Raw genomic sequence first — 288,358 nt, 5'->3', positions numbered from 1 at the left:
TCAAGAACATCCCCAAGAAAAAGAAATGCATAAAAGCGAAATGGCTGTCTGAGGTGGCCTTACAAATAGCTGTGAAAAGAAGAGAAGCAAAAGCCAAAGGAGAAAAGGAAAGATATATAAATTTGAATGCAGAGTTCCAAAGAATAGCAAGGAGGAATAAGAAAGCCTTCCTCAGGGATCAATGCAAAGAAATAGAGGAATACAACAGAATGGGAAAGACTAGAGATCTCGTCAAGAAAATTATAGATACCAAGGGAACATTTCATGCAAAGATGGGCTCAATAAAGGACAGAAATGGTATGGACCTAACAGAAGCAGAAGATATTAAGAAGAGGTGACAAGAATACACAGAAGAATTGTACAAAAAAGATCTTCACGACCCAGTTAATCATGATGGTGTGATCACTCACCTAGAGCCAGACATCCTGGAATGTGAAGTCAAGTGGGCCTTAGGAAGCATCACTGTGAACAAAGAACAATGAACTAGTGGAGGTGATGGAATTCCAGTTGAGCTATTTCAAATCGTAAAAGATGATGCTGTGAAAGTGCTGCACTCAATATGCCAGCAAATCTGGAAAACTCAGCAGTGGCCACAGGACTGGAAAAGGTCAGTTTTCATCCTAATCCCAAAGAAAGGCAATGCCAAAGAATGTTCCAACTGCTGCACAATTGTACTCATCTCACACGCTAGTAAAGTAAATGCTCAAAATTCTCCAAGCCAAACTTCAGCAATATGTGAACTGTGAACTTCCAGATGTTCAAGCTTGTTTTAGAAAAGGCAGAGGAACCAGAGATCAAATTGCCAACATCCGCTGGATCATCGAAAAAGCAAGAGAGTTGCAGAAAAACATCTACTTCTGCTTTATTGACTATGCCAAAGCCTTTGACTGTGTGGATCACAATAAACTGTGGAAAATTCTAAAAGAGATGGAAATACCAGACCACCTGACCTGCCTCTTGAGAAGCCTGTGTGGGGTCAGGAAGCAACAGTTAGAACTGAGCATGGAACAACAGACTGGTTCCAAATAGGAAAAGGAGTACATCAAGTCTGTATATTGTCACCCTGTTTGTTTAACTTATATACAGAGTACATCATGAGAAACACTGGGCTGGAAGAAGTACAAGCCGGAATCAAGATTGCTGGGAGAAATATCAATAACCTCAGATACGCACATGACACCACCCTATGGCAGAAAGTGAAGAAAGAGGAGAGTGAAGAAGTTGGCTTAAAGCTCAAGATTCAGAAAACTAAGATCATGGCATCTGGTCCCATCACTTCATGGCAAATAGATGGGGAAACAGTGGCTGACTTTATTTTTTTGGGCTCCAAAATCACCGCAGATGGTGACTGCAGCCATGAAATTAAAAGATACTTACTCCTTGGAAGGAAAGTCATGACCCACCTAAACAGCATGTTAAAAAGCAGAGACATTACTTTGTCAACAAAGGTCCATCTAGTCAAGGCTATGGTTTTTCCCGTAGTCATGTATGGATGTGAGAGTTGGACTATAAAGAAAGCTAAGCACAGAAGAATTGATGCTTTTGAACAGTGGTGTTGGAGAAGACTCTTGAGAGTCCCTTGGACTGCAAGGAGATCCAGCCAGTCTATCCTAAAGGAGATCAGTCCTGGGTGTTCATTGAAAAGACTGATGTTGAAGCTGAAACTCCAGTACTTTGGCCACATGATGGGAAGAGCTGACTCGTTTGAAAAGACCCTGATGCTGGAAAGATTGAGGGCAGGAGGAGAAGGGGACGACAGAAGATGAGATGGTTGGATGGCATCACTGGCTCAATGGACATGAGTTTGTGTAAATTCTGTGAGTTGGGGATGGACAGGGAGGCCTGGCATGCTGCAGTTCATGGGGTTGCCAAGAGTCAGACAGGACTGAGCGATTTAACTGAACTGAGCAACTGAAGATTACACTAACTGAAATACATTTAAAAGTTGAGCTTGATCATAGTTCATTTGTGGTGCATTTAAAAAATCTGCTTATACCTGTTAGATGAAGACTAGTAGGTATGATAGAGAATAAGTAGGATGGGGGAAGAGGAGTAGAGGTGATGTTGAGTATAGATATGAAGGAAGTAAGTTATGTGTGCATATCTTTTGGAGGAGGAAACTAGTGCAAGACCCTGAGGTAAAACTGTCTTTCACCTTGTGGCTGGAGGAAAGTGAACATAGTAGGAGTGATGGGGAAATGATCAGAGTCAGGAGGCAGCTTATAGGTTATTGTGAGGCTTTTGCATTTTAATTTTGAGTGAGTTGGGAAGCTGTGGAGGGTTTTGAGCAGAGCGTGAAATCTGATTCCCTTTTAAAAGAATTGCTTTAGATACTGCTTTAAGAAAAGACTGTAGGGGCAACAAGGTCACAGTCATGAAGAATAGGCTTATTTTTTGAACTTTTTATTTTGTATTGGGTTATAGCTGATTAACAAACAATGTTATGATAGTTTCAGGTGAACAGTGAAGGGACTCAGCCATACAAATAATGTATCCATTCTCCCCCAAACTCCACTCCCATCCAGGCTGCCACACAACATTGAGCAGAGTTCCATGTGCCATATAGTAGGTTCTTGTTGCTTTCCATTTTAAATATAGCAGTGTAAGACCAAGCACTTTTAATTATTTGTTTTAAAGATATCTTTAAGATTAACCAGATACATAAAAAGGTGTGTTCAAAAATGTTCACTGTACCACTTAATGTTCGTGACATATTTTAAAATAAATATTACAAAGCAAATTGTAAATATGACATCAGTTTCCATCTTCTTCCCCACAACTTCCCACAGAAAGTAGATGGAGAGGTAAAGTGGAAAGAGATCTGGAAGTCAATGTATTAACATGTTACTAACGATTTTGCATGGAAATGGGTGTTGTGGTTTTAGTGAAGCTATAGATGATTTTTTTTTCTTCTTTTCACCCATTTATATCATTATTTTCTGTTATGTATTTATAGCATTAAAATCAGGGTAAAAAAGTTATTTTTATTTGAAATTGAACTGTGATGGAATTCCTCTTTGGCTTGCTTTACAAATAAGTTTAGTATGACTCTATCTAACCATGAACTTGGGTAAAGAAAAGGAAAGCAATGATAGTGAGAAATGTCTTGAGATCAGTATTTCCTGAAAGGCAGACGGGAAGGTGATGAGGGAAATGAACTGAAACTCCTTGGAGAAGGAAAGACAAGTATGCACCAAGTATGTTGCTGAAATTGGAAGGCCGAATCCATAATGGTTGGAAGTCTCTCATTAACACACACATAGTCTTCAACTGTGCAAGTGCTGCCTTAAGGCAGAATTCATTATAAAATACTGATTTATTGTCCTTGTAAATGTATGTTGGAATGCAAGTATCCATGGCTTCAAAAATTAGATTTCCAGGTTAAAAAAATGAAACCTTTCTTTCTCATATTCTAAAGGAATGAGACCTATGACTCTTCTGTCTTAAGCTTTAAAGAATGACAAGTCATTCCTTATATGGTTCTTATGCATATATATTTTTACATTGAAAATAATTTTTATATTTAATATTAAATTTTCTATTTCTAATTTATATTATGAGATATACTTAAAAGTTTGAGTGTCAAACTTATGTTATCATATTTTGTATTTGAAGGAGATTACTGAATATAGTTTAGAGAGGTAATGTTGCATTTGCTCATTTAATTTTCCTTGAAAATTATGCCTTGTCTATTTAATTTACAGAACTGCTTCACAAGTTCATTTAATGAAATTTTCGCCAGATGGAGAATTTTTTGCCACTGCTGGGAAGGTAATTTGTGAAAATACTATTATCAAGTTGTGTTTATGGTGTATTTTGAAATATCAAAAAAATTTAACTTGCTTCATTATTTAAGTTGCAAACATTTTCTGTTAAATATGTTAAATAGCAAAAATTGGCTAAATATTATTATGTTAAAGGGCAATATGATATAATTGAAACAGCTTAGATCAAAGATAGATCTGGGTATAAGTTTGCCATTTACCAACTTTTTGATCTTGAGCAAGTAGTTAATCACTTTGAGCCTTTGTTTTCTCATGTATACATTAAGGATGATAATACCTTCCTCATAGGTCATGGATCATCTGGTTAGTTTAAAGAGTGTATGTAAAGTGGCACGGTGTCTTGGATATAGTATACTGTCAGTAGTAAATTATAACTTATTTATGTTATCTTCTAGCTGACAGCTATATTAGACTGTATTTATAGTAAAAGAATTTACAGTCTTTCTAGAAGGACATTTGTAAGTTTTCTTTGTTATTACCTGTTGATTTCAGAATGGTGAATTCCCTTAAATTTTAATTATTTTAAATCATTGGTTCACAGAGCACTTACATAAAACTAATAGTCTGAAGTTACTGTTCCCATGACTCAAATCTGCAGACTAATAACACCAGAGATGTCTTAAATTCTTAGTGAGGTATTTTCTCCTAAAATTTTTTTAGGAGAAAACTAAAGCTGTTTAATCTGATTGACTTTAGTCAGCGTCGGGAATGTAATTAGTAGCTTAAGAGCAGAACCTGGTACATGCTAATCTCTCATTCTTGCTTTCCTTTGCAGATTAGGAGATGAAATTTTGATTGTGCTTAGAATATTTTATATAGTGGTAGTTGCTAACTATTATTATCATTTTCTTTGAACATTCATATGACAATCTATAAAAAATATTGTTTTATAAAATTAGCAGTATTTTGAAGTCTACTAATGGTAATGCTTTCTTATTTAATATTTGGCTAAGTGAGAAAATGAACCCTTCATCTTTAGGTCTTTCCTGAATAACTTTATTTTCTATACCAAATGGTAGCTAGCATTTTCCTTGAACCAACCTTTGCAAAATACACACATTCACATACCTTAATTCTCAAAGAACAGTTAAGGAATGCTGGTTAGAAAAGTATCAGAATCAGAGATTTTCTTAATTTTTCCATGCCCAACCCCTCCTCACATCCCTTCGTTCCTTTAATTGGGAAGAAAAATCTTACCTTTGGTATTTGATTTAACCTTTAATTCTGATCTGGATGTTTTTCTGTTTCTGTTTTTTCCACCCTCTTAGGATGACTGTCTTTTAAAGGTATGGTATAATGTAGAAAACTGGCGGACATCTGTTACCTCTCCAGATAAAAATTCAGAAAAACAATCTGAAGGAGAAACTGACTTTTCTTTTGTATATCTGGCCCATCCTCGAGCTGTAAATGGATTTTCCTGGCGTAAAACAAGCAAATATATGCCTAGGTCAGTGGATTAGTCATTTTTCCCATGTATTAAGAGAACTTCATCTTTGTGACTTTGACCGCTTTTCTCATTTTGAGAATCCATTGCTGTAGGAATCCATGAAGACTCAAGTAGTGCTAGATAGCTCCTGGACAGCAAGCCTCTGGCTGTGAGTTAACTATATATGATACTTAAGAGGAGAGCCATGTGAAAGGATGATTCACCTCTAGATCAGATATCTTAAAGTGACAGAGTTGTGCATCTTTTTCTTTCAATTCTTTCATCTCCTAATCATTCTCCAAATTTCTATTTGCATCAGCTTTTTCACATTTCACTCTCTTTATCTTGTCCCTTTCTATGTGTATCCACTGTGTTTTTTTTTTTTCTTGTAACTAAAAAAACAAGCTTTATTGAGAGTGTATACTATGAGACCTCAAATATTTCTTTAACTGCCTGCAGTATTTTTGAGGAAAAGTACATGGGTTAATAGATTATGAGGTCCTAAACTAGGTATTAATTTAGCCTACACGTGCATGCACAAACAAACCTGTTAGTACTTCATTTGTTTCCTATAGTCTTTGCCAGACTTGATATCCCATTGATTTTTTGCATATACTTAGTAAGTTACAGAGGTATTGTATTACTTAATTATAGGTAGAAATCCTTTTTTGTTCCACATGGCCCTCTTCAATTTGGCCACACTATGGATCAATACAGTTTTTCCCTTATCTTTTTGTCATCTGAGAATGTCTTAAGCTGATCCATTATAGTATACTTAGATCATTTATTAACTTTAGTTTTGTTCTTCTGAGCCAGCAGAGTAAACCTAGATTTTAAAAAAAAAATTATTTTATATTAAACATTCTTTTTAGAGCAGTAAGGTTCATAGCAAAGTTGAGGGGAGGGTACAGAGATTTTCCATATAACCGTTTTTTCCACATATGCACAACCACCTGCTTTATCAACATCCTCCACCAGAGTGGTACATTTGTTACAGTTGATGCTTACATCAACACATTATTATCACTTAAAGTCCATAATTTACATTGTGATTCACTCTTGGTGGTTTACATTCTGTGGATTTGGACACAAATCCACATATAGTGTATGTATAACAGCATACATACATCATTGTTATACCTAGATCTTTTGAACAACTTTGTAGTGCGATAGTTACCATTCTTCTTACCTCTCTCCTCCAGTCTAACAAAGCATAGAAGTAGGACACTCTAGGTACACGGATGGTTCTTCTGTTAGAAGTATGTTTCCCAGTTTTGAGCTAAAAGAGAGTGGTGAGGACAACCTATATTGTTAGCAGAAGCACCCTCAGCCCACCTTCACTTTGAGAACTATTACTTTAGTCCTTCTGAGACCATTGCCCACATGTATAAATATGTGTCTAGAACAGAATGAGCCATGGCGTGTGTATGCTCAGTTGCTCAGTTGTGTCTGACTCTTTGTGACTCCATGGACTGTAGCCCACTAGGCTCCTCTATTCATAGGGTTTTCCAGGCAAGAATACTGGAGTGGGTTGCCATTTCTTTTTCCAGGAGATCTTCCCAACCCCAGGATTGAACCCATGTCTCCTGCACTGCAGGTGTATTCTTTACCGTTGAGCCACTGGGGAAGCCCCGAGCTATGACATACGTAAAGTAAAAATAGCTGTCTTCACAAGCTGTTAACCTTTTAGAAGTATCAGAAGTTTACATTATTCTGAAGGTTGAGTTCTTACAATATTCCAGGTATTTTCACATGCAGCTAATTAGAGCATCAGAATACTAAAAAAGAGAATTATGAAATATTGTATATTTTGAGCAAGAACAATCACATCTGCTTCTGATACAGTTCACTCACTGTTGGCAAAAGTGATCATGGTGGAGGCACAGGCAGGTACCTTAAACTGGGGCATTAAGAATACTTGATGACAGCAAAAAACATATGAATTTTTCCTCCTACTTATTTATCTCTTTTACCAACTAAATTCTACAGCATAAGGAACTGTGGTATAGAACGAGACTTTTCTATTAGTTGTGGCGTCTTGGCAAGGTTTCCAGAATTTCACTTTTGGATCTATTAAAAAACCAGCTAATCTCCTTTAGTTCTTTTAGTTTTCATGTTTGTTTCACCAGCTGCCTACAGATTTATAGTAGGAAGGCTGACCCTTTCTCATGAGAGTGAAAGAGATCCCGTCAAAGACCATTGTCCTTTCTGAGATGGCATCTTAAAATTAAGATGTTCAACCAAATGATGATGCTTCACACAAAGTATCTGCCAGCTTGAGAGGAAAAATGGGGACGTGCTTGTAATGAGCATATACAGGCACTTCCCTGTTAATTAAAAATGATGAATGTAGGACTGATTGGGAGATTTGGTTATTTTCCCCACAAAACCTTCAGAAGTTGGTTTTACATAACTAGTTTCAGAACCATCTTAGCCTGTTGTTGCCTCAAGATAGGATAACTGTTGCAGACACTTACCCATCATACCATTGCCCTATATAAGGGCATTCATCTATATACATAATTTTTGGGTAGAGGGGGAGGGCTGCACCTGAATATGATGTGCTTATTGAAGAGAGAATAAGATACCTTGATGAAGAAGTGAGAAAGGGAGATATGGCCTGAGCAATGCCTCAGATACATCAGGATATTTCTTCTATGCCATGCTTATATTACTAGCCAGCTGTTTACACTATTTGTAAAGGTTTGGTGTTCTGAAGAGCATCATCTGCAGTCAAAACCGTGTCCATGCTTCTGAGTTGTGCACCTTTCTAGCTTGCTGTGTTGGTCTTGTCTAAGTTCATATGCCTCTCCTGATTGTTGTCTGTTCAACTCTTTAGTCTCCTATCTTCTGCTCTTTCTTTGTAAGCCTCCCATTCTGCCATTTACTGATGGGGCACTATGAACCTTGCACTTTCCATATTGCCTTTTTGTATTTTCTTCTGTTTCTGTTACATTGGATGTTATTGTCACTGCCTGTGTGTATGTAAATGTACTAGAGAGAAACAGAGGGGACGAGAGCAGGAAAAGGTCAGAGGGAGACAGAAAAAAGGGGAAGAAAACTGAAGGAAAAAGAGGAGGGAGAGGCCTAAGGATGGGAAAATTTCGGAAGGAGAAACAGAGGGTTTGGAAAGGTAAGGAGAGGCCCTGGGAGGAGGGTACCAATGAGAGGTAGGAGAGGTGGAAAGGGAGGATGGTTTGGAGAGGCTAAGAAGCAGAGAAGCCCAGAGAGTGGATGGAAATGAGAAAGAAGTAGGGGAGTAGACATAGAAGGGGAGGGGCAGGGAGGGAGGTGTAGGAACAGGGGAGGAATCTGAAGGAGAGAGTTACCAAGACAGAATGTGCTGTTCTCCCTGGTCTTCCCCTTTGCTTTTGTTTTTTTTTTAAATCAGATAGATATGTTTTAAAAAGTGACTACTATAGAATATTTTAATTTTATTTTTTTTTCTTTAACTTACCAAGTTACTTCATAGAAACCTTCTACTGGTTTTTCTTTTTTAATCACTTAGATATGTTTGAATAAGTGTCTATTACAGGATATTGCAACTTTAAAAAAAAAAATCTTCTGAGTTAACAAAGACTGTCAGTCAATAGAAAGGTAGTCTTCATTAATAGAATTCCAGCTTTTGAGCTCTTGATGCATATGGGACTTATTAACATATATGTAATTGTTTTGTTATTATTTTGTGGGGTGGCAAGACAGTGAATTCACTGAAAGTCAAAAATGACTAAGGAAGGAGATGGCTAATACTTAACGAATTTTTCTGTTCTTGCACTTGACTGCTGTTGGCATATGTTAGGCAAAGACACAGTAAGTGTGCTAGTTACTATAGCTTGTTAGTGACAAGTATGCATACACCTTTACAGGAAGTAAAAATGAAGCATTGTGAAATAATTTAAATAAATATCCACTGAATAAATCAGAAAATCTGAATAGAAGATGTCAGGTTTTTTCCTTGTTATTAACTGAGGGAGTATGATATGATCTCAGTTTTTGTTCTTTAGATGTAAGAATCTTGCATTACTGAAACAGGAACTACTGAGTTCCAAGCAGAAAAGAAATGGATTAGCAAGCGTTTGCAGTGATGAAATAAAACACCCAACTCAGTTTTAATGGTTTTGACTATGTTGCATAAATGTATATTGACATTTTTTTCATTGATACCTTATTTGTGTACATTTAAATAATTATAGAAACATTGTGGAATATGATACGGTGGGAAATTTATGTTTTTGCTTCTAAAATCCTTTTATTCCTTAGGGCTTCTGTATGTAATGTACTGTTGACTTGCTGCAAAGATAACGTATGTCGTCTTTGGGTAGAGACATTTTTACCAAATGATTGTTTGCTCTATGGAGGTGACTGCAACCATTGGACTGAACCAATTAATTTAACAAATAACATCAAGAGAAACATTTCCAGTAAAGAACGAGTTCAAAATGCTTCAGATGTAAGTGCTTTTGTTAGATGTTTTTCCTATATGTTTTAATGCCTTTTGTACAAGACCTTTTTGTAACATTCGTCTTAATATTCAAAGTCATGGATAGTTATGAAAAACTATATGTCTTAGGAAATCAGTTCTCAGAAAATTTTCGGTTGTTTTTTTTTTGGTCTAGCATGAAGCTGCCTATAATTACAAAGTTAACCTTAGGTTAACTGATGATATCAAAAGGATGATCATACTTAACTTAGCTGACATAACATAAAGTAAATTAAGATCTGAGAATGCAAAAATTTGACTGTAAAAATAATTTATTATTTTTCTTTCTTTAGGGCTTGGGGTGTTTGTCCTGTTCTACGTTTGTTATTGTTCAAACCTCCAAGAACTTGAATTACTATAGTATGGCAAAACTAAAGTCAGTTTTGATGTTGGGGCTAATTAAACATAGACTAGTAACATGGATTCTTGAAAATAAGAAAGTGACCTAAAAATGATTTATCCTTGAAAGTTTTGTATGATTATGGAAATACTGTTTCTCAAATTTAGATCATATTGCTAGTGGCATAGAATATAATTAAGTATGTATTGTATAGAGACTCAACCACTGAGACTCAACCAATGGTTATATATAATAATAGTTGAAAGAAGTCCTTGACTAGGAATCACTTTCAGGTGATGTTGTGTTCTGTATGAATTACTGTATCATATGAAAGATGAGAATAGCAATATTTGCTTTGTCTGCCTTATGGATCAAATGAGGTGATTGCAGTGAAAGTGCTCTGTAAACTATGAAATATCATCCTAATGAATGGTGGTAATATTATTCAGTGCTTTGTGGTCATAGGGAGTAACCTGTGGATACAAAGAGAACCATATAAATAGGGACATCATTTTCCACAGATGCATGGTAAACTTTTTTTGAATTAAGAAAATATTAAATCAAAATTTAACATATTGTGTGATGGTTTAAACAAGAGTCGGGCAGTTAAAGTTCCAAGCTTATTTCAGGTTTCACGTTTGTTGTATAAAAATACTGTAAGGTACTTGTACATATAAGCTTACCTGAAATAGGAGCGTCTAACAATCATTATCGGAGAAGGCAGTGGCACCCCACTCTAGTACTCTTGCCTGGAAAATCCCATGGATGGAGGAGCCTTATAGGCTGCAGTCCATGGGGTCGCTAAGAGTCGGACACGACTGAGCGACTTCACTTTCACTTTTCACTTTCATGCATTGGAGAAGGAAATGGCAACCCACTCCAGTGTTCTTGCCTGGAGAATCCCAGGGACGGGGGAGCCTGGTGGGCGGCCGTCTATGGGGTCGCACAGAGTCGGACATGACTGAAGCGACTTAGCAGCAGCAGCAGCAGCAACAATCATTATATAACCTATATGCTTATAACAAAATAGACGTTAGTTTTACTTTGTTTTGCATTGTTTCACATTGTTTTTATTCTTATAGGTAAATCTGAAATTTTTTCGTAGAGGTCGGAGATCGCTTGCACTTGTAGCACATACTGGATACCTGCCACATCAGCAAGACCCTCATCACGTTCACAGGAACGCTCCACTGCATGCCAATGCACTTTGCCACTTTCATATTGCAGCCAGCATCAACCCAGCCACAGGTAATAAAGCGCTGTTCAGAAAATGTTTTTCAGATCAAGTAGATTGATTTTTATGACCAATAAGTTATACTAATTGAGTAAGTAAAAAATTGTAGGTGATTTTCTTAGCTAACTTTTCATTATAGCCTGCTCACTGATGATAGAAAAAGTTTTTGTTTACTTGTTTGCTTCTTAAGGCTGTGATTTGGTCTGTAATTTTAGATTGTGATAAGTCATTGAGATGTTCTGTATTAGTTTATTCAAAAGTTGAGATTTGAACCAATCCTTAACAAAGAAGTTAACACCTCAGAATTATAATTACTGTATAGTTGTTCATATGAAACCAGTATGTTTTGTACTTAATCTTTGGAGCCATTTCAGAAATAGGGCAGAACTATTATAGAAGTTATAACTGAGGGAATTAAGAAACCTAGTTTTGTGGTCAAATATGTACTTTGAGATAGATTGAAAGATCTACAATACCTGGATTTATCTATGAATTTGAAGACTGAAGTATTTATCACTATAGTAAATATTTTATGTTAGTTTAAAAACCAGGTGGTCACAGTTGGGCATTTAAGGTAGAACCTTAAAATATTGCTGGGAAAAAGTTAAAAATAATATTTGCACATAATAAACACCATCTGTACAGGAAATATAAAGTTTACCTCTTTTCACATCTATTCCACCCTAGTCTTCCTCCTTACAAGGTAACCACTGTAATGAATTTTTGTGTATTTTGAGATATTCTTTTGTTTGTTTGTTTTGCTGTACCAGGTCTTCGTTGCAGCATGAAAACACTTAGTTTTGGCATACTGGATGTAGTTCCCTGACCAGGGATTGAATCCAGGCCCTCTGTATTGAAAGGGCAGAGTCTTAGCCACTGGACCACCAGGGAAATCTGGAGATATTCCTAAACATAAATTAAGCACAACCTATTTCCATATATCACACTGGATTTGCAGTATTGCATTCTTCAAAAAACATAGAATGAATACGGTCCATTAGTTACTTGAATCAAAGTGAGAAGTGCTTTGATAAGTTAAATGTGCAGAGATACCTGTGGTAGCAATAAAGTGTATTTACCTATTTTTTTTTTGTTTTATTTGGTTAATAACAGTCCCAGCACTAAAAGAATCCATGAGCCAAGAAAATGTAAATGGGAGAGTATTGAATGATTTTTATTGAAAATTATATTATTATCTTATCAAAAAAGATACATTGTCAGTCCTTATAGTATCCAGAGGAACCTCTGAGGTCAGTGGAATAATTTTGAAAGTCTTTGTGAGTAAAAGACAGTATTTTGAGAATAAAGAAAGCTTGAATTCTTAACTTTAATAGAAAAGGCTGAGGTATTATGGAAAAAGAAACCCTAAGTTACAATGTAGCATCTTCTTGACTACCTTATAATAAGGAAAACTCTAAAACCTTTCTTCAGATTGTAGGTCCCCAAGAAAAGTTGATACATTTAGGGCAAATCAAATAAAAATAATAACTTTAGGAGCTATATTAGATTCTGTGGAGAATTTCTTTCCTTAAATTAGGTCTGTTAGAATGACCTTTCTGCAAGGCCCAACTCAGATTTGGCTTCACTTATTTGTTCATCAATAGAACTAGATACAGGAGAGAAGTTCATAGTAGTATGTTCTCTTAGTTCTAGCTCTTATACCCTCTTTGTGATTATTTCTCATAAGAAATGATTTTACCACATTTTTTGATTGAGGTCAGAAGGCAAAGGAAATGTGATTACTTTTCAAACAGAAAGCTTCTGCTAAAAGTCAGCCTAAGCCCCTCCTTTTTGTGTACTTAACAGCTAGGCCTGTAATCTACTTCAGGATTACTTATCTCTTCTGGGTTGATTTGTAAGTTGAAAATCAGAAAATCCTACCCATGAAGTTTCTTGGGGACAGTTTAAATCCCTGACGCTATTGTGTATCCACCTAGCAGCAGTGGAATTGGCAGTTCAGCCCCTCAAGGCTTTTATTGTGTGTTTAGTGCCATGTAGGAACTGGAGATACAATAATGATCAAAACATTATTGATCATTGCTCATATAAAGCATATAACCAGGTAGAAGATAGATAAATACTAATTAAACAATTATACTAATGAATATACAATTATAAACAGAGCTCTTGAATTAGATAATATCCATCAACTCTTAGAACCACTTACAGTAGAAGGGGTGGGGAAAAGATTCATTTATCCTTTCCTTTATCCCCTATAATACTGTTTCTGTTGGTGTCGAGCAATAGACAGTGTTTGGACAAATAATTCAAATTATTTATATTTCCTATTTTTAAAAATCAGATTTTTTCTGGAGAAAATTATTAACCTTCCCGGCATCTATTCCAGCCTGTACTGTTCAGCAGACACCAGCATGATTTAGATTTGGGCTTTAATAATAATAGACAAATCTTTCTTTACCTCTATTAAGTAAGAATTGTCATTTTTTACAATTTACTCTGAATTTGTACTTCAATATACTTCACTTAGCAATGATTTCAAAAGTACTACCAAGGAACCAGATTTTGTTTTGTTTTGTTTTTTAGCTGAGTTGGCTTGTCGTGAATGATTTTCTTGAATATAAGAAGGGAACCTCAGTTTCATACTATCTGATTTCAATCTTGATGCTAATAAATAAACAGTGTCTATCGCAGTATCTATCTTAGGATTAGATAGGTAGGTCATGAAAGAAGTTAATATGTCAGTCTCTTAAGTAAAGGAAAGTTGTTGCTATTGAGGTAAACATATCACTGGTTCCTTTGACCATTTGATGATGACATTTTTCATGGTAGATCAGGTTAAAATATGTTTCTAACGAGTTTCTGTACAAATTAAGAATACTATTCTATTAACATGTCTACAAATTATAGACATGTTTCTTAATGAGAACATTTTGTAATTGTAGAAAAATACATATGTGTGTATATATAAGTAAGTTATGGTATGTGACTTAGACTGTATACTTTAATGTCCTTTACAATAAGTATATTAAATACACCACTTAAGTCTGTTTTTTCATTAGTAATAATTGTGGGAACCATTATATTGTGAGTCTTACATATTAAATAAAATGTGTTTTATGTGCTAGCATGATAGAAATTATAATTTTGATTTTTTCTTGTTGTTCTTTGTAGACATTCCACTTCTTCCTTCTATTACCTCTCTGAGTCTAAGTGAAAATGAAGAGAAGAGTGGACCTTTTGTGGTACACTGGCTAAACAATAAAGAGTTGCACTTTTCTTTGTCCATGGAAGTCTTTTTACAACAACTTAGAAAAAGTTTTGAGCAACCATCTTCTGAGACCAGTGTAGAAGATTCTAATCTGGCAGATGTAAAATCGGATGAAGGTAAAGCTTTAAGAAGGGTAAAAACTATGATGTTTTGTTTAAAATAGCAAAGATTTTATATTAGGGTAGCACCAGCTACTGTTAGAAATAACCTTCAGATTTCAGTGGCATAATACACATTTGGACTAGCTCATATAATAATCCAGTATAGATGTTTTTGTTCCAAGCCTGATGATAATGTAGGGATTTAGAATTCTCCATACTTATGCGTCTGTGGGCCACTAGGGTCTTGCTGTTCAGAGGACTATCTGCAGACTACTAGCATTGGCACTATTAGGAATGCACAATCTCATGCTCCACCTGGAGCTGCTAAACAAGAATCTACAGTTTAGTGAAATTCCCAGATGAGTTGTATGTATATTAAAGTTTGAGAAGCAGTGCGCTTAGGGCTTAAGCTCGACATTCAGCTTCTATTCATTCAGCCGCAGTCAAGTAGAAAGAGAGAAATCAAAAGTGTTTTTTAAATTACAAGTTTACAAGTTCCCCTTAAAAAAAAAAATTAAACAGTACTATCATGTATAAAGTTTCCATAGTGTTAAATCTGATGAGCATTCTTCCAGATTTTATTTTTTTCTATGCTCATGCAAGTATATATAGTTTCTTTTTAATTGTACTATGGGATTTCATTTTTAAATGAACATAGTGTTCTGTAGCTTGCTTAAATTCAGTATTCGGCACTTTTCTTGCTCATTATTTTTAACAGCTCCTGAGTCCGGAGACTCGAGAAAACTTAAGCGTTTTCTTTGTTGATAGACATTTAAATTGATTTCAGTTGTTTCTCACTATATACTGATAATGGTACAATCACAGGTCTCTTCATCTTTGTGTGAATTTTTCTATAAGGTGGATCCCTAGATGGGGAATTAGCATATTGTGTAAGCATTTTTAAATTTCAATAACTTTTGCCAAATTGCCCCCCTCCCCCAGTAATGTTTGGAGAAGGCAATGGCACCCCACTCCAGTACTCTTGCCTGGAAAATCCCATGGACAGAGGAGCCTGGTAGGCTGCAGTCCATGGGGTCCCTAAGAGTCGGACACGACTGAGCGACTTCACTTTCACTTTTCACTTTCATGCATTGGAGAAGGAAATGGCAGCCCACTCCAGTGTTCTTGCCTGGAGAATCCCAGGGACAGGGGAGCCTGGTAGGCGGCCGTCTATGGGGTCGCACAGAGTCGGACATGACTGAAGCGACTTAGCAGCAGCAGCAGTAATGTTTTACAAGTTTATGCTCCCTTTAAGTAAGTGTTAGTCGCTCAGCTGTGACTCTTTGCACCCCCTTTACTATTTTCCAGTCAGTATTAGTCCTTCTATTGCTAATCCAGTGACTCAGCGCTTTGGGCCTTCTGATTACTGAGTTAACTCCAGTGGCCTTATATTCCTGGAGCAAAATTATTTTTAAAGGGAACCCCGTTTCCCATTTATATGAAAACTTATGTTTTTCATTTTGAATGCATTTGTAAAGATAGATTAAGAATGCATTTCTTAATTTATAGTAGTAGCTTGATTGTATTTATATGGTTTATGAACTCTTTTACTTATAGAGATCGATGACAGTGTTGATGATCTGAAAATAAATCATGAAAAGAAGGAACTGGGTGGTGATAAATTGGTACCAAATTCAAGTTTTGTACCATTGCCATCATCTGCCATTGATCATCAGATTGAAGTACTTCTGTCTGAATGGAGTAAAAACGCAGACATGCTATTCAGTATTCATCCCATGGATGGTTCTTTGCTGGTTTGGCATGTGGATTGGCTGGACGAATACCAGCCTGGTATGTTTCGTCAAGTACAGGTATTATTTTTATGATCTCTGAAGAGCTTCTTTTTGTTAAATGTGGGTGCTGTTTTGTAAAACCTCTTTATATAGTTTCATGCCTTCTAATGCTCATGTTCTTAATTCCAGGTGTCCTTTGTTTCCAGAATTCCTGTAGCTTTCCCCACAGGTGATGCAAACTCTCTCTGTAAAAGCATAGTGATGTATGCCTGTACCAAGAATGTTGACTTGGCTATTCAGCAAGGGAAACAAAAACCTTCCAGCCTGACACGTTCCACATCAATGCTTATCTCTTCTGGTCACAGTAAATCAACTAATAGTTTAAAATTAAGTATTTTTACCCCTAATGTTATGATGATTTCAAAGCATGCTGATGGCTCCCTGAATCAATGGCTTGTCAGTTTTGCTGAAGAATCTGCCTTTTCTACAGTTCTCAGTATTTCCCACAAATCCAGATATTGTGGTCATCGCTTTCATCTTAATGATTTAGCTTGTCACTCAGTATTACCATTATTGCTGACAACGTCGCACCATAATGCATTAAGGACACCAGATGTTGATAACCAAAAGCAACCTGATGATGCTGTGAATATTGAAGAATGTCCCTTGGCACAACAGAATGAAAGCACTATTGACATGGCCTTTCAGGATCCCAATGCAGTTTACAGTGAGCTTATTCTTTGGAGAGTTGATCCAGTTGGGCCATTGTCTTTCTCTGGAGGTGTTTCTGAGCTTGCCCGGATTAATTCTCTTCACGTTTCTGCATTTTCCAATGTGGCATGGCTGCCCACTCTTATACCCAGTTATTGTTTAGGTAAGCATTCTGATTTTTACTTAAGAACGTTAGATTTTCTGACATTGTTGCTTAAAGGTTAAATTTTAAATGTTTTTTTAAATACATCTAGGTGCATATTGCAACTCTCCTAGTGCGTGCTTTGTAGCAAGTGATGGACAATATCTGAGATTATATGAAGCAGTTATTGATGCGAAGAAGCTTCTATATGAGCTTTCCAATCCTGAAATTTCTGTAAGTAAATGACTTTTGAAACTAAGAATAAAATATGATGTGTTTAAATAGTTAATTTATACTTATTGAGCAGTTTCTAGGATTGTAATATAAAATTTATAATTAAAGGTATTTTTAGTTATTTTTTGCACATTTACATTATAGTCTTAGTGATAGTCTTATAGTGATCCCAATCCCTTAAAAAGAAACCATGTCTTTCATTCATTCCAAAAGTAGAATCTAATGTCCAACAATATGTAGTACTTCCTTTTGTTGTTCAGCCGCAAGTCATGTCTGACTCCTTTGTAGCCTCATGCGGTGTGGCCCACCAGGCTCCTCAGTGTGTGGGATTTCTAGGCAGGAATACTGGAGTGGGTTGCCATTTCCTTCTCCAGGGGATCTTCCCAACCCAGGGATTAAACCCATGTCTCCTACATTGGCAGGCAGATTCTTTACCACTGAGCCACCAGGGAAGTCCCGTAGTACTTCCTGGCTCAGAGATATATGGGGACTTCTGACCGTATATTGCTGAATCGTGTTGGTTCATCTGTAGGTTATTTCTGAATAGGAGAGGCTGAAATAATAAGAGTGGCATTTTAATCTTAAGAGAAAAAAGCTTTCAGTTTGGTTGCACTACAGGCAGGAGTTCTTTCAATATCATTGCAAAGCTTTTGTCTTAAAATAGAAGGCACTTCCTCCTGTTCCCAACTGATAGCAACCCCCATCTGCATTGCCTCAGCACCTCCTGCAAGCCAATATTTCCATTCTTTCCAAGTATGCCCTGAGGTAACTTTTAGCCATACTGAGCTTGTTGTTTAGGAGATTGAAGCCTCAACTACCAATTAATGTCTGTTAATGCTCTGGTTACAGAATTTCACAGGTTATCAGTGATCTGCTCCCATCTTTTTTTTCCCCCCTAGTTATTTTACAGAAGACAAAGTTTTTTTAAAAACATAGTTGGAGAAGGCAATGGCACCCTACTCCAGTACTCTTGCCTGGAAAATCCCATGGACGGAGGAGCCTGGTAGGCTGCAGTCCGTGGGGTCGCTAAGAGTCGGACACGACTGAGCGACTTCCCTTGCACTTTTCTCTTTAATGCACTGGAGGAGGAAATGGCAGCCCACTCCAGTGTTCTTGCCTGGAGAATCCCAGGGACGGCGGAGCCTGGTGGACTGCCGTCTATGGGGTCGCACAGAGTTGGACACGACTGAAGCGACTTAGCAGCAGCAGTGTTATAGTAGCAACGTATTTCTTGAGGGTCTTCTGTTTTTCAGGAATTAAGTGCTGGGAATTTAGATGTGAACAAAACAGACAAAAATCTCAGGTTACATTCAGTGAAAGAATATAGAAAAAAGGTCAAAATATATTAATAAATACTTTGGAGAGAAACAATGTTGCAGAAGTAGTAGGGAGTGCCAAGTAAAGTGCTGATCAGGGAAAGCCTCACAGAAGTGGTTCAGTTTGAGCAAAGACCTGAAGGAGATGAAGGAGCTACCTGTGTGGATGTTTAGAGGGAAAAGTATTTCAGGAAAGCCAGTGTAAAGATCCTCAGACCAGAGAATGTTTGGTAGGTAAGGATCATCAAGGAAGCTTTTGTGGCTGGTGTAGGACAAATGAGGTGGAAAGTAATCAAAAATAAGGTTAAAAAGTGAGCCTGGCCTTTGCAGTAAAAGACCTCATAGGCCATTGTAATTACTTTGAATTTTACTCTGAATGACAGAGTAATGACTGGTGTAAAGAATGACAGTGATATGATCTGACTTAGGCTTTAAAATATCACTATTTGCTATATAGATTAGACACGGGAAGCAGAAGTGTTATCAGAGAGACCAATTCAGGAAGCTATTACAGTAGTTTAGGGAGAATGAAAGGGGCTTAGAATGGTAGCAAGTGGTGTGGTGATAAAGAGGATAAGAATTGGTCAAATCTGGATGTGTTTTGAACATTGACTATAAGGATTGGACTGGATATGGGGTTTGTGTGAGAAAAAGAGGATGACTCCCAAGGTTTGCCTTGAGATGTGGAGAATGTGTAAATAGGTTTTGAGATGCAGGGAGGATTCAAGAGTCTGACTTTGGACATGTTAACTTTGAAATGCCTGTTTGATATCCAAGAGATCTAGTAGGCTAGTGTCTGGAGTTTAGAGGGAAGCCACGTCTGAAGATAGAAAATAAGTACCTGTTAGAATATAAAGTTGTGATGCTGAATGAGATCTCTGAGGGAGAGGCTATAGTTAGAAAGTAGAAATGATAGGAAGATTGAACCCTGGGGCATTCCATTGTTAAAAGTGGGCTAAGTGTGGTGTATAAAGGAAGCCAAAATGAAGAAATTTCCAGGAGGAAGAAATAATCAACAGATTCATATGCTGATAGATCAGGCATGATGAAGATTGAATTTAACCATATGACCTTGACAAGAGCAGTCAGGAGATAACGTGGCTCAAGAAATCACTGTTTATAAATAGTATGTTAACTTGTTTATTTAGCTTTGTTTGTGAAAGTTAATGCTAAAAAGCTTTGATTCTTGGAACATTTCCATGAGATTGAAGTCAGTCTTTCATAGTAAAAATATAAAATACTTTTCTCCTTAACGATTACCAAACATTGCTTTTGTTTTTCTCTGCACCAACTGAGCTATATAACTCTGTTCATTCCTGTGTACTTGCCTGGTAAAATCCCAGAATGTTTATAATAAAAGGGACTTGTGAACTTATTTAGTCTCACCTGAACTTATTTATTGTTAGTCTGTTATGCCTCAAATTTTACATCATTTTTTATTGTTTTTTAAATTGTTTAATAAAGGAGATATCCATTTTTTCAAAAACAGAAATATGTTGGTGAAGTGTTTAACATCGTAAGTCAACAGTCAACAGCCAGGCCAGGATGCATTATCGCATTAGATCCCATTACCAAACTTGTAAGTATTATTTTTCTGGCCACTTAGCATTAATAAATAATATATATGTCAACTTATGTTGGTATTTATTTACATTCAGCAAGGCAGAAAAACCCAACTGCTTCATGTTTTTCAAGAAGACTTCATTTTGAATAATCTTGAGAAGAAAAGACTGGGAAAAGACAGAATATTATCTGATGCAGGTAAAGAAGAATTTTTTATGTAATGAGATATAAAATGTACAGTATGTTAGGCAGTTAATAAAGATAAGTTGATTCTGATGTCTGAGTCTAAATTTTTCCTATGTACATTTGTGATAATATTTGTTATAAATATCAGTATCTTTTTATTCTTAACAAGGCAATAATAATGAAAAAATTAAAGGAGTTTGTCAGTTATGGTTTTTTAAAATACTTTAATTAATTTATATTTAGCCATGCTGCCTGGCATGCAGGATCTTAGTTCCTCAACTAGGGATCAAACCCAGGCCCTTGGCAGTTAGAGTGCAGAGTCCTAACCACAGGATTGCCAGGGAGCTCACATCAATTATGTTTTTAAAAAAGTATCATAGACATGTTCATTATCATTAATGTGTGAGTGCTCTTTGCATGGGAGGGGTCCTGCCCTAACAATTTGAATGATATTGGCACCTGACCCTTTAAAAATCTACAATTTAAAGCATTAGCTACAAACTTAAAGTTATATAGGCGGTTTTAATTAATACTTTTATAATTAAGCAGTTTTTAAAATGATATTAAATTCATCCTCCCAGTATTAACTGTTATTTTAAATTAAAAAAAGAGCAAAATAAAGCTAAAATATCTGGATTATTAGTTTTGATTGCAGAGCCAAACCAAACTCAAAAATAACTTTACTTACCAAGGAACTGTACAGTGTGTGCCTGTTGCTCTAAAAGTCGATTATCAAGACTCCAGTTATAATAATAACTGCATTCTATATTTGTTTCAGGTTATTTTTATTTTCTTGTACATCATTTCTTTACCCTTTTTCCGTTTTTTTTCTCCTTTGAGAAGTACCTTTTTGAATTCTACACCTTTATGTTGAATGTCTAATTTCTTACCACTGCTTTCTTAGTCTTCTATCATTTTCCTGGAGAATTTTGAACTTTGCAAAAATGCTTGTAGTGCTTTTGTAACCTTTAAATACAATGATGGAAAGATGCTGAAAATGAGAAATATGGATGTAAAGGGTTATTTATATCAACAGAATGTTCTTTATTTTTCATTTTTAATACTAAAATGTTAATAGCTATCTATGTTAATAGTGAAATATACCATTAATACCAACAGGCAGCTCACCTAATGGATTTTCTGAAAAATTCTACCTAATTGTAATAGAGTGCACCCAAGACAACCGTTCATTGTTACACATGTGGAATTTGCATTTAAAGTCCATTCCTGTCTCGTTGGGTGAGTTTTTTTTTCTTTCTATTAGACTTAGATTAACAAAGTATGTATAGATAGATTGGTGGATATTTTTTTAAGCTGTTTTTATTGACAGGATAATTGTAGTTTATTCTGTTAATTAAGGAAAAAATAGTTTCTCAATTTTCTTGTCATAAAGAATCATAGGAATATGTTTACATTTTTATCTTTTATAAGGCAGTTTTGGATTATAAAATGTAGCAATTTTAATGTTTATAGGGGTTCCCTCCCAGTTTTTTGGTACTTTTTTTATGTTTTATAGATGAAAAAGTAGATACAAAAATATCTGAAGCAGCTTGGCAGCCAGAAGAACATTATTCTTCTTCTCCAGAGAAGATCCTATCCCCCTTTTCACAGAAGTATCAGGCTTGCAGAGCAAATCTCCAGAGTACCAGCAAGTTGACTCTGTCTTCAGAAATGGTTTACAGCCAAGAGTTGCATTTGCCAGAAGGAGTTGAGATAATAAGTGTTAAGCCGTCAGCAGGTATGTAAATTTTGTAAAAAGAGACTGATAAATTTGGCAGTGCATGAGGGTTTACTGTGTATTTAAAAATAGGTGCAACTCCCACTTTTTAAATTCACACAGAAGCGGAAATGGAAAGAATACCTTTCAATACTCTAAATTAAGAATTTAAATTCTCATTATGTTTTCAGATTACTCTGGCATTTGTCAGCCAGTTATGGTCTTAAATGTTGATTTCCAAGACAAATTTTTATTATCCTTATGTAAAGACGAAGGGAAAGTTTCCAGGGCAGACTAATAATGGAGTTGCACCTTATTTGCCAACTGATAATATTGGTAATGGCGGCCGGGAGCTCTGTGCTGTGAAGGACTCTTAAGTGTGTAGTTCCTGATAAATATTTATCATCCTCATCCTTAGGGCAGTGGTCCTCAAAATGTGGTCCCCAGACCAGCAGCATCAGCGTTGTTTGGGAAGTTGTTAGAAATAAAAATTCTTGGATCATACCCTAGACTTACTGAATCATAAACTCTGGGGTGGGACCCAGCAGTCTTGTTTTGACAAACCTTCCAGGTGATTCCAGTGTACACAGAATTTCAAGGTATAAAGGATATCATGAAAACCAAGACAAAAATCCCATCTTTTTAATCATCTAGTTCTTTCATTTTCATAGTCACAGTGTGGGTTTTTGGTCTTCTTTACTTATCACTTTTGAATAGTTACTTCGAATGCTCTTCAGTTTGCCATGTAATCAAGCACTTAATCTTTTGTAATTGGTGAAGTAGGCAGGAGTATTACGGTGTCATGATAAATTTTTTTAAACATGCTGGGATTTTTTTTTTTTTTTTGTATATTTTAATAAAAGAGGCACCAGTGTAAGGAAAATTAAAGTTTGAAAAAAAATGACTTTTGTACTGATGCAATTTTAAGAGCTGTTATCCTTAGCCAAAACAGTATACTCTTCACTACTCAATTCTAATAAAAATTTTTTATAGCAAATGTAAGAGAAACTGAAGAAGTTTCTAAAAATAATCTTTGGTGCAAGTTGGGTTTAGAAGAAAAAAGACGTCCTAGTGCAGAAGAAGAAATTTCTTTTGTTTGACAAAAACATTAGCATATGATAAAAGCTTTTTTCCTAGTCTTAACAATTTTTTTTTAAACAGACTTTTGGGAAGGACTGGCTTCCCTGGTAGCTCAGCAGTAAAGAATCCACCTGCAGTGCAGGAAATGCAAGTTAGATCCCTTGGTTGGGAAGATCTCCTGGAGAAGGAAATAGCATTCCAGGATTCTTGCCTAGGAAATCCAATGGACAGAAGAGCCTGGTAGGCTGCAATCCATGGGGTTGCAAGAATCAGACACACTTAGCAGTGACTAAACCACCACTAAGCTCTTTACTATCTGTTTAGCTCAGAGAAACTACTGGACAATGTTAAATTGTGTCCTTTTGCAGTACCGCTAAGTCCTTGAGGACTTTAAAAAGCTTACTATGTTGAAATATGCTTTTAAAATACAATAAATGTTCCATATAACATCTATATTATGATTAGTAATTTATATTTAATAGTTAAGGAAAGGGCGTGACAAACTATGGGTCACCTACTTGTTTCATAAATAAGTTTGGAACATAGCCACACCTATTTGTCTACTTTTGTGTATGATTGCTTTTGTTCTACAATGGCAGAGTTGAGTAGTTGCAACAGAGACTCTGTGGCTAGCAGAGCCTAATTATTACTCTTTGGCCCTTTAAGAAAAGTTTGCCAACGGCTGATTTAAGAAATTGAGTATTTAATTACATTAAACCCAAGCAAACATATGTCCCACCTGGGAATCTTCTCAGCATCATTTCCTTGAAATACAGCTTCAATCATGGAAGGCCCTTTTAGTACTTAAATAATTGTAAGCCATTCACACAATTATATTAAAAAATATTATAGAGAAGTAGCCAGCGAATATTGATGAATTTTTTAAATGTATTGGTATCTTTAAAATTAGATTTATAATAATATATAATGCTAGCAAAGAGCTGTGAACAGAATGCTGGATTGAAAGCCAGGACTAGAATTTAGGTTTTCTAATTGTGCTTTAGTCTGGCTATTTTGTTTAGGCATAAGATACACATTTAGTCAGAGTCCTTAGCTATAAATTGTCTGAGTTCTCTTTTGGCTTAAGGTTTTGATAATAATGTCATTTTTATATACCATTTGGATGTCATTAAAAGCTGCTTACTGATCTTGTTGATCCTTAAGCTAAATATTGGCTGTCATCTTGTCAACGCTAGTTCATGCAAAAGACTAAAACCTTTAGTACAAGAAGAGAGATGTATTTAACCAAATTTGACATTTTATTAATGGATTATTTTGACATCATTTGGCATTTTGTTAATGGGTTATTTTTATTTTAGGACATCTGAGTTCTTCTTCCATATATCCCATATGCAGTGCACCTTATTTATTGGCAACTTCATGCTCAGATGAGAAAGTAAGATTCTGGAGATGTAGAGTAACAGATGGAGAATCTGCCACATCAAAGAATGGAGAAACAGATCTTACATACATTTGGGAAGAATGGCCATTACTTATTGAAGATGGACTACAGAGCAATAGCAGTATAACTGTACCTGGTAGGCCTATAGAAGTCAGCTGTGCACACACAAATCGTTTAGCAGTAGCATATAAGCAGCCTATGTCTAATAGTAGATCTTCTCAGGACTTTGTGATGCATGTAAGTATTTTTGAATGTGAGTCTACAGGAGGTTCATGTTGGGTCCTTGAGCAGACAATTCATTTAGATGAGTTAAATACAGTGTTGGATGCTGGCATTAGTATTGATAGCAATTTAGTGGCCTATAATAAACAAGAGGTCTATTTATCTAGTAAAGAAAGTGGCACATCAAACACAAAGCATTTAGTTCACTTAGATTGGATGTCTAGAGAAGATGGTTCTCATATTCTGACTGTAGGAATTGGATCAAAACTTTTTATGTATGGACCCCTGTCTGGCAAAGTACAAGAACAGACTGGTAAGGAAAGCCTGGCGTTTCCTCTCTGGGAAAGTACTAAAGTTGTGCCCCTTTCTCAGTTTGTACTGTTACGAAGTGTGGACTTGGTTTCTTCTGTAGAAGGCTCTCCACCTTTTCCTGTTTCTTTATCTTGGGTCCGAGATGGCATCCTGGTGGTAGGAATGGATTGTGAAATGCATGTGTATTCCCAGTGGCAGCCATCTTCTAAACAAGAACCTGTTACAACAGATTCATATAATGGGAGCACTCCATCTATAACAAGTTTAATAAAACAGAGTAACTCATCAAGTTCTGGATTACATCCTCCAAAGAAAACTCTGACTCGATCCATGGCCAGTCTTGCACAGAAGATCTGTGGGAAGAAAACTGCGCTTGATCCTTCTGTGGATATGGAAGATTCAGGTCTTTTTGAAGCAGCTCATGTTCTTTCCCCAACTTTACCTCAGTACCATCCTTTGCAACTTTTGGAACTCATGGATCTTGGCAAAGTTCGGAGAGCAAAGGCCATCTTGTCACATCTTGTCAAGTGCATTGCCGGCGAAGTCGTGGCTCTGAATGAAGCCGAATCTAACCATGAGCGCCGCCTTAGGTCTCTCACCATCAGTGCTAGTGGAAGTACTACTAGAGACCCCCAGGCATTCAACAAAAGTGAAAATACAGATTACACAGAAATTGATTCTGTCCCTCCACTTCCTTTATATGCCTTACTTGCAGCAGATGATGATAGCTGTTACTCATCCTTAGAGAAATCTAGTAATCAGAGTACCTTAAATAACTCAAACCATTTGTCAAAAGAAAATTATGATGAGCTTTTTCAGATGCCAGCTTTAGTGACTGATAGTCATGTGGTAGAGGCAGATGAAGAAAATACAGAGCCTGTGGTTATTGACCTTTCACAATACAGTCCAACTTACTTTGGTCCTGAGCATGCTCAGGTTCTTTCTGGCCACTTACTTCATTCTAGTTTACCAGGACTCAGCCGGATGGAGCAGATGTCTTTGATGGCTTTAGCAGATACAATTGCAACTACCAGCACTGATATTGGAGAAAGCAGAGACCGAAGCCAAGGTAAAACTAAATTGGGTACAGGATTAGAGGAAAAACTGATGATAATATTTTTACTTATTTTTTCACAGAAAATAATCTGGAATAATTTTTGTAAAAGTGATAGCCATAAAGGTTTGTTACATCATCATCGTTGCCTTCACAATAGTTTTAACTTGAATATATGTTATTTATCCCGTAAGTTACAGTACTTTGAGAAAGTGCACAGATATTCATTATGCCAATTCATTTTTACCTGTCTACTTAATAACAAAAATCCAGTGATCCATTGCTTTTGAGTTTAGTGAAAGTTAACATTCTTAATAAATATCTTAGATACCCCAAATAAAAAGTGTTTTCTTATTTCTCACATCATGGCAATTCACTATTAATTAGGGTTTTTGAATATTGAGGTTTTTAAAAATTAACATTAATGTATACTCCTTCCTAGAATAACAAACAAGCCTACTAAAATTAGATCTTCCCCTCACTCAGCATTTTTTATTTTTAATTTCCTGAGTTATGAATAAAATTTGTAAAATTCCCATCAGATTTCAAGTAAGATCTGAAATTAACAGTCTAGCCTTAAGTACCAGATATAGGTCAGTAGGATGCACCCTTTGAACTTTGCTTGAAAGGAAAATGTGGGGTGATTTAAAGAAAAAAGAATAACAATAATAAAAATTAAAACTTTAAGAAAAGTTGGTTGTGAATTACAGTATTAAATATTACTAGTAGATATTATTTCTTGATGTGACTATATTATGACTGTTTGTTTTTCTTCATGTAAAGTAAAAATCAGGTCCTGCTACCATGTAGCCATTTCTTCTAGTGTTAACAGTTACTGGATAGGGCATATGATGTGGATCAATATGGAAAATATTGTACCATGTGCCACAGAAGTTAAACTATTCTAAAATTCTGTCAGATTTTAATTTAAATATTCATGTCAGAGGAGATTATATTATTAAAAAAAATATAAGAGATCCTGACTCAATTTGTTCTCTTCCTGAGTCAATTTGTTCTCTTTGTTAGTTTTTAAATTATTTAACTATACAGCTTTTCCTGTAATGTATAATTGTATAGAAAAAAAGATAATATTTAGATTGATAGCTTTGTCAGTTTCACAGTGCTTTACCCTGTATTTGGTGCCTTGACATGCCCTGCTTGCCAGAATTATTATCACTTACTTGTGTTTTGCTCTTGAAATGGGTTTTTATAGATAAAAATACTTTTTTTTTCTCTTTTATAGGTGGAGAAACTCTTGATGAATGTGGCTTAAAATTTCTTCTGGCTGTTCGACTTCATACTTTTCTTACAACTTCTCTTCCAGCTTATCGAGCTCAACTCCTTCGCCAAGGTGATTTGATAGTAATCTAGTAAAAGGAAGTAAGCCAAGTGAAAGAGAGATTTAAGAACATTTAAGTTTTGTTTGCCTGGATATGATCATGACAAGTTTGATACATTCTGAATTTCCTTAATTTGTGTTAAAAGCATTGGCTTTCACCTCATCTTCTTTGCTTTAAAATATTGAAATTTTTTTTGTAGATAGAGTTAGTGAAGAAATGGGTTTTGGACAATTGAATATTACATCACATGTTTTCAAATGCATTATACATTATAGGCGAATTAGTATTGTTTCATTCTCTTTAATTTCTTTAAATTTTCTTTATTCTCCTTCTTGATTAACATCCATCTAAATTCATTTTCCCCCCAAATTTGAGTATAATTTGAATAGAGAAATAATATATACTCGATTTTAATTGTTTTACAAAGAGAGTACAGAACATAGAAAATAAAAATCTTTCCACTCCCAAAACTGCTATTAACATTAATATGTATTTCAGATATTAGTTTAATAACATTTTAAATACTTTTATATTATTAGTCAGGACTCCAAAGTAACAGAAATACTTTACTTAAATTTAAGGTAACTTAAACAAAACAAGGTATTTTTTTACTCAGTACCCCCAGGTTTAAGAAATAGAGCCAGCTTCTCGGATTATTGGATGTAAAAGTTGAAGCAGTGTTGTTGGAACTCTACAGCTTAACCTTTGCTCATTGGTCTCTGTCTCTTGTCTCTCTCTGCTTCCTCCTCCCTTTCATTTTACATTTAGCCTTAGAAAAGAGAAGCTAAAATTCTAAGTCAGATATTTATTTATTTATGAAAAATTATTAAACTTGGTTGAGAGATATTAGGGAATCTAAAAATAATCTAGAACAACAATCCATTCACAGTATAGATGTTTATTTGTTTTTTATTTACAGTTTCTTTATTTCCAAGGACTTGGGTATTGTGGACAATTCAGATTCCTTGTCATTGTATATTACATTAAAAATTTGAGTTCGTATGTTTGTATAAGTCAAAGCCAAATCTTATAATCAATCATTTACTTCATTCAGTAATGCTAAAGAAAATGGTGCTTCCCTGGTGGCTCAGAGGGTAAAGTGTCTGCCTGCAATGCGGGAGACATGGGTTCAATCCCTGGGTCGGGAAGATCCCCTGGAGAAGGAAATGGCAACCCACTCAGTATTCTTGCCTGGAGAACCCCACGGACGGAGGAGCCTGATAGGCTACAGTCCACAGGGTCGCAAAGAGTCAGACACGACTGAGCAACTTCACTTTCACTTTCAAACAAAATGTAATTTGAAGAGACAAGATAGAAACTGAATGATTAGCACCACATGTGTGAGGCAATAGACCAAGAGACTTGCTGATGTAAATGATACTTTATAAATATAAAAGTATCTTATTAATATGGTGATATGGGTAATAAAAGTTATTATGTGCCAGGTGCTATCCCAAATGCTTCAACTATATTATTTCTTTTAATCCTCACAAGAATGTAATGAGGTAGGTGCCACAATTATTCATATCTTGTAAATAAGGAAATTGAGGAATCAAGAGACTAAGTAACTTACCCATAGTTATATAGTTAGTTACGATGGAGCTGGAATTTAATTTATGCATTTTTGACTCCAGAGTTTTTGCAGACTTAAGTTCTGTTCACCATCTGTACTGTCTCGATGCTTTTTTAATTCCATGGAATTAAATCCACATGACACATATTGACCAAAGGAGATCAAACTTACTAGAGAATAGAAAGACTCAGCACAGTGGCATTTGTCCATAAGCATTTTTTATCTTGTTTTAAAAATATTTTTTAATTATAGACAATACATGCTCATTGTAGAAATTATTGATGTGATCAAGTTATTTGGAGAAGCAAGATAAAAAACCAACACATATTCCCTCCAACCTCAAACATTTAATAATTATAACTCTGTAAGTCTTACATATAAACTTCTAGGCATTTCTGTTGCAAATATGAGCATTTGTTTCTCATCATAATTATATAGTCATATTTCTTATAAACATTATTTTGATATTTCTTCAGGCCTCTCTACTAGTCATTTTGCCTGGGCATTTCATTCAGTAGCAGAAGAAGAACTGCTGAACATGTTGCCAGCAATGCAAAAAGATGATCCCACGTGGTCTGAACTTAGAGCTATGGGTGTGGGGTGGTGGGTCCGGAATACCCGCATCTTACGCAAGTGCATAGAAAAGGTGAGTGTTTTATTTTGGTGTAAAAATGAAATAATAGGTATTGCATTTATTGAAATGATATTCCATATTTACTCTCCTGTTATTCTTTAAGCAGTAAAATCCTTTTAAGTAGTCTTTATATTTCAGGATAGCATGTTAATGTAATTTTTAAAAATTTATATTATTCTTAAATTGCTAGTTGATATATTTATTTAGTAGTATATATCTATCTTTTACAAATAGTATATATGCACATTTAGGAAAATAAAGCAGTACTCAAGAGCTTGTCATGGAAAGCATAGTCCTGTTTCCACCTCTTTGTGACCTTGATTACTTTTGTAATTATAAAATAAATAAATAAATTTACATATACATATGCCTGTGTTCATTCACATATTTTTTTAATTTATTGAACATTTAAGTAGAGAATGTATGACAAGTTTATATATAAAGGGAAGTATTTGTTTACTTAAAAACTGTTTCTGTGAAATTTTGACCAATACTTTCTAATTACAGGTAGCCAAAGCGGCCTTTTATAAAAAGAATGATCCTTTAGATGCTGCCATTTTTTACCTAGCAATGAAAAAGAAAGCTGTGATTTGGGGATTATATAGGTAGGTGAAAAAACTGCTTCAAAATGAAAAACTTTCCATAAAGAGTATGAAGTAAAGATTTATTGTGCTTGTTAGTGTGGTTCATGAAGATTGTTAGTTATTTTTGTATTCAACAGACTTCATGTGAAAGAAGCCCAGGTGTCTACCAGGGCAAAAGAATGTTGATGAGGTCACATTCAGTTTTTTTTAGGTTTATCAGTCCAGAAAAACATCTTTTTGCTTACTTTAATAACGTCTTATGATGCTCTGGTAAGACAAAGAACTAAGCCGTAAACTTCTATCTAGAATGGGGAAGAAGATGAATTGGTGGAGTTTTGAAAATGCATCTACCCTCTGCCCTGTCAGGAACTCTTGGACTCAGACTTAACCTTCCAAACCACTCTTTTGCTGAGGGCCCCAACCCCATTCTTGAGCTAGGGTCATTTAGAATTTTTCTCATTCACTTGTCCTCAGCTAGGCTTGGTGAATGTGATGGCCATAAATAGTTCACTCTTCGTTTGGGATTCAGTCTAGATGTATCCATATGAACAGTAACCTTTGGTGAAAATCGTGGTATCAATCAGTTTTCTCAGAGACCAGAAGACTAGTCTCTTAGAAGTTTTACTTCAGGACAGATTCCTTGGTGATAATGATTTTTATCATCAAAGTCATCCTCAGGTGGGCAGTTGGGGGTACGTACAGGCAATTGATTAAATGATAAAGGAGCACAGAATTTAATATAAACTATATATTTTGTATAGATTAAAAAATAATTTCTCAAACTGCTGCTAATGCAGTTTTCTTTGTAATTTAAAAGAATTTTTTTTTCAGTAATCTCTGAAATTTATGTGAAAAAGTAAATGTTTACCATAAATGTTCTTTTTCTCAGAAAAGGAACAGATGTGTGGTAATTTAGATGTGTGGTAATTGTTTCTTTTGACTCTTCTAAGTGGCTAACTTCATAAAGTTGGTTCTGATGTAGAAACTTTATGTTCCAAAATTTTCATACTTTATTTTTCTTTATAGATCCCAAAAAGACTCCAAGATGACACAGTTTTTTGGACACAATTTTGAGGATGAGAGATGGCGTAAAGCAGCTTTAAAGAATGCTTTTTCTTTGTTAGGAAAACAACGATTTGAACATTCAGCAGCATTTTTTCTTTTAGCTGGTTGCCTCAGAGATGCAATTGAGGTATGAGTGATTTTTTTAAAAAAATATCATTGTCATCCTTTTAAGCTCTTTATGGTTTAAATTTTTTTTTTTTTTTTATTTCAACTTAAGTATAATGGAACTAACACAAGGCTTAATGCATAAAGTAACTGGTAATACTTAATAGTGACTTTAAAATTTTGTCATTTAGCTTGAATGATATTTATACAGAATTAAAATTAACCAGGTTGTGTTGATTGAGATAGGGAGTTGATCTGGCTCCTAAGAATATTTATGAACGGGTTAATAAAAGAAAAAATTTGTCCTATCATTTTAAACATGTGTGTGTACTGAGTCGCTTAAGTCATGTGTGAATATATGGACTGTAGCCCACCAGGCTCCTCTGTCCATGGGATTCTCCAGGCAAGAATGCTGGAGTGGGTTGCCATGCCCTTCTCCAGGAGATCTTCCCAACCCAGGGATCAAACCTGAGTCTCCTGCATTGCAGGCAGATTCTTTACCACTGAGCTACTGGGGAAGCCGCATCACTTTCAATATATTTGGACCTATATTTGGCTCTGTGTTAGTTGATGAACCTTAGCACATTTTTAACTGATTATTTCTTAGTAAACCTTACAAAAAGCTATAAATATTTAAAATATAACATTTCTATCTCAAATTGCCCTTTTGCTCAGAGTTTCATGCAAATGATTCAAAACAGCTTTTTGATTTGGAAACATTAGTCTGCCGAGGTGGATGGGAAAGAGTGAAAACTCAAGGATAAAACAAAGTATGTCATTTAAATTGATGTTATTAAGAATTATTCAGTATTTTTCCATTAGACTAAGTCTTTTTGCAAGTGTATACTTAGTACCACCACCACCACTTAGTACTACCAGTTAAATTAACGTAAGTGTTGTCAGATGGATTTGCTGAAATAAGCAGCATGTTTTACTTATTATCCTTGTTCACTAGTTTCAGATATTATTAAAACTTTATATTCATGTAGTTATTAATAAGTCAGTTTGAGTTTACCTTAAAACAAAAGTACCCTTATTTATAAACAATATTTCTTCTTTTTGAAGGTATGTCTTGAGAAACTGAATGATATTCAGTTGGCTCTTGTAATAGCAAGACTCTATGAGTCTGAATTTGATACATCTGCAACATATAAATCTATTTTACGTAAAAAAATTTTGGGAATTGATTCTCCTGTCAGTGAACTCAATTTGTTGAATATAAATATGCATTATGATCCTTTCCTTCGAAGTATGGCATATTGGATTTTAGAAGATTATAGTAGTGCTCTGGAAACATTAATAAAGCAACCTATCACAAAGGATGATGGTAAGCTACACTTCTAAGATCTTAATTATTAAGAGTTTACCAGGTTCAGAACACACTGTTGGATGCTAAGGATAATGCAAAGCAAATTGAAGACATAAATGGTCTAAGACTTTATGGTTTAGTTGGGGATACAGAGTAATGTATACAGTTGATTACCTGCCTCCTCCCCTCCCAGAAAGTTAAATCCTTTGAAAGCCAAGGGCTTTGGATTTTCTGTTTTTATGAAATCAGTGTATTGAGCATAGATGTTACCAACATTGAATATAAATTTTTTGAAGAAAATAGTGATATACAGTGAAAGAAAAGTGGTTGGATTTGGGCTATAATTTTAATGTTGACTAGATAGGACTGAATTGGATATGGAATTTGAAGGGAATGAGAGTCAAGTTTAACTCCTGGGTTTTTAGTTTGAGCAGTGGGTAAATGATAGTGGGAAGGCTAGGAGCAGATCTTAGGGAGTGTTGCTTTAGATAGAAAGGGCTTCTCAGATAAGGTGACCTTTGACATCAAATCTAATTGAAATGAGTGAGTAATCAGCCAATGCAGATATCTGAGTAAAGAGTGATTTTTAGGCCATGGGCACAGTAAATAAAAAGGCCTTGAGGCAAGATTATGTACATGTAAGTGGAAATATAATGTAGACCTTTGGATATAGTGTTCTAGATTCACAGGTTAGGGTTGGGACTAGAAATAGAGATGGGCAGGTTATCACACAGAGGTAGTATTTAAAACCATGGGGCTGTAGGTGTTCAACCAGGTAATGTAGATAGAGAAGAAGTCAAGTACTGAACTCTTGGACACTCAGCATTTCAAAGCAGAGAAGGTGAGGAAGATCTAGCAAAGCGGACTGACTGAGAAGTTGTATTCAGGAAAGGAGGGGAAAAAGAACTAAGAGAGTGTAACTGGATGTTTTAAAATATCTCAGATTATTACTTGAATAGATGTGAAATCAGCAAACCTTTGTTTTCCTACTGTGTTAGAACACTTTCATTACAAATGTGTTCTTGTCTATTCAATGCTATGTATTAGTGTGGTCTTCTAAATTTTTTTCATAAGACCAGGTAGATACTGGTGTCATGATAGAGAAAAAGGGATACACACATAACTCTTGAAGAATTTTTCTTGGCTCATGAAATGAATTTACTTTCAGATCAAGTCATGATGTCAGCCTGCAATCCTGCAGTTTTTAATTTCTACAATTACCTAAGAACACATCCTCTTTTGCTGAGACGTCATTTTGGATCATCTGATGCGTTTTCCACACACATGAGTTTAACAGGAAAAAGTGGACTAGCAGGAACAATTAATTTAAGTGAAAGAAGATTATTTTTTACTACTGCCAGTGCTCATTTAAAAGCTGGCTGCCCTATGCTGGCTTTGGAGGTATTGTCAAAGATGCCAAAAGTCATCAAGAAAACAAAACCTTTTTGTAGAATATCTAGTTTTTTGGATACTAGTAAAGACTGTTCTCCTTCTCCGTTAAAATTGGATGCAAGGGAAGATAAGTCTTCAGCGATTGATTGGTCACAGTCACTAATGAATGGTTTTGGATCTTCTTCAGAGGGTTCCTCAGAGAAGCAGTCAAACTCCACTCTTTCTTTTGACTGGAGCCAACCAAGTATTGTATTTCAGGATGACTCTTTAGAATTAAAATGGGACAGTGATAACGATGAAGAAAATGAGGATGTCCCACTTTCAATGAAAGAACTAAAACCTTTAGAGGGAAAAATTGGGGAAAAAATGGATGAAACAAGTTCTAATTTTACAGAGTCTCTCAGCACAGTAGATGAAAATGACATTTTAAGTCCATCAGAAGATGTAATTGCAGTTCAGTTAAAATTTAGAGCCTGTTTAAAGATTCTCACAGTAGAACTTCGTACTTTATCTACTGGCTATGAAATAGATGGTGGAAAACTGCGATATCAGCTATACCACTGGCTTGAAAAAGAGGTGATAGCCCTTCAGAGAACTTGTGACTATTGTTCAGATCCTGAGGAAGTACAGTCTGCATTTGGTGAAAATGGAGATACAATTGAACTAACTGAGGATGCTGAAGATTTGCTTCAGCAAACAAAAGTGAAACAACTGAGAGAAAATTTTCAGGAAAAAAGACAGTGGCTTTTGAAATATCAGTCTCTCTTGAGGATGTTTCTTAGTTACTGCATACTTCATGGATCCCATGGTGGGGGTCTTGCATCTGTGAGAATGGAATTGATTTTGCTTTTACAAGAATCTCAGCAGGTATGTAACTTACATGATAACCAGTCAAAATAGTACTTTTATGAAAAACAGTTTTTGAGATTGCTTTTTTTAGTTTTTAGATATTGAAATTGTTGCTTTTCTTAATTATGGTTACTTTAAGGAATGCTACCTTTTTGTGGCACTTCATATTGTGAATTTCTAGAGTTGTGAAGGTGTTGTGGCTTAAGGACAGTTTCATGTCAGACCCTAAAGTCTGCTTAGTTCATATTAAACAGTCTTATATGAAGGCTTTGTGAGGTGATAATAAGAGAGTATTGTCCCATCATTATTCATTATAATTGGTGGAAGGTTGACCGCCTCAGGTCCCTTCTAACTGTAGAAGTTTCTGTTTTGCTTTTAATTTTTAATTGTTCTGAAGTTTTTCAGAGACCCCTGACTTACTTAAGGTAATGGATTATAACTATAAATAGTTGATTAACCTTTTTTCCCTTTGTTTTTAAGGAAACAGCAGAACCAATATTTCCTAGCCCTCTTTCAGAACAGACCTCAGTACCTCTCCTCTTTGCTCGTACAGCCAGTGCCAAAACAGTTGTTGCCAATCCATTGTTGCACCTTAGTAATCTAACACATGACATTCTACATGCCATAATTAACTTTGATTCACCACCCCATCCTGATATCCAGAGCAATAAAGTAAGTATGTTTGGTTTCAAATGTTTAATTAACCTATATACTATCATAAAGCTAAGAGGTAAGTGTTAAGGCTTTTTATAAATGATTTTAAACATCATCCTATGCTTAGTGATTGTTACGTAGCCGAGTTTGTATTGATTTTGATCAAAGAAAACTTGACTGTAGGTCAGGCTCATTTTACCTGTATTATTTACCCAAAGGGTACTTCATTTTTTAACTTTTATTTTATCTTATTTAACCATTTCATTTAGGTAAGAATAATAGTATGTATGTGTGCTTTTATGAGTAATTTTTCAGTGTACACTTAGCCAAAAAAAAATGCTGATTTTTTTTTAGAGATAGAAACAATATTGTGTTAAAGAACTAGTATGTAAGTATCTCTCTCTTTTTTTTCTCATAGTCTGTCATCTGTCTATCCTACCTTGCAAGCTGTGATATCATTCTATTTCCATTTTCTTCTTGTTTAATGGTAGCCTCTCTTACAGTTTTACCCTCCTGGATAACCTGACCCTTATAAATTAATCTTGCCACTTTATTTCTTATACTGCCCAGCAGAATAAATGCCCACATTGTATATTATAGAATTAGGAATTTAATTTTATTCGGATTATGCTAATTTTAAGCAAATTTCACTCCATATTTAACTTTAATGATAAACATATCCCTGATGTATCAGCTTCTGCTGCTTAAAAACCACCCTGAAACATTAATAGCTAAAAATAGCTATGATTTATTTTGCTCATGATTCTAGGGGTTGGCTCATCAGTTCTTCTAGTTTGGGCTAGCTGGACTGATAGCTGGATACCTCATTTGTCTTTGGTCAGCATGCAGGTTGGCTGGATTCTGGATGACCTAAGATGGCCTTATTTACTTTCTGGTGGTTGGTGGGCCATCTGCAAGACTGTCAGGAGACATTAGGATGACCAGAGACTCTGAGATGTGTCTCAGCTGCCAGTAGGCATGCTTAAGAGTATTAGGCAGTGTTCTCTAAAGAAATAGAATCGAAAGGGGGTGTGAGTGTGAATTTATAGAGGCTTATTTTAAGCAATTGACTCACTTCATTATGGAGGCTGAGAAGTCTCAAGATCTTCTGTCGGCATGCTGGAGACCCAGGAGAAGAGATCATGTAGTTCCAGTCTGAGTCCAAAGGCCTGAGAGCCAGGGTAACTGACGATATAAGTTCCAGTCCAAATACCAGAAAGCCTGAGATGCAAGAAGAGCCATTGTTTCAGTTCTTGCCTGAAAGTAGGAGAAGACCACCAGTGTCCCAGCTCAATGCAGCCAAGCAGAAGTTCCCTCATACTCAGCCTTTTTGTTCTATTCAGGTACTTCAATTGATTGGGTAAGGCCCACTCACAGACTACCAATTCGAATGTTAATCTCATCCAAAATCACCCTAACAGACAAACCTAGAATAACATTTGACCTAATGTCTACACACCCCTTGGCCCAGTCAGATGGACACATAAAGTTAACCATTTCACCTGGGTTATTTCATATAGTGGTTTCAGGGGTTTAAAGAGCCAGAGGAGAATTTGCAAGGCTTTTAGAGAACTGGGTTCAGAAATAACACATCACTTTTGCTGTGTCCTCTTGCACAAACCAAGCCACAAAGTAAGCCCAAACTCATTAAGTGGAGAGACAGACTCTGCCTTTTGGTTAGAGAAGCTAGAAAATATTATCATTTTTGCAGTCTCCCATATGTGGTCTTTGCTGTCTTTGTTTATATGATGCTATCCTTGACTTTAATTCATGTCACATGTCTATTGATAATTGAAGGAAAAATAGCAGTTAGATTTTAATCTGCACAAGAGAGTATCATACTTCATAATTAGGTCAGGAACCTGGTTTTTTGAATAGTCTAGTCTACTTTGTTACCTAGATTAAACTTCTCTTCATCCTCAGATCTGCTTCTGTTACTTCTCTTGTCATGCTATGTTTAGAGCTCTGTCTTCCTTAATACAAGCATTTTCCTTCAGTTGCTGTCTTTCATACCTTTTCCTTTCTCAAAAATTTCACTCTCTTCAAATTGTTTTCTGTAGTAACTTGAATAGTTCATAAATGCCCATAAAAGCCCTGTCATTATCAGGCAGGGCTTTATATTTTGGTTGAGGAGGGAACAGGTTGAGTCTTGGAGGGCTTGCTTTTAACACATGGCTCATTGCTCTGCTGAATAGCTAACATCTGTTCTCATTTGCCCTTAAAATAGAAATTAGGTAGCAGTTGTGTATTTTATAATTTCTGCCAGAAGCCTCAGGTTTTATTTGTGTCTATGTGTGTATCTGTAGTGAGACGTCTCCCGACAGAAATGAGTATTAAGGAAAAAATGGAAATAGTTTATTAGGGCAAAATAGTTTTTTCATCTTTTTAAAAAATGCTAATTATATTAGGCCTGAAAAAGGTTTGGTTTTTAAAAGTTATAAATTAATTTTGTGTTTTTTCCCCCCAGGTATATGTAATGCATACTTTAGCAGCCTCACTTTCTGCTTGTATCTATCAGTGCCTTTGCGGTGGTCATAATTACAGGTAAATATCTTCTTGTGAAATTTAAGAATGTTTGTAGTAACTGATGAGGTTTGAGAATTAGTATGCTCTTGCTTTAGGAATATGTATACAGCAGTCCACTTTAGCTAATACAAAAAACATATGGAGAAATGTTGAGTCATTTTTTTTCATCTTTGACGTTTTAGCATATGTCTTTATGGCAAATGCATCTCAAGTTAAACTCTTCACAATTAACTTATTTAACTGCCTTTTATTGATCACTGCCTAATGCTAGACATTGTGATATCACTGGAATAAGATCTCCTTCCTTAAGGTCATGCTAGTTAGAGGCAAACATATAAACTGATAAATGATATGTAATATGACATCATACTTAAATGATATGTCCTCTAAGATGATAGACAGTAAAAGGCTCAGGGAACACAGGGGAGAGGGAGTGACTGGCTTGGAACTGAGAAAAATTTTACACCGTCCTTGATGTTTATGATTTTCTTCTTTATGTCCTAAGGTTTCACTGTAATTTTTCTAGGCTTTTGAACCGTATTGTTTGACACTGTGGGGTTATATCTTTCTTTGCAATTCTCTTATTCTGTTTCTTCAAGTATTTTATCTTCTCTCTTCTCTTTCCTTTTATGAGACAGATATTGGAACTTGTGGATCCCTTCTTTTTCTTTTAGTTTTCCTCTTAAATGATCTATTTATTTCTTTTATTTTTGCTTCATTTCAGAAAAAATCCTAGCTTCATTTTCCAGACACTAATTCATTCTTCCATGTTTTTCATTAAACTCCTGCTATCTGGTGCATATATCTGATATAGCCTACACTGACTTAGGGTAGACTAGCCATTAAATGTCAAATTGAACCTAAACTGACTTTGTTTTCAACTTTGTTATTGATATATATAAATTATATACCTTTGTGATACATAAGCTTCCTATTTGTGGTCAATAATAGTTTTCTCATTTGTATGTATTTTATGACTTTCAGTAAATATATTTAAAAGCTATCATATCTGTTTTAATTTAGAAAATTTAAAGGACACTTTGTTTTATTATAGTACTAGAGTATACAGTATAGTACTTAGATGTAAAGCAGTATAACTAATACTCAAAAGTTTGTATTTAAGGTACTCTAAATGTTAGATCTCAAACATAGAAATAGTAAATATGAAATTCATTTTAGGTCATACTTTGTTATTATTATTGTTTTATTGTAATTGGAGATCACTATGGATAGTTATTATTTGCATTTTTTTTCTCTCAGTTCATTTCAAACAAATCAGTTTACTGGAATGGTGTATCAGACAGTACTGCTTCCCCATCGACATTCCTTGAAAACAGGAAGCTTAGATGAAGCCATAACTCCCAATACATCACCAGCTCAATGGCCAGGTATATATATATATATATATATATATACACACACACACACACATGTTTTTTCTTAGCTTTATTGAACTTAATCAGATGAGGAAAAAGTAGGTTTGGTTTGGTTTTGCTGTGTGATAATCATTGTTAAGTATTGTTAGAATTGATTCCAATTCATTATTTATCATTTACTACAAATTATCCAGTTATATAACATTAATTTTTCCTTTATCATAATACTAAAATAACTCGTTTTGTCATATCATTTTTTATACTTTTGCTTTTGTTGTAATAGAAAAACATTGCTATGTTATTTCCAGTGTCTGTATAAATTGAACAGATAGCTCAACACTTATGCATTAACTGCAGTAACCTCTAGTGGTCTATGAAACTGTGGAAGAAAATATTTTTATCCTGATGCTATAACATTTTTTCAAAAATAAGGAACTGTAGTTGATTTTTTATTTATTAAATTTATTGTCAGTGGTAGCTAATAGTAGCTAATATTTGTTCTTTCTCCTAGGAATAACTTCTCTAGTTCAACTTTTGAATTCTTCTGGGGAAGAAGCCCAGTCAGGACTTACGATCTTGCTTTGTGAGATTCTCACAGCAGTGTATCTTAGTCTCTTCATCCATGGCTTGGCAACACATTCTAGCAATGAACTATTTCGGATTGTGGCCCACCCTCTAAATGAAAAAATGTGGTCTGCTGTATTTGGTGGAGGTGCGCGTGTTCCCAGCAAAGAACAGGCACACTCAAAACCTTTACCTGGTTAGTTTTTAATCTGTTTTATTTTATTTTTGAAGGCTACCACTTTATTCCTGAATGATAACTTTGTTAAATGTAATTACATTTTAATTTATTCACAGGAAGTTATGTTATGGACCATTTTCTTAGAGCATGAATAAATAGTTTTATGGAAAACATACAGTATGAAGTTTCTGGTGTAATTATTAAACTTTAAGATACTGGTACACCAGTGATTAGAACTATCTAATGTAATTTAAAATCTTTTACTATTGACATTTTCATTTGTTTTGAAAAATACTATAACACTGGTTTTTGTTCTATCCCAAATACAGATTCTCTCTTCTTTCTTTGGCAGGAAGGTACTTTGCTATGCCTAGCCCCCACCAGGTAGTGGTATTCTCCATGGAGTGTGTGGGCTTTTCCAAAGCTCTTTCAACCATCAGTTCTCATAGCCCTCCCAGTCTTGCAGGCAAGATATTAGCTTTAGAAATAGGCTTTTACAGTTCAGCTTGCTTTGTGTTATTTTGGAAGGGTGGGGATACAGTGGGCTGATTTTAATTTGTTTGGCACTTAGAAAATTGAAAATTTTCCATTTATCAAGTCATATTTTTGATTTAAAACAATGATTAGCATTTTAGAAAACCATCCCTACTTCTTTTATTCTGCTTTAGTTCTTCATTTTGATGTTTTCTATTCCTTAGACTTTAATGTATTTTTAAATGGGTAGAAATAAAGAAATGTCAGTGCTAATCGTGGTAAATCAGACTATGGCTTGAAGTGACTGGAAAAACATTTCAAATAAGGCTGCTTTATGTTTGCGTGTCATGATTCTGGCCATTAGAGATTTTGGATTTCTAAGTGTTCATAATACCATGTAAAGTAAATATTTTAAACAATTCTATTATCTTTTCTAAACTTTCTGGTGTTAAAACTATATATATTTATTTAAAGATTGAAACAAGCTTTTTGACCTGAAAAAAAATCTTCATGATGTTTTCTGCCTTTGTTTTCTTTTTGTGATTTATTAGCCCATATGTGATAATCTTGGCTTTCAAATTTTAAAAGATATTTTAATTTCTATAACGTCTCCTTTGTAATTTTTAAAGGGTAATTTCCAGTGCTTTATTTTTTATATGGATGAAAATAGAAAAGACTAACATGAAATTCACATTAGAATATATACTTGACTTCAGATATTTGAATTCATTTAAAGAACTTTCAAAGTCTAAGAGGGAGTACAGTTTATAGGCTTACTGAAAGTGAAAACTATGATCTTGTTAATGTAAAACATTATAAAGGGGATAAATTCTTGAAATAGAATGTCCACACACTTACGAAAAATTAAAAATATGTTCTTACTAACCAGTCAGCGAGTCTCAATTCTAACAATTCTAGAACATTTTTGAGCACAGATACATAAACAGCTTTACTCGAAGTACAGGTTGTTCTTCGTTTAACCACTCAGATTAAGCTGTTTGTGGTTGCAAATACCATATAATAAACTCTTATCTCACCACTTATCGAATCCTAAATAATCAAAGTGAAAAAAATTACCGGCATCTATCTATTTAACCTCTTGGATTGGAACATGGTATCCAAATAATATAGGATACTTAAAACATGTTTTACTCGGTGGTGAGGCTGGGTATAGCCACATACAAATTTTTTGATGCTCATCTGTTGATAAGAACCCAGAAGCTATTCTAAATACAATCTGTCATGGATGTAACTGAAAGAGCATTTACAGAAAACATACATGATATGATTCATCAGTTTGCTAACCAGAAGAAAAAGAGTACCCTCATTTAATGATGAAGCCAAGGCATGCTGTTTCTAAAGCTGATTTAGTTTGTAAAGGAGCTGGTAGAAAAAAATAAAAAAACAGAAAAAAGGGAAGAAGTGAAGATAGTAAATAGCAAAGGCTGTAATAGTAATTAGAAGTAGCAATCCTGTGAGGCAGATAAGCTGATAGTTGGAGAGACAAAATCTGAGAACAGAAAATTGGCAAAGGGACAAGCAGCAGTGACTTTAAGTGTAAGGCAAAGTTCTGAAATCTCAGTTTTTGAAGGCATTATTATGTTGTTCTGAAAGCACACCAACTAAAGCAGCACAGCAGCTTGATAAATGTTCAGTTGTAAGTAAGTAACCTGGCGTGTTTGAGTTACTATTAAATGTAATCATGATGTCCCAAGAGGGTAATTGGTTTAGATAATATTCAGTATACATTGTTGACCAAGGGGATAAAGAGATGTATTAGAAAAGTTGATCTGAATTCAGCCAAAAATAATATATCTATTTATTTTTTAGTGTTTAAATATACCAAAATGAAAACGGATAACTCTAGAACATTTCATTTTCCTGACAGCCTACTCAGCTATTAGGTATCAATGTATTGTATATTGAAAATGAAATACTTTCCTTATAACCCTTGAAAATTTTTTAAAAAGTTTTTTCGTACACTTAGTACTGTGAAGTTTTTAAAAGTCACTGTTTTCCTTGTTCTGATATAAATTCTGATTTTAGAATACTTTACAAAAATGGTTTTATGAACTAAATTATTTTTCTCTCTACAAGTCTATTATATAGTTACTGTTAATGACATAAAATTTAAATATGACTTAAGCTTTGTAATATGAGAAAATGGTAAATGATTTTTATTAGACTAGCTTGGCTAGGTCAGAATTCTTAACAAAAATGTTATTGTACACAAATCAGTATTTTTTAATCAAACTTAATTTACTTTGTTATTTCCGTATATGTTAATATGGGACTTACTTTTTTCTAATTAATTAAAGCTAGTCTGGGTGTATGTTCATGGAGTTATTTTGTTATTATGGTAAACTTTTAAAGTAGACAGTTGAGCAGGAGCAGTTTTTGAAAAATTACTTTTTTTTTCTGTTAACAGTTAGAAATCCATACTTTTGCTTTTTATTGCATTTATAAAGCAAAGCAAAATATTTTAAGAATTTTTGTTGTGTTTCATAATACTTGCAGATGAAAGAATTGTCGTTAATTCCCATGCATAACTTAGTTTTTGTTAACCCACTTTCTAACTTCTTCATGCCCCTTATAATTCACAAGGTCTCTCTATATCCAAGTTCCTTTTCATTTCTCCCTAATGCTGATTTTTCTTTTATTACTATTAAAGTAGCCATTTACTACCTTAATAATAGAACTGTGCAATCAGTTTGTATCCACAGAGTGGCATGCACATGGCTTGATATTTTATTATTAGCTTTTTTCAAAAACAAATGGTGAAGTACCCAGCAGCAGTATAGTCGCCATTGTAGTGCCCCTGAGCCTCATGACTACTTGAACCCAACATGATTTAAGCCATAAAATTGTCTTAGGTCTTGCTGCAGTTTGAGGGAAAAGTGGATGCATCTACTCTAATGAGAAGCTTCAAGTCATTTCTTGTTTCCTAGGAGATATCACTAAGTCTTTTTACTTGTAGCATTTCCTGTAATACATCATTCAGTACTGTGAACCTGTTTGCCATTTCCCCCCTGTTCTCCTTGTTCATCAGAAGTGTTTGATAAGTTTTTTCCTTCTGAAACTGAATCTGTAATTTTAAACATTTCCCCATAGTGTGGTTAATTTCATTTTCATGTCATGTGTCTGGGTTCACACACTATACTTTGAAATGTTTTTCTCCCTTTTAAAAAACTGAAAACAAAACAAAACTTGTTTTGCTTTAAAACCTCTACTTATTTTTATGACATAGCAAACTTGGTAAAACTATGAATTTAGCCTTGTAGGTTTTATTTTTCCCTAAACATCTATGTTCACATCATATGCCTTCTTATAATCTAAAAACAAAGTAAGCAGAATAGTAATATTGGAGTCAAGTGACATTTATCTTGGAACACAGCATTAATTTTTGACGGATAAAAAATACCTTTAAATTCTAAATTTTTTACTCAGTGAGAATTTGGTAAAACCATTGTTTAAGTTTTAGAATGTATATAAATGTATGCAACAGATATATTAGAAACATGATTGTTGATTATCAATTGTTTCTAAGATCAGAGAGAAAAAATTACACATTGATATGATGGTTCTTTTTAAAGTCATTTGAAAGATTATGTAATAATCATACCACTTTTTAGCAGTCTACTTAGTATACTAATTTTATACACTTTATTTTACTTTTTTCTGAAATAACTAAATTATTCTGTTAGAGTCAGCTTGGCTGTAACTTGATATAATGCATGAGCATGCTATTTATGCAAGCTGAGTAGCTTCAAGCAATAAAACAAAATTGTATTACAGCACAAGTAATTGTATTCCTTGGAAGGTGAGTAACTTCTTGCTGGAATCATTGAAGAAGAATATTGGTTTGCCTTAATATGGAGTTGTTTACCTATCAGACCATGCCTATGTCCAGGAGACCCTTGATTTTCTACTGATGATTTGCATCTTGAGACTTAGTCTTGATTAAAGATTTGTATAACTTGTTTTTCTTTGCTTATGCCCTTAATATTCTAAGGTAAAATAATAAAGGAATATGACTCTAAAGTGTTTAGAAGTTAAAACGATAAAAACTGCATTTTCTTTCTCCTCTTTGTATTCCATTGACTAGAAAATTCTATTTCTTAACCATTTCTAAAAGTCTGAATCAGTTTAGTAAGTAGTTGTGGTGTTTGAACTTTTTAATATTTTCAATGAAAAATTAGTAGTAGTTTTTTAGGGGATAAAAGGCCAAGTGATTACTGAAGAATCTTAGAACTGTTGTCTTTAATTAATATTGACATCTCATGATACTGTTTTCCCTACCCCCACCCATGAAAGTCTTAAAAACAAACAAAAAGATGTAGATACTTTTCTGTCATGGTCTTAGCTAAATTATGGACTCATTTATAGGAAGATATTAGATCCTATTGCATGTACAATTTACATATATAATAAATGAACATTCAGAGAGTAAGGGACAAGATGAGATAAAAACAAAGATGACTATACAAGATGATTTTCGTCTCGCTTCCTCCACTTACCTTACTATCATAATAATCTCAGTTTTGTGTATGTACTTATTTGTAGTTAACCTTAGGTCTTATGTAAAAATAGATGAAATCAGTACAATGAAAATTGTGTTTATTTGAGTAATACTTTGTTTTGTTCTTATTAGTTTCTTCACTAGTGGAAGAAGGAGAGAAACAGAACAAACGTTTTAGGCCATCAAAAATGTCTTGCAGAGAATCTGCCTCAGTGACCTCTTCCTCACCACCAGTAAGCCAGGAGACACTGATAGTTAAAGAGAAGTTCATTCCACCTGAGCTCAGTATCTGGGACTATTTCATTGCCAAGGTAATACAGGTGTTATCCAAATGATGATTTGTATAGTTAAACAGAAATGAAAATGTTTAAAATAAGTGTAATTGTTGGTGTTTCCAAATATTTTCCCACACAAGTTTAAAAGATGTTCATTTTATCAAGATAAATTATCACAGAATATATCCTAAAATATTTTGGGCATATTTCAACCATTTTTTGGAGAAGGCAATGGCAACCCACTCCAGTACTCTTGCCTGGAAAATCCCATGGATGAAGGAGCCTGGTGGGCTGCTGTCTATGGGGTCGCACAGAGTCGGACACGTGTGAGCGACTTCACTTTCACTTTTCACTTTCATGTATTGGAGAAGGAAATGGCAACCCACTTCAGTGTTCTTGCCTGGAGAATCCCAGGGAAGGGGGAGCCCGGTGGGCTGCCGTCTATGGGGTCGCACAGAGTCGGACACGACTGAAGCGACTTAGCAGCAGCAGCAACCATTTTTTAAGGCAATTCTTGCATAAATTAAGATTTTTGCATTTTAAACAATGCAACATCCTTAGGAAGATGAAAAGATAAATTGGCTAGCACATTAATGCTAATGTGTGTGTGTATGTTAGTCGCTCAGTCCTGTCTGACTCTTTTGCAACCCCATGGACTGTAGCCAACCAGGTTCCTCTGTCCATGGGACTCTCCAGGTAAGAGTACTGGAGTGGGTTACCTTTCCCTTCTCCAAATGGTAATGTACTTGGTAGTGATTAAGGAATCAAGACTGCCAGATGCCAAAGTGCCATCCAAACTAATTCCTTTTCTATACTGTAGTCCTGCATTGTCCTGATGTACTCAGATTTCAGTTTTTAGTTAAAAAACATCAATCCTTCAACAATATTGTTCAAGTTTAAAGTTACCACAATTTATTCAATATGAGTAATTGCATAAAGTATAGACTTTCCTGCTAGCTCTTAGTCCACAAATCACTGTATAAACAACAGATGCAATTCTTGATCAGTGACCAATCACAACAGTTTTTTCAAAGTCTGTCAGTGATTGGTCATTTAGTACTTTTTATTCAGTATTCATTTCATACACAGAAAAGCATGTAGTTAGTTGTCTTGCCTCTCTACCTCCCATAATAAATGCAAGTGACATTTTACAAAACTGGCTAATCAGAACAGAAAATTAGCTGACAAAGTCAAGTGCAGCTGGAATGAAAAGTGAGTACTGGAAATAAAATTCAAATCAAATATAAATAAAGTTTTAGAAAAAATAGCTAACTTTGGGATTTAACATTGCTGTCATTTGAGACACTTTAGATGTGCAGCCAGGGGAAATTAGTGAAGACCAGCTTATCAAGATAAATGAGGAAAGTTTGACAAAAGGATGGAGATGACCTAGAGATACTGAAATTGGAAAAAACAAAAAACCTTCACATTAAAAGAACTGGGTAATATTTCACAACATCGAAAGTGCAATAAAAAGTTGGATATTGATACAAAGTTAGAAAGGAATATGACAATTTGCTAACAATTAGAAAAGATACTTGCTTTGTATTTTGGGTTTTATAAAGTTAGAAGGCCAGCACTATTCAAAGTTTTCTTTTTTACAAAGAAATAAAACACTTTAATTCTCAGTGATTCTAATTTTGCAGTTACAGTATACTAAATAAATATTATTTTTACTATTTTCATTTTTCTATATGTTTATAGTTGACTATAAGAGTTTTTAGTGTTTTGATGAATTTGTTAGTAGTCACAGAACACTCGTAGTTTTTTCATTGATTATTAAGATTTGCTTTGCATGGTTTCAGCTTGCATCTGTAGTTTTACATTCTTGTCCTACCGTGCCCAGCAAGAACTTCTTGTATATATCCTCTTCTTCTTCTGTGGATGGCCAAATTCCTCACATTCTGAACTTCTAGATTTTTTCCTTACTACCTTGTATTAATTGACTCCTCACTATTTCCTAATGACACCAATCCCTGAGGCCTGTTAGGCAGTAGATTTTGTTTTTCTCTTATCCAACACGCTTCAGGGTAAAGAAGGGCATTTATGTCACCTTTTTTCACATTGCCTTTTGCAGTCATTGATTCATTCAACAAATGTTTATTATATGCTTTATTTATATTGGAGTATATTTCATTTTCATTTTTGAGGCATACTTCCTTTTGCTGGGTATATGATTCTTGATTAGCAAGGTCTTCTTTAGTTGTCTTGTTGCTGGATTTGGTTAAATTTCTGGCTGGTCTGCCTTTGTTCCAGTGTGTAACACAGGCTAGTTGAGATGTGAAAGTGTTAGTCCACTCAGTCCTGTCCAACTCTTTGTGACCTCATGGACTATAACCCAGCAGGCTCCTCTATCCATGGAATTCTTCAGACAAGAATAACAGATGCAACTGGAGTGGGTTGCCATTCTCTTCTCCAGGGGATCTTCCCCACCCAGGGATAGAACCCAGGTCTCCTTCATTTCAGGCAGATCCTTTCCTGTCTGAGATGTTGGCCTTCCCTAATTGTTTGCTGCTGAAGACTCTTGTTTTTGACAATGCTGCTGGGCATGGAATTTTTTTTAAAATTTATTGAAGTATAGTTGATTTACAATGTTGTGTTAATTTCTGTTTTATAGCAAGGTTATCCAGTTATAGTACATTCTTTTTCATGTTTTTCATTATGGTTTATTACAGAATATTAGATATATCAATAGTTCTCTGTGCTATATAGTAGGACCTTGTTGTTTATCCATTCTCTACATAATAGTTTCCATCCACTAATCCTAAAGTCCAATTCCCCACCCCACCTCCATCTTGGCACCCACAAGTCTATTCTCTGTGTCTGTGAATCTGTTTGTATTTCACAGAAAAGTTCATTTATGTCATATTTTAGATTTCACCTATGAGTTATATTATTGGTATCTGTCTATCTTTCTCTTTCTGACTTCGCTTCTTATGATAATCTCTAGGTCCATCTTCAGCATTATTTCTTTCTTTTTTATGACTGAAAATTCCATGCTACACACACACACACACACACACGCACACACACACACACACACACACACATCTTTTTATTCGTTCATCTATTGATAGACACTACTTAGATTGTTTCCATGTCCTGGCTATTGTAAATAGTGCTGCAGTGAACATTGGGGTACATGTATCCTTTCAAACTGTAGTTGTCTCTGGTTTTATGGGCATGGAATTCTTATTAAAGACAGCCCCCTCTGGCCAGGCAGCAGAGTTCTTCATCTTCACAGACTGATAGAACAAATGAGTCACAGAGGGCAGGGGTCGCGCTAGAAATAGCCCCTGGCCAAAATGCCAGATGCTCACTTTTGCCAGAGATTGAGTAGTTTTTGTCGTTGTTGCTGTTTCTCCTGGCCATAGACATGCGGGATCCTAGTTGCCCGAGCCAGGGATCGAACCTGCACCCCCGGTAGTGGAAGTGCAGAATCTTAACCGCTGGAGCACCGTGGAAGTCCCTCAGAAGCTTTTCTTGAATAAATACTTCTCTGTGTGTTTGATCAGTTTCCAGTATCTTTAAATGGTTGTTTTGACAGCTTTGTTGGGTTTCCCTGGTGGCTCAGATGGTAAAGAATCGACCTGCAGTGCAGGAGACCTGGGATCGATCCGTGGGTTGGGGAGATTCCCTGGAGAAGGGAAAGGCAACCCTCTCCAGTATTCTTGCCTGGAGAATCCCCATGTACAGAGGAGCCTGGTGGGATACAGTTCATGGGGTCACAAAGAGTCAGACATGACCGAGCGACTAAGCATAGTGCAGCACATGACTGCTTTTTGGGCAGAGGACTACCAAGCTATTCACTCAGCTCGTCCAGAAGTTCTACTCTTCCTGCTGTGTTTCTTTATTGAGCTTCCTTGAATCCAGGATTTTATGTTTTCTTCTCAAATTTCCCACATTTCTTCTTTCATCCTCACTCAACTGGTGACCTCATAAGTCATTTTAAAACAAGAATCAGAAAAAATTCTTTCATCAGTCTGTTATGAATCTCCCATCTTATTCTCTCCTCTTATTTACTATTAAGGAAACATCTTTCCTATCAAAGGCTCCAGTGCTAGTCGGAATCCTTTCCTTGCTTGTCTTCTCTAGCCTTCTGTCTTCTCTGTTGTCTTTTTCCATCAGAACAGGATTGTGCTCTGCTCTCTCACATCCCAAATACTGCTTTGACCCTCCAGTTTTTTCCAGCTGTTATCCCATTTTTGTGCTTCTCATTCTACTTTTCAAAAGCGTATACATATTATCTGTCTTATTACCATCGGTCCCCTTCACTTTTAGTCATTGTGTGACTTCTGAGACAACTGCCCCCTGAAACTGCTGTTACTAAGATTCAAGTGGCACCTATTCTGTTATCAAATATAATGGAAACTTCTTTATCATCATCATCTTACTTGACCTCCTAGCAGCATTCAACCACGTGACCATTTCCTCCATTTTGAATTACTTTTATCTCGTTCTCTTGATACCAGTCTCTTCTAGCTTACTTCCTAACTTTGCTCTTTATTCCTTTGAAATGTTCTTTTTTTATCCTTCCTTTTCTACCTGACCTCTGAATCTTGGTCTTTAAGATTTGGGTTTTTGATTTTCTTCAGTACTTCCCCTGTCACAACTAGAGTCTTCCCATTTTAGTAACTGGCATCTTCACCCGTGTAGTTGCTCAAGCAGAAACCCAGAAATTGTCTTTTTCTTCTCTTTCCCTTGCTCTCCAAATTGATCAGTAAATCTATCAGTGTATTTCAGGTATACTGTGAATATGTTATTTATCTCCATCTCCGTGACTGACACCTGTATCCAGACTGCCAGCTCTTGCCTTAGTTTCTGATGTCTCCCATTTCTACTCTTCCGGTTTGACTTTTCTCTAAAAAGGCTGTGGTCATAGTGATACTCCTAAAAGTATAAATATCAATACCTGTACTCTACTTAAAACTCACTGGTGGCATTCCATTACACTCTTTACTGTGTTGTTCAAAAACCCTACCTGATCTGTCACGTGCTGCTCTCTTCTGTTTTTTTGCCAGCTCTATCCTCTTGCTTTAGTAGCCTTCAGCCAAATTTCTTTTTTCCCATGCCAAACTCTTTTCCTTTGTCAAAGCTTTTTTACATACTATTACTACTGCCTAAAATGCTTTTCTTCCCTCTCGTTATATGGCTTATTCCTTCTTGTCCTTTTAAGTCTCACTTAAATTACACTTTTCAAAGAGGACTTTCATGGTTAGCTTATCTCAACTCTTATTAATATTCTTATTCCCAGTGCTGTTTTTTTCTTTATAGCACAGCTAAATTCAATTTATATTTAGTTTTCTATTATTTGCCTATTTTTCCCCCACTAAAATATGTTATGTGAGAGCAGTGACCATGTATATGTCTTAAATTTTCTTATATTGAGTGTACTTTTGATACATAGTAGATGCTGAATAAATTTTTTGTTGATATGATAACTAAATAAGGGAACCAACTAAAGTGGTATTGAAGGCATAGACTGTCAAAAAAGAAGCAACCAATTACTTGCTACTTTACTTTCCTATAATGAAGTAAGTACTCAAAAATGGGATAAATTGCTGATATTAGGCTATATAATTACATGTATTAAGTCATATAGTTGGATAATAAATTCTATAACTTTTTTCTTTTAGCCATTTCTACCTGCTTCCCAAAGTAGAGCTGAATATGATTCAGAGGAGAGTCTGGAAAGTGATGATGATGATGATGATGTTTTAGCTTCAGATTTCCATCTCCAGGAACATTCTAACTCAAATTCATATAGGTATGGTATATTTAATTTTAAGCTTCTTTAAAAAAATTTGTTTTTTAATTTTGAAAATAATGCATATGAAATTAGTAGCTTGGTGAATTATAATGTATTATAACCTAGATCTGAATTGTTAAGTTCCCTTCCATAACAGTAATTCCACAGTTAATTTTTGATTATGTACTTTATGATAATTTAGAGTAATAAAAATCAATACTCTAAGGAATAAATTTTTCACTTGAAAAAAAAGAAACCAAAATGTCTTTGTTTAATTTAAAAAAAAAGCAAATCTGAAGCGTATCTCTTCCAGCTGAGTCTTCCTCTATGCCATTTACAGATACTTATTCTTATAAGTTTCTGGTTTATCCTTCTGTTTTCAAAAATAAACTTGTGTGTGTGTCTCAGTGTGTATGTAAAATCTTATTTCTGCTGCTTTCTTACACAGAAGGTAGTAGGTACCATATTATATGTAATGTTTATAACTTCCTTCTTGTTTATTAATACATGCTAAAGTTCACTTCATATTAACATTTAGAGATCCTTTTTTGTTCTTTTTTATGGCTACCCTAAAATATTCCATGATTCAAAGCTAGTTATTCAGTCATTACTTTCCTGATGGATAATTTGATTGTTTCTACTCTTTTGCTATTGCAGATAATACTGACATGAGTAACTGCTTGTGTATATTGTTTTGTTTTTGTGGAGGTATATCTTCAGGGTAGATTCCTAGTAGTGAGTTACTGGAACAAAGAGTAGTGTAGTCTTCTCAATCCCTAAGGAAATTTTTAACAAATCTATTGCTTTGTTTATAGTTGGTCATTGATGCGTTTGGCAATGGTGCAGCTGGTACTCAGCAATTTGAAGACTTTCTATCCTTTTGCAGGTCATGATCTTGCAGGTAATACATAGCTTAACGTGAACTAATATTGCCATTGCTTTTTGATTTACTGTTTTGTATTTTTTTCAAGTAGTGGAGAAAAAGTTTAGTAACTTCCTGCTGGTACAAGATTGGGTTCTTTTAACCAAAGCAACCATCTATAAATGAGTCTATCATATTGTTAGTTGCTGTTAGAAAGACAGGGTCCAAGAAAGCAGGGAATGTGAAGTTGATGTGATTAACTGCACCGAGACTGTGTTTATAGCTCTGGCCAAAGAGTTGGGTATTTCCTAGTAGTAGACACACAGGAGACTAAACAAAAGCAAAAATGTAGTAATTATTAACTCCGATGGATGAAAAGGTTGTATAAGAAAGAAAGGGGCATGACAGTATGCCAAGTAGTTGAGCTGTGATCTATACTTTTATATGTATGTGTGTGTGTATATATATATATATATGCTGCTGCTATAAAACAAGGTAGATGCTAAAATACTAATTTTACCAAAAATTATTATGGACTATATTGGATTGATGGAGAGAGGGGAAGTTTATTCTCATATTCCAGAGTAGCAAATCAGTAGATCACTTCTAAACTTGAAAAAAACTCAAGAATTTGCAGTAAGCGTACCATTTAGATTTTTGAAGGTAAAAAGCAGGAATAGCTGAAGATTGAAAGTAGGATGAGGACTTAGGAGTATGGAAATGTAGAATATAAAGTGTTGAGTTTTGTAGTAAGTATTATTTCACTTTTTTTTTTTTACCTTGTGTATTATTTTAATTCTCAAAAGAAGTCTAAGTTATATGCTGTATTGGGCTGATACAAAGGTTTAAAGCAACTGATTTTCCTTCCAGACATATTTTTATAATATTCAGGTACATTTTTTATATGAAAATTAAAGTCAGATACAGTAATTCCTGTAGCAGTTATTTAAATCACAAGTCACAAATCTTATTTCAAGTTCTAGTAGTAAAGGTATGATGTAATTTTGACCTAGATTGCCCTTTTTCTGTTATCCTAGGCCACTAATTATGTTGAAATGATATACAGATTTACAGCATCCTTCTTTTCAGTCCTCTGGATTTCTGTGCTCACCTCTCTTTCACGTCTCCTCTGCCAAAATGTGTATATCTTACTTCAATCATTTTTAAGATTGAATATAGCATTTTATTGCAGAAGATAAATGTGGGTCAATTTTCTCTTTTTAGAGCTTCCAGTTAGTTCACCACTCTGTCATGCTGTTCTAAAAACTCTTCAGTGCTGGGAACAAGTTCTTCTCCGACGACTTGAAATCCATGGGGGGCCACCTCAAAACTATATTGCAAGTCATACCTCTGAAGAGAGTGTTTCTGCAGGTCCTGCAATTCTCCGCCACAAAGCTTTACTGGAACCTACAAACACTCCTTTCAAGTAGGTTTTCATATGGATACTGTTCTGAGTTTTACTAAGTCAGAATGTTAGTGGTATTTCAAGAAGAAAATGTTTTAGTACTTCTTACATTTAATTTGCTCTTCTGGGCTCATATCTGTGTCTTTATGTGATGCATATTGTAGTCTGGATGTTAGCAAACATTTCTAACAAAGTTTATATAGTAAATATTTTAGGCTTTGCTGGCCCTACAGTCCTTGTTGGAGCTGTTCATCTCTGCCATTGGAGAGTGAAAGCAACCATAAACAATAAGTGAATGGGCATAGCTGTGATCCAGTGAATTTTTTTAAGTTTTATATAGGAGTATAATTGAGTAACAATGATCTGTTAGTTGTAGATGTACAGCATAGTAATTCACTTATACCCATACCAAGTATCCATTCTTTGTAAAATTGTTTTCTCATTTAGGTTATTACAGAATATTGAGCCAAGTTCCCTGTGCTATACAGTGGGTCCTTGTTGCTTATCTATTCTAAATATAATGGAGTCAGTAAACTTTATTTTTGAATATGAAAGGTAGGCTGGATTTGAACTGTTGACCAGTGTTTCCTGACACCTACTTCAGAGCAGAACTATTTGGAATAGTTTTTTTAGCAAACTGTTTTATTGTACATGAAGAAATAAAGCATTTGCACCAAAAGATAAATCAGTTCAGTGCTTGCTTCTTTAAGAAAATTACTACAGAAAATGTTAACTGAATAAACAGTGTACTTTGTGGCTTAGTGACATAGTTGATTTCCATTCTTTCACAGGCTCTTCCCTCATTGCTCATCAGTAACAGAGTTCATGGGCTAGTACATGTTCACAGACCACACTTTGAGTGGCTTTGTTTCTGGATCTCTTCTAGGAAGCATACCTCTTTTGTTAGATCTTACATTCTTGGGTTAAAAGTCAGCAAACTGCAAACCATGGGGCCAAATCCACACCTCCTCCTGTGTTGTCAATAAAGGTTTATGGTTTATAGCCACACCATTTCATTTTATTTCACACCTTTCATTTCATTTCACACCTTTTCATTTCATCCACCTATGGATGCTTTCCCGCTTCAGTGGTGTAGTTATGTAGTTGTAGGAGAGGACATATGGCCCACAAAGCCTGAAATATTTACTGTCTTCTTTTAAGAAAAATATTACTGATTGCTACCCTAGATGATGTGGTCTGATTCTAGATAACTTATTATTATAATCATTCATATAGCACCAAGGAAATGTAATCAGGTTAATCAGAAGTCTCTGAAGTGTACAGTGAAATATATTGCCTCTCTGTAGATCTAAACACCATCTGGCACTGTCTGTGAAGAGACTTTGGCAGTACTTGGTGAAGCAGGAAGAAATTCAAGAAACCTTTATCAGAAATATATTCACAAAGAAAAGGTGTCTGAATGAGGTCTGTATAAATTAAAACTTGTTTGCTATTTTATTATTAATGTCTTGTATTTTTAACTATAAAGAGTAAGTTGTATTTTATAAAAATTCATTTGTATGTCATAAAACATGTATGTTAATGCATAGAGAGAGTCGGTATTTTCCTAACTAGTTTAAAGTAACTAATTCAGATGTAGTTGTGACTTTTTTTCCCCAAAAAGATACTGTTTAAATACAGTACATGTGAAATTCTGTATCTTGAATACAGATATTGAATATCTAGAATATCTGTATCTTCCTGATTTTGAGTTGTCATGACTACCATTTGAGACAAGGGAAATTTCCTATTCTTTTCATGTGATAAAGTTTATCTTAGAAGTCTCATTGAAACTAGGTTTTTATACTGAAAACATATCAAATATGTACATTTTCTTTTTATTGTATTGATTATACTTAGAATTTTATAATCTCAGTTTATAATTATACTATAATTGGTTGATTGTCCCTTAATGTTATCATAATACAGATTATTTTTCTTACTTAGTTCAGTGCTACTCACAAGTCCAGTTTGATATGGGGGGACTTGTACTGGAATATAAATTAACATATTTCTTCCTTCTTTGAAATAATTTTTCTATTAAGAAGTACTGTATAAATTAAGCAGTGGGTTTAGTGATGTAGTTAATTCCTTATTTTCTCATGTATCTCGATAACATAGAGTTCAAGACTGGTGGCTGGTTTGTGGATCACACTTTGAGAAGCTCTGAACTAATCTGAAAGCAGGCTTTTCAGTTTTTGAAGTGGGAGGAAAAAGGAAGACGTTTCAGTTGGAAAAATAAGGAAATAGAATGGCTTCTTAAATACAAGTTAGCAAAAAGCAAGATGACATCTAACCTTATTGGAAAAGGAAAATTACTTATGTCTTGTCTGTCAGTTTAAGAACTAATTTGTTAGAGGCAACTGCATGTGTTATTATTTACTGTTTGCCTGATTATGTAAATATATTTGAATTAGCCAAGTCAGGAAACAAAATATGTAGTATTCTTGCTAACTTAGAAGACTTTGATACGCTTATAGTCAAACAATAGATACAATTAAATATAGTACAAGTTAACATATTTCTTTTTAACCTTTGGTGAGATGTATCTTAAATATTTAATATATGTATACTTTAAAACAGTTGAAGAAAATCTTTGGATAAATAAAATTGAAAATTCTGCTCTATAAGGGCGTCAGAGTAATTAGAATGTGTTTACTGGTGAGGTAATGTTTCTTATTTTAAATGTACCTTTGACTAAAATAATATATTGCAAGTTAAAGCCTCCTAATAGTGATATACAAAGCACTGCTGCATTCTGAATAAAAAGCATGTTTTACTATGCTTGTTATTACTTCTTTGATTTCTTTGATGCAACTTGTAATATGAATATACAAATTTAGCATAGTAATTTAAGTACAAAATTATTTTTTAAAAACCATTGCCATATTTGATAAATATAGTTGTGAAAATAAAAACATTTCTCCACTGCTGATATATTTAGTGCATTTGGGAAATGAAATCATTCTCAAAACAAACAAAACAAAAAACTAGTTTACCACTAGATTGTCTAGTTGAATCAGGAAATAGAATCAGTAAGGGAATAGAGCATAACTAAGCCAGAATGCATAAGAAATGGTAATGGATAAATGAATATAGATATAGCTGTTAAACTCATCTGCTGTTTTATTCTTAGTTTTCTTAGAAGTTTTATAATATCTTAAGAAAATTTTAGTTATTTTTGTATCGTAATTATTTTAATAAAAATCATGAATATGTATGCTAGCCTATAAAAGATTTTAGTTATCATTTAGCTAAATATTTTCTCTGATTTTAGTTTTTTTAATCTCCAAAATAAATATAATACACTTTTCAGTATTTGATTAGCAGATTTAGCTTATTTAAAACCAAGCATGATTAATGGCAGTTATGAGAAATTTATTGTTACTGCTTTGTTGTCTTATTCTAAACAGTGATAGTGACATTTTCATGAAGGAAATATGAAAAGCAAAGTTTTACCTAGTAAAACATAGATTAAATGGAATTAAATAAAATATTAACTTTATAGAGTTGGGACAAAATTATTTAATCTTTACTGGAAAGTTGACTGGCTTTTTGTAGTGTTTTCAAAATTACCTTCCATCTCTCTGTTTTATAAAATGATGATTATACTTAAATAGTTGAGCCCAAGTCTCTGTGACTTTTCAGATGGTTAGAAAATAGGTACATGACAGGCCCTGTATTTACAGTAGATGTTAGAGAGTATTTTGAGAGTGCTGCTGTTTCTTTATTCCTATACATGTTTGGAAATGAAATTTTCTTCATCTGACGTTAAAGTTCTTGTGTATCCTCAGATCTTTTCTTTTCCTATATAATATAGTTTGTTGGCACATGCGTTTTTAAAATAGAAGTCCTTCACTGTTTGTACTTACTTGAAAGTAAAATACAAATATAGACAGCTGCAAATAGACTATATCCTAATCAGTCCCAACCCTCAAAAAATGCTTGACAGCTGTCATCTTAATCCTCAGTTTCTTTTTTTGTTTTGTTTCATTTTCTAAGAACTAAAGGTCGTGAACCATCTCCTTCTTTAACAAGTGCTAATATCCTCTTTTAAAAAGAATATGTGGCTCCAAGTATTTCATTGACTATTTCTGGCTAAGTCAAGAGAAGGAGTTAGAAATCTTGAAATCAGAGTTTCTAATCAGGAGATTTTCCTTGAGAAATGAGATATCATAATGGAGACAAGACTTAATAGTGTGTAAGAGAACAGTTTGACTTTAATTTTCATTTGATAATACTCTGGCACTAGTAGCTCTGAAATTTGTAGTGTAAAGTACTCTGACTCGATCTTGCTCTAAGGTCAACATTTCAAATGAGTGAAGTGAGTAACAATTTCTTAGGAAATAGAATAAAATTTATAGTGATTGTTAATGAGTTCTGAGGGATTTTTTCTCCAACCCCCAATCATGTCTCTCCACACATACTTCGTTTAAAATATATGAAATTTTAAAAAATAGTTCATTATTGTTTTCTAGTAAATTTGGTTAAAAATAAGAAGAAATATCCCCAGTATTTTACATGTTACATCTCATCTTTACTCTTTGTCATATGGTTATTCTTTCTTGATGAAGTCATTAGAGGACAACTGTGAAACCATCAAAAATTCTATGATGGAGGAGCCAAACATCAATAAGGTACAAAATATCATTCAACTGAAATTAGAAATTGCATTCTTTAATGGGAAAAACAAAATGTTTGCATTTTAGTTCTGGACTGGACTTTGTTTCCAATGCAATTAAATTGCTGCATTAACTTTTTAAAGTAATTAATTACCTCAAATTACTTTTTTTTTTACAAGTTAAATATTGTAATCATAAAAAAATGTTTCTGTTTTGTTTTTAAGAGAATGCAATTTTAAACAGAGTTGAATGTATCCTGTTTTGGCTACAAATTTTGTTGAGTAAATAAAACTAAAGTTCTTAATAAAACATAACTATAATAGATATTATAGAATTATAGTAGTATTCTGTTTCTGCAAGTATCACTTTTGAAGTTAAAATTCTCTTCTGTGATTGTAATTACTTAAAATATATCAAATAATATTATGTAGCATTTATTTTGGCTCAGATGGTAAAGAATCTGCCTGCAATGCAGGAGACCAGGTTCAATCCCTAGGTTGGAAAGATCCCCTGGAGAAGGGAATGGCAACCCATTCCAGTATTCTTGCCTGCAGAATTCCATGGACAGAGGAGCCTGGCGGGCTGCAGTCCATGGGGTCACAAAGAGTTGAACACTACTGAGTAACTAACATACACACAGCATTTATTTTACTAGTACCAGTAGCATATAGCACATTGCCTTATGCATAGTAACTACTCAAAGTACTTGAGAACAGGAGCAGAAAGGATGAGAATTTATACAATCATAAAACAACTCCCAGGTGTTCTTAATGATTACCAGGTAAAGAATATTGCTAACTGTGTGTTTGATAGAATTCACCAGAGAAATTATCTGGGCCTGGAATTTTTAAATCTACAGCTTCTGTTTTTTAATAGATAGAGGGTAGTTCAAGCCATCTGTTTCTTCTTGACTGAACTTTCTTAGTCCATACGTTTAAAAAAATGTTTCTGCTTCACTTCAGTTGTCAAATTTATTGGTTAAAGTTATTAATAGTTTTACCTTATCTTTTTAATACACAGAATCTATGGTGATACTGTCTCTCATTTCTCTGCTATAATCTTGAAAACAAAATTATTTCTTAATATTTATATTCCCTAATTCTTTGAGTATTGATGTCATTTTATATTCATCCAGTTGCTTCCCATTTCCTTCTGTTATGCCTTTGATATTTTTTAGAGCTCATCTTCATGTTTGTTTCATTAAATCATTAGGGTAGTGCTGAAGTACTCCAGGCATACAGCTTTATATTGCAGGTCGTATTAACTGAAAACCACTAATGAGACCTTTCCATAGATCTGTTGTGTGACACTGAGCTCATTCCACTCTTGAAGCCTCATTTACTAAGGCTTCAACTTGTAAAATGAGAGTTGATTGTTTTAAACATGCTGCTGCTTTAATTGAAATAGCAGTAGAGTCCTGGATTTAGTCTGTTAGAACTTTTCCCTTCTCCAATTCCTAAAGAAAGCCTTGTGGAACCCAAATACTATTCAGATCAGTTTCTGCATAAAATTTCTTTTTTAAAAAAATTGTGATAAAATATGTGTATAAAATTTACCATTTTAATTGTTTTCAGTATACAGTTCAGTGACATTAAGTACACTAATATGGTAGTGCAACCATCATGACATCCATCCCCAGAACTTCTTCATTTTCCTAAAATGAAGCTCTTCACCTGTGAAAGAGTGCTCCAGCCCCAGGCAGATACCTTTCAGTCTATGAATTTTACTACCCTCAGTACCCATTATACTTGGAATCATACATTATTTGTCCTTTTGTGACTGGCTTACTTCATTTAGTGTAACAACTTCAAGGATCATCCATGTCATAGCATGTATCAGAATTTTGTTTCTTTTCAAGGTTAATAATATCCCATTGTGTATATATAATGTATTCTGTTCATCTGTTCATCTGTTAATGAGCATTTGGGTTGTATCCCATCTTTTGGCTATTCTGGGTAGTACTGCTGTGAGCATTGTTATGCAAATATCTCTTCCAGTCTCTGCTTTCACTTCTTTGTGTGTATACTGAGAAGTGGAATTGCTGGATTGTATGGTAATTCTTTGGTTAGTTCTTTTATCTGCGTAATCTCATAAAATCTCTTTTAGCATTAATATTTAGATTTTCCCCTCATATATCCAGCCCAATCACATTTCATAAGCATGACTTGAAACCTTACATTAAGGAGACATTTAAGACTATATTCATTGTGATTTTTGTACTCTGATTTTATGTTGTATGACTTTTAATGTTTGTAGCACACGCGAGTTCTGTATTTTTATTTGCCAGTATCATATCCCCACTTCCTTCCTTTCCCAGCTTAGATTCCATGAGCCCTCACCATCTGAGCTTCCAGGGAAGCTCTCTCATTATGATCAATCCCATGCAAACCTCCTCAACCTTTTTTCCCTCTTCTCTCTACACTGTACTTGCCTTCAAAATTCCCAAACCTGTTTAAACCTAGCTCTCTATCTACTCTATGTCGGCACCCAAGTAGCTGAACATGGATGAAGTAAAAGCACAAACCATGGGGACTTGCCTTATTTAAAATTTATAGTCACAAATCTCAAATTAAACTATCCCACCATCATAATTTTTTCTTCATTCTCTTTTCGTTCTCCCCACTTTTTCCCTTTTATCTCAGCTTTCCAATATTTCTTTACTGCTTTCCATGGATGACTTCATTTTGCTATCAAAATAAGTACAGTCAGCAGAGATTTAGCCCACCATATTGTCCCATCACCAAATCTCACTTCTGTTCTATATGCAGATATTTTGTTCTGCCTTCTCTCACAATAGATGATCTGATGCATTTTTATCCAAAGCCAAATCTTCCACTTGTGCACTGATCCTGTCTGCTCTTATCTCCCCAAGAACTTTGCTTCAATATTTATTCCTCATCTCACTGCCATGATAAATTTTTACCTAAGTTATTCTCAACATAAGTAAATATATTTTATTGTCTTTAGTATGAAAACCAAAAAAAATCTATCTTGAATCTATCACCTTATTTCTCTAAGCCTTTATCTAGGAAAATTCATTTATAGAGTTGCCTATAAAGTTGTTCAAGAATGAAACTTAAAGAGTAATATTGCAGATACCATGTAGGAACTACCCAGTTTCAGAAATAAAACATTATCAACTCAGTTGAACACCCCTGTGAACATTCCCCAGTGGACTTCCTTCCCTATTCACCAAATGTCACGTGTTCCTCTAACGTAGTTAGGTATTATCTTTAGCCTGCTCCATTGTGATTGTCCTAGTGTGTGACTACACTGATTGCAGTAGTCAATTCTCTGTATTTATAAAATTCAACTTTTTAATATCCTTTGATAGTGTTAATCTCAGCTACTTTTTTGAAACTCTTGGTTCCCATAATGTCATCTTTGATTACCAAGTAGTCATAGTTCGAGAATGTTTCCTGTTCTGTCAGTTAATTCACTGTCAGTATTTCTCTTTCCCAGTGCTATTTCCCAGTCCTGAAATGACCAGTCTTTTTTTCATACCTTTGAAATGTGGAATACTCCAGGATTTACTTCTCTAACCTTCTCTCTTCCTATCTTTACTTTCTCTTTGGTTTATCTGATAGCTTAAATATCATCCATTGGCTGATAATCTTAGTTATACCTACTCATTTCATGAACTCCAGACCTGCATATACAACGTAATAGTTACCTCCCCCTGAATGTCAAAACACAGAATTTTCTGTCTTCCCCTAATTCCAGCCTAAACCCACTCTTTCCTTCACTTTCATCTCAGTATCCTTTATTGAGACAGATCTGAAAACGGGGAGTCATCCTTGCTTCCTCTAATACTCATACTGCAGTTTCAGCCCATTGACAACATTTATCTTAATTCTAACCACTTAATCACTACCACTATTCTACTACCCTAATCAAATCCACCACTACCTCTCTCTTCAGCTATTGTAGTAGCCTCTTAACTCATTTCTTGGCAGCCAACCTCTCACTCTTTGTGTTTTGCCCTACAACATCCAGAATTACCAAAACCTTCCAGTGTTTTTCTAACTTTAAAATGAAATCTGGATTCTTTATGATGGCTTTTAAGGCTCTGTACAAACCAAACCTGCTAATTCTCCAAACTCATCTCCTACAACTTGTGATTGTTCTCAAAATTAAATATGCATAAACTCTTAATGCTAAACACCATTCCTCCTATTCCACTCCACCCCCTTTAGCTGATTCTCATGCAGGTCATCTTGGGACCACACTATTGAGAAACAGTGTTTTAGTAAATCTAGATAATGAGAAGACGGAAATATATTTCCATACCAAAGAAGCTTTTTTTGAACTTCTTGCTTTTCTCTCCATGACAGTGAAGTTTGAAGACATTCTGCCGGTGACAACTACCCACCCACCAGCAAATAGCGTATTGCTCTATTCCATGGAAATACTATTTGTCTTTATATCTAATTTCTTAAAAAACCCAATAGTAAACACTTAGTGTGCTTTAGATACCAGGCAAATAGGTGGTTAATTTGGAATTTTAGTCATGGAATTACAAAATTTGACTTAGACATTGTTACTGGATGATGGGCCTCAGCCAGGTAAGACTTTATTTAGAAAAGAAGTTGACCTTCAGATCAACCAAAATGTATGAGCAGTGAAATTCTTTTATATTTGTTAGCAAGTTTCATTTAAGATTATATTTGACATTTTTCAATCCAGTGACTGTGAGTTTTGATTGCATATGGTTATTTTGGTTTAAGTATAAATCTCTTTCAGCTTTGTAAATGAACTGTCATCTTAGTTGCCATCTTTAAAAGTACTGCTAACCCTACTCAGTCCTGTGGTCAAACAGTGGATGGAGATTGGTGATATTTTATTTAAATTTTCCAGGAAGTAAATTTGTTTTCTAATTTCAAATTAATAACTTCTGTACTTCACAATGAGTTATAAAACATTTTATAGTAATTCATTTTAAAGATTGATTTTAAAGATTAAAGGTTAGGGAGAATAAAATAAAATGAATCATAGTGCGTTAAGTAACATCTCCACTCTTAACAATTGCCTCTTCATTTTACCTCTGATTATTTTAGTAAATTTTAATTTTATACAGTACTCTCTTCTAAGTTGAAAGGTGTATTTGCCTTCTGTGGTATAAGCAAAGGGTCAAATACATTTCCCTCATCTAACGTATATTGCATTATGGTCTATTCAGCTATTAAAATGATTACTGACTTGGGTAAATTATTATGCCTTTCAGGGTTTCAGGTTTATTTTATAAATAGAAATTATTTTAAACAGAATCAGTAAAATACATTCAGCTGGCTGTGTCCTGCTTGTTCCTCTATAGATCATGAACTAAGAATGGTTTTTATGTTTTTGAAAGGTTTTTTTAAAAAAGAATATGCAGCATGACTCTATTGGTCTGCAAAACCTAAAATATTTATCTTCTGGCTTTTTTATATCTTTAAAATATTATCAAAGGATTATAAACTTAAGAAATATGTTAAATTTATTTTACTTTAATAATTAGAATGTCTTAAATTACCTTATTGCACCTTAAGAATATAAGCAGTTAATGGAGTTGTTTATCAATTATGTTTTTATATGTGAAAAAGCAAATTTGAAAAGATGTCATTTCCTCTTGCCAAATTTTGTTTCAGAAATAATTAGCATATAAATTAGTACCTTTGGATTCAAATTATCTAAAAAGCTTCTTAATTTATGCAAGTATTAAATGAAAGACCGTCATTATTTCTTTTTCCTATTACTAAAATTGCTGTATTTTTGTACCTTTTTTCCCTCCATGTAGATAGAAGCAGATTTGGGATATCCTGGAGGTAAAGCAAGAATTATTCATAAGGAATCTGATATCATTACTGCCTTTGCTGTTAATAAAGTAAGTACATTGACTTTTTTCTTTAAGTATTCATAGTTGGAAAATGTCTCCTATTCTGTCAGTTTATTTAGTAGCATTGCTTCCCTTTCTCAAAGCTACTTTTCTACTCCCTAAATTGCAATCTGAGTAAATTTTTTATTTTATAAGATGATTATATTGCTTGATAATTTATTTGACTTTGGATATTTAGCAGATAAAATGCTTTATTACTAAACAGAGGGAAGTCTCAAGTATTTATATATGCAGTTGCCTTGAGAATTATTGTATTTTATTTTTATTTTTTGGCCATGCAGCAGGGCATGTGGAATCTTAGCTCCCTGTTTAAGGATCGAACTCACACCCCCTGCAGTGGAAGCATGGCGTCTTAACCACTGGACCACCAGGGAAGTCCCCTGCCTTTACAGTTTATACAACACATCCAATTAATCCAAAGAAAATGTTTTCTGTCTTTCTTATATGAATATGTTGAATGTGATTCTTAGATCAAAATTAAGCTTAAATGTGACTCACAGAAAGTCTTCCTCTTTAACTTTCACCTATAATAGCTGCCCAACTAGTGTTTGCTTTGTATCCCTTACCCTTCTACTCAGCATCCTCCATAGAAATGTCTATAAGCTACAGAAGAGGTAGCCTTGGGTACAGTGGTCCAAGGTTGAAATTTGTCTCAGCCATTTCCCCTCCTATCTCACCTAACTGCATTACTAAAAAATGTATAAAAACTTCTAGTTACTCATTTCCTTTTACTACCATTAACCCAAAGGAGATATATATCTAGATATGTGTGTGTATATATATCAGTTCAGTTCAGTCGCTCAGTCGTGTCCGACTCTTTGCGACCCCGTGGACTGCAGCACTCCAGGCCTCCCTGTCCATCACCAACTCCCGGAATTTACTCAAATTCATGTCCATTGAGTCGGTGATGCCATCCAGCCATCTCATCCTCTGTTGTCCCCTTCTCCTCCTGCCTTAGATACATATATATATATACACTTTTTCATGTATTCATAACTTTAAAATATTATTTAGATCATATCCTATGGCATTACCCATTCAATAATCATTCACCAATTGGTTCTACATCGTCCTATGCTTGTCTATCTTTTCTTTGATTTCATCTAGATAGTTCCTTTGTCATTCTTTCCTCATCTTTCCCTGGCTTCCTTGTCTCATTTCCTCATAGACACTCCTGATCAATGACTAGTTCTGTTCATAGCAGGCAAGTTTGGAATTAGCCCCTTAGCCAGGCAGTTCTCATGATGTGCTGTTTATATAATATGATATATACATGTGAAATACAAATATAAAATTATTATCTATACACAACTAGTACCTTCCTTCTCCTGAAGAAAATAAGATTTTAATATTTTGTGTTATAAAACAAACTAGCTTTTTTCTCTTATTTGAATTTATATAACTAGTTGAACAGTCATCCTCATAATACAAAGTCTTCTGTTGACTCTGTAAGAGTGTACTTGTTTAATTTTTATTTCTCCGGTTATTTTATTAAGTTTTTACATCTTTGCTAAATTTGTAGCTAAGAAATAATGTCTTTTGCTTTAAATTGCACTAATTAAAAATGCTGATAAGATTGAACTTTTCCTCATTTGTGTAGTTGTGGATTATCTGTGTCAAGCACTGTGAAGGATCTGAGATATTCCCCTGCATTTAGTCTTAACAAGTTAGCTTTCACATTTTATGGATACTGTTAGAAGACACAAGACTCCAGGACCAGAGACAAAGTATAGTTTATTACTAACAGCAAAAGTGAAAGCTAGAACATCAGCATTTTTGCTCTGGTTCCCTAAGCTGCAATTCCCACAGTGACAGCAAGAGGGCCAGATGATACCCAAGCAAAGTGTATTGCATTATAGTCGGAGAACAGTGAGTTCAGGGAACCCAAATCTTTTCTAATGGACAGTAAGCATATCTGCCTTTTGATCTGGAAGGAGAGACTATAGCTATATAGGCATCCTGATAATAATACTGTGAAACAAAGACAGTCATTGACTAACTCACAAGACTCACAAAAGTAGAGAGTCACATGGAGAATTACCTTCCAGCAATGTAGTTAATTTCCTTTTTTCCACATATCTCTGGAGTCTCAGTTTCTTCAGTCTCGGTTTTCTCAGTCTCAGTTTGTATTAGAATTTTGTATAATTGAAATATTAGTCCTGTTTTCTCTTTGCTATCAATAATCTTTTTTTCTTTAAAGATACACATTTTAAATTTGTAGATGTTGAAAGTTTTCTACCATTTAATCTGACCAACTTCTCATTGATGATTTTTTTCTGATATACTTACTTCATCACCTTTTCTTGGTGACCCCTTCCCAAATTCTGTTTGTCTTGCCTAAGATTGAACGGTTTTAGGAGAAAGCAATACCATCTTATTTGAATAATTCACCATTATTTCTTCAGAAATAATAGTTCATAAGAACTATTTGAAGTTCTTATCTCCCTTACCTTTGTTTACCTTCCAGGGCTCCTATATTTTTCAATATCTCACTTCACATTTCTGAACTGTGCAAATTTTAGGGAGATTGTACCATTCTAGTAGACTAGAAAGACAGTGCTACTGGCAGAAGAAATGAAGTGGCACTTCCATCTGTAGCTGGCCTTCTGTTGAATGCTGTGAAATTCTCAAAATATAAACATATCTCCAAGCTCATCCTGATGGTTATCTCACTCAAAGTTTAATTATTAAAATATTTATTTGTGAAAATAATATTTATTCTATACCTAAAGTTATCATTTCTAGAGGCTGTTTTGTAGTCTCCATTTTCAAAAGTAGCCCATATACACATTGTGCTTTTTTTTATTTAAAAATTATTATATGATTTATTTTTCAGGCAAATAGAAACTGCATAGCAATTGCTTCGAGCCATGATGTTCAAGAACTAGATGTTTCTGGAATTCTGGCTACACAGATCTATACTTGGGTAGATGATGATGTAGAAATGGAAACCAAAGGGTACCCTTTTACTTTGTTTTTAAATGGTGATATTGCAAAATGAATGATGATATCCACAGAACTATACCTTTCAAGTTATTTTTTTAAAGAAATATTCCTAGTTTGCAAGCAAAATGGAAGTTGATATGTTAAAGAATAAAGAAGTGGGATGGCTGGAACTTTAAAAAAGTGGGTTGAGGGTTGGAAGGGAATAAGAGAAGGGATTTGAAATTGTTTATGCATGGAATTATTGGCTATGAGTTAGGAGTTGAGCTGTAGAAAATTAATTTTAAAGAAAAATGCAAAGTCGTGTGTTAGAGCTTTCAGGTATAACAAGAAATGAAGACCTGATGGGTTGATTTATTCTGTCTGACATTCCTTTGTAGATCAGAAGATTTCTTGGTTATACATGCTCGTGATGATTTAACAGCTGTGCAAGGTACAACCCCATATACACATAGCAATCCCGGTACTCCGATTAACATGCCATGGCTTGGTAGTACACAGACTGGCAGAGGAGCATCTGTGGTATGTAAAGTTAAAAATGTTTGTGTATAAATATCTGCTTTTTCCGTCTAAATTAATAAGCTAAAGGATGATGTAAATGTTTTTTAAAATTTTTATTTTTTTTAGTAAGTCATGCTTGTTGGAAATTCTAATTTTTTATTTGAAGAATAATAGATTTTCATTTGATAACAAAAATTATTTTAAATAAATGGAAATATAAAGAGCTGTTTTTTAAGTAATAATTATTTGAAACTTACTGTTCCAAATTAGGCCTCAGCAAACCTACTCCCTGTGGGTCAGATCCTGCCTGCCACCTGTTTTTGTGTCAAGAACATGCTAAGAATTTATATTTTTAAGCTTAAAAAAAAAATCAAAATAAATACGGTATTTTGTCACACATGAAAATTATATGAAATTTAGATTTTATTGTGTACAAATAAAGTTTTATTAGAACATAGCCACACATTTTTTTAGTATTTTGTTTATGGGTGCTTTCAGATTACAATGGTAAGATTGAGTATCTGAGACAGAGACTATATGCCCACAAAGTACCAAACATTTATTTATCTAGTTGTTTTCGAAAAAGATTTGCCAACCCCTAGTCTAGATGATATTTTTAAATGGTTATAAACTAACAACTCTTAGTTGATGCTGAGGCAAATATATTTTTCTTTTCATAAAAAAATAAAAATGATACAAATTTTTTAAAAATTTAAACAAAATATAATATGCAGATGAACTGAAAAAGTATTTTTCTGTAGTAATGGAGGATTTTCTTGAGCCCTGATTACCTAGGATATGATCCATAGCTGTATCTACATGAGATTCTTTGTTGACACTTAGGGTATAGAAATCAATACACAGAACCAAAGAAACCCAGCACCAGCAATTTTTCAGTGACTTGCTAGGTGGTAGGTGTTTTATTTTTCCCACAGTTCCTTAACTCCTGTAGAATTCTGTCGTTGCCCCCCCCACCAGTTTTTTATTTACTAATTAGTGAGGATAATTATTTAAATAAAGCTCAGTTATCTTTGATAATACCTGATAATATTTTATACTTAATGCAGTTCCTTTACCAATCATATAACATTATTATTGTTTGAAACATCTGTTGTAGCTGTTGCATTACTCCACTTAACTGTTCTTTAGATGAAGGTTGAGGTTGAGAAAGGTCAAGGAATTTAACTCAGGTCACTGTCTCCAATTTGTGGCAGAGCTTCTGTTAAAGCCCTCCATTCCTCTTCACTCACTGATTTCATGGAGGACTGTTTTAAGAATTTGAAAAACAGTATAGTGATTATTCAAAAGAAAAGACTTGGTCATTAATAGTTAATTTTTTCAAATGGACAGATACATTAAAATTCATTTGTAAAACTTAACGATATTATCTTTTAAAAGAGAATATACAAAATATATTAAAAGAAATAATAAGCATTTTTTCCAGCTCTATTTTCAGAGAATATAATACAATTCTTTCTGTAACAGTTTTCTTTCTGGTCTCTGCTTCTACAACTGCTGCCTCTGTCTGTTACACAGCAGGCAGTTTTTCTTTTCTAAAACATCATCCAGGTTATCACTCTCGTGTTTAAAACTAAGATTTCCCAGTACTACTCTAAAACAAGTCCTTCAGATGGCCTCTAAGGCCCTGTGTGACTTAAATTCCGCCAGCCTTTGCAGCGGCATCTCCCTTTTCCCCGCCTGGATTCTCTTTGCTCTCTCTAGTTGCAGTGACCTGCTTTGTACCACTTGAACACATCAGGCTTAGAGCCTCTGCCTTATTTTCTACTTACAGTACTTCCTGTTTACCATTCAGATCTCAACTCAGATTCCCAGAGATTTCTCTTGTTTCCCTAGCAAAGGTATCTGCTCCTCCCTCCTCTACTCCCAGTCACCCTGTTTTCTCATTTGATCATCATATTATCCCATTTTATCATCTTTATAGCTTTTATCAATTTATAAATTATCTATTTATTATTATTTGGTTGCATTTTTTTATACCCTTCTGAATGTAAGCTCTTTGAGAGTTTATTATGTGCCTACTTTATACACACTGGTGAATGTGCTTAACATTTAGTCAATGCTCAGAAAATATTTGCTTATTCTCCAGAGCATTTTTATATGGAAATTTACCTTTGTCATTCCTCTCAGGACTGAACTTTCTTCCTATTTAAATGTTAGAACATCTTTTTAGTTGGTGTCATTGTCGTTTGTAAACATAAGTATTGGGATTACCCCACTCCATCCTCAGGAAAAAGACACCAATATAATAAGGTGGTTCCTTTTATATAGATCTTCTAAAATAATCAGTGCTTTTTTTCCCTTGTACTAGTCTGCATATGCTTTCAGAAACTTAACTCTTTGTATTTTTTATTCATGATTTTCCTTTGATACTCTTACTAGAAAAAAAATAAAAGAAAAATCAAGAAACTTTAGGCTTTTTTTTTATTGAGACTAGAGATTTAAACATGATGTTTACTAAACAGAAATAACATTCAGCAGGCTTTTGGTTTTTGTGGGTAGAGAATTTGATCAGATATTTTCTAGTCCCATTATTTTATTAAATTATGAATACTAATGAAAAGGAATACTAATTATGGCCAGTTTCTGCTCTTTTGGAGTATAGCTGTATCCAAACATGTCTTTCAGTGTTTCTGTTCCTCCCTGATTCTGCTGACCTAGTTCTGTCCCTCCCTATCACATCCCCACTTTACTTATGGCTTTGAACTAATTGAACAATTTAAAATCCAAAAGAACAATAACAAAAAAATGTGCATGAGACTGGTGCTACAAACTTAGGATAATCTATAACTGTAGTTACAGTCTATAAGTAGGATATATTCTGTAAATTAAAATTATCCCTTTAATTTCAAGTACTTAGTTTACTCTTGTTTGACAGGTTACTTAAGCCATTCAAAGCATAATTTTAAAGTGGGTAAATAAATAGTTCCAAACTGTCAGTTAAAAATTTATGCAGTTTTCTGTTTACCTCTTTTTTTTTTTTTCACATGCTTCTGCCTGTCTTTTTAACCTTATTCTATTCAGGATTATTCCTATAAATTTAATGGGATCAGAAAAGAATTGGCAAGAAAGGAGGTAAGACTAAATTCTTGAGGTGAATTTGTTCTTAGATCCTAGGCAATGATGCAGAAAATGTATGTACACTTAAAATGTTAGCTGAGCTGTTAAATTTTATTTCTGTTACCATATTTAGTATTTTTATCACCCATTATGATAGTTATGGAATCACACAAAAATAAATGTTACTTGAATTTCCTGTCACAATATAAAATTTTAATGCTACTTTTTATTAAAAGTGTAAAAGGATGATTTTTCTTTGTTAACAGATGATTAAGAAAGCCATTAATAATGTCAGAAGAATGACTTCTCATCCAACTCTTCCTTACTGTAAGTTGATAATAAGCCATTATTGTAAAGAATTTAAAGGAAAATTCTAGTATCAATCAAAAGTAGTCAACATTTATTTTTTTATTTTTTGTTGAGAATGTTTGCTAGCAAGTAAAATCACTTCAAAATTGAGTAAAAATAGAGAAAGTAATTTTCCTGAATTAATAAAGACTAACTTAATGTGTAAATTTTTAGCATTTTTGCTGCATATTTCTTAGCACATTTTATTTTTGAACATTGCTGTACTCTTCATAGTGTTAAATTGTAGCTGACAATTACTGTTTTAATAATTGGATCACTCTCATCTTTTATTATATAGACCAGAACTATATCTTGGTCATTTAGAGCCTCATCATAATCAGTTTGTATTTTTTTAATATTTGTCAGTTTATCTTTTATCAGACACACTAATAGTAAGTATAGGGAATGGTTATACATTCTAAGGCAGGATATATTTATTTTCAGTTAATCTTCCTAGGAATCTCAAAAGTTTTTCTTCCTTTAACAAAGAACTTAATTAATGGGGAATTATTGGAAGTATTGAAGCAGAAATAATAATAGAGACAACTTTAAAATTAACTGTTGGGTTGGAATCAGTATTCATATTGGCATGTGAGTATTTCAAGTTTTTTTAAAAATGATTTTTAAGTTGTGCCCTTCATCAAGTTGTCCTACCACACAGTAACAAAAATAGTAAAAATAGTGCATGTTAATTAAAAGGTACTCATGTCCCTCCAATTTAATAACCTATAAAAAACTATACCACCTTTTTTATAGAAATATTGTGATAAAATAGGAGTGACAAAACCAATGTTCTTTTCTATTTAATGATCATGAGTGTTGTAAGCATGTGTTACCAAAGTTGTATACCAATGTCTAATAAAAGTGTTCAAGAGAGCCATATATTTAAGATGAATAGATAGCATCTGTTACTTATGCTAGAGATATAAAATAACACTGAAAACTTTAGTTGATTTTTCACTATGTTGAATGTATTCGATACTAGAAGTATATGTTTTCTATCCACAAGTAAAACATGAACTAAAAACAATCATGAGATTGTTTAGAGAGGAAGGAGTCAAAGGTGTTTTATATATAAAGTGTAGATAATATGAATCCCACAGCAGGAAAATTTGGCATTGCTTAAAACCTATCCTTCTGTTAGGTCCATACCATTTCTGTCCTTTATCAAGCCTATCTTTGCATGAAATGTTCCTTTGGTGTCTCTAATTTTCTTAAAGAGATCTCTAGTCTTTCCCAATCTGTTGTTTTCCTCTATTTCTTTGCACTGATAGCTGAGGAAGGCTTTCTTATCTCGCCTTGCTATTCTTTGGAACTCTGCATTCAGATGGGAGTCTCTTTCCTTTTCTCCTTTGCTGTTCACTTCTCTTCTCTTCCCAGCTATCTGTAAGGCCTCCTCAGACAGCCATTTTGCTTTTTTGCATTTCTTTTCCATGGGGATTGTCTTGATCCCTGTCTCCTGTACAATGTCACGAACCTCTGTCCATAGTTCATCAGGCACTCTGTCTATCAGTTCTAGTCCCTTAAATCTATTTGTCACTTCTACTGTGTACTCATAAAGGATTTGATCTAGGTCATACCTGAATGGTCTAGTGGTTTTCCTTACTTTCTTCAATTTAAGTCTGAATTTGGCAATAAGGAGTTCATGATCTGAGCCACAGTCTGCTCCCAGTCTTGTTTTTGCTGACTGTATAGAGCTTCTCCATCTTTGGCTGCAAAGAATATAATCAGTCTGATTTCGGAGTTGACCATCTGGTGATGTCCACGTGTAGAGTCTTCTCTTGTGTTGTTGGAATAGGGTGTTTGCTATTACCAGTGCGTTCTCGTGGCAAAACTCTATTAGCCTTTGCCCTGCTTCATTCTGTACTCCAAGGCCAAATTTGCCTGTTACTCCAGGTGTTTCTTGACTTCCTACTTTTGCATTCCAGTCCCCTATAATGAAAAGGACATCTCTTTTGGGTGTTAGTTCTAGAAAGTCTTGTAGGTCTTCATAGAACCGTTCAACTTCAGCTTCTTCGGTGTTACTGGTCGGGGCATAGACTTGGATTACTGTGATATTGAATGGTTTGCCTTGGAAACTAACAGATCATTCTATCGTTTTTGAGATTGCATCCAAGTACTGCCTTTAGGACTCTTTTGTTGACCATGATGGCTACTCCATTTCTTCTAAGGGATTCCTGCCCACAGTAGTAGATATAATGGTCATCTGAGTTAAATTCACCCATTCCAGTCCATCTTAGTTCGCTGATTCCTAGAATGTCGACGTTCACTCTTGCCATCTCCTGTTTGACCACTTCCAGTTTGCCTTGATTCATGGACCTAACATTCCAGGTTCCTATGCAATATTGCTCTTTACAGCATCGGACTTTGCGTCTATCACCAGTCACATCCACAGCTGGAGGTGATGGAATTCCAGTTGAGCTATTTCAAATCCTCAAAGGTGATGCTGTGAAAGTGCCGCACTCGATATGCCAGCAAATTTGGAAAACTCAGCAGTGGCCACAGCACTGGAAAAGGTCAGTTTTCGTTCCAATCCCAAAGAAAGGCAATGCCAAAGAATGCTCAAACTACCGCACAATTGCACTCATCTCACATGCTAGTAAAGTAATGCTCAAAATTCTCCAAGCCAGGCTTCAGCAATACGTGAACCGTGAACTTCCAGATGTTCAAGCTGGTTTTAGAAAAGGCAGAGGAACCAGAGATCAAATTGCCAATATCTGCTGGATCATCGAAAAAGCAAGAGAGTTCCAGAAAAACATCTATTTCTGCTTTACTGACTATGCCAAAGCCTTTGACTGTGTGGATCGCAATAAACTGTGGAAAATTCTGAAAGAGATGGGAATACCAGACCATCTGACCTGTCTCTTAAGAAACCTGTGTGCAGATCAGGAAGCAACAGTTAGAACTGGACATGGAGCAACAGACTGGTTCCAAATAGGAAAAGGAGTACGTCAAGGCTGTATATTGTCACCCTGCTTATTTATCTTATATGCAGAGTACATCATGAGAAACGCTGGGCTGGAAGAAACACACGCTGGAATCAATATTGCTGGGAGAAACATAGGAGCACCACAATATATAAGGCAAATACTAACAAGTATGAAAGGGGAAATTAACAATAACACAATAATAGTGGGAGACTTTAATACTCCACTCACGCATATGGATAGATCAACTAAACAGAAAATTAACAAGGAAACACAAACTTTAAATGATACAATAGACAAATTAGATTTAATTGATATTTACAGGACTTTCCACCCCAAAGCAATCAATTTTACCTTTTTCTCAAGTGCACATGGAACTTTCTCCAGGATAGATCACATCCTGGGCCATAAATCTAGCCTTGGTAAATTCAAAAAAATTGAAATCATCCCAGCCATCTTCTCTGACCACAATGCAGTAAGATTAGACCTCAATTACAGGAAAAAAACTATTAAAAATTCCAACATATGGAGGCTAAACAACACGCTTCTGAATAACCAACAAATCACAGAAGAAATCAAAAAAGAAATAAAATTATGCATAGAAACGAATGAAAATGAAAACACAACAACCCAAAACCTATGGGACACTGTAAAAGCAATACTAAGGGGAAGGTTCATAGCATTACAGGCGTACCTCAAGAAACAAGAAAAAAATCAAATAAATCAACTAACTCTACACCTAAAGCAACTAGAAAAGGAAGAAATGAAAAACCCCAGGGTCAGTAGAAGGAAAGAAATCTTAAAAATTAGGGCAGAAATAAATGCAAAAGAAACAAAAGAGACCATAGCAAAAATCAACAAAACTAAAAGCTGGTTTTTCAAGAAGATAAACTAAATTGACAAGCCATTAGCCAGACTCATCAAGAAACAAAGGGAGAAGAATCAGATCAACAAAATTAGAAATGAAAATGGAGAGATCACAACAGACTCCACAGAAATACAAAGGATCATAAGAGACTACTACCAACAGCTATATGCCAATAAAATGGACAACTTGGAAGAAATGGACAAATTCTTAGAAAAGTATAACTTTCCAAAACTGAACCAGGAAGAAATAGAAGATCTTAACAGACCCATCACAAGCACGGAAATCGAAACTGTAATCAGAAATCTTCCAGCAAACAAAAGCCCAGGACCAGACGGTTTCACAGCGGAATTCTACCAAAAATTTAGAGAAGAGCTAACACCTATCCTACTCAAACTCTTCCAGAAAATTGCAGAAGATGGTAAACTTCCAAACTCATTCTATGAGGCCACCATCACCCTAATTCCAAAACCAGACAAAGATGTCACAAAAAAGGAAAACTACAGGCCAATATCACTGATGAATATAGATGCAAAAATCCTTAATAAAATTCTAGCAAACAGAATCCAACATCATATTAAAAAGATCATACATCATGACCAAGTGGGCTTTATCCCAGGAATGCAAAGTTTTTTTAACATCCACAAATCAATCAATGTAATACACCACATTAACAAATTGAAAGAAAAAAACCATATGGTTATCTCAATAGATGCAGAAAAAGCCTTTGACAAAATTCAGCATCCATTTATGATAAAAACCCTCCAGAAAGCAGGAATAGAAGGAACATATCTCAACATAATAAAAGCTATATATGACAAACCCACAGCAAACATTATCCTCAATGGTGAAAAATTGAAAGCATTTCCCCTAAAGTCAGGAACAAGGCAAGGATGCCCACTTTCACCACTACTATTCAACATAGTTTTGGAAGTTTTGGCCACAGCAATCAGAGCGGAAAAAGAAATAAAAGGAATACAGATAGGAAAAGAAGAAGTAAAACTCTCCCTGTTTGCAGATGACATGATCCTCTACATAGAAAACCCTAAAGACTCTACTAGAAAATTACTAGAGTTAATCAATGAATATAGTAAAGTTGCAGGATATAAAATTAACACACAGAAATCCCTTGCATTCCTATACTCCAATAATGAGAAAACAGAAAGAGAAATTAAGGAAACAATACCATTCACCATTGCAACAAAAAGAATAAAATACTTAGGAATATATCTACCTAAAGAAACAAAAGACTTATATATAGAAAACTATAAAACACTGATGAAAGAAATCAAAGAGGACACAAACAGATGGAGAAATATACCGTGTTCATGGATTGGAAGAATTAATATAGTGAAAATGAGTATACTACCCAAAGCAATCTATAGATTCAATGCAATCCCTATCAAGCTACCAATGGTATTTTTCACAGAACTAGAACAAATCATCTCACAATTTGTATGGAAATATAAGAAACCTCGAATAGCCAAAGCAATCTTGAGGAAGAAGAATGGAACTGGAGGAATTAACCTGCCTGACTTCAGGCTCTACTACAAAGCCACAGTCATCAAGACAGTATGGTACTGGCACAAAGATAGAAATATAGATCAATGGAACAAAATAGAAAGCCCAGAGATAAACCCACGCACATATGGACACCTTATCTTCGACAAAGGAGGCAAGAATATACAATGGAGAAAAGACAATCTCTTTAACAAGTGGTGCTGGGAAAACTGGTCAACCACTTGTAAAAGAATGAAACTAGAACACTTCCTAACACCGTACACAAACATAAACTCAAAATGGATTAAAGATCTAAACGTAAGACCAGAAACTATAAAACTCCTAGAGGAAAACATAGGCAAAACACTCCCCGACATAAATCACAGCAGGATCCTCCATGACCCACCTCCCAGAATATTGGAAATAAAAGCAAAAATAAACAAATGGGACCTAATTAAAATTAAAAGCTTTTGCACAACAAAGGAAACTATAAGCAAGGTGAAAAGACAGCCTTCAGAATGGGAGAAAATAATAGCAAACGAAGCAACAGACAAACAATTAATCTCAAAAATATACAAGCAATTTCTGCAGCTGAATTCCAGAAAAATAAACAACCCAATCAAAAAATGGGCCAAAGAACTAAACAGACATTTCTCCAAAGAAGACATACAGATGGCTAACAAACACATGAAAAGATGCTCAACATCACTCATTATTAGAGAAATGCAAATCAAAACCACAATGAGGTATCATTTCACACCAGTCAGAATGGCTGCTATCCAAAAGTCTACAAGCAATAAATGCTGGAGAGGGTGTGGAGAAAAGGGAACCCTCTTACACTGTTGGTGGGAATGCAAACTAGTACAGCCACTATGGAGAACGCTGTGGAGATTCCTTAAAAAACTGGGAATAGAACTGCCATATGACCCAGCAATCCCACTGCTGGGCATACACACCGAGGAAACCAGAATTGAAAGAGACGCATGTACCCCAATGTTCATCGCAGCACTGTTTACAATAGCCAGGACATGGAAGCAACCTAGATGTCCATCAGCAGACGAATGGATAAGGAAGCTGTGGTACATATACACAATGGAATATTACTCAGCCATTAAAAAAAATACATTTGAATCGGTTCTACTGAGATGGATGAAACTGGAGCCCATTATACAGAGTGAAGTAAGCCAGAAAGAAAAACAACAATACAGTATACTAATGCATATATATGGAATTTGAAAGATGGTAACGATAACCCTATATGCGAGACAGAATAAGAGACACAGATGCATAGAACAATTTTATGGACTCTGAGGGAGAAGGTGAGGGTGGGACGTTCTGGGAGAATAGCATTGAAATATGTATATTATCATATGTGAAACAGAACACCATTCCATGTTCGATGCATGAGACAAAGGCTCAGGGCCGGGGCAATGGGATGACCCAGAGGGATGGGATGGGGAGGGAGGTGGGTGGGGGGTCCAGGAAGGGGAACACATGTAAACCCATGGCTGATTCATGTCAATGTATGGCAAAAACTATTACAATATTGTAAAGTAATTAGCCCCCAACTAAAATAAATAAATTTATAAAAAAAAATAAAATAAAATAAAATTTAAAAAAAAGAAAAAAAAGATTGCTGGGAGAAATATCAGTAACCTCAGATATGCAGATGACACCACCCTTATGGCAGAAAGTGAAGAAGAACTAAAGAGCCTCTTGATGAAAGTGAAAGAGGAGAGTGAAAAAGTTGGCTTAAAGCTCAATGTTCAGAAAACTAAGATCATGGCATCTGGTCCCATCACTTCATGGGAAATAGATGGGAAACAGTGGAAACAGTGTCAGACTTTATGTTTTTGGGCTCCAAAATCACTGCTGATGGTGATTGCAGCCATGAAATTAAAAGATGCTTAACTCCTTGGAAGGAAGGTTGTGGCCAACCTAGATAGCATATTTAAAAGCAGAGACATTACTTTGCCAACAAAAGTCTGTCTATTCAAGGCTATGGTTTTTCCAGTGGTCATGTATGGATGTGAGAGTTGGACGGTGAAGAAAGCTGAGTGCCGAAGAATTGATGCTTTTGAACTGTGGTGTTGGAGAAGACTCTTGAGAGTTCCTTGGACTGCAAGGAGATCCAATCAATCCATCCTAAAAGAGATCAATCCTGGGTGTTCATTGGAAGGACTGATGTTGAAGCTGAAACTCCAATACTTTGGCCACCTCATGCGAAGAGTTGACTCATTGGAAAAGACCCTAATGCTGGGAGGATTGGGGGTAGGAGGAGAAGGGGACGACAGAGGATGAGATGGTTGGATGGCATCACCAACTCGATGGACATGGTTTTGGGTAGACTCCGGGAGTTGTTGATGGACAGAGAGGCCTGGTGTGCTGCAATTCATGGGGTCGCAAAGAGTCGGACACGACTGAGCAACTGAACTAATGAACTAAAAACCTATCCTTACTCTTTGCAGTGGGGTTTAGAAGTTTCCTGAAATATTGAAGGGATTTCATTATTTCTCAGCCCTAAAGCATGTGTGATGACAATTGACTATTTTATAAATAGGCTCTGCCTCAAGCCCATAGATTTAAATAAAATAATTTCTGGATAAAATAATTCCTGGATTCAAAGACAATTAATGGACTTATTTTCATAGTTCTTAGGTAATATCATGTAACTTCTGTCTTGGGGTAAGTACTTTCTCCATTCAGAGAACTGCTGTAACTTACAGATAAAAGAGTTGAAAAATTAAATGCTAATTAATCACTGAAATTTTTTTTACAGTATATTGTTTCATATCATGAATAAGTCTCACAGATAGTTATTTAGTTCAACGGTGGGCTTCTTTCATGAACTGGAAAAGTTTTGAAATGAGTTTTTTATTTATTTTTTTTTAATTTTTATAATTTTTTTTTTTTTGTCATGCTGTGTCTTTGTTGCTGCTTGAGCTTTTTCCATTGCAGTGTATGGCTCGAATTGCAGTGGTTTCTCTGTTGTGGAGCACAGGCTCTAGGGAGCATGGGCTTCAGTAGTTTTGGTGCATGGGCTGAGTAGTTGTGGCTCCCCAGCTCTAGAGCACATGCTCAGGAGTTGTGGTACATGGGCTAAGGTACTCTGTAGCATGTGGGATCTTCCCGAACCAGGGATTGAACCCATGTCTCCTGCATTGGCAGGTGAATTCTTTGCCATTGAACCACCAGGGAAGCCCTGAAATAGGTTTTTTAAAAATTTGACTGAATTGCCAATACCTCAAAACAGTTCCTTTCTTCCTTGGAATAAATTTTTAAAAGATCTTAGTCATTATAAACCAATACTTTTGGGCTTAAGGAAAATTTTATAGAAGTTAATCTGATGAGTTGAGCTGAAATGGAAAGGTAAGTCTTGAAAAGAAAGTTCTATTTTAAAAAAAATAATGAATATGTTAAAATTTTTAACGTTGCATTTAACTCTTTCCACACCTATATAGCATTAACACTCTCCAGTTACTCATGAGGGATATTTACTCACACAACTTGGGTATAGGAACCTTTTGGGTTTTTTTTTTAACTTTATAAAGTTTTAAGAGAGTATTTCATTTTCATGGAAGCTACTAATAGGGATTTTTCCAAATAAATGAAAACCATGAATAATAGAAAAATTTGAGTGATTTTTGTTAAATGCATCTAGTCCAATTTATGTTTGTGATTAAGCTAGACAAAACTATAGAGGAGGGGGGAATACAGTTAACATCCCTTGTTGTTGTTCTTGTCACTAAGTCATGTCCGACTCTGCAACCACATGAACTGCAGCACACCAGCTTTCTCTGTCCTTCACTATTTTCTAGAGTTTGTTCAAACTCGTGCGTATTGAGTCCGTGATGCCATCCAACCGACTCATTCTATGTCGTCCCCCCCTTCTCCTCCTGCCTTCAGTCTTTCCCAGTATCAAGGTCTTTTCCAATGAGTCAGCTCTTCACATCAGGTGGCCCTACTACTAACATTCCTAGTCACAAGAAATTGTATCCACTCTTGCATCCCAGCCCAGTGTTAAAACATGTCAAAACAGTTGAATTTCCTTTATTTTAAATACCTGGAAAGGAAGGAAGGAAAGTTAACTCATATATGACTAGAAATGTGCTAGATGCCTTACGTACATTAATATAATTTTTCGCTACCTCTGTACCGTATTCTTAATGTCAGTTTAGCCCTATATGTTAGGCATATTTCTGAATGATTTATATAAATTGTCTCATTTACTTCTCAGAACTGTACAGTGACTTATATATCATTAATGATATATTATATATCATTATAATAGTGACTTATATACCTTTTTGGCTTCCCTGGTGGCGCAGATAATAAAGAATCTGCCTGTAATGCAGGAGACCCGGGTTCAGTCCCTGGATCAGAAAGTTCCCCTGGAGAAGGAAATGGTAACCCACTCCAGTATTCTCACCTGGAGAATCCCCATGGACAGAGGAGCCTGGAGGGCTACAGTCCATGGGGTCACAAAGAGTCAGACTCAACTGAGCGACTAACACTTTCACTTTCATATACCTTTTACAAGAAGAAAATAGAGCAGGGAGATTATGTAAGATTCCTAGTAACATACAATTTGTAAATGGTAAAGCAAAGAATAGTATTTAGTTTGTTCATATTCCTTAGTGAAATGGATACTATATTTGAGATATCGGATCAATCATAATAAAATTATTAGAAATGATTGGCTTTTTTAGCATGACTTTCAAGACCTTCTCCAATCGTTTTGTTAGAGAAAAATGCAGATATTTAAACATTACTAGTATGACTGATAAGAATTGACTGTTAGTAGTCCCAGGGTCATCTTTTTAATACCGTTGACTTGAAATATTGTATTTGTCTCAGGTGTACAACAGTAATTCAGTATTCTTATACATTGCAAAATGATCACCATGATAAGTCCAGTTACCCTCTGTCACCATACAAAGATAAATAATCCTAAGACTCTAACTCTTTATCATAAACATTATCTACTAAAGGCTATTAAAACATAATTGAGATAATTTCAAAAGAAAATAAAATTTATAGAGATCTGATTCAATTGCTTCTGTTGTTTTGTGTGAGGATATGTTCTCAGATGAAAGAACCTTATGTAATTATCTGTTTTTAAGATTGAGAGTATTCAAGTGAAGTTTCATACAAAGGTGAATTTATCTAAATTGACTGTGACTCATTTCTAAGGTATTTCTTCCATATTTTCACATTGGATTAAAAAATAAATTTGCTAAAGATTCCTGAAATAAATTTGTAGTTTTTTTCCCTCTCATAATGCAGATCTGACAGGAGCTCAAGATGGAAGTGTCAGAATGTTCGAATGGGGCCATTCTCAACAAATAACCTGTTTCCGCTCTGGTGGCAATTCAAGAGTTACAAGAATGAGATTTAACTATCAAGGAAATAAGGTAATATTTAAAAAATGTAAATAGGGGTAATGGTTTGATTTTGTTAAAGGTTTATGAATATTTCTTATTTGGGCTTCTGAAAAGAACAGTTCACTGATCTACTGGTGAAGTATTAATCCATCTATATGAATTCTTTTCAAAGAAATTCCTCTCAAAACTTAAATTCACTTGGTTCTTGCTGTAAAGACATTAAATACAAGTCCAACAAAATTCTTTTATGTGATGCTTAAGGATCAAATGATAATAGGACCGTCTTCTAAATACTTCTGCTTTCTTTATCCTCTAGAACCTACTCAAAATATGGTCAGGTACCAAGTAGTAGGTAACATCTGAGAGCCTATTAGAAGTGCAGATTATTGACTCCAGAGACCTATCAAATCACCATCTGTTTTTTAGCTAGATGCTCCCGTGATTTGTACAAAACATTAAAGTTTGAGGAACACCTGCTCTAGAACAGGATGTTGGCAAACTATGGCCTAGACCACCTATTTTGTAAATAAAGTTATATTTGAACACAGCTAACCAATTCATTAGTTTTTAATGAATTTTCTTTAATGAAGTTTTTAAAAGCAATTTTACTAGACTGAACCATAAGGGACAGGAACAGTACAAAATGTAAAGAGGTCTTTGTGCACTCAAACTTTTCTAGCCAGGAAAACAGGGTGAGAAAACTACAGTTAAAAACATGAGCCACTTTTTAGAAAAAGAATGACTTCAGTTCAGTTCAGTCACGTCCAACTCTTTGTGACCCCATGGACTACAGCACACCAGGCTTCCCTGTCCATCATCCACTCCTGGAGCCTATTCAAACTCATGTCCATCATGTCAGTGATGCCGTCCAACCGTCTCATCCTCTGTCATCCCTTCTCCTCCCGCCTTCAATCTTTCCCAGCATCAGGATCTTTTCCAATGAGTCGGTTCTTCTCATCAGGTGGCCAAAGCATTGGAGTTTCAGCTTCAGCATCAATCCTTCCAATGGACTGATTTCCTTTAGGATGGACTGGTTGGATCTCCTTGCTGTCCAAGGGACTCTCAAGAGTCTTCTCCAACACCACAGTTCAAAAGCATCATTCTTCGGTGCTCAGCTTTCTTTATAGTCAAACTCTCAAATCCATACATGACTACTGGAAAAACCAAAGCTTTGACTAGACAGACCTTTGTTGGAAAAGTACTGTCTCTGCTTTTTAATATGCTGTCTAGGTTCGTCATAGCTTTTCTTCCAAGGAGCAAGCATCTTTTAAATTTATGGCTGCAGTCACCATCTGCAGTGATTTTGGAGCCCAAAAAAATAAAGTCTGTCACTGTTTCCATTGTTTCCTCATCTATTTGCCATGAAGTGATGGGACCAGATGCCATGATCTTAGTTTTCTGACTGTTGAGTTTTAAGCCAGCTTTTCTACTCTCCTCTTTCACTTTCATCAAGAGGCTCTTTAATATAATTTCTTAATAGTAATTAGCAGCATTCTTTGCTCCTTAATGGGAAATTAAAGGAATTTAATCTAGAAACCTTTTAATCTAGAAACATGAGCATATAAGAATATCATTTATATACTCATAATTTTCCATTTTGTCATTGTTATATTGTTCCTAACTAATCTCTCTAATGCATCCTTCATGTTGCCAACAAAGTTATGTAACAAATAGCATAGGGAGTTCCCTAGCCTTCCAGTGGTTAGGACTCTGTGCTTTCACTGTTAGGGCCCGAGTTAGATCCCTGGTTGGGGAACTAAGATCCCACAAGCCTCACAACATGGCCAAAAAAGATAAAAAAGGAAAAAAAAATAGCATTATATATACACTATAAATGAAATCATGTTGTCCTTTTTAAGAACCCACAGTCTCTTCATTGTATCTAAAAGTCCATATTCTTAAGTGTGGCATTCAAGTTGTTTTACACTCAGAGTTATTTTATAGATTTAACATTCTGACTGACCCGGATTTAATCCCTGGGTGGGGAAGATCCCCTGGAGAAGGGAATGGCTACCCATTCCAGTATTCTTGCCTAGAGAATTTCATGGAAAGAAGAGCCTGGCGGGCTACCATCCATGGGGTTGTAAATAGTGGGACACAACTGAGTGACTAACACAATAGTACGCTCCTGTATAGGCTTTTTTAAGGCACAACAAACTCTTCTTTATTATCTGCCCAGGTATCTTTAACAGGCAGTCAGCTTACTCTTAATTCACCTTTGCCATGATGGTACCCAAAAGCACAACACCCTAGCATGCTATCTCCCTTAGTAGGGAAGACTGCTTGAGTAAATGGAACAGATAACTCACGCTATCTCACAATAATGCTGATCATTTTGTCAGAAGTCATTGGACATTGCAAAAAAACCAGGAGATAAAACGGAGCATTTAGCAAGAAAAAAGTGACTTGTGAGGAATAATTCCGCAGATTCAGGAAGATCTTACACTGTAAAACAAGAACAGGATTCTGTGAACCAAAGGCAGTAGAACAGTAAAGAAGTTTTAGAAATTAAAAACATGTGATTCCCCAAAATTAGGAGAATAGAGGAACTGCTGATTACAAGGACTGAATAGCAGAATGGAAGTATTTGAAAATCAAATTTGTGACTGGGAAGTAAAAATCAGGAATTTATCTCATCATGAAAAAACCGAAGAAGTAAATTGAGACAAAGATACAGGAAGATGCATAGAAGACCGTTAAAAGATATAGCAGAAGAAGAAAAAGAAAAGTGATTTAAAGAGGAAACGTATTAAAAGGAATAATAAAATAAAAATTTCCCCACAGCAAAAAAATGTATTTTTAGAAAAAGAAAGGCCTACCAAATACTAGACCAGAAGTAATGAGAAACAACACATGCCTCAGCACAGCTTGATTATTTGATTTTTGTTTTTTGTTTTTTAATTGAAAGATAGAGCTTCTGGAAGGAGTAAGAGTAAAAATGCTTACCTACAACCTCTCCACCTTCCTATCTAAAATAATGACATTTGCCTCCTCAAAAATAGAGGTTACAAATAGACAGTAGAACAGTATTCACAGAATTCTGATGGATAAGGAATGAGGCCATTGTCTATCCAAACTCATGCAAATTTAATGGCAAAATAGACACATTTTTAAGTATGCAGAGAATTAGCACATTCCATATACCCTTTCTGAAAAACATACCTAAACTGACTTCAGAAAACATAGAATAAACCACAGAAAGGATAAACCCTGGAAAAATAGCTGTAAAAAATATAGTCAACAATGGGCTAATATTCCTACTGTTAGCCCTGTCAGTTTTGTAAAGGCAATGAAGAAGACAACAAAGAATGTGAACAATTGACCAAAAAACAAACAGAACCCTATTCATGATCAATAACCCTCACAAGTAACTGAAGAAATGAACATTAAAATGAGACTTTTCTGTTACTTGACAAATAGTAAAATTTTATAGTATGCAGTGTTGACTAATGTGTAAGGAAAAATGGGTGTGTAAATTGATATTGCCACTTAGGGTTTAATTTAAGCTTCACCTACCAATTTTAAATGATGCCCTTTGACAATTTTTTTTCTCTTTTTGGATGTCTGTCCTATATAAATACTCAGAGGTATATATGCAAGAATGTTCAGAGCAGCATTTTTATTATAGGAAAAAATGGAAATTGTATAGAGAAAAGCTTTTAAAAAAAAATTACAATACAACTCTACAGTGTAATACTACACAGCACAAGAGGTAAATTTATATGTACCAATGTGGAAAAATGACTATAATAAGTAAAAAATATAATTGTAGAACTGTATATTATTATCTTAATTTCATTTTAAAAATCTTATATGTACGAGTGTTTGAATATTCGCAGAATAAATCTGAATGGAAACACATCGGATTATTAATGATTGTTATATCTGTAGATGGGAGAAGGCAAGAGTCAAAATTAGACATTTAAGATCTGTATCTTATACTCCCTTACTGGATTGTTTTATCATCTTTCCAATCAAAATGCTCTGAGTTTCCATCAAGAATTCTTTTAGTGTAATAAATTTTGTTTCATTTTACTTTTTACTATTGTTTACCATGTTTTCCTTACTGTATATCTCTGGAAATCTTTTTCAAAATGAACAGTGTTTTATCTTGTATATATTAAAATTTTGTCACATGGCTTAATGTGTAAATCCAGTATTCCATTTTTGGAGTACCTACAGAGAATATACAGACTAGGCTATTGGTTAGTATAATAAATTGGGGGTCTGATGTTAGTTTACTTTTCTCTGCCCTGGAATTTTTTAAAGCAGTAGCTAAATGTTTATCTGGACTAGATCCATGCATAGGTGAAATGAGAAGTCAAACAATTTATGACTCAGATGTTTAAGATTTACAATATGAGATTCACAGTGAGGGTAAAGGTAATAAATATGTGCCTTTTATTTGTACTAAACACTAAATTGTTTTTTCTCTTAAGTTTGGAATAGTTGATGCTGATGGATATTTAAGTTTGTATCAAACAAACTGGAAATGTTGTCCAGTTACTGGAAGTATGCCTAAGCCATACCTGGTAAGCCAAGATTTCCTACCTTTAAAATTTTTTAATTTTTATTTTAAAGAAATCAAGACTATATACTTAAGTATCAAAGCCAAAATGTAAAATCTATCTAGCCCTATGTATCAGTCATACTACTGTAAGTTTCTGTCTGTATTATGTTAAAATTACTCTGTGAGATATAAAAATCCTTAGTCTCCAGTAACTTGGAAAATAAACCTGTAAAGTGCCTGGTTCTGATGGCAAGGGGAAATCAGATTTATGGTTACTAGAGGCAGGGGAAATTGGATGGAGGCAGTTCAAAAGGTACAAACTTGAAGTTATAAGTCAGTATTAGGGATGTAGTGTACAACATGATTAACATAGTCAATAGTGTTATATGTGAAAGTTGCTAAGTGACTAAATTCTGAGTTCTCATCGAAGGAAAAATATTTATTTTTCTTTTATATCTATGTGAGGTGGTGATATTGCTAAACTTAAATTGTGGTAATCATTTCATGATGTATGTAAGACAGAACATTATGCTGTACTCCTTAAACTTATACAGTGCTGCATGTTAATCATTTCTCAAAACTGAAAGAAAAAAAATAGAAAAGTAAAAAAATCTCACCAGAAAATATAAATAAATAATAAGAGTAGTGGATCAGTCACTTGATAAAGACCAAAGTAGTAAAATTGATTTAAAATGTAATAATTAGTCAAGGGATAAATTTAAAAACAAGAAAAGAAACCTGTATAGAACCAACATGGTACCTCTGGAGACCCTTACAACCATAGGTTACTCAAGTACCTTTTAGCCTCACTAAACTGCAGTTGGCTATGATACCTAAAAAGGATGATTAACAGACTAGTGCATCTAGTTGTTTTTCTGCAGTAAATTTATACCTTATGAACAAAGCAGAAAAGATATCCTATAGCTGGTGCTATTTTCTTGCCCATCTCTTAAAACTAATTGATAAAGTCTCTATTCAGGACCACAAAAACTTAATGAAACTTCCACAACTTCATAGCAGTGAATTTATATTTGATAGATTCTTCAGTGAAGCCCTTTGTGGAACTAAGGAATATCTATCAAGAAAACAATTAAGAATATGGGTTGATTCTGGTAGTACACCCTAGGTTAAGTGCTAGAAGAAAGTACTGATCTAAATGAAAGCAAGCAAGGGAGTGTTGGTGAGGTACTTTGAAACTATTTATTTTTTCCTCATATTTTCATTCAGCCAGCAGATTAAATGTACAGGTGGCCTTTGAACAACACAGAGATTAGGGGCACTGGACACCCTCCTCCCTCAAATTGAAAATATGAATATAACTTTGCAGGCAGCCCTCCATATCCATAGTCCAGCATCTACAGGTTCAACCAACCTTGGATCATGTAGTACTCTAGAATGTATTTATTGGAAAAAAAAAAAAAATCTGTGTATAAGTGGACCCATGTAGTTTAAACCCGTATAGTTCAAACCATGTTGTTCAAGGGTGAACTATACAAGTTTATGTTCCTAAGGGGACTACCTTTTAATTTTTTTAACTTCCAAAAAGACAAATTAGCTTAAAAATGAACAGTATTTGCTTTTGGAGATTAAAGTAGATTTTGTTTTAAAGACATATCATCTAGCCCAGCTGCAGTGGTGGTTAGGGGCAGTGGGGAGTGACTGAAAGAAAAACTTTTTCATGTGATAATTTTGACATGTTTTAAAAATTCATTTTTTATTGAAGAGAAATGTCTAAACAGAAATAACTTGGAAACCTTTATAACTGACTAAATCTCTCATAATAGTTTGTTATTATTTGATGGAATATTGAGAAGCATTGTAAATTTTCTAATTTATTGACTATTAGTATTATGTTTTTATTTAACATATTTAAAAAACTATTTAAAAATGTGTTTCTGAAAATGAATAATTCAGTCTGAGATCATCTGAAATTCTAGTTTTTGTCTTCTAAGACAAATATTTTCACAAGTTTTCTAAGAAAAATATTTGAACTTAACCTCTTTTTGTCTCCCTTTGAATTTTTGGTTGAACAAAAGCAGAGGGGCTCGTAAAGGATCATAATGTATGCATCTTATTTAAGTAGTTCAGGAAAACTATATGTATGTGTGTATGTGTGAGAGAGAGGAGGCGGGGGCGAAGAGAGAGAGAAGTGGCAAATTTATAAATATGCCAAAATGGGGAACCTTGGTGAACTGGGGTGAGGGGTATACAAGAGTTCTCTGTATTACTCTTAGAACGTTTCTGAAGTTTGTAGGGGAAAGAACACAAGGATTAAGTAAGCCACAAATTACATGATCACTTTTTGATTAATGCATCTACCTGCTTATAAAGTTGTTTGTGATAGCAATAACATTTGTTGTTTATAACCATTCCAGACTTGGCAGTGTCATAACAAAACAGCCAATGATTTTGTCTTCGTTAGTTCTTCCTCTCTAATAGCTACAGCTGGTCTTTCAACTGACAACAGGTAAGAGATTATAATTGAAATTGAAATTTGTGGTGTATGTAGCTAAGCTTTATTTTTAAATTGCTTGATGTCCTTATATCTCAATAATGTTTTCACACTTACACCTTTAAACATTTTTATTACAGAGACTTGTTTCTTAGAGCACTTGCAGTGTTTTAATTGTTAAGCTAAGGAAATTCTGGTGACATTAAAAACGAAATCCTTTCCTTATGGATTTTTGGTATTTTTGGTAATGTTAACACTTCAGTGTAGGAGAAAAAGAATTTGATTTTGCTAAGAATTTTTCTCCATATTATTTTCTATGTGTTAAGAAAGCTTGAGGCAAAAAAAAAAAAAGTATTGTTTATTGGCCATGCTATTTAGTTAAACCCTTGCCATAGCCTTATGAGACTGATATTATCAGTTTCGTAATCAGAACACAAAAAATTCCAAAAGACCTGTTAGTTGTATAATAACTAGTAAGTGGCACCCTGTCCCCATGTCCCCAAAAAGCTAACATGTGGAAAAAAAAAAAATCTTGTTTCTCCATGTCCATGCACACTTTTGACCTCCCTCAAACAGCTGAGTTTGAGATTAAGGCCTCTGAAGCTGCTGAGCTTTATATGTTTGTCCTGAGGCCTCTCTTTGCACTCAAAGTGGGAATTTTAGGAATATGGCATTTTCAACCCATCTTTCATAGAAATTCTTATATATATTTATGCCTCCTTTGTAACTCACAGAATGGAGTAGAAGCTGTTCCCTTTCATAATAGGAATAAGTTTTCTTTTTGCTCAAGAAGATTCCTTGTGTCCTGTTCTTTATGTCAGTCGAACTGTTTAGATTAGAAAATCAGTGAATACAAAAAATAGTTTCTATATTCAGACTTCATATAGTATTCCTTGTAATTACATGTTAATCTGAAGTTTTTCATTTTGGAAGCTATTAGTTTTTCAAATTTTTGTCTAAAAATTAATCATACATAAATATATTGGTTACTTGTATTTGGTGCCTTATAAATTAAAGAACTTTCTGTGTGAGTGAGATTCAGATGAGCTAGAATGAAACATACTGTTTTTTTAATTGAAGTACACTTGATTTACAACATTATGTTAGTTAGAGGCATATAGTATCATTATTCAGTATTTTTGCAGATGATACTTCATTATAGGTTTTTGCAAGATAATTGTTATAATTCCCTGTGCTATATACAGTGTATCCTTGTTTCTCATCTATTTTATAATATATATGGTAGTTTGTATCTTTTTTTTTTAGTTTGTATCTATTAATTCCATATTCCTAATTTGTCACTCCCCCATCTTCTCTTTGGTAACAAGTTTGTTTTCTATATCTGTGAGTCTGTTTCTGTTTTGTATACATAGCCATTTGTATTATATTTTAGATTGCATGTTATGATATCATATAGTATTTGTCTTTTCTGTCTAACTTACTTTGCTGAGCATGATATTCTCTAGGTCCATCCACATTGCTGCATATGGCAGTATTTCATTCTTTTTTATGTCTGAGTGTGTGTGTGTGTGTGTGTCTCACTTCTTCTTAATCCAGTGTTCTGTTGATGGGCACTTGGGTTGCTTCCATGTCTTGGCTATTATAAAATGCTGCTGTGAAAGGTGAGGTGCATATATCTTTTCAAAAGAGTATTTTCATTTTTTCCAGATATATATCCATGAGTGAAATTGGTGGATCATATGGTAGTTGTATTTTTAATTTTTTGAGGAACCTCCATACTGTTTTCCATAGTGGATGTACCAATTTAAATTTTCACCAACAGGGTACAAGGGTTCCCTTTCCTCTACATCCTCTCCAACTTTTTTTTTTTTTTAGATTTATGTACTTTTTGACTGTGCTGGGTCTTTGTTGCTGTGCACGGGCTTTCTCTAGTTGCAGTGGGCAGGGTCTGCTCTCGAGTTGCAGTGCGTGAGCTTCTCTTTGCCGTGGCTTCTTTTGTTGCAGAAATGGTCTCTAGGTGTGTGGGGTAAGTAGTTGTGGCATACAGGCTCAGTTGCCCTAGAGCATGTGGGATCCTCCAGGACCAGGAATCAAACCCAAGTCCTCTGCATTGGCAGGCAAACTCCTAACCACTAGACCACCAAGGAAGCCCCTCTCTTAACATTTTTTTATTGGAGACTTTTTGATAACCACTGTAACAGGTGTGAGGTGGTTGCTCATTGTTTTGATCTGCATTTCTCTAATAATTAGTGATATTGAGCATCTTTTCATATACCTCTTTGGGTATATTTCTTTGGGAAATTGTCTGTTGAGTTACTCTGTCCATTTTTTTTTAACAGGTTGAATCAGAAACCAGTTAAGATACCCAGCTGTGATTGATGTTTGGGGCTTTTTTGTTTGTTTGTTTTGGTGGCTTTGTGTTTTGGTTTTGTTTGTTTCTTGGCTGTACCATGCTGCATGCAGGATCTCAGTTCTCAACCAGAGATTGAATTTGTGCCCCCTGCATTGGGAGCGCAGAATGTTAGACACTAAGCCACCAGGGAAGTCCTGTTCTGACCTTCTTTTTTAAATTAGATTTTTTTTTTTTTTTATATTGAGCTGTATGAACTGTGTGTGTCTTTTAGTTGTTAACTCGTTGTCAGTCACATTGTTTGCTTTTTCTCCCATTCAGTAGATTATCTTTTCATTTTGTTGATGAGTTTCTTTGCTCTGCAAAAGCTTTATGTTTAATTAGGTCCCGTTGGTTTATTTTTATTTCTTTTTTGCCTAAGGAGACTGATCCAAGAAAATATAGCTGTGATTTATATAAAAGAGTGTACTGCCTGTATGCTCTTCTAGAAGTTTTATGATTTTCCGTTCTTCCATTTAGGACTTTAAACAGTCTTGAGTTTATTTTTCTATATGGTAAAGAGGAATATTCTAATCTCATTATTTTATACGTTGCTGTCCAGTTTTTCCACCACCACTTGTTGAAAAGATTGTCTTTCCTCCATTGTATATTCTTGACTTCTCTGTCATAGATTAATTGACCACAAGTCTTGGGTTTATTTCTGGGGCCTCTATTCTTTTCCACTGACCTATGTGTCAGTTTTTGTGTAGTACCACACTAGTTTGTTTTTTGTTTTTTACATTAAGAACTTCAGTTTATTAAAAAAGAAAACACATCTTAAAATGAATGAGAAGACCAGCCACATAATGGGAAAAGATATTTGGAAACACAATTTTATTGTTTCACAGTCTCTGTGGAACAGGAATTTGGCAATGGCTTAGCTGAGTGGCTTTTCCTTAAAACTGCAGTGAAGATGTCAGTGGGGTTGTAATGATCTGAAAGCTTGACTGGAGCTGGCAAATCTTCTTCCAAGATGGCTTATTCACAGGGCTATTGGCAAGAACTTTTTTTCCCTGACTCTTGTCAGGAGACCTCAGTTTCTTGCCTCTTGAGTCTCTCTAAAGGGCTGCTTGAGTGACCTTATGACATAATAGCTGGCTTTTCTACAGAGCAAGTGATTTCCAAGCCACTCTCCATATTCCCTGAGGTCTTTGACTACTAGATGAGTCTTCTATATCTGGATGCCTCTTTCAGGAGAAGGATTTAAATTATCTGAATTTAATTATACATGCTTGTGGACCAAAGGGTGGGGATCCTGCTAGTGTTGGAGGGTCTCCTGTGAGGTGTAGGTCAACAGTGGCTTACCACAGTGAGTTGGGAACTCAGTATCATACTGTTTTGATGACTGTAGCTTTGTAATGTAGTCTGAAGTCAGGGAGTGTGATTCCTCCAGCTCTAGTCTAATACCTAAAGATTACTTTGACAACTCACGGTCTTTGTAGTTATTTTGTTCTAGTTCTATGGAAAATGTCATGAGTATTTTGATAGGGATTGCATTAAATCTGTAGATTGCTTTGAGTAGTGTGGTCATTTTAACAATATTAATTCTTCCAATTCAAGAGCACAGGATATCTTACCATTTCTTTGTATCATCTTCAGTTTCCTTCATCAGTGGTGTATCGTTTTCAGAGTATAGGTCTTTCACCTCCTTGGTTAAGTTTATTCCTAAATATTTATTCTTATTGATGTGATCTTAAGCAGGGTTGTGTTTTACCTTCTTTTTCTAATATTTCATTAGTAGTATATGAAAGTGTAGCATATTTTTTATATATAATCTTATATCCTGCAACCTTGCTGAATTTATTTATTAGTTCTAAATTTGGGAGGGGTGAAGATTTTAGAGTTTTCTATATAAAGCATCATGTCATCTGCAAATAGTAAGAGTTTTCCCTTTTCCCTTCCTGTTTGGATACCTTTTATTTCTTTTTCTTGATTGCCATAGCTAGGATTTCCAGTAACATGTTAAATAAAAGTGGAGAGAGGGAACATCCTTGTCTTGTTTCTGAATTAAATGGCAGGCTTCCAGCTTTTCACTGTTGAGTATGCTGCTCGTTGTAGATTTGTCTTAAGTGGCCTTTAATTATGTTAAGAACTGTTTCCTCTTTACACACTTTGATGAAAGGTTTTATCATGAATGGACAACTCATTAGAGAGTTTCTGTGTCTTTTGAGACAATCATCTGATATTTATCTTTCTTTTTGTTTATGTGATATATTATATTTTTTTATTTGTAAATGTCTAACCATCCTTGTGACCTTAGAATTAATTCAGCTTGATCATGGTGTATGATCCTTTTTATGTATTGCTGAATTTGGTTTGTTAATATATTTTGTTGAGGATTTTTGTATCTGTAGTTATCAAAGATATTGGCCTCTAATTTTCTTTTTTTATAGTGTCTTTGTCTGGTTGTGGTATCAAGATAATCAAGGTAATGGTGGCCTTGTACAATGAATTTGGGAATTTTCCCTCCTTTTCAATTTTTTGGAATAGTTTAAGAAGGATAAGTATTAGTTCTTCATATATTTAGTAGAATTCTCATGTCTGGTCCTGGGCTTCAGTTACCTGGAAGTTGTTTTTGTTTTGTTTCCCCTTCCAGATTGATTTTCACTTCGAGTGATCAGTCTGTTTAAATTTTCTGTTTCTTCTTGACTCATTCTTGGCAGGCTGTTTATTTCTAGAAACGGGTCCATTTCTTCTAGGTTATCCAGTCTGTGGGCATATAACTGTTTATAGTATCATGATTCTTTGTATCTTTCTGGTATCAGTTGTTATTTCTCCTCTTTCATTTCTTGTATTGTTTATTTAGGTCCTCTGTCATCTTCTTGATGAACCTGAATACGTTGATTTTGTTTTCTTTTCAGAAAACCAGCCCTTGTTTTCATCGATTGTTTCTGTTGGATTTTTTAATCTCTGTTGTATTTCCTCTCTAATCTTAGTTGAAGTCCTTCCTTCTACTGACTTTGGGCTTTATTTGTTCTTTTTCTGATTCTTTGAAGTGGTAGATGGTAGGTTGGGTTGTTTATTTGAGAATGCCTGTATTGCTGTGAACTTCCCTCTTAGAATTGCTTTCTGCATTCCATAGATTTGGGGAAATTGTGTTTCCATTTTCATTTGTCTCAAGGTCTTTTCTGACTTACACTTTGATTTCGTTATTGACCCATTGCATTTTTAGTAGCATGTTGTTTGGTACACATGTTTGTTTGTCTGTTTGCTTTTCCTGTTTTTCTCTCTGGAGTTTATTTGTAGCTTCATACCTTTGTGATTGGGGAAAAAATGCTTGATACAATTTCTATTCTCTTAAATTTGTTGGCACTTGTTTTGTGACCTAGTATGTGACGTATTCTAGAGAACACTCCATGTGTGCCTGAAAAGAATGTGCATTCTGCTGTTTTTGGATGTAATATCCTATACATACCATTTAAGTTCAACTGATCTACTGTCATTTAATATCACTATTGCCTTACTGACTTTCTCTCTGGATTATCTGTTCATTGAAGTCAATGGGGTGTTAAAGTCCCATACTGTTACTGTATTATCATCAATTTCTTCCCTTATGTATTATTTATTATTGTTTACTTTATATAGGTGCTCCTGTACTGAGTGTGTATATGTTAACATGTATAATATTCCTTTTGTATTGATCCCTTTATTGTTATATAATGTGAAACATTTTTATTCTGTTGTTGACTTCTTATGTCACTAAGAAGTAATCTTTTTTTTTTCCAGAAACATATGTTTGTGGGACACTCTTGTAGCACCTGCCAATAGTTTAGTCCATGGTAAGTTTTGAAAGCATTTTATAAAAGTGATTTTTAAATGTATTTTTTTTAATGATACATGTAGTAGTTTGTGAGATTTATTTTGCCCATGGTAGCAAAGTATGAAAGCAGAAAAGTTTAATATGTGTAATTAACTCTTCACTGTACTTTAATGAAGGACAGTGGAACATAGATAATATAAAAATTGTTTTTACTTTGAATCTATTAACCATAGATCATCATTGTGAATATCAGTTATAGTATTATATCCTCTCACACCACTGTTACTCAGCTTCATACTTGAAGTTACAACTAAAGCAATAAGACAAGAAAAGGAACTAAAAGATATACATATTGGAAGGGAAGAAATAAAACTGTGTTTATTCACATATTATGTGATGGTGTAGAAAACTCCAAAGAGGATAGGGGAAAAAAAACTGCAGAAACTAATGTACAGGTATAGCAAAGTCACAGGATACCAGGTCAGTATACTAAAATCAGTTGCTTTCCTTTACACCAACAATGAACAATTGGAATTTGAAATTAAAAAAAAAAAAACACCATTTAAAATAGCACCCAAAATAATGTAATTCTGAAGCATAAATCTATATATAGCATCTGTTGGGAAAAGCTACAAAAAAGGTAAAAAAGTAAAAGACCTAAATAAATGGGGAGATAGTCTATGTTCACAAACTGTAAAACTTGATATTGTTAAGATGTTATTTCCTCCCAACTTTATAGATTCAGTGCAATTCTAATTAAACCCCTAGCAGTCTATTTTGTACATGTCAACAAACTGGTTCTAAAGTTTATGTAGAGGGGCCACAGAGCTAGAATACTTGGAAACTTGGAGTATTCATATTGCCTGATTTCAGGAATCACTATAAAGCTACAGTAATCAAGCCATTGTGGTAATGACTTAAGAATAGACTCATTAGGGAGCCTAGAAATAGACCTGCACATAGTTAGTAGACTGATCGTTAATAATGGCATAAAGGTAATTTAATGGAAGCACATGGTCTTTTCAACAAAAAGTGCTATAACATTTGGGTGCTTTTATGTGGAATAATGAACATAGGTACAAATCTTACCCCTTTCACAAAAATTTGCTCACAATGAATCATAGACCTACATGTAAAAACAAAACTGTAAAACTTCTAGAAGGAAATACAGGAGAAAATCTAGGTGACCTTGGGTTTGGTGATGAGATTTAGATACAACAACAAAAACACAAGCCAGTAAAGAAATGATATATTCCAGACCTTTAAATGCATTGGAGAAGGAAATGGCAACCTACTCCAGTGTTCTTGCCTGGAGAATCCCAGGGACGGGGGAGCCTGGTGGGCTGCCATCTATGGGGTCACACAGAGTCAGACAGGACTGAAGTGACTTAGCAGCAGCAGCAGACTTTTAAAGTTATCCTTTTGCTCAATATCTGAAGAGCAAATAACCATATAAAAGATGCTCAATATCTGTAGTCATCAGGGAAATGCAAACTAAATTCACCATAATTTATCATACTATTCTATACACTGAAATGGCCAAAATTAAAGATTCTAGAATACCAAGTGTTGGTGAGGATATGGAAAAACTGGAGGCTTCATGATTTGCTGATAGAAGTATGAAATATTACAACTTCTTTGGAAAACTGTTTAGCAATTTCTTAATAAAATTACACATGCACCTAACATGACCTGGCAATATATATTTTTACACAAAAAATGAAAACCTATGTCCACAAATAAACTGGTATAGGAATGTTATTAGCAGCTTTATTTATAATAGCCAAAAACTGGAAATAACACAAATGTCCAACAGGATAATATGGTATATTTATGTAATAGAAAACTATTCAAAACTGAAATGCATGACCCACTGATACATGGAACAACATAGGTTCACATCTAAAATGTATGTTGAAGGAAAAGAAGCAGGAACAAAAGAGTATATACTATAAAATTCCATTTATATGAAGTTCAAGAACTGGTGAAACTAATTGGATAGAAATCAGAATTGTGATTGCTTTTGAGGGAAAAGGAAAGGCCTGAGGGTGCTTTTTGGAATGATGAATACATTCTTTGTTTTGATCTGAGTAATGCTTACACAAAGGTATCTATTTGTCAAAACTCATCAAGGGTGTACACTTAGAATTTGTGCATTTTATTCTATGCAAGTTTACATCTCGATGTGCTGGAAAAGTTAAAAAAAAAAACTTCTTATGATTAGTTTTATCTAGATTCTTATAATACTAATAATATGTTATTGGGTGCTTGGTATTTGCCAGGTAATGTATATGCTTTGAATATATTAATTAGTTTCATCCTCATACTTAACTGTTAGGCAGATGGTGTTATCATTTCTTTTACAAATGATGAAACTGAGAGTTAGGTTAAATAATTTGCCTAAGGTATACATTTAAATCCAGACAAAATCCAGAATTTGGGAAATACACTTATACTGGTTTTTAGTTTCCTCATTTAGTATTTCTGTCATCTGTGTCATTTCTGGGTTAGTTTCAGTTGATGGATTTTCTTGTCTTTATGCGTGCTTCTTTGCATGCCTTGTCATTTTTTATTGGATATACTGTGAATTTTATAAATTTTAGGTACTGATTATTTTTGTATTGTTTAAATATTTTTGAGATTTTCTCTGGGACTGAATTACTTGTAAACAGATTTGTTGAGGGTGAAGATGGGAATTGTGTTAAACGGAATCAAAGCCACATTTGGTACAGGGCAAATTTTGCACACAAATGTGCACACACACACACACCCCATTGAGTCAGTACCCTTCTCAGTACTCTGTACAATGCCTTCTGAATTAAAAGGTTTTTTCCCCCACTCTGGCTGGTAAAAACAGGAACACAAATCAACCTGGATTCCCCTTTCTTGTGCTATGGCCAGAAAATCCTAAGCAGTAAGCTGGGGCAGTTATGTGGCTCACCTAGTTTGTTTCTCATTTCTCAGAGATCATTCTTCTTCATTGCTTAGTTTCCAATGTCTCATACCATTGTTTCTTATATATCAGTTGATATTTTCACTGTTTTAGGCAGGAGAGTAAATAGAGTCTAGCATTCCACCTTGGCCAAAAGCCGGGAGTATGTTTCTTATGCTGTTATATATTTTTATTTTTATTTAATTTTCAGCTTTTGCATGTCATGATAGTGGAGCCACTGTTTTGGCATATGCTCCAAAACATCAGCTACTAATATCAGGTGGCAGAAAAGGTTATACATGTGTATTTGACCTTCGGCAACGACAGCAGAGGCAACTTTTCCAGAGCCATGATTCTCCTGTTAAAGCCATTGCTATTGATCCTACTGAAGAGTACTTTGTTACAGGTTCTGCCGAAGGCAACATAAAGGTAATTATAGTAATGCCACAATATCTCCAATATGAAAGGAAATTTTGGGGAACCTTGGATCTTTAATCATATTGAAGACACCTGTTTCTTTAAATAATAGAAATATTGACTCCTTTGTAGTCCACAAGGTTAATTGCTATTTAATAAACCTTTTAATGAATAAAATAAAATAATATTTAACTTGAAAATTGCCCATTTCCTGTTGTTTTCAAATGTGCTTAACTAATGCATGGAAACGAACTGGATTTTCTGTGGATATGGATATGAACATATTTCAGACATTAGTCTTGACTCCGTGTTCAGAGTTACTGAATTCAATTTCAGGTGCTGTGAAATATACTGACGTTTTTCCTTATCCCAGATTTCTCCCCATTTTGTCATTCATAGTATCAGCATCCAACCACTTAGTGCCTGATTCAAGAATTCTGATGTACCTGGATAAGCTCTGCTTATAACAGTCTTTCTGAAACTCCACTGTTTCAAACTTAGAAGTTTGAATGTTAAGCAGCTTGTTAAAAATGTTAAGCATCTTGTTAAAAATGAATCCCACTACAGAAATACTGTTGCTAGATTGCACCCCCATAATACCCAGTTGTTAAGTCCAAGGCTCAGGAGTGTGCACTTTTATAACACAGATATAGTGGTTTTGATGAAGGGTTTTCTGTCTATACTTTGAAGAATCTGTAGGGGTAAGACTAGTCAACAGGTTATTCTAATGGTCAGTAAGTCACTGGGGGAGGCTAGTTTCTTAGAATCCATTAATTTAAATGCTAATGAGACTACTTAGTACAAATAAGTTGGACTACCTTACTTTGTTAGGATTTCCATACTGTTTTCATAATTCTCAGCCAGAAAAAATTAACTAGAATTGTAGAATTTCAAAAAGGTGTTTCTTAAAATCAAATATATATACCAGTTTTCATACAAAATTCCTTTTTGTTTGTTTGTTTGTTTGAAGCTAGTTTCTTATTTGAACTTTCCTCAGTTTAGAATAAGTTGTGCTAGATGTTAGATTAGTTCTTTAGTATGTATTTTCATTCTGATTATTTAATGTATGTATTATTATGTATGTATGTATGTATTATTTTAGTATGTATTTTCATTTTGATTATTTAATCAAGTTAAAAGATTTCATAATATACCAGGTTGTATTCAGGAGTTACGATTTTAACACTCATGTCTAGAATAGTGTGAATTAATGAATTTCTCTGGGAAAAGAAAGAAATATATATTTTTAAATAAGATGTCAAAACATCAGAAAATTGTAATAATTTATCTTGCCGCTGGAATATAGTTTTGTCTGATCTGAAGGCCTCTAGGTGTTTGGCACTTTCCTCTTTCCAGTGGTTCTGGTCCCCTGGTGGGTACTGTGAATTATGGAGAAAAAATTACCCTACTTATACATCTACACAGCAGAATCTTTGCTGAGAGACAGAAAATCTTGATTGTAGTTCCTATAATATTACAAGTTTCTGTTGCATTGCATACCTAACCTTCTTGTATCTAAGTTTTCTCATCTCTAATGAAGGGTTTAAAATACTTACCTGTCTTACTGGGTTAATTTTTGAAGAATGTAATAATATCACAGAGATTTAGAAAATTGCAACACTCTATACAAGAATCAAAATGTTGTAACTGTAGGCCTACACAGATTTTTCTCCATTTTTGTTTTAGAAATTCCTTATTTGTACACAAAGACAGGCCTAAATCTTTTGCTTGGATTTTTAAGGTAATCATCAACCCCAATTTTTATTTTGTCCTTGATGTAATTTCAGATTTGGAGTCTCTCTACCTTTAGCCTTCTTCACACCTTTATCAATGAACATGCTCGGCAATCCATTTTCAGAAATATTGGAACCGGAGTGATGCAAATTGAGACGGGGCCTGCAAATCACATTTTTTCATGTGGAGCTGATGGAACAATGAAAATGAGAATACTACCGGATCAGTTTAGCCCATTAAATGAAGTGTTGAAAAATGATGTGAAATTTATGCTGTAACATTTTAACAATAAGATGTATAATTTATTACCTATTCCTTGAAGTGGCCAACACATATGATGTACGGTGATTATTCTCTATACCACAAATAAGCTAATGCTTTCTTGTTTTCATATTTATTTTATGGAGCTTTGCCCTTGATGCACTGATGCCTTAAAAATTAACAAGGTCATTCAGAATTAGACTACATTGCCTAAAGTAGAATGTGTAAGTAATGCTGTAATAATACATATTTATAATATGTTATAGTGAGTATATCATAGTGTTAAAGGAGTTTTGTTTTGTTGATCTTCTGCAGACATCTCTGCATGGATTTGTTTCACAGTAAAAATACCCTTTATGGAAAGGCAGTTGCACCTCAGTCATCACTTAATTCACCATATTCTCATTTCCTTTTTCAGACTTTCACATCTCAGACTCCTCTCTTAATTAATGATAGAATGATATTTGGGCAAGAGTCAAAAAATAATGAATATCTCCATGAACACTGTCATTGGGACTTTAGTAATAAATGAGTCAAATGGCTCCTTATGTAAAGTTTTCATCAATTTTCCCTCTGGAGCCCAAGTTGTGTGTGTGTGGCGTGTGTATATATGTAATATATCTTACACCATCTTATTTGAACTGTGTGTGTGTGTGTGTGTGTGTGTGTGTGTGTGTGTGTATAAGAGAAAACTGCAAATCTTTTCATTTGTTTTTGTGCCATAACAGCACTGCCACCAGAATAACAACTTTTTTTTGCAACTGTTTTTTTTCATCTCTTTTTTTTTTTTAATTTTGAATTCTCATCATAATCTTCAAGTAAATTTCAGGAAAACTTCCAAGATTATTAAGATTTTATTGAGTCAGATTAGACTTAGCAGGCAATAATGTTTCTGTGGTGGCATATATGAGACACTTAAGCTTATAAATTTGTCAAAGGATTTTTGGGCACCATACATTTTACTTAAATTTTATTTTATTTCTTATTTTTAGGTGCTTTTAGTCTCAAAGTTCTGAAAAACTTACAGCAGTGTTTTTAGAAACAAATGTGAAAAGTCAAATTGAATAGATAGTATTTACAAATGTAAAATACCTGCCAGATCTACCATTAATAGATAATAAACTAAACCTTATATTTTATTATTTTTTTGCCAAAATATATTATTTTATTATAAAAGTATGACCAAAATATTAAAAATGCACAATGCTTTTAACTTAAATGTGCTAACCCTATTTCTGTCTGTTTTGTGCTATACCTTTTCTGATTCAGAATTATAGAAAACTTGATAATACTTGATTTTAACCAAGGAGACTGGAGGCAAATGGGACTAAGTGTTTAAGCAACAACTATATACTACTAAGCTTAAATATATTTTGTTAATAGGAACATTAATAGAACATTTTTATGTAACAAAATATGGACAACTATTATCTTGGAAATTAAAGAGTCAAATGAAGCAAAGAAATGAAGGGCTGGTAAAATGAATTTTGTAATATCCTCAGGATACTTTTAAAAGTATATTGTTAAAAGATTTTGTAAATTCATAATTTTAAATGTGTTAAGCAAGTTGCGATGAAGACACTGTTACTGTGTAGAGAGTTTATGTGCACATCATAACCTGTACCTATAAATTGTGCAATAACGGTATGTGACTATTTTGCCATGGAGAAATCTGTGACAGCATTGCAAATGATACTATTGTTTGATGTAGTTAATCTTAAATTATTCTTCAGTAATTTCTTCATGAATCAAGATTCAAAAGGCTTTAAATTTAAACACTTTCAGTGAGATAGAAAATTTATTATTATGCTTATTAAGAAAAAGACATTGTGGATGAAGAATTAAGCATTTTAATTGAGGGTTTATATGAATAATAAATTATGTAAGCCCATATGTATTTACATCCAGAGTCATAATATTTTAAATAAACAATCATGCAGTGACTATTTTTTTTTAAGCATGCTATTGTTTTAAGTAATAGTTATACCACTTTAGTTGTTTTCAGTATATGTGACATTTTAAGTAGGAGAATTTCTCTATTTGTATTTGGTTAATGTAGGAAGACGGAGAAGGCAATGGCACCCCACTCCAGTGCTCTTGCCTGGGAAACCCCATGGACGGAGGAACGTGGTAGGCTGCAGCCCATGAGGAACGTGGTAGGCTGCAGCCCATGGGGTCGCGAAGAGTCTGACACAACTGAGCTACTTCACTTTCGCTTTTCACTTTCATGCACTGGAGGAGGAAATGGCAACCCACTCCAGTATTCTTGCCTGGAGAATCCCAGGGACGGAGGAGACGGTGGGCTGCCATCTATGGGGTCGCACAAAGTCGGACACAACTGACGCGACTTAGCAGCAACAACGTAGGAAGAATTACATAATTTTCCCAGATTCCCGGTTGTTCCTTTTCTATAGTCTTTTTAACTTAATGAGTAAGCATTATGCAAAAAAAGGTGAGAATAAAATGGTAAAGGTAGTTGGAATGTATGCTTAAGTAAAAAATGATGTACATGTGTGTAAAATTTCATCCACACTAATGAAGTGGATACAGCAAATTACATTTTTTAAATTGTGTGCTTTCTGAGAATGAGGCTTTGTAATGGTAGAAGAATTAACCACACACTGCGAGCCTCATTTTCTAAAATGTAGATTTTTTTCTTTCAATGTGGAATCATGGGACAGTCAATTCTAGCATCCTTCCTTGCTCTCTTTGTCTTGCCCCAGTTCATTTCTCCTTTAAATTTTTTTTTTATAAAACCATTGCAGAATTTCTCCAACTGGTCTCAACAATCATAACAAAGTATAGAGATATTCTTACTTAAAGAAAATCGTTATACAACGTTAGAGTGGTGGTGATCTTTTCATAACAGTGTTGCAAACCCAGAAAGATATATTTTACTGAACAAATAGTTTAAATGTTATATTGCGAGAGACCACAATCCAAAGAACAGGTAGACAGGAAGTATAAGTATAGTATATAGGGAAAATTTAATGCTCCTAATACAAAGAGAATTTAAAATGATAAATAATGGAAAAATAACCACATCAAGTACAAATATGTTCATCCTCACTAAGAGTTCAAAGAATGTTAAAAAAAAAAAAAGACAAAACGATGTGATACCACTGTTCATCCATCAAATTACTATAAAGTCAGAACAGTGGCTTCAGTTTGGTGAAGATGCAAAGAAGTGAGCACAGTGAAACACTGCTGGCAGAAATAAACTGCTACAAAGTCATGTAGATAATATATATATTAAGACTGAAAAACATACTTTCACTGAGCAATCTTTTGAGAGATTATCCTTTACAATAAAAATACCTATGCATAAAAATATATGTATACAGATGTTTATTGAGACATCTAGTAGAGCAAGAAAACTGGAAATCTAAATGTTAATTCGTGGGTAAATTGTGGCATAAATTTTGGTAATCCATACAACGGAACATTCTCTCTGCTCAAAAAGTTAGAATTGTATCTGTTCATCTGAAAAAAAGTTGGTGAGAGAAAAATTTCAAGGTAAAAGGTGTTATATCCTATGTTGTTTCAGATTTTTTTAGTCTTTAGTTTTAGTATGTATTATAGGGACCTAGAAATATGTATGGAAGAATACATGTGAAGCAAGACTGTAACATGGAAGGAAGAAGGAGATAATACTTTTCTAAATGCCTTTAAACCCTGCTAGGTAACATGACAGCAGAAATAGTTGTGTATGTGTTGGTGAAGAAAAGCTGTCTTTTCATACCAGATAGGACTTTGACAACTGATTGTTGAGTGTAGTGGTCTTGTGTTAGGAATATTCCTCTTTGAATTGTTGAAAGATATTTTTGGTGCTTGATGTTACTTTAGTAGAAAGGTTACGATGTTCTCCTTCAGAGTACTTGAAAAAAGTTGAATATAGATTACTTAAATGTACCTGTCAGCTTTAAAAATGTGTATGGCTTTTGCTAGTTATTTTCAAAGCTAAATGTTTGGAGTTTTTCATGACTTTTTTTTCCTTCTGCTTACTTGGTTGTCACCTGAACGTCTGTGGCCTATAATTCAGGGAGCTAATGCAGATTTGGAGTATGACATTATTTCACAAAGCTCCTTGGAACAAGGAAAGTTTCTCAATGTTCTCTCACTGCAAATACGATGGGTGATAGAAACAGTTTGGTGTTACAACCCGTTTCATTGAACAGTGGGAATGCCTTATCGTGTGTCATGCCAAGTAACTTCAGTCATGTCTGACTCTTTGCGACCCTTGTGTGTGTGTGTGTTAGTCACTCAGTTGTGTCTGACTCTTTGCGACCCCATGGACTGTAGCCCACCAGGCTCCTCTGTCCATGGAATTCTCCAGGCAAGAATACTGGAGTGGGTTACCATTTCCTTCATTTGCAACCCTTACTCCTGTACAATTGATTGCTCGGTATATAGGTATGACCTTTGTAACAGAATCTAAACAGTACAATGTTATCAGCCCAGGATATGTGTTTTTAAAGTTTTAAAATCTATATTCCTCCCACATGCAAAGCACTCATCCGCCCGCTGATAAACTCCACAGTGTTTTTATCCTGTTACTGCTTCAAGGTTAGGCTTTTGAACCCCAAGATCTCATTTAAATCAGGTTCAGGTTTCATGCATTGGAGAAGGAAATGGCAGCCCACTCCAGTGTTCTTGTCTGGAGAATCCCAGGGACAGAGGAGCTTTGTGGGGTGCCGTCTCTGGGGTCGCATAGAGTCGGACACGACTGAAGTGACAGCAGCAGCAGCAGCAGGTGTATATGTGGCTCCTTACATGAGTTTCCTTAAGTATAGTACTTCTCAGTTTAAAGACCCACAAGGTAATGAGGCAAGTTACAGGCCTTCTGCCTGTGAAACATACAACGGTGAGACAGAGAGAGTAGCTGTCTCCCATTCTAAAAGATGAGAAGTAACAGTCATATGATGGTCTCTGGTCCAGAAGGATTCTGAAATTTAGGTGGGTACCTGTCACCAATTTTTAACTAATCCTGTCCCCTGCAAGTATTTCTCCAGAGCTCTTGGCTCCACCTTCTGGGCTGTTTTCTCTTCCTACCTCTAAGTTATTCTTGCCACCTCTTCTTAATATCTTTTGCTTCTGTTAAGTCCATACCACTTCTGTCCTTTATTGTGCTCATCTTGGCATGAAATGTTCCCTTGGTATCTCTAATTTTCTTGAAGAGATCTTTAGTCTTTTCCCATTCTACTGTTTTCCTCTATTTCTTTGCATTGATCGCTGAGGAAGGCTTTCTTATTTCTCCTTGCTATTCTTTGGAACTCTGCATTCAAATTTGTATATCTTTCCTTTTCTCCTTTGCCCTTTGCTTCTCTTCTTTTCTCAGCTATTTCTAATGCCTTGTCAGACAACCATTTTGCCTTTTTGCCTTTTTTTTTCTTGGGGATGGTCTTGATCACTGCCTTCTGTACAATGTCACAAACTTCCATCCATAGTTCTTCAGGCACTCTATCAGATCTAATCCCTTGAATCCGCTTGTCACTTCCACTGTATAATCGTAAGGGATTTGATTTAGGTCATACCTGAATAGTCTAGTGGTTTTCCATACTTTATTCAATTTAAGTCCGAATTTGGCAATAAGGAGTTCATGATGTGAGCCACAGTCAGCTCTCAGTCTTGTTTTTGCTGACTGTATAGAGCTTCTCCATCTTTGGCTGCAAAGAATATAATCAATCTGACTTCAGTATTGACCATCTGGTGCTGTCCATGTGTTGTTGGAAGAGGATGTTTGCTATGACCAGTGCATTCTCTTGGAAAAACTATTAGCGTTTGCCCAGCTTCATTCTGTACTCCCAAGGCCAAATTTGCCTGTTACTCCAGGTATCTCTTGACTTCCTACTTTTGCATTCCAGTTCCCTATAATGAAAAGGACATCTTTTTTGGGTGTACTAGAAGGTCCTTTAGGTCTTCATAGAACGTTCAACTTCAGCTTCTTCAGCATTACTGGTCGGGGCATAGACTTGGATTACTGTGATATTGAATGGTTTGCCTTAGAAACAAACAGAGATCATTCTGTCATTTTTGAGGTTGCATCCAAGTACCACATTTTGGACTCTTGTTGACTATGATGGCTACTCCATTTCTTCTAAGGGATTCTTGCCCACAGTAGTAGATATAGTGGTCATCTGAGTTAAATTCACCCATTCCAGTCCATTTTAGTTCACTGATGCCTAAAATGTCTATGTTCACTCTTTCCATTTCCTATTTGACCACTTCCAATTTGCCTTGATTCATGCACATAACATTCCAGGTTCCTATGCAATATTGCTCTTTACAGCATTGAACTTTACTTCCTTCACGCGTCACATCCACAACTGGGTGCTGTTTTTGCTTTGGCTCCGTCTCTTCATTCTTTCTGGAGTTATTTCTTCACTCTTCTCCAGTAGCATATTGGGCACCTACTGACCTGGGGAGTTCATCTTTCAGTGTCATACCTTTTTGCCTTTTCATACTGCTCATGGGGTTCTCAAGGCAAGAATACTGAAGTGGTTTGCCATTCCCTTCTCTGGTGGACCACATTTTGTCAGAACTCTACACCGTGACCTGCCCTTGGGTGGCTCTTCACGGCATGGCTCATAGTTTCATCGAGCTAGACAAGGCTGTGTTCTGTATGATCAGTTAGGTTAGTTTTCTGTGATTGTGGTTTTCATTCTGTCTGCCCTCTGATGGATAAGAATAAGAGGCTTGTGGAAGCTTCTTGATGGGAAAGACTGGGGGAAACTGGGTCTTGTTCTGATGGGCAGGGCCATGTTCAGTAAATCTTTAATCCAATTTTCTGTGGATGGGCGGGGCTGTGTTCCCTCCCTGTTGCCTGACCTGGGGCCAAACTATGGTGGAGGTAATGAAGATAATGGTGGCCTCCTTCAGAAGGTCCCGTGCACACACTGCTGCACTCGGTGCCTCTGACCCTGAAGCAGGCCACCACTGACCCACACCTCCAGCGGAGACTCCTGGAGACTCACGGGCAAGTCTGGGTCAGTTTCCCGTGAAGGTCTCTGCTCCTTTCTCCTGGGTCTTGGTGCTCACAAGGTTTTGTTTGTGCCCTCCAAAAGTCTGTTTCCCCAGTCCTGTGTAAGTTATGGTGGTTCTATGGTGGGGTTAATGGCGACCTCCTCCAAGAGGGCTTACGCCATACCCAGGGCTGCACCCAGAGCCCCTGTGGCAGGCCACTGCTGACCCATACCTCCTCAGGAGACACTCAGACACAGTTCTGGCCCAGTCACTGTGGGCTGGGCACGCTTTTTGTGCCCTTCCCAGGGCCGAGCAGCTCAGGCGACCAGGTGCTTGGAAAGCACACTGTCCCAGGTGGACCCTGCGTCTTAATCTTACCTCCCTGGTCCTGGCTGCTCAGCTTTGGTCTCAGGTGTGCTGTTTGTCTTCTCTGGAGAGCTGGTCTCACGCTGCAACCCTTCTGGTGGATGTCAACCATCCATGATCTCAGGATGATGTGGTTAGAAGCTTGGAGCCTGCTCACAGTTTGGTGGAAGATGCCTTTTCTGGGACTGAGATTGGAGCAACCCCTTGCCTTCTGGCTCTGGCTTTCGGAAGCCTGCCTCTCTGCCTCTGGGCGGGGAGGGGCTGGTATGCAGCTGGCTGGCTCTCCTTTGGTATCCACTGAATCTTTAGTTCTGTGAGCAGGCCAGGCAGTGCCTTAGGTTTTTAGGTTAGAGCCTTTCACCAGAAAGTTCTCTTTTCCACAGTTTCGGTTAGGCATGTATTGTATGTTTTTTTTTTTTTTTCTCTTCTGGTTATGTTGCCCTCTGAGATTCCAAAACTCCCCACAGACCTGTTAGAGGGTTTCCTACTGTGTGGAAATTTCTCCTCCTTCACAACACCTCCCCAGGACAGGTCTGTGTCCCTAACTATTTTGTCTCTCTTTTTGTCTTTTATATTTTGTCCTACCTCCTTTTGAAGAGAATGGGGTGCCTTTCTGGGTGCCTGGTATCCTCCGCCAGTGTTCAGAAGTTGTTTTGTGAAAGTTGCTCAGCATTCAAATGATCTTTTGATGAATTTGTGGGGGAGAAAGTGGTCTCCCCATCCTATTCCTCCGCAATTTTGAAGCAGCAAGCAAGAATACACAGAAGAACTATACAAAAAAGATCTTCATGACCCATATAACCACAGTGGTGTGATCACTCACCTCACGCCAGACATCCCGGAATGTGAAGTCAAGTGGGCCTTAGGAAGCATCACTCTGAACAAAGCTAGTGGAGGTGATGGAATTACAGTTGAGCTATTTCAAATCCTCAAAGATGATGCTGTGAAAGTGCTGCACTCAATATGCCAGGAAATCTGGAAAACTCAGCAGTGGACACAGGACTGGAAAAGGTCAGTTTTCATTCCAATCCCAAAGAAAGGCAATGCCAAAGAATGTTCAAACTTCTGCACAATTGTACTCATCTCACAGGCTAGCAAAGTAATGCTCAAAATTCTCCAAGCCAGGCTTCAACAGTACGTGAACCATGAACTTCCAGATGTTCAAGCTGGTTTTAGAAAAGGCAGAGGAACCAGACATCAAATTGCCAACATCCTCTGGGTCATCAAAAAATCAAAAGAGTTCCAGAAAAACATCTGCTTTATTGACTATGACAAAGCCTTTGACTGTGTGGATCACAACAAACTGTGGAAAATTCTTCAAGAGATGGGAATACCAGACCACCTGACCTGCCTCCTGAGAAATCTGTGTGCTGGTCAAGAAGCAACAGTTAGAATGGGACATGTAACAACAAACTGGTTTCAAATTGAGAAAGGAGTACATCAAGGCTGTATATTGTCACACTGCTTATTTAACTTCTATGCAGAGTACATCATGCAAAATGCCGGGCTGGATGAAGCACAAGCTGGAATCAAGATTGCTGGTAGAAATATCAATAACCTCAGATATGCAGATGACACCACCCTTATGGCAGAAAGTAAAGAAGAACTAAAGAGCCTCTTGATGAAAGTGAAAGAGGAGAGTAGAAAAGCTGGCTTAAAACTCAACAGTCAGAAAACTAAGATCATGGCATCTGGTCCCATCACTTCATGGCAAATAGATGAGGAAACAATGGAAACAGTGACAGACTTTATTTTCTTGGGCTCCAAAATCACTGCAGATGGTGACTGCAGCCATAAATTTAAAAGATACTTGCTCCTTGGAAGAAAAGCTATGATGAACCTAGACAGCATATTAAAAAGCAGAGACAGTACTTTCCCAACAAAGGTCTGTCTAGTCAAAGCTTTGGTTTTTCCAGTAGTCATGTATGGATTTGAGAGTTGGATTATAAAGAAAGCTGAGCACCGAAGAATTGATGCTTTTGAACAGTGGTGTTGGAGAAGACTCTTGAGAGTCCCTTGGACAGCAAGGAGATCCAACCAGTCCATCCTAAAGGAAATCAGTCCATTGGAAGGATTGATGCTGAAGCTGAAACTCCAATGCTTTGGCCACCTGATGAGAAGAACCGACTCATTGGAAAAGATCCTGATGCTGGGAAAGATCGAAGGCGGGAGGAGAAGGGATGACAGAGGATGAGACGGTTGGATGGCATCACCGACATGATGGACATGAGTTTGAATAGGTTCCAGGAGTGGATGATGGACAGGGAAGCCTGGCATGCTGTAGTCCATGGGGTCACAAAGAGTTGGACGTGACTGAACTGAACTGAAGTCATTCTTTTTCTAAAAAAGTGGCTCATGTTTTTAACTATAGATTTCGCACCCTGTTTTCCTGGCTAGAAATTTTGAGTGCACAAAGACCTCTTTACATTTTGTACTGTTCCTGTCCCTTATGGTTCAGTCTAGTAAAATTGCTTTTAAAAATGTTGTGGGTTCCTTGTTTTTATATTATAATTATATTAAATTATAATCCATTCATTGGATAAAAGCCACATCTATATTTTATTTCTGATACAGGCTCTACCTTGGGCCCCCTGTGAGGCTGCTGTGTTAAACTGTTCTGAGTTTCTAGTAGGTGTGATATTAAACAGTTGTCCTACCCTACCCAATCTGCACCTTGACTTCTATTAGGAAAAATGTACTCTACCATACTCATACTGTTACTTTAAGAACAGGTTATGATAAAGCTCTGAAAAATAGAACTGGGAAGAGTTGAAGGAGTAGACAATCAGATAATGATCTTGGAGGATGGTGAAGTTACAGCCATGTTTTGAATCTGGTGTATTACTGATATACTCCCATGAAACTGTAGTTAAAACACAGTGGCTACATAGGTATTTTTGTGGGCTATATTTGAGGTATATAGCCCATAGGTATGAAGCCTTGCTTCAGTGCTTTTAGCCTGTAGAAAATACTATATGCGTATCTTCTCTCTCCACGATGCCTGGAGTGCCCTTCTCTCTGCCTGATCAGCTTGAGTTCATCCTTTTCGCCTTGGTTGGATAGAGCCTCTGTGAAATCTCCATTCCCCCAAGGAATGTGAATCATCTCCACTTTCCTCCCAGTGCATACATTTTTATTGCACATTTCACAGTGCCATGTAGTTATTTCCTTTTCACTCTGAAAGAGGAGGCTGGTACTGAGTAAGTGGAGTAGAGGCTGGAGGCAAATGAAGAGTACAAGAGAAATCAAAAGATTTTTTAAGACTCTACTACTGTCTGATATAGTTACTATATCTTCAACTGGGCAGAAGTAAAACTAGAAGGTATGTACAGAGGTATTTCTGGCATGCAGCTCTAGTTACAGCTACCTCCACTTTACGTGATTTATAGGGTTTGGGGTCTTTTCTCGGGGGTAGGTGATCTGAGAGGATTCAGTTATTCCAGATACAGCTGTAATTATTTCAAAATTAGCCATTGAATGGTGGTCTAGTTATTAGGAGCTTCCTAGATACTGTTTTTTTGTTTGTTTGTTTTGTTTTGATTTTTTTATATAAATCCAAATGGAAATATGCAAGTACTAGTTTGAAAGAAATGATCCAAGTATCTTTTGGCCCAAGTAAGATAGAAAAGGTCATTATCTTGTTAATTTCTAAATATTATCACACTATGAAGCAAGGTGGAGTCCTACGTCTTTATTCAAGAGAAGCGAGACTGGTTGTTCTTTGATAACAGTGACACACATTTCCTGGAATTGTAGAGATTCCTTCCCAGGTCTAAAGGAAGCACTGAGGCACTGGCCACTCTGCACTGTTTCTGCTGTCAGGTCTAGATGGCCCTAGGAAAGAGGTGAGAGAAGGTGGTAGGATGCGGGGTGATATTTAAATTTTATTATTTTAGCATTTTTTAAAAAATCTTTTGTGGGGAAAGGATAGAAATTGAGAGGTTAAAGATAAAGGAGAATGGATATTCAACAGAATACAGCCTCTGTAAATAGAAGGGAGGACTCCTGAAAGCTGATGAATGGGTTTGCTCTGATCGACCGGGATCAGAGGAAAGGAAGTCAAGGTGATTGTGGATGTAAATGGCATCTTTATTAGCTGGGCTAAGTACAGAAAATTCTGTATTGATGATCTGTATATTTTCTTTGAAATAGGTAAGATTGTATATCAAGTATAGGAAGGGTTAGGGGTGTGAAAGATGTCTTGAGGAAAGGGATAAAATCGAACTCCCTTCTCCTTTCCATCATTGATGCAAGAGAAAATCCAGCCTGCTTGAGGATTTAACAGATAAGAGATCATGAATCTGCAGAGCATCAGGTTTCACATCTTTTGGTTCTTAAGTAGCACATACAAATATGTGGACTGGACAGAAAGATGTGCCAAGTAAGAGAAGGAAAGGACGAGGGAGTAAAGCAATGAGAGGCATTAGCAGTGAGTGACTGAGGTGCTGGCTCTTCGGGTTAGGCTGGTAGGAAGGGAAGTCAATAGAAATGCAGGTCTGCACGAGGTAAAGAAAGCATGTGAAGACCAAGGATGAGAGGCCGTAGTAAGGGTGTGGAATGATGAAGAGAAAGACTAAAAAATCTTTATATCTAAATAGAAGTATCCCTGGAGAGTGCTGCTCCAGGGAACAGCTTGAGACAAGGGAGACTGAAATGAAGCAATGGCGAAAGTTACTGGGTTGAGGTTACAGACACCACGACATCTTGGCTGACCCAGGAATCATGCAGATGGGGCTCCTCCTATCCCACACAGTAGAAGAAGCCAAGTTTCACTGACGCTTTGTGCTCTGTCCAAAGTCATCCAGCTTATACAGAGCAGATCCATTTCTAGAACTAGGTGGTAACAAGTATCACTGCCCATGGACTTTCGGGGACTGTTCCTAATGATTTTAAGGAGTAGGGAAGGCCTACGAGTGCGTAAACCTTTTTAATCCTAAAAAGACCTGTCTTTGTCCTTTCCTCCACTGGGTGTCATCACCAAAGACAGCCTGCCAATCCAGAAACCCTGTAAATCGACCTAGATTAATCTTCCTTCAGCCCCACATCCCATCAGTCTCCAGGGCCTTTTAAGTGTTGAATCCATCTTTCCATCCACTTAGTTTAAGCATTCAGCGTCTATAATTATTTCCTATTACTTCCAAAACAAATTAACACCAATTTAGGAGTTTAAAACAACATGCGTCTATTTACTTTACAGTTTTACATTTCTGGTCAGAAGTCCAGTAGAGGTCGAGGGCGGGGGCAGGGGGGTCTCACCAGGATAAACTCAAAGTGTCAATCGAGCTGAATTCCTTTCTGGAGGCTCTAGGGGAGGATCCATTTCCTTATGCTGTTAGAATGAAATTCCCATTTTTTTGTTGTTGTTGTTGGCTGAGGTCCATTCCCAGCTTCTAGAGGCCACCCACATTCCTTGGCTCTTGACCCAGGTCAAGTTCTTCTCATACTTTGAATCTCTCTGACTCATTCATCCTCTTTATGGGAATCATATAATTAGATTAGATCCACCCAAATAATCCAGGATAATCTCCCCATCTCATTCTCTTTAACCTTAATCACACCTGCCAAGTCCCTTTTGCCATGTAAGGTAACATATTCACAGGTTCTGGAGATTTAGGTGGGGACATCTTTCCTGAAATTCGTATTCTGCCTACTGCTGTATCCTAGGCTTCCCTGGTGGCTCAGGTAGTAAAGAATCCGCCTGCAATGCAGGAGACCTGGGTTCAGTCTCTGGGTCAGGAATATCCCGTGGAGGAGGGCATGGCAACCCACTCCATTATTTTTGCCAGGAGAATACCCATGGACAGAGGAGCCTGGTGGGCTACATTCCATGGGGTCACAAAAAGTCAGACATGACTGAGCTGTATCCTAACTGATCAATCCTTGCAATGACTTCATAAGCAAGTTTCCCGGCCCTGATGTTCTCTATGCTGTTTTCAGAGAAAACTTTCGAGAACATTTGATATGTCTCCCATCTTAAAATCCTCCTGACTTTCTACTTACCAAAAGTCAAATTAATGTTCTTCAACTCCTACAGGAAGAAAACACTTAAAAAGACCATGGTCTTTTTCTATTGTTTTAGCCTCATTCCAATCTCCACTTCTTCACCAACCCTTCTTAATGCTTGAAAAATGTTTATCATGTCCTTCCTTAGAAGAAGGAAGTTCCCATTCCTTCTTCTAAATTGAGCTCAGACATTACCTCCTTCAGAAAAATCTTCCCGACTCTCCCCTCCCCACAGGACAGTGTCTTAAATATCTCTGAACCTTCTGTATATTCCTATTGTGGGCATTAAACCGAAATGTGTTTACTTTCCTGTGTCCCAACCATACTCTGCCACTTACTAAATGTGAAATGTTGGTAGATTATTTTATTTCATTATGCCTCCTTTTCCCTTTGTAAGACTAAGGTACCTATGTTGTTCAGTTACTCAGTCGTGTCCAACTCTTTGCGACCCCGTGGACTGCAGCACACCAGCTTTCCCTGTCCTTCACTATCTCCAGGAATTTGCTCAAATTCATGTTCATTGAATTGATAATGCCATCCAACCATCTCTCCTCTGTTGCACCCTTCTCCTCCTGCCCTCAATCTTTTCTAGCATCACGGTCCTTTCCAATGAGTCAGCTCTTCATATCAGGTGGCCAATGGATTGGAGCTTCAGCTTCAGCATCAGTCTTTCCAATAAATATTCAGGGTTGATTTCTTTAGGATTGACTGGTTTGATCTCCTTGCTGTCCAAAGGACTCTCAAAAGTCTTCTCCAGCACAACAGTTTGAAAGCATCAATTCTTCAGCACTCAGCCTTCTTTATGGTTCAACTCTCACATCCATACATGACTACTGGAAAAACCATAACTTTGACTATATGGAGCTTTGTTGGCAAAGTGATGTCTCTGAGTGATGTCTTTGCTTTTTAATATGTTGTCTAGGTTTGTCATAGCTTTTCTTCCAAAGAGCAAGTGTCTTAATTTCATGGCTGCAGTCACTGTTTGCAGTGATTTTGAAGCTCAAGAAAATAAAGCCTGTCACTGTTTCCATCCCCCCCCCATCTATTTGCCATGAAGTGATGAGATCGGAAGCCATGACATCAGTTTTTTGAAACTTAGGATCTATAAGTTGTTATGAGGATTATAACAGTGACCAGCACATACGAAGTTTTGCTAGTATTACTAATATTTCCAGCCCTCTGCACAGAACCATCATATAGTAGGTGCTTAATGGAAGATGGATTCATCACACTCCCAAGAAGGTCTGGCAACATTTGCCCTTGAGAATGACTACCTCGGGTTCAGGGCCCAGATTCTGCCCCATTCCGGTAAATAGCCACTCTTAGACTCTGTGGCCAGGGACAGTCATTGAAGTCAGCAGGGGTGGCTTAGACCAGATTGACTTGCTGGGATCCAATGACCCTTTAACTCTTAAAAAGAAACCTTGCATCCCTCGCGAATGGAAACTTAGGAATCACTTATGCATCAGCTATCGCCGGGTAGACTTGAGGCCAGTAAAGGCTGAAAAGAAAAAGAAAAAAAGTTAAGGGCAGGCGGGATTTAGGGGCTTATACGGAAAATGATGTCGACGACGAAGATAACGGCAACAGACAACAGGTAATAAATGCGTACTTGTTAGGTGCCTGGCATGAGCTCACTTAAGAGACTCAATAGACTTTAGGCTGATATCTCGCTTTCATAGCTGAAGAAACCGAGAGACCCGAAAGGTAACTTCTTCTCTGCGTCTCTCCCAAGCCGGTCCTGGCTCCTGAGCCCAAAGGTCTTGCCTTGCAGCTCAGTCCAGCTCCTCGGCCGCTGTCCTGCTCTCCTCCGCATTTCCCCGAGCCCTGGCCACTCCTGACCTCCAGTGCCAGGCCCTGCCTCTGAAGCCCGGGTTCTCCTCCCCGCCCTGCCGTGAACTCCTCCGCGCACGCTCCGCCCCCGACCTCCGGCTCCTCCTCCTCGGCCGGCTCCGCCCCCAGTTTCCTAAATCCTCCTCCCGCCCCGCCCCTGGCCCTTTAGCTCCTCCTCCTGCCCCCAGCCTCTTGCTTCTTTTGCCCCGCCCCTGGCTTCTTTTCTCCCGCCGTCTCTGGCCCGCGCTCTGCTGGTAAGTCCGCGGGAGCCCGCGAGCGTTCAAGCGGCTAGGCAGCTCCGCGCCGTTACCTCGCCCAGCTCGCCTCTTAGCGTCCCCGCGCCACCGGGCCCCTCGTCAGAGTAAGTGCCTCCCGGGCTCGCCGGTCCTGCATACGCCCTCACAGAACTTCCCTGGCCGCTGGGCTGCGGGGTACTCCTGGGGGTACGCTTTCAGCTCACAGAGTTTCTGAAGTAAATGTGAGTGGGTGTGAGTGAGTGCGTCGGAGCGTGTGTGTGTGTGTGTGTGTGTGTGTGTGTGTGTGTGTGTGTGTGTGTGTGTGTGTGTGTGTGTGTGTGTGTGTGTGTGTGTGTGTGTGTGTGTGTGTGTGTGTGTGTGTGTGTGTGTGTGTGTGTGTGCAGGCGCGCACAGCTCCGGAAACTCCCCAGAGTTTTACCCAGTTCCTGTGTCGCCGAGATAATCTGAGACCTCCAGCTGGTAGCCCTTACCGACTCGAGCTGATGACCCCTTAACTTCCACCCTCCTGCCCTGAGCCGCTTACTGTCCCTTCTGCAGATGGGGGTCCCGCTACGTGTCACGCCCTCCTGGTCACAGCTCCTGCTGTCGAAAGGACCGCCGCGGTTATCAGAATGTCCCAGATTGCAGACCGAGATGCTGGCCTGAGATTGTAATCCAACCCTGCATTGTAAAATGGGCAGGGACTAGAGTTTTACCTTGAGACCGTTCGGTGGAGACTTCCTTTGAGGAAGAAAATGAGAGAGAGAGAGAGACAGAGTGTGTGTGTGTGTGTGTGTGTGTGTGTGCGCGAGTTCGTGTCTTTGCGCGCTCAGCACCTGATGCAAGAACACATGAGCGCCTTCAGAACCTGGGCGGCTGGTAGACAAGTCCAAGACCAGGTTGACCCACAGGACTTAGGGGCCAAAAGATCTTCATTGATTCAGTAACACCGTATTGCAAAAACCAACTGACTTCCTAAAACACAGCACTGGGTAGGAGGAGCAGTACTCTGAGAGAAGCAAGGGAGGAAGGACATAGTTGGGTGCTCAATGTTGAAACAAAGGAAATCCTTGAATTACTTAAGACTGATAATTCGACCCTTTTATACATAATTTTTATTGGGGAGGTCAATACTATTTCAGTGTAGGGTGTATTTCTGCCCTAAAAAACATATTTAATTGATAGCAGGACAGTACTCTAATCCACCTGTAAAATGATTCCCTGGTTGCTGAGGTCCCATCCAATTATAACTGTCTCTGAATTCTTCTGTATCTGGGTTTATTCTTGCCATGCTCTTGGTGTGAAAGTATAGATGCCCATAAAGTTTTCCCACTTTCTTGATAAGATTTCATTTATGAGATGCTGACAGGAAAATGGCATATTGAGTAGAAATTATTCATTGAGGCGTAAGGAAAACAAAACTATATAGCTAAAGGAAATAACCAGAACAGAGCAGACTTGAAGTTGCCATTGTGCCCTGGCATATGAAACTTAGAGCTGATAAATCACTTTAAGTGCTGCTTATCACAGCATATATTTTTATCCTGGTTGAATCCTGTGTTACACAAAAGTCTTTCCACCGTGTTTTAACTAAGGAAACATTATGCTTTGAAATGTAAACATATGATTCCATCTGTCTTTAAGGAAAGAAATAATTATCACACTTAATTAAACACCTGGAAAGATTTATTGCCACCTTCTAATTAGATCTGTTGTGGGGAATTAAGTCAGCAAGTTATGGTGACACAACTGGCTTTTTTGTAGATTTTTTTGCGAGTGCGAGTTCACCCCATATGTACTACTTGCCTCTGCCACTTCTTGGCTCGGCTTTTGAGTTTATACCTGTAATTTGAATAAATAAAGTTTAGGAAAATGGACTACCATCTACCTCCCTGTAAAATACGGATACCTTAGACATTGAATGTTTGGTATTAAGGTCTTTGCATTAACAGAAATAAGCCTTCTAAGCCATTATATCCATCTAGATTATCTGCTAATTTAAGAATGATCAATAAAGTATTGAATATAAGAAGGTTCCCCTAAAATTCTACACAGATGGTCCCTTAAATTTTTTTCTTTAAGGGAGACTTTAATCTTAGTGCCTTTTGTTTTGTTTAAATCTAGTGAGAAAAGGGGTGGCGTGAGCTAGAAAATCTACTTATCTTTGTTGTCTCTCAATTTTCTGTTTCAACTATGTTACTGGATACCGTCTTCCTCTGTGTAGTGAGTGTTGTGGACAGGCTATTCTGGGAGCCCTACCGAATGGCAGAAACTAAGGGTGTGTACTCACACTGCAGGGGCCAGGAACAGAGCATTTTATGAGACCTGTTCTCTGCAATTCTTTATTCTGTTGAAATTGGAGGAAAGGGTGTGTGGAGAGAAATGATTGCACCCAAACAGTACCCATTAGGAAATGCTATGTGGGGGGAGGAGCAGTTTCTGGGTGGTTTATGACTTAGGGAACTTCAAATAGCAGATCCTTGAAGCTGAGACCGCCTTAGTGCCAGGCACTCGAGAGACCTCATAGTTGGTTGATTAAATTAATCCTCATCTGCTTGGATCAGCCCCTTGGAATGAACACATTTCCTTCTTGGAGATTTCGTTTGTCCTCAATCAGAATTTAGCTTTGCTTCCACATCTTGCAGAAGAGTCCATTCTCTACCCTGTCTGTTTTTACGTGGTACAAATTGAGGGGGTTGAGCATGGGGTGACCTCTCGGAGGCAGGGGAGGGTGGGTGATAGTAGATAAAGGCCGCCTGTTTTCTCATGGAGGTGGAAGGAGCATTAGCGCAACCCCAGTACCATGGACACTGACACAGGGGCCAACCTGGAGAAATGGGAAAAGCTTCCCTCAGTTTGGCATTCACAGAATCGGCTCCACTGCAGAATGTAAGAGGAGGCACTGTGTGGTGCCAGATAAAGTTTTATCACCTCAGCTTGCCTCATGCTGCCCACATCCTGCCTTTAATACTAAATGCACACAGTAAGAACTCAGCAAACACCAAAAAGGAGCTTTTAACACCTCAACCTTCATGTCTCCCTGTGAGAAACAGCTTACTTCCTGCTCCCCCCGCCTCTAGTTTTGATAACTTTGGCCTAGGGGTCTGAGCCGATTGCGGTTTCTAGACTTCTGTCCATCAGTGGGTCTTCCCAATAGCTAAAAATGGATGAGTCGTTAAGGGTAAAAAGAAAGAATCAGTGAACCTTGCTGCAAAATGTAAATGAGATTAAGTAGTACCAGTGAATGTCAATTTGAATTCTGCAGGTTGGCCTTAAGAGGAGGAAATGAGCTGCCAGTAGTGGGTAGATGATTCTAGAATGAGAGGCAAGCGGTACCTTAGGGACCATCTGGCCCATGAGTCTTAGATTGCAGCATTGGCCCTTATACAAGTTGAGAGGCGCATCCCCTCCATCCAGCTTGCCAGGGCTCTATTCACTCAGGCAGCAGGTATTATTGAGCTCCTCCTGGGTGAATGGCACTGTGCAACCCTCTCATGTTCCCACCAGGGCCTGGGATCCAAGATGACTGGTGACATGCACAAAAATGTTTGAACAGGTCCCTGAAGGTAAATTGATAGTGCAAAGATGGGTTCACAGTTCTTCTGAGTTTCACAAAGGAAAGACACTTCCTTAGCACAGTAGATGAACCATTTTCAAAATACTTTTTATTTCTCAATAATAAGAAGCTGAAATAAACGTCTTTCTTCTGATGTCTATTTCGAGTGACCAGAGGCATAATTGCAATAAACCTGAGTCCATAGGTTTTGTTTTCTTGGTCTTGCATGTGAAGCATGGAAATTACCTGAGAAATTTCCATGTTTAACTTGTTTTAAAGTGTCACATGCTCCACAATAATCAAACAACATCCACCCATCCTTTTAGAGAGCAGTTGCTTTTTCTCTGGAAACAAGTGTTTATGGTTTGGAACCAAGGTAGCAAAGATTCAGTGTGTGTGTGTGTACTCAGTCATGTCCAACTCTTTGCAATTCCATGGACTGTAGCCTTCCAAGCTCCTCTGTCCATGGGATTTCCCAGGCAAGGATACTGGAGTGGGTTGCTATTTCCTTCTCCAGGGGGTCTTCCTGACCCAGGGATCGAACCCTTGTCTAACTGCATCTCCTGCATTGCAGATGGATTCTTTACTGCTGAGCCACCAGAGCCAGCTGCAAAGCTGGATGGACATCACTAAGTTTGTTTTCCCAGGATTGTTTTTTTTTTGGCCGCCCGCAAGGCTTGTGGGATCTTAGTTCCCTGATCAGGGATCAAACCTGAGCCCTCAGCAGTGAAAGTGCAGAGTCCTAACCACTGCACCACAAGGGAATTTCCGTATTGTGCTTTTTTTACGTAGAACAAGATGGGTGATTGATCTCTTGCTAGTCAAACATGAAGATATTTCACTCGAGGTGACTGAGGGGTAAGGCATGCAGCCATCTTCCCCACCAAAAAGAAAGAAAAAAATGGGTGAGAGATCACTGGAATGGGCCTTCCGTGGAGCAACCCAAGCTAACTTAGAAACACACTGGGGTTTGTTTCTTTAATAACAGAGAATGGAATTAAGTCCAAATTTCCACTTGTTGTCATTTCCTTAAACATTGGGAATTAAGATGACTTCTATTTTAGTCAAAAAGTGGTTGGTTCACAGGATACTGATGGAATCAGCTGTTCATATCTCGGCTACTACTGGCTGTAACTTGGGATAAGCTACTTAAGCTTTGAGCCTGTTGCTTTATCTAAAAAGTGGGGATATATATTTCTATTACAGAATTGTTGTGTCAGTTAAGCAGGATATTCCTCTCTTTATATCCAATGTGCCAAAGCAAGTGGTCAACTTTGTTGGATTGGCCAAATTACTCTCATTTCAAGATGATGGTGTTTGTACACAGTGGGGCAGAGAGGAAGAGTGGTGACTTGTGCCACATGTGCTTTTAGCATGGACTTTCCTTTTTTGCCTCTGATGATGCCAGAGAAGCCCAGAGAAGAACAGGCATGTAGCACAGCTTCATTGATTCTTGGGCTTCCCAGGTGGCGCAGTGGTAAAGAATCCACCTGCTAATGCAGGAGATATAAGAGACTTGGGTTCGATCTCTGAGTGGGGAAGATCCCCTGGAGTAGGAAATAGCAACCCATTCCAGTGTTCTTGCCTGGAAAATCCCATGGACTAAGGAGCCTGGCGGGCTACAGTCCATAGAGTCACAAAGAGTCGGACACAACTGAGTGTGCACGCACACACGCAGTGATTCCCAGCTGCAGGACCATGTGATTATATAGGCAAATCTTGCTGTTGCTGCTGAAGAGAAATGAACCAGAGCAGGGCACCTGGATTTTATGTGTCTGGGCAGGAGAAGAGCCATGGTATCCAGTAACCCTTCCTGTACATGAGGGAAGTTTTTAAAAGATTTGTTACAGTTGATTTGTGAGCAATGGATTGCCCTTTCATCTGTGGGGGCTCTTATTTGAAACAGGTAATGGATGAAGCCACATTTTCCACGCCAGACAGAAAGTGATGTCTCTGCTGCCCTTGGTGTCTCAAAGTTGCCTCGGCTGTCCTCAGGGAAAGTTGTGAGAGTTCTCAGCTGTAGAAGGCAGGGACGCTACCTCCAGGGCTATCCCCTGGAGCTAAGTCTTCCGGGAACACAGCACTCCGCAGGGCACACAGGACACCGTGAACATTTGAAAGGAGCCCCCTGGCCAATACCCTGTCTAAGCCTGATTCTTATTCCTTCAAGCCAAATTCACCTAGTTTCAGCCTTCTCCACTCCTGACTATTATTTTATTTCAATAAATGAGTTCCCTGGGACTTCCCTGAGGGTTCAGTGGTTAAGACTCTGTGGTTCCAATGAAGGGGGTACAGGTTTGATCCCTGGTCAGGGAGCTGGATCCCATGTGTTGTGTGACCCAGACAAAAAAAAAAAAAAAACGTTGCTTAAAACATGACTTATAAATGGCATCATCAACTCAGTGGACACGAGTCTGAGCAAACTCTGGGAACTGGGGGAAGGACAGGGAAGCCTGGCGTGATGCAGTCCACGGTGTCGCAAAGAGACACGACTGAGCGACTGAGCAACAGCAAATAACATGACTGTCAACCAAAGTGAAAGAGACGGAGGTTGTGTGTGTGCTTGCGGAGCCCTCACTGTCCTCATCTTTTCCTGTCTCCAGCTTCCTGAGTTGTGTGTAGGCTCTCTCACACGCACATAGACTGGAACAAGGGAATTGTATAGAAATGCAACAACAAGGAAATTCTGTAGAAATGCGAGCGTCCTCTGAGAAGAAGTACTGGTACAATGTTGGCCAGCGGTTGCAAAGTTCAGAACAATCTTTGATGACTCAGACCTTTAAGAAATAAATCCAATACCTGATTCCATCCCTCTGTGATCAGGAAAAAACTCCTTTTCCCCTCCCTCTTCTTCTGTCTTTGAAAAGATGGTTTTCTGGGAAATGGCTGGTGTTTGATTCAGTACTATCCCCGCCCTGGAAGGGTAGAGCAGTCTAGACTCAGTGATGGAATTCTGTCTGCCTTAGTGCAGAGATAGGCCCCGAGTGACTCACCGAATATACCTGGGAGAGGTGGTGAACTCAGACATCTCCTGGCATTCAGCGATGGCCTCTGTGTAGCCGCTTTGCTCCTTTGCTTTTTATGGCCTGGAACACATGAAGGTTCTTGAAAAAGCAGCTGCTCTTCTTGTTAAGGTGAGAGACTCTGTGTCGATAAGAAACTTCCTGGGTCCCCGCCCTGTGTGCCCTGAGAGGGCTGATTTGAGGAAACGACTATCTGAGCAGCCACAGAGGTGATCTCTCAAATGAAACTCTGAATTTGTCCAACATGTTGCTCTATTTTAGGGCTCATCTGGGGCCATAGCTCCCAACATGACTGCAAATTAGAATCATCTGGGAAGCCTGATCCAAAAGGTGCAGATTCTTGGGCCCTACCTACTGTGTTATCACAAAGTGAGGCCTGGGAATCTGCATTCCTAAGAAACCTCACAGCCCTCCCACCCCATCCCCAGGGACTGACACCCAGCCAGTTGAAAACCCCTAGCCTGGGAGAACAGTTTTAATGTCTTAGTCTCTAAAGATAATTCATTCAGCAGATATCTGTAGGTGTTCTGTGTTTTTTTGGCAGTGGAAAGTGCAAATCTCTTGAAAGAGAGTAGCTCTAAAGTTTAAAGATGATTGACAGGAGCATGCCCCAGATGAACACCTGTGTACCTATCCTAAGAAATAACGAAGTTGATACAAGTAGATCCTCACTGGGTTGAAAAATGTTGACCAACAGCTGGGTCAGGAACGAAAAATAACAACCAAAACCACTTGTGGTGTCCCACAAATAGATTCAGGAATTGAAAGCCATGAAGCAGGGACCAGGGAGCCTGCTCAGTGTACATTTGTTCACAATCTAGATTTTGAATCAGTGGCAGTGCTGAGCTCATCCTTTAGTGTTCTGCTGACTTGATACCTCATGTCTCTTTGGGGATCACTGACATGGGTGAGTGGGACCTGTTGGGAGGAGCCCCAGGCTCAAGACTCTTGAGTTGCCAAGTGGCCTGTTTTCTCTTCCCTGAGTCTACTCCTCTGTCCAGAGGTCCTGGCACCTCCAGGAATCTATCCTGTTCTGAGGGTGCCCTTCTCATGTTGTAGTTGGTGAGCAGTAGAAAATGGGGAACAGTTTTCTTTGCAATAGTCTTGCTTGCTCTAACTTCCTCCTCCCTCCCCCCTCCTCTACTTCCTTTTCCTTTTCTTCTTCCTCCTCCTCCTTTTGCTTTATTTTGCATTTTGAGTAGTGTCAGTACTTGAGACTTTCTTCCCTATTTCTAAATTCTGTTCAGTTTTTAATTTATCATTCTAATAGCAGCCTTGAAAACCGAATAATAATGGTCTGCTATTGATGACTGTTGTTTAGTTGCTCAGTCGTGTCTGACACTTTGTGACCTCCATGAACGTCCAGGCTCCTAATAAATAGGAGCTGTCCAGGCTCCTATGTCCATGGGCTTTTCCAGGCAAGAATACTGGAGTGGGTTACCATTTCCTTCTCCAGGGGATCTTCCCAACCCAGGGATCAAACCTGCATCTCCTGTGCTGGTAGGCAGATTCGTTACCGCTGAGCCACCAGGGAAGCCACTACTGGTGATACGTAATACTAATTTTCATAGAACCACGATTTTTTTCTCTAGGTTTAAATATCTGACTAGGGACCCATAAATAGGGATGATTTGAGTCTTGCCTGAGGCTTCCTCTCTAGCCAGCCATCCTCTGGGTTTGCTGCCCCCAAGTCTAGCACACCAGGGGCTTTCCAGTCTCACAATTTGGGAAAAGGGACAGATGGAGGAGGTTGGGCAGTGACTTGCAGAGACAGACCGCAGGGCAGAGAGTGAATCACCATGGTCTTCCTGGTGCATACCTGGGCTCTGAGTTCCTTATAAACATGTCCACCTGAAGGTTTACCCTTCGATCAGTCTTTTGTAAGTTCTGTTCCCTTTTGTGGTTGCCCTAGTATTTGTATATTCATGATAATAAATAGTATACTAGATCTCTGTAACAGTTTGCTGGGGCTATCATAACAACATGCTGCAGACTGGGTGGCTTAATAGAAATTTATTTCTCACAGTTCTGGAGGCTGGAAAACCAAGATCAAGTTGTTGACAGGTGTGATTTCTCCTGAGGCTTCTCTCTTAGGTTTGAAGGTGATCACCGTCTTCTTGTTTCTTTACATGGTCTTTTCTCAGTGTGCATGCAGGTGTGGTCTCTTTCTCTTCATAAGGACAGCATTCATATTGGATTAGAGTCCTACCCTTTTGACCTCATTTAACCTTTATTACTTTGTAAAAGGCCTTCTCTCACCCTGGGGTTAGGGCTTCATCATATGAATCTGGCGGGGGAGGGGGCAGAAGTCTTATCTATAACAATCTCTTTTGTAAAGGTTATTACAGAGAGTTCCCTGGCAGTCCAGTGGTTAGGACAGGGCACTTTCACTGCAGTGGCCTGGGTTCAATCCTTGATTGAGGAACTAAGGTCCTGAAAGTTATACAGAATGGCCTCAAAAATAAGGAGGGGATATTACAAATAATATCCTTTGTGTTATTATATGGTTTACGTCTACCTATAAGTCATACAGCATGGTCAAAAAAAAAAGGGGAGGGAGGTATTCCAAATAATAGCCTTTTTGTTATTATCATAAGGTTTATGTCTACAGATATAATCCCCAGAAATCATGGTTATTAGTTTTCACTTTAAACAATGATCTTTTGAAGAAATTAAAACATGGGAAAAAGTGTTTTATATTTATCTACTTATTTGAGGCTCTTCATTCTTTAGTATAGATCCAGTTTCATCACGTATTTTTCAATCCTTCAGCCTTGAGGAACTTCCTTTAATATTACTTCAGTCCAGAGCTGCTGGCAACCAATTCTCTCAGGCTTCTTTGTAAACGTGCCCCTCATGTCTGTGTGTCCAAATCTCTTCTTCTTATAAGTACACCAGTCAGATTGCATTAGGGCCACCCGAGAAGCCTCAGTGCACCTGAATCAAACTTTTTAAAGACTGTATCTCCAAATATAGTCCCATTTTGAGGTAGTGGGAGTGAGAAATTCAGTATATGAAAGTGCAAATCTCCCTAGTTTTAGTGGAACCACGATTTTTTCCCTCTGACCAGGGACCCACAAGTATGGATGGTTTGAGTCTTACTTCAGCTTTCCTCTCTAGCCAGCCATCCTCCAGGTTTGCTGCCCTCAAGTCCAGCACATTTTGGGTTTTCAGCCTCAAAATTTGGGAAAAGGGGCAGATGGAGGGGGTTGAGACAGAGACAGACCACAGGGGGCACAATTCATCCCATACCAAGTAGGATGGGGTGGGGGTGGGGACAGAATTCAGCCCATAATTAGAATGCTTTAGGCTGCAGGTAAGAGAGTGCCCAGCTAACACTGGTTTGAGCAGTAAAGACATTCAATTATCTTACGTGACAGGTACCAACTCAGAGTTGACTCAGTGCCTCAAGCAGTATCATCAAGAACCAGGTTCCATCTATCCTTCTCTTCTCCCATTCTTAGTATGTTATGTTTTTTTAAATTGCAGGCCTGCGACCTCATAGACAGAAAATAGCTTCTTCTGTGACGGGTATCACAAGTGTCTCCAAACTCATTCAAAGGCGGGAGGAGCCGGTGGATATGAGGGGAGGGATGGGCACAGAGAGGGCAGTGATAAATCTGTTCTCCTGTAGTGTCTGTCTTTTTTCTTTTTACTTAGTTATTTCTTTTTATTTTGGGGCCAAACTGGGTCATGCTGCGTAGCATGTGGGATCTTCCCTGCGTGTGTGGTTTTTTGCATGTGTGTGCTCAATTGTGTCCAACTCTTTGCAGCCCTATGGACTGTAGCCTTCCAGGCTCATCCGTCTGTGGGATTTCTCAGGCAAGAATACTGGAGTGGGTTGCCATGCCCTCCTCCAGGAGATCTTCCTCTGTGTCTCCTGCATTGCAGGTGGATTCTTTACTGCTTAAGCCATCCTGACCAGGGATCAACCCCGAAGTTCCTGCATTGAAAGTGTGGAGTCTTAACCACTGGACCACCAGGGAAGTCCCCATCTCTTTTCATCAGAGGATAAATCTTTCCTGAAGCCTCCTCAGGCCTCACTGGCCAGAACTGAGTCACAGCTGCCAGAGAAACTGTGAAAGTAAGTAGTGGATAGTAAGGGAAAAACTTCAACTGTGGGAGGTTGGCTGTACTAATGGGAACAAGGGAGAGAGGCATGATTATTGGGCAGACAAATAATATCTGCACCAGCCCTAGGCTCCCAAGCCTAGAAGCTCTCTAGCTAAGCCATCACTATTACTGATAATAATAATCCAAGGTTTTATTGGAATTAAAATTATCCACCCAGGATGAGTAGTTGGGAAAAAAAAGCAGAAATGTGGAAGGTATTAATCATACATATATACTTAAGCACTGCTAGTAATGACTTTTTAATGTTGTGGGTTTATAAAAATAGCACCACTTACTTTGGAGACAGTAGGCTGCATTGAAACTCAGCAGATGTTCATCAAATAGAGAGTTCTGTATGTTTATAGAAATGTTTACAACCCCAATCCAACAACGGTACTTACAATGGGCCGGGCACTGTGCTAAATGCTTTATACACATTGTTAAATTCATCTTCCTAACAGATCTATGAGAACGGTATTGCTGTTAATCTGCGTTGAGGCTCAGGGAGGTTAAATGACCTGCCACAGATGCGTGCTGAGCAGGGAGTCACACCCTCAGCTTCATCCCAGCCTCGTGCTCTGAATGACTGCAGGATATTACCCCTCAATAAAACTGCTCTCGATTCCTCCAGCCAGAGTCTACGTCACAGTTTATGTCCCCTTTTATTCTTCACATTTTAAGATTGAGGTAGAATTGACATTGTGGTGTTTTTAGTAGCAGAAAGATGAACCTTGACAGTGTGCTCAACTGATACTGACTCACCTGGTGACCTTCAACAAGCCACCTCAGTCTCCTCAGTGAGCTGCAGGTGAAGATCGAGTCTGCGGGGCCATGTCCAGGCATTTAGGGTCTGTCATTCACAGACCCTTGCCATTGCAGATGATACTAAAGTCCTATGTTTATTTCAGATGTAATTCACTAGTGTATTTCAGAGTAAGGATGTGGAAGTTCAAGATCAATGGTGCTGCACTTCCAAAGTAGAAAATAACATTTATCTCCTTTTTTGTATTGGGAAGAAGTTGGACAATTTTCATAACCCAGAGGAATGTGTGTTTCATTATTGGGTTGTACAGAAGAGTGCCAGTCTGAGATGGCAAATTTGTGCTCAGGTTATAGAATCTTAGTGTGAGGCAAATTCAGTAAAAGCTGGGAAAACTCTTTTTAAGTTAATTTTTTTGTTTATTTTTGGCTGTGCTGAGTCTTTTGTTGCTTTGTGAGGGCTTGCTCTAGTTGCAGCGCCTGTAGGCTACTCTTCGTTGCTGTGCACAGGTTTATCATTGCTGTGACTTCTCTTGTTGCGGAGCCCTGGCTCTAGGTACACGGGCTTCAGTAGTTGCAGCTCACAGGCCCTTGAGTGCGTCCATTTCAGTAGTTGTGACAAATAGGCTTAGTTGCTCTGAGGCATGCAGAATCTTCCCAGACTAGAGGTCGAACTTGTGTCCCCTGCATTGGCAGGTGGATTCTTATCTACTGTGTCATCAGGAAAGTCCTAGGAAAACTTCTTGATGGTCATTTTGCAGGTACTGCACCTTGCAGAACACTTGGCAGCTGGGAGTTGGTCTTAGCAGATGCAGGGCTAAGTATGCTTCTCGTTTGGTGACTGATCCAGGGATGCAATGCAACTGCTGCTCCGGGTCTTGTCTGCAGAGTTCAGTGCAGACCTGGGTAGCCTATGTTTCTTCTCTTAGCCCTGAACTCACTTGCCAAAGCTGTACTAATATCTTGTGTGTGGCAGTTCACTCAAACTTTAGGATGTTTAATGTTTGGGGAAATTTTTTTTTTCTCATTTGTTTTTTTTTAATAGACTATTGCTAATAATTTACATCTAGAGCTGAGTAGGGGAGTAAGGGGGGTAAGGTTCTTGTCTAATTCTGGGAACTCAAAGCTGCCCTGTGTTGGTATGCTGAATGCTACAAGTTTGAGTCAAGTGATTAATCTTATGTCTGTGAGAAATCAACACCCAACAGTTATTTGCAATTCCAGTTAGGTATCCAAGAGGTCGTTTTGAATTGAGAGCACCTTTGATATATTTTGGAGTACACTATTTGCCATCCGCTTTAAAACATGATTTGAAGTGTTACAAGGCAAATTTTCATTATAACAGTATATATGAAATTGGGGGCTTCCCAGGTAGCCCAGTGGTTAAGACTGTGAGCTTCCACTACAGGGGGCACAGTTTGGATCCCTTGTCTGGGAATTAAACTTCCCACATGCTATGTGGCAGGACTTAAAGAAATAAAAAGAACAAAAAGAAATCATGTAATGTCACCATGAGCAGCTCATTGAGACAGAAGGCCTTCATAAGACACTGGCTCCAAGCTGATTGGCTGCTTCTCTGTTACCTTGCTGGGTTTCCTACCAGTTGGCTCTCACTGTGCTGACAAGTCTAGATTTTCTTTTTCTTTTTTTAACTTAAAAAGAAAATGTTACTTTATTGCTTTTTCTTTAAATGAAGTATAGTTGATTTATAATATTAATACAGCATAGTGATTCAATATTTTTGTGGATTATATTCCATTTAAAGTTATTATAAAATATTAGTTATATTCCCTGTGCTATACAGTATATATATCCTTATAGCTTATTTATTTTGTATATAGTAGTTTGTACTTCTTAATACCCTTCCCTTCATCTTTCCTCTTTCCTTTTCCCTCTCCTCAGTGGTAACTGCAGTCGCTAGTTTGTTCTCTCTATATCTGTGAGTTTGTTTCTGCTTTGTTATACTCATTCATTTGTGTTATTAGATTCCACGTATAAGCAATAAATACAATATTTATCTTTGTCTGATTTGTCTTACTAAGCATAATACTCAGTTCCATCCATGTTGTTAAAATGGTAAAAAAAAAATTTTTATGACTGAGTAATATTCCATGGGTATATAAATACACACCAGTTCTTCATCCACTGGTCTGTCAGTGAGCACTGAGTTTGCTTCCCTGTCCATGGGATTCTCCAGGCAAGAATACTGGAACGGGTTGCCATTCCCTCCTCCAGGGGATCTTTCTGATCCAGGGATCGAACCCATGTCTCTTAGGTCTCCTGCATTGGCAGACAGTTCTTCACACTGGTGCTACCTTGGAAGCCCTGCATCATATGGTAGTTCTATTTTTAGTTTTTTGAGGAACCCCCATACTGTTTTCCATTGTGGCTGCACCAACTTACATTCCCATAAGAGTGCGTAAGGGTTTCCTTTTCCTCCACATTCTTGCCAGGATTTGGTATTTGTGGTCTTTTTGGTGATAACCATTGTGACAGGTGTGAGGTGATATCTCATTGTGGTTTTGGTTTGTATTTCTCTGATGAGTAGCAACATTGAGCATCTTTTCATGTGCCTGTTGGCCATCTGTGTGTCTTCTCTGGATAAATGTCTATTCAGATCGTCTGCCCATTTTTTGATTGGGTTTTTGCTTTTTTGGTATTGAGTTATATGAGCAGTTTGCATATTTTGGATATTAACCTGTTATATAGGTCACATCTTTTGCAAATATTTTTTCTCATTCAGCAGACTGTCTTTTAGTTTTGTAGATGGTTTCCTTTATGTTAAACCTTCTAAGTTTAATTAGAACCCATTTGTTTATTTTTTTGATTTTGTTTCCTTTGCCTTAGGAAATAGATCCAAAAAATATTGCTACAATTTATATCAAAGACTACCTATGTTTCCTTCTAGGAGTTTTATGGTTTCCACTCTTAGGTTTATCTCTTTAATCCATTTTGAGTTTTTTTTTTATATGGTATGGAGGAAATGTTAGATTTTCTTAATACTGTTAAAACCTTTTTATTGTAAAATAAAACACAAATAACAAAAAAAAAACCCTCATGAAACAAATTAACACCTTAATGAATTATTATAAGATACTCGTACAACTGTCACTCAGATCAAGAAATAGAACTTTCCCAACTTCCTCAAAAGTGCCTTTAAATACCCTCCCTAATCACATTTGCCTTCATCCCTCCGAAAGTAAGTATGCTTCCCTGGTGGCTCAGACAGTAAAGCGTCTGCCTACAATGCGGGAGACCCGGGTTCAATCCCTGGGTCTGGAAGATCTCCTGGAGAAGGAAATGGCAACCCACTCCAGTATTCTTGCCTGGAAAATCCCATGGATGGAGGAACCTGGTAGGCTACAGTCCATGGGGTCGCAACAAGTCGGACACGGCTGAGCGACTTCACTTCACTTCACTCCAAAAGTAAATGCCATCCTAACCTTTACAGTAATCACTTCTTTGCATCTCTTTATGGTTTTATCACCCAAGTGAGCAGCCTGATACACTGCAGTTTAGTCTTGCCTATTTTTTTTAAAATGTGTGTCTTTTAAGTCTCTTATTTATTTTTGTTTGTGCTGGTCTTTTCTCTAGTTGCAGTGAGCAGGGGCTACTCTCTGGTTGCGGTGCATGGGCTTCTCATTGCTGTGGATTCTCTTGTTCCGGAGCATAGGTGTGCAGCCTTTAGTAGTTTCAGCTCTCGGGCTCTAGAGCACAAGCTCAGTAGTTGTGGAGCACGGGATTAGTTTCTCCGAGGCATGTGGGATCTTCCTAGACCAGGGATCAAACGCAGGTCCCCTGCATTAGCAGGTGGGCTCTTAACCACTGTACCACAGAGAAGTCTCTTTTAATCTATAGATTTCTTTAACATCCTCCCTCACTTAAAAGAATTTTTTTGCTGTTGAAGGATCTGAACTGTTTGACGTGTAGAGATTTTTTGTTTTTGTTTAGCATTTATTTTTCTTTATTTGACTGCACCAGTTCTTAGTTGTGGCACATGGGATCTTCAGTCTTTGTTGCAGCATGCAGAATCTTTAGTTGTGGCATATGAACTCTTAGCTGTGGCATGTGGGATCTAGTTCTCTGGCCAGGTATCGAACCCAGGCCCCCACCCGCCCCCACCACCACACTGGAAGTGTGGAGTCTTAGCCACTGGACCAAAAGGGATGTCCTTCCTACAGTCTTATTAACAAGTGCCCTCCTGGCACACTTCAGGTTATGCCTTTGCCCTCTATTTCCTGTGTCTGGATCCAGAGGATTGATCAGACTCAGGTTTGATTCTCTTGCCCAGATTAGAGGTGCTCTTGGATTCTTTCACTGGAAGGCTCACAACATCTGATTTTTCCACTCTTTTTTTGACTTTAGAAGCTGTTGATCCTTAATGTCTTGACCTATTAATTCTCTGGAGATTGCAAAATAGTGATATTCTTATTATACCATTTTGCTTTACTTTATTAGCTGGAATAATTTTATAAAGATAGATAGCCCTTCGATCTGTTATTTGATTACACAGTGTGCAGCTTACATAGAGGAAAAAAAAACAGGATAAATGCTCAATTTTTTCCTTTGACTTATTTGGTTCTTGAGAATTAATTGGTTTCCTGTCATCTCAGGAGGTGACCAATTAGGGTGCTTTTTAAAATTACCATGATCATGGGATTAAAAATACTTAATAAGGCTTTGACTAGTGGGAACTTCTTCAGCTAGGCTCCTGAGTCCTTCTGACATGATCTTAGCTTCCATAATATCTAGTATTAAGGTGATCCAGGGTTGTCTTGTACATTTTTTGCCTAGACTTGGATTCAACTGTTTCTTCAAGAGTCTCTGGTTTCTTTTAATGAAAATGGTATTTTAGGACCATAACCCAGGCACTAGGGATGTTCACTCACTGGAATGGTCATTGTTTATAGGCTCTTTCATTGGTCAGAGCTGAGAAAATACATATACATTTACATACAAACATATATACACATATAAAGATGAAATACTTTGTGAGTTCATATTGATACTTCCAGTTCAAATTCAAGACTCTGGGGTTTTGTTTAATCTCTTCTATGTTGCAGTTCTGTTTCCTTTCTTTCATACTAACAATCTTTGCTTTTTAATCCCCGGGGAGATAGAATATCTTCTAATTATCCATTTATTATCCTGTATTACACATACATCAGTCTCCAAATAATCAGCTATGATTAATGAAAACAATAAAAGTAATTTGTTTGGCATGTCCCTACTCATTCTTCCCCAATTTTGTAAATGGTTGTACTATATCTACACTGTCAGATAATATAGCCATTGTATACTAAAATAGATCCCTTTCAATGCTCATTCAGTCATATCTCTTCAGGTAAACTATATATGTCATGCTTATCATCAGTCCTCATATCACTATCTCTACAAATTTTGATTGAAGCTGTTTCTCTAGTGGATTCATTAGGTAAGGCTCATGGGAATAGTATTCTGTAATTTCTTTTTTCCTCCTAATTTCTTGATAAAATCATGACCTTTATATTAAAGGTCAATTTTGCTGGGTATAATCTCCTTGGCTCACATTTTCTTTCCTTGAGAATCTTAAATATGTTACTCCAGTTTCTTTGGACAAAGTATCATTGTCAAAAGTCTGATGATGATGATAATTTAATTTAATTAGCCTCTATAGGTTGCTTTTGAGAGCGTCCACTGCACATCTTTCCCCTTTAATCTGCTATCTTTCTAGCCTTCCAGCACAGTGCTTAGTGAGGTAATATGTTACCAAGTCCAAGTTTATGACTTGGTCAACTCTGGTGCCAAATAATCTCTCCCTCCTGTTAACTTAGAATGATGAGCCACTTGCTCCCAGTAACCATAGCTTTTTATTTTTGTAACCTCAACTGTACCTTGTAATGGATAAAGAGTTAGCACTAAATATATCCTTTTTCAAGAAATAAATGAATTGGAAAGGTGTGTTTTTTCCCCTTTCCTTTAGCCTGTTCAGAACTGCCCCGCCCCTTTGGCTCTTTTCCTCCCATCGGGTGCACCCTTGCCTCAGACTCAGCTGTGCTCCCCATGGCAGACTCTTCTCTGAGCAGGTCTGTGGGCGCTGCACCTGTGGGACCTTGTCCCCGTCCTCACTGCATCGAGTTGTTATACCATGTTCTCACAATACTGCTTTCTCAAGATGAGCACTAGAAATCCCTGGCTCACAGAGTGTTGGCTCCACACCAGAGACCACCATGGTCCCCACACGCGCGTGCCCTCCCCATGGTCAGTACTTTGTTTCTCCCTGTGAGTGATGGCCCAGGCCCCTAGCATGTGGGGCCCAGACCCCTGCATCTCTGAGGGTACCTGCCCTTTCCTTTCCTGGCTGATCTTTTTCCTCTTCCTTTTTTGATCACCAAAACCAATGGCAGGACATCGTAATGGGAGCCCTTGCCCAGTCATGATGCCAGGTTTTCTTATACACAAACACACTGTTTAGTTTTTGAAATGGAAATGCCAGTTGGTCAGCATTGATACCACATTGGCTAAAGCCCCTGCTGCTTGCTTCTTTATTACCTGGGTCAGCCACACATTCTGTTTATCAGTTGAGTTTGTGGCCTTTGACCTCTGTTACCTTATAATTCTCTGAGTACTGTCATATGGGTATGACCTTGCCCGATTTTAGACCTGACCTGCACTATGGTCCAGAGATGTCCCTGCCCTGGCTCTCCTTGTCAGGTCCTGGCCTGTGGTTGTGCTTTTTTTTTTTTTCCTTTCTTTCTTCTGGAGAACCTCTGGGGTCTCCTGCATTGCAGGCAGATTCTTTACCAACTGAGCTATGAGGGAAGTCCTGGAGTACCTCAGGTCCATGTAATTTAAAAAAGAAAAAAAAAGAGCATTGTGGTACATGGCTTTTAAAAACACTCACCTGCATTTTTTTTTTTTGTGGTGAGAACTTTGAAGATTTATGTTCTTGGCAACTTCCAAATATATACTACAATGTGCTCAATTGCTCAGTTGTGTCCGACTCTTTTCGACCCTTTGGACTATAGCCCACCAGGCTTCTCTGTCCATGGGATTCTTCAGTCAAGAATACTGGAGTAGGTTGCCATTTCCTCCTCCAGGGGATCTTTCCAACCTAGGGATCAAAACTGAGTTTATTTACAGGGCAAAAATGGAGAAACAGACATAGAGAATAGACTTATGGACATGGGGAGATGGGAGGGGAGGGTGAGATGTATGGAAAGAGCAACATGGAAACTTACATTACCATATGTAAAATAGATAGCCAATGGGAATTTGCTGTATGGCTCAGGAAACTCAAACAGGGGCACTGTATCAACCTAGAGGGGCGGGATGAGGAGGGAGATGGGAGGGAGTTTCGAAAGGGAGGGGATATATGTGTACCTATGTCTGATTCATGTTGAGGTTTGAGAGAAAACACCATAATTCTTTAAAGCAATTATCTTTCAATAAAAAAAATAATTAATTAAAAAAAATCAAGTCTCCTGCATTGTAGGCAGATTCTTTACTGCTGAGCCATCGAGGAAGACCACATACTACAATATTATTGACTATAGTCACCATGTTGTACATTACATCCCCATGACTTGTTTATTTTATAACTGGACCTTTGTACCTCTTGACCCCCTACCCCCTTTATCCATTTTGTTCACTCCCCCAGCCCTCCTCCCGCCTGGCGACCCCATTCCATTCTCTATATCTATGAGTTTAGCTGTATTCTGTTTGTTCATTTGTTATGTTTCTTACATTCCACATATAAGTAAAATCATATAGTATTTGTCTTTCTTTACCTGTTTCACTGAGCATAATGCCCTCAGGATCCATCATGTTGTCACAAACAGCAAGATTTCATTCTCTTATGACTGAGTAATATTCCATTAGTGTTTTCACTTTCTTCAAATAAATACCCAGAGAGGAATGGCTCGGTCATATGGTAGTTCTGTATTTATTTGAGGAACTGCCATACTGTTTTCCACAGTGGTTGCACCAACCCAGATCTAGTGTTTCAAGTCTCAGTTGAGACAGACCTTGGAATGAGTCTATTGCTCCAAGGAATCTCCATAGGCAAATATGAGCTTGTATAAAAACGTAGCTATTTTTTATTCCTCTTTTGTTAATTTAAAGGAAATCCTGCTGAAGGCTTTTTCTTCTTTTTCTATGCCCAGCTATATGTGTTTTTGTTTTTGGCCTCTGGTTGGCTCCTGGTAAACCAGCTGTGGTGGTAGACGCTCAGTATTCATCAAGCACTTACTACATGCCAGGCATTGTACTAGGCTCAATAAATGTTGAGCCTCTACCAAATCCTCAGTTCTGTTGTTATTATTTCCATCTTAAAGATGAGGAAACTGAGACCATGAGAGTTTAAATCCTCACCCAAGGCCAAAACCAAAGCTGATATTCACATCCTTTGGTTCTTAACCATATTGCTGTACTTCCTCATGAAGAAATATAGGCTCAGCAAGGACCTTTTATATAGCACAGGGAACTATATTCAATATCTTATAATAGCATATAATGGAAAATAATCTGAAAAAAGAATATATATACATGTATAACTGAGTCAATTTGCTGTAACCTGAAACAGTGTAAATCACCTATAGGTCAATTTAAAAAAAAATGAAAGAAACACAGGCGTTACCGAGGCAGCTTGTAGGTCTTGCCCAAGGTCGGTAACCTTGCTGGGCTCCAGGGGTTGGAGGGTGGAGCTGACAGCTCTATGATGTTTAGTTTTTGAACAGACTTCTGTCAGAGCTATTCAAGACCCTTGATTTAGACTGTGCGGCATGAATGGGAGGGAGAGTGGGGAGTAACAGAAATATGGCTCCAGAGTCTCACAGCGTGGGGTAGTCCCAGGTTTGAAAATCCATTATGAGGCCAGCAGACAACCTGAGCACTGCTTGTCTTGCTGATAACAGGTCAGCAGTGTTAGCAGCACTTGCTTGCTAACATAAGGGGTGGGAGAAGGAAGGTGACACTTCAGTGTGTCAGTATGGACACTTGGTAGGCATTCTAGTAGTGGATTTGGTGGAGAAAGGGTTTTAAATTATCTAAAATAAGATTTGTCTGTGCTATCTCTACATATGTTCTTATAATTTTTTTTAAACATGATTGTCTCTATCCAGGGAAATATTATAGACACATTTTGCTTGCCTGATATTTTTGAAATGATTTAGCAGAGGATGCAGATATTTTGGGGCTTCTCAGGTGGTGCTAGTGGTAAAGAACCTGCCTACCAGTGCAGGTAGATGTAAGAGACACGGGTTCAATCCCTGGGTTGGGAAGATTCCCCTGGAGGAGGGCACAGCAACCCACTCCAATGTTCTTGCCTGGAGAATCCCATGGACAGAGGAGCCTGACAGGCTACTGTCCATAGGATCACAAAGAGTCAGACACGATTGAAGCAACTTAGCACACAGGTGTTTTTTGGTACTGTATAATGGAGAAAGCTCTAGATAGGTGTATGGAAGGTGGGCTGTGCAGTGACCTGCTAGGTGAGTTTGCTGAGATAGTCGGCCCTCTGAGTCATAATCACCACATCTGAGAAATGTAAGGTATAGACTGAATAATCTCTAATCCCTTCAGCTCTGAAATTCTGTGATTCTGATTGTCAATTGTTGTCATCTGAATTTTTCATTGCCATTTTAATCATGGAAACCAAGCCACTGGTAGAGCAGGAAGGTAGACCCCTGGATTTCTCCAAAAGGAATGCCACCCTGCCTCAGCGTGGAATGAGGAATTCCATACCAGAGGCTCAGGGTGGGAAAGCTAGAGCTCTGGCCCTGAGTCGTTCCTGTAGGCTCCAGCACTAAAATGCAATACTCCTGTGAGTAAATTTATTTTTAGGTTATCTTTGTGTTCCCCTTCATTGCTAAGATACATGACTGCTAACAATCTGAATATCTGAGGAAATTTGCTAAATTATGTCTTACACCAGAGAGCCTATCTGTGACTATCCAAGAAACTGATACGAGTGACCACAAGTGAATTCGGTTTGAGATTAAAAGAGTTTATTGCAGTGTTGTATTCAAGAATAAACAAAATGAAAACTTTAAACAACTTAAATATGCACAAACAGCTTATATACATTACAGTACTTCCATGACATGAAACATTATGCAACTTTAGAACAAGGTTGGTCTGTGCGTACTGATGTGGAAAGATCTCTAGGACAGATTAAATAGAAAAGCAAAATAATGATCTCATTATGTTTTTAAAAAGGCATATTATGTGTTTATGAGTGCATAAGCTTTTTTCAAAGAATGAACAATACACTATTAATAGTGGAATTTGGATTTGAAGGAGAAAAAGGAGTTCTATTGTTCTTAAATTTCATAATAAAAATACATTTGGTAAAGGAGAGAATTTAGATTTCAGTTGAATTTTTGAGGCAGTCTAATATTTCCTTTAGTGTTAGTTGCTCATTTGTGTCTGACTCTTTGCAACTCCATGAACTGTAGCCTGTCAGGCTCCTCTGTCCTTGGGATTCTCCAGGCAAGAATACTGGAGTGGGTAGCCGCCATTTCCTTCTCCAGGGAGTCTTCCGGACCCAGTGATTGAACCTAGGTCTCCCGCACTGCAGGCAGACTCTTTACCATCTGAGCCACCAGGGAAGCCCAGTACTTTCTTAGAAAAATCTTTATAAACAAAGCATACTGAGCAAAGCAAAGTGTTGTCAATAAACACTAGTCTCCCAGTATTAGATAATCCCCTACCTCCCCAGCCTTTACTGTCCTCTTCTTAACACACAACTCTCAGATTACACATCCTCTAACCCCAAATTGTCAGTGGCTCCCATTGGTCTATCTTAAACAAGTCTGGAAGCGCATTATGGTGGACCAGCAGCTCATGGCCCTGCTGGTTCATCATCCATTCATTCGGCAGTATTTGTCGAGGACCTGCTGGGGACAGGATACAATGCAAGTTCCAGGATGTGTAGGTGATGGGTGTGCTTTTCAGAAACTGGATATGACTTCTTGGAGCCTCAATCTTCTCACTTGTAAAACAGATTGTTGGGATTAAATAGAAAAGCAAATGCAAAACTCCTTGCCCAGGCCCCAAAGGACAATATTTGCTTGCTTGCCTCACCCTTCTCTCTGTATTGAAGGCCAAGTCTGATCCCCACTACTCTTCTGCATGTTTCCTTTGATTCCCATTCCTCAACTATGCATTGTCTAGCACACAACCCACTATTCCTTGCTTTCATTTTTGCTGATTATATCCCCCTTGCTTGCATGCCATCACTTCTCTTTCCTGGGCAAAGACTATCCTTCAGGATCTGGTTCATATGCTGCCTCCTCTATGCAACTTTTCCTGGTCCTGTTCTTTAACAGGAAGAGTCCAAGAATAGTGTCTTCCTCTTAAGAATTTGAATAGCTCATTCTGGTCTCCCTATCTTTATGTCGTTTATATTATCACTTATGACACCGCACCTTAATTGGCAGTTGTCTGCCCCCTACTAGGTATCTTCCCTGAGAGTAGTAACTAAGTTTTGTTCATGTCTAGAAATCATCTGTGTCTCCATGTTCTCAGGAAATATGAATGACTTCATTTTTATGATTATCCAGATATCGTTTTTACTTTTCGTTAAAAGATTGGTGGTAGTTTAGTCGCTAAGTGATGTCCGACTCTTAGGACCCCATGGACTGTAGCCTGCCGGGCTCCTCTGTCCACAGGATTCTCCAGGCAAGAATACTGGAGTGGGTTGCCATTTCCTTCTCCGGGGGATCTTCCCGACCCAGGGATCAACCCCTGGTCTCCTGCACTGCAGGTACATTCTGTATCGACTGAGCTATGAGGGAAGCCCATTTAAAGATTAGTATGAAACTAAAAATGAGGACATGTTCTTGAAATCCACTACCAACAACAGGTTAGACAGAGTTTCTTTCCCCCTTCAGGGATTAATCTTGGAAATTGTGGAGTTGCTATTGCTGAAGAATGTTCAGGAAAAGAGAGACCTCTGTCTAGGGTGGTCCAGGCAGTCACTGCCCTTGAGTAACTGGCTCATAAGATCTTGTCTGATGAGGTCAGACCTTATCCTGATAATTTTAAAAAGCAAACAAACTACACCCACTATTAAGACAACTTCTAGCAGAAATAAAGGAGATTAGAAAGAAAGAAAAAAAAAAACAACTTAAGTTTTAGGTGTGTGTGAGAAAATGTTTCATTTTTCATATTTCTTTCCACCCTTATCCTTAGTTATACAGTATAGCTATGACCATAGCATATACACAGTTTAACTTTCTGCTTTTCTCTTCACATGATTTCCTACACAGTTTCCTAAGTTTTTATGGTTATTTTGACTCTATTTTCTCAGTGCATTGGAGTTCAGTTGATACCTTTCTTGAGTAAGAAATGGAAGCGCTAAAGCAAAGATGTAGCCTGAGGAAATGTCAGCATTGTGTATTTTTAAAAAATGTGATCTTATTCTGATACTGCTGAGATATACTGGAGCACAAATATTATCAAATGATTTTATTAAAGCTTGCAGCACAATAAATGAGATTAAGATCGTGAGCCACTTTAAAATGTTTTATTAAATGGAAATACAGCATCTTTAAGAGATTAGACAGACTTTTGCTCAAGAAATGGCTCTTTATTCACAAAAGCGTGTGGGGAACAGCTGGAAGGCAGCCTTTTCTTATCAGCAGGTTTGTGTAACTAGCTTCAAGTTGTTTGCTAATGAAGTCCAGGTCTCCCACAACTAATAGAATGGAATAATTTTACATAGAAGAATCAAACCCTAGCCTCCTTTTTCAGAAGAAATTAATTTGGTGCCTGTAGGCAATGAGGTGTGTTTAACATGTGGAAATCATTAGGCTAAATACCAGAATCTCTTTGAGGTCTGTGGATATAGTCTCTGAAGAGAGAGAGAAAGAGAGGCATTTAAAATCAAACTGTACAGAATTCTAACAAGCACTATATACTCATTCTTGGAACTAATCCTCTGTCTTTGGCCCCAGGCTAGATTGACTAGATTTGTACTCCCTTCGTTGGTTTCAAGCCACATTCACTCCTTTCTACAATGAGAACCAACTCCCTTTTAATGTGATTTTGTAGCTTTCCTATAGGGAGGTTCTTAATTATTTTGCTATTTCTATCATCTGTCAGAATCATTCATATAAATATCAGTTCAAGGTAAGTTTACCCTCTGGGCCCGCTCGCCTGTTAGGGATTAGTATATTTTATTATTTCAGATTGTGCCTGATTTACAATAGCTCGACTTAAGATTTTTTGACTCTGCAATGGTAAGAAGGCCATGTACATTCTGTAGAAACTGTGCTTTGAATTTTGAATTCTGATCTTTTTCTGGGTTAGTGACAAGTAGTGCATACTCTTTTGTGATGCTGGCCAGTGAAGCCCCCAGTCAGCCATGTGATCACGATGGTAAACTACCCATACACTTACAACCACGCTGTATTCACACAACCATTCTATTTTTCACTTTAAGTACATTATTCCATGGGCTTCCCAGGTGATGCTAGTGGTAAAGAACCTGCCTGTCAGTGCTGGAGATGCTGGAGACAAGGGTTCGATTTCTGGATCAGAAAGATCCCCTGGAGGAGGGCATGGCAACCCACTCCAGTATTCTTGCTGGGGGAATCCCCATAGACAGAGGAGCTTGGCGGGCTACAGTCCATAGGGTCTCAAAGAGTCAGACAGGACTGAAGGGACTTAGCATGCATGCACGCACAATATTCCATAAATTACATGAGATATCTAACAATTATACAAAAGTCTTTTGTTAGATGATTTTACCCAACTAATATAGGAGTTCTATACACACTTAAGGCAGGCTAGGCTAAGCTATGATGTTCTGTACATTGGTTTAATAAGTGCATTTTCAACTTATGATGGAGTTATCAGGACCCCCATTGTAAGTCAAGGAAAATCTGTATCCTTGCTTTTACTCTGCTTATTGTGCATGGGTGCCAAGTCACTTGAGTCGTGTCCGACTCTGCGATGCTATGGATCGTAGCCTGCCAGGCTTCTCTGGGGATTCTCCAGGCAAGAATACTGGAGTGGGTTGCCATGACTTCCTCCAGGGCATCTTCCCAACCCAGGGATCGAACCCGCATCTCTTATGTCTCCAGCATTGGCAGGCAGGTTCTTTACCACTGGCACCACCTGGAAAGCCCATAACCTCCTGTAATTTAGCACAGGAATGATGATTGGATTTGTTTCCCAAAGGAGTGACTGCATCCTTGTGTGGTTTTCTATGGCTTGATCTATAAAACGACCCACGAAAGATTGGTCCTGTATTTTTTTTTTCTACTTTCATTTATGGCCTAAAGAGAGGTATTCAGTCCTATTAGTCACCTAGACCAGCTACAGTGAGTCCCAAGAAGACCTGCAGCAGCTCTGTTAGATCATAAGTTAGTCTGAATTCCAGTGAGAACTTGCACTGGGCAAGGTCTCTAAAATATTAGAGGATTCAGAAGAAATCTTCTCAATGAGAAACCTATGAAATACCTTTGATTCTGGGGATTCTACCATAGACTGCTTAGACATGGCTGACCAACAGCAAACCCTGTAAGCAGTTACTGTCTATTATTTCCAGTCTCCTCCCCCAAACCCCACTCCTATCCCATGCCTGACTCCTGCTCTGTCCCACCGTTTATGTATTCCCTGTGACATTATGAAGCTGCTCTTGCCCTGGGATAAGGTAGGAATGTCAGGGTGAGAGAGACGAGTCCTAAGGTAGAGATGAGGCAAGATCTCCCTGTGCTCCTGGCATCCTGGCAGTATTTTCTGGCAAAAGGAGACTGGCTATCTCAAGAGGCAAACATCTTGTGTAGTAATGCAAAAAACAGTGTTGGAGGTGCTCCAGGGAAGGAGATGGCATGTAAAGCTGATGGATTTTCAGTGGCTGAGATTGTGGGAAAAGGTATTGAAGGACAGAACATCAGGAGCCTAGAGGGGATGGAACAGCATTAGGTATTTGTGTGTTCAAGGAACATGCAGCTGGAGCAAAACCTGGCAAGGCGAAAGGGGCAGGGCCTGTGAGGTCTTGAAGGTGAAGCTGGGAAGTGTGGAATTTTCTTTGATTCCTAGTGATAAGAACCAGGAGAATTTTTGAGCAGGCAAATGGCATGATCATTGTCACAGTTCAGCTTTAGTCTGTGTGTGAGCTTTAGGGTTTTGGTGCCCTTATTTCCCTTTTCTTCCTTGGTATTATCCAACTTGTCAACTCGGTAATTTCTAAAATTCTTTAACACTTCTCCCCATGCCCCTTAATCAAAACTTCCTTGTACTGTTTAACTTTTCATGCTTTTGTCTTATCACAAGTAGATTATAAGGGTCATAAGGGCCATATCTTTATCCACTTCTATTTCCCCTGCTGTGCCTAGTGCACTGGATGCCCAATAAATATTTGCTGATTGGATAATAGCAGCCAATTACTGTATGTAAGTACAGCCACAGCTTCCTTCCTGTGGGGCATAATTTACAGCTAAACATTTTTCAAGAGAGAGAGCAAGCATAGTGGATTTGATTTATGTAGGTTAAAAAAAAAAAAAAGAAATATTTAGAATCAGTTTTGTGATCTTGGTGTTTGCCAACATATTTTTAGGAAACTTAGGATAATCCTTTTATTTTTAAAACCCCATGGATTATTTTTAGCTTCAAACAGAGTTCTTATTTTGCCTAAATTAGGCAAATGGAGTAATAACCAGCCACAGAGTGAAGTCAGGGCTGTTTGACTCTTTGAATAGTGAAAGGTAGCCTTTTTTTGTGCACATGTAAAGACACTGATGGAATGAAACTTGTTTGGGATTTGGGGCAGGGTTTTATCTCCTTCCTCTTTTCCTAATTTGAATGAAATTTTCATTGTCCCTGTAATTTCATTTACCAAGTGTTTCATCACAGTCTCATGATTGTTAGAGACTTCTGCTTTCAAACTATCAAAGGCAATTTGCTTTCTTCTCTTGAAAATCCCCCCAAACAATTGAAAAGAGCAAAAGATCAGGAACATTTTCTGCATACTCTATTCTTATAAACCTAGGAGATGTCTATAACCCCAAACCACACAGAACTTGAAGAAGGAAAGCAGATGAAGTGATGGCAAATGAGTTTGCAGAGAGAGATGGTCAAGAATAAAATGCTTGTGGGAGAGTGAGGAGAGGGACCAGAAGTCACTGATATACTCACAGAATCGCAGGAAGGCTCAGAAATAGGTTCCCACTTCCCCAGGGGTGAGACAGAAGGCCTTAGGATGTTTGTGGGGAGGATGTGAGAGCTGACAAGAGGTATAAGGGCATCCTACGTTGACTAAGGAGAGAAGTTCTTCAATAGCAGCTCTGGAACAGAGAGAATGACCAATCCAGAATGGGGCAGAGCGAAGAGGGCTCCATGAGGGATGTATCCAGGGTGAACGATGAAACTGACTAAAAAAGAAGAAAATGGAAGTCTGGGTTTAAATCCTGTCTCTATCACCAGTGAACTATGAATAAAGAAAATCAGTTAATGCCTCTGGTCTTCAGATTCCTCTTTTGTTGAATAAAAGGTTAGAACATGTGATGTTTAAGGTCCATTCAAACTCTTGATATTTTGACATGATGTTGGGGAGAAGGCAATAAAACCCCAGTAGTTCCACTTCTAGGCATCTGCCAAAGAGAAACAAAATGATGTTCACACAGATACATCTAAGAAAATATTTGTAGAAGCATTATATGTAAGAGCCCCAAACTAGAAACAGCCTAAATATCCAACAGTTGGTAAATGTTTAACAAAATGTGAAGTATTTATACAATATGCTATTTAGCAATTAAAAAGAAGGTACTATATATGCTACAACATGGATGAACCTTGAAAATATTATGCTGAGTGCAAGAAACCAGATACAAAAGACTGTATTGTAAGATTGCCTTTATATACAATGTCCAGAAAAGGCAAATGTATAAAGATAGAAAATAGATGCATGGTTGTCTGAAGCTGAAGTGAGAATGGGGATTAAGGGCAAACAGGCACTTGTGGGATGATGAAATTTTCCAAAACTGGCTTTTGGTGATTGTTGTAGAACTTTCTAAATGTACCAAAACTCATTGCATTGTAAATTTATCATCATAAATTATACCCCAATGAAGCTGTAGAAAAGAAAAGATAACCAACCAACAAAGGGTAAGGGTTGGAGAGGTGTAAGTGACTCAAGGTTGGCATTGTGCTGATCAACCACAAGCCTATTATGTGGGTGTCAGGTGACACTTGTGATATGTATTTTACATGTGATAGCCCAGGATGTTATAGACATGCTTAGGATATAATTTAAACCCCATTGACAGCAAATCTGTAGTATATCAAGTCCCCGTATTTTCTTTTTTAACTTAAAAAAGCTGAGATAGTATTGATGTACTAGATGTACAGTATTATATAAGTTACAGGTGTATTTATATAGTGATTCACAATTTTTAAAGGTTCTAGTTCACTTAAGACTATTATTATATTTTGGGGCTGTATTCCTATCAAGTCATTTTTAATGTGGTAACCCTTCCCTTTACCTCAGCAGGTGCTTGAGAAAAGCATGATGACCTCATCATCAGAAAGAAGGTTTCGTTTTTATCAGCATGTTCTGTTTAAGTAACTGTTACACATTTTAGAGAGGATAAAGTTAAAATAGGCTTTCCGGCTTCTAAGATGGGAACCCTCCATCTTAGAAAAGTAGACCATCTAAAACCATGTCATTTGTAATAGTTGTCAATAGCTAGATTTTTTTTTATGCTTGAAACTTAGAAGCAATGTCGCATTGCAGAGGCTATCTATTGTCAAAAGTGGGTGTAAGAATGAGTATTATTTTTCTTGTTTACTGTACACATGTGCATGTATGTGTGCTTAGTTGCTTCACTCATGTCCGACTCTCTGTGACCCTATGGACTGTAGCCCACCAGGCTCCGCTGTCCATGAGATTCTCCAGGCAAGAATACTGGAGTGGGTTGTCACTTCCTTTTCCAGAGGATCTTCCTAACCCAGGGATCAAACCCATGTCTCCTGTGTCTCCTGCATTGCAGGCAGATTCCTTACCCACCGAGCCACCTGGGAAGCCCACTGTATACTTGTACAAGGATCTGTTTTTAAACATCATATCAACATTCAACATATCAACATATCAACAAAGAAGATCGCTTTTTTGTTCTTATTTTATGATGAGAAAAGTTAAGGCCAAGGAGGCTGAATAACTTACCTGAGATCAAGCAGCTGGTTAATGTTCGGGCTGGGACCACCTGAGACTCTATAGATTGTGCTCTCCTTGGTTTTATTCTCGTGGTTGTATTGGAACATATTTTACGTCGGAGGCCTTTCTTCCACAGACCTCAGGCTAACTTACGTGGTGCATTCCTTTAGTGGAGTGGATGTGAGGTGGATGAGAAAGAGGAGGAGGCGTTCTTCTGGGGTGACGTACTGTACATGTCGACCCCTGTTATGGCAGTGACCGAGGCAGGTTTTAAGCTGCCTCATGCTAGAAATGTTACAAATGATTCCTGAGCTTTGATTTGAAAGTGATGGAGACAATTGTCTGAAAGTCAGATCCCTATATAACCATGATTATTATTTCTCACTTGTCTCTTGGCTTCCAGTCCATTCTTGAACTTGCCACCCAGCTGTGTTACTTCCATGTGTAAAAAACCATCCATTAGTAAACCTCATTGGCTACAGATTAAAGTCTGAAATCTTTAGTGTTCAGAGCTCCTCATATTTTGCTTCACCCTTTCTACCCTCCCTCCCACTGTTTCCCATTGGATACCCTATGCCCATGCCATCTGGTATATTCCACAGTGTGCACTCCTTTGTGTATTATTTCATTCCTACTGACTATCATTCCCTGATTCCCCCTTCTCTACTCGGCCAACTCCTATTCAGCCTTCAAAACCCCAGTGAAGCATCATCTCCTATGGGAAGCCTTCTCTGATTTTTCCCTCATCAGCAGTAGGTTCTTCCTTCTCTGGATCTTCATGATACTTTCTACACACCTCAATTACATGTGATTTTTGTAGTTATGTGTGTGCATCAGCTCCTTAAGGCTGGAGACCTGGTAGCCCCATCTTTGTGTCTTATCACCCACTTCTATGTCTGGCATTTACTAGGCCCTCAGGGAATGTCGGTAGAACTAATTTTTCCACAGAAATCTGATTTACACGTTTTAAAGACTTTTAACAAATTGTCTTTACGTGGAAAAGAAATGGGAACTGGCCTGGAAGTGACAAGATAAGATACTTACAATGTATCAGAAATACAGTCCTATTCCTTAAGGTAAAATATGTTCCAAATATCAACCAGGATGCTAATATTCCCACTGTGCCCTCTTCCCCACTCCAGTGTCTCATCTAACTTTTTTTTTGTGGGGGAAGGTGTAGTCAAATGAGAGTCCAGGTACTGGACAGGGGTGAGATAGATGTTCCTAGGAATTTTCCAGTTTATCATAAGAAAGAAGACACCACTTAGATTAAATAATTTCTGAGGTCCCATCAAACTCTGAAATATTTGTAGTTGTTTTAGTCTCTATCTTTTAGCAAATAAGAGAAAGGAAATTTTGGTTAATCACTCGCTAGATATTTTGAATCATAGGACCATATGTGGTGACCTATTTGGTGTCAGACTGGCCGGTTCTTTGAACTTGACCTTCAAACCATCTGTTTGAACCATCTGTATGTTCAGATCATTTGGTTCTAAGCTATAGCTTGTGTGACTGCTTACTAGTATTTTATGGACGAGAAGATTCCTGTGCTTTCATGGTGATAATTCCAATAGATTTATATTTTAAGGGAGATAGTCTAGAAACATGGAATCCTTTTATGAGAGAAAATAATTTCTAGAAACTTGAACAGTTTTTTTTTTTTCCTCCTCTGCTTATAGTATGTTTCCTGATAGTCACTGTGTAACTGTTAAAATAAGAAATTCACCTTTCTTTGGGAATGATGAGCTGAAAATGATTTCTGTTTCCCTTGAAAATTGGTTTGCAGAACTGTCAAATTATTCACTCATATCGAGTGGGAGAGCATCTGGTTTTCCACGGTGCCCCCCCCTTTCCCCCTCATCGTTTAGTGGACATTTTATGAGCTCACTTGGAGGGTGTTGCTCTCCTGACCATCATCTTTTCATCTGGGTTAGCTGGTTCAGTGCATTAATTTCCATTCTTAATTAACACTTTAAGCATATGAGCTAAGAAGGTTCACCTACAAAAACAAATGAAAATGCCGAACTGCAAAGCAAAGCAGGTTTCCTGTCATGTGCTGGGGAGAAAATAACTCTGAACTTTCTCCCTGCCCTCCTTTTGCATCACCCTTGAAGACTTCCTAGTTGGATTTCCCACTTTTCGTTTCATATTTGATTTTGTACATTATTATACTTTGAGCCATTAAAACTATAATTTCTGCCTTCATTCATTTGATTTTTATTATGTTTTAGAACTTTGCATGGGAAGATCTACCTGTCATGCTTGCCATATCCTACTCTGCTTCTCTTCTCTGAAAAAGACTCTTCCTGTGCCCTGGAGCCCTGCAAAGCAGAAACCACAAAAACGGGAAAAATTGGGGAACTGGGGCCTGGTTTCTGGGTGAACTCCTTTAGGGGAACAGCTCTGCAGCCAGAATAAACATTCCACTTTGGTAGAGATAACTGCTGGGTTTTCCATTACCCACGCCAGTGAGGTCATAAAGAGTATGGTTACTTTAATGAGCGTCGTGTTTTGTTTAAAATGTGTATTACTTGGTAGAAAATGCTCAGAGTTCAGAAGCCAGAGGACTGGGTCCCAGTTAATGTTTTGCTGCTGATGACATGTTACGCAGAAAACACTTGGCCCCCTTCCTCCTCCCTCTGCCCTCTCTTGCCGTGCGCAGAGTGAGGAAGGCTGCGGGGTGGGCTTGGGTAGATGGACCTGTTCTCTGGAGGGCCAGCACCACTATGTATCTTGACTCGAATCTCACAGCCCTCAAAGATAGGAGACAGGGCTTTGTCTCCCATTATCCTGTGGGTGCAAGAGAGTGAAGTAAATTCAAGATGTATGTGTTGTGTTAGTTGCTCAGTCATGTCTGAGTCTTTGCAACCCCATGGACTGTAGCCTGCCAGGCTTCTCTGTCCATGGGATTCTCCAGGCAAGAATACTGGAGTGGGTTTCCATTTCCTTCTCCAGGGGGTCTTCCTGATGCAGGGGTCAAACCCAGGTCTCTGGCATTGCAGGCAGATTCTTTAGCATTGAGATACCAAGGCAGAAGGCTCAGTGAATGCTTGCTTCAGAGAAAAAAAAAAAAAAAAACTGAGAGGAAAAACAAGTTGAATTCAGTAGAAGGTCCATGCAGAAACCAGAATAACCCTGGGCAGAACAGGAAGCAATGGGAGGAAAGGGTGAGCTGTTCCAGCCCTGGCACAGGCATTCCTGAGATGGTCACCCTGCCCCTAAGTTCTTGCCTTTCATTGTGTAAGTGAACCCAACAGTGAGAAGTAAATAGAAAACAACAGTTTCTATCACCTTGTGTAATAGTTTCCCACTATTGTTTGGAGGTGAAATATTTCACCTAGGTAAATTTACCGGGTAAGTGGTTTCTAGCTGTCAACATTTCAACCAGCTGGAATGGACATGTCCTCCACCTTTCTGCCCTCTGTCTTCTGAGTATAAACTGAGGAGAGACTGCCCTCCATGTTTCTGCCTCCTGCAGGCTCTTTCTCAGACATGAATCCCATCTTGTCTCACCCAAGCTTCAAATGCTAGAAATTGGTCCCCCTGCTTTCAGGGTCAAGTTCAAACTCCTTCACTTAAATATGAAAGGCCTCGTTAACTGGTTCTGGTCCAACTCTCAAGTCTCATTTCCTTCCCCCTTTCCAGAGGCATTCTGTACTTCAGCCATTCTGAACTATTTCTTACACTTACGTATGTTATGCATGCCTAGTCACTCAGTCATGTCTGACTCTTTGCATCCCCATGGACTGTAGCCTGCCAGGCTCCTCTGTCCATGGGATTTCACAGGTAAGAATATTGGAGTGTGTTGCCATCCCCTTCTCCAGGGGATCCTCTCGACCCAGGGATTGAACTCAGGTCTCCTGCACTGCAGGCAGATTCCTAACCGTCTGAGCCACTAGGGAAGCCCTTCTTACAGTTAGTTGAATTTAAGCTTTCACACATAGTGTTTCTTCTGCATGGAGTGCCCACCTGCCTCATTGATCTGCATTCCTGATGTGAGATGCTCCTAGGTGTATCCTCCTCTTCTCAGCCCCTGACTCCCCCACATAAATAGGATGATGCCCTTCTGGATTCCCCCAGGGTGTCTTATCACAGAATTATCCACTGTACTGTAACTGTGGGTCTACTGGCCTGCCTCCCCAACAATGGTGATTATAGCATTTAGTGAGCAGTTACTAAATATTAGGCGCTTTTCTAAGGGTTAAATGTGTATTAACTCGTTTCATCTTTATAGCAACAGTTTTCAATAGAGGCTATTACTTTCTCTCTTTTAAGGAGAAGTAAATTGAGTCACAGGGCACTGTACAACTCACCAGCGGTCTTGCTGCTACTGTTGATAGAAGTAGGATCTTTTTAAAAGGCTTTTTAGCCATTTTATTTTAAACTGTTTTAGTGACAACATTTAAAAAAATTAATTTATTTTTTATTTTTTGCTATGCTGGGTCTTTGTTGCTGCGCGGGGGCTTTCTCTATTTGCATCAAGCAGGTACTACAGTCTAGTCATGATTCACGGGCTGCTCACTGCGGTGGCTTCTCTTGATGTAGAGCACAGGCTCTGGAGAAGGGGCCTACTTGCACCGCGGCAGGTGGAATCTTCCTGGACCAAGGATTGAACCCGTGTCCCCTGCATTGCAAGGAAGAGTCTTAACCACTGGACTACCAGGGAAGCCCTGAGGTAGGATTTGATCCCAAGCACAGTGGCTCCACAGCCTGAATCACTACACACCCTGCCTGTCTGTAGTGACTGCACCCCTCATTAGGGAATGCACTGGGCAGGCTGTGTTTAAGGTAATAAAGGAATGAGTGAATGCAGTGATGCACTGAGCTTATAGAGGCCAGTTGGTCTAAAACGAAGGATCTACCAGATTATCATTTAAACATCTTCTGTTTAGCTTGACTGCTTCCTCTTTGTTGGTTGTCAGTTTTTGATGTGATCCCTGCTAATCTTACCTTCAGTCAGTTCAGTCACTCAGTTGTGTCTGACTCTTTGCAACCCCATGGACTGCAGCACACCAGGTCTCCCTGTCCATCACCAACTCCCGGAGTTTACTCAAACTCATGTCCATTGATTCAGCGATGCCATCCAACCATCTCATCCTCTGTCATCCCCTTCTCCTCTCGCCTTCAATCTTTCCTAGCATCAGGGTCTTTTCAAATGAGTCAGCGCTTCACATCAGGTGACCAAAGTATTGGAGTTTCAGCTTCAACATCAGACCTTCCAATGAATATTCAAGACTGATTTCCTTTAGGATGGACTGGTTGGATCTCCTTGCAGTCCAAGGGACTCTCAAGAGTCTTCTCCAACACCACAGTTCAAAAGCATCGATTCTTTGGCGCTCAGCTTTCTTTATAGTCCAACTCTCACATCTATACTGGAAAAACCATAGCCTTGACTAGATGGACCTTTGTTGGCAAAGTAATGTCTCTGCTGTCTAGGTTGGTCATAACTTTTCTTCCAAGGAGCAAGCGTCTTTTTATTTCATGGCTGCAGTCACCATCTGCAGTGATTTTGGAGCCCCCCAAAATAAAATCTGTCACTGTTTCCACTGTTTCTCCATCTATTTGCCATGAAGTGACGGGACCAGATGCCATGATCTTAGTTTTCTGAATGTTGAGCTTTAAGCCAACTTTTTCACTCTCCTCTTTCACTTTCATCAAGAGGCTCTTTAGTTCTTCTTCACTTTCTGCCATAAGGGTGGTGTCATCTGCATATCTGAGGTTATTGATATTTCTCCTGGCAATCTTAATTCCAGCTTGTGCTTCATCCAGCCCAGTGTTTCTCATGATGTACTCTGCATAGAAGTTAAATAAGCAGGGTGACAATATACAGCCTTGACGTACTCCTTTTCCTATTTGGAACCAGTCTGTTGTTCCATGCCCAGTTCTAACTGTTGCTTCCTGACCTACATACATACATATGTAAGTCAGATGATCTGGTATTCCCGTCTCTTTCAGAATTTTGCACAGTTTATTGTGATCCACACAGTCAAAGGCTTTGGCATAGTCACCAAAGCAGAAATAGATGTTTTTCTGGAACTCTCTTGCTTTTTCGATGATCCAGCGGATGTTGGCAATTTGATCTCTGGTTTCTCTCTCTTTTCTAAAACCAGCTTGAACATCTGGAAGTTCACAGTTCAGTATTGTTAAAGCCTAGCTTGGAGAATTTTGAGCATTACTTTGCTAGTGTGTGAGATGAGTACAATTGTGTGACAGTTTGAGCCTTCTTTGGCGTTGCCTTTCTTAGGGATTGGAATGAAAACTGATCTTTTCCAGTTCTTATTGTCTTATTGGCCTTTTCCATTCTTATTGTCTTCTTGTTTATATACACAGATAGAACTGGCTAGGGAAAAGAGCTTGTGGGGAGGGGCTAGAATGATGACTGCTGCAGAAAACAGTCATGGCCTTTTGTAAACTTGTGGCCCTCCCTGATCCACAAGAAAACCCTTTATGGTGCAACCAAAGTCCCCAGAGCCTGAACTCCAGAATCCTTATCATTATCTGAGTACAGTGTGTAGTCAACACAGTTACCATCTTATTGGCGATGTTGTGAAATCAAAGACTCTGATTGCAGGAACTCATTTTTCCCAGATGAAAGTAACTTAACTATCCCTGTTTTCTTGTAATTTCCTTTCAATAAACTGATAGTATCCTTTTAGAAATTATTTTAAATGATCTTCTGTACCAATCTTGTAGCACACGTTTCCCTTTTGGATGTTTCCAGAAGCAAGACAACACATCTCTGTTTAACACAAATTGATTTAAGTGATACCTTTTCCTAACTTCTAACCTGGTGTTGGAAACGGTGCTGCACCAGAACAAAGAAGTCCCGAAGGAATAGGGAGGTGAAAGTTATCATTGAAAGAGTACATATAATTACATCATTTACAAGTAAGTCAATGTAATATGCCTTCTATCATGATATAAAGAGAAAAATAATGCCACGTTGCTTAAAGGGAGGGGGCGGTAAATGTAAATCTTTACATTCCAAACTGTAATAACAGTGATGGAGGCATTTGAAGTATAAGTTTTGGCGCTGTGGGCCACCCAGGTACAGGCTCCCCCTGTGAGCAGAATTTAAGTAAGCTGATTTGCAAAAGAAAATGGAAAGTCTGAGGAAATATAGGGTATTAAAAACAATTTCTTGATCATCATTTTGGGAGTTCCTCCCCTCAAAAATGAAGTTAGTTTTCAAGTGGCCATTTTCTTAATATATTAAATTGGGTAGGGGGATAGTATACTTTGTCATCAGCGAATGAAATTTCCGAATGTTTGCTTCACTTTATAACAAGTGTTAGAATATTAAGGTCTTAATCTCAAAAGATTTAGGTCCTTCATCTCAGAATGGTATTATCAATTCTTATTTTTCTGTTGCATTTTGCTTTTATTTATTTATTTTTTTTCGTTTCCCTTTTTTCTTTCTAATTCTAAGCTTGAAAATCGTTTGGAACAAAGTTTTCTAAACTGTGATACTTCTAATCTATTTTTTGTGTGTTGTAAAGGATACCTACCTTATGTGAAAATATTCAGGTCATGGTAGCTCAGGCCTCTGCTATTGGAAATTTCTTGGCCTTAGAGCTGTGTGGGCCAGAGGATTACCGCCTTCTCCCCCAACCCCCGCCACCTTAGTGACTCCAAGGATGGAGGACCTTAAGGTGAGCATCCCTGCCCTGAAGTTTCCCCTTCTGAGAGTTCCGCAGGGGCCTGGTGCTCCTGTGCTGAGGTTGCCATCTTCTGCTGGTGTGTCGGCTGTGGCCCAACTCAGTCTCCCACCCCCACACCTGCGGTTTTCTCCCTCAGAGAACACTTTCTCTGCTTTGCTGCTCCATCTCCCAGAGGGCCAGACTTCCTCTGAGTTCCTAACCCTTTCTCTCACCCCCACCCCCGCCCGCTCTGCCCCCACCAGTCTTCCAGCAAAAAGACCAAGCTAGAGCTTTTGGCAGTACTTGCCTCAGTGATCAGAAAGGAAGAAACATTGCTATGTGCTCAGGATTCCTTAGTGAACTTCCCTCTTCTTCGATCCTTGCTTTTCACTTCTTGTAAAATAAAAAATCTCCTGGGGTTGGTTTCCCCAAAAGGAATAACCTGTCCCAGTGGTTGTCCAAGCCACTACTTTTTAGGAAACTGCAACTACTTACAGGTGGTTTGTGTTGTTTTTATTTGGAAGTAATATGTGTTCCAGGAAACACCTCAAACCTTAAGAAAGAATGTAGGATAAAGTAAAAGAAAGCAAATAAAACATCTTTTGCTTCCCTTGTGTTATAATTAGAAGTACTTTTCCAGAAAATTGTTATGCATGTTCAAGCATGTGTATTAATATGTACAGAAATAGTATTGTACCACTCTATTTCATGGATTCTAAGATGCCATTGCTTGTACACCAATTTCTCAGTTGTTAAGACATGAAGAAATGTGCATTTTACAGTAAATAAGATATAGAATATTACTCTTAAAACTGAGACCTTTCTTTTTTCACACATATTCAATATCTTGAGCATCAGTCCATATTAGCAGAGAGATCTACTTCATTTTTTTATGTCATGGTATTCCACATTCCCAATCTATATTCAAATATTCATGTGCATATGTGTGCCTGTGTGCTGAGTTGTGTCCGACTCTTTGCAACCCTATGGGCTGCAGCCTGTCAGGCTCTTCTGTCCATGGGATCCTCTAGCCAAGAATAATGGAGTGGGTTGCCATTTCTTCCTCCAGGGGATCTCCCTGACCCAGGGACTGAACCTTCCTCTCCTGCACTGTAGGCAGATTCTTTACCACTAAGCCACCTGGGAAACCCATTCAAATACAAATACCATATTCAAATACATATGCCATTCAAATGCCATATTTCAAATCCACAACTATATCCTGATTTAAGAATTTTCTTATTGTTGAACATTCATGGTTTTATAGGTTTTTCTATATCAGTTTTTATAGAAACATAGATTCTTTATTTTTATTATTTTTAATTAAATGAAAGTCTTTAAATTCTATAGTGCTTTACAGTTTTCAAAAGTTTCACACACATGATTTCATATAATCCCATGGTAACTATCTCTCCACCTTTATATTGCCCCTCCCCTCTCCTCTCCCCACTGGTGACCACTAGTTTTCTATATCTGTGAGCTTGCTTCTTTTTTGTTTTATACACTAGTTTGTTGTATCTTTTAGATTCCACATATAAATGGTATCATACAGTGGAATATAGGTTTTTATATTCCAATTAATGCTACAGTAAACCTCCTTGTTTATATGTCACTGTATTCAAGCAGTTATAAGTTTCTCAAAGTAAATCGTTGGGTCAAAAGGTGTGCACCTTCATTATACTTTTTTTTAGTGCAACTTTTATAAAATTCTTTTAATAGCTTCTGTGTTTTCAGTGTGAGGAAGGAGTCAAACACCTGATGCATAGCTTCTGCTAGTGATCCCCTGTCAAGAAAACCTGGAAAGATGGATAGACACATCTAATTAAGCATCTATGTTTATCCATTCATGGGCTTCCCTGGTGGGTCAGATGGTAAAGAATCAGCCTGCAATGCAGGAGACCCAGGTTCAATCCCTGGGTCCCTGGAGAAGGGAATGGCTACCCTCTCCAGTATTTCGCCCGGGAAATCCCATGAACAGAGGAGCCTGGCAGATCACAATCCATGCAGTCACAAAGAGTCAAACATGACTGAACAATTAACACTTTCACTTTTTTTTCGCTTTCACTGTAGTCTTTCATTCTGAGGTGTGCCTATTTTTCATTTTTAACAATTCTAATTGGAGATGTATTATAATGTTGAAGCCCTTCCCCTAAAACGCCTGCTATTAAATTATATACCTTAACAATCAATTGAATCAAAATATGATGTATTTTAGTGTGTGTGTGTGCATACATATGTAGATACACTTCAAGACTTAGTTGGAAATGATTCTTATTCTAATTTAATGATGAAAATGTAGTTGTTATTTTCCCACTGAAGCAGTCTTGCCACTAACCAGAGTTTTACAGCTACACTGTGTTTATCTAGCAGCAGCTACTCCTCTCCTTTAGAGTATGCACATGTAATTTAAAAACATTCATTTACTGAAGAGTACCTTTTCAAGGAAAAATCAAATCACAAACAGCACCTTGAGTAATGCTAATACCATTTCACTTAGAGTTAAAGCATTTCAAAGCTGATTCCAACCTCTTTAACTTACAGTGGAGGAAACTCATGACTTAACACATGGTATCTTGGGCATCTTGCCCATCTGATAATTGACAGTAAAATAATATTATTAAGTGAATATGGCGGAGCTTGAAGGCACACGTGAGTCATAAAATGACAGCTTTGGTGCAAATGACAGCCTTCCCTCCTGTCCTGCTGACGTACTCACAAATATTCTACCTGAAAACTTTTTTCAGGGTAATCTGCGTCATTTCTCAGGAGGTTGGCATTGGCGAGCCTGGCCCCTCACACTTGTTTCTTGCTTTCTGCTTAATTCATATAAATCTCCTGTATTTTTCTGTGTACCACTCTTCCTCCACCTTTATTTTTTAGTTTCCCAGCTGGTGTGCAGTATATCATACAGGCTGCCCTCTCCTGACTTTTGGCGCCAGAAGACTTCCATTACATCAGAGTGGCGTTGTGAGTAGGTCTTAAACATTTGGTACATAATAAATGTTGTTGATTGTCTTAGCTTTTTTTTGGTCTCTCCTAAGACCGTTCCGATAGTGCACTGGCAGGGTATCTGAGCCACTGTACTCCTCTGTGCCCCATTGACTTATTTTCTTTCCAGCCATTGATCATTTACCTAGTCAAAAGGCAAAAGCAGTCTTGCATGTGTATAATAAAATTGTTAAAACTGCTTTCTTGTTATCTGTCAACCGGTATGGAAGGAGACAGTTATTTACATTTTCAGTTGCTTTTTGTGAAACAAAGATCAAAGACTTCTTCTGCAGTTTCCTCCTCTACTTAAACCACAACTTCCTTCCTCTGTATTAAAAGCCTTGGTAACATGCATTAGTATTAGACTTTCTCACCCTGAGTGGCAGATAATAATTTTGTTGGACCAAGATGACATGTGGCCACTTCATCTGTGGGTGCCCCTGTATTTCTGAATGGAAGCCCTTGCAACACATTTAGAGGTCTATGAAGAAGTATATTTTGTTTTTATTTCTTCCAGGGAGAAGGACTTTATGGGGGTATGTCTCACTAATTTTCAATATTTTTTCTGGTTATGGACCCTTCTGAGCATCTGATAAAAGCTTGAGGTGGGTGAGGCTTGGTAGCTCAGGACAGTCATGGTTCATTTCATCACTTCTCTGAAAGTTATTCTCTTTCAATTGTTGTTTAAATAATATGTTAACAAGATGACTCCTCAGGATAATGAAAAGATAACAGTAGAAGAATTAAGGTCATAGCAAGGGTGGGTAGTTCTACACATGAGTGAAGCATCAGTGTTCAGACTGTTGGAGGAGGCAAGGAGATCAAGGAGGGCATTTGGTGACCCTCCCACAAAAGGCAAGCACCCCACTCTTAGGACATTCTGATGCCCCCAGAGCCCACTCAGTGGCTCTTAGGGGTCTGCAGGCCTCAGATTGGGAAGTTCTACTCTCAAGCTTGATGGGAATTACTTTCTTGGGTCCAAGAGACCTGGAGGAGGGGTTCGGTTCAGTTCAGTTCAGTTGCTCAGTCGTGTCGGACTCTTTGCGACCCCATGAACCACAGCATGCCAGGCCTCCCTGTCCATCACCAACTCCCGGAGTCTACCCAAACCCATGACCATCGAGTCGATGATGCCATCCAATCATCTCATCCTCTGTTGTTCCCTTCTCCTCCTGCCCTCAATCTTACCCAGCATCGGGGTCTTTTTGAATTAGGCAGCTCTTTGCAGCAGGTGGCCAAAGTATTGGAGTTTCAGCTTCAACATCAGTTCTTCCAATGAACACCCAGGACTGATCTCCTTTAGGATGGACTGGTTGGATCTCCTTGCAGTCCAAGGGACTCTCAAGAGTCTTCTCCAACACCACAGTTTAAAAGCATCAATTCTTTGGTGCTCAGCTTTCTTTATAGTCCAACTCTCACATCCATACATGACCACTGGAAAAACCATATCCCTGACTAGATGGACCTTTGTTGGCAAAGTAATGTCTCTGCTTTTTAATATGCTATCTAGGTTGGTCATAACTTTCCTTCCAAGGAGTAAGCATCTTTTAATTTAATTGCTGCAATCACCATCTGCAGTGATTTTGGAGCCCAGAAAAATAAAGTCAGCCACTGTTTCCACTGTTTGCCCATCTATCTTCCATGAAGTGATGGGACCGGATGCCATGATCTTAGTTTTCTGAATCTTGAGCTTTAAGCCAACTTTTTCACTCTCCTCCTTCACTTTTATCAAGAGGCTCTTTAGTTCTTCTTCGCTTTCTGCCATAAGGGTGGTGTCATCCGCATATCTGAGGTTATTGATATTTCTCCTAGCAATCTTGATTCCAGCTTGTGCTTCTTCCAGCCCAGCATTTCTAATGATGTACTCTGCATATAAGTTAAATAAGGAGGGTGACAATATACAGCCTTGACATACTCCTTTTCCTATTTGGAACCAGGCTCTTGTTCAATGTCCAGTTCTAATTGTTGCTTCCTGACCTGCATACAGGTTTCTCAAGAGACAGGTCAGGTGGTCTGGTATTCCCATCTCTTGAAGAATTTTCCACAGTTTATTGTGATCCACACAGTCAAAGGCTTTGGCATAGTCGATGAAGCAGAAATAGATGTTTTTCTGGAACTCTCTTGCTTTTTTGATGATCCAGTGATGTTGGCAATTTGATCTCTGGTTTCTCTCCCTTTTCTAAAACCAGCTTGAACATCTGAAAGTTCACAGTTCATGTATTGCTGAAGCCTGGCTTGGAGAATTTTAAGCATTACTTTACTAGTGTGTGAGATGAGTGTAATTGTTCGGTAGTTCGAGCATTCTTTGGCATTGCCTTTCTTTGGGATTGGAATGAAAACTGACCTTTCCCAGTCCTGTGGCCACTGCTGAGTTTTCCATATTTGCTGGCATATTGAGTGCAGCACTTTAACAGCCTCATCTTTCAGGATTTGAAATAGCTCAACTGGAATTCCATCACCTCCACTAGCTTTGTTCATAGTGCTGCTTCCTAAGGCCCACTTGACTTCACATCCCAGGATGTCTGGTTCTAGGTGAGTGATCACACCATTGTGATTATATGGGTCATGAAGATCTTTTTTGTACAGTTCTTCTGTGTATTCTTGCCACCTCTTCTTAATATCTTCTGCTTCTGTTAGGTCCATACCATTTCTGTCCTTTATTGAGCCCATCTTTGCATGAAATGTTCCCTTGGTATCTCTAATTTTCTTGAAGAGATCTCTAGTCTTTCCCATTCTGTTGTTTTCCTCTATTTCTTTGCATTGATAGCTGAGGAAGGCTTTCTTATCTCTCCTTGCTATTCTTTGGAACTCTGCATTCAAATGGGTATATCTTTCCTTTTCTCCTTTGCCTTTTGCTTCCCTTCTTTTCACAGCTATTTGTAAGGCCTCCTCAGACAGCCATTTCGCTTTTTTGCATTTCTTTTTCTTGGGGATGGTCTTGTTTCCTGTCTTCTGTACAATGTCACGAACCTCCATCCGTAGTTCATCAGGCACCCTGTCTATCAGATCTAGTCCCTTAAATCTATTTCTCACTTCCACTGTGTAGTCATAAGGAATTTGATTTAGGTCATACCTGAATGGTCTCGTGGTTTTCTCCACTTCCTTCAATTTCAGTCTGAATTTGGCAATAAGGAGTTCATGATCCGAGCCACAGTCATTACCTGAATTTCAGCTCATGCTTCCCAGGTGTGAGGCCCTGCCAGTCAAGTTACTTCACTTCTTTTAAGTCACTGTTTTCGTACTTAAACTGGGAAGAAATAAAACCGGGCACACAGGATGGTGGGAGGCCTAACAGGGATGACGTGAATAAAGCACCTGCCGCATTTAGCTGGTGGCTCCTCTTTTCCCTTTCTCCATCCATCTTTGGTTTCTTTTGTGGGGAGTTTTCTTCCCCAAGGAGATAGATTTCACAGAGTAACAGAAATCACTAGCTGTACTGAGGCTGCTCTCAGAGCTCCGATGCCTTTGCAGAGGTTGGGGAATGGATGTCACTCTTCGACCCCCCACCCCACTCCCCCATCCTCCCCTCAGCCCCCCGCCACCAAAGACACCACTGGGGGCACTGCACCGAGACCAGAAAGGCAGTGGGGCCATCCTCAGAGGACCCCGAGGGGAGGGCGGAGGAAGCGGGGCTCATTGACCAAAATGGAACCTCCCTCTAGGACGGTAACAACAGCGGGAGACACTCTGATAGGGGAGGTAAGGCAGGACAGCGCCCCCTAGAGGATCCCAGGGCGGCTCTCCACAGTGGAGGGAAGGAAGGTCTCAGAAAGCTTGGAGAAGGCAGACAGACAAACCTGGCCTGGGCCAAAGACTGGTCTTAGAGCCAATGACTGCTCCAAGAGCAGGGCTTTGTCTTTCCCTTCCTTCTCCTTTTCTTTCCCTTTTTCTTCAAGACCAAAAAACCGTATACCCCAAGATCTTAAATATTCCTAGCTTTGTTTGGTGTTCACTTTAAAGGGAATTAAAGGAGAAGTGGGTGACAGCAGATGAAATAGTTGGATGGCATTACTGACTCAATGGACACGAGTCTGAGGACTCCAGGAGATAGTGAAGGATAGGGAATCCTGGTGTGTTGCAATCTATGGGGTTGCAAAGAGTTAGACATGACTTAGCGACTGAACAACAACAAAGGAGGAAATGGCAGCATGAATCTTGAAAGATTAAATGACTATGACCCTAATGCATGAACATGTTTATATCAATGTGAGGAGGAAATAAGGTGATTAGCAAAAGTGGAGTAAAATTAGTAAGGAATGCTGATGAAAGGACCTTGTGAGTGTTCATTCAAGAAGGAGGAATGAAGTTCAGGTTTGTGGAGTTTGAGTGTTCATCAGAGGAATAAAAATATCTATCTGGAGGAGGAAATAGCAACCCACTCCAGTATTCTTGCCTGGAAAATCCCATGGACAGAGGAAGCTGTGGGCTACAGTTCATAGGATCGGAAAGAGTCGGACACAACTGAATGAGCACATACAAACAACAAAAATACCTACAGACTTGTGGTCCTTTTGAGGTTCAGCAGAATGCTACATCACTTGTTTCTCCAAGACGATCGCAAAATATGGAACTGGCTTCCTCCTTGCAAAGTATTGATTGATTCTTCATCCATCATATCCTTGAACCACTTCTTCCCTCTTTGAATTCTCTTTCTTCTACATCCTTTGTATTTCTTTCTTTCTTTTCTGGACTCTTTTTGTTGTGCTTTTGCAAAATAGATTTAGCCTCATAGTATGGACTGTTGAACGTTAGCACTTGATGATAACCTTATAACTCAGAATTGGTGTAAACTGATTTCTTATCTAGAACATTTTCAGTGGGAACCCAGGCATTAGGTTTATCAAGGGGGAAATCGAAGTCTTGGATCTGTGTGCTTTGGGATATTACTTCCTACTTATCTGATAGGCAGAGTTTGATAAGACCCAGGGTTGGAGGGCAAGTGGGCAAACATGAGAATTTTTCAAATACTATTTATACATTTCTCAAATGGCAACCCACTCCAGTACTCTTGCCTGGAAAATCCCATGGACGGAGGAGCCTGGTAGGCTTCAGTCCATAGGGTCGCTAAGAGTGGGACACGACTGAGCGACTTCACTTTCACTTTTCACTTTCATGCATTGGAGAAGGAAATGGCAACCCACTCCAATGTTCTTGCCTGGAGAATCCCAGGGACGGGGGAGCCTGGTGGGCTGCCGTCTATGGGGTCACACAGAGTGGGACACGACTGAAGCGACTTAGCAGCAAATACTATTTATAAGATTGCAAATTACAACTTTCTGGGGAACAGTCTGGCGATATGTATCAAAATTTGAAATATGTATACCTTTTGACCCTGTCATCCCACTCCTAGGAGTTTATTCTTTTTTTTTTCCCTAGGAATCCATTCTTAGGTAACAATTGGACACATGCAGAAGTATGTTAGGCTCAAATGTATTCTTATGATATCCACTGCAATATTATATGTAACAGAAAAGAATTGGAAGCAGCCTAAATGATGATTAACCAAACCTAGTTTAACAAAAGGTCTTCCCCGGTGGTTCAGGTGGTAAAGTATCCGCCTGCAATGCAAGAGACTCGGGTTCGATCCCTGGGTTGGGAAGATCCTCTGGAAAAGGAAATGGCAACCCATGCCAGTATTCTTGCCTAGAGAATCCCATGGACAGAGGAGCCTGTTAAATTAGTTATGAAACTTCCACTTGGTCAACTAGTGTTGAGCCATGACAGGAAGAAAAAAGACCTATGTATTCATTTTGAAAGATACTCATAATATATTATTGAATTCCAAACGAACGTGTATGATGTGTTTTAGATAAGAGTAAAGGCATTGAGGCAAGGAGTAGACATGCTTGTTTGGCATTTAAAATTTGGAAAGAAGGAGGTGGGTGAAACCCATGAAGGTGGTCAAAGGAGCAAACTTCCAGTTATAGATGAATAAATTCTGGGGATGTGAAGTACACGTCATGGTGACTGTAGTTACAATACTGAATTATGTGTCTGAAAGTTGCTAAGAGACTAGATTTAAGAAGTTCCCACCATTAAAAAAAAATGTAACTGTGTGAGGTGATGAATGTGTTAAGTAACCTTATTGTGGTAATCATCTTGTAATCTGCACATTTATGAAATCAGTATGCTGTACATCTTAATGTACAGCACAATGTATATATCAATTATATATCAATAAAGCTGAGGGAAGAAACAAATGTTATCAGCAATTCTAACTGTGGAAAGATTGGGAAGAATGCTATGGTTTGGCACAGCAGCTCGAGCTAGAGTCTGTATTTGTTGTTTTTTGTTTGTTTTGTTTTTTAAATTGTTGTTTGAGCCAGGCTTTGAAAACAGAGATCTGGATTCATATATCTTGGCCCTGCTCTTTCCTAGAGTTGTGACTTTGACATTGTGCTTAACCTCTCTTCCTCTGGGCCATGGTACTCATCATGGCTCTGACCTCATTTTGTGAGGATTAAAATCAGATAAAAAAAATAAAATACTTAGTTCAACACTTGGCACATAATATATAGTAAGTGTTCAGCCATTGTAATTTTTATGAAGAAAATATGTTACTTCTTTCATTAGAGAGAAAGGAAAGCTATTTCGTGGGAAGTGGTGGTTTGGTTTAGAAGCTTAAGTAATCTTCTCAGGAACTAGAATGTAACCGCCAAAGGGGACAGATTTGTTAACAGGGTAGAGTAAGAACTTGTCAGCTTTGTGAAATCAGAATGTGAAAGAATATCAAAGGGCAGAGGGAACCTAAAGGCAAATGGGGTAAAGTTATGTAAACACTAAATAGGATACAAATCTTTAAAGAGAAGTTAAAGTTAATTGGAACAATCTGTACTTGGGAAAAAAAAAACTATTCAATAAAAACCAGGATAAATACTTGTTTTCATTGTCACTATAATCTTTGGCTTCAATATTAAAAGGGGTTAAATATGTTGAAAAGATATTATATAAGGTAAAAATAGTTGAAAATAGTCCAGAAATTTTCCATAACAATTGGATAAGAGGTGAGAGCTTTGTATTTGTCACTTTTGTCATTGATAAGTAGTTCAAGGCTGAGAATTTAGATTTGACTTTAAAGTTATTTAAAAGTTCCAAAGAAAATTATTTTCCACTTATTTTAAAAGCCCACTCTTTTAAAAAAAATTAGCCACATCTCAAAGGATTTTCATGAAAACTTTAGAGATCACTGGGAGTCTCAGAGTGCTCAGCTTTTAAATTGTACAAGGCTTGGCGCGAATGTCATCTGGATCAAGGTGAGGTTGGAAGGCAAGCGGAGAGCAGGGAGATCATCATGGCCAGACCTACCAGAGTGCTGAGGCTTCCTGAAGGATCTCATAGTAGGCACAGGTTTTACCATTTTGTTTTATTCCTTAGGTGTCCTACAATAGGGGAGGGTACATTTGCTGAAGTTTAATACACTGTAGAATATGGTAGCTGCCTTATTAACCTGTGGTTGATTAATAGAATTCTCAGCACCTTTAATAACTTCATTAAAGTATAGACAGTGTATGCTATTTTTCTTTTTTTCTTTTTTCCCAGTCTTACTGAGATATAATTGGTATCTAAGACTGTGTAAATTTAAGGTGTTCAGTGTACTAATTTTATATATGTATGCATTGCAAAATGATTGCCATGATAAGCTTAGATAATGCATTCATCATGTCACATAGTTAAAACTTTTTTCCCCTGTAGTGAAAACTTTTAAGATCTACTCTCTCAAACATCCAATACAGTATTGTTAGACTTAGTCACCATGCTGTATATTACATCACCATGATTCATTCCTCTTGTCACTGGAGATTTATACCCTTTGATTACCTGCACCTATTCCTTCCTCCACCTCCTCCCCTCTGGCCGCCGCCAGTCTGCTCTTTGTTTCTGAGTTTGGGGTTTTTTTTGGATTCTGTGCATAAGTGATGTCATACAGTATTTGTCTTTCTCTGTCTGACTTATCTCATTAGCTTAATGCCCTTGAGTTTCTTTCACATTGCTTCAAATGGCAGGATTTTCTTTTTTATGTTTGAATCGTTTTGTTCACCCATTCATCCACTTAGATTTTGACTATTGTAGATAATGCTGCAAACATGGAGGTGTAGAGAGCTCTTCAAGATAATTTCATTTCCTTTGGATATAGCTCAGAAGTGGATCATATAGTAGTTCTATTTTTAATTTTTTGAGAAACCTTCATACCGTTTTCTATAGTGGCTGCACCAGTTTATAGTCTGACCAACAGTGCACAAGGCTTCCCTTTTCTCCATATTCTGTTGGCAATATTTTGTATTTTTGATGACAACCATTCTGATAGGTGGGAGGTAATCTCTCATTGTGGTTTTGATTTGCAGTTCCTGATGATTAGTGATATTGAGCATTTTTTCATGTACTTGTTGGCCATTTAAATATCTTCTTTAGAAAAATGTTTATTCAATTCCTTTGCCCATTTAAAACTCAGATTATTATTTTTATTAAGTTGCAGGAGTTATGTATGTATATATGTTTGTATATGAATCAAACTTATCAGATATATGGTTTGCAAATAGCAGATATTTTCTTCCATTCCATATGTTATCTTTTCATTTTGTTGATCATTTCTTTTGCTGTGCAGAAGTTTTTAAATTTGACATAGTCCCACTTGTTTACTTTTGCTTTTGTTGCTTGTGCTTTTGGTGTCATATCCATGAGATCATTTCTAAGGCCAATGTTAAGGAGATTTTATTTTATGGGTTTTTTTTTCTAGGAGTTTAAAGTTTTAAATCTTACATTTAATTCATTTTGTGAGTGGTGTCAGAGAGCAGTCCAGTTTTATTCTTTTGCATGTGATTATTAAATTTCCAGCGCCATTTATTGGAGACATTGTCAAATTTGAAAGCTTTGTCATTAAATCTTTTTGGCGTCCTTGTCAAGCATTAGTTGACTGTATGCATGAGTTCATTTCTGGGCTCTCTTATTCTGTTCCATTGATCTATGTGCCTGTTTTTATGCCAGTACTGTACTGTTTTGATTACAATAGTTTTGTAATATATCTTGAAACCAGGAAGTGTGATGCCTCCAGCTTTGTTTTCTTTCTCAGGATTGCTTTGGCAATTTGATGTGTGTGTGTGAGTGTGTGTGTGAGTATGTGTGTGAGTGTGTGTGTGTGTGTATTCCATATGAATTTTAGGATTGATTTTTCCCATTTCTATAAAAAAATGCCACTGGAATCTTTCTAGTGATTGCACTGAATCTATAGATGGCTTTGGGTAATATGGACATTCTAACAGTTTTAATTCTTCCATTCTCTGAGTACAGGATATCTTGCCATTTATTTGTGTCTTTAATTTCTTTCATCAGTGACTTATAATTTTCAGTGTAGAGTTCTCTCATTTCTTTGGTTAAGTTTATTTCTTAAGTTTATTTTTTGATGCTATAATCAATGTTTTCTTAAATTCTGTTTTGTATAGTTCATTGTTAGTGTTTAGACATGCAAGTGATTTTTGTATATTGACTGTGTATCCTGTAACTTTACTGAGTTTATTAGTTCTAACAGTCTTTCAGTGGAATCTTTAGAATTTTCTATATAAGGATCATGTTATCTACAAACAGAGACATGTATGCTTCTTTTAAATTCTGAGTTTGTATTTTATGAAGCAGCCTTAAGGTGGGATGGTTTCACTTGGTACAAATAAATAGAACATGATCCTTGTGCTTAAGAGGTTTATACTCTGGGAAGACAAAAGCTAAAGCACATGAAACATTTTCATACATTTAGCTTAGTTTGTAAACTAAGTGCTAACTTGTATAACATTGGCTGATTCATTTATTCAACAAATACATGAGTGCTTAGTATGTGCTAGGTATTTGTATATCAGGTTGGGGTTAAAGTCAAGAACAAAATTTTGTTTTCTACACTGTAGAATGTGTTGTTGTTGAGTTGCTAAGTTGTGTCCAACTCTTTGCGACTCCATGGACTATAGCCCACTAGGCTCTTCTGACTGTGGGATTTCCCAGGCAAGAATACTGGAGAGGGTTGCCATTTCCTTTTCCAAGGAATTCTTCCTGACCCAGGGATCAAACCTGTGTCTCCTGCATTGGCAGAAAATTCCTCACCACTGAGCCACCAGGGGAGCCCACACTGTAGAATAATTATTATTAATATTATCCTAGAATAATAAAAATTACTCCACACTGTTGAATAATTTGGTCAAATGCAATTAGCAGAAACTTTAGTGGAGACAGTGTAGCCTAATGGTTAAGAATGGCTTATGTCTGTTTTGTTCACCCATCAATCTCTAGCAAGTGGGACAGGGACTGTTTCATAGAACCATTCAGTAATAGCTGTGGACTGAATTAATGCTCATAGCAATAGTCCATGCCCTTTGGGAATTTACAAACTAGTGGTAAAAGCAGTTTTTCCAGGAGATATATCCTGTAGGATTTTTCTTTTTTCTTTCTCTCTCTCATGAACACAAGCAGGTTTCTTTGATGACTACTAGGTTGAAGCAAGTAACCTAACTCTGTTCTGCAGGACTTCTCATGTTCATTCCTCAAGAAGGTGCTGGCTATAGCACACAGCATTTACTAAATTCATTTGAACATTAGCGTGTATGGTCCTGGCATCTTTGGGAGATGTGGCTCATGCGCATGCTCAGTCACTCGGTAGTATCCTACTCTTTGCGACCCTATAGACTGTAGCCTGCCAGGCTCCTCTGTCTATGGGATTTTCCAGGTAAGCATACTGGAGGGGATTGCCACTTCCTCCTGCAGGGGATCTTCCCAACCCAGGGATCAGATGCATCTATCTCTTCATCTCCTGCATTGCGGGTGGATTCTTTACTGCTGAGCCATCCAGGAAGCCCCTGGGAGAGGTGGATTTGGCCATAAAAGTCCTGGGAGGTTTAGAGAAGGAACAATGCCAGGAGTACAGGGAACTTAACTCTTAGACTGTCTGGTCTGTCTCCACACCCAAAACAGTGCTTGAAACTGCTTAATAAGTTTTGAGGGAGGAAGGAGAGTACGCCACATCCAAAGATGGGAGTGTCTCAGTAAGGTAGTTTTGCCTTAGACATCTATCCATCTATCTACTGATATCTGTCTATGAATAAATGAATACAATAAAGGATTTGAAGTGAGGGAAGTGGCTCTTAATTCAGACATGGAGAATGGGACTCTCAGTGCCAGGTCACAAAGGTTGGTATCACAGAGAATGTTTTGGGGAAGTACTGGAAGTTGGTCAGACTTAGAGTTTTCATTTTTTAATTTTATTTTTTGAAATATTTATTTGTTTGGCTGCTCCACGTCTTAGTTGTAGCATGTGAGATACAGTTGCCTGACCAAGGATCGAACCCCGGCCCCCTGCATAGGGAGCACCAGTCCTAGCTACTGGACCACCAGGGAAGTCCCTAGAATTTTGAGATTTTGTACTGAGAAACAGTGAGGAGAATTCTGGATGGTAGGAGCCTTCAGAGGTGTGCAGAAGAGTTGGGGGTATCTCAAAGAGGGAGCTCTTGCACATTTTTTAGCAGAAGAGAGAAAACTTGAAAGTAGCACTGAAAGATTTGACATCTGTGTGCAAGATGGGTTGCAGTTATGTGAGCTGGTGTAAGCCAGCTCAGAGGCACTTGCAAATCCAAGAGTGAGAAATGAGAGAATCTTAGCACGAACAATAGAGTTTTAGGGAGAGACTTGGAAGAAGAATCAGTAAGCATGCTAAGTGTGAGGAGTCAAAGCTGAACTCCAGGATTAATTCAAAGCAAGTTCAAAGACATGTACAATGTCCTGTGATCTTGTTGATGCAGTCTGGGATGAAATTGGATATCACACATCCTTTCTGTATCTGGGAAATTTTCTCCTATGCTAGGATTTCTAACCCAAATCAATGAGAACTTGAAACATTAATAGTTGGTGGAGTTTAAGTCCAAGTTCAAGAACCATGGGAGGCAGGATTATGTGGTGGTTAAGACCAGGGGCTTTGATGCCACAGAGAAATGCATCCAAGTCCTGGCTTGGCCTTGGATAAGTTTCTTAAACTGCATAAGCCTCAATAAATTTTTCTACCAAATGGAGACAGTACTAGCATCTCCTTTATAGTACTATCAGAAGTCAGTGAGATAATGCATATACAGTTCTTAGAAAAGTACTGTATACATCATAAATACTCAATACAGATTGCTGATTAGTGTCCTTGCTGAACTGGCAGAAGAATCACTTTCATGTTTGTATGTGTGTGTCTACTTGCTGTTTTTCCAACTTAAATGCATGTGTCTACTTGCTTTTTTTCCAACTTAAAGAACAGCAGTCAGTCTGTCAGCCCAGCTGATAGGTTGGCACGTGGTTGACCGGAAAGCCATAGCCAGAGACCAGGCAGTTAGGGGAACAGTGCTTTCTAGGGAAGTGCCATGCCATTCTCTGCAAAAGCTGGAACTAAGCCTGGTGTTGAACATACTGAGGCTAGCAGAGGATGCAGAGATATAAGTGAGGAAGAGAAGAATTGGGGCTGTTTGTGGCCATGAAGTTTTGTGCAGGGTTCCAACTTTGCTGTCAGCTCCTGGTAAGTCCCTGGTAATGTCATCTATTACAAGCATGATTCCACCGGAAAGGGCTTGATTTCAGTTCCCATGTGGGTTCTCTGAGTGTCTTTCCAGCTCACAGATTGTTTGCTTGTGTATTGTTTTTAATGAACTCTGCATTTCTCCAAGGCCAGCTTAGTGGTGCTCATTAAAGAGATGGCAACTCCAGAGTGTCTTCATTGTAGAGCTGGTGTTTTCACCCTGTGAGGACATAGTTCTGTTTTTCCTGTCTATGAAGCTTGGTTTCTAAATCACCCCATCTGTGTTTGAAGATACAGCATTAAGATTCAAGCAAGTCTTTTTGCTCTCATTCCTGTCCAGTCAAAAGGGAAAAGAAGTTGTCAGATCAGGACTACAGTCAACCTTTTTCCATTTCCTCTACTGGTCTACTATAATTGTATAGATTCTAATACCGACATAAAAAAATACTCTAATTCGGAGGAATATAATGCATTTTTGTGTTGCCTTAAATTGGTTCAATGACTTCCTTGATATCATTGATAACTCTAGGGCAGATATCCTCACACTTGGCTGCATAATTTAGAATCTTCTGGCTTTCAAAAATTCAGATGCCCAGCACTCAGCCCAAATGAATTAAATCAAAATCTCATGTGCGGATGGGGGTGGGGGCAGGTGGGTGGGACTTGGAATCAGTATTTTTCGAAAGTCCTCAGGTCCTTCCAATGTGTATCCAAGAACCAGTGCTCTAGAACAGTGTCTCTCAACCAGGAACACTTTTGTGCCTCCCTCCCCACTCCCAAGGATCATTAGCAATGTCTGGATACACTTTTGATTGTCACAACTAGGGGAGGGGTCTGTTTCCTGGCATCTACTGGGTAGAAACCAGAGATGCAGCTAAACAACCTGCAATTCACAGACAGCTCTACCGTAACAGAAAATCATCATGCAGAAAATCTCAATAGTACTGAGGTTGGGAAACAGTGCTCTAGAATAATCAGGCTTAAGAAATGAGATATGTCAGAACAATGGGTAAGGCCATTGTGATGAAAGCCTAGCATGAAGAAGTTTACATTTTTGGCCTCCCAGCAAGATGAGGGGAAGGGAGTGGCTTAGCAAATGCCTCTACTGTGCCTGCTGTCACAGGGGGTCTGATGGTGTGTTCCTGGCCTGTCCTTGTAGCTGGAGCATCTCCTGGATCTGATTTTTTGGACAAGCTGTCTTCTTGTGGTTTTCTAAGTTTATTGCATTTGAATGACTTGGGAGAAAACTGAAGTTAGGAAAATTAAACCTATGTAAATTAGCAAAAATAAATAATTTTAAGTAAGCTTTTGAATTGGTTGTTTTTTATATATAAGCTTTTCTAAAGTCAGAGAGTGAATCATTTGAAAGTGACTATACATGGGCTATAAGAAATATGATTTTATGTGCTGTAGAGCTTTATTTTCTCTTCTTTCCTTTTGATTGGATATGAGGAAGGTAGGAAAGGCATTTTTAATTTTAATGCACTTATCGTTTGCTTTAATTCTGAGACACTCAGAAATACTTTTCTAGCAGTTTCTTTCATCTATATTTATTATATTGTATAATTAATTTAATGAACTTTATCTCCCTCTGCACATACCCAGTTTTCCAGAGCATAACACACATAAAAGATATTTGCCATAAACAAGTTGAATTTTCCTGGGTACACTTGTCAAATTTAATTGAAGTGGTGAAGTTCAATATTAAATATAAACATAATATACTGAATATACTCAAAACTGTGTTTCTAAAAACCTATGAAAATGAATAGTTAAAGCTCTTGAAGTAGCTCTGAATTCATTGATCCTTATGCAAGTGGTTGACTACCAATTTTTTTAAATTTTTGTCTCTTTACAGAGATTTCAAGAGATTTTAAGTAGTACCTTTAGTGTTCTACATCAGCCTTTTGTACTAAAGTTAAATTCATGGTTATGAATCTGGGGTTATGTCTATAATAGTTTTTCAGTTTTTCTCTTCTTTGGGGTTGGGGGGCCCTTTTACTCCACATAATGCAATCTATTCATTTACTGAATATTTCAGGGTCTATTATACATTAATAACTACAATAACTTTAAAATTGTTTCAGTCTAGTTTATTGCAGTTTGAGGCATTATGCCAATACTCTTGTGTGCTGGGTCCCTTTTACACCTAGTGGTTGGAATGTTTTAAATTAAGACTACAAGAATAACAACTCATGTAATATTTGGCATGAATACTCCAAATGTCTTTGTTGAAATCCCATATCCTGTTTCTTCACTGAGTTTCAGCAATGACTCCATAATAGAAGGGATACTTTAATTTTAATCTAAACCTTTTTTTTGTAGCTCTGGTTTTAAATTAATTTATAATTGCATTTTTAAAAAGTACTCTTTGAATAGGTAAACATTTATGTTTTTCTTCTGACTTTGGAGTTTTGTTGAATGAAGTCTGTAAAAATTAATCCAAATTTATAGTATAGAACTTACTAAAAACTGGACTGCCATGAGAATCATGACAAGGTACTTAATGACAGTTGTATTTAATAGTAAATGGACCATATTCTGCTGAGAGTCAGAGTGTGCCTATGTGGTGGATGTGTGTGTTGAGGGGAGGATGTGTCCTGGGACTGAGGGACAGCATGCGTTGGAGAATTAAATGAGTGCTTAAGGATTGAATGGATCAAGCCAAACCTAGAAGGAGAAATCACCGAGAGCCACTCTGGTTTCCTAAAAACCTAGGCTATTGTGGGTAATTTGTATATCTATGGGTGTAACTTTTACTGCAATATGTTTGCCTACAACTTCATCATATTAAAGAACAACTGGGTTGATTGGTAGCCCCTGTCTAGATATTTCCTAAAATGGGGACCTGTTTGTCAATACATATAAAAAGAATTGATTTGGTTTGGGAGTATGGGAATAAGAGAGTGGAGCAAGGATTAGTCATTTCCCAATGTTTGAAAGACATGGTAGAGGAATTAGACATGTTCTTTGTGTCCTGAACATAGGGAACCAGAACCAGTGGATTGACATACAGGAAAATAGCTTCTGGCTCAGTTTAAGGAGTGTCCGAAAATATCATGAACCATGGAGTTGTGAGGTATAAGATGGTTAAGTGAAGAGGTGTAGAAAGTCCCTTTCAATGGAGGTTGTGAGGAAGACCACAAATGGGAAACAGGGCATTTCAGCTGTGGATTAGTAGTGGACTTTGGATAGGATGATCTTCAAGTCCCACTCCTGTGTAGCCATTCTGTGATTTTTAGGACATACCACCTCCCCTGAGTAATGAGAAATGACGACACCTGGCATTTGAAGGGGAATTTCAGATTCAGGGTCCTATTATTAATGGCTTTTTCTCTATCTGTGCAAGTCCTCCTGCAACTAACCCCCTCTTGCACAACATCCTTTTCTTTCTCCATGTGGGAACAATCCTCATCAGTATCAGAATATGCCTTTTTGTCACTCATCTTAAAAAGCAGATGAAAGCAAATGATGCAGAGAAGAATGCACTGGTGCCAAAAATGTTAGCACATTGAGACTCAGAAAAACAAATGAAACGAAACTTCCTCAATCTGAAGTAACCTTCTAACTCTCACCCTACTTCTCTGCTCTGGGTTCCAGTGGAACCTTCCCATGGAAGTATCCCCGCATGTGATCTCCCCATCTTACTGCCCTCTTCACCGTTCTCCTCCTCCAAAACTGCTTCTGTTAACGTCAGCAGAGACCTCTATTTTTTTTGGAAGGGGGTAGGTCACACCACATGGATTATGGAATCTTAGTACCCCCAACCAGGGATGTATCCCACCTTCCCTGCATTGGAAATGCAAAGTCTTAACCACTGGACCACGAGGGAAGTTCCAGAAACCTCTGTTTTAATGAACCCTGTGGCCACTTCTCCATCCCCTCCACCCTCAGCCTCAGCAGATTCAGCATCCTTCATCCCTCCCTCTTCCTAGAACACTTTCTAGACTTGGCTTCCAGGGCATCACAACCACCTTTTCTCCTATCTCCTTAACTCCTCCTTCCAAGGACCTTTGCTGTCCTCACACTCTCTGGGCAGTGCTTCTTTACCTGATGTGGGTAGAAAAGTGAAGGAGGGGCCAGGTCTCACTCAAGTCTGATTAACTTAGAATCTCTGGGGAAGACTCATGGGCATCAGTTTTTTTAAAATTAATTTTATTGAAATATAGTTGATTTTACAATGTTGTGTTAGCTTCAGCAAAGTGATTCAGTTTGGATTCTGAATCACTGCATGTTTGGAAGAGAAACGAACAGAACTGGCTGTTGGACTAGCTGTGGAATGATGAGGGGTCAAGATGCCACCTAAGCTTTTAGCCTGAAAGCTCAGTATACAAATATGCTGACAGAGAAGGACAGAGCCAGGGGAGGAGAAGGTTTGGGTTAGAAGAATGGCTGTGGAATCAAGCCATTTTTTGGATTCTTTTCCATTATACATTATTATAAGATATTGAATATAGTTCCCTGTGCTATTCAATAGGTCCTTGTTAGTTATCTCTTTTATATATGTTGTTGTTCAGTTGCTCAGCCATGTTGAACACTTTGTGACCCCATGGACTGCAGCACCCCAGGCTTCCCTGTCCTTCACCATCTCCCAGAGCTTGCTCAAACTCTTATCCATTGAATCAGTGATGCCATCCAACCATCTCATCCTCTATCATCCCCTTCTCCTCCTGCCCTCAATCTTTCCCAGCATCAGGGTCTTCTCCAGTGAGTCGGCTCTTCACATCAGGTGGCCAGAGTATTGGAGCTTTAGCTTCAGCATCAGTCCCTCCAATGAATATTCAGGGTTGATTTCCTTTACAATTGACTGGTTTGATCTCCTTGCTGTCCAAAGGACTCTTAAAGAGTTCGCCAGCACCACAGTTCGAAGGCATCAATTCTTCGGCATTCAGCCTTATTTATTGTCCAGCTCTCTTATCCGTACCTGACTGCTGGAAAAATCATATCTTTAACTCTATGGACCTTTGTTGGCAAAGTAATATCTCTACTTTTTAATACGCTGTCTTGGTTTGTCATAGCTTTTCTTCCAAGGAGCAAGCGTCTTTTAATTTCATGGCTGCAGTCACCATCCACAGTGACTTTGGAGCCCAAGAAAATAAAATCTGTCACTGTTTCCATTGTTTCCCCATCTATTTGCCATGAAGTGATGGGACTGGATGCCATGATCTTTGTTTTTTGAATGTTCAGTTTTAAGCCAGCTTTTTTTTCACTCTCCTCTTTCACCTTCATCAAGAGGCTCTTTAATTCCTCTTCACTTTCTGCCATAAGGGTGGTGTCATCTGCATATCTGAGGTTATTGATATTTCTCCCGGCAATCTTGATTTCAGCTTGTGTTTCTTCCAGCCCAGTGTTTCTCATGATGTACTCTGCATATATGTTAAATAAGCAAGGTGACAATATTCAGCCTTGACGTACTCCTTTCCCAATTTGGAACCAGTCTGTTGTTCGTTGTCCGGTTCTAACTGTTGCTTCTTGACTTGCATGCAGGTTTTGCAGGAGGCGGGTAAGGTGGTCTGGTATTCCCATCTCTTGAAGAATTTCCCACAGCTTGTTGTGATCTACACAGCAAAGGCTTTAACATAGTCAATGAAGCAGAAGTAGATGTTTTTCTGGAACTATCTTGCTTTTTCTCTGATCTAGCAGATGTTGGCAATTTGATCTCTGGTTCCTCTGCCATTTCTAAATCCAACTTGTACATCTGGAAGTTCTCGGTTTACATACTGTTGAAGTGTAGCTTGAAGGATTTTGAGCATTACTTTGCTAGCATGTGAAATAAGTGCAATTGTGTGGTAGTTTGGATATTCTTTGGCATTGACCTTCTTTGGGATTTTGGAATGAAAAGTATATAGTAGTGGGTATATTTTAATTCCAAACTCCTGATTTATCCCTGCCCCTCCTTTCCCCTTTGATAACCATAAGTTTGTTCTCTAAGTCTATGAGACTATTTCTGTTTTATAAGTTCATTTGTATCATTTTTTAAAATTCCACATATAAGTGATACTGTATGAAATTTGTCTTTTCTATGTCTGACTTCACTTAGTATGATAAACTCTAAGTCCATCCACATTGATGTAAATGGCATTATTTCATTCTTTTTAATGGCTGAGTAATATTCCCTTGTATATATGTGCCACATTGTCTTTATAGGAATAGATATCTTGATTCCACAGCCATTCTTCTAACCCAAACCTTCTCCTCCCCTGGCTCTGTCCTTCTCTGTCAGCATATTTGTATACTGAGCTTTCAGGCTAAAAGCTTAGGTGGTATCTTGACCCCTCATCATTCCACAGCTAGTCCAACAGCCAGTCCTGTTCGTTTCTCTTCCAAACATGCATATCTCACATTTCTTCCCTTCCCCCGCCACCACTGTTTTTCATCTCGATGGCCTCAGTGGCCTCCAATGCCTCCTGTGCTCTTGCCGCACCCCTCGCCCCCATCTACTTCTCAGGTCATCTGAGTACTCTCAGAAAAACCCAGCAGACTGTGTCACTGCCTTGCTCTAAACCCTCCTGTGCCTTCCCATCACAATCAGTGAAGTCCACCCTCCTTGCCCCGAGCTGTGGGGCTCCCTGACCTGGCCCCCGGCCTAACTCTCCCATGTCATCTCTTACCATCCCCACTCCTCCTCTGCTGTTGGCCCACATTCCCTTGCTGCCTCCTCAGACTTTCCAAACTTGATACCGCCTCAGAGCCCTTGCACCCACCCTTCCCTTCCCTCTGCTTGGAAGGCCCTCCCCTTAGCCTGTTCCTTATCTCTTTCCCCCTCTTTTCTCAGTTTTCTGCTCAGGCACCACCCCATCCAAAATGTTCCTCTCTCCCAGTCATTCTTCCCCTTGATTCTGGTTTGTTTTTCCCTTCCACAGGGAAGGATAAACATTTATCTCTGCTTGAAATCCTGTTTTTCTGCCTAGGGTTTTGTCACTGCTCTATGCCCAGCACTGTAGGCAGTGCCTGTACATAGTCAATGACCAGTAAATACTATTGACAGAACAACAGAGTGCCACCTGTGTAACTTTATGTTTTGTGACTTCTGTGGCCTTTGGCCCCTTTTCCAGTCGCTGATCGGATCACACTGGCCTATGTCCAGGATCTCCTGCCCTGTTTATCTCAGAACCTTCTTTCTTCTGCCCCTCCTGTTTAGCCCCTGGCTGCTCACAGCCAACTCCAGAAATATCAAGGGTGCGGAAGAAGTGGAGCAGCATCTGGCATTTTAGTGGTGGGTGCACAGCCACCGTTCACGTCCTTCTTGACTGCTCAACGCAAATCCCTACTGCTCTCGTTTTCTTCTTTTTTTTTTATTGGAGGATAATTGCTTTACAATGTGGTGGTGGTCTCTGCCATACATCAACACGCATCAGTCATGATTATATATACAAAGTGAAGTAAATCAGAAAGAGAAAAACAAATATCACATATTAATGCATATATATGGCATGTAGAAAATTACTACTGATGAACCTATTTACAGAGAAGAAATGGAGATGCAGGCATAGAGAATGGTCTGGTGAACCCACTGCTCCTGTTTTCTATATGCAGTCCTCTCCTTGACAGTCTACTCTCCTGATTTCCTTCTTTTCTGTCTCTGTCCCTTCTCAGTCTCCCCTGCAGCCTCCTTCTTCTTTGTCCGTCCCTTAAATGTCAGTATTTCTTAGGGCTTTGTCTGGGTTCTCTGCTGTCCTCTCTTTTTTTGGCCATGCCATGCAGCATGTGGGACCTTAGTTCCCCAACCAGGGATTGAACCCATGCTCCTGGAGTGGAAGCATGGGGTTTTGACCAATGGACCACCAGGGAAGTCCCTCTGTGCCCTGCTTATTCCACTCTTTCCCTTGATGACCGCATCCGTTCCTGGGATATCAGAATCTCTCCGTGGTAATGACTTTCAAAGGTATATCTCAAGCCTAGCGTAGACTTGTCGGTCCAGTTGTAAAGTGTTTACCAATACTTAGACATCTCACAGGCAACTCAAATGCGATGGGAAGTCAGCTGAACTTACCTTCTCTTTGCATTTTCCCCTCAGTAGTGATCTAACTGACTATCCAGAAGCCTGGAAGGCATCCTCCTCTACGTCAGTCAATTGCCAATATTACCGGTTCTCCCACTCAATAGCTGTAGAATCTGTACACTGCCTGTCCCAGCCTACTGCCACCAACTGTGACCAGGGCGCCACTATCATCTCTTTCCTAGATTCCTTCAAGGACACTTGACATGCCACATGCCCCCACCTCCGTACCAGTCTGACTTCCTGTGCTTGTATTGCTCTTTACAAAATAGCCACCTGATTGTGTCATCCCCTGCTTAAGATGCCTAATTAGTTTTGAGAAAGTCTAAATTTTTACATAGGTCTTATAAGATCCTTAATAACCTTTTCTCAAATTGATCGTGGTTGTTAGAATATCTTGGAAGTAATTGTCTCCTTTCCTCTCTCCCGTCATTCCGCCCATCCCCCCCTCCCCCGTCCTTCATTTACCTCCTCTGGCCCCTTTGTTTATTATTCATTCTAGGGGATACTGGGGGCATAGGAAGGCCTCAATAAATATTTGCTGAATGAATGTGGGAAGACAGAGGCCCTGGATAGTAACTGTCAGTGTCCTCAATCTCTGATATAATTTGTCTTAAAAATTTTAAGGTTTCCAGAGTAAAAAAAAATCTGCTTTCATGTACAATCCCATGTATATATTTCCCTCAGCTCTGTGGCTTCCAGGGGATTATTAAAAACAGAACTAAAAGAAGTATGTGGGATTCTGCTAGCAAATCATTTTCAACCTATGCTCTTTGAGTGGCCGTTAAGTGCTGAGCTTAGAAGGCTGCCAAACAGGACAGGGAACCAAACCACCTCTGTGACCCAGGGACCAGCAAGGAGGCACGCTGGCTGAACGGGCCTCTGCGGTGAATGTTTTTCACCTTGGGCATTCATAAGCTGGCATCAAAATACCTGAGACTTGTTGGGACTTGTCTGAATCGTTTATTACATTTTCAAACCTGTTTGGGAAGAAAGCTTACACACCACAGTGTGTTTGGGGCTTGCACAGTAAATCTTATTTAAAAGAAAGAGACAAAAACGTAATCATGTTTAACCTGTAATAATATAAGTGAGAGTGTTTGACTCAGTTGTAATGAATCTAAAGAAGAATGGGGAAAGGCTTTTCCCTTAGAAGGTCCAGGTTGGCATTTCAGACTTCAGCTCCAGGGCTGGGAGCTGCCAGGCGAGGTTTCCAGGTCTCCATCCTGTCAGAACACCTGTCTCCAGAACCCGAGGGGCCTGACAGTCAGTACTGAGTCAGAGGGATCAGCGAGAAAGGAATGACACACTTCCTGCCTGAAGTTCTAGGGAGTTTTGTTTTGTTTTTCTGTTTTGGTCTGAAGATTCCCTAAAAAGATAAAAGATTGCCCTGGCCATCTTTTGATCAGCAGCCTTTGTTATAGGAAGTCTACTCTGCTATACCTTCTTGTTACTAACAGGTTCGGGTGTTTTCGTTTAATAATTTTATTTATTTATTTATGGCTGTGCAGGGTCTTCATTGCTGCGCTGACTTTTCTCTAGTTGCAGTGTGCGGGCTTCTCATTGCAGTGACTTCTCTTGTTGTGGAGTACAGGGTGCACAGGCTTCATTAGCTGTGGCACGCGGGCTCAGTAGTTGAGGCTTCCGGACTCTCGAGCAGAGGCTCAGTAGTTGTGGCGCATGGGCTTAGTCACTCCACGACATGTGGGATCTTCCTAGAACAGGGATTGAACCTGTGTCTCCTGCATTAGCAGGTGGATTCTTTACCACTGAGCCGCCAGGGAGGCCCCACTAACAGATTTTTGAAAACGTTTTTCCCCTGATAACAAAAGCATCACATGGTAGTGTAGTATATTTATCAATTATAATTTGACAAAAAAGTGAAAAACGACAAAAAAAAAAGTTACTCCTTAACTTCATCACTCAGAAGAAAATATTTTGTGACTATAACTCCAGGCTGGTTTCTGTATGCCTATAGTTGTCTCTATAAAAATTGTATAGTAGTTCATATGATTTCTTTTATATATTGCTTTGTAGCCTTTGTGAATAGTTCTCATGTTATTAATAACTCTCCAAAATCATTTTTAAAGACCGTATTATGTGCCATTATATAGCTATGCCATAATTCACTTCACCAATCTCTCATTTGGATAGGTGAACTGTGTGTAATCTTTACCACTGTCATAACACCACACAACTGCCTTGCTTTTAGCAACTGTCCACACTTGTCTCTGTTTCATTGGATGTGTTCCTGGAAGTGGTTCAAAGGACATGTGGAGTTTGAAGGTTTTGATCTTGATTGCCACTTTGCCTTCCAGACATTTGTCCTGCTTTCCATTCCCACCACGTAACAGAAACTTCTGACTGTGCTCTGTGTGGCCTTACCTCTGTGGGCCTTTCCTTGACTCCCAGCAGCTTGTTCCTTGTGCATCCAGCACTGGGGCCACCCTGGCCCCCTCTCCTCTCCTCTCCCTGGAGTGGGCCAAGCTTGTCCTGTCTCAAGCTGGAGTGCCTGTCTGCTTGCTGCTTTTCCTGTTGTTCTTCTGGTGCTTGGCCTCTGAGGCCACCTCTGCCAGCGCAGTCTTTCCATCAGAACCCTCTGTTCATTTCCATCCCAGCACCTCTTGAAATCTGCCCTTTAGTTATTCATGTGTTTACTTGACTGCCACATCTTCCTCCCCCTGAATGTCAGTTCTTGTGTTTTATTTGCCACAATGAGCCCAGCACCTAAGTCGGTACCTGATGTTCAGTAGGTTCTGGATAAATGTGAGTTGATTTTCTTGAATGAATGAAGCAATCTCCTTGTCACCTAGGAATGTGCAGTGTCATGGGATGATGAGACGTATATAACAGTGCCTCTCCCTTAGAGCAAAATGGGCTAAAGTTTGTAAGGAAGCTTCCAAGTTGCATAGGGAGACAGAGGAATAGGAGCTGGCTTCAGGCATCATAATGGGCTTCCTGGTGGTTCAGTGGTAACAAATCCACCTGCAATGCAGGAGATGCAGGTTCAATCCTTGGGTTGGGAAGATCCTCTGGAGGAGGAGATGGCAACCCATTCCAGTATTCTTGCCTGGGAAATTCCATGGACAGAGGAGACTTGCGAGCTCCAGTCAGTGGGGTCACAAAGAGTCAGACGTGACTTAGCAACTAAACAACAGCAATACAGGCATCATAATGGCCTTGTGTGAACTGAGCCTTGGGAGACTGGCAGTATTTTGTAGCTGATGATGGTGGAATGGACCCCAGAGGCCAAGGAAAGTGGGTGAGCAGGGGCCCAGAAGTAGGACAGTGCTAAGCCTGGTGGGGACAGGGCTAGGGAGCATCTTGAATCTTTTGCTGACAGTGTGGACTCTGATCCATGAGCAGCTGGGAAGTGCTGCACATTCCCCATCGGAGAGTGATGTGGTAAAGTGAAGATTTTCAACTCAGTTCTAGGCACAGATGATGATGTGCTTTGAGAATATGTGCCATGAAGGCAAGTAAGTGAAAGGAGCAGGAAGCTGAGGCCTGAGATAGGATGGGGCTTTGGGGTTGAAACAAAGGAAGGCAGAGGCACTCTGCAAGGGTGGGGAGACGTGAGAGCTTGGTGGCTGGCAGGGGGAGAGGGAGATCCATGATGACACTGAGGCTTCAGGTCTGAATGGCTGGTGGGAAGATGAGATATGCAGTGCAGAAGAGAAGCTCTTTGGGGATGAATCATATGAATTTAGTTCCAGCCCATCCTTTTACTGTATCAGGGAGCATTTTCTGGATGAAACTAGCCTGTGTGCCCTCCTTTGTCCTGAAAGACTTTGGGTGATGAGAGGCTAGAGGTGGGAAGACAGAAATGTGGCACAGGATAGGAAACTCTGGGCTCCTGTGGCCATCTCCTTATCTGGAAGAATAGGACCACTTAGTGGGACGGGAATACAGGGCTCTCACATCTCTCCATGGGTGAGAGGTGGTGTGCTTGGCAATGTCTGCTCCTCAGTCACTGTGTGGCAGGAGCTTGTTTGATGTCTGCCTGCCATTCAGTCAGTTTGTTCAGTTGTGAGACTGAGGAGCATGGGGCAGAAGACAAGTGCTGATTGCTGTCTGCCTGAGTGCGGGGCTCTGGGTACCAATGGGATAAGGCCCTGAACTGGGTGATCATCCTTCCCCTGCAAATGGTCAAAATTGGTGTGTGTATGTGCTTCCTGGGGGCCAAAAATCAAGGAGAAACCTTACTCAAGACAGGGTGTAATTCCTGATGGCTCGCTAAACTGAAACATTTCTGAAAGTTGGGTTTTTTCTTTTAATATAGGTTTCAAAATAGCCACATGGGTAAAACTACAGAATGACAAAGCTCACTGTCCTCTAAAGGGGGATAGAAGGTAGAACTGCTTTAATGGTCTTCTCTGGAAAGCTGTCTTTTCAAGAAACATCTTTTGCCACCTTGAATGCACAGGTTTTAACAAAATCCAGAGAATGGGAGAAGCACAGATGGAAAGACAGCAGAACTTGGTGAATGAGAGACTGTCCAAAGCAAGAGAGGAATCAGCGATGACTGGGGAATGATGGGATCCATAGAAGTTAAAACAAAGAGGAAAATGATCAAGTTTGGTAACAGAAGGAGATGAGGAATTCAAATTGGGAAATACCGTGTGTTGCATATTCACAAGAAATTCTAGAAATTTATAGAGAAATTTACTCTACCATTGGAGAGTTTTTCTTGGCAAATTTAGAGTTTAATTAGTTGAGTATTTTATTATGAGGGCTCCATGTTCAGTTTCATATGAAAGTTTGCAATGCAAGAATGCTATAAAATGTCAAGACTCTGTTTATACTCAGCTCAGCAGAAAATAAACCACATTCAAGTGGCAGCATATTTATTGCTACAGGCACTCGGTGTTTCTGTGCTTCATAAAGGCTGATTTAGTGTTTTCGTTGGTGGTGTGAGTGTGAAGAGAGATTTGAGCCTCCTAGAGCAACAGACATAAATGCTCATTCTAGAGTCCTAAGATCTGGCTGTTGACATCACTGTACTGCAGCTAGCAGTTAGTTGTTTATTTATTCATTTGTTTGTTTGCCTGCTTCTGAGTCACATTTTATAAAACTTATACTTGAAACTTAGAAATACTATGTGATAGAAAAATCTGCCTTCCCACACTTATTTTTTACGCAGCTCATTGTGGGGAGGCTGTGAAGGGCAATCAATGTGAGGATGGACTTGAGAAACCTGCCCCCCAAGCCTCTTGCCCTGTCCCTGCGGCCAGCGCTGGCCCCCAGCAGCTCCAGTTCACATTGGTGAACTCACTGCTCTGCCTGTCCTTAAAAGGTAGCTTGCCAGGTGTCCTCTTTATTTTCCAGACAGTCCCCTATGTGTGCTCTCTGGTGAACCATATCACCCTTTTGTGACATGATATGACAAGGAAAAAGCCAACCAATTTGGAATAAGAGATCCTATGTACCCATGCTGGCCTTGCCCTGAGCAAGTATGTTACATTTATGGAGCTTGGTTTCCTCGGCTACAACCCAGGGATTATGGTGCCCACCTCCCAGGGTTTCAGGGAGAGCGAGCGAACTCAGGGAAATCACACATGCTGCTCAGTGTCTGGTAGGGTTTCTCTGCTTTCCTCCAGGCATGAAGCATGCGCTCCTGTTGGCACAGCCTTTTCAGGTAAGAGGTGACCATTTGCTGTCTCTGTGATAACATCCAGAAAGTGCTTCTGGAGCACTTTACCAGACTCAGGCCCTGGAATAATCCCCCCTCAGCCTGTTTTCTTCCCTTGCCAATGACTCCTTCCTCCCGGAAGAAGAGCAGAGGGACAAAGGGAATCAAGTTGAGTCAAAGAGGAGGCCCTGATTGTGGCACTGGTTTTAGGGAGGCCATTGAGAGGGCTGCGGTGGCAGGAAGAAGACTGAAAAGGAGGGTCTAGGTAGGATTGATGGGAAGAGGGGAGGGTTGAATGAAAAGAAGATAGCAGTACTCTTGGCAGTCACCAGATCATGCCCTAGGGACTAGGGAGCAGATTGGGAATGCCAAAGCATGAAGGTCAAGGTGTTTTGCAGACTTTTCCAGTTCTGTCCTGGAGACTATAGCTTCTCTTGAAATAAATGGTGCACATTTTCATGCAGCCATAAATTACGTTATCTTTGTGGTGATTTTGTCAAATGTACTGTTGATAAGGATGTGGGTGACCATAGAGGAAATGTCTTTCCTGGGGTGTGTAATAAGCAGTCAATGAAACTAGGCCAGAGAGAGAGCCTGTGTTTGGAGATGGTTCTGGGTCTCATGGCTTCTCTCTCGGTCCTGCCCCAGCTTGCAGGGCCTTGTCGAATAATCTGCTTAACCTCTTTGAAACTGTGCTTGTCACCTGGTTTCCCTGGGCGTGGGGACAGTGAAATGACTGAAGTGATAGTGCCTTGCTGTGAGATGCCCAGATAACGTGGAGAGTGTGTGTACTCAAGAGGAGAAACTGATTTTCTGAAAGCCACTGTCATGTGCTTGCAGATAGACGGAGGAGAAATACGAGATAAGACGCACCCAGACTTCCCTAATGAAACGGCTTATGTACTGTCACTGCGAAGCTCCGGGGTGCGTCCATCACCAGCAATGCCGCTCACACTTCCGGGGTGGGGCCTGATGGTGTGGGGTGCTGAGCAGTACCTTGCAGAGCTGAGCTCACCAGAAAAAGATAGAGAACCATGCCTGCATCTGAGCACCAGTCGCCTTTGCAAGGCTGGATTTGACAGATTCCTCCACCACCAAGCCGTCATGCTGTTTCTAGGGCTAGAAGTTGCAGCTGCTTCCTCTTTTCCTGTCTCAGAGCACAGATGATGCTCCGGCATTGGGCATCTGTCACAACTGTCGATCCTTAAATCTGTCGAGAACGTCCTGATTTCCTAGTTGCAAGTCCTAGGGAAGCATAGGAGAGCTGCCTTCATGTCTCCAAAGGCGACTGAAGTAAGTTAGATACTGTTACATAAGGCTATTCTCTTAATTTGGACTGCTCTATGAGCTCCCTGTCTTTAGCCTCTGTCTATAATTCTTCTTTCTTCCCAAATGAAGTTGGATGTAGGATGAGCAGAATTTAAAATTATAACTGCTGGGACTGCTTAAAACAGGCAAACTTTTCATAGCTTTGAACATGTAAGACCTGGGCATTCTGGTCTCACATAAAAGAGGAAAGAGGGCTCGTGACCTCCTGCCTTATCTGTAGCCCATCCAGAAGTGTTACTTTCTTTTTGGCTGCACCACGGGGCTAGCATGATCATAGTTCCCCGACCAGGGATCGATCCCCTGGCCCCAGCCGTGAAAGTGCCTAGTCCTAACCACTGAACCTCCAGGGGATTCCGTAGCTGTGTTACTTTCTATTCTCCTGTTGTTGGAGTGCTCTCTCCAAAATCAGGGATTGGTCCTCTGGGTGTGGAGGTGCCCAGTTGACGCACGAGACTCTGATGCTTGCAGCCCACTCTGCCCTTGCCTCTCACAGGTAGGACCGCATCACTGCCTTGGTCCCTGTATTTGGAGCCCAGGCTTGGGCTGTGGTGCCATGCTGGCTGCTTTTCCTGTGATGCTGTGCAGTTTTCCCTCCTGCTGTCCCTCCCGGCGGCTTCACCATGCTGCTCCATCCTCTCCCTGTGGCAGTGGACAGAGTGATTCCTGATAGCCACCTAGACATGCAGCTACCACCAAGGCCACATTGTAAGGAAATGTGAGCGCCTGGTTCCTGTGTTTAGATATAGCACTTCTGTTCTTTACATTTGGTAATTTACCTTTAGACTTGACAGTGAATCAGAGTTTGGGAAGTCTTTATGATTTAGAACCCTACGTTTCCAGGAGGAGTTTTCTCTTGGCATCTTCTTTGACCCTTAATCCCTGTTGAAGTTGTCATAGCATCAAGGGACCAGTCAGAATTTGGAGAAGTAACACAAAGGAACACAACAGGGTGTTTTCTAAAGTATAAACTTCAAACCTCTGTGAGTTAGTCACATGATAATGCAGGCTACAAAGAAATGTGTAACATGTTTGTCAGTCAGTGTAGATTTGGTATTGTTTTCCGCCTCCTCCCTGAATTAATAGTAGGCATTTAGTTTTAATTCAGGTCAACAATAATGCTTATTGCTATTCTGGCAGTGATTATGTGTCAGACAATATGTTATTTGCGTCACATGGTTCTTTTTACATCTTGATAGCTGTTCTATGAGGTAGACAATATTATTCTCATTGGACAGAGAGCAAAACTGTTCAGAAGGTGAAGTAACTTGCAAGTCTACAAAACCAGGAAGTGCCATGGCTGAAATTTGAACCTGACGTAGCAGACTCTAAAGCATTTGTCGATTGCATTCCACTTGGTATGATTTCTGCTGTGTGCAGAAACAGGCTCAAAGCAGAGTGTTATTGCTGCAGAAGATAAGAATAAAGTCAAGAAACTTACCATGGAGTTGAAGATAAGATAGATCACCATAGATCACATAAGCACAGCTGTGAGAAGATCCCAGAAAGGAAGCTCAGTTGAGGTGCTGTGGGGATTAAAGGAAGAGGCTGAGATCCTAACACCCGTTTGGGATCTTTAGGAAAAGGATTCACAGAGGAGGTGCATGTGAAGTGGGTCTTGTGGTACTGGTCAAACCTTGCCTGGGGGGATGGATGAGGGAAAGATTGGTGGGTGATGATAACTGTCAAATGCCCAGGTTAATAAATAAGCTTCTAAATAGACTATTAGAACGTACATGTGCCTGTATCTCTATGTATGTACCTGTGTGTATTGCATGTGCATGGATGCAGTCATACATACATTCTTTATAAAGACCTTATATTCTCTTCAGAAGCAAAAGGCTAACGATTTTAAGTAGCAAAGTCGTCCAAACTCTGTTCTCTAGCTCTCCTGAGAACCGGAACACCTTTAAGCAACACTTACTATTAATAGACATTCATGTTTATACAGGCCAGGTAGGAATGAGATTTTTAAAATTTTTTCCAGGCATCTATGATTAGCACTGCTCCCTTTTTTTTTTAAGTATCTGCTCCTCTATTCTAGCATGTGGAAACATTAGACTTCCTGTTTCTGCTTGATTTTGAAACTATCTCCCGTCCTCCTATCACAGGTAATCCCTGTGTCTCCATGTAGTCATAGTTTACGGGTAGCAAGTGCAGGCAGCAACCAGTCTATCCCTGCTGTGGACGTGAAGACCTCTCTGGATTCACAACGAAAAGCTACACAATGCATTCCACTACAGGTGACGAAACCCGGCTTCCAGAATAACAAGCAAGACAACTTTTAAGTGACTGTTGTTGACCGGTGTCTTCCGTGCATTGGTTTGGTATGCTTATGGTTGGTTTTTTGAAAGGAAGGGACAAATTCTTTGAATTATTCTCAGGGAGGACTGACTCGCCCTGAAGGCAGTACAGATGCCGTGGGAAAGACATCGGCAGGGTGGCTCTGTATGTTCCTCTGGTCTGTGTGACTGCTGAGACTCTGGGAAGCTGTCCTGATTGATACGGGGGAAAATGCCGAAACTAGGTGAGTTAAAAAGTGCCCAGACTAATTTGGTTGTAACACCTTTGTCGGAATCTGGCAGGGTGTTCAGATGACTAAGCACCGTGGTGTTGCTGTCTACAGGAAAATAACCTTTGGTCACAGCTTTCAAGTGGTTGTATTCAGAAAAATCACTGCTTTTCTTTTGCAGGGACTCTGGGTGTGGAGGAGCGTTAGAGGGCTAAGGGCTGTTTGAGGACTGTGGGTGGAAAAGATGGCATCTGGAGTTTGTGTGTAAACAGTTTTCATCTCTAAACGGATGAAGGATTGAAATGCTTCAGAAATGGGGCTCTGAACTGATGGAGAACTTTTGCACATGAAGTTTCTCCTTCTGACAATTTCTGTGTGTTTGCTAACTCTCAGATGTCTCTGGATCCCAGTGATCTGATAGTGGCAGGAACACCTTGTACAGACCTGCAAACCCAACGGTATTTATTTGTGTTCTCCCATTATGTAGGGGTTTGTCAGAATATTGACACTGCCATTTCCTCTAACAGCCAGTAAGCAATTTGAACTCACAAACAAGGCCTTTTGTACTTTAAAATACACCTTAGGCTTGTTTTTAGCCTTACTTAATACTTCTACAAGTAGACTTCATTTTATTTTTCAGGTAGATTGGAAAAGTTTTCAAGGATTGAAATACAGAGAGCATTTCAAAATAGCTTTTAAAGTTATGATGGTATTTACACACTCTTGTTCAAGTCTATACATCATATTTTGTTGAGGTTTATCTGAAATTTTTTGGCTCAGAAGACTTTCTGGACCTTAAATTGAATACTAGGAAGGAATTCAAACTTGGAGGACATAGATGAATGTTAATATATCTAGTTTCTTGACCCATGAATGGAACCTCTGGCAGCCATGCTATTTCATAGAGCCATGACTACTCCTGTTATATGGAATGTGGTCACCTGCAGATCATATATGTAAAGTGTACATTTGCCTTCCAGATGCCCAGAGCTGTGCATGTGATTCTCTGTCAACTTTATATATGTATATACGCACATTCTATCCAGTATATAAAAATGGTTGTGTGTCTGACTCTATCACAGCGCATATATACAGTTGGAATCAGAGCCAGGCTTGGTTGGGAAAGTTTTGTGGGAGAAGTGAGGTTTTTTTTTTTGTTTGGAGGAGGAGGTTGGGCTACATAATGTATTAATACTTTGGCAGAAAGAAGCAGACATAACGATTCCAAGTCTGGAGTTAAATGCATTCATGATTAAGCATGAACCATTTAGGAGCAGATTGTAAATTACTGGTTGAAAATAGCCAGGCTAAAAGTGAAGAGGTGGCAAGGAGATAAGTGTGGAAGAGAACAGGAGGTGTGTGTGGGAGTTTCTGTAGCCCATGGGGCTGGTAAATGTCAGCTTTGGATACCAGCACTCCAGACCATGCTGCCATCTAGTGGAACTAGCTGAAATCACTGCCTCTCCTCACTGCCGGTTAAATTAGCAATGTGGTGTCTTGACAGCAGAGAAGCTCACTTTTCTTCCCCCTGGGGATTTTAGGTGAAGAATTCGAGAAAAGAGATGGATACCACTATGCTCCTTCAACCGGTATTAATTTTGACTCTAGAAAATGGAGCTGAGTACCAATATAAAGAATTTCCCATAGACAACGTTTGAACGCTGTGATCTCTTTTTAAAATTAATTTTCACAGCAGTAGAGTTGCTTTACAATGTTGTGTTAGCTTCTGCTGTACAGCAAAGTGAATCAGCCATACATATACATATATTCCCTCATTTTTGGATTTCCTTCCCATTTAGGTCACTGCAGAGCACTGAGTAGAGTTCCTTGTGCTACACAGTAGGTTCTCATTAGTTACCTGTTTTATATATGATACGGTGGAGGCTGTGGTCTTGCTGAGAGTGGTGTATGTGGCCTTTCAGCTCAGAGCATGGGACAGCATGAAGCAGCACTTGAGAGGGTCTACAGCTGAGTGAAAGCGCACCCGTGCAGTTCTGGGCTGCCTTGTTTCATGTACAGGGGCGACAGAGGAGAGCCCTCCGATTGTAGACACCACAGCCCATAGACCTCAGAGCTGGCACAGAGCTGTACTCCTCCTCCCTTCCCTTCCAGCCATCTGTTCAGAAAAACTTACTAAATTTCTTTTCTGCATCAGCGACCCTTCCAGGTACCAGGCATACACCAGTGGACAGAGCAGAGAGAAATCCCTGCCCTTGGAGAATAGACATTCTCCTGGAAGAGACAGACAATAAGATTAAGTTAAATACATAGTAGGTGGGATACTATTAAGTGCTAAGGAAGAAAAAAAATTAAGCTGAATAGGAGGATAAAGATTGGGGATGTGTGTAGGATTTTCAGTTTTGTATCGTCACAGAGAATGTGATATTAGACTCACTTGAAAGTTGTGAGTAAGGCTTATGGGTGAATATCCTGGGGAAGAACATCCCAGACAGAGGGAAAGCATATGCAGAGGTCCTAATGGGCAGTGGGCACAGTATTCCAGAAACAGGTAGAGTGCTGATAAGGAAAAGGACAGGAGATAAGACAGAGAGAGATGGTGAAGGGCCAGATTTGGTGACATGTAGTGGACAATTAGCGGCTTCCCAGGTGGTGCTAGTGATAAAAAGTCTGCCTACCAAAGCCGGAGATGCTGGTTGGATCCCTGGGTCAGGAAGATCCTCTGGAGGAGGGCATGGCAACCCACTCCAGTGTTCTTGCCTGGAGAATCCCATGGACAGAGGACCCTGGGGGGCTTCAGTCCATAGGGTCACAAAGAGTTGGACATGACTGAACCAACTTAGCACTCAGCACTCCGTGGACAATTATAATGAATTTGACTTTCACTAGGCATAAGATGAGAAGCTGCTTGATTTAGTCTAATATTTTCGCTTTACAGATGAAATTTAGGACAAAGAAATCAAATCAGGCATCCGTGGCCATCCAGCATCATACTGCCAAAGCCAGGATGGGAACCTGCCTTCTAACACCCCTGCCTGCCCAGGTGGGATATACAAGCACACATAGGCCCAGACTTCCAAGTGCAGTGGTCTATGAGGAAGCCAAGCGCTGTGGGCTCCTCCAGCAAGTGTTTGGTTGTTCCCACAGCATGAACTACCTACCTATAGAGGACCCACAGCAAACACAAGAAAGGATCAGGCCTCTTAACTCAGAAGAGTCCTCTGCTAAAAATGCCTGAGTGTAGAGAGAAATCCTTCAGATTTTCCCAGTGGTTAAACTCAAGAATCTACAATCTTGTAAAGCTCCCCAGTGTTCATTTGTAAGTAATTGGATAGAGTTAAGAGACGATTTCTGTATTCCCAAGTGTTTGATCCCAGTTCTCAGTATCACTGCTCACCATAAAAGTTAGTAAGATTGAATATCATGTTACTTAAAATGAATTTGAAAACAGGATTACCAGCTAAAGAGAGAGCGAATGGTTATCATCAAATACAGTCTGACCTGAACTAACTTTGCCCAACATTCTTGCTTTCCTATGAGCTAATTCAAACCTTTCCCCTTCCTCTTCTTCTATCTCCTTTAGATCTCATGACAGTTGTCCTCTGGACACAGGCCAAGTCCTCTAATCGCACTTTCTGATGAAGTTTGGGCTAGTGCTAAGTCTAGAGGAGAATGGCTTTGTACTGTTGTCTGCGTCATCTTGTGTCCTTTCATCACACATGGCCTGTATCTTGTGCACAGAACGTGAGGTCTTGCATAAGGTTGTGCCGTCTTGTGGAGGGAACTAATTCATCCCTAACTCTGTCCCCCTTCTTTCACTTCTTTCCTTTTAAAACGAAGCTCCCATTATAGGTAGTGTGAAATTTATAGCACCATCTTACTTTGCATTTATATTTGTTTGCACAGTACTTTATCTTTCACTTTGTGTCTCTCTTTTTGCCAAACATGGTAATTTCATATGTTCACTTGTGTACGTTGTCTGTCAATGAGCATGCTCCTCATTCACTGCCCAGAATTTTATATCCATTATGGTTCTTCTTGTGCAAAAAAGGAACCCTGGTTTAGACTGGCTCATAACAAATTGGATTTTTTATTAGCTACATAACTGGAATGAGATTTGATTTAGCAGTCCTGTAATGTCTAGAACCTACTATTTTTTTTCCCAATCTGCCTCCTGTGGTTGGGTCTCATCCTCAGCTGACTTCTCTCATGCTGGTTAAATGTCCGCAGCAATCCTAAGTGCGTGCCCACAATCCACTGTCCACAAGCAGAGAGAACTGGCTTTTGGAAATTCTATCAGAGTGACCTTTCCCAGAAGCCCCCAGCATATGTGTGATGTCTCGCTGACCCAAACTGAGCCGGGTGCCCAATCTTAAACCAGTTTATTGACTAAGAAATGTGCTGTGTTGATTGGCTTTAGGCTTGGGTTGCCTAAACCAGTCTCTTTGTGGTGAGGGGGATGGGATTACTAGACTAGGTGGAAATGGTCCAGGCTGAACCTGAGAGCTGGGGGCTGGGGTCAGTTTCTCCCTCAAACAGCATGCTGCTCCACAAGGATGGAGGGATGGAAGTGATAGTGAGTCAGCCACGGTGTCTCTTACACGGGCTTCCTTTAACTGTGTTTTTTCTTTTTTCCCCATTGCTTCTTATTTGGTGACTGGCTGTGGTCTAATATAGCAAATGGAACCCTGAGTATTGGCTTACCAACCTCTTCCCCCACCCAATCACAAATGAGACAGATGCTCTCAGGGAGAACAAGGAGGCAGATTCTGTGAGCCATAATAGCACTGCAGGTCAGAGAGGGAAGATCTCACCCCCAGACCTGGTCTGGTAAACACTGAACAATGAGAATAAGAACAGAGAAAATTAATTACAGGCAGCCCTTCAACTTGTAGTAATTATAGGCTCCCACAGGACACTGGAGTCCAATATAAATTTTTTTAAAAAAATCAGTGTAATACACTTTTGTGCATCATGTACGCACCCATGAAAATATTTCATGAAAGCCCCTTAAAGTTAATTGCTGTTGTTACCATCTTTTAAATAGCTGTTTGATATTTTGTGATGTATATTTTGTTCATCTGTTTCCTCCTTAGGGATATTCTTTTGCCACTATAAACCATGTATCAATACATGTTTGAGTAAATATATTAATACTTTAAAAAAAAGCAGTGTAATAAATCCATATGTTCCTGTAAAGAATACCCCCACACTTTTCAGATAGGAGCTTAATTGTCATATTTGATTATTTTATCTATGGGCTCTGGATAATGTAAAGACTTTGAAGCTGCACTCAAGTAAACAAAACAGGGCAATTGGTTATAAGGAGTTTCATTTCGTTTACTCTAGATGAGAGCTCCAGGAGAACGGCTGTCTAGGGCAGATTATGGGGCTGGGGCAACATTCAGAGGGCTCTTGAGAGAGGGAAAGCCATGGTGATGTAGAGAAAGCACCATTTTTGTGATGAGTAAGTTGGAATAAAAGAGGTACCGGTTTGTCTTTGTAGATGAGCTCTGTGGCTAGGGTATAGCATTCCACTCCCCAACCAGCCAGTATTCCCCGCCATATCACCAAGGGAATCTATGTACAGAGGGCCTATCAAAGCAGGGGAACCCCTTTATTACCAGAGAGCTTTGACCCAAACCCTAGTGATGACCTCGAACTAGGCTGCCCACATGGGTCATAGAAATCAAGTCCAGGAACCCTGGGCTGGGCTGCAGAAGGACACGGAGGCTGCCTCCAGGGGCTGGTCACAGAGAGGACACCCCCACGGGGGAGGTCTCAGAGATCTACGTTCTAGTCCTTTTTAAGATGCTTGTGTAATGAGCCTTTGGACTGGTCATATCAACTTACTGGACCTAATTTCTCATTTGTGAAGAAGTTTGAGGAACGAGGAGATTGAGAGGCCCTCAAAGGCTTCTTTGAGCACTAGCTTTCTGATTCTTGGATTCTATGCCTGGGAAGTGCCATGTGGAACTGAGGTGAGTTTAGGGGTAAGGTCCTAACTCCTCTTTGCCTGCACTTGCAGACAGACAAGGGATGGCACAGTTTCTGTACTACGTGCGATAAATGTCTTAAATAGCCACCAAGTGGCTCGACTGGCTGAGCGCCGGGAGTGAATTGCTCCAAATTGAGTGTTGTTCGTTGGATCCTACAGATGCTGCGATATAGCCACAGCTCACTGAATAGTGGGATTGTTTCCTATGCCAAGCCAGGCTTGGAGTTTGGCTGCCAGGCTGGTGTTCTGGGACATCCAGATGTCAGGGATCTTGTGGCAGCAGTGCGAACAGACGGTGACTCGTGGCAGATGCTTCTGTTCTAAAGTGGTTTCAAAGCCGTGGTCACGTGGCTTATCCTGGGATGAGTGAGCCCCATTGGTGTTCCAGTCTCCTGTTTTGTTAAGAGCCTGATTGCATGGGGTGCTGCACACTGTTGTGGTTTATTGATTTTTAGTGATCCTGTTATTCAATAACCCCTGCATGCTCTGCTCTGAAATGTTAAGCCCTGAGCTCTGCCTTAGTAGGACAGGTAGTTTGTTTTTAACATCAGTCTGTATAAACCGGTGGTCCCAAACTCAAATGTCTACAAGAACTAAGCAAGAAATATTAATGTGTAAGTAGTGCTTTATATGGGCTTCCCAGGTGGCACTAGTGCTAAATGCAGGAGACTATGAGACACAGATTTGATCCCTGGGTGGGGAAGATTCCCTGGAGAAGGGCATGGCAACCTACTCCAGTATTCTTGCTTGGAGAATCCCACGGACAGAGGAGCCTGGTGGGCTACAGTCCATGGGGTCTCACAGTGTCGGACATGACTAAAGCGGCTTAGTACACATACATTCAGCTGGTAAAGAATCCACCTGCCATGTGGGAGACCTGAGTTTGATCCCTGGGTTGGGAAGATCCCCTGAAGAAGGGAAAGGCTATCCACTCCAGTATTCTGGCCTGGAGAATCCCATGGACTGTATAGTCCATGGGGTTGCAAAGAGTCAAGCACCACTGAGCTACTTTTACTTTTACACATGCACACACAGTGCTTTATATGAACAGTTGGAAATCTTGAAGCCTGTGGCAGACTTGCAGAGAACAGCTCTTATCTAAAGACATTAAAGTTCAGATGAAAAACTTATGTGACCCAAGAAAACTGAGTTGGATTCAGTCCTAAGGCTACCAGTTTGTGATTCTTGGACTATAGGCTACCTAGCTTCAGCTATCATTGATAGGTTTGCTGAGCTTCAGAGAGGCCAGAGTTTCTTGATGTGAGCCTTTGTATTTTTGTTTTTGTAGTAGATTTTACCGTTTTACCTTAGATTAGAAAACTGACTATCACTGGAGTAAAGTGTGCCACCATGATTTTTACCCGCAAATTGCACACACTCCAAAAGAAACTATGTCCTTGATAAAAAGAATTTCTTTCGTTCAGTAGCCTTGGGAGACTGAATCAATTTAGAGAAGCAGAGGTGGAAATCTCAGTCAAAACAATTCTGAATATTTTACCTCATTAGCAGAATTTGTATCACTAAAGATAAGGAACTCTAGGCATTTGAAAGTCATACACCTGCCTGGCAAGCTGTCTGCTGGGTTTTACTCCTCTTTGCCTTTTCCTGGTATGAGGCAGGCAGGAGGTTAGTGAGTTGGGTAGAGTTGGGGGTGGGATCAGCTTGCATTCACTCTTTTCCCAACCCTCCAAGCCTCCCCACACTCTTAATTTCTGCATTCCTGCTACCACCTGGGATACCCTGTGAAGGAACAAAGAAATTGGTGAATTCATTTACTTTTTTTTTGGTCACACCATGCAGCATGCAGAGCTTCCCTGACCAGGGATCAAAGCCATGCCTCCTGCAGTGGAAGCACAGAGTATTAACCACTGGACTGCCAGGGAAGTCCTTCATTTACTTTTAAATATTGGTCATCCACAGGCCTCTTCTCCAAGGGATGCTTGTATTTTTAAAAGAACTTGATGGTAGAACAGAAAACAGGGCAAAGTTGAACCCAAAGTACCGCCTCTCTAATGAGAGTGTTTCCTGTAATGCTAAGAACATAATTTGGGGCTTGGGAGCCTCCCAGGCGCCTTAGAGGTAACACTTTATTTTGCCCTGCTTCAGGTAAGACCTGCTGGGCTAGCATCAGCCACTGAGCCTGGAGGTGGGGGTTGACTTTATTCTTTTTTATTTGTATAATTGAAACTTGTGTGAGAGTCCATGCAAATTATTGCAAATGTGTTTTTGTAAGAGATCGATGGCACCCTGCTTCCCTGTGTCTGGTATTGGCCAGTGGGAGACTATGTGATTTTAAATATTCCTTCAGCAAAACCACTGAAATCAAGTTGTGCTAAAATCGTGTTCTTCTGATAGTGTTTTCACCTCAGAGTACTCTCCTGACTTACTCTTTTCAGTGACATTCCATAAGTGAATAGTCCACCAATCCTTTCTCTACTACCTTACATGCGTGCATGCATGCTAAGTCACTTTAGTTGTGCCTGACTCTTTGTGACCCTGTGGACTTTAGCCCACCAGGCTCCTCTGTCCATAGGATTCTCTAGGCAAGAATACTGGAGTAAGTTGCCATGCCCTCCTCAAGGGGATCTTCCCGAACCAGGGATCAAACCGCATCTCTTATGTCTGCTACTTTGACAGGTGGGTTCTTTACCACCAGCACCACCTGAGAAGCCTCTACTACCTTAACACCAGTTTATTCTGCAAGCCCTTGCAATCTGGCTTTTATCTTTCTGTTACTAAATAGTCTTTCTCAAAGATCCTAGTGGCCAAATGATTATCATATCCATTGATCTTCTCTTTAACCTTCTTTTCTGGCCCTTTATTCTTGCCTCTGTAGACCATTACACACGCTGTTAGCTCTACCTGGAACTGTTCTTTCTTCTCTCTCTTAAACTCCCTTTCTTTGGCTAATTCTTTGACCTTCAGATCTTAGTTTAGAAATCACTTCTCTCAGGAAGCCTTCCTTGATGACTCCCTCCTCCAGGTCCAGTTTAGGTATTTGTCCTTTGAGTCTTCATAGCACCCATACTTTTGTGCTATTCACTTGTCCTACTGTGTTTTAATTAGTGTCCTCCCCTCTGTACTCCCCTCCCCACTGTGCTGTGGGCTCTGTGAGTGCAGGTACCACGGTGGTTTTATCTACACTGTTTACCTTATACCTAAACCTGGTAGGTGCTCAATAAATATTTGCAGCATGAAGAACTACAGAAATGGAAATGACGTCTGAACAGCAAAGTCTATAGCTTCCTCTAGAATAGATGATGAGCCCCTGATTTTCTTTATCACTCTTTGGTTCTCCCTATGTCCGTGGACCTCCAATTAGAAGATGTAGAGGAGTTGTTAGATGCTGTCAATAAAATGTGGCATCTGACCCTGAAGAAGAAAGGTGTCAGGAAATCCTTACCATTCCCATTTAGCCACTTATGACCAGGCAGCAACTCTTTGTGTTGCTTATGGTGAACAAGTCATGGCCACCTGTTGTTGAAACCAGTGGAAAGAATGAGTTTTAAGGATTCTGACCACCAGCAGAATGGGAAACACCTTTTTCAGGAGACCAGGCAAGTCGGTTGTGATGATTTTATCATCAGCATGAAGGAAGAACTTAATGTCTGATTGGCAACAGTAGAGAAACATGGACTAAGAGAGGAACTGATAAGTATTGTGTAGATGGTATTTTATTTTCCAGGTTATTTAAGAAATTTTCAATATCATTTTAACTATTTGCAATTTCCTGTTACTGATTTTAGAACCCAGTGTCCCTCCTCTCACCTCTGAAAACATTATTCTCCTATATTCAGAGCGTCCCATCTGTGTGTAGATCTGTGTATTGGGACAGGCTTTCTAGAGCAATTAAAAAGAATGTGAAATCTTGATCACATGTTTCTTCTTGTCTCTTAAAATTGGGTAAGAATTGTTGACCAGGTGTAAAGACAATGAAAAAAAGACAGATTTATGAGGGAAGGTTTAGTGAGAAAATGTAGGCTCTTATCTGTATTACAGAAGAATGTGATTAACACTAGTTGATTTTTTAGAAAAAATAAAAATAAAGTATGTTCCATACCCTTTGTTCCATGAAGAGGAGAGATCCTATGCAATCTGTTGTAGAAGTTTTGTCATCAAAGGCTCTGAGGTCTGAGGGAGCAGCAGAAGAGCCTTGGTCATCTGGGAGACTGGTCTCATAGAAGAACGCATCCCCACTTTGGTTGTCCTGCTCAGACCTCAGACTCAGGTGTGTGAGTGGAGCCACCTTCCCCACTATCACACCTGTTCCGCCTCTGGACTTTTCCTTTGCTGTTCACATCTGGCTCCCTCTTCCTCCAGGTCAGGCAGGTTCTGAACCTCTCAATCGTCTCTGCTGTCTGATCTCTCTGTATCTTTCTTCTTCGGGGGCATGTGGCCTATTTGCCTTGAATTATAATGATTTGTGCTGTGCTCATTTAGACACATCCTAGGATGGAGAAAAATACCCTGGGATGAGGTCAGAGCACCCTCATTCCAATCTCAGTTCACATTCAGTCCCAGCTAAGTGACCTAGGGCCAGCTGCTTCCTTTCTCTGAAGATCTGTGTCCTCATGGTTGGATAGCATCACTGACTCAATGGACAAGAAAGAACTTGGGCAGACTGCGGGACATGGTGAGGGACAGGGAAGCCTGGCATGTTGCAGTCTTTGGGGTTGGGCAGACTCTGGGAGATAGTGAGGAATAAGGAGGCCTGGCATGCTGCAGTCCGTGGGGTCACAAAGAGTCAGACGTGACTTGGCAACTGAACAACAACAACATCTTCATCAGAAGATTCTTCCTTACAGGATTATTATGCCGATCAATGATGATGTATGCAGAAGCACTTCAAGAGCTAGAAAATCTCACCCTACTGAGATGCAGTAAGAGCAGAGATATGCTCTGTCATGTGCATGGCATAATACCTAGCACACTGTAGATGCTTGATAAACTACACTTATTAATTTATAATATTAAGACATAAGCTTCATTTAAACACATAAATTGCTTGGTACTAAACTGGATTGCTGGTTCCAAATTTGGGTCTATGGCCAAGGAGGATATACTCTCCTTCCTCTGGTCCAGGTAACGGGATATTTGGAACCACCAAGGTGCTGCCTTTTCATTCGTGGGTAAGTTTGATCCATTAAGAAGACAGGTGACAAAATTAATTACATATTGTGCAACCACGGATCCCAAATTGGCCTTAGAACACATAGCATGTTGTAAATGCAAACAGCCTCTGAGGGAAAGCTCGTTCCTAAGAGGCTTGCTTAATAGAATGTTGATCGCCTGTGAGGAGTTAATGCCTTGAGTAAAAGAGGTGTCTGGAATTTCCATCTGGCTTTACTAGTATATATATCCAGGTGGCCTAGTGCCGGATGTTAGTTCTTAAAGGAAACAGTGTTCCCACTCTGAAGAAGGTAAGGCTGCTGCTCTTTGCAAGTGGGCAGCTTCTGCTTGTACCTTGCTGGCCATGGAAATTCCATCACCTGAAGTGGAATTTTGTTCAATCCATCTTATTCATGGCTCCAAGGACAACTGTGGTGGGTTTGATAGGGGGCTAGTGAGGTTGCCTCTGTAAAGATAAGAACAATCCATTAGTTGAAGCCTACACTCCAGTGGCTTCTACTAGGGATGTTTGCATTTGCTCAGCACTCTCTGTTTATGAGAATGTTAAGAGGAAGTACATCCATTCTGTGCATGTTGTAAAACAGAAGGCTTGCAGCTGTCAGAATTATTTTCTTCTTGGCTCTTTATCTGGTAGAGTTTTGGATTGTTGCATATTATCAGCCTCAGTTCTCCAGATGCAATGCATATTTTCTTGTTTTCTGTCTTTGAAGATAACAGATATTTATGTACACAGTTCCTTGTAATGTACTTTTAAGATAAGGAGAAATTAGGCTTATTCCTATATGTTGTCATAATTCAATATTATGAAGTGATTAAATGATTATTTTATTAGTTATATAGTACAGTCATAGAATCCAACATATTCTACTCTCTAGAAAGGAAAAAAAAAAAAGCCCACAAGATACAATCTTCTGTTCCAAACAGCTTACAAATCTGCCTCAGAGACAACTAACATTGACTTTGTGTTAGAAGTTCACAGTGAAAGTTAAGTTCACTGTGGGCTCCTACTGAAGCTTTATGGAGGGATTGAGACCTGAGCTAGGCTTTGGGGTAAAAAAAAAAAGTGTAACAGAGCAGAAAAAGTAGACCTGCAGCCTTGTTCCAACAGCATGGCTGCACACGATGTCATGATGTGTCATAAGGTTTGTTTCCAGTAATTTCCAGTTAGTGAAAACAAGCGTCAGAGTATCTGAATGATTGCTTACTTTTCAAATCATTCACATCTATTTGTGTCCAGGGTGTGGTACTCAGGCTTTTGCCACTAGTCGTGTCATTTACATTCGCTTGCATCGCCAGCGCTTTCTTTGTGAGAGAGAGGTCAGTGTTGCAGCTGTATCCTGAGGCACCTGGCTCACCGCCTGCTTAGCTCAGCTGCCTTCATGGGGCAGAGACTGTGGCAGGTACGAATTATTGTATTTCTAGCCTCCGTGGGCATTTGAATTTTCAACCCATGGTCTCATTTAAGGGAGACCAACTTGAGTCTTGTTAGGTAGTACTAGTTCGAGACGACAGACTAACAGCTGTGGGAACAGAGAGGGAAAAGGCCTTTTCAGGAAACATTTAGATAGTGGGACTTAGTGAAAAGAGAAATAAGAGAACAGTAAAGAAAGAAAGAAGAAGGACTTCCATGGAGGTCCAGCGGTTAAGAATCCACCTGCCAAAGTTAAGATCCCGCATGCCATGGGGCAGTGCAGCCCAAGCTCCACAACTACTGAGCCTATGTGCTCTAGTACCCGTGCTCTGCAGCCAGAGAAGCTACTGCAGTGAGAAGTCCAAGCACTATAGCTAGAGTGCTATGCACTCGCCACAACTAAAGAAAGCCTGCGTGCTGCAATGAAGACCCAGCACAGCCAAAAATAAATAAATAAATACTTTTTTTAAAAAAAGAAAGAAGGGGCCACAATGCGGCGTAAGTCACTGATAGTCATAAGTTTCTAGCCACCATTGTCTAAGTAAGAACAAATGTAATATTCTGAAGAAAACCAAGATGTTGGGGGTAGGGAAGGGATCTATCTATGCCTTCAAGTATAAGGATTCCCTTTAGATGAGTGTCCTTCCAAGGTGAGCCTAAGGAACCTTCCAGGCAGACAGTTGCTGAGGGCAGCTAGAAACACATAGGTGGCAGCAAAGGTTCCCAACAGCTTCACTCGTGGAGCCCACAGTGTCTCAGGAATTTTTTCATGTCATTCCCAGGACACAGAGGTACCTAACAGTTTCACTTGTGAAGACTTAGGTCCCAATAACTTAATAAGTATTCATGTACTGATAACTTTGTAGGCATGTGAAAATATACATACATTGAAAGGTTCAAAAATAATATTTTTATTTCATTCTTTACCAGTTACTGATGGAATGGGTGCATCGGTTGGGCCTTGCATGTTTCAGTCAGGATCCAATCAGGAGATAAACCACATGATAATTTGAGTAGGAACGTGTAATATAAAGAAATGCTAGCTAGTGAAACAGTATGGCAGCTCCTAAAAACTTAAGAGTAGAATTAAAGAGTAGAATTACCATCTTTTTGTTTATTTGTCTGACTGTTTGCGACCCTATGGACTGTAGCCTGCCAGGCCCCTCTGTCCATGGGATTTCCCAGGCAAGAATACTGCAGTGGGTTGCTATTTCCTTCTCTAGGGTATCTTCCCGACCCAGGGATCGAACCTGCATCTCCTGCTTGGCAGGCGGATTCTTTACCACTGAGCTGCCGTTATGACCAAACAATTCCACTTCTGGATGTGTACCCAAAGGGATGGGAAGCAGGGACTTGAGCATGTATTTGTGTACCCATGTTTATAGCAGCATTATTCACAATAGCCAAAAGGTAGAGCAATCCAAGTGTCCATTGATGGCTGAAGGGAAGAAACAAATCATGGTATATACACACAATGGAGTATCATTCAGTTTTAAAAATGAAGGAAATTCTGACACATGCTCCAACATGGATGAATCTTGATGGATGGCGGTGAGACTGGAGCAACATTGTATGTGTACTTAATCCTACTGAGCTGTATAGCTAAAAAAATGATCAAGATGGTGGTACTTTTATATGATGTGCATTTTACCACAATTGAAAATAGTAATAAGAAGGAAAAAAATGTTAAATAAATATTAATTTTGCTGAGAGCTGGCTGTTAGGAAGAGAACTCTAAAGAATAGGGGAATAACAAATATAAAAAGCAGCCCCTTCCCGTGGGCTTGAAACAGGGCACCAAACCCAAACTTTCTCTCTCTTCTGCTCTAGACCTTGTTGGAGAGAAAGTGGCTGGCCTTGGCTCCTTGAGTGGCAGAGAAGTCACAGCAGTGCTGTGCAGGTAGAACTTGCTGGAAATCCGTTCTCTAGGATGCTGAGGAAATCTGTTCATGGGGAGGTTTTTCACTGAAGGTGCTCTGCCACAAAACCTCCTAAGGGGGATGCCAGCAGAAGCTGCTGGAGGCTGTTTGTTGCTGACCGCCACGTACGGCAGGAGCCAGTTGTTGAAGAAGGTGCCTGCATCACAGGAACTGAGGGCTGGAGAAGCCATGCTTGCTTACGGCAGCTTGCGGCCAGAGCACACGAGAACCAGGAAGCAAAAGCTCTTCTTCCTGTAGTGTCTCTCCATGGCACTCCAGTGACAACGCTTAGGATAGCACCAGCTGGCAAAATAAAAAATATCTAAAGTCTCATCTTTATTTTTTCAGAGCCGGTAAGGTGGTTCAGTGGTAAAGAATCCACCTGCCAATCCAGGAGATACAGGAGATGCAGGTTCGATCCCAGGGTCAGGAAGATCCCCTGATGGAGGAAATAGCAGCCCACTCCAGTATTCTTGCCTGGAGAATCCCATGGACAGAGAAGCCTGGTGGGCTACAGTCCATGGGATCGTAAACAGTCAGACAGGACTGAGCATGCACACATGAATGAAAGGTGAATTGGAGCTGTGAGACAATAAACTGATAACTGGCCACCTCATAACTTCTTAAACCTTGAAATCAAATTGGACCCACTACCCTCATTTCTTCTTTCATGTTACTCTTCACATAATATTTGCTTTTCAGTACAGCAACTGCCAACAACCTAGCTTTGCAAAGAAATGACATCAAAAGAAATGTATCACAGTCTAATGTTATGCAATGAACTGGCTTGAACCAGTAGTTTACGCAGTGTCTGAGAGACATTGAATAATGCTATGTCTTCCTCAAAAATTTAAAGTATCCTGTAACACCCCTGTGAGTTTGCTGTAGTGCTCTCAGGCACCATGGCACACAATTTGAAGATCTCAGGGCTAAAAACGTGAGACTCTTTCACTAACTCTGACCACATCGCTCTTAGATTCTTAGATGAGAATCTAAGGTTACTGATTTGCCTAAGAGTACAGAAGAGTCATGTGTAGTGAAAAAATTTTACAGGGTCAGTATTACTTCAGAAGATCTTTTAGGAAGTTACCAGATTGGAGAATAACATACTGTCTTCCAGTAAGTATAGGACTTACTGTAAGTGTTTCTTCTAGCATTGGAGCAGGTTCCTGTTTCTTTAGGACTGGATGAGATAGTTGCCTTGTCTTCAGAGGCACTTGGACATGAAAAAATCCATAGCCTTAGCTACAGCATTCATCATCAATATGCATAAGATGCTCACAGTGTAAGAGGCAATGCTGAGACAAGGCTCGGAGAGGGAACAGCAAAGTCCTAGCTCTATCCCATGCTTACTCTGCAGCATAAAATCACTTATTGGTGGCTGATGCACCATTTAGGTTGTTATTTCCTCTCTTTGTCTGTCTGTTTTGGGCTGATGGTACATGGTTGAAATTGAGAAAGTTGAATGCCATGCAAGAGGACTTTGCTAAATTCAATAGTAAAAATTCTATTGAGATAGTTATGTATGTATGTATGTGAGTGAAAGTTGCTCAGTCGTGTCTGACTCTTTGCGACCCCATGGACTATAGTGTCCATGGAATTCTCCAGGCCAGAATACTGGAGTGGGTAGCCTTTCCCTTCTCTGGGGGATCTTCCCAACCAAGGGATCAAACCCAGGTCTCTCACATTGCAGGTGGATTCTTTACCAGCTGAGCCACAAGGGAAGAATGTTAAAAAGTTAGTGTTTTTTTTTAAAAAAAGCTTTTGGCTTCCTGATAGCTCACATGGTAAAGAGTCTGCCTGCAATGCAAGAGACCCGAGTTTGATCCCTGGGTCAGAAAGATCCCCTGGAGAAGGGAATGGCTACCCACTCCAGTATTCTGGCCTGGAGAATCCTATGGACAGAGGAGCCTGGCAGGCTACAGTCCATGGGGTTGCAAAGAATCGGACATGACTGAGGAACTTGACACTTTCACTTTTCTGTTTCTACTAGAAAATAAGGTGAAAGTGAAGTCACTCAGCTGTGTCTGGCTCTTTTCAACCCCATGGACTGTAGCCTACCAGGCTCCTCTGTCCATAGGATTCTCCAGGCCAGAATACTGGAGTGGGTAGCCATTCCCTTCTCCAGGGGATCTTCCCGACCCAGGGATCAAACTCGGATCTCCTGCATTGTAGGCAGACGCTTTACCATCTGAGCCACCAGGGAAGTCCTAGAAAATGGATGGACTTAATAAGACCTTTTTTAGGTAGGTAGGTAGGCATACTGTTACTGGTTTCCCAGAAGATGCATTCATTTTGGTGATGTTTAACAATTTTGTGAATCATAATTGATACATGTTTCTATATAACTCTTCTTTAAAGAGAAGCTCAAGTTTTGTAAGCTGACCCATTCAAAAGGACAAACTTCTGATCCATGCCTTTCAGTGCTACCTGCAAAACAGCCTTCCCTTTCCCCCTGAAACACTGTTTGGATAAGTTCTGTTTTGGTTCACGTTTTTACCTCCTGCTGAGTTTGTCGGCTGAGTTTTAACCTTGGCTGCTTTCAGCGGGCAAGCCTGTCTAGCCCTGTAGCTTCATCTCCTGGTGTTTTCTGTCTCTTAAGCAATTATGAGTTGGCGCAAATACTAACTTGACAGAGATTCTACCCATGTCAGAAACTCACTGTTAAAATCCAAGTATGACAACTTGGAGTGGATTAGACTTTCAAACAGATATCTGAACAGGAGTCTGTGGTCCAGATTCCACATATGAGCACTATTTCTGTTTTCTTGTGGATTTCAAATGTTGTTCAGTAATCCAAATAAAGTTCATAACTGCTCTGATGGGATCAAGCGGGTCCATTACCCTCCCTGTCTTGGCTGCCTTTTCTACCTCCTTGGAGTAGAGTGAACACACAGGAGAGAAAGAGATTGTCACTGCTGCTGCCTTAAGCAAAGCTGCTTACTTCTGAATTCTTCATGATAATCAATTGCAGATGTGTGGCCAGCCCTGGAAAGTTGCATAACTGTCTCACGTTGCATTTGACTGCAATCGCTAGCCAACACGAGGGGGTCTCCATTAGGCAGTTGAAAAAGAAAATTTTTGTTTATCTTATCATAAAATTATTTCCTTGCTGTAAGTGGTAAAAGCAGTGGTTAGAGTGGAAGTAATTGAATATCACTGCCCTTAAACATGAATTTCAGTTCATGATAAGGAAGAACTTTCTAATGACTAGATAGGAAGTGGGGCTTTGTTAAGGGAGTGAGTCTCTGTTAATAGAAGTAATCAAGGAGAGTCTGGATGAAGGCTTGCTACCTGTGATGTGTCTAGGAGATGGCTTCACAGCCAGTAGAGGATTAGAATAAGTGACCTGTAAGTTTACTTCCAAGTCTGAGTTCTATGACTCTGATCATTGATCACTTTTTCCTCCTGTTCCTTTTCTGAAGGTAAGTCAGGGATGTACAGATCAGTCGTGGCACTGCCTTCTGGGCCCAGTCTCAGCCCTGCCTCTCTTCTTCCGGGTGAATCCCTTTGTAGCCCCTCTCAGGTTATCCCTGGTTGACCCCATTAATCAAGGTACAGTGAGGTTTGGACCTTTTATTTTCACGTTCCATCGCTGGACCACACACATTAAATTGCCCACACCTATGTGGAACTTCTGTACAGTCAGCATTTAGGGCTTGCTGTGGATGCTCCACCACCTAAAATAATCTGGCCTTATTCATGAAAGTGACTAGGGGGATTTCATAGTTTTCAGTGCTTCATAACATTCATGACTCATTTTTATTTTTACTACTTTGTGGAATAAGTGGCATTATTCCCATTTTACAGACGGGCAAACAGAAGCTCAGAGAGGTTAAATGGCTTGCAAATTTTAGAAGAAAAGTGATAGAAGAATGAATAGAAAAATCAAATCCTATTGTCAATGAGACAGTGCTTACTGGGTTTATGGTAATCAGGCCCAGGTCTCCCAAACTGAGTCTGGCTTTCTTTGCCTTGCTCTGGCAGCCTTACATCCAAGGAGGTTTAGTTGAGGTCTTGACTGAACTTTTAATTAAAAAAAAAAAAGGATTTGTAGTTTCATGTAGCTGAATAAAGAGAAGCTATTAAACTTATGGCTTATTTAAAGCATTGAATATCAGGAATGGGATAGTTTTGATTTGAGGCTGTGATCTAAGCCTGTGAACAGAACCATCTGAGAATTCCATCCTAGAATCATGACCAACTCAAACTCTTTGGGAATCTCCCAGTACAGCAAACTTTGAATTATTCCTCTGCAAAATAAAGGTCTCGAATTTTACACGAGTAGTTTGATAGAGTGAGAAAGTCTAGACATAGAAGACAGGAGGCCTGGTCTGCATTTACTGTAGTCTCAAGAACATTATTACTTAGTTTTGTGACCTTGAGCAAATTGTATAACCTCCCTTTCTTTAATTACATGTCTGTAAAATGAGTATGATGATCCAAGGGAGCTAACTGGGAAATCTGCATAAAGCCTATGTAAATGCAAGGCATCCTAGCTAAGTATTACTAAAGAAAGAGCCAAAGTCATAAATTCTTCAGGTAATATTTTCAGACCTGATTTTGAGTGTGCGTGTGTTTCCTTATCTGCTAAAAGTTTTTACTTTTCTCCTAAGAAAGATTTCTTAGGAGAAAAAGAAAAGCAAACAATGAGAGCCTAGGAAACAAGTGCCTCCCAGGTGTACTGTTTTCTCCCTGTGTGTGCTCAGCCCAGATGTCAGCACTTCTCATTCCCTCAGAATTATCCACTCACACCCAGAGCAGTAGTGAGCCTGGAGGATTTACGGAAAAAGCCATAGGGAAGACTGAGGAGAGGGTTTACCCAGAACAGACTTCCGACTCCCAGGCCCGGCCCCTGGGAGGCAGCCTTCCCCATCCTTTGACTCAGCACTTATCCTCAGCCCTCTTCCTTGAGTCACAGCACTTCTGTCCTGCCTCCCAACCTCCCCTGCCTCATCCCAGTACCAGCAATGCATAAGCAGAAGGCCACTTGAGGCTCAGGGCTTGGGCTCCTGAGAAGGTACATGAGAGATTTCCACTGTCATTTGAGTGGCCCTTTCTCCACTTTTGGTAAATCAAACTTTCTTAAGGCATGAAGGCTAGGCAGGGACTCATTAAGATCATGAGGGCTAGGCAGGGACTCCAGTGAGATACCCATTTAGCCCCACTCTTTTGGAAGGTTAAGTGCAAGATGTCTAAGGAGGATAAGAAGGATGCAGAGCCTGCAGTCACAACCAGGTGAGGCCAAGAACACAGGTCCCTCTGTGAGGAGAGGGACTGAAAGCCAACTTTATATATAGAGCATGGAAGCCTGTAAAGACTCTCAAGGGTGTAGACATAAATAATACAAGAATAGACGAGGAAAGCTTCAAAGTCAAATAGAAGAAAGCCACTTTTCATACTAAGGAAACAACTCTTCCCCCCGCCCCACCCCAGCTGACTTAAATGTTGTTTGTATAGATTCAGCCTGTCTGCAAGGCAGAAATAAAAATATTGATGAAATTACCATTTTTTGTAGCATGGAATTCTTAGACCTAGAAGCTGTAAGTGAAAGTCGTTCATTTGTGTCTGACTCTTTGCGACCCCATGGACTATACAGTCCATGGAATTCTCCAGGCCAGAATACTGGAATACTAGCCATTCCCTTCTCCAGGGCTAGAAGCTATGGGTCTATAACAAACTGACAGAGATGCTTAGTCTTTTTCATGGCAGAGAACTTACCCCATTCTCTAATGTGAGCAGAGTGTGGTTCCTCCTGATTGAATTGTACCTTCTCTTCCCAATTCTGCTGGTCTTCTCTTCTAAGTCTGAACACTTGCTGACCTCCCCTGTTCTTGGCAGACATCTGGGCGGCTGTAAGGAAAAGACCCAAAGCCCAGGCATTTTTCCAACAGCTTTATTGATGCATAATTTAAAAGAAGATATTTCTGCTGTTCTATGATAAAGTTCAGTTGAGAGGTGGTATTAATATCTTCCTTAGAACCAAGGTCACTTGGAAGGTTGAACTCCAAGTCTGTGATCAAAATTACCAAAATTTGCCAGTAAGCTCCAGGTGAGCGAATTCTTTTACATGTGACACACGTAAATATTTGATAATGACTGACTGGAAAAAAAAAAAAAAACCACCAGAATCTTGGTGGTGATGGTTTAGTTGCTAAGTCCTGTCTGACTCTTGCTGCCCCAATGGAATGTAGCCCACCAGGCTCCTCTCTCCATGGGATCTCCCAGGCAAGAATACTGGAACGGGTTGCCATTTCCTCCTCCAAAAGATCTCCCTGACCCAGGGATCTCAGATTCTTAGCCTGCATTTTAACTCAGGTGGCATGCTAGTGGTAAAGAATCTGCCTGCCAATGCAGGAGACATACGAGATGTGGGTTCAATCCCTGGTTGGGAAGATCCCCTGGAGGAGGAAATGGCAACCCACTCCAGTATTCTTGCCTGGAAAGTTCCATGGACAGTGGAGCCTGGTTGGCTACAGTCCATGGGGCCGCAGAGAGTCAGACACAACTAAGCAACTAAGTTCTTACCTACACGAACGTAGGTAAGCTACTATTTTTAGGCTACTATACAGAGTGTTATGGAAAAAATAAACATAGAAAAGCTCTCGACAGTTTTTCTGATGATTTCATAGAACATATACAAAATACATACATCATTTTAACTGACATCCTGATGTTACATATTATACAGTTGTAGTTCAGAGGAGTGAAGTGAGAAGTCAGAAAGAGATAATTAGAGGCAGACACTGAATTCATACCTTATTTTATTGTCAGCTGGCTTCTCCTTTTAGGTGGTTAAGGAAATCTAGGTAAATTTGCAGTTAACCACAAAACAAAGAAATAAATGCTTCCAAACAGTAAAACATAGGTCTATAGAACTTCCGAAAAGGACGCGGATGCTTTCACATGGGGAAGTCATAGAATATCTGGAAATCTGGATCCTAAAGAAGAGTGGTTTTGGAGGAGGACTGGACAAAATGGAGAGAGGCTATGATACACTCTCAAAATGAACCAAGCCTGCCTTGCGCTGGAGCTAGATCCGGACATTGTTTCTCAAGGTGATTGCTGGGCTACATTTAAATACAAAAGAAGTTTCTTGCCAGCTTTCTTGAGGACCCCAGTGAAAGTCAAAGATCAACCTAGCCGCTAAAAGGATTCTAAATTGGATTAAGAGGCTGACACAGCAGCGCTTGAACTGTTCATTCAGCGGTTGTTCTCCTTGGCTAACCTGAGCAAAGCTGAGGGCCTTTTTGTGAACCTAGCGTAAAAACAAGTCGGACGTTAAGGACATGTACTTTAACACACCTTGTGTGGTTTGAACATAATTGGACTTGCAGAAGGACCTTTAATAAATCATTCTTATGGGGGCACTTTCTGAAGGAAGAGGGTAAAAGTGAGCCCTTCCTGTGACTGGTGAGACCAGACTTTGGGTTGTGTGAATTTGCATAATCATCACCTTGAAAAGGTGTTGCATCTTACTCCAATTATAGATGAATGGGAGCTATCTTTGTGAAGTTCACAGCCCTGGTGAGATGCTGCTGGGCTCCTGGCAGACATCTGTGGAAGTCTGGGCTGCCATGGGGGAGGGCAAAGGACAGATGGTGTGTGGGGGGTGGGGAGGGGGGACTCCCAGAATGATTTCTTAGACAAGACAGAAAAGGTCACTTCTGACTAGTGAGGGAACATGTCACTGGGTTCAGAATGACCTTCATGTCTCCTCCATAAGTCTGAAGTTACAGAATGAAGTTACTAAGTTACTGCATCTTAGCAGCTCAGGATGTGTGGCACAGGGGACCTCGCAGTTAACTGGGACTTTCAGAAGGGTGCAGCCTGGTGAGGTCAGCTTCTGGAAGGCTCCACAATATTGATACTTTCCAGATGTTTCTCCTCTTTTCTCCTTTCTGACTGGCTATGTCTTTTGCTCATCATTCTGTCCTGTCCTTTCAGGGAATTGAGATAAAATACAGCCTGGTGTCTTAGGTGTGATACAATCACTCAGCAGTAGGAAGTGATTTAATATCTTACATTAATATTTATAATAGTCTTCACTGCTTGTGACTCGCATAAACACTTTTTTTTCCTGTTCAAACCCAATATTGGAATAAAATGCTAGAGTATCTTTTACAAAAAATCACTTTTAATGGTGCAGTAGTTTGTAATAATCTGTGTAGGAGTTTATGGTTTTCAAAGCACTTTTTGCTTATATTACCTTATTTAATCCCCAACATAAATCTGAGGAGTAATTAATACTCTTTAAACTCTCTTTTTCCAGCTGAGGAAAGGGAGGCCCAGAGAAGTTAAATAATTCACTCAAGGTCATACAAATAATAAACGGGAGAACTAAATCTTAATTCTGACTCTTTACATCTGTATCTTTTGTATATTCTTATCATTAAATTTATATTTACTACAGAGCCTATTCACTAAATTTACTATAGAGCCTCTCTTCTTGTTTTTTGCCCGTATAAAATGAGGGAAATAATGGAAAGGAAAGCAGCTGGAAAATAAATTTATTAAAAGAATGTAACGTTTCTCACAGTTTCCTAATGGATCTTTCAGGTATGATATTTGAGGACCTGTTGCCTTATATCTGTAATAAAACTAGTGCTCTGCAAATTCTTCCATTAAGACAGGTATGTAGGTGGCAGCTCTTGCTCCCCCTTCTCCGAAGGAAAAACTAAGGCTTCACAAACCTGAGACGTCTTCCTCTCAGCTGGTGGACCCGACCAGGGGGAAGAATTGAGATCTCCTCTAAGGACTCTCCAGCCTTGTTATTCTATCAGCGTTTCAAAATCCTAAATACCTTCCAGCTAGCAGCCCCCCCGCCCCGCCCCCCGCCTTTGGCTTGCATCCTTCGGAGAATGGTGCCCCCTCCGTCTGAGAATGGCCCCTTAGGGTAACTGCAGAGCAGTTAGTGCACCCAGGTTGGGGTTTGAGTAAGGTTTGAGTAAGTCATCCGGGTTATACTGAATGACTAAGCCTTCTGGTCTGCTTTTCCTGTGCAAAGGTAAGGGGTGGAGCTCCCCCCTACCCCCACCTTTCTTCAAAATGCCCCATTCCTGGGCTTGTGCCGCAGGTCCTTCCAGCCTCACGAACCAATATCCACGTTACTTTGCTGCAAAAAAATAATGTACAAAACCTTGCAGCTTTAAAATCCTTCATTTTGGGTGTTTAAGACCCCAAGACACAGAAAGTTAAATGGGCGTCGAAAAATGGAACCTGAAGATGGAGGTGCATGTCTTTGACCGGGTCTGCATTTGTGATTTATGTAAAACAGCAGAGATGTGCCTTTCTTTTCATCTCTGCACATCGATTTCCCAGGCGTGGGCCATCCTGGGTCCCGGCGGCCGGCGCCCCTCTGCCGGGCCCCTCCGCAGATCAGCCCCACCTGCGTGCGCCCGGCCACGAGCCGCCAGGTCGCCCGCCTGCGATGGGCTGGGGCGCGCGGCCCCGGGGGCGGACTCCCGCCGCCCAGCTGAGACGCGATTCGTCACTCTTGCAGAACTTTCCCCCTGAAAATCCCTGCACCAGAACCAGCCCTCCCTCCCCGCGGAGGTTTTGATTTTAGTGGCTTTTCTTCCTTTTATTTTCCGTGCGCTGGTTTTGGCTGCCAGCTCGTGCGAGTACATGTCCGCGGTCGTCGCCCCTGCAGCCGCCTACCGGGACACCATGCACTTCGAGGCAGAAGAATCCAAGGAAGGTACGATTAGGATTTGGCTGAGGGGCCCCCGCCAAGTTCTGCGGAGGAATGTGGAAGTAGGGCGGCGGTGTAGTGGAGCAGATACGAGTTTAAAAGTGAGCGATGGGCACTTTGTCCGCTCTGATTGCGCCTTCGCTGCTGGTTTCAGGGCGACTGTGCCGAATACACTTCTCACCCCGCGGCCGTTCAAAGGGGAGGCAGGAAGAGTCAGACCTGGCTCTGCCAGCCCACTAAACGCTGCTTTCTAGATCTTTCTGGAAACGAAACAGCCCCAGTATTGACTCCAAGAATGCAAAATGTACTTAGAAGAGCACTGCCTGCCTGCAGTCGAGACAGTCGAAAGCTGGATCCCTTGGAAGAGCCCTAAGACTCCAGGGTCCCTTGAAAAAGGGTTTCAGAAATTGGAAACTTTGTGTGTTTCCGGCTAAAGGGGGAAGCTGCGTGCGGGGGAGAAGTGAAAGATCTTTATTAGGGGAATAGTTTTTTTTTTTTTCTTTTATCCTTGCTGGCTTTTCAGCAGTGAATTTATTTTGTTGGGGGGCTTTAAGGGGACTGAGAGATATGAGGCAGGACTTGTGCAACTTGAAACTGAGAAGAGTTTGTCTGTTTCTAACTTTGCCAAAGCAACTAACAGAGCGGGTGACAGGGCTGGAAAAGCTCCAACCAAAACACAATTATACGCTGGTGTTAGTTCGGAGAGTTTATTTGTGTGTGAGTGTTTGTACGCTTTGTTTCCTGAAACTTTATGTATACAAAAGTGCTCTTGTAAGTTGAGGTAGAAGTGGGGGAAATGAGAGAGTAAGAGAGCAGACTATGCAAGATTGTGAAATTTCTTTCTTTTTAAGTAGTCTCTTGAGAAACGGGTAAATTTCGAGTCAATCATAGCAGCTCAGGGAGCCTGAGCAGCAGAAAGGAACCCCATCGTCTCTCGGTTTGGTAGATGGCAGTCAGGGAGAGCCCTGGGAACGTGTCCTCTCCTTTTCCTGATTCCCATCCCCAAAGTTAAGCCCTGTGTTTCAAGATGTGGTCTCTGTGGGCTGACATTTCCTTTATTGTGCTGTGTGAGGGAAGCAGTCAATAAAAACAGTCTTGTTTAATAGAAATATGGGACTAGTGTGAATGAAAAATGACAGCCAGGAGCATTGTTTTTGAGCTTGATGTGAGAGCTTTGGGGATTAATGTTTCCTTGCTGCCTTGGAGTCTGTACTGATGGAGCTTTGTGCTGTTGGAGGCTTTTCTTTTAAAGAGCGATGTACAGTAAGTCACAAGTGGTTAAAGGCACATGGGCTGAGAGAAGCCAATAGTGAACTTTTATATGGATTACAAGTAGCACTTACATTGGTATTATTCTCTCAGGCATTTTTTTTTTTTTTTTTTCCTTTTGGGAAAAAAAAAAAAAACAGCGAGGAGAAAGTGGAAAAACAGTATCCCAAAGCATATTCTTTGGGATACATTCTTTCAGCCAGCACCCACATTCTTCTCTCCAGCCCAACTCACCCATTGCAAGCCTGAAAACTGGAGGTGAAGAGGTGCCTTAATGCACACCCCCTTGTTCCTAACCTTCCCCTTGCCATCACTTACACTCTGCAGATTTGTAGCACATTATCCTCCCTTTGTTTTTTACTGAATGCTCAACATGTTTCTTTTTATATAATATGAAGTGCTTGAGTTTTAAATTGATGGCAGTTAGAATAGGATGTAGAATAACTCTTGAGGGAGATCGAACAAATAATTTATTAACAAATGGAATCATAGTAGCTTCTGCCAGGAAATAAAGGACTAGTGTGTGTATATATATGTTTGTGTGTGTGTGTGCATGTGTGTCCGGGGCAGTTCTGACAAGACTGGTTATTGGCTGTGATCTAGAATCTCTGTTTAGCTACCACCGCTCAGAAAGGAGCAATGCTGTTTATTTTTATTTTTTTAAAAAGATTTTTCAATGTGGATCATTATAAAGTCTTTATTGAATTTTTTACAATATTGCTTCTGTTTTATGTTTTGGTTTTTTGGCCCCAAGTCATGTGGGATCTTAGCTCCCCAACCAGGGATCAAACCCTTACCCCCTGCATTCCAAGGTGAAGTCTTAACCACTGGACCACCAGGGAAGTCCCTCAGTGCTATTTAAATAGTTCAGTTATCTTTATTGTCTATCCTTACTAATTCTGTCCCTTCTCCTTAGCTTTTTTCTTCTCCTTGTGGATTTATGTATCCCATTTAGTGTGAGATCACCACAAGCTCTTCTTCACAATGTCTGCATTGCAAGCAAATTGCCTTCCGATGCTTCATGCCTGATTTGCCATAATGGGAGATACTTTAAATCATTAGTCTGAACCCCAGTGAGAGACTAGTATACTTTGTTTAGGGTTGAATATGAAACAAAATATCAAGTTGAATTCAGAAATCCTTGGAGGCTAACATATTTGTGTATGTGAGTGAATGTAGAAGCAAATGACTGGGGATATTGTTAAGCCACCATAGCTTAGGACAAACTTGACTCTGTGCCAGGAGTGCTGAACCTCCATCCTCAGTCAAAAGCCACCTCCTAAAGAATCAATTTAATTTTGCCTGCTTACAAATGAATAGGTGATTGTGCTTGAGTATTAAACAGAGAAAAAGAACTCAGATCTTGCTTGATCAGAAGCTGAGTGAGTTGAAGATATCCTGGCATAATAAGAATAGGAAAGCAAGAGAAAGGGAGGAAGAAACCTACTTTATTAAACAGGGGAAGACTGTTGAAAAAAGAATATCAACAGCTTCCCAGGGATGGGGGCTTCCTGAGGAGATGCGTTGATGGCCATATTTTTGGCATTTTATTTATTCCTGTTGAATAAATACTTAATTATGAGGTAGGAGAAATGAATCGCAGTTAAGATCTCTGCAGATCTTTCTAGTGCTAAGCATCAAGAGGTCTGGGGCTCCTCTGACTTGGTTATTGAAGCTTTGGTACCAAAAAATGAGGAAGCCACCAGTAAGGATGAGTTGCTTTGGGAGGGCTGAGCTGTGAGAGAGCTCGGCTCCTCCTCTCTTGCCCGTAAGAGCACTTTCCGCCACCACCTCACCTAGTTCTCTCATGCCTCACCAGGACTGCTATTTCACAAAGAAAACAGTAGCCATTAGACAACTCCCTCACTTCCTGCTTCCAGACTGACAGATTCACTTTCACCCACACCCATCCTCCCAGTGTCTGTGGAACAGGCGTGGTTCCTGCTGGAAGGAGTAGAAGGAGGCCATTCCTTCTACTGTGGGCTCCTCATTGCCAGCTGGCCTCACGTCTTTCCTGGCTCCTTCCCTTCTGTGTAGAGATGGGCCCAGGCTCCCTACTTTCGGGGTGTTGGCACTTGATGGTTTTTCTGCCTGAAATTCTGTTCCCCACCTGACCCCCTTTCCCTGGTCAGGTTTTTGGGTTGGAGAGGCTCTTTCTGAACCTCCAAATTAAATTAAAATCCCTTACTGCAGTCTTTCAGAACACCTAACCTTTTTGTGGCCGATACCACATTGTTCAGCATCTTTCTCTAGACCACAGGCTCTTGAGGGCAAGACCATGTCTGTTTTATTCCCCACTGGGTCTCCAAGACCTATGCAGTGAGAGGTGATCATTCAGTATTTATAAAATGAATGAATGATCTTCATTCTTTAGAGGTAATCCTCGGTACTTTGTTAATTTTAGGCATGTATTTCTCCTTTAAAATGAACCTGCCTTGTTCTTTTTTTTTTTTTCTTTTTTCACCTTTTGCATGGTGCCTACTTTCTCACTCTTTGTCATTCTTCATCCACTAAAGTCTGTCTTTTTCTCCATTACTCCACTGAAATTGCCCAAATCACCAGTGACTTCCCAGATGCTAAAACCACCAGTGACCTAGCATTCATATTTTTGTCCTGATCTTGCTTGATTTGGTTTTGCAGTGCTTGACACTAGAAGACCAGTGTCCTGGCAGTCCTAAATTCCTCCCTTAGTTCCTATGCCTCTACACTCTGTAGCTGTTTCTTTCTAATCTCTTAGACCTCCAGTCTAGGCTTTTCTAAAAGTTACCTGTACAGCCAGCTGCCTGGGAAACACCATGCCTTTTTTTTTTTTAAGTGAAGTATAGCTGGTTTACAGTGTTGTGTTAGTTTCAGGTGTACAGCAAAGTGATTCTATATGTGTGTGTGTGATATATATGATATTCTCTTTCATTACAGTTTGTTGTAAGATATTGAATATAGCTCCCTGTGCTATACAGTAGGCTGCTGTTGGTTATCTATTTTATATGTAGTAGTTTATACCAAGCTCTTAATTTCTCCCTCCCTTCCTATTTCCCCTTTGGTAACCGTAAGTTTGTTTTCTATGTCTGTGAGTTCCAGTAAACACCATGCTTTGACTGTCATATGGGTATCTCACATTCAACAGATCTGCACTGAAGCTGTGATTTCCTACTCTTCACAAATCTCATTCTCCTTTTGTGTCATCACTCAATATCACAGCACTCTTTTTAGCTTCCAAACCGAAACTGCTAGTTGTCCTTAATCTCGCCCTCTCCTTTATCTTCAGCTTCCACCTGGCACTTCCTCCTCCTCATTATCTGTTGAATGCATCTCCTTCACATCATTTTCCTGGACCCTGCTTTGCTTCAGGTCCTCAGTATTTGTACCTTCATGAATACAATAACTACCTCTCTCATCAGGGTTTTTGGTTGCAAGAAATGGAAATTGATCCAGCTATCATGAGGAATGGATTGAAATGAAGAACGTCTTGAAAGTATATTGGGTTAGTTCACACATCCCCAGAAAGAATTAACCTCTGAAAGATACATCAGGAAATGCAGCCAAGAATCTCCTGGTTAGGACCTCACGATGGCCTTGGCCTCCTGTATATTTTTCAGTTCCGTCTCAGATGGGACTCCAGATATGCCTGAATAGTTAGTCATGCTCCACATTTAAAAATCTCAGAAATAAGCCAGCTGATGTGTCGGTGCTAGGTTGTGTCCTGGCCCTTGCTGCTTGTGGGAGAGATATCCTCTGGTTCCAGCTTTGCTGCAACCACTTGCAAAATGAGGGTTTCTTCAGAATTAGGAAGGAACTTCTGATGTGGATCACCAAAATAGCAACAGACATCAACCACTCCGTGGGGCTGGTCCATTCGACCCTCGTGCTACCCTGCTTATTTACTTTCTTGTTCCCTCAGCAAATGTTTCCTTTGTTGGGCTCACTCTCGTGCCCCTCCTCAAGTGGGTATCGTGTCCAGCAGGACCCAGTCTGGAGTCGAGGATCTTTCACGGTGTTCCCATAATACCCTGTACTTCCTGCATTTGTACATTGTTTTCATGTATTATGGCTATTAGTCTTCTTTTCCTTTGCCTCCTCTTCATTATGAGTTTGTTTGTTTTTTTTTTCTCTTCAGAAAGCAAGATTTGTGCATGTTTTGTTTTTGCTTGACCTAGGACCTCTATTTAGGAGGGCCTAAAAAGCATTGTCAAATTAATCAGTTTAAAAATGAGATTACGTGACATAATGAAACTTCTTAGGGCACTGCTTAGAGATCATCCAGCCTTGCTTTTATAGGAATAGTGCCTTCCAAACCTAGAGAACAAATCTATATAGTGCTTCTTAAATTCTCCACTAAAGTACTTTTAATGGCAGAGGCAAAACAAGCATGTGTCTTTAATCACGGGCGTTGGGGCCCAAGATGGCTTGTGAGCATCTCAAATTGCCTTGAGAACTAAAGAAGTGATTTTGAAACTAAAGTGTATTGAGTGCTTTCCTGTGTCAGGCACAGTGCTAGCTAAGCATCTGATTATGCATATTATCTCATTTAATACTTGTCTAATAACCCTTTGTTTTAGTTCTGCATAATGGTTAAGAAAACTGAGGTTCAGAGAGGTTAAAAACCATGCCTAAAATCACAAAACCAGAAAAGGTAGAATCAAGATTTGAATGGAAGCCGTCTGTCCATAGACCTGATGTGATGTGGTACTTCCAGGGCTCTCCCCAATCCTCAAGTAATTTGGACACTGAGGAGGATGCTGTCTGTAAGTCCTGGGTCCACTGGTACCGCATTTCTGAGAAGATAGGAGTGCAGAGACCAGGTATCTTGGAGGACAAAGAGAAGAGCCCAGGCACATGGGCAGGGAGTCTTGAGTGCATCCTTCTGTCCCTGATGCAGGAGACCTAGGAACCCAGCAGGGCTGGGTGGGAGGTTCTGGAGCCTATGCCAGCAAGAGAGACCAGAGCACCTATGAGACAGGAGAAGGGACCTCACTTTCTGAACCTGAGGACAGCTTGAGAATGGAGAGCTTGGACTTCCCAGGTCACTGGGGATGTGTGTGTTATGTTATTACAACAGGGTGCCTTTGTAGCATCCACTGAGTCTCCAGTTTCTTTAAAATCTGCAAGGCGTATAGATACGTGTAAGTAATTCTCAGCAGAGTTGTGTTCCACTCACTTAATTCGTCATCTCTCCTGATAACATGTTAACTTGTTGGGCACATGCACAGGCATTTACACTCTCAATTGTAGCCCTCCTCAGGGTTAGTGTCACTTACCAGGTGCCTAATCTGTTCCTCAGTGCTTCTGCTGTGGTTTCTCTGAGCTCCAGGTTGCCTTGAGTCCCTTTCACCAGAATCTGCCAGAGCTGGGGTCCGAATTCCTGGTGGGTTTTTAGGAAGCCAGTCTGGATCGCAAGCTTGCAGTCAAATGACTGAGATCAGTCAAATGCCAGGACAAAGTATGTCTGAGCTTTGCCCCCCAGCACGTGTGCCAATGGGCAGCCTTGCAGAACCTTCCGGGAACCTCATGGTCAGCATTGCCCCACCTCCCAGAAATTTTAACTCTTCAAAAAGTAGAGACTTCCACTATAAAGAAGGGGACCAATATCTGTCAGAGTATTGATCATAGGAAAGCTCGTTTGTTCCATGGTGGTGGTTTATTAATATCTTCTATAATCAAAAAGCTTAATGGTATCATATAAGCTGCCACACCAGGGGTACCTTCCCTGTTTTAACCTCATGTGCCGTGGCTGCTTATAAATCAAGTTCAGTGCTAAGCATCACTTTACGAGTGTTCTCCCCCCTTTCCCCAGCCCTGCTTTGCCCAGAGAGTGATGAGTTCAGAGGTGAAGCTGTAGTTCAGTTCTGATGAAATCCATAGCCCTTGGTACAGCTGACCTCGATGTCATATATAATGTAGAAGGTGCAGCCCGTGCTTTAAAACACCGGACTTTGATGTGATTATGTTTCCTTTTATATAGTCATTAGCCTTGGAGTGCAGTGTGCTGACAAGGACTAAAAATGGAAAGTCCATTTAGAGATCCATGTCATACTGTCTCCGTACAGGGTACCTCACTGGTAACCTGGTGTTGCCTGACCCCCCACCCCAGCTCTGTAAGCTTAATTATCCTGGGGTCTTTTTCTTCCTCACTTCTGAAATTTTCATCAGACTGAATTTACATCACACCTTTCTTGTCCTTGCATGAGCATGCCCTTGGGAGAACCAGGATAACATGGCTGATTAAATTCCCCGCTCCTGGCAGCTGATAATCCAGGAAGTAGCCAAAAAGTGGATGTGTGAAAGAGAATGCAGTAGAGTGAGACAGAGTCTCAAGACCCAGTGATTTCAGTTCAGAATAATGCAGCAATCATTTCATTAATAATGCAGAATAACCCTAGAGTTGCCACAAACCATTTATTTGTCAACATTTCCATCCATATGAGAAAGATGCTAACAACTTGGGAGATAGAGAGGTGAACATGGCTGTATACCTGTCTTCATTCAGTACATTGTACCTAAAAAGATAGTATAAGCTGAAATTTAAAAAAAAAATTAAATCATTATATATATGTGTAATATTTAAGGAAGGCCCACAGTGGAAAGCTTTTTGTAATGAAATTGCCCCTTACAAATAGAATCCCCATGACTGAGAGTTAAAAGCAACTCTGAAGGTCCTTGTTGTCTAACTTCTTTATTTAGAGATGAGGAACCAAGGCCTAGAGAGGTGATGTTTAGGCCCTTTCTATCCACCTGGTGCCTGTTTGGCAAACGAGAAATTTCACAAGCCTAGGTTTTAGCACTGTGGATTTTTGCATGAGATCTTCTGGAAGCAGGACAATCTAATCTGTTTGTGGGTCTCCTACACTGCCTTTTGGGGGAATTTGCCAAACCTGAATGGAATGGTTGAACACACAGAGATTTACGATTTCACTTTCTCTTATGTGTTCCTCGGGAAAGTGAAAGATGAAGAGGTACCATGAAATAAAATTTCGCTCTGCAATAGAGCCTTCAAGATCACTGGTTTTAAAAGTGATAGACTGAGTGAGAGGTGATTAAGAGTGAGCTCACTTGTTTTCATTCCTTTGAGAACATGGCTCAGGGAAATTAGCTCAATAGCTGCTGATTGGGCAGGGGTGTCCTTCCTTGGGGGGAAGGTTTGCATGTATGTGGCCGGGAGTGGGTGGGTATTTGGACACCAGACATGCAGTTGCAGGAGCAGGTGGGTGGCTCACAACCAGGTTTTCCCCAGAGCCCTGGGGGCATAGTGCATGCTGGGGGTCAGAACACGTTGTTTTCTGAGAAGCAGCTGAGTGTTCCTGCAGCCACTGATCAAGATTCCTGAAAGACCAGTTGCTTGGATCTTTTTTCTTCCAATTGTGTTAAGATATAATTGACATGCAAGGCTGTGTAAATTTAAGGTGTATGGCATAATGATTTGATGTACATATATCATGAAATGATTATCACAATGAATTTAGGGGGTATCCGTCATCTCACATAGGTTCAAAATTACAGAAACAAAAAAATTTTTTTTTCCTTGTAATGACAGCTCTTAGGATTCACTCTCTTAAAAACTTGTATGTATAGCATATAGCAGTGTCAGTTATATTTATCATATATCTTAAACCTTGTTCTCAGGGCTTCAGAACCTTGAGGGAGAGTTAGGTATGGAGCTGGAGTGTGTGATGAGTGAATGACTGCTGAGGGGGTTGCTCTGGGAAACTGTAACTCCTGTGTTGTTAGGTTGGTACCTTATGATATTTATGGTTTTGAAGGTGTGTGGGGATTTGTGTTTGTGTATATAGCACTTTCCATGAACTTACATGAGAATACAGTCTCCAGCTTCATTGTGACAAACAAGATTTAATTGTATAAATAACTGGGAGTAAACTTTCTTCCAAGGATATGCAGAAGCAAAGAGGTCACTAAGCTGAGTGCCCTAGGTGACCATGTCAGCTTGAGGCCTGAAGCCTTAAGACTTCATGTGCCCACACCAGGGTTGCCTGTCAGGAAGAGAATAAGCAATTTATGAACTTTCCTTCCATCATGCCAGCCATGTATCTAGCTGTCAGTTCACCTGGCCCATGTCTGTGTTTTCGTGTGGAGGAGCTGGGGATCAGAGGTGTCCCCAGAGCACAGGCTATTCTGCTTACCATGGACAGTCCTGTTTCCTGGGTGCAGCCTCTCTCCCTCCATCACTGCCACCTTCTCTGGACCTTGGGTACTCACAGCAGCAAAGGTTGGCTAAGTTAGTACTTCTTCGGTGTGTGTAGAGAGCTCTACCGTCAAAGAACTCCTGGTTCAGGACATCACATGCAACACGTGTGCATTCATAGTACAAAATACACAATGGGGGTTTAGGTTGAGTACAGGCCAGAGGACGATGCAGTAGACCCTTTGAAAATCTAGAGGAGAGTGTTTTCACCAGACATCACAGGCAGTAGTGCCTTCACAGAGGTTAGCTGGGACTTCAGTGAGGCCCTTCAGGGAAGGTGAGTGGAAAAAAAAGTGGAAGAAGAAGGTTTAGAGCACCATGGAGTGGAGGGTTCATGGCAAGCCTTGGTGGGCCATATTGCAGCAGTACATGGCACCAGCCTAGAAGCCAAGCAGCCCAGAGGGACACTATGTAGCAGACAGAGCACTGGGCATCAGGAGACCAGTTCTCCTTCTGACTTTGCCCTTGGTTGTCTGTGCAACTTTCGGTCACTGATGAGTCTCTCTGAACTTCAGCCTTCCTCATTAGAAAAGTGCAGGCATTGATGGTAGACTAAAGCATGCCCTGTATAGTAAAGAACAGACCTGGTGTGCTTCAGTCCTTGAGGCTGCAGAATCAGACATGACTTAGCGACTGAACAACAACAAATGCCCCATATACCATTTATTAGGCAAACAAAATTATTGTAAGAAACTGTGGGATTTGAATTGGAACACGGTGGGTGCAAAGTAGTATTTTAGGAATACTAAGCGGACAAATGTCATATCTTTTTGCCTTTTCATGCTGTTCATGGGATTCTCAAGGCAAGAATACTGACGTGGTTTGCCATTCCCTTTTCCAGTGGGCCACGTTTTGTCAGAACTCTCCACCATGACCCATCCATCTTGGGTGGCCCTACATGGCATGGCTCATAGTTTCATTGAGTTAGACAAGGCTGTGGTGCATGTGATCAGAAAGTGAAGAAGAACTAAAGAGCCTCTTGTTGAAAGTGAAAGAGGAGAGTGAAAAAGTTGGCTTAAAACTCAACATTCAGAAAACTAAGATCGTGGCATCTGGTCCCGTCACTTCATGGGAAATAGATGGGGAAACAGTGGAAACAGTGTCAGATTTTATTTTGGGGGGCTCCAAAATCACTGCAAATGGTGATTGCAGCCATGAAATTAAAAGACGCTTACTCCTTGGAAGGGAAGTTATGACCAACCTAGATAGCATATTAAAAAGCAGAGACATTACTTTGCCAACAAAGGTCCGTCTAGTCAAGGCTATGGTTTTTCCAGTAGTCATGCATAGATGTGAGAGTCGGACTGTGAAGAGGGCTGAGCACTGAAGAATTGATACTTTTGAACTGTGGTGTTGGAGAAGACTCTTGAGAGTCCCTTGGACTGCAAGGAGATCCAACCAGTCAATCCTAAAGGAAGTCAGTCCTGAATATTCATTGGAAGGACTGATGCTGAAACTGAAACTCCAATACTTTGGCCATCTGACATGAAGAACTGATTCATTGGAAAAGACCCTGATGCTGGGCAAGATTGAAGGCAGCAGAAGGGGATGACAGAGGATGAGATGGTTGGATGGCATCACTGACTCGATGGACATGAGTTTGAGTAAGCTCCAGGAGTTGGTGATGGACAGGGAGACCTGGTGTGCTGCCGTCCATGAAGTCGCAAAGAGTTGGACATGACTGAGCAGCTGAACTAGACTGAAGTGGAATCCTAGATTGGTCTGGAGGACCAACTGAGCCAGGGTAAATGAGCCCAGGTGGAAAAGTGTGTGCGTCTTCAGTCAGAAGAAGAGAATATGTTTCCCTGATGTGAGCTGTGAGGGAAAGATTGAAGAGAGAGGTGAGGGCTGGTCTGTGGAGTTGGTCTCTGAGAATACCCACTTTTATAAGGGAAAGAGGTAGATGTATCCAGTAAAGGAAATAGAAATGGAGACACTCAGTAAGTAGGAGGAAACCAGAGAGAGAATAGGGCTTTAGAAGCCAGGAGAATGAGAGCCCCATGGAGGCGGTGGTCAGCCATGTCTGAGGAGAGGTGCTGTAGAAAATAGCTTTGCTGTTTTCTCCTTAGGCCTCAGTAAAAGCTGGGAGCCTGTGTTTTAAGAGCTCATCTGCTGAGAACCCCTCATGAGTGTTCAATCAATATTTAGTGTACAAAAACACAACATAAAATTTACCATCTTCACCATTTTAAGTAGACAGTGGGAAGTGGGGGCGCAGTGGTAAAGAATCCACCTGCCAGTGCTGGAGATGCAGGAGACATGGGTTTGATCCTGGGTTGGAAAGATTCTCTGGAGTAGGAAATGGCAACCCACTCCAGTATTCTTGCCTGGAAAATTCCACAGACAGAGAAGCCTGGCAGGCTACAGTCCATGGGATCTCAGAGTCAGACATGACTGAGCACACACACATTTGGGGCCCAGGGGATGGCTGCCCCAGCTGTGAGCAGGTGCCCAAGCTCCTGAGGAAAGAAAACTTTGATTATCCAGGAACTTCCAAGTCCTAGTTGCCTGCAGATTCCTTCCTGATCTCCACTCCCTTCACCTCTGACCTCTCTCTGTGGCATTGCACAAAATCAGCCCTGGTGCATGAGGGTAAGAAGTGAATATAGGTGTAAAATTTAATCCAGTTCTTCGTACTGCAGACTGTAACTGCAGCCATTAAACATGCAGAAATTAAAAGATGCTTGCTCCTTGGAAGGAAAACCGTGACAAACCTAGACAGCATATTAAAAAGCAGAGACATTGCTTTGCCAAGAAAGGTCCATATAGTCAAAGCTATGGTTTTTCCAGTAGTCATGTATGGATATGAGAGTTGGACCATAAAGAAGGCTGATTGCTGAAGAATTGATGCTTTCAAATTGTGGTGCTGGAGAAGACTTTTGAGAGTCCTTTGGGCAGCAGAGAGATCAAACCAGTCAATCCTAAAATAAATCAACCCTGAATATTCATTGGAAGGACTGATCCTAAAGCTGAAGCTCCAATCATTTGGCCACCTGATACAAAGAGCCAACTCATTGGAAAATATCCTGATGCTGGGCAATATTGAAGGCAGGAGGAGAAGGGGACAACAGAGGACAAGATGGTTCGATAGCATCACTGACTCCAAGGACATGAGTTTGAGCAAAGTCCTGGAGTTAGTGAAGGATAGGAGAGCTTGGCATGCTGTAGCCCATGGGGTTGCAAAAAGTCAGAGATGACTTAGCGACTGAACAATGACAACAACAGCAACCTACTAGGGAAAATTTGGGCCAGTCTGAGAATTAGAGGGTTTTTCTCTCTTCCCTTTCACCTTCACTTCCTGTCTGCTGAACTGGTTTCTTCCTGTGACAGGAACACATGTCTTGGAAAACCACTGATGCTTCTGCCAGGGATACCCTAGATCTGACATGTGATATGAAGCTCTGAGGGTTTTGGTCTTATACATGTTAAGTAGGATTTGGGCCATGCTAGTAAACTGAGCCATCCTGAGGAATTTTTAATTTCCCCTGAGGTAAGAATCAATGAGGAAAGACTTTTGTCGGTCATTAGACAGCTTCACCCAGGAGGTGCGGGGTAAATAAGGCGATCTCCCTGGTGGCTTCCTGCAATGCAGGAGACCTGGGTTCAATCCCTGGGTCGGGAAGATCCACTGGAGAAGAGAACGAAAACCCACTCCAGTATTCTTGCCTGGAGAATCCCATGGACAGAGGAACCTGGTGGGCTACATCCATAGGGTCACAAAGGGTCAGACACTGAGTGACTAAGCACAGCACATAATCACAGAGACAAAACCAACCGGGGTCTGCCTGTGATACTTACCTGGTTGAGAGTACTATTTCCCATGCTGTATAAAGCAGTCAAGGATGGGCTTGCTCCAAGGAACATTTTCCTTCTGTAAAGTTATCTGATAAAAGTGCACTGACTGGTCTCCTTACTGTAAAGCACGTACAAAACCATTTTCACTTTGGGGTTTAATATCACAATTCAGTCAGTTACGAAACAGCTATAATGAAAATGCACCCCTCCCCAATATCACAAGTGTAAAAGCTGGACTCAAGTTCTTCAGAGAAAGGAGATAATTAAAGAAGGAGTCTCTGTTTAAAAAAAATTTTTTTTTAATTAAAAATTCAAAAAGAAAAAGACCCTTTCTGCAGAGAGTTTCCGGGAAGGTAGCATTCAGGGGCCAGTAGCACCAATAAAAGGCAAGGAGAAGAACCACTGGGAAACCAGAGCAGTGAAGGAAATCAAGGGAGTGGCGTTCTGGCAGGTTTTAACATTGCAAGGGAACAATGAGGAAGAAATAGTGAGTGGGAGCGAGGGGGAGTGGCAGGCAGTGGCAAGCACGGGGTGGGACCCAGGCCTGATGCAGAGCCTCCAAGGGGAGAGAGAGGAAGGGAGGAGTAAGGAAATAAATTTAAAATGAAAAAAAAAAAAAGGTAGTTTATGCAAAACCAGAGGGGTGAGCAGCAGTATCGGCAAGAGACCACTGTGACTGAGGAGAGACATTTCGCCGTCTGTTTATTTTGTTTGGTGGTTTAGTTAACAGGGGGTATGAAAGGGTGCTGGTCTCCAAAGCGTGGTGCAGACTTGGAGCCCATGAAACAGTGGTGTTCGGAGGACACACAAGCTCGCCAGTTCTTCTCAGGCAGGATTAATGCTGGGGCCCATAAACAAGGACGTGACGTTGGGGAATGCTGATGCTTACTCACCAGCCAAATGGGGGCCTGTCAGAATCAAGGGCTGTGTTGTGTTGGCTTGGATTCCTACTGACTTTCTTACTGGGTTGTAAAAATGATTTCCTCAAAAAGCTTGCCAGTGGCAGATGATGAATTAGGAAAGCAGTAATGCCAGCTCTGGGGAGGCATGTCAGCTATACTGTTCCATCCATTGGATAGAAGGCCAGTGGGACTTTTGGTGAATGGCTGTTGGAGGAGCAGAGAGCTGTCACCCTGTCTCTCAGCAAAGCCGCACCCAGTTTCTGGGGGGTTTACTCATTAAAAAGTCTGATGGTTAGCAGGCTCACTGAAGAATTTCAGGTCGAGGGTTTTTATGGGCTGAGCTGCTGTAAATTATTTGGCTCACTTGACCATTGGTCTGACTTGATGATCAAGGTGAGAACCCCAGAAGTGTGTGGGCGATTTCTCGGTATCCCTGTTGACGCTGTCCATCCCAGCATGCTCTGGGGCTGCCCTTCTGTGCCAACTCGTGGGGCGTGTGGGAGGGGAGGTGTTCCTCCTGCTTCTCGGCAGTAGAACTTCAGTGTGCTTGTCTCAACACGTGTAAGGGTTAATCGGGTAAATGTAATTGCTGCTGAGAGAGGCTGCCTAGCTGAAGCCTGCTGTAGCCCTCAGAGTTGCTAGGGAAAGGGTCATTCTTATAGTCCTCAGTTGTTTTTCTCTCTTTCTCAAAGATGGGTTTTTAATGTAACATTATGGTATTAGAATCCCATGGACAGGTCTTCCCTGGTGACTCAGTCAGTAAAGAGTCTGGCTGCAATGTGGGAGACCCAGGTTCAATCCCTGGGTTGGGAAGATCTCCTGGAGAAGGGCATGGCAACCCACTCCAGTATTCTTGCCTGGAGAATTCCACGGACAGGGGAACCTAGTGGGTTACGGTCCATGGGGTCACAAAGAGTCGAACATGACTGAGTGACTTTCACTTTCAGTTTCATGGTATTAGAGTCCCAGGGACAGAGGAGCCTGGAGGGCTACAGTCCCTGTGGTTGCAAAGGGTCAAACACGACTGAGCAACTAGCACTTTCACACTTTCCCATGGTGTTACACCAGTGGATAAAGGCATTCCTGATCTCTAGTTCAGTCCTTTGTATTTTTTTCTTTAAAATTCTCAGGCGACCCTTTGTTTAAAATATAATTAGAATGAAATTAAAAGAAAAAAAGAATAAATTGATTCTGTTGTTGCTTAGTTTCTTGAGGCCTTCTGCATCTTCAGGCTTTTCTGTAAATGAAGATGTGGAATGTCAATTGGACTATTTAATCCAGAGGGGGAGTGGGAGAACGGTTATATTTGGTAGGAATGCTGGAATATCACAGAAATTACCAGAAAATAGTCTCTTAGAGTAACATTGTCTGTTGTCTTTCTGTTCTGTTTTCATGCCACCATCTATCCTTATTCTGTGAAATAGTCAAACCTGTTTTCACTGTATATCTTTTACAAATTCAGTCAGCCAGATTTTTTTTTTTTAATATTTGATGCTGTTTTTTATTCCATGAATGACTCAATTGACTGAATGTAGCAGCTACTAAACTTGGCAGTTTGTTGCCATCGTCATGCCCCTGGACAGGAAATGTTCGGTATAGATATGACTAACCAGTTTTCAGGCTTAAAAATAAAGTAGGGGATTTCTGGACAGAATAAGTCTTTGTCACCCAGTTCAACATGCCTGACAAATCCGAAGCTCACAGCAACGGCTTTACTTTCTCACTTTTTCCAGGCCAGCACTTCACCTGACATTTTCTGTTACACAGATTGAAACTTACTTTATGGTGTTCGGTGGGTTTTGTTTTGTGTTAAATGAAGTAAGAGGACATTTGAAGAGTCGTGAGAATCAGCTACAGTCAGTATTCTCTCCTTGTTACTTCTTTTATTTTTAGCTTCTTTTAAATCATCACCCTCCTGAGGCAGGTGATGGGGTTAAAAATAACCTTCATCTGCCTAGGTAGCAGCTTAAACTCAAAGCGTCAAGGACATGCCACAATGCTGTATTCTCAAGACTTGTCTTCTTGAATCTAAGGATCATTTGAAGCAGTACTTTTTCTCCAAAAGTTACTTCCAATCATTTTAGCGATTCTTAAGACTTCTTTTGTCAGGAAGAATTTATACTATTTTGACAGATCCCCGAAGGTTTTTCAGCATCTCTCTACCTACAGTTGTTTCAGGACTTCAAAATAAACTTCATATTTTATCTTTCTGTCTCCCTAAATGATGTCATTTTCCCTCTCTTAATGCAAGTTTTTCTCTCTTTTCTTATTCTAAACAGCTGTTTAGTTTGTCTGTGGGTTGTTTTTTTTTTTTGGTCTTAGGGATTAAAAAGTGTAAAACCATGTTTTGTGGAAATGTTAAATTAGATACAACATTTATTAGATGAGAGTGTCTATAACAACAACAGCAAGGTGTTTCTCTTAACTCTGTCCAAGTGTTTGTCTCTGAGCTCTTACTGGTTTTTTATATAAGAAACTGTGCCAGAGAATGATGACTTAAAATACAAAATCATGCAAATAGTTTTAGTTTGGGTTAGAGTGAAGTCAGTAATGATTCTTTGGGACAACTCAAATTTATTTGCCAAATTTAGAAATAAATGATAAATTTATAAAGAATGGGGTTATAGTTACTACATTTGAGCTGAATGTGGCTGTGACCCTGAAATGCTTCTCCTGTGCTCCTCCTTACTGTCTGCTCTGTTTTCAAGAGTGAGGCAGGAAAGAGCAAGGTAGTCTCTGCTATGGCTTGGATTAGAACTTGATAAAAATCAAGTTTATTGAAAATACAGGCATCCTGTGCTCCAAATAACCTACACCTGTTCTCGCAAGATGTTTTCAGGGAAAAGAGGGAACTGTGTATAAAGCCAAACTTTCACTGAATAAAATGATTCCCTGAGTTTTTTTTTAACTTGAATATCTTACAATTTATTGCTTGAATGTTGGATGCATAGAATTAGAACATTGCAGGCATTGGCAGGGTGATAGTTTTTCTTTTTATTTCATTTCTGGCATGTGCCCAATTTTTACCCTATCTGTCTTTTCATGCAGCTGCTCAGTCTCTCTTCATAAGAATAAGCAGAGTCTTCTTTTGTGTTTGTCACAGCAGGGTATTACTCATAAATTAGGCCTCTGCTGTGGTGATTCCCTGATTTACAATATTAATCTTCTCTACCTTTTTTTTGTGTGTGTGTGAAGACTACTCTAGCTTTGTAGCCTTGTTGTGGCAAGACTCTTCTAGTTTTTGTGATATTGGACACATTGTGGGCAAATGGAAAATGCTTGATAATCAATGAAGTATAAGGGTAGACATGGTCTAGAGGATAAAATATTTTGCAGAACTTAAACCTCTGCTGTTTCATGAGATTGATGGATCATCCAAACATTGATAATGAGCCATCATCTGGCTTTCTATCTGATTTTTAGGTACAGGAAGGCACTGTGCTCTGTAGGTAGTTTTAACATCCATAGTGCCAGCTATCAGCTGAAACCAAGATGGACATTCCGAATGTACTCTGCATATGAGGGGCATTTAAGAAGCCCTGTTAGGAGCTTCTTTTTGCTGGTTCTTTTGAGGCGGTGGAGGTGATAACCAGTCTCTTAGCTAGTGTTTTGAATCACAGTGGTCATGCTTAGGCTCAGCACAAAGCCACGGTGGACTTTAACCAGCTCAGATCTGTCCAGGTTGATGGAGGATGTTACAGGCTAACTTACTACCTTATCAAAAAAGGAAACTGGAGACTTGTCTTTCAGATTTGGGTCAATCAGGCTCTATTTTCAGAGCGTTTTTGGTACATCTTGTGGGGCAATGGAGAAGGGAGTGTTTTAGGCAACTCTTGTGTTTGAAATGCCTTCTTTTTTTCTTTTTAAACTAGTTTTTAGTTGATGTTGTTTGTGGTGCCACAGAAGCATCTCTCCATTTCAGTTCATTGGAATTGTTGATCTGTGGAGTTCTTCCTGAGTTCCAGCCATTGTAGCTTATTACTAGTTAGATTTTATTTAAAATAAAAAGAAATCTTAGAAGAAAGATTAGAGAAGAAAAAGATGTTGATTGAGGGACAGAGAAACAGTGGGTGGATCCAGATGTAATACTCTTTGGGGCTCCATAAAGCCTTTTAACAACTAAAATCTTAGCTCTTACTTGTTTGGTTTATACCTGGAAGATAAGAAATGAACTTAATCAGACTTTGACAACAAATTAAAGGCCTCAGCCCTCTTTAATCATGCACATACACGCTTGGAAGTTCTATCAACTGGTGGATGATAAAGGCAAACTGCTAACCAGAATGATGTGAACTGTGCCTAAAAAGAAAATCTTGTCTCTAAAAGCAGAAGGGCCCCCAAAATGGCCACCACTTTGCCTTGAGCCAAAAGACAAAGGAATAGCTGTTACTAAGACCTCTACTGACCCAATACCAGCCTCCAACTAATGTTGCAGGCATCTTTCCAATGATCCTTCATGATAAAAAAAAAAGGCTGTATTAAAATATTTCAGATTCTTTTTCCTCCATCAGAATGCAATGAGCTGTAAGTCAGCTCAAGAAAAGATGACCCAACCCCTGACCCCTTGGTACTTTATAAGATGCCATTAAAACCTTGAAGACCCCGGGCATTATTGAGGCCAACATTTGGAATCTTAATCCAAGAATTCTAAAATGTCCTCTTCCCACCACCACCCCCCAGCCTGTATCTAAGGTTGCTCTATTTTGTGATAATACCAATTTAATGGAAGAAAAATATTCAAGATGCTAGACATTTGCTATTAACTTTCTTTTTGTTAGCTAGAGTCTCTAAACATGGTTTAAACATTCATTTAAACATGGTTTCTATGTTTTGTTTTGTTTTTATTCTGTATGATATAGTGGAAAAAGATTTCATTTTAATTCATCAACAGGAAAAATGTGGCAGTATTCATTTTGGGTTTTTGCTACAGAATGTGCCCTGCATTGGAATGTGGGTGGAGTTCTGGCATTTTTATATTTGTATGTTTCAGGGAATTAAAGGTACAGAGAAGCATTTGTCTATTGCCTATATAAAGACTATACAGCTGACAGCTTAAAAATACTGGATGAGATGACATTCATGTCCAACAGAAGCATCTGTTTCCTTAATTCTGAGATTAACAGATAGCATTAAAGATGGATGCTGAAAAGAGGAAAGGCCCTTCTTTTTGCCAAATTTGTTCACTCCCCTCACCATCCTTTTCAAGGCAAGAGTAGATTGAATGACATAAACTGAAAATTAACAAGAGATTAGTTCAAGGGGAAAACTGTCCAGGTAGGGTAGATTTAATTTTCAGATTTAGAAACTGACTCAGATCATACACTCGAAAGATTTGATTCATCTTTTTTCTAATCATGTTATCTTCACAATATACATTGTCTCATGTCTTAGAGATAAATTCAACATTATTTTTCTAAGATATGTTCTATTTTTGCAGCAATGAGAATATTAGAAATCATATGAAGAAAAAAAATCAATAAAAGTAGATTGCCACAAACATATAAAAGCAGTGTTTACTAAGCTAATATTAAAAATATATAAAACACTGCTTTTATATGCCTGTGGAAATCTTTGTCCTGTCTCTTTACCAAGTTGAGCCAAGTAGGGTGAACTGATTCTTCCTGTGCGTGTGTGACATCTGGAGTCATCCCAGAAGGTGCTCGGCCCCTCTGCCCACCCCAGAAACAAAGCCTAGACACTTGTACCCGCCCCCTTCCCAACCTGCTAGGCATACTCACTTCTCTTTAAAACCAAATCTGACCTAAATAGGGTAGCTGTTACTTAACACACCCATAGTCATTGTTTTCAGTTCTTTATAATATCCTCAAATTTAAGAAAGAGCAACAGTATACAGTTATGTGTCCCTGTGTCTTTCACCATACTGGACACTTTACCTATTAGAACATGTTTCAGTTCATTTAGAAACTGGTTTGCAATTTCTGAAAGTTCCTTCAAAGCTCTCTCACAGGGGTTGTCAAGACAGGCGTATGCCAGGAATCTGACCAGGTATAAGTTAATGCCAGTAGCTCCCACCAGAGAAGATGATCCAATACAGAAGACTCATCTCTGCCCTTGAGGAGCTTGCAGTCCAGAGGAGATATCAGACATGTGTATGAAGAAGTACATGCAAGGGGATGCCACATTCGGGTTAGAGAGGTTCAGGAAGGGCTGTCTGTGGCTGGGATACCTGAGGTACAACTATTGAGATGAGTAGCATTGGTAAGAAGGTTTGGACAGGATTGGACAGAATTTCCTGAACTACAGTGCCTAGACCATTGGTGGTGGTACAGTACATGATTTTAGGAGGCCCAAGGCACAGAGCTAGATAGTCTTCAGTAACTTTACAAGGCCATTAGTCCCTTTCAACTCCCTTGGAATCCATTGCATCATTCCCAGAGAATGCCTATGTTTGGGGTTGTGTGACCTTCGCCACCTTACTCACACTGACTCACACCTTTTGTACCATGCAGGTACACTTGGGGCTCATAGCCTTTGGAAGTCAGCAATATCTGGCTAGAAATGAATAGTATTGGGGATTTTCTTTTCATTGAAATAATTTTTATGATTTAAAAAAATTTGAATGATTTTTATGCTTATGGTACATTTAGGGGAAGAGTAGCACTTTTCATTCACATTGTTTTTATTGGTTCCTTTTAAAATAATTTTTTAAAAATAACATTTTAAGTAACCAGAGGGAAACAAAATACAGATAGTAAGTGGAAAATAAAGACAAGCATTAACATGGCTGGACTTGGAGGCCATTATACTAAGTAAAATAAATCAGAGAAAGACAAATACTATATGGCATCACTTATACATAGAATCTAAAAAAATACACAAATAGTGTATATAATGCAAAAGAAGCAGACTCACAGATATAGAGAACAAACTAGTGGTTACTAATTGAGGGGGCTATGCAGTGGGGGGAAGTGGGAGGTACAAACTGTTCGGTATAAGATAGGTTCAAGGATTTATTGTACAACATGGGGAATATAGCCAAAATTTTATAACAACGATAAATGGGAAGTAACCTTTTAAATAGTATAAAAGTTACTTTAAATATTTTTTTAAAAAAACAAAAGAAAGTTGTGTTGGTGGTGCTCAAAGAACGAGCATTTCGATTGTTGCTCAGGTAAATACAGGATAGCTTCTGGAGTGAAGAGAGAGATTTTCAGCAAGTATGCTGAGGTGGAAAATGCAAGGCATTTTGAGGGAAAGGTGAGTCTAGAAGGTAGTGGAAGCCTGAAGATGTGTTGACAAGTCAGAACTAGGAAGCCGCCTTACTCAGCCCGATTGCCAGCCAGGGGAACAGAGGGCTGAAACTGCACTCACTCTTGGAGTCACTCCCAGGTCTGAGAAGTGATTCAGAAAGGTCTGAATCCCTGAGCCTCTAAAGCAGGGTGGCTAACTCAAATGTCTTAGCTAACTTCCTGGCCCCTGTGGGCCTGTGACAGATGGCAAACTGAACAAGACCTGTTTCTTACCCCCTTGTACACTCTGCCCCCAGATGTTACCAGAAGATCAGATTTTTCTTGAGAAATGGGAAGTGTGAATTTTTAGGTCAGTGCTCCCAATTTTTACATCTTTTTACTAGTTAGAAAAAAAAAATTAAAGCATTATGAGGGCCCATTTTGGGGTTGATGAAAGTGTTCTGGAATTAGATAGTGATGATTGTCGCCTATTGTGAGTATAATAGAAAAATCACTGAGCTTTACCCTTTTTATATGGTTACAATGGTCATTTTCATGTGAGATGAATTTTATCTCAATTAAAAAAAAAATTATGGGAGCCCAACCAAAACATGTTGCCAGCCCAAAGTTTGTAAGCTCTGTTTTTAATGAAGGAATTACTCTCTGCTACTTTTAGCAAAATTTAGAATCCCAATATAAAGTACCTTCTCACAGGGGAACCAGAGACCAGGAGTTAATGAGGGTCACATTGTAAATTTGCATTAACCTCTGGCCCTCTTTCCGTGCCTGTGGTCTCCATGGCTTCTTCCATCTCTAAAAGTAGGACTGGCAACAGAAATGAGGAGAGATGAGATGGTGACTTAAATTCTGAAGGACTGAGTGAGTGGGTGGAGAGGCAAAGCTTCAGAAAGGTGGGGGCTGCCAAAGTGTTTCAGAGAAGTGATTTATTTTGTTGTTATTTGGCAGCTAGTGGTAAAATTGATTGGCTATTTTATTTGCCAAAGTTTATGTTACCCAAATATCTACCATTAGGGAAGTAATCCATCTCTCAGACAGCAAGTTAATGTACTTAGGGAAACGTTTTTTAGTTCTTAAAAGAGATCGACTATAATGGCCTTTTTTAGTTATTTTCTTAACTGAAAAATGAGTTTAATATACCAAGTATGACTCAACATAAAAGGATTATGATTATTTTAACAAAACTATTTGGCTTTATTATTTTTAACTCTAAGTTAGCCAGCTTCAATAATGGCAAAATAGAAAAGATTTTTATGTTATAACCCTAACTTAATTTTCAACTTTTTCCATCTTAACAAACTAGGGAAGAAGGGTGGAATTTACGCCTTTTTAAATTTCCAGTTTCTTATGAATTTATCCTTAAAAAATGCCTTTTTTAGTCTTAAAAAAAGCAACATCTGTCCTTAAAACAGAATTGTCTTATCTCTGCAGAGTGTGGGTTATTCAATAATTTTTGCCAGTTTCAAATGTTATCGAAAGAAGATTTTTTTTTCCGGATGCCTATCTCTAGTTATTCATTTAGAATAAACTTTTTCCAAAGGACTATGTTGCAATATTTGTTTCTTAGGTAAATTTGAGATATGAAATTTAAGATATAATACCTAATTAAAATAATATAATTAGTTTATAGTTTCTCATGTTGTTATATCTAATTTTAAAAACCAGTACTGTTTTCCCATTCCTCCCTTGGCTTCTTTTTCCCCCAGAACAACTTGGGAATTTCTTTTGACCCAGCAGATGCATTTTAAAGATTAATTGAACATTTATTACGGGTAGGAATAAATAATTAATTATAACCAACCCCAAAGATTTCACTTTCAGGGAAAATGGAAGCAAACAATTATGATACAAAGCAGTTTGCAAAAAGAAAGTTTTTGACAGGATTAGTCAAAAAACACTTCAAGGAAGAGATGATATTTGGGAAGCATCATTGAGGAATGGATAGAATTTCACCCAAGCTGGCCCTCCCTCGTTTCCATCAAGTTTCTGCTCAAATGCCACCTTCCCATAAAGGCCTTCCTCAACTACCCCGGAGAAAATAGCATAGTCTCTCCACCACCCCTACTGTTTCCTCATCCTCGCCACCCCCACCAACACACACAATACCCTTATTTTTCCCTAACCTCTGTCACTGTTTGACATGTGTATATACACATTTGTTAATTTGTGTCTTAGGGTCTCCCTCTACTAGAATCTGTGCTTCTTGAGGGCAGGCAGTTTGGTGCTCAGTAAAACATGTGTTGAGTGAATGAATGAGTAACAGGCTGGGAGAAGGCTTTTTCTGCTAAAAGTCTGTTTACTATTAGAGCTCCAAACGGTATGGAAAATCCAAGTTCAACTTTCTCCCAGGATATTTATAAATTTGGCACATTCACCACCTCTCTGAGACCCAGTGAACACATTCTGTAGAAATTAGGGAGAGATTTTGATGCCTGTAACTAAATAGCAAGTGTTACGAAAACAAATTCTCATTATTCTTAACCTTCCTACCTTTTTCCCAAGCAAACTTCCCGTAAACATTCACTAACTACTCGTAATTTAGGTTTAAATTATTTCTAATTTAAACTCTCACATGTCCTTTGGTTTCTGACGTACAGACTCTGCTGGGCAGAATTCTAATTGCTGAAAAGCCAATAGGAATTCTATAGGTTGGCTCTGAAATGTAATCACATTTCTTTCTTTTTCCCCTGTTTTTTGACTGCACCATGCAGCATGCAGGATCTTGTTTCACTGGCCAGAGATCAAACCCATGCCCCTTGCAGTGGAAGCACTGTGTCTTAACCACTTACCTTAACCAGAGAAGTCCCTATTCATATTTAAAAATGGCTGCAGAGCCTGGAAACTGAACGTACCTGTGTGAAGAAGGCCAGGGAAGGCCTGTGGTAAACCAGGAAGGATATCTCCTTTTAAAGGCGGACAGCCGCAGTTTATTTACCTCAAGACCATGGCTGCCATGTGGGAATGTGGGCCCGTTTTGGTCAGACCTTATGATTAGCCAAAAGAAAAATCGGAAACACAGAATTTGAGGCTTCATTTTTCAATTTTTTAAAAACATGACCCACTAATTCTAATACAATTACCGTATGTAAAATAGATGACCAGTGCAAGTTCGATGCATGAAGCAGGGCACCCAAAGCTGGTGCTCTGGGACAACCCAGAGAGATGGGGTGGGGAGGGACGTAGGAGAAGGGATCAGGATGGTGGGACACATGTACACCTGTGGCTGATTCATGTCGATGTATGGCAAAAACACCACAATCTTGTAAAGTAATTAGCCTCCAGTTAAATAAATTAATTAAAAAAAAAAAAAGAATACAACACTATATGGGCGAAACAACAGGGTGTCCAGGTTGCAAACTCTATAAGGCATCCTAATCTAAATAAAACAATGGAGGATACCTGAACATTAGGAGCGGGGAAAGGATTAGAAAGAGGGGTAGAAATCACTTCACAGAGAACTTAAGTGCCACTCTGGAGGTAGCCAGCGGTAAGCACATTGCTTCTGTAAACCACTAGGGTCTTTTTTTTTTTTTTCAAGGTTATACCCTGTAATTTTCAGTATATCTTGATATTTGGAATGAGATAATTTATTTTAAGACCCAGCAAATCTCATCTTACCATTTGCTTACCTTTAATGGAATTGACATGGCTCTAAAATGCTTGACTAGCTTAACCTTATCATACAGTTACTGGGGAAAGGTTTTGACAAGAATGTTGGGAAGCTGTGCCAAGAGGCATATTTGAGAGATGCCCAAGCTGAGGCCAAGAGGTTACTGCTCCTAAAATACTCAAACAGATGGGTTTGGGATATTTTCATGGAAGATACCAGAACATTTGCAGTACGGATTCAGTTAGCTAAATATGGTCACTTCGCCAAATAAAAGTGGCTGGTTATTCCGTATGTTTTGGCAAAAGACAGGGAAGAAAAGCAGTAGACCAAAAAAGAAAAAGAGAGAGAGAGAGAAAAGAAATGAAAATGCAGATCTTTTATATAGATTATTCTTTTTTAAAACAAAAGGTATTTAACGTCCCACAGTTGGGACTATGTTTTTGTCCATGGAGTATAAGTAAATCCATTTGTTAAGCTCTAGATACGTGAAGTGGAGTTGATTCCCTGACACGTCTTGATGGATTACTGGTGAAGATAGTGATAGGTTCCAGGGAGGCAGATGGGAGCAGTGGACTTTGTCTCACTCCGTGGAAGCTGGAAGGCACGTGTTAGGCACTTTGAAGAAGAGAGAGATGCATAGACAGAATGGTCCCTTAGTTGTCAAGGATCATAATCAAGTAAGCTAAGACAGAAAGTTAACTCTTCCACAAGGCAGAAAATACATTGGAAGAGGGAACGTTTTATTCTTTCCTTTGGATTTAGATTACTTTGCCACTGGATTTTGGAAAAACTTCTTAGAAGAAGGTGGCATTTAAACTGAGCCTTAAAGGATGAGCAAGACCTTTTCAGGAGTGTAACAGGAAGGACATATCATTTTGCTTTTCTTTTTTTTTCTCTTTTCTGATGCGTAAGATCTAGCCTCTTTTTTTTAGTTCAAGGAGTTGCTTTATCTTGGAGAGTAGATAAGCTCTAAGAAGTGAGATTATACAGCTGGCTCAGCCGCATCACAGCATTTGATAGAAAATTCATGAACAGTATACATTCTCTTAATTTCACTTTTCTTACAGAGCAGCCATGCACCATAATTGACTTCCATGGACCCTAGCTCTGCCCCTCGCTAAATGCCCTTGGACAAGTCCCTTGACTGTTGAGCCTCAATTCTCTCATCTGCCCCCTCAGGGTTACATAATAGTAAGAGGACCAAACCAGAACAAAGCCTTTCATAAACACTTGAAAGTGTTATCGTAAAAATATTTTGCAGACTATGGAGTGCCACACAAATGTCAGCTGTAATTTGGTTGTCTGGTTGTCTGTGTTATATAGCCAGGAGCAGCCTGAGGAGACCTGAAAGGGTGTGCTGATCACCGATTCCAGTTTTAGGGGTGGCTTGGTAGCTAAACTACACTCTAGTATGTTGGCATTTTAAGTCTGTTACTGGTTTTCGTAGCACAGGAGTGAATATAAATATTCATGAGGAGCCAGGGCCTCTGGCAGGATGGGAGAACTTAGGGGGTGGAAAAGTATAGAACATCATGGGGCTTGTTTAGAGGACTTTCCTCTATAGTCTGGTAGAAGCTTGGCTTATATCAACAATGGAAAGGCTTCATGTCCTCAAGAAGGTATGTAAATAAACCCAGCTTAATTGAAAAAGCTTTAAGAAAAACAAAAAGTATCCTAATCCCATATAATAAATAAGGAAGATTTCATTTAATTTAAAAAGAAAAAGAATAGCTCACTAAAGTCAGTTTGGTATAAACACTTGTAGGATATTTTTATTTAATTTCAAACTCATGTGAAGCCTAGTGATAGAGTTAGGTCCTGTTCAAGTTTTGATTAAAGTATCATATAAAGAGGGTGACTTTTCTATTCTCTTTGAGGCTTGAATAGAATAAGCTCTATTGTGAAAATATTTTCTCTGGATTCTGTGTGCAAACTCACATCTAGTTTTGGGTGAAAAAAATTTGAGGAGTTACATCTGTTCATAGGCTTTCCTAGTGGCTCAGATGGTAAAGAATCTGCCTGTAATGCGGGAGACCAGTGTTCGATCCCTGGGTCAGGAAGATCCTTCTGGAGAAGGGCATGGCATCCCACTCCAGTATTCTTGCCTGGAGAATCCCATGGACAGAAGAGCTTGGCGAGCTACAATCCATAGCGTTGCAAAGAGTCGGACATGACTGAGGGACTAACAATTTCACTTTCACTTACGTCTATTCATAGGCTATTTACAGCATGTCTTAATGGCCAAAGTATGTCTGTTGAAAATTGTAAAGTATTATGTTGTAGAAGTACTCCTCAGAGTAGGGATCTTCCACCATTACCCTCCATCAGAACCATCCATCAGGGTGCTTCCTCCAAATACAGCTGCTTAGACTGCAGTCCTGAGGATTCTGATTCAGTCAGTCCAACAATGCATTTCTAGAAAGCTCCAGACCTTCTGATACACATAGCCCTTGCCAAAGAGATTGCTGCCCATTTCCTGCTGTTCTTTCCCTACCAAAGCTTTCTCAGAAACTGAGTATCATTGTAGTAAATTTTCCTGGCCTTGACAACAAATTATACATAGTTTGTGTTTAAGGTTTCTCTAAAGTGATGACCTAGTGGGGTGAGATAGTGGTGGGGGACACAGGGTGAGAGGGAGGCTCAAGACAGAGGGGACATATATATACTTATAGTTGATTCACACTGGTGTACAACAGAAACCAACACAACATTGTAAAGCAATTATCCTTCAATTAAAACTAAAAAAATTTCTCTGAAATCCATAGGACCCACCTGCCTCCTTGGGTTTCTCATATATGGGTACACTGTTGGGCAGACATTTTCATTCCTAACTCTCTTGTAGAAATTCTGTAGGTCAGCTCTGGAATGCAGTCACATTTATTTCTGTTAAGGCAGAATCTTCTTTTTCTTCCAAGGCTGCCTCTTGGGTCAGTCGCTACTTGTGAAACGTTCCTCAAACCTAATTTCCTTCCATTCCAGCAAAATTATTGTTCCTTCTCTGCTACCATTGCTTTCAGGATTCTGCTGAGCTGTGTAACCATCTGCTGCCTGCCCCCACTCCACCTTAGACTTGAATGTCTGGACAGGAGGGATAGGTTGTCTATCTCTGAAACCGCAGTATCTGATACATTATGAACACTCAGAAGTTTTGTTGAATGATTCACATCTTTGGGTTAATGTCCTATCATCTCTCCTCACTCCTGTTTCACAAGTCATGATCACAAGACCCTTATCATCCCACACCAGCTGAATGTCAACAATACCTACCTACCTTAATAATAGGGATACAACATTAACGACAATAGTAATAATAGTTCACATTAATTGACGTTATTTTTTTAACACCTGGCGCTCCCCTAAGCTCTTTGTATGGATTATTCCCATTTAATCATCATAAAAACCTCAGGTATCCTCATTTGCATGTGGGGAAACTAAGGCACAGAGAAGTTAGGTAACTGGCCCCAGAGACCCAGCACTCAATAGCCAAACCAGGCTTCTGACCCAGACAGTGAGCCTCTGAAGCCCAGGCTCACAGTCACCACCTTGCTTGTCTTTTTGCCTGAGTGCCTGTCCTGCCCTCCTCTATTTACAGGAGACAATTATGAATCCATTCCAGAGGAATAGCAAGAACTCAAGTCCATTTGTTAGCCAATAATTTTCACTGATCTTAGCCTACAAATTTGTTAATGGGTCATCTGTGTAGTTTGAAAAACCTGAGTAAGTAAAGTTAAAATGTTCCTTTACTCCACTAATCCTCAAGACCTTTAATATTATTAGTACATTTTTTGCAACTCAAATGGGACCCTTGTCCCTCGTATACACTGTTTCCCAAACTTACTTAGCTAGAGGGAATTACCTCTCACCCCTCACTTAAAACTCTTAACTTCTTGAAGAATTGGGTTTTTCTTTTTAATATAATTCAGAATAAAAACTGGCTAGTGCTCATATGGGATTCCCAAGAAATTTCTCAGATCCTAAATATTTGGGTAACCCTGACTTTTGACCCTTTCTTATTTAGTCTTGTGTGCCTTTAGTGCTTCAGTACTTAAGTAGTCTTTAGTGACCACTTACATTTACCTGCTGGAAGAGGAACAGATTTGTTGTCAGAGCATAATTGCTAATAGTACCCTTTTCAGAGGGATCCCATTAGGATGATAAACTGCACAACTTCTCTAATCATAACCTCCCCCTGCCCCAGTTAAGTAAAGACCTCTGCTTCAACCTTGCTACCTTCTCACCACTTACTGAAGGACTCGTATTGCGACCACATGAATGGGAATAAAGATAACAGCCATGTGCCTCTGGCACCTCACCATTTTATGTCCTAGTCGTGCAAAGAATTACAGAATTACATAAACTGGAATTACTCGGTTTAGTCTCTCATCACTCAAAAGTAGCATTAATAAGAATTACAAGCCTGTAAGACTTCTTAATGCCTCTTGATGAGGGTGAAAGAGGAGAGCGACAAAGCTGGCTTAAAACTCAACATTCAAAAAACTAAGATCGTGGCATTTGGTCCCATCACTTCATGGCAAATAGAAGGGGAAAAAGTGGAAGCAGTGACAGATTTTATTTTTTCGGATTCAAAAATCCCTGTGGACCGTGACTGCAACCATGAAATTAAAAGGCACTTGCTCTTTGGAAGGAAAGCTATAACAAACCTAGATAGCATATTAAAAAGCAAAGACATCACTTTACCGACAACAGAAGTCTATATGGTCAAAGCTATGGTTTTCCTGGTAATCATATACGGATGTGAGAATTGGAGTGTAAAGAAAGCTGAGCACTGAAAAAGTGATGCTTTCGAATTGTGGTTCTGGAGAAAACTCTTAGGAGTCCCCTGGACAGCAAGGAGATCAAACCAGTCAATCCTAAAGGAAATCAACCCTGAATACTTACTGGAAGAACTGATGCTGAAGCTGAAGCTCTAATACTTTGGTTACCTGATGTGAAGAACCGACTAATACTTTGGTTACCTGATGTGAAGAACCCACTCATTGGAAAAGACCCTGATGCTGGGAAAGATTGAAGGCAAGAGGAGAAAGGGGAGACGGAGGATGAGACGGTTAGATAGTATCACCAACTCAGTGGATATGAATTTGAGCAAACTCTGGGAGATAGTGAAGGAACGGAAGCCTGGCATACTGTAATCCATGAGGTCGCAAAGAGTCAGACACGTCTTAGTGACTGAACAACAACAAAAACCTCCTCACCCTGCTCAGTATCTGTCTATTCATATATATGCTCATCTGTGCAGAGAAGACAGCAACTCTGAAAGGATACCAAAAAAAATAGTTGTCTCTGGAAAGCAGTGGTCTGGGTCAGGACTGTGCAGTGGGTAGCAAAGCTGAAAGTGAGACTTCTCACTTTAAGTATTTATATTATGGCTTTTGAGTAATGTAAGCATATTATTTTTTTTAATTTAATTTTAAAATGTTTTGAAACTACTCTGGGTTTTCCCTAGAAATACAGGCTGTTTCAAACCCAGCTGGATAGATCTATTTAACTGAGTCCATTTCTTACCCCCAAGGAGACCTGGTATCTTTTTTTATTTTTGTTTTATTTCATTTCACTTTGTCAAATATTGTTAGGTCTTCCCGTTCCCATACTTCAAGAGAGAGTTTTGTTGTTGTTGTTTTGTTTTTATGCTTGTATGGTGTAGCAGAACTCTTAAGAGAATAGGTTGGAGTTGGACATATCTGGGATCAAGTTCATCTCTTCCACTTACTGACTGTATGACCTTGAGAAAGCAACTTAATTTCTCTGGGCCTCATTTACCATATCTCTAAATGGGGATAATAACCTCCCTCCTGAGATTGTTGTGAAGCTTCAGTAAAACAGTGCAGATTCTAGGCTGTTCTGGGGATAATGTGGTATTAAGTTCAAAATACAGTCACTAGCCAGTGGGTTCTCATGACTGTTAACCTCTCACTCTGAGTATCCACAAAATCCATTTTTATTCCTGTTATCTCTGTTCTAATATTTACAAGACTGACATTCCATGGGATCCAACCATACCCCTTCATACAGATATCATCAAACTTTCTTCCAACCCTGGTATTAGTAGATCTAGACACGTCAGGCATATCTTGTCAGAGTTTATGCTTTCTAGAAAGCAATCAAGTCATCTCATGTTATGGAGATGGAGCATATATATGAATAGACCACTGCTTTCCAGAGACAACTATTCTTTTGGTTTCCTTTCAGAGTTGCTGTCTTCTCTGCACAGATGAGCATATATATGAATAGACAGATACTGAGCAGGGTGAAGAGGTGTTTGTTGTTGTTCAGTCACTAAGATGTGTCTGACTCTTTGCAACCCCATGGATTGCAGCATGCCAGGCTTCCATTCCTTTACTATCTCCTGGAGTCTGCTCCATTTATGGAGCGAATTAACTGGAAAAAACAAAACAACAACAAAAAAGCAGAAATGGAGTCTAATATGGAGTTAATGGTATTGAAACTTAGGAAATGACATTGTCAACTTAAAAATCATCACAAAAGTAAGCCACAAGCATCAAAAAACATACACTTGAACCCAAAATGAAAAGATTCCAGAATTAAAGCAACAAAAACAGTTCAAGATCACACAGGCAAAAGCTGTGTTTTCTTCAGTACATAATTTCTCTTGTCCACAAATTTGAAAAATAGAAGATATAAGAACAAACGAGTTGAAAGAACACAGTGTGTGCAAATATTGGATTTGAATTCCTGCTTCTCTACCTCAGGTGTATTAAATAAGGAAGCAAAATTCAGTGTGTGTTTGTGATCTGTAGTCATGAGCCCAGAAGCACACTGCTGGAGTTTTCTGACTTTTAGTGGTAAAGAACCCACCAGCCAATGTAGGAGATATAAGAGACCCAGGTTCAATTGCTGGGTTGGGAAGATCCCCTGGAGAAGGAAATGGCAACCTACTCCAGTATTCTTGCCGGGAGAATCCTACAGACAGAGGAGCCTGGCAGGCTACAGTCCATGAGGTCGCAGAGTCAGACACGACTGAGTGACTTAGCACACATGCATACAAGTCTGACTTAAGCCAGACCACCTTGAAATGATGCCCCACTTAGTAGATGAGAAATCAGATATGAAGAAATTAAATTGTACCCAAGTCTAAAACCCAGGACTCTTCACCTTGATCTTTTGTTTCCATCCATGCTGTTCTTACCTGGCAGGAAGCTCTGCCTTTGGATCTCTGGTTCTCTGGGAAGCTTTGGAAAGTCTGGGGATGAAGTTGTGACTTTATGGAGTAATCTTGTCTGCTGTGGGTTTTCACTTTGGCTTTATATTTGGCCCATTTCCTTTACATTTTACCCACTATCACACAGCTTTGTGTGGATGTTGATACTGTTTGTCTTTTTTCTTCCCTTCAGGGTTTGATTCTGTTCTCCATGGGCCAGTTTTCCCTAGACAAAATATACTTGTGTTACCTATCAGAGTCCTGGTGGTACTGAAATCTACCTGAAAAAAAAAAAGAGAGAGAAAGAAATTCCCTGATAAAGAAAGCTTTAATATATGTTAGTTTTTTAAATGTCATCGTGGAAAAGGTTCTATAATTCATTATTCGCTAAAGTATGTGAAGTCTCTGTATTCATACAGTCATCAGGCATTTTGCATTTCTAAGCATTTTTCATTTCCATACTGAGTCCAGAAGGAGTTGATTGATTTCCACCAAATGCCATGCAGTACTAGAGAGCATCAGAAGGTATTTGAAGTTTAATTTGTTGACTTCGTTAAGCAAACCTGTGAAGAAAACTTCTGTGCCAGGTATTCTGTGAGATCCTCCTTTGTGGTCCATGTCCGTTTATCTTTGCAACAACTCCAAGAGGTGGGGATCATTAATCCCATCTTGTAGATAGGGAAATCGAGTCTCCGTAATATCCCTGTGCGTGCACGCTCCGTCGCTCAGTTGTGTCCAACACTTTGCAATCCCATGGACTGTAGCCTGCCAGGTTCCTCTCTCCACAGGATTTTCCAGGCAAGAATATTGGAGTAGGTTGCCATTTCCTCCTCCAGGTGACCTTCCTATCCAGGGATTGAACGCACGTCTCCTCTGTCTGCCTGTACTGGCAGGCAGGTTCTTTACCACTGAGCCACCTGGGAAGCGCGTTGTATCCCTAAGCACTATGGCTTCATGGAACCATTAGCTACAGAATATTGGACTTTTGTTAATACACTCTTCCAGGACCCTGTAAAAATTAGTTGCCACAGGAAATGTGTATGAGTTCTCTCTAAAGAATGATATGTACTGCAGTTTTGTTTTGTTTTTACTTTACCTGGTTTTGAGGGAAAAATTCTATTATGTATTAAAGGGTATATTTTTAAGAAGATGAACTTGTGACTCATAAAAATACAAAATGGACATGGCAAAGGTATTGCTTAACTCGTTCATTAATGAGGAATCAGTAAGCTCTGATGATCGTTTCAAAGGAGAATGCTAAGTGCCACACAGGCAGACAAGAAAATTGCTGGAGGAAGCAATTGCACCTCCAGTAGACAGAATTTATCTGTATCTCTGTGGCCAAGAGCCAATTACAATACTACCAGACTTGCTTAAGAGCTGTGAATCAACTACATGCAGAACAAGGAAAGGAATCTGCAAGGGGGTGCTTTACAATTTCCAGGACTCCATTAAAAATCATCCAGTGATTTCTTTTTTTTTCTTTGCCCCTCTTTAAAGTCACTGTCTTCCCTGACATTTGTCTTCTTTAATATGTTGCCTTTTAAAATGAGCATGTGCTTTTCTAAAGGTGGTAGGAAACACAGAGTAAATGACTTAGCTTGTCCCTGTGATGAGTCACACCACTGGTTTTCAAGCACTTGGGGTCAGCAAAATGCATGCTCCCCCAAATCTTCATTCAACATCAGGTTAAGAACCTTAGATGTATTGATTTTCTTAAGACTATGTTCTTTTATGTTAGGGTCTTCATCTGTGTGACTTGAAGGTGATAAGGGATTAAGGTTCCTGGCACTCATCTTTTCTCTCTGGATAAGATTGCCTCTGCTTGCTGCCATGATCATTGCTTCTGGCCCTTCCCGGGTCAGCCCCTCTCACAGTCTGAATCTCTGCTGCTTCTGCTGGCTGTGGCCCTCGCCCCATCCCTCACACTCTTTTTCTTTGTTTCTTTTCTTGTTTCTTCTCTATGCTGTTGAATTTTTCACCCTGGAATGTTTATGTGGAGGCTGGTATCACAGATACATCACCAGGGGCTCAGCAATTCCTTTCTTTTCTCCTAGAATGCTATCAAATCCTAATATAGGGGGTCAACTCTTAGCCATTTGACTTCTTGTGAAGTGTTTACTGTTGGTTATGGCCACTTGTATATCTCCAAAGCAGTCTTTTTACTAAGCCCTATTTAGATTTGGAGTAATTCAAATGCAGGAGAGCTAAGGTTTTACACATTAGTTTAAAGAACTTCTGTTGACAGACCACAGCAGCCAGACATGCTGTCCAAATTGTTTTCTTTTCCATCCTTCCTAATGCTGGACCCACTGGATCAAATTTTAACTAGGCAAGAATTAGTAATGACATATGCATGCATTTGTAGTCACCATTTCAAAGTTCCAAGTATAACAAATTTCATGGGTAAAGAAATTATGTGTTTGCAGGTGAGGTTATAAAGAAAGTGACTTGAGTACTTCACTATATTAGCAATTTCTTACTTGGGATAACGTTATGTGTGTGTGTGTGTGTGTTCAGTCGCTTCAGTCATGTCTGAATCTTTGCGACCTTGTGGAATACAGCCCGCCAGGCTCCTCAGTCCATGGGATTCTCCAGGCAAGAATACTGGAGTGGGTTGCCATGCCCTTCTCCAGGGGATCTTTCCAACCCAGGTATCAAACCCACATCTCTTGTGTCTCATGCATTGCAGGTGGATTCTTTACCACTGAGTCACCTGAAAAGCCAGTGTTATGGGTTTTGCTGTTGTTGTACAGTCACTCAGTCATGTCTGACTTTTGGTGACCCCATGGGCTGCAGCATGCCAGGCTTCCCTGTCCTTCACCATCTCCCAGAGCTTGCTCAAACTCATGTCCATTGAGTTGGTGATGCTATCCAAACATCTCATCCTCTGTCATATCCTTCTCCTCTTGCCTTCAGTCTTTCCCAGCATCAGGGTTTTTTTCTAATGAGTTGGCTGTTCGCATCAGGTGGTCAAAGAATTGGAGCTTTAGCTTCAGAATCAGTCCTTCCAATGAATACTCAGGATTGATTTCCTTTAGGATTGACTGGTTTGATCTCTTTGCAGTCCAAGGGACTCTCAAGAGTCTTCTCCAACACCACAGTTCAAAAGCATCAATTCTTGGTGCTCAGCCTTCTTTATGGTCCAACTCTCACATACATACATGACTACTGGAAAAACCATAATTTTGACTAGATGGACCTTTGTTAGCAAAGTAATGTCTCTGCTTTTTAATATGCTGTCTAGGTTTGTCATAGCTTTTCTTCCAAGGAGCAAGCATCTTTTAATTTCATGGCTGCAGTCACCATGTGCAGTGATTTTGGAGCCCAAGAAAATAAAGTCTGTCACTGTTTCCACTGTTTCCCCATCTATTTGCCATGAAGTGACGGAACTAGATGCCATGATCTTAGTTTTTTGAATCTTATGGGCAACTTCAGAAAACTATAGGTTTTCATTCATTAGTGTCATGAAAAGGTTTGGGTTTTTTTTCCCCTTCTGAGCACTTTTTTTTTTCTTGTATAAAGGGATCAGTATAGTTTTGACACCAGTGTTTATCTCCAAATTTATTTTTGTTGATACTAAAACCAGTATTCCCTAAAAATCAGTTTGCCTTACAACAAACATTGCCAAAATAGGCTATTTGATTAAGCCAAGAAAGGAGATATAAAGACACAGAGGAGAGGCAGTGAGATAAGCAGATGTCAAATAGCACTCATACCTATTTCTGTAAACTATCTTAAATAGTTTTGATGTCATGGTAATCCTCTTTATATATATGTATAAGCATCATTTCTCATTAGTCAACAACATACATGTGTATTCTCAAACACAAGTAAATCAGTACTTCCAGCACTTTCTTCTTTGAGAACATTTATTCATACATCTCAGCTGCTTCCCAGGTATACCTTTGGTTATATGTTTCATCACAGATCCAGATAGTGAAAGGTGGGTGTATGTTTAATCTTCCACTGTAGCTCAAGACAGAACCACTGCACCCTGCTTTTACACTAAATATTTGTATTATTGTCCTTTGAGGTTTTCTCATTGTACATAATAAGTCTTTCCTCTTTATTTTTTTATGTTTACATTTTTTAAAAATTATAGTTAATCTGCAAAGTTGTATTAGCTTCACATGTACGGTAGAGTGATATATATTCAATTATATTTTGTCAGATTATTTTCCATTATAGATTGTTGTGAGACAGTGAATATAGTTCTCTATACTATACAGTAGGTAATACATACATATTAGGGGCTTCCCAGGCGGCACAGTGGTAAAGAATCCACCTGCCAGTGCAGGAGATGCAGGAAACATGAGCTCGATCCCTGGGTTGGGACGATCCCCCGGAGTAGGAAATGGCAACCCACTCCGGTATTCTTGCCATGAAAAACTCCATGGACAGACTAGCCTGGTAGGCTACAGTCCACAAGGTTGCAAAAAGTCAGCCATGACTGAGTGACTGAGCACACTCACACATGTATATGTTTATCTCAAACTCCTAATTTATTTTCTCCCTCATCCTCTCTGGTAGCCATAAGTTTATTTTCTATGACTGTGAGTCTAGTTCTGTTTTGTAAATAAGTTCATTTATATAATTTTTTTAGACTCCACACATACGAATGATACCATATCACTTGGTATGATAATCTCTAGGTCCATCCATGTTGATGCAAATGGCCATATTTCTTCCTTTTTTATGGTTGAGTAGTATTCCATTGCATATATGTACCACATTTTCTTTATCCATTCATTGTTGATGGATACTTAAGTTGTTAAATCTTGCTCTTCAAAAGAACTGATTGATGACAGTAAGAGAAACCGCAGTCTGAGGCACACTTCAAAAGAAGTGAAGTGAAGTCACTCAGTCGTGTCTGACTCTTTGCGACCCCATGGACGGTAGCCTACCAGGCCCCGCCATCCATGGGATTTTCCAGGCAAGAGTACTGGAGTGGGTTGCCATTTCCTTCTCCAGGGGATCTTCCCAACTCACAGATCGAATCTGGGTCTCCTGCATTGCAGACAGACGCTTTACCGTCTGAGCCACCAGGGAAGCCCCATGCAAATGGCAATATTTCTTCCTTTTTTATGGTTGAGTAGTATTCCATTGCATATATGTACCACATCTTCTTTATCCATTCATTTGTTGATGGATGCTTAAGTTGTTAAATCTTGCTCTTCAAAAGAACTGATTGATGACAGTAAGAGAAACCACAGTCCGAGGTACACTTCAAAAGAAGAAAACCACATATTTAACTAGGTAAAGAAGATATCTGTTTCTCTAGCTTTTACAACAAAGCACCTACATATGTATTTAGGGCTCTCATTTTTCAGGTCAGCATATTTTCATGGAGAAGTGTTTAAATATAGTGAAGAGAGAGGGGCAGTTAACTTCTGCTTCTGTCAAAAGTGTCAGGTACCAGGTACCCTCGTAGGCCTAGAGAACGACACGGTGAATAAGATTGTACAACTTCTACTCTCAAAGTGCGTAGATTCTAGTAAAATAAGACAGACAATGAAAATGTAAGCAAATGATGAAGATTTCAGGAACAAGGAAGTATGATGGTCAGCAGAGAATTCAAGTGAAGCATCGTTTTCAGATTTACATGAACACCCTGGCTGCTGTGTGGGAAGAGATTGGGAAGGGGCTTGAACTGGGGCTGTGGTCCATGGAGATAGAGGGAAGTGAATAGAATTTAGAGAATTGGAGGGAGGTAGAATGGGAAGAACTTGGTACTGGACTAGGTAAGGGAGGGGATGGCATGGTGGAAAACTCCCAGGTCTCTAACTTGAGCACGTGGATAGAAAGGATGCTGTTAATTAAGATAGTAAAGAGTGGAGGAGGAGCAATCTGGGGACAGAAAGGAATCAAGGATTCAGTTTTGGACATGGTACATTTGAGATGCCTGCAGAATAGCCAAGGAAAAGAAAAACCTTGACTGTGTTTGCAAAATGAGTCTGGAAAGGAGGCCAGGGCTGAGTTGTAACTGTGGGAGTCATTGGCCTGTGGGTAATATCAGAAGCCATGGAAGTGGATGAGATCACCCGGGGACGAGGATTGTGAAGGAGAAAAATGTGGTCCAGGACTAGCTGTGAGATACACCAGACATTTCATCGATCTAGTGGAGGATGTAGCACTGACAAACAAGCCTGAGCAGGGATGACTAAAGGCAGTTAATTTGCAAGAAAAAAAAGGCAATCATATTTCATGATTACAAACCACACAATCCTGGCCAGCAACTCTCAGCCACAACTCCCAGCTGGCTCTGAAAAGACCTTCACTAATGGAAAGAAATGTACTGCACGCATGTCTTCCCCATGGAGCAGGGAGCAACAGCTTCATCTTCATTTTCAAAGATGACTGTATTGGATATAATCCAGAGGATAAAATGAAAGTGTGAAGCTGCTGCTGTATTTCTGGAGCAGGGTTTGAAGTTTCTCTGAAATGAATGTGAAAGCCTCAGAGATCAACTTCTCTGTCCTGTTTCAGATTTGGTTCTCAGTAAATGAGGAACGATCTTGCTTCATGGGCAGCAGCCTTTCTCTTGCAAGAAGTTAAATGTGCTACACCAGAGAGTTATTATTGTCTTTATTTGCAATTAAATGGGACATTTAGATTTAATTTTAAAAAGTAGCCTACAAGAGGTACAAACTTGCAAGTCCAGCCTTGGAAAGAGGCGCACAGGGGAGTCTTTAGAACTCTGTCTGGTTTTGGTTATTTCAGAATGTACTGTATTGCCATTTCATAGGCATTGCAGTAAATTCCTGATGGGATGTTTGTAGACTGTGCCACATTCTAATCAATTAAAAGCAGAATAACCTTTCAAATTTATATAAAATAAATTGCTGAAATCCTAATTAGTTACTGTGTATCTGAAAATTTGGGAGTATCCCTTCTTATATAGTGTATGGGCTTCCCTGGTAACTCAGACAATAAAGAATCTGCCTGCAATGCAGGAGACCCAGATTCAATTCCTGGGTCAGGAAGATCCCCTGAAGAAGGGAATGGCAACCTATTCCAGTATTCTTGCCTGGAGAATCCCATGGACAAAGGAGCCTGCCAGGCTACAGTCATGGGGTCGCAAAGAGAAACAGAATAACCTTTCAACTTCATATAAAATAAATTCCTGAAATCCTAGTGTGTCTGAAAATTTGGGGGAATCCCTTCCTATATAAATCAGGTTTATTATTTGTAGAGGTCTGTGTCTTAAATTCAGTCATGGAAGATGGTCCCTGGTCTTATTAATTTGATAATACTAACTACATGAATTAACTACATTCATTTTGACATAAATTCTTTAGTGTGAGGCCGTGCACTCTTGCAAACCATTGAAAAGTAGGAATAAGTAATGAACTACTACTTAAATGATCAAAGTATTAAAAAGCCTGAAAACTTTCAACAAGTTGGCTATTTCTCGTGCTTTTTCACTTTCCATTTCTTTCTCAAAACCTATTTCAGTTCTTCTTCTGCAGTTTCAGTTCATGTTTCACAAGTTTAAATATCGACATTTGCAAGAGGACCATCTCTAGTTCGATCAAGATGTTCTTTCAGGGTGTATGGCTGTGTAAAGTTCTGAATGACATCCTGGTAATTAGGTAATTCACAGCTACTTGTACTGTAGACCCTGAGCTACTTTGGCCCTGATTTCAAATCTGACGTGGCAGTTCCACATCGAAGGAGTTACTTTCTTATAGATCTTCCCAGCCTGGATTTGGAAGCAGCTACCTTTTTGTTTTCTAATGTTGCTAACATGTTCAAGCTAGAAATAATTTCCTAATTATTTCTAATAATATCATTGATGCCCTGACTCATTCCTGCATATCTGTATTTTGAAGCTTTCCATCTTTCATTACTGAGTGACTGCTTTCCAACACTCAGGCACCTAGGAGAAGAGGGAGGAAGTGTGGTTGTAGTGGGGCAGCATGCGCAAAGTGGGGGAGAATTGTAGAGGAGAAAAACGAAACTTGGTTTGGGGAATAAACATTTATTGAGCATATTCACTGACTGGCTATAAATAGAGAGCATCGCAGTGTCTTATTAATATTTAATACATACAACTCTAATTGTATCCTTAATCTTTGTCCGGTTAAGTTATGATAATTCCAGAAGTGAACTCTAAGGATCCGCTTTTTCAAAGTGTGTTCTTCATGTGGCATATTTCATTAGCTCATACAGAAGGGTTATTTCCTCAAATCATATAAAAATTTAAAGGGCACAGTGGCCATTCATTAGGTATAGCAAGTGACAATGAGCTCTCCAAACAATATTTCTTTCCAACACTCCGCTCTGGAGAGTTGACACTCGGTGTGGTTAGGATGATCAAACTGGTAGGTGCTGACCAGTGGCTCAGGAAATTTGACTTTTTGCAAATTTTGGACTACAGAGCAAGGGTTTCCTTTTGATTAGCGTCCAAATTGAATTTGTCAATTTACTCAGTATCATGGCTCTGTCACTTTTTTCCTTTTACATTTAAATGGATTTCTTTAAATTGTTCTCGATCACTGTTGCTCGGAGAACAATTGTGGAGTTGACTTGATATTCCTTCTGTGATTCTTATAAAATTTAAACTGGGGAAAAATTGCATAAAAACTTACTCCTCGTGAGACATACTATCTTTATAATCAGAACCCTTTAGCTTCTTTTTTAAAAACTTTATTAGAGTATCTTTGATTGACAGCATTGTATTAGTTTCTGATTGATTCAGTTATGCTATGCTATGCTATGCTAAGTTGCTTCAGTCGTGTCCGACTCTGTGCGACCCCATAGACGGCAGCCCACCAGGCTCCGCCGTCCCCGGGATTCTCCAGGCAAGAGTACTGGAGTGGGTTGCCATTTCCTTCTCCAGTACATGAAAGGGAAAAGTGAAAGTGCAGTCGCTCAGTCGTGTCCGACTCTTAGCGACCCCATGGACTGTAGCCTACCAGGCTCCTCTGTCCATGGGATTTTCCAGGCAAGAGTACTGGAGTGGGGTGCCATTGCCTTCTCCGGATTCAGTTATACATATACATATATTAATTCTTTTTCAGATTTTTTTCCTGTATGGATTATTACAGAATATTGAGTAGGGATCCCCGTGCTAGGGTACTTGCCGTGTAAGTCCTTAATTATCTACTTCATATATAGTAATGTGTGTATGATAATCTGAAGTTCCTTATTTATCCTTCTCCCACCCCCCTCTCCCGGAGCCCTTTAACTTCTAAACGAAGTATTGGCTATAAAGCAGAAGGTATAAATAATACTTGAATTGCCAAAAAACCTTCAAGATTATGCATAGCCACCCATTAATTTCACCAGTGAGAACCTAATTTTTTCCCCCAAATGCAGGAAAATTATTTTAGTTCCTTTCTGAACAAAGGGCTAGTGTTAGTAGGTGGGAGGCAAACCATAGAGTGGGAACATCAGAAGGAAAATACTCCTCCAGATGAGATTTTTAATTTGCTCCCCTCGCTGATCTTTACTGAATTTTTGTCTCCCCCCTCCCCTTTTGTTTTCAGTGGCTACAGATGTCTTTAATTCCAAAAACCTGGCCGTTCAGGCACAAAAGAAGATCTTGGGTAAAATGGCATCCAAGTCCATTGCAACCACCCTCATCGATGACACAAGCAGCGAAGTGCTGGATGAGCTCTACAGGGTGACCAAGGAGTACACCCAGAACAAGAAGGAGGCAGAGAAAATCATCAAAAACCTCATCAAAACCGTCATCAAGCTGGCCATCCTTTACAGGAATAACCAGTTTAACCAAGATGAGCTGGCACTGATGGAGAAATTTAAGAAGAAAGTTCATCAGCTTGCTATGACGGTGGTCAGTTTCCACCAGGTGGACTTCACCTTTGACCGGAACGTGCTGTCCAAGCTGCTGAATGAGTGCAGAGAGATGCTACACCAGATCATCCAGCGTCACCTCACCGCCAAGTCACATGGACGGGTTAACAACGTCTTTGATCACTTCTCAGATTGTGATTTCTTGGCAGCCTTGTATAATCCCTTTGGAAATTTTAAACCCCACTTACAGAAACTGTGTGATGGTATCAACAAAATGTTGGATGAAGAGAACATATGAGCATGTGAGTTGAGATTGTGACTGCTCATGATTTGTTTGAAGATGGAGCTCTGCTGATTTATGAAGGAAAAAACAAGAAGAATGTTTTAAAAGATTACACATATTTCAGGAAGACTTTGCCCAATTCAGTTGTCAGACATTAATGGTAATGTTTTATGAGGCTTGTTTTATTTGAAGAAAAATGTATTGCTAAATATACTGGTTAAAAGCTTCCCAACAGTTAACAGATCATGGGAAAGATGTGTGGTTGCATGATGCAAATACAGAGTTATATAAAGAAAGATACATGTGGCTCCAAACCTCAAGACATCTTTTTTTTAGGGCGTTGTTGTGTTAGTGGCACATTGGATATTTCTAACGTGTACAGAGTTGTGTATTTTGGTTCACCTTTATTCCTTACTATGTATGTGTACCTCTTTTAAAAAGCCAAGAACCCTCTCTTACTGTCATTTCTCCTTTTGAAACAATTCCATTTTCAAGTTTACCTTTTGTTAAAGATTCTTTTGTTAAAGACTTTCTCATTGACATTCAAAAATTCCACCTTAATTAAGAATTAAGACATTCAAGTATTAAGACAGTCAAATTGAACCCTCAGAAAAATAGAAAACTGCTTCTCTGAAGTCAATATTCTAGAAATCAATTGTATTTGACATTATGAATAATTTAGTCTAAGTAAGACCATGCTTCTGGAATCGAGTCCTGTTTCTTAGTAGCAGCAGTAATACTTCCTCAAACATGAAAATTCCCCAAAATGACATGCCGTTTGCCTTGAAATGCTTGCTGAGGGCTTAACTTGTATGCCATCTTGAAAATGTGCTGACGGAATCTCCATTTTTCATATCTATTTTAAATGTAAGAAACAGAGAAAATCTAGATCATTCCTGATATCGGGACTATAAAAAGTAGTACTTTTAAGAATGATAAGACAATCTATACTTTAGTGATGAGCCCATCAGAATAATTTAATTTAGGAGGAGGAGAGGCAGAAGGGAAGAACGACTCTTGCTACAAGAACATGAGAATGAATGCATTTCAATGTTTAGTAAGGTTTGATAGGTAAATAAAGTGTTACTTTTTTATTTAACTGATAAGATTTTGCTGTTTTGTTATTTGCTGTTTTGATGAGTAAACCAAAGAATATTTTGCATTCCAAGCGGTTTGTGTGTTGTTTATATAGAATTTTATATGTATGAATGATAAAGTAAGCATTTGCTTATTTTGTGAAAGAGAAATAGAAAGCTGCTGGCTAACTCTATCTCCTAGGAAATAACAGGCTTGGTCACCAGTGCTAAATATTTGCATTGTCACTATGTCTGTGATTTAGTGTACTCCTTTGCCTTGAATTTGCCTTCCTCCCAGAATATTTATGTTAAAATAATAGCTTACCAGCAAAGGTCCTACAAGTAACATTTACTGCAGGCTAAAGGAGGTGGAAGCTTTCTCTGAGACCCTCACGTGCTTGTCTGAGTCAAACAGCGGAGGAAAAGAGTCTCTCCCTATTTGATATTAAATCCTGACACCAAAATTTGAACTGAAATTACCATCCTCCCTTCCCCGGCCAGTAGGTGACCACTGTAAGTTATAGCAGTAGCATTGTGATTTCAGAATTGGTCCCTCTAGCTTCAGAGACTGCCAAATAGCTTATAAATTTAGTTTAGCGGCCTTTCTTAACCAGCTCCGGGAAAACCAAGAGGGTGTTATGTGGAGGCTACTGACCTAGTGCATTCTGTATTCTACAGGATTCCCTCAGTGAGGGAGTGTGGAAAATGGAGTACCCAGGCAGTTGGCGGATGCTTCCTGCTCATCCCTAGCTATGAACAGGACCAATCAGAGAGAGAGAACACCTAGGAATACACTTAGATGAGTCTGGACACTTTGGGATCATAAATTTGTACCTTCAGGATGGCAGTCAGATGTGCCTGGGGGAGGGGAAGAGCAGCCCTGAATTTCACACAGAAGGAAGGCAGTGAGGAGTATCTTGAAGCAGGGGAACCTGTTTGCTCCCCTGTTTCAGCATCATCTTCTGAGGGAACCCATCTCCTTACCCATCCTGTCCCTGGAAGGCATGACTCAGAAGGATCAGTGTCAGTTTTCATCAGCAAGTTCATTTCTGATGCAACAGGACTCCCTTTGTGCATGAGTTTATTTGAGGTGGAAAGCTGGAAAGAATGCGGATGTGCTTAGGATAGATAATTCTGAGCCAAGTTCATAGTCATTTTAGGGTCTTATGAAAAACTGAATCTTTTTATTACATTTTGGAAAAAAATCATGAATTGTATTATAATTGATTTTTAAAATTTCGTTCTGATGGCTTCTCTGCAAACTTTATGAGCTAATTTATTAGGTGAGTGATAATGCTACTGTTAGCAACTGACATTACAGAGTAGATAGTATGTGCCAGGCATTGTAACTCATTCAATGCCCACCACAACCTTCACTGTTCTACAGATGAGGAAACTAAGGCAAGAGAAACTAGGGAATTTGCCTGAGGTCACATAGCTCTGGTGTCAAAACCAGTTTATATTAATGAAACCTTATTTTCATTTAATGATGATGTAGAAAAAAAACAGTCCTAGAAACATCATTAGTTCAGAGAGGAGTGGGCAGTGTCCTTCTGAAATGGATTTTCATGTAGTGGCATTTTAGAAGGTGTTTAAATCCTACAGATCTGACCCATTCTGGGTATGGTTTTATGCAAGCAATTCTTATGAAGTTTTCAACATGGCTCCTAATTTGGGGGCATTTCATGGTTCAAATTTGTGGTCCCTTCTGGAACTTCAAGGTGCTTCCAATTAACAGTAACTTTGAACATTGACCCCTGCAGTATGGTATGCCTCTCCCCCTAGGTGGTCTTTCTGTGGATACACATGGCAGTCTATGTGCACGCAACCAAGACAAGAAGAAGTTCACCACTATATTCCCCAGAAAAGGTATGGCATTGATTTAAAACTTCAACATTATTTTCCAGGTTGAGAGACTGGAAATATCGGAGCAAGTAAGCCTAAAAATAGCCGTGTGTTTTTCTTGTTACTGTATCTTTCATATAGAACTCAAAATTAGTGAAAAGAAGACCAAATGTTAGGAACTTGAATGGCACAGAAATAATGCTTCTTTTTTTGTCTTATAAACCAGTTCTTTTTTAGATTTTTTTCTCCCACCATGTTACTGCTTAAAAAAACAGAAAATTTAAACTTTCTGGTGGATTCCTCCCCATTAAAGGATTAAAATCGCATTTTTTTTGTGCTCTGTACCTATCAGTTGGATTCTTACTGAGCATTTTAATTTAACCTTGAGATACTTGATGAGAGCACCTAAGTTATAATTTAGCATACAGATAAAAAATATAAGATGAATATGCCCATCCATATGATGAAATATTTGTAGTAAAAAGTTAAGTACTATTTTAACTGCTAGGAAATTAACATAAAATTAGCATGTTAATAGTATTTATACTATTTTTACATTTTTATCCAATCTTGCATTTCCAAACTGGCATTATCTAAATTAGTTGCACTTTGCAGTGTTCAAAAAATCACTGTTTTACTTGATCTATTGCATTTGTGGGCATAAAGCTTCTAGATTATTTGTTCGGCTCAAAGCAGGTTTTAGTACTCAGTGTTGTTTATGACATACAATTTTATTCTAGCTATGAAATAATTTCCCTTGCTGTGATTCAATCTTAAGTCTTTATAGAAACCCCTTAATGAATCACTGAGTCACCAACCAGAAAAATGAGTTAACTTTTTGCTTCCAAAACAGGACAGTAGGAAAATATTTAGAAGCTCATAATCTCTTATCACCATCATGGCAAACTATTGGAAATCCATTTTCTCTTTCACTGTGGTGTCCTGCTGGTTACTTGCATGTGCCCAGAGCCAGAAAGACAGGTTAATCTCTGGGAATTTCCCAAAATGGAAACATTTTTGTATAATATTGATTCATGTCTGTCTAGCCAAGGATGTATTTTCCATCTAGCAAGAAACATCAGCCCCAAGTTATAGGGGTACAAGCTACTCCAAAGACATCCTGTCTGCTGAGCCCTGAAAAAGGATACAGACAAGTCAGCCAGCGTTCACAGTTAAGAGAAAAACATCTGTGCCTCGGAAAATATTCTGAAGTATAGAGCATTGTGCTCTGGGTCCACCAAATTTCCATGCAGTCTTTGTAAGGGTAGCCAGCCAGTGGGTAAGGCCCCTCATCTTCCTTCATGGGTGGCTAAGGAAACAGTTTGCCTTCCCCAACAACAACTGCATAACTGTATTTTTGCCTTGTGGAAATGATTGGCTGATCAGGCACTTGGGGTTTGTTGTTAACACAGGGGAAGAATATTTGATTTTTAAAAGTATGTGTTTTGATTTGCAGAATGATCCAAAACAATATACTCTTTGTACTTTGATTTTTCCATTTAAAAGCTTACAGATGCATGAAGTCATTTGAAACTGCCTGATGTGAGGTGTAAACACAGGACAGAGAAGTGAAAACTCTGAGTTTATACCTAAATGGTCACCGTTATCTGGGATGATGGACATTTTATAAGAAGCTCAGGTTTCATTTTTCCTGGAAGTGGGCTTTTATCAGGCAACCCTCACCCGTCCTAAGTGACTTGTCAGCTCTCTTCTAAGACGGCTTGTTTTCACTAAAGGGTAAATACTTGGCCAAGCAAATTTGCAAATATTTATAAGACATCTAGCTTCCTAGAGGAAGACTTGCTGATGATTAGATAAAAGGGCCAGCATTATTGCTGTTCCCCAATTGTATGGACTTTGTGCTCTTGTGACTGAAGAGGCATGTTTTTAACTTGCTGAAATAGTCACTGAACAACGTGCAGTGAAATCTGTGAGTAGAAACATTCCATAGTATTTTCAGACATTATGTGTCCGAGCTGGGCATCTTTTCCTCCTGGGGACTCACTGTAGGGTGGCCAGGGGAGCCCACCAGCGTCCAGAGGGCATGTCTGGAGCAGTTGAAACCGGCGTTCCAGCTCCTTGCCTGCCAGGGAGCTCTCTTTCCTTATCTTTAAATTTTGGATGAAATCAACTACCACATAGTTTCACTCTAAGGATAAAATTAAAACGAAAAGAGCTTTGAAACCTCCTAAAGACTATTCCTGTGTGAGGTATTGTTTACCTAAGCTATGAAAATAAGCCTGGAGCCTAAAACAAAATATACAACAGACTTCTGCAGCCTGAGAGAATTTTATTAAATCCAAGTCCTCTTTAAAAAATGTTTCTTGCTTTCAATTTAGGAAAATTGTTTTGAGTTGAATTATTAAAGTAATCGTTTGTGACAGTTACTTATGTGTGATCTCTTAGCCAATTAAATTCTGAATGTCTTCAATTATTTATCATTCTGCTAGTTTTAGTTACCTGGTGCTACCTAACAAGCTACCGTAAAATGTAGTGTTTTAAAGCAACAATTTTGTTACAGCTCATGATTCTTTGGGTTAACTGGGCAGTTGGCTTTGATGGGATCTTACATGGTTGCAGTCAGACGGTCGCTGAGACTGATGTCTTGAGAGATTTGACTGTGCTGCTGGAGTGGCTGAGCCTCTCCTCTTCCTGAGGTCTCTAGTTACTATTACTCAGGACATTCCCTAACTGCAGGAGCAGAAGTTTCTTGGCCTTCTTAAGGTGTATACCCAGAATAGGTACAGTGTCACTTCTGCTTCATTCTGCTGGTTGAAGCAAGTTACAGGCTATGTGTAGGGTCCTCCAGACTGCCATCAGGACTGCAGCTTCTCTAGAAGAAAAGAACTCAGAAATGCTATCATATTCACAGTTAAGATTGACTCCAGTGAAAGGGCACAGATTAAAATCAGCAAAGGAAATAGGAGCATAGAGCAGAGTCCAGGAGAAATCAAGTGCAAGCTTCTAGCTGTGCTTTGCCAGTGGAGTTTTACAGATAACACTTAATTGTCTCAGCACTGATGTGTGATAACACATACAAAGTGTGGCCAATCAGGGAGCTCACCTGAGCCTTGTCCAAGGTTTTTATTAAGGGTCGGTCTCATAAGCGTGGAATGCCCACGTGATTGACCAGAGTTATCCTCCAGAGGTCAAACTGATACTGATGGGTTCAGAGTCCCAGATGAACAAAAGCAGGTGTTTACCATCAATCACACAGTTAACATGAACTATCTGGTTATGACTTAAGGCACTGGATATATACAGGGACTCTTATCAGACAGAATATGCCCAGGTCTTAGAGATTACCTCCCAGGAGCTAGTCAGAGGTCAGTCCTCTCCTTAAAAAGTACAGAATCTGACCATCCCAAGCCTGCTGAGTTATTCCTTTATTGTGTATGGGCCCAACTCCAATTTAGTCTAGGAAGGACTACAGAAGGGCTCGGATTCTAGGATGAATGATTATGAGAGCCATCTTTGAAGATTAGGTACTGTGTCATTATTTTCCCCCCATGGCTCCAACAGAGACAACAGAGTATATAGGGAATCTGGATTTCTTCATGGAATAGTTTGTTTTAACTAGAAACTGAATATATACATATATATATACACACACATTTATATACATTTTATTTATATAATTATATATATTTATATGTATATAAAATGAAATAATGAAATGGGCTAAAGTTGTTGTCCATGTGAAAATGTGAGTCCCATCTATGCCTGATATATTAATCCTTTCAATTTAAGAAATGATGATTGAACACCTATTATGTGCCCAGTGTCAGGCTGGGCTTTGGAACTACACAATAACTTCTGGTCCCTATACCTGTGGAGTTTACTGACTGATGCGGACACTGACAATGCACAAGTAAGTTACCAAATTGGTATTCCAGGGATGAGGAGGGGTCCAAGGCTTTGTTAGCTTCACATAGGCTTTCTGGCTTTAACATTTTCAGTTTCTTGACTGTTAAGCGCATACCTTAAAAGTAATAAACTCAGAGACTTCCCTGGTGGTGCAGAGGTTAAGACTCTGCTTACAATTCAGGGGCATGCATTTGATCCCTGGTTGGGGTACTCGGATCTCCAATGCCATGGCTATTGCCAAAAAATAAAGTTTAAAAGCAATAAGTTCAAAGTAGTGGCAGATTTCTTCTTCAAAATCAATGGAATGTGTGTGTGTGTGTGTATAGCTAAAAGAAAAATGTTTACAGGCCATATTTTTTCATTCAAAATAAAAATGATTGTAAATAAGTCCATGGCAAAATATTGATTACAAGCTATACTGAATGGAAGAATCTAAAAGAAAACTAAAAAGCAATATTTTAGTTAATGCTTAATTAATTATTTTAATTCTTGGAAGTATCTGAGAAATAGCAATAGGAAAGACTTTTTTAACTTTATTGAGGTATTGTTGATTTAAAATATTGTGCTAATTTCTGCTATATTGAAAAATCAGTTATACATATACTGTTTTTCATATACTTTTCCACTGTTTTACCCGGGATATTGAATAGAGTTGTGTTGTATTTTAGATTCCATGTATAAATGATATCATGTGGTATTCATCTTTCTCTTTCTGACTTTGCTTAGTGTGATAATCTCTAAGTCCATCCATGTTGCTGAAAATGACATTATTTCATTCTTTTTATGGCTGAGTACTATTCCATATGTGTGTATATACCACATCTTTATCCATTCATCTGTCTATGGACATTTAGGTTGTTTGCATGTCTTGGCTGTTGCAAATAGTGCTAGTATGAACATAGAGAAGGAAAGAATTTTTAAGTCATTTTTTTTTTCCAGAAATAGATTGCAGCCCAACTTGCAAAGTCAGATAAACTCTGGTTTCATATCCTCATCTTCAGCGATGTATATCTGTGTCCCTTGAGGCCTCAGGCCAGGACACAGAAATATATGAGTGAACTGACCCAGGGAGGATGACCCTTCCATATTTCTTTTCAGCTACGCCACAGAACCAGAACTTATGGGTCCTGCCCATCATTTGGTTCCATCTGCTCTCTTATCACTAATCACTACCCTGAGATTCTTGAGTCTGGGAAAAAAAACATTGACAAACAGCACATGTTCTTACTGGCAAAGGAATGGCGGAGGCCCAGGAACACAGCCTGAGGATGAAGCCCTGGGTGGGGTTTAGACACTGACTGTGTTCCATCACCAGTGGTTTTCCTTGTGGCTCTAGACAAGGTAGAGGTCTTTTCCTTTTCATTGGGTTACATTCAGAGAGTTGGTGTCCAAAGTCCTATTTGGATAAATCACACTTCCCAATACTTGCTAATGTGACAGAATTTTTTAATTTCTCCTGATTACAAAATATGGTCTTTGAAGTTTTAGTTTGTTTTGTCTATCCTTTGACTAACCACACAAATTCAACTAAGAATAAATACTATGTAAACGTGACTGATGGCTGAAAAACCTATTCCTTTGTTTTGAACTATGTTCTAAAAGTTTGGCTTTTATTCATTAGCAGGCCAAGAAGGTCAATGGCATCTCTAATGTGCATTAAAGTCGAGTTTGCCACGCTCGCCTCTCCCAGACTTTAAAAGCAGCAATCTCCTTGATGGTACATTGGCTCCTGTTCCTTTTAGTGTCAGGGAAAGGAAAGCAGCCATCTTGGTGAGAGGCCCTCACTTCCTGGTTGCTGTCAGTAGAAAGTGAATTTGGAAGCTGAGACAATCTAAACTTTTCAATCATGTTCCAGTGGTGGTATCAATACAGATGTTAACCCTAGGGGCTTACCTTTAATTATTCTATTTGGTTCTCATATTTTTTATAATTAATTTTATTGGAGAAAAGTTGCTCTTCAGGTTTCCATAATATTTAAGAAAATTGTTCTACACGTATGTGAAGAATATAGTTTTGTGAAAGGAACCTGAAATTCTAAATTGGTGTGAAAACTTATGCAAATCATGCAAGAGAGAGAAACCAGTGAGTCTGAACACATAGTTTGGTTGCTCCTTTCCCTCACCATTTGAGGATATTTTCTGTAGATGTACTTCCATGTGAGGATTGTATGTTTTTGTCTGACAGTACTTGACATTAAGGTGGGAATTCCAGGGTCACACCCTTTCCTGAGGGGAGAAGCTTTTGCAAATATGTATGGGAATAATCTAAACTAGATAGGGTCAAAGACTTTTTTAATTTTTTTGTCTTTTAAGCTTTTCATTTTAAAATAATTGTAGTCATAAAGCATTGTAAAGATAGTGCAGAGTCCTTGGTACCTTTTATCCAGCTTGGTCTATGGTGACCTGTTGTATAGATGTAGTACAATTCCAAAACCAGGAATTGACATTGGTACTACATAGTGACTTTATTTCGTTTTCACTAAATAAGTTTCATTTTTTTCTGATCTGCATTCATTTGTGTGTCTCTGTGTGTATAGAGTTCTATGTAATTTTACCCCATGTATAGATTCCTGTAACCACCACCATGATCAAGATACAGAATCACAAAAGAATTCTCCCATGCTAACTGCTCCAACTCATTAGTCTTGCTCTGTACTCATACCTGTTCTCACTCGATTCCCTTCCCATCCCTAGTAACCAATCATCTGTTCTCCACCTCTAGTTTTATCTCTTTGAGAATGTTATGTTTAAAAAAAAAAATACTATTTGAGACTTCTTTTTCACTAACATGTTGGACCTCTTGCATATATCAGTAACTCATTCCCTTTATTGCTGAGTAGTATTCCATTATATGGATGTATTAGAGTCTATTCCGGAGAAGGCAATGGCACCCCACTCCAGTACTCTTGCCTGGAAAATCCCATGGACGGAGGAGCCTGGTTGGCTACAGTCCATGGGGTCGCTAAGAGTCAGACACGACTGAGCGACTTCACTTTCACTTTTCCCTTTCGTGCACTGGAGAAAGAAATGGCAACCCACTCCAGTATTCTTGCCTGGAGAATCCTAGGGACGGTGGAGCCTGGTGAGCTGCCATCTGTGGGGTCGCACAGAGTCGGACACGACTGAAGCGACTTAGCATAGCATAGCATAGCATTAGAGTCTATTCAACCATTCACCCATTGAATGACTTCTGGGTTGATTTAAATTTTCATTTATGTCCTTTTGTTCTTTATTTTGTTTCATTCTTTCCTCCTTCTTTACTTCCTCCTTCTCCTCTTCTTCTCAGTAAACTTACTGAAGTATAATATACATGTGGAAAATTATGAGGGTACAGTGCTATAAATTTCTCACAAAGTGAACACACAAGCAGTGCTCTGGCTAAGAAAAAGAACGTTTCGGGAATTCCCTGGTGGTCCAGTGGTTAAGACTCAGGGCTTTCACTGCCATGGGCCTGGGTTCAATCCCTGGTCGGGGAACTATGATCCCACAAGGCGTGTGATGTACCAAAACAAAACAAAAAAAACACAAGTACTACCCAGAAGTCCCCCACCCAAGGCATCCAGTGTTTTGACTTCTAGTACTCAGTTAGTTTTGCCTGTTTTTGAACTTCCTGTAAATGGAATCATTCAGTATATACTCTTTTGTATCTAGCTTCTCTTGTAAGATTCATCAAGTGTTCTCCTGAACCATCTCTAAGAGTGACTGACTGCCGACTTTAGGAAGCAAATACCAATGTGGATACTCTCCAAGGTATGTCGTCGTTAGATATGGCCTAATGTCAGCTGCCAACCAATAGCAGTTCTGATGTCTAACAAACAGCAATGACCAAACAATACTGTGGGATGGTGATGAGGATGACGCTGTGACCTGAGTAAGTTCTGAAATATGTACTACTGTGTACCAAACTCCTACCCTCTCCTCCTTCTTAGTCCAACTTTTCAAGGAAATATGAGTTGCTTTTAAGGAGGAATAGTTTTAGTAGGGGGAAGCAGATATTACCAAGAAGCAAGACTAATGAGTTGGAGCAGGGATCAGAGCCCTGAGCGGTGATGAACCATCACCATCAGCTTCTTGGTATCACAAGAAGGGGCACCCCTAAAGGTAGCGGTCAATTGCCTAACCTGTGCCTCCAACCCTCTCCCCCACCTTCCCTCTCCTTTAACAGAACTGCTGCTGTGGTTATAATTTGAAAACCCTACATACAAGTAAGAGTGGATCAGGGAAATGTTGATGGAAGTTCTCACAGATGATAAAATTGTTCTTTGCTCCAGGAAAGAGGAAGTGGCACATTGAGGGTTATTTCCGTCAAGATTAGTTCTTGCAGAGACAGAATGGCTATCTCTGAATTTAATCCTTTCCTGTATTCTTGTGAATTTTCTGTTCCTTTTGCAGATGTCATCTATTGATCATCTTGGGAGTCAGACTTTCCCACACTGAATATGATGCTGTCATGAAGCATTTGCTGGGGCTAACATGCCGGGTGGCTCAGTGGTAAAGAATCCTCCTACCAGTGCAGGAGACATGGCTTTGATCCCTGGGTCAGGAAGATCCCTTGGAGGAGGAAATGGCAACCCACTCCAGTATTCTTGCTTGGAAAATCCCATGGATAGAGGAGCCTGGTGGGCTATGGTCCATGGAGTCGCAAATAGTCGGATATGACTGAGTGGCTGAGCACGCATACACACATGCAACATAACATAGCTGTCCTGTACTGTACTTTCTCACTGTGAGGTATACGATGTTCTCTGTTTTATAGAAAAGGAACTAACACTGAAAAGATAGGAAAATTTCCCAGTGACTCAGTGGTAAGTGGTAGAGCCAGGTCTTGAACCCAGGACCAACATTGAGAGCCCTACTCTCTATACAGCCTGCCACAGCTCCCAGAAAACGGGTCGGTGGCTGAGTTGAATCGGGTGTTCAGTGGCAGGATGTTCTGTGATAGGTCAAAGAAAGTTGTTGTTAAAAAATTACCTAAATCATCTTAGTCCTGTCCTTACCTATGTGACACTTGTTCGTGCACATCCAAATTCAAATGCTGACAATTACTAGAAGTAACAACCGACTTATTATTGAAAGCAAGAAAACTGAGATCCGTACTATCATGTCCACAAATCAGATAACTGGGTTAAACATGTGGGTGAGGGAACCCACTTGCGTGTAGGTTACTATTTTTTCCATCTTTTGTTACTTTCGTCTGCTAAGTCAAGATAATATTTTTAAATTAATTAGTTTTCAGTTTATTTTGATTGGAGGATAATTAAGATATTGTAATGGTTTTTTGCCATACATCAACATGAATTGGCCACAGGTATACATGTGTCCCCACTATCATGAACCCCCCTCTCACTTCCTTCCCCACCACGTCCCTCTGGGTTGTCCCAGAGCACCGGCTTTGGGTGCCCTGCTTCATTCATTGAACTTGCACTCATCTATTTTACATAAGGTAATATAGAAAACAATTGTAATACTTAAATAACCGATGTAAAGCCCTTGGGTAAAGAAGAGTGTTTAGCACATAGTAAGGGCTTCATTCTTATTAGCTGCCATTGTCATCATCATCACCATTTCCTGGAGAATGTGGACAAGGATGTGAATGTGATGGGAATGCTTTGGAGTGTGACCTGAGGCTGAGTTGGTGGGCTAAGATACCTCTGTAGTTAGTAACTGCCTTGTCTAAGAAGGCAGTTACTGCTAGTTGCCGAATCTTATATTTGAAGCTTTCATCATCCAGGCTGTTTAATGGAGAAGGACTCCGATGCACAAAATTTATTTAGGAGACTTGGTTAATCCTTGGGGCATTTAAAGTGAGCAACTTATATTTGAGAAAGATTCCTATTTGGAGATAAATATTAACACTCATTTTGAAAATATTCACTAGCTCTTGTGTTGCACCTTTCTCTTTACTTTTGAAATATAATAACGTATTCAACCAAGCCTCCCAGGGCTGTGCTAACAGTTCCATCCAACCAGAACCACATTCCGTCTTTCCAGTCCGCCAGCTCCCTTCAACAATGACCCCTCTCATTCCTGGTGCTCGGCTGAGGCCGTATTCTCGGAGGCTCCCAGCTCCAAGAAAGGTGATTAGCTGGTTCCTTCTGCATCTTCCTTGTCCCTGGCTGTAGATTTGACTTACATCTCATGTACCCTATAGGTAAACCATATGGACACCATCTGAAAAGAGTCTTTCTTCTCTGTTAGCTTTTCAGTGCTAAGCTGAAACCTTCTGAGCCTGCTTGCCTCTGGCCCCTGGAGTCTCTGTTATGGCTCGTTTGTTCTAAATCCTGAAAATTCCAAGGTCATGACAAAATGAGTGTGGGGGAACAGGGGTGGTTGACACTTGTTACAATGCTCTGGATTCACAGGTATTGACTCTGGCAAAACTTAATTGTTGAGTGAGAGATGCTTCATGTTAACTGTTTAAATCTATACTTCGCCAGAACATAGGACCTCTGCCCATATGTTGGCAATCATTATCTGGCCAGGGTTTCAGGAGCTGTTCTGACTTCTAACGTTATGTCTTGCTGTCATTCACTGGCCCAGAGTTGAGTTAAGAATACATGTAGTCAAGTCCCTGGGCTCATAGGGTATTAGGACCTATCACTGTTTAGGTTGTGATCATTTACATTCTGCTGCTCAGCTTCCATTCTGTTTCTGTTAACAACATCTGGGTTCCTCTGTAGGTCAGGAGTACCACCTGTCCCCAACTCTCTTTCCAGACACTGATGGCACCTCTGATGACAGCTGGGCGTATGACCTGGGTCTGGCCAATCAGAGCATGTCCTCCCTTTTCCATCAATTATTGATTCAAGGTTGAATATATAATACACCTTTGCAATGAGGCTCAACTGCAAAGCAACCTAGCACTTTTGCTTGAGACACAGGCTAAGAATCATCCTCTCTTCTCCCTGGACTTGAAACTGTGAGGCTATGAGTCTGGAGCTTCTGGCAACCAGTGTGCTTCCCTGAGAAGCAGAGAGATGGAGATAAAGTGAGTTGTGATGCTATCATCTGAGGCAGTACTTTCAGTCACACGTCTTGTCGCCTCTTCCTGACTTCTTCAGTTACAAGAGCTGATATATTTATTTTTTTTTGGCTTAAGCCAGTTTGAGTCATTTCTTTTCTATAACTGAAAGAGTTCTGATTGATACTAGATGATTGCTAGGTTGGTTTTATATTCCATGTGGAAAATTCTTGCTCTTTTAGAGAAGGGAGAGGGAACCTAAGAAACCTTAGTGCCAGGAAATTTTGCCTAGAAACAAATTAGTAGGTACCCGGCCTGGTCAGGGGAGACAGACCAGCTAGAATTCAGAATTAAAGTCTGTCCTAAACTATCATGGGAATATATTAACTCAAATTAAAATATTATTATTTTTAAGCATTTGTGATTATTTAAAATATTTTAGGGGCTGGTGGCTCAGTGGCAAAGGATCTTCCTGCCAATTCAGGAGATGTAGGTATGATCCCTGGGTGGGGAAGATCTCCTAGAGAAGGAAATGGCAACCTGCTCCAGTATTCTTCCCTGGAAAATCCCATGGACAGAGGAGCCTGGCAGGCTACAGTCCATGGGGTTGCAAAGAGTCAGACACAACAGTTTCCTCATCTGTATAATGGGCATATCCGGAGTGCCTATCTCAAATAATCATTAAGGCACATCAAACAGAATGTCTAATACCTCCTCAATAAATATAAGCTATCACTATTAATAATGCCCTGAACTTTTTCTCTTGGGATTGTGTGATGTGTCATATTATGTCTCTGAACCAGAACTAAGAGTCAAAATAATGTAAACTAGAAGTACAAGCTCTCTAGAAAGAAGATATTAGGGTTTTTTATTTATTTATTATTTATTTATTTAAATAAATTTATTTATTTTAGTTGGGGGCTAATTACTTTACAATATTGTAGTAGTTTTTGCCATACATTGACATGAATCAGCCATGCGTTTACATGTGTTCCCCTTCCTGGACCCCCCTCCCACCTCCCTCCCCATCCCATCCCTCTGGGTCATCCCATTGCCCCAGCCCTGAGCATTTGTCTCATGCATCGAACATGGAATGGTGTTCTGTTTCACGTATGATAATATACATGTTTCAAAGCTATTCTCCCAGAACGTCCCACCCTCACCTTCTCCCTCAGAGTCCATAAGACTGTTCTATGCATCTGTATCTCTTATTCTCTCATATAGGGTTATCGTTACCATCTTTCAAATTCCATATATATGCATTAGTATACTGTATTGGTGTTTTTCTTTCTGGCTTACTTCACTCTGTATAATGGGCTCCAGTTTCATCCATCTCAATAGAATCGATTCAAATGTATTTTTTTTAATGGCTGAGTAATATTCCATTGTGTATATGTACCACAGCTTCCTTATCCATTCGTCTGCTGATGGACATCTAGGTTGCTTCCATGTCCTGGCTATTGTAAACAGTGCTGCGATGAACATTGGGGTACACGCGTCTCTTTCAATTCTGGTTTCCTCGGTGTATATGCCCAGCAGTGGGATTGCTGGGTCATATGGCAGTTCTATTCCCAGTTTTGTAAGGAATCTCCACACTGTTCTCCATAGTGGCTGTACTAGTTTGCATTCCCACCAACAGTGTAAGAGGGTTCCCTTTTCTCCACACCCTCTCCAGCATTTATTGCTTGTAGACTTTTGGATAGCAGCCATTCTGACTGGTGTGAAATGATACCTCATTGTGGTTTTGATTTGCATTTCTCTAATAATGAGTGATGTTGAGCATCTTTTCATGTGTTTGTTAGCCATCTGATATTAGGGTTTTTAAACATTCCTTAGGCTAACTAAGATTTGTTTGCTAGCTCTTCCAAGTTGTTAAGTAAAGGGAAATCTAAGCACTGGTTGTTTTCTTCTATTTAGTGAAGGACAAAGTTATCTAATGATTGTTCCTCTTGCTCAGTTTAAGGCTGCGCTAAGTTGTCAATGACAGTCCTCCTGATGGAATTAAGAGTTCAGACCCAGCTTTACTTCCTGGGCACTTAAAAACACAATGAAAAACAAAAACCACAGCACAAATCAAAACCTGCATCAAATCCAATTTCTTTACTTAGTACTAAGGGTAGGAACTCTTGTTTCCATTTTATAGGTGAGAAAATGCAGTCTCAGAAAGGAAGGACTGTTGAAGAGCACACAGCTGGTATGCAGTGTAGCTGAGCTGATGGCTGCCCTCTTAGCCGCCACATGTACTGCACCTTGCCTCCAAACTCTCCAGTCCAGCAGGGTGAAGTCCTCACCCTCTGGCTCCTGGGCCCACATTTGTTCAGTATAGCTCTGAGAGCATCAGCAGGCCTAGTTCCTAAGAGTTAGTACCCCCACGGCCATCTGAAAGGCTGATAGTAGGATTTTCCAGTGGCAAACTACAGACTATGGAGCAGAGCTGGATCACTCTGAGGAAAAAAGATGTCTTTCCTGGGAAGAGTTGTTATATTCTCATTACATCTGCCTGCTGCTCTGAAAATTTGGAGACGATGTCTCACTGTGGAAGGACAATCAATCTTCCCTCGTGAACCACTCAATAACTGATTTGATTATATGTGGTTAATATAGAAACCAGATGTAGGTAAAATGTACCTACTCTTTTTTTTTTTAATGCTGAAAAGGGGGAATTAGAGATGTTTATTTGAAACAAATGATTTATTTTACATGAATTTTTGTATAGATGACATGCCTTGTTCTATGATGAATCTATTTATAAGATGAATTTAAAACAGAGGTAATGAACACCTTCCATCACCCTTACCATCTTTGCAGTATCCCCTACCACAGTGATGGCTGTTATCTGAGGTCTGTTGTTACTGTTAGATGTTATTATTGGCTTGTCTTGTCTCCCTGTGATGTGTGTGTGTGTGTGTGTGTGTGTGTGTGTGTGTGTGTGTGTGTGTGTATGGCGGGGGTGGGGGAGTCACTTGGTGACGATAGACATTTGCAAAAGGTATGAGCAGAGACTGAAACAGCATTGAACAAATGAATACTAGTCATCCTCATCACACAGCAATGACCAGGTGTGTGTTCTCGAATCGTCAGGACCACCACACTGCACAACACCAAGGTCTCCATCTGCACTAGATTCAGATATACAAGGTTCCTTAGAAGCCAAAGGGGACTGTGCTAGGATATGATGGAGAGGGAAGGGCTGAAATGTGGTGGAGGTGCGCATGTGTGGCTTCTTGGCTGCTGCGAGTTCATTTACTCTATTTCTAATAGCTTCTCATTTTAACTGGGAACCTACTCTTCTCCTACTCCTAATGTAGATAGAGCTAATTTCACCCCCAGCTCTCAAAGTACCTGTGACCCAGGTCTGACCAGTCAAAGCTTCATCTTCTCTTGACTGCAGAGACGGGTCACGACAAGCCACTGGGACTCACATTCCTTGGTTGAAGCTTCTGAGATAGAACCTGACAGAGACACTTAGCCTGAATACAGGCTGGCCTGCTCCTGAGAAATTTCTGAGCTTTTGGAGCCCAACTGTAAAACTGTTTTGATTTGAGCAAATCTAAAGCTAGGAAGAAACACTGATAACAATGGCAGGAATACAAGTTTGTAATGAGATAGAGGCATAGATTTCTCCATAATAAATGAGCATTGTAGAAGAGGGACCAGTGTTCATAGCAGACGAGTATTAGGGAGAAGAGTTTGGGGAATTGCATCATGAGAAGTTCTGGATCTGAAATCTGTTGGAAGATTACAAGATTCAAGATGTGATGTGTCTCCCAAGTTGCAGTCAGCTCCCCCAAGCTTTTGAGATGGCTATGGCACATGGCTGTGGCTGTATTCTCATTCCTTTAGCTTAGCTGAATGTTGTCAGGTCCAAAGATTCCACCAACGCTCTTTCTTCAGCCATCTAGAGTCATCTTCACTCTTTAAGGCATCTTGGTTATGGTTTGCCCATCTTTTCTCCCAGCACATCATAACTAGATTAAGCTTTGCCTCTGACAGTGTTTTAAAAAAAGGAACATTTCTATTTAGTACAACACTTTGAACTCTTTGGAGAAGAGTTATCATAGAAATCTAGTAAAAGAGTGAACTCTTGTGACAATAATTTGATCATTTATTTTCAAAAACTTTTAAACCATAGTTTGGAAAACTGCTCTATTGAATCTGTGTGTATTCATAAACATTAGTCAGCACTCAAGGAATCATATTTCTGTTGTCATAAGTTATCTCCCATTGTATTTACTCCTCCCTGTATTTTTTGTCTGACATTCTGCCTGCAGCATCTGACTAACTGTGCTGAAGGGAAACTATCTTACTCAGCTCTATTCATCGTTTTTTTCCCCAGGCTGTGCTAACAATGAAAAAAAAATCCCCAAACACCCCCTATGCTTAACCGAGTATGAATGTGCTACCACTTACGGGGGTTGAGTGTTTTAGAACTTCCCCAGGTGCAAAGGAGTCAGAAACTATTGTGGATGATAACAGAAGATCTCTATTTATGTCATTCCAGGAAAGATGTGTTTTCCTAGGCTCTAACTCTGACCTTTCTCTGCTTATTGAGTCCTTACTGTTGGCCTTTGAAAGTTACTCATTGACCACTGTATCACCTAGTTATAGTGTTAAGTTAATTCAAGGATTACTTGAATCACCGAACATGGCATGTATACTCAGAAACCAGATATTTGGGCTCAGGCAGAAAATTGGAGAGCAGAAGCAGGCATTTAAGGGTACCTTCAGCATTGAGACAGGAACCTGTTTCAATTCTGTGTGAATCCTTACGGGGAGTGCTCCATGGAAAGTCAGCCTAGGACAACACAGGAGAAGTAAGCTGTTTCCGCTTCTATTTGGTACTGGCCCTGTCTTTGGCCAGAAGAAAGTCTCTGGATTATTAGACCAGGAAAGAGGGTGAGGGAAATAGAAACAGCCAAACTTCTGTTTTCTGCAGAGCGCTAGAAATAGCTCTAAAAATACTGAATGAGATGCTTTTGTGGCTCTTTACTCCCTCTTGTGGTAACGTGGTGCTACTGCTTTCTAGCTCTCCTGGAGCTTTTTGTTTCCACCTGAGGCAGAAATTGACTCATCCTTTAACATGAGAACATACTTAGGTTGGCTGTAACTATGCAATAAGGCAATGAGTAGAGGTTCTGTGCTGCATGTGGGCACATCTCTCAGAGAGTTAAGGGGTTCATCTGTTAAAAGTTGTCAAGCATGTAGATCCACTGTTCCCGCCGGGAGATGGTTTAACAAATACTTTTTCCACCAACTGTTGGACTAGTATGGAGATTTTAGGATCTGAGGAAGAAAAAAGCACCATATATCACCCTTCCATACCAACTGAGGGTAAATAGTATAAAGTTTCCCTGCAAAATAAAAATGTAGAATCTGATTTCACATATACATTTCAGTGGTATTTTATTGATATATATATAAAATGTCACAAATACACGTATTTTGCTATGAGTATTGGTAAATATTCTTTATTTAAAATTTTCTACATTATTGTTTAACATTACATCCAAACCTTTAGCAAGCGGATGCCCACTTTGTGAAACCAGATATTCAGTTCATCGTCATTTCTGTACAGATGTATAAGTAGATACATGTGATATAATATAAGCAATAATACTGGAGTCATCTTACTCACTGGATATTTTGTCTTCTATTATATACTCCATTTTGCAGCACAGGGAGGAGTGGAATAAATGGCACAGTTTAATTGGGAGGTCCATATTTTAGAAACTTGAATGAGATGGGCAGTTGTACAAGAAAATGTGCCAGAAGTAGATTCTATTTTTCTAGTAAATATGAGCTGGCAGCAAATTTTACAGCACTGTACGTTGCTTTAGGATCATTCTCATTAGGGCCAAGATCATTCATTGTGTTGCTCAGTAGTTCTTAGTATTTCGGTAAATTATGCTACAGCAAAACAAAAGTAGACTCTTTTCAGCCACAAACTCTATAAAGGCATGGCTTTAACTGGTGTGGCTGCTTAGGCATGCTCAAGTTAGCTCTAAACGTTTATCTCCTCTGGTGTGGTAAGCAACCTCTAAGATAGAGTTCATGATTCACCCCTCCCCCATCTTGATAGTCACACCCTTGTGTAATCTCTCCCTTTTGAGTGTGGACTGGACTTACTGATTTGCTTCCAATAAACTGAATGCCACAGAAGTAATGAGTTGTTATTTCTAAGATTAGATGACAAAAAGACTATGGCTTGCCAAGACTTGGTAGCAACCAAGATGTCCTTCAATAGATGAAAAGGTAAATAAACTGTGGTACCTCCAGACAATGCAATATTATTTAGTACTAAAAAGAAGTGAGCTATCAAGTCATGAAAAGACATGGAGGAAACTTAAATGCACATTTCTTAATGATAGGAACCAATAAAGGTTACCTGCTGTATATGATATTCTGGAAAGGAAAAAAACAATGAAGACAGTAAAAGATCTGTGGTTTCCATGGGTTAAGGAGAGGGAGGGATGAACAGGGAGAGCCCAGAAGATTATTAAGGCAGTGAAACTATTCTGCGTGGTTCATTAATGGAGGATACCTGTCAGTATACATTTGTCAAAACCAACAAAATGTATATCACCAAGACTGAACGCTAATGTAAAATATGGACTTTGGGTGATAAGGGTGTGTTGATGTAGGCTCATCAGTTGTAAGAAATGTACCACTCTGGTGGGAGATGTCAATGGTGTGAGTGGTCGTACATGTGGAGGGGAAGGGGGTGTATAAGAAACTCCGTACTTTGTGCTTAATTCTGCTGTGAACCTAAAACTGCTCTAAAAGATGAAGTCTGGTTTTTTTGTTTGTTTGTTTTTTAAAGAAAGACCATGACTTCTGTTTAGATGCCTTTATTTGCTCACTCTGAGGGAGGTCAGCTGCTGAGTTGTGAGTAGCTTTATGGAGAGAGGCCCACACGGCAAGGAACTGATACCTCCAGCCAATAACCAGTAATGACCAGAGGTCTGCCAGTGGCCACAGGAGTGGGCTCAGAGTGGGTCCTCCCCAAATGGGCCTTGAGATGACTGCAGCCAGTTGAGACCTTGATCACAGCCTTGTGAGAGACATTTTGAGAGACTCTGAGTTGGAGGTACCCAATTAAACTATGTCCAGATTTCTGACTCATAGAAACCGAAGTAATCAATAAATATTGGTGAATTTTTACTGTTTAGGTTTTGTAGTAATACGTTGTGTAGCAACAGATAACCAATATGTATAAAAGGAATGAAATCAGAGTATGTTGTCTGATAATAAGGCATTCAGCTCAAAATCATCAACAGAAAGATTACTAGGAAATCCCCTTATATTTGGTATTGAAAAATATACCTGTAAAGAACTCATGCATCAAGAAAGAAATGATCATAGAAATTAGAAAACATGTTAAGCTGGAAAATCTCAAAGTTTTCTAGGAGTGAAAAAGAGAGTTTTTTAGAAGGAAAAGAGAAGATTGTGGATTATAATGAGTCATGGAGTCTAAGCAAGACAGAGAAGACAGAAAGAGGCTCTGCGTGTCAAGAGAGAGATACAATTGATGTGTTAAAGGTCACGTGATAGGAAAGGATTCTGCAACGTGAGTACTTGAACCCAAAAGGTAGAATGTTTGGGTATAAATTGCAGAACTGGTGGCTGGTAACTTGTAACAAACATGTTCAGGGTATGACAATGGAAGGCAATCACCAAAGCTGACTGGATAAAAAAGTCACTGGAAGTGAAGGCATTAAGCAACGAGGCAGGGGGTTCTGGAGTTTCCAAGCATTATGAAAGGAGATGAAGTGAAGAGTCACACATCAAAACTCAAACCACGTGATGAACGGGAGGTTATGAACAGGGAGGAGGAAGATTGAAAGCAGTAAGATATGATAGTGTATAGTAAATCCTAAGTGGCTCAACCGTCATGGGAGTAGGTGTCAGAGATAAGCCAGGTTTTTTCTAAAAAACATTTCATCAGGTACATTCTACAAAGAAAGATAAAAATTGGCAGTAGCTCACTGCAGCACTATATACTAAAAATGATTTTCATAGTTTAGACAATGCATAGAATTATCCATTGCTTCCTACTGGAAGAAGCCAGCCAAGTTCTTACTCTTTTTTTCTTTTTTTTTAATTCAAGTATGCTGAAGCTGAAGCTCCAGTATTTTGGCCATCTGATGTGAATAGCTGACTCATTGGAAAAGTCCCTGATGCTGGGAAAGATTGAGGGCAGAAGGAGAAGAGGGCATCAGAGGATGACATGGCTGGATGGCATCACCTACGCAATGGTCATGAACTTGGGCAAACTTTGGGAAATGCTGAGGGACAGAGAGACCTGGCGTGCTGCAGTCCATGGGGTCAGAAAGAGTCGGACACAACTAGGCGACCGAACAACAACAATACAACAATAGTTTGTTTACAATCTTATGTTAGTTTCAGGTACATAGCAAAGTGATTCAGTTACTCATTATCCTGTTTCAGATTCTTTCCCATTATATGTTATTACAGGATATTGAATATAGTTTCCTATGCTATACAGTAAGTCCTTATTGTTTATTTTACGTATAGTAGTATGTATCTGTTAATCTCAACTCCTAATTTATGTACCTCCCATCCCCTTTGGTAACCATAAGTTTGTCTTCTATGTCTGTGAGTCTATTTCTATTTTGTAAATAAGTTCACTTATCGAGTTCTTACTCCCTATTTGGGTTTTCTTAGCCTCACAATCAGCTTTACTTATCTTGCCTCTTCTCAGTCTTACCAACTTACCAACTCGCTACATGATACACATGACAGCTTGTGGTTTCCCTAAGGGAGACACACACACTGTAATTCAGTTTGTGTCTGAAGTAGAGTTTGCAAGTTCCACAAATGTGTGTTTAATTCAGAGTGATGCAACTGCTTGTACCTGAGTAGGTTTTAAGCTACACATCACATATGGGATTTTATGGAGCTTAAATTATTTTTAAAAGTTATTCATTTGTATAATTACAAAGGTAGCCTTTCAGGTAAAAGACAGGTAAAGCCAGAGTTCCCTTGATCATTGTCATGGTCTCAAACCATGCCCAGAATTAATCACTTAATCAGGTGATATGATCTCAAGGGCTTTTTTTCTACACATTTACATTCTTTTAAGTGTACAGTGGGGACTCTGTAGTTTTGCACAGTGGATCATTTTACTCCCCTGCTTCTGAAATGCTCCCCATTCTAACTAGAATAAAATCCATACTCCCCACTGTGGCCTCCAAGACTCCACACAAACAGGTCGCTGCCTCCCTCTGTGACCTCCTCTAGTGCCAGGAGGTATGAAGGTGTTCTTCCCACAGGGCCTTCGCATGTGTGTTCATGCTGCTTGGAGAGCTCTGTTCCAATCCTTGCTTGACTGTTTCTTCTCAACTTTCAAATCTCAGCTCTAAATTCACCTCCTCCTAAGCCTTTCTTAGATGCCCTCTCTAAATTACTACCTCCCTCTTTTGAATTCTGTTACTTTGTTTCATTCAGGCAACAGAGTTCTACCTCCGGGCTTCCAAGCCTCTCTTCACTACATGCTTGCTAAATTACTTCACCTTTTTGTACTTTATGTTTCTCATCTAAAAAATGGGGATAATTAAATACCTACTTCTTAGGTTGTCCAGTTAATATTTGTAAAACACTAACAAAGTGCTTCGAATGTATCGAGCTCTGTTTGATAAATTGATAGCAGTTTTTCCTTAGCACTTGCAATGATAGGAAATTACTTATGTGTTGTTTACTCTCTCTCTTCTCTAGAACGTAAGATCTATTAAGTGCAGGGAACCTGTCCCTTCTGTTCTTGGGCCAAGAACAGTGCCTGACTCATGCACCCTTAATAAGTAAAGACTGAATGCATGAATGTTCAGATCTTACCTCCCACATAGGGTTCTCAGTGTACAAGAGATAAGCTTAAAATGGAAAACATGGTCCTGCTTTTATTAAAAACTTTTAACTTTTATACACTGGCCACTGTTAAGTGTGATCACCATATCTTGCTCTGTTATACTAGAAATGGAGGTAACTCCTCTGAACTCCACAGTAGGCTTAACCCAACTGCAATTCTCTCCTGTGTCTTACTTTTCCAAAGAGCACAGCAGAACAAAGACGGCCACCATGTCCTGCCTGCTGTCTTTTGCGCATGGTGGAGTGTCGCTCCAGGACCTTGCTTTGCATGTGTAAGATGCCCCATCATTAAACCATTGATGTCTTTGTTGCTGAAAAACAAACAAACAAAAACCAAACAAATAACAAAGAGCACAGCCTACAAAAAGTCAGTGTAGCAGCAGCCTTGCCCCCACGATATTTAGGAAAACCCTTGCAGCAGTCATCACAAGCAAAACTGACATTCCAGCACAAGCCAGACCTGTATTGCAGTTGCCAACCAATTTATTTAAGATTATCTGCGCGGTGGAGGAAACAGAAGAGCTTCTTGTAGGAGCTGGTCAGGTGACTACTCATACTGTCCTGGTTGGCCAGAGTCTGTGAACCTCAACTCTGTTGGGAGAAATCTATAAAGAGGTTGAAAAGTGAAAGTTGTTCAATTGTGTCTGACTCTTTGCGACCCCATGGACTGTAATGTAGCCCACCAGGCTCCTCTGTCCATGGGATTCTCCAGGCAAGAATACTGGAGTGGGTTGCCATGCCCTCCTCCAGGGGATCTTCCCAACCTGGTTAGTTGTGCTTGCATGTGCTTCTCTTGCAGAAACCCAAGTTTTCTCCCACTGTGCTGCAGAGACCATGCTTCAGACAGGAAGGCCACATGGACATAAACTTTCCTACTCTGAAAGATGCATTAAAAAAGATTTCTTTCCTGTAGGTATTCTCTCTTTTTTTCCCTTGAAAGTATTTTCTTGCTGCATTGGGTCCACATTGGGTCATCTACCCAAAAGTAGCAAAACAAGATAAAAGAAAAACAAAAAAAAAGGCAAAAAATCCATTAGATTGCTACATACTAAGTTGAGCTTGAGAAAAAGCCAGGTCTGAGGTGCTTTGTTCCTGGTGCTATCAATGGGTCTTTATTTTTTAAAAAAACTATAATTGATTTACAATGTTGGGTTAGTTTCAGGTGTACAACAAAGTGATTCAGTTATACAGATATATATATATATATATATATATATATATATGTATATGTATGTATTTTTAAAAAGATTCTTTTCCCTTATGGGTTATTACAGAATATTGAGTGTAGTTCTCCGTGCTATACAGCAGGTTCTTGTTGGGTATCTATTTTATATATAATAGTGTGTACAAGATAAATCAATGGGTCTCAAGTTCATGCACATTAGGGCTGACTTTACAGTATAGGGTCCCATAGAGAACTTGTGATTCCAGGAGGAAAAAAAATTCTATCTCCATCCAAGACTTGATCTTGACTTACACAGTCTGAGTTCCTGGAAAGCCTGTGTTGGTTCCCAAATGAATCTATTTTCATATTAAACTTGGCTACTGTGGTCTCTAAGTGTTAAATCACCCTGTGCAGCTGCAGTCTCAAACAGCTGCAACTCAGTGACAGCTGACCAAATCTGCAGGAGAGCTAGCCAGTGAGGTCAAGAGCTCTGCAGCCAGGAGCTATGTCCCGAGTGGTCTAGGGAAGACCCTATTTTCCTTGCAGATATTAGATGCCGCCACTCATCCCTCTGACACCGCTGCCATTGAAACTTGCCCACTGCTGCTAGAAGTCATACCAGTGCTGTTTCTACCACTTCTCACCAGAATGGAGTCTGTAGAGTTTGTCATTCTCTCCATTCCAATTCAAAGCCTTTGGAGGAAGTATCTGATTGGCAGAACTTAGAATATGTGCTATGCCTGCTTGCAAGGGAGGCTGGGAAGGTATCTCTTATATTCAGCCTCTGAGGTGGGAAATGGGTGGAGGTATTCTCCAACAACAGGAAGCAGGTTCAGAGATTCAGCAGCAAGAAAGAGAAAAATACTCTTTCCCTGTAATAGCTCTTCACGATCTCCCAGCTCTCCACACACCATCAGGGCTAAGTTACAAAACTTAGTGTCTCCCTTGTAAGAGTGAAAGTGTTAGTTGCTCAGTCACGTCCTATCTTTGTGACCCCATGGACTGTAGCCTGCCAGGCTCCTCTGTCCATGGGATTCTCTGGGCAAGAATACTGGAGTGGGTTACCATGCTCTTCTCTAGGGGGGAATAGAACCTGGGTCTTCTGCATTGCAGGCAGATTCTTTAGCATTTGAGCCGCCAGGGAAGCCCCCTTAGAAGAGTAATCCCTTAGAAAAGAGACAAATTTAGGAGGAGTTTGGACTCCTCTTAAGAAAAGACTAAGTAGAATTCTCAGTGGGAAAGGGAGAAAGATTAGGAGGGTAGATAATAGGGGGTGTGGTTGGTGTGGGGTTTTCAGGTACCCAACACCCTTCCCTGGCCAGGGCCTGAAGAGATGGGGGAGCGAAGAGGAGAGACGCACCAGACAGATATTGACTCTGAGAAGACACTGCCGAGCAAGTGACTCTGAATAACCATGAAGTGACTGTGCCAGAAGGTTAATTGCCTTGTTGCTTTATTCAGTAGTGAGCTTAAGGTCCTATTCCTGTTTCCCTTGGCTCCTGGCTAATACGGAAGAGATTCATTTTTGTTTGCTTTAAAATTTTATTTGAATATTTACAAATTTTGAAAGACTTTTAGACTCGCATAGAAGTTGCTGAAATAATTCGGAGAGTAAGAGATAATGCACAGCAGGTTCTAGGAATACCTGAACACGTGCCCTGATGGAAACAGGATTCAGAGGCGGCACAGACTTGAGCTGGGACCAAGTGCAGGCAGGTTGAGGATCACAGAGACTCCTTTGCTTGTTGAAGGAACTTTTATCTGCCACATGCTTTATGAGTAGCTTAGGGGAGCAGCAGAGGCCAGCATGACTTTAAGTATCACTCCTACCCCTGCCAAACCTTTCCTCTATGATGTGACTTTTAGTCTAGAAAAGGGAGGAGGGAGGAATCCTGAAAGACTGCATTTACCCCAAATAGACTGTTAACTTTAATTGGTAAATTTAAGTCCCTTCTTTTGCACGGGCTTCCCTGGTGGCTCAGCTGGTAAAGAATCTGCCTGTAGTGTGGGAGACCTGGGTTCGATCCCTGGGTTGGGAAGATCCCCTGGAGAAGCGAACGGCTACCCACTCCAGTATTCTGGCCTGGAGAAGTCCATGGACTGTATAGTTCACAACCACCCCCCTCACCCCCATCCCAGCCAATGAATGAGGATTTGAGAACAAGAATTAGAGAATAGGGCACATCGATAAAGCAACCCTCTTTGGTACTGTATTATACACCTCACTCTGCAACTGGCCAGAGCCAGTGTGAGCGTGAGAAGTGGAGTATTGGCTTCCCAGCAGTGGCTGAGAAAGCCTTCATTCTCATTCTTGTTGCGGGCCTGAAGCTGAGCACACCTCGTGAAGATCATAGTTGGGTTGGTCTTGCACTTACATTTCTGAAAGTAGGAATAATGCACACAGCCTTTCTTTCTTTTGTTTTTTTTTGTAGTGGTTTCTTTTTGTTGTTGTTATTTTAAACAGAAGAACGGGGTTACTGGATTAAGCAAAAAAGACTGCAACACAAGACAGAAACAAATACCCAGCGTGAAGATCTGGGCACTTGCCCAGGCTGGAGCCTGGCGAAGGAGGTGCTCCTCAGCTCCCTAGGCTTCCTAGTGAGATTTCGTTTGAGAAGGTTTGGTGCTACTTAGTTGCCATAGCTGTAGCCTTGTCTGCTCTCCGGAGCATGGAGACCACAGTTCACTGAGTTGTCACACTGGCTTACCTCTGATGGTAAGGGTACATCCCTGTCTGAGTCTACATTCCAAATGCCCTAGACTTCCTTGTGTGCAATAAGCAAAGAAGCTCGCCGTTGGCCTGATGCTAGGATAGGGCACCCCTGATACGGGTCAGCGGTATGCGCGCCTTTGTAGGGAGCAGGGGCAGGGTGTCAGGTGCACCAGCCCCCTCATCCCCTCCCCTACCTCACAACCCCACCGCCACGGGAGAAGAGAGCTCCGCTTTCAGGCTACCAGCCCCATCGGTTGGAGGCAGCGTGGTGGGGGCGGGGTGACGTCCTAGCTTAAAGCCTAACAGTGAGCTTTCCTATAACAAGGGCTTTCTTATCTTCGAGCGCCAGGAAAGTTAGCGTTACTGGATTTCGGCGAGCAGCAGTACTAACGGGGCAAAAGGCAGATGTGGACAAAGAGAGAGCAAGGGGCTGGTGTAGGAGCAAGCTTTCAGTGACAGGACTGCTCCTTGGAAATTTAGGCTTGAATTACAGAGAGACTTTTCCTGTTCTGCTTAAGAGTTGAAACCAAACTCTCAGAGTTGTAGAGCCATCAGTGTCCGCTCTGCATCTCCAGTCATAGCTTCACTTCCCTTACTGTAGGCAGTTTGCCCCAAATTGAAGTCATGTTCCCACTGAGAGCTGATATTCTCCCTCTATTCCTTATTCTGATGAGCGGCCCACCATAACCCAGATTCTTCAGCTAGAAATATGGGGGTTATTTCTGTTATTTCTGTTATTCTCAATACATCCAAGTCCAATTACTTACAAAGGCCTATTGATTCCGTTTCCAAAAGTAGATAACTAATAAGAACCTACTGTATAGCAGAGAGAACTCTACTCAATACTCTATCACAACCAGGAAAATAAACTAAAAAAAAGAGTGGATATATGTATAACTGATTCGCTTGCTGTACAGCAGAAACTAAAACATTGTAAATCAACTATACTCCAATAAAAGTTAATTTTTAAAAATCTCCAAATTACCCACCCACTAATCAACATTTCCTCTGCATTACTTCTGGTCTCAGTGATTTTTCCCAATAGATTTCTATCTGTTCCCCTTGTCCACCTACGAGCAATTCTCAATAATAAGGCAGTGACTTTTCCACCATGTAAACATTTTTCTGGAGTAATCCTGCTTAAAATATTTTAAGCACAAAATTCAAACACCCAAATGTGCTCTGACTCTGCTTACTTTCATGCCCTTACCCTGTACCCCAATCCAGCTAGTACTTCTGTTGCCTATATAGTACTCAATGTAGTTCTCAATGCCATATAGTAGAACCTTGTTGTTTATCCATTCTATTGACTATACATATTTTATATCTATTAACCCCAAACTCCCAATTCATCTCTCCCCCACCTCCCACCCTCTTTGCAACAAGTCTGTTCTCTATTTCTGTGAGTCTGTTTCTGTTTCATAGATAGCTTCATTTGTGTCGCATTTTAGATTTCATATATGTGATATCATATTTTTATGGCTGAGTAGTATTCCACTGGATATATATACCACATGTGCCTGTAAGATTATTGTTGTTGTTGTTTAGTTGGTAAGTCATGTCCGACTCTTTTGTGACCCCATGGACTGTAGCCTGCCAGGCTCCTCTGTCCATGGGATTTCCCAGGCAAGAATAAAGAAGTGGGTTGCCATTTCCTTCTCTAGGGGATCTTCCTGACCCAGGGAGTTAACCCATGGCTTCTGCTTGGCAAGTGGGTTCTTTACCACAGAGCTACCTGGGAAGCGCAAGATTACTGTACTGTCAGATTAAAAATGTTTTTCTTTTTTTAAATGTACTATTTATGTGAAAAGTATTATAAACCTATTTATATTGTGTACCTAACACCCAGTAAAGTGTTAGTTGGGTACCTAGGCTAGCTTTGTTGGACTTATGAACAAATTGGACTTACAAACATGTAATCGGAATGGAAATCATTCAACTGTAGGGGACTTAATGTAATTAGCAATATTGAACATCTTTTCATGAGCCTGTTGGCTATCTGTATGTCTGTTTGGAGAAATATTTATTGAGTCTTCTTCCTGTTTTTCTTTTATTTCAATGTTGAACTGCTTGTATATTTTGGAAATGGATTCTTTGTTGGTAGCATCCTTTGAAAATATTTTCTCCAAGTCAGTAGATTGTCTTTTCATTTTGTTTATGGTTTCCTTTGTTGTGAAACAACTTTTAAGTTTAATTGGGTTTCATTTGTTTATTTTTGTTTTTGTTTCTAAATATTACTATAGGAGACAAATCCAAAAAAGCATTGCTGCAACCTATGTCAAAAATTTTCTGCCTATATTTTCTTCTAGGAGTTTATAGTATCCAATCCTTCATTTAGTTATTTGATCCATTTTGAATTTATTCTTGTACATGGTGTTAGACAATGTTCTAATTTCATTTTTTTACATGTAGCTGTCCAGTTTTCCCAGTACCACTTACCAAAGAGACTATCTTTTCTCCATTGTGTATTCTTGCCTTATTCATCATAGATTAATTGACCATAGTGCATGAGTTCATCTCAGAGCTTTCTATCCTGATCTATTAATCTATATGTCTGTTTATATGCCAGCACCATATTGTTTTGATTACTGTAGCTTTGTAGTATCATCTAAAGTCGAGGAGCATGACTCTTTAAGCTCCATTCTTTCTCAGGATTGTTTTGGCTATTTTTCTGTGTCTTCATACAAGTTAAAAAATATTTCTTTTGTTCCTGTTCTGTGAAAATATGCTATTGATAGTTTGATAGAGATTGCACTGAATCTGTAGACTGCCTTGGGTTCAGTTTAGTTCAGTCGCTCAATCGTGTCGGACTCTTTGCGACCCCATGAATTGCAGCACGCCAGGCCTCCCTGTCCATCACCAACTCTCGGAGTTTACCCAAACCCATGTCCATCGAGTTAGTGATGCCATCCAACCATCTCATCCTCTGTTGTCCCCTTCTCCTGCCCTCAATCCTTCCTGGCATTAGGGTGTTTTCCAATGAGTCAACTCTTCGCGTGAGGTGGCCAAAGTATTGGAGTTTCAGCTTCAACATCAGTCCTTCCAATGAACACCCAGGACTGATCTCCTTTAGGATGGACTGGTTGGATCGCCTTGCATTCCAAGGGACTCTTAAGAGTCTTCTCCAACACCACAGTTCAATAGCATCAATTATGGTCATTTTAACAATATTGAATCTTTTAAATAGGAAACCAGGGTATATCTTTCTATCTGTTTGTGTGATCTTCAGTTTCTTTCATCAGCATCTTATAGTTTTTTTGAGTATAGTTCTTTTGTTTCCTTAGGTTTATTCCTATTTATTTTTTCTTTTTGATGTGATGGTAAATGAGACTGTTTCCTTAATTTCTCTTTCTGATACTTTGTTGTTAGTGTATAGAAATGCAACAGATTTCAGTATATTAGTTTTGTATCCAGCAGCTTTATCAAATTCATTGATGAGCTCTAGTAATTTTTTGGAAGAGTCTTTAGGATGTTCTATGTATAGCATCATGCCATCTGCAAACAGTGACAGTTTTACCTCTTCCAATTTTTAAAATGTGTTTTTATTCTTTGATTGCTGTGGCTAAGATTCCCAAAACTATATTGAATAAAAGTAGTGAGAGTGGTCATTCTTGTCTTGTTCCTGATGTTAGTGGAAATGCTTTCAGCTTTTCACTGTTGAATATGGTGTTAGCTATGGATTTGTCATATATGGCCTTTATTATGTTGAGGTATAGTCACTTTTTCTCCCATTCTGAATTGTTTTTTTAATCATAAATAGATATTGAATTTTATTAAAAGATTTTTATTCATCCATTGAGATGATCATATGGTTTTTATTCTCCAGTTTGTTAACATGGTCTATCACATTGATTGAATTTGTTACCGAGCCCAAGTTCACTGTTTGCCACACTACAGGTTAATAAATTGGAGATGAGGTGTTGTGGCAAGAAATACAACTTTATTCAGAAAGCCAGAAGACTAAGAAGATGGCAGACTGCTATCTCAAAATCACTATCTTATCAGGGTCTGGATGCCAGATTCTTCTATAGAACAAAGAGGGGGAGGAGGTGAAGAAGTAAAGTAAAAAGGTCATAAGTCTTGCAAATATCTCCTGGAATGGCCATCCTTGGGGAGGGGATATGTTAATTTCTTCTTTTCTGCAGCCATTCACAGGTGGGCAGGGTCAGATTGTCTCTCTACCATCTGAACAAAGCCCAAAGGGGTAGGATTTCCTGTGGCAAGCCCTTATGTATAGCTTCCTTTGTGGCTCAGCTGTAAAGAATCCACCCGCAATGCAGGAGACCGGGGTTTGATCCCTGGGTTGGGAAGATCCCTTGGAGAAGGGAAAGACTACCCACTCCAGTATTTTGGTCTGGAGAATTCCATGGGCTGTATAGTCCATGGGGTCACAAGGAGTCGGACAAGATTAAGCAAGTTGAAGTGGGATAGCTATAGATAGTGATTGTAAGAACAAAAGCAATGAAAAATAAAGGTTAAAGTAAAAGAAATAGATCCAACAAGGAGTTAGAATTTGCTCTTCCCTGTTACAGTTTAAGGATATTGAAAAATCCTTGCATCCCTGGAATAAATCCCATTTGATCATGGTGCATGATCAACAATATTATATCCAATTAAATTATCACTTGATACTGAGACTGAAATGAATATATTTTTTCAAGTAAAAACAGTAAGAGTTTATCAACAGTAAACCTTGTCAGTAGGGAACTGTGTTCCCTCAAAATTCTTTGGTTGAAATCCTATCTCCTAGTGTCAGAGAATGTGGGTATATTTAGTGATAGTGAAACTGTTCACCTCAGATTGGGACTTGAACCCATGTGCTAGGACTCAAACCCAGCCAGAATGCTGCTTGGAACTCTAGCCCATGTGACCTGGACTCCTACCTGCCTGAAACCCAGTTTGGGACTCTAATCCACATGGAACTCGAACCCAGTCAAAACCCTTCTTGTGACTTGAACACATGATCTTTTAACTAGAATCACTCATCTGATATCTGGATTTACAGAGGCTCAGGTTTTTGAGTCTCAGCACGGAAGTAATTCAGCAAGACATAAAGTAATAGCCAAGAAATGGATTTATTAATGAAGGATGCTTGTAAGAGATAATGAAGGAGGAAACAGACAGAACAGGCTCCATCTTGAAAGCAGGACTCCATCTTGGGCCAGACTGTGGACATTGAGCTATATGCCAGTATCTATGGAAACCACATACCAACTGGAAAACCAGACACCCAGGATGGAAGAGCCCCAGGGCTCATATCTAGACCCTCTGACGCCTAAAAGAATACCCTAATTATCTGTGTAGCCGAATAGAATCATAAATTCTATTATGCTTATTGGGGTATGACTACAGGCCTATTGATAATTGTCCACTGTTAACTACCTAGGCTTAAGACATACGAATCACGGGTTAACTTGGATTGTATCTTTCTTTTCCTTTGTTCAGACTAGTTTCAAAGAGTTTGGGGAGGTGGGTTTGAGCATGTACACTTAGGGTATATAAGGTTTTCACAAAAACTAGTCAGGGTCCTTGGCTAAGAGGAGACTCTGCCTTGGGCCCGCTGGTGCAAAAAACTGCACTCCACTATCTGCATTGTCCTTCTGAGTGAGTTTGTTTCCCGGAACCTGTGGCTACAATACAAGCAGTCTGGCAAGGAAGCTCTGCTTGAGGATTAAGTGGCTACAATTTTATGGTCAAAGTAAAGTGGGGGAGGGCGAAAGATTGCTTTTCTTGAGTAGATGTCAGGCTTATATCCCAAGCCCTGCCTTCCTATCAGGCAGGAGAGTGTCTGACCCTGTGAGGTTAAACTAAGATTGTCATAGTGCTTTGGCTTCCTTGGTGGCTCAGGCAGTAAAGAATCTGCCTATAATGCAGGAGACCAGGATTCAATCCCTGAATTGGGAAGATCCCCTGGAGAAGTGAGTGAAGATCCCCTGGAGAAGGGAATGGCAACTTACTCCAGTATTTTTGCTTAGAGAATTTCCTGGACAGACAATCCTGGCAGGCTATGGACCATGGGATTACAAAGAGTTGGACGTGACTGAGCAAATAACACACAAATATTTTAGTGCTTATTCAAATCAGTAGAAGCATGTTGACATTTTTCTTTTACCTAATGGCCTGGGGCATAGCTCATGCTTTTATTTACAGGTTTATAGTTAAGCAAGCCTGCTTCGTCCCACAACATTTCAATTGATTTCTTGAGAGACCCTTAACTTACAGTGGTCTCCCAAAGTTTCCTAAGTTTTCCTCTCTATCTATAGTCCCTTATTGGGACATCTACAGCTGCCTGTGTAACTGTCCTTTCTATTCCTATCAACAGAGCCTTGAAAATGAAGATTAAGTTAAAATGAGGCTCTAAGAGTGGGCCCTAATCCAATGTCACTGGTGACTGTGTGAGAAGAAATTTGGACATACAAAGGGACACCAGAAGTATCTGCTGCAAGAAAAGACCACATGAAGACACAATGAAAAGACAGTCATCTGCAGCCATTAGGAAAGGCTTCAGAAGAAATCAAACCAATTGACAGTTTAGTCACTCAGTCATGTCCGACTTGCTGCAACCCCATGGACTGCAGCACGCCAGGGCTTCCCTGTCCATCACCAATTCCCGGAGCTTGCTCAGACTCATGTCCATCGAGTTGGTGATGCCATCCAACCATCTCATCCTCAACCAATTGACACCTTGACCTTAAACTTCCCACCTCTGCAACTGTGAGAAAATAAATTTCTGTTTTTTAAGCCATTAGTCTGTGGTATTTGTTATGGCAGCTCTAGCAAGCTAATGAAGCCTCTTGTAGCAAGTACTGGGGACTTCCCTGGTGGTCCAGTGGCTAAGACTCTGTGCTCTCAATGCAGGGGAACTGGGTTCAACCCTTGGTTGGAGAACTGAATCCCACATGCTGCAACTAAGGGTTCGTATGTCATAACTAAGAGTTTGTATTCCACAACTAAAGATCCTGAATGCTGCAATGAAGATCAAAGATCCTATGTGCTGCAACTACAACCCAGTGCAGCCAAATTAAAAAAAGAAAAGTACTGATACTTTAACTCCCAAATATTTTCAAGTCAGAGCAAATGTATGAAATATTCCTGCAGTATGCTGACTGAAGTACAGTTGGCCCTTGAACAACACAGAGTTTAGGGGAACTGACCCTCTGTATAGCTGAAAGTCCAAATATAATTTATAGTTGGTCCTTCATATCTTCCATAGTTGTGGTGTGGTGCCACACCATGGATTTAGCCTACCTCAGATCTTGTAATACTGTTGTATTTACTATTGATAAAAAATTCACCCATAAGTGTACTAGCACAGTTCAAATCCATGTTGTTCAAGGGTCAACTCGAGATAAAAATGGTCATGGACCAGACATCAGATAAGGGGTTCAAGCTATTCTGTTCCCCACAGCAACTGTAAGGGTTGCAGGTATCAATATGTCATGCACATCTGTAACTCATTCGTGACACTTCATCTGGGAAGCTCTTTTCCAAAGGATAAATTTTAGGAAGAAGTAAAATGATCTCATAAGGAATGTCTGACATTCACAGGAGAAGTTTCTTTCTATAATATATATACTCTGAGCCCCAGGCAGAGTTTCAGAATGGCTATCTAAAAAAAAAGTATTAAACAGAAGGGCACTACCTGATGACTTCTCACTGAGCCAAGCTCCAATTTCTCTTACCACAGTTACCTTCCAGCTATACTTTTGCTGCTTCTGCATTTGGATTCCAGTGAGTTGTGAGGACAGATCTGTGAGTATAACCACATTCTCTCCTTTGGGTTTCTCTCTGAAAAATACAAAGACTTTTATCTTATGTTTGATCCTAGCTTTATAATTCTCTTTTTATGTTTTATTTATTATCACTATGTTTCGGACAGAGATAATGTGTTGAGAGTGAACAAGTGGAGACATCTTAATCAGAAACCCGACATAGCCATTATTTAAAAGGGTTCAAATTCCTCTTTCCCTAAGATATTGGCTTATGAGACAGTATGTGAGTATGCATGTGTTCACTTCAGCTATGTTAAGGTGCATGAAAATACCCAAAATGAAATTTCATGCTTGATAATTGGACAATATTGAAGCTGTTTAGTAACTATTTAGAAAGCATTATTATCACCTTGGCAAATAAAGATTAAAGTTTAATTTTCCTAGTAAAACTATGTTTCCAAAAATGTTAGTTCTGAAGCTTACTTTATCTTAGTATAAACTAGTGCTCTCATTCGGGGGTTATCCCCACCCCACTCCAACTGAGGACATTTGGCAGTCTAGAGGCAATTTTGATTTTGTGACTTGGAGGGTGCTACTAGTGGGCAGAAGTCAGGCATGTTGCTAGACATCTTACAATCCGTGGAACAACCCCACATAGCAAAAATTGTTGTTCAGTTGGTGAGCCATGTCCAGCTCTTTGTGACCCCATGGACTCCAGCATGCCAGCCTTCCCTGTCCTTCACTGTCTCCGAGAGTTTGCTCAAGCTCATGTCCATTGACCGGGTGATGCTATTTAACCGTCTCATCCTCTGCTGCCTTCCTCTCCTTTTGCCTTCAACCTTCAATCTTTCCCAGCGTCAGTGTCTTTTCCAATGACTTGGCTCTCTGCATCAGGTGGCCAAAGTATTGGAGCTTCAGCTTCAGCATTAGTCCTTCCAATGAACAAAAAATTATCTGTCCCCAAATTTCAATAGTGTCAATTGACTGTACTTGCTTCCCTAGAGGTCCAAGGATTAGATTCCCAGAAATCTTTTATCTATTGGTGAATGTGACTT

The 288,358-nt window shown here is 39.2% G+C and overlaps 2 protein-coding genes and 3 long non-coding RNA genes across 20 annotated transcripts in view; 3 read left to right on the top strand and 2 right to left on the bottom strand.

Annotated features, from left to right (window-relative positions):
- Positions 1-102,103, top strand: part of DMXL1 (Dmx like 1) — a 127,230-nt gene extending 25,127 nt beyond the window's left edge. The window contains exons 6-45 of one of the 6 annotated variants that reach the window (XM_081499092.1): positions 3,705-3,771; positions 5,054-5,232; positions 9,472-9,661; positions 11,114-11,279; positions 14,398-14,610; positions 16,153-16,406; positions 16,518-17,202; positions 17,294-17,415; positions 20,221-20,310; positions 20,390-20,492; positions 21,600-21,719; positions 21,997-22,218; positions 24,597-26,282; positions 27,511-27,618; positions 29,657-29,826; positions 30,322-30,419; positions 31,425-31,590; positions 32,634-32,895; positions 34,046-35,136; positions 35,599-35,790; positions 38,240-38,316; positions 39,559-39,686; positions 40,186-40,434; positions 40,769-40,882; positions 45,542-45,720; positions 51,321-51,451; positions 52,249-52,334; positions 53,520-53,721; positions 55,008-55,125; positions 58,275-58,337; positions 64,099-64,185; positions 67,034-67,155; positions 67,521-67,662; positions 70,986-71,046; positions 81,646-81,773; positions 86,183-86,275; positions 88,629-88,720; positions 94,782-94,834; positions 97,959-98,176; positions 99,952-102,103. In XM_081499092.1, the coding sequence (XP_081355218.1) occupies positions 3,705-3,771; positions 5,054-5,232; positions 9,472-9,661; positions 11,114-11,279; positions 14,398-14,610; positions 16,153-16,406; positions 16,518-17,202; positions 17,294-17,415; positions 20,221-20,310; positions 20,390-20,492; positions 21,600-21,719; positions 21,997-22,218; positions 24,597-26,282; positions 27,511-27,618; positions 29,657-29,826; positions 30,322-30,419; positions 31,425-31,590; positions 32,634-32,895; positions 34,046-35,136; positions 35,599-35,790; positions 38,240-38,316; positions 39,559-39,686; positions 40,186-40,434; positions 40,769-40,882; positions 45,542-45,720; positions 51,321-51,451; positions 52,249-52,334; positions 53,520-53,721; positions 55,008-55,125; positions 58,275-58,337; positions 64,099-64,185; positions 67,034-67,155; positions 67,521-67,662; positions 70,986-71,046; positions 81,646-81,773; positions 86,183-86,275; positions 88,629-88,720; positions 94,782-94,834; positions 97,959-98,176; positions 99,952-100,176 (8,752 nt within the window). In that variant the 3' untranslated portion in view covers positions 100,177-102,103. The remainder of the gene's footprint in view (positions 1-3,704; positions 3,772-5,053; positions 5,233-9,471; positions 9,662-11,113; positions 11,280-14,397; positions 14,611-16,152; positions 16,407-16,517; positions 17,203-17,293; positions 17,416-20,220; positions 20,311-20,389; positions 20,493-21,599; positions 21,720-21,996; positions 22,219-24,596; positions 26,283-27,510; positions 27,619-29,656; positions 29,827-30,321; positions 30,420-31,424; positions 31,591-32,633; positions 32,896-34,045; positions 35,137-35,598; positions 35,791-38,239; positions 38,317-39,558; positions 39,687-40,185; positions 40,435-40,768; positions 40,883-45,541; positions 45,721-51,320; positions 51,452-52,248; positions 52,335-53,519; positions 53,722-55,007; positions 55,126-58,274; positions 58,338-64,098; positions 64,186-67,033; positions 67,156-67,520; positions 67,663-70,985; positions 71,047-81,645; positions 81,774-86,182; positions 86,276-88,628; positions 88,721-94,781; positions 94,835-97,958; positions 98,177-99,951) is intronic. The other 5 variants (XM_081499093.1, XM_081499094.1, XM_081499096.1 and 2 more) reach the window with 5 other exon arrangements.
- A 10,542-nt stretch (positions 102,104-112,645) lies between these two features.
- On the bottom strand, positions 112,646-115,363 carry LOC145509788 (uncharacterized). Its single transcript, XR_014056412.1, has 2 exons — positions 115,104-115,363; positions 112,646-114,992 (listed from the first exon to the last, which is right to left on the bottom strand). It is a non-coding gene; the product is annotated as an uncharacterized LOC145509788 (long non-coding RNA).
- A 164-nt stretch (positions 115,364-115,527) lies between these two features.
- Positions 115,528-253,251, top strand: TNFAIP8 (TNF alpha induced protein 8). Of its 11 annotated transcripts, none has more exons than XM_081499084.1 (4): positions 115,528-115,578; positions 126,031-126,223; positions 185,646-185,788; positions 251,533-253,251. In XM_081499084.1, the coding sequence occupies exons 3-4, from the start codon at positions 185,776-185,778 to the stop codon at positions 252,096-252,098; spliced, it is 579 nt and encodes a 192-aa protein (XP_081355210.1). In that variant the 5' UTR covers positions 115,528-115,578; positions 126,031-126,223; positions 185,646-185,775; the 3' UTR covers positions 252,099-253,251. The 11 variants fall into 11 exon arrangements, with proteins under 11 accessions (XP_081355210.1, XP_081355213.1, XP_081355209.1 ...); XM_081499083.1 differs by having other exon boundaries at positions 115,575-115,685; XM_081499090.1 differs by lacking the exons at positions 115,528-115,578; positions 126,031-126,223 and adding exons at positions 182,943-183,228; positions 188,670-188,774.
- LOC145509789 (uncharacterized) lies at positions 138,965-142,510 on the top strand. The gene is made up of 2 exons (XR_014056413.1): positions 138,965-140,461; positions 141,094-142,510. It is a non-coding gene; the product is annotated as an uncharacterized LOC145509789 (long non-coding RNA).
- On the bottom strand, positions 157,599-162,631 carry LOC145509790 (uncharacterized). The gene is made up of 2 exons (XR_014056414.1): positions 160,923-162,631; positions 157,599-160,159 (listed from the first exon to the last, which is right to left on the bottom strand). It is a non-coding gene; the product is annotated as an uncharacterized LOC145509790 (long non-coding RNA).
- Positions 253,252-288,358: the final 35,107 nt, after the last annotated feature.

The sequence above is a fragment of the Giraffa tippelskirchi genome, chromosome 6 (assembly GCF_054371585.1).
Source record: "Giraffa tippelskirchi isolate mGirTip1 chromosome 6, T2T-mGirTip1v1.2.pri, whole genome shotgun sequence".
In the NCBI taxonomy this organism is placed as follows: Eukaryota; Metazoa; Chordata; class Mammalia; order Artiodactyla; family Giraffidae; genus Giraffa; species Giraffa tippelskirchi.
Note: the sequence above shows the minus strand (reverse complement) of the source record. Positions and strands in the feature narration are given on the sequence as shown.

Coding starts and splice junctions, on each gene's coding strand:
- TNFAIP8 (XM_081499080.1), top strand. CDS start 209,817: ATGTCCGCGGTCGTCGCCCCTGCAGCCGCCTACCGGGACACCATGCAC. Junction 209,890..251,532: donor GGCAGAAGAATCCAAGGAAG/GTACGATTAGGA, acceptor TTTTGTTTTCAG/TGGCTACAGATGTCTTTAAT.